The sequence below is a fragment of the Macrotis lagotis genome, chromosome 1 (genome assembly GCF_037893015.1).
Source record: "Macrotis lagotis isolate mMagLag1 chromosome 1, bilby.v1.9.chrom.fasta, whole genome shotgun sequence".
NCBI lineage: Eukaryota > Metazoa > Chordata > Mammalia > Peramelemorphia > Peramelidae > Macrotis > Macrotis lagotis.
In genome coordinates this window covers 717,430,376-717,718,733 of record NC_133658.1, presented here as the reverse complement: position 1 = coordinate 717,718,733, position 288,358 = coordinate 717,430,376, and the positions used below count along the sequence as shown (strand labels likewise).

At 36.5% G+C, this 288,358-nt stretch overlaps 2 protein-coding genes, 1 long non-coding RNA gene and 1 pseudogene across 7 annotated transcripts in view; 1 reads left to right on the top strand and 3 right to left on the bottom strand.

The window, feature by feature from the left end:
• Positions 1-62,872, bottom strand: part of CACNB4 (calcium voltage-gated channel auxiliary subunit beta 4) — a 390,197-nt gene extending 327,325 nt beyond the window's left edge. Inside the window, exons 1-2 of the mRNA XM_074215976.1 lie at positions 62,796-62,872; positions 62,482-62,565 (exon numbers count right to left, since the gene is read on the bottom strand). Of these exons, the coding sequence (XP_074072077.1) occupies positions 62,482-62,565; positions 62,796-62,804 (93 nt within the window). The 5' untranslated portion in view covers positions 62,805-62,872. The remainder of the gene's footprint in view (positions 1-62,481; positions 62,566-62,795) is intronic.
• A 12,340-nt stretch (positions 62,873-75,212) lies between these two features.
• On the bottom strand, positions 75,213-122,017 carry STAM2 (signal transducing adaptor molecule 2). 2 transcript variants are annotated; one of them, XM_074215973.1, is made up of 14 exons: positions 121,829-122,017; positions 103,723-103,807; positions 98,718-98,793; positions 98,456-98,554; positions 97,264-97,410; positions 96,082-96,151; positions 95,089-95,278; positions 93,454-93,548; positions 91,004-91,083; positions 90,790-90,877; positions 89,695-89,749; positions 85,718-85,871; positions 80,462-80,631; positions 75,213-78,005 (listed from the first exon to the last, which is right to left on the bottom strand). In XM_074215973.1, the coding sequence occupies exons 1-14, from the start codon at positions 121,866-121,868 to the stop codon at positions 77,777-77,779; spliced, it is 1,578 nt and encodes a 525-aa protein (XP_074072074.1). In that variant the 5' UTR covers positions 121,869-122,017; the 3' UTR covers positions 75,213-77,776. The 2 variants fall into 2 exon arrangements, with proteins under 2 accessions (XP_074072074.1, XP_074072073.1); XM_074215972.1 differs by having other exon boundaries at positions 91,004-91,086; positions 121,829-122,016.
• A 7,223-nt stretch (positions 122,018-129,240) lies between these two features.
• On the top strand, positions 129,241-245,268 carry LOC141523659 (uncharacterized). Of its 4 annotated transcripts, none has more exons than XR_012478545.1 (7): positions 129,243-129,260; positions 134,211-134,299; positions 238,321-238,375; positions 240,020-240,177; positions 241,247-241,282; positions 243,704-243,758; positions 245,105-245,268. It is a non-coding gene; the product is annotated as an uncharacterized LOC141523659 (long non-coding RNA). The 4 variants fall into 4 exon arrangements; XR_012478546.1 differs by lacking the exon at positions 129,243-129,260 and adding an exon at positions 129,271-129,515; XR_012478548.1 differs by lacking the exon at positions 134,211-134,299 and having other exon boundaries at positions 129,241-129,260.
• Positions 245,269-252,834: 7,566 nt separating this feature from the next.
• LOC141523653 (guanidinoacetate N-methyltransferase pseudogene) lies at positions 252,835-253,547 on the bottom strand (annotated as a pseudogene).
• Between the last annotated feature and the right edge of the window lie 34,811 nt (positions 253,548-288,358).

Below are 288,358 nucleotides of genomic sequence, written 5' to 3'. Positions count from 1 at the left end.
TTAAAGCAATTTCCAGAAAAGATACTACTTGTACACTATTTTTGAGTTTGAATCATTTCCATCTTTTTTTCCCTTTATATTAAGGTCCATTGGAAGACTGTTGGCTCAATGGCAACTGAGCCATGATATTTCTAAATTGGCATATAGGAACTGCTACAGATTCAGAAAAAAAAAGTTGAATTACCTCTCAAAATAATATAGTTAATAAAACCAACAATTTTTCCAAACTTGTTTTCTGATTTCATTGTTTTTAGCACCACAAATTTGATAAAATAATTTTAATTAATTACTTCAAATTCACAATTTTACTGGAAATTAGTAGAACTCTTTTTTTTTAATTTGGAAAGCTTTTAAGTATTAAATCAAGTTTTGAGGGGCTATTCAAGCAAGCATCATCGCTATTCTGAAGAGGGTTAGTTGCCACAGACAGGCTTTATCATTTAATATTAAAAAATCCTTCATTGTTATAAATTAACTTATCTCAAACAAGGTACAGATTTGGGCAACAACTTCAACAAAAAAGTTTAATATCTAAAAAAATGAAACCAGGATGTTCCCCTACCACCAGGAAGACTATGTTTATTCCAAAATTCCAACTTGGATACACTCTGCATCAAATTCAGTTATGTAATATGCTATCCGGAACTCCAGGTCCATGGCTTTAAACTTGTGTAATTTGTAGAATTTATCTTATTGCTCCCTGATAACTTCCATCTATTGGAAGAGGCAGAGACAATGTGATCTGGGTAAATACAATTTCTCAAAGTAACTGAAGCCAAAGTTTTCTACCCCTTTATAAATGTTCCTGAACAGATGGTATATTCTCAAAGGAAAGAAGAGCCAAACTTGGAAGAATATTTTTTTTCTCTATTTAGAGAAAGATCAAATATTCTGAGCCAACATTTAGCTAAGTCATTCTACTCAAAACAAGACCAAAAAGAAAAAAGATCCCAAAGTTTCTTAGAACATGTCACATGAATGATTTAGCTTTTCTTAGCAATACTGTGACCCAAGACAACTCTAAAGGACTTATGATGATAAATGCTTTTCATTTCCCCAAGAAAGAGCTGATGCTGTCTAAATATAAATTGAAGCATGCTTTTTTAATTTTATTTTTCCTTAAGGTTTCTTTTTTTTTTAATTTTTGGAGCGGGAGGTCTATGTTTTCTTTCACAATATGACTATTAAGAAACAACTAAATGTTTTTTCATAACTACATATTTATAACCTTTATCAAATTGCTTGCTTTATCAGTGGGGGGAGAGGGGAGGCTCAGGAGGAAAAGAGAAAATTTGGAACTCCAAGTTTTAAAAACAAATGTCAAATTATTTTTATACATAATTGGAGAAAAATAAAATACTAAATAAATAATTTTTTTAAAAAGAACATGTCACATGCAGTAAGGAACCAAAAAAAAAAAAAAGAGCTATAACTTCCAGCCATTTATAAAAGCATTCTAAGAGTACTAAGTCCTATCTTACTGGGGGAAAAAGGAAAATTTTTGATAAAGAAAAATATTAAGTGACTTTGGTTTTCAAAAAAAAAGAAGATATTTCTCTTCCTTCTCAGCAAGACCTCTGATAGTCACCAGCATAATAGCAGCAATAGAACTTTTATTGCTTTAAGTGTCAAGGTTCAGGAATATTTTTAATGTTTCCTAACTGGGGTGGGGAGGAGGGAATAAATGGTCAGCAGCTACTTAGAGAAAATAGTATTTTTTTCTCCACAAACAGACAGCTCCTCCAAATGAAACTGTCAGATTTGGGAGCAGAATGGACTCGGCTTGACTTCCTCCTCATTACCTGCCACCCAACTGGGCAGATCTGCTACAGAATATGGACAATCAGTGCGCTCACATTTCACTTCAAATTAAAATCTCAACAGAAACCGTGCCATCCAAACTGAGATTCAAAGACCCTTATGAGCTTGGTAGCCAAGAATGTCAAAGGAGGCAGGAATTATAAGTAGAATTCAGATGGCAAAACTTAGTGAACAGAATGTTACTAAAGTCACCAGCCTGTCACTCACAGAGGGCATCAGTGAAGGGTGATGGCAAAGGAAGGAAAGAGGACATATTGCAGATTAATTAGGAAAGAAAAGAACAAAATGTTAACACCCAAATGACACAAACTAACCTATCTTCGTCTGCAACCTATCTGCTGTAACCATCACTCTTCTTTGAATCCTATTGACATTAAATAGAGACATTGGCAGACAGAGCTTGGAAAATGATCTTTTATAATGGGAAACAAATGACAAAAATGGAATCATTATTTCTATGAATCTCTGTATAATGAGCTAAATGAATGTGGCCCCTTCTACTAGAAGTTTGTGATGGGGGGGGATGCCTTTCTAGATTGAGATTCTACCTTTTGAGGTAACTCCCCTGAATAAATCTTGCCTTTAAGACAAAAGAAAAGATAAAAGAGGAAAAATGGCTATTGTGAATCTCTCTACTTTTAGTAGATGCTAAGGTGTGCTGCCCCAATGTACCCAAGCAGTTCAAATTTCATTTTGGATACAGACAGAATGACAATTGAAATCAAAACTGGCTCTCTCTACCAGTTGTTCTAGAAGCACTACTCCAATTCCAGAGTTTCCAACAACTATCAACACTGGAAGTTCTAATGGTGATGAAAATGACCTCCACTTATTTCTTGCATAAACCTATCAGAAATCTCTCTGGATAACTGAAAGAATCTTCAATTTATAGAGTATGAATTTGTAATTAGAGAATGACAAACTTTCACTAGAACTAAAGCTTCAACCACAATAAATAGATTCAAATAGGCAAAAATAAAGTCTTAAGAGCAACACATTTTATGAAACACAATCAAGAAAGGTAGAATGTCAAAGATTCATCTCCAAAATATCCCAATGCCTCCAAAATATCCCAATGAGAGAATCCTTGAATACTCTAACCTTATCCTTGATGACAAGATATTCAAGACATAGACCTCAGAGATCCTCAAATCAAACCCCCTTATTTTACACAGGGTTTTGTGCCTTATTAAAAAAAAAAAAGTCAAACAGCTAGATAACAGGACTAGGACTTAAATCTAGATTTCCTAACTTTCAGTTCATTACTCACTTCAATGTATTAAATTGCCTCCTAAGCCCTAAGAAAAACACTAAGAATCAAAGTAGTTGTCTATGTAAGAAATTTTATGTAAGATTATATTTTAACATAATTATTTCTCATGTTCTTTATTAAGATTCAAAAGCAAAATAATATTAATTCTACAGAATGTGTTCAAAACCCTAAAGCAAAGAACACATTCATCATACCTAATTTGATAAAGGTCAAAGTTCAACAAAGAAATTAAACTCAAAGAAATGCAACATTCAAAACACAGGAAATAATAGTTCCATTGTGATCTCTCCTTCCTGGTTGGTGTACATCCAGGGTGAATTTCTGCTTCATACATGTTTCTCAGCATCTGCCTTTAAGGAACTAACAGTCTGATGAAGGAGGCAACATGCAAACAACTATGTACAAACAAGCTACTTAGAAGATTATATTGGGCATGTTCTCAGAGAGAAAGCATTAAAATTAAAGCAGACTGGAAAGGTTTCTTGAAGAAGGTAGTACTTTAGCTGAGATGTGAAATTAGGAAGCAGAATGGAAGAGGGAAAAACATTCCAGGAATGGGTGGCAGCAATGACAGCTCAGGGTCAGGATGTGTATTATGCAAGCAGCCAAGAAGCTAAAACACACAGAGGGAAGTAAAGTTTAATAAGCCCATAGAAAAGAATCATACTATATAAAGCTTTTTCTGACTTCTTTTATCTGCTCATGCCCTCCCCCAACCCCCTCCTCCATTATCTTATTTTTATGTTTTGCCTGTACATCAGTGTGTATGCAAATTGTTGCTAATCAGGCATTCACTTGAATCCTACTTTTCATGATCCCATGAACATACTGTCCATGGAGTTTTCTTGGCAAAGATATCAGAATGGTTTATCATTTCTTTAGTAAGTAGAATAAGGAAAACAGTTGTTGTAACTTGCCTAGAGTGACCTAACTACAAAAAGCCTTAGGTCAAATTTGAACTCAACTCTTCCTACTCTAGACCTACAACTCTATCCACTAGCTGCCAGACGTAAATATATAAATATATCTCAGAAAGAGTTTCTTTTGAGGAAAAAAGTGAACTCCAAGGAAGAGTCTGTTTCATTTTTGTCTTTGTATCTTCAATGCCTAGCACATGATAGAAATTTAATAAATATTTGATCATATGTATATCTGGATATCATATTTTAGAATTCATATTAATCAGATAGAACAAACCTAGAAGAGAACAACTAGCATGCAGCTATCTTATAGGGATAGCCTAAAGAGAGGCAAATATTGTAAGTGTCTTCAAATATTTGAAAGGTTATTATACAGAAGAGGGAATTTTTTTAATTGTTCAAGAAGATAAAACCAAGACCAAGAGATGAAAATTACAGAGACACAATTTGAGTCCATGAAAGAAAGAACTCCTAACAATCAGTGCTGTCCAAAAAAGAATAAACTGCCTTACTGAGTATGAAATTCACCAGAGTGATATCTAAACTAATGTCTACGATCAAACAATAAGTCATCATGAATCATTTAACATGGAGTCCAGAGTTTGGTAAAGAGTAAATAAATCATTTATAATTTTTTAAACATAAAAATGAGAAACTATTGGATGGGTTTTTAGCCTTCTATTTTTCAGAATGACACATTGAAAAGTAGATTAGTGATCCTCATGAAATAACTGCATCTGTAAATTCAATCTAAAGTGACTGTACTATCTTCAATTTAATTTAATAAAAAAAGTATTGAATTACAGGGCACAGTGCTGGATATTAGGAACATAAGTATAGATACAACAGACCAAACTCATGAGTATCACATGCTGAAATAGGGATATAGCAATTCCAAAGAAAGAGAAAAAACATTGAGCTGGTTTGGTCAGCAAAGGTTTCCAAGAGGAGTCAAAACTTGAACTGGGTCTTGAAAAATGAGGATGCTATTGATAAGGAAGACAGGAGAGGAAGGGACACTAAATTTGACTTGTCCTTGACCATCTTCACAACTCAAGAAACAATCTAGTTACCTAAGTACATGATTTTGTAGAAGACTAACACAATTCACTTGCATGTCAAGGGATCACCTCCATGATGTCATGGTTGTCTTCTAGAACAAAGGATAAATATCATCATCATCATCATCATCATCATCACCATGGATAGAACATTGCTCTTCTCTAACTTGTGCTTCTGAAACATGATCATGTTTACGCTTGACTTTCTAATGTAGAATTCATACCTACACTACACAAACATCATAGTGCTGGGCACAGCAGAAGGTATTTGCCAATGCCTTTTTATCCTCTTCACCTCCATACACACAACTGAAAAGATTGGTATCCTAAAATATCTTTTGACTTAAGCTCCTCATATCCAGAGTCTCACTAAATTACAACAAGATTTTCTACTAATTTCTATATCACATGCTTTATGTCTTATGTAATATTCTCTCCTACACTGCAGTCAAACCAACTAAACCCTTGTCTGTTAAGATCATGCTCTCTTCTCCAAACTTTGAGGTTATATTTATATAGTACCGGGGTGGCTAGGTGGGGTAGTAGATAAAGCCACCGGCCTTGGAGTCAGGAGTACCTGGGTTCAAATTCAGTCTCAGACACTTAATAAATTACCTAGCTGTGTGGCCTTGGGCAAGCCACTTAACCCCATTTGCCTTGCAAAAACCTAAAAAAAAAAAAATTTATATAGTCCCACAAGGAAGCATTCAATAACAAAGAAGAGTTAAGTATATAATTTCAAAGAGTATGTATATATTCAGAGCCACCATTTTCACTATCTATACTAGTAGGGAAACATAAGATTAATCATTAACTTAAATTGCGCTTTTAATGTCTTCATTGTTCAAAATACTGGGGATGGGGTGCATGATTGGGAAAATAAAAAATTTTAACACAAGATTCTTGCCCTCAAGAGGCTTACAATCTATTCTTGGTTTTAATTGTCACTAATTCATTTTTGTGGTTATTTAACACTGTAGTGGGAAAACCACAAGATGGCACTATTGAACTAAATAATATGATGTACCTCACTGATATCCTCTGATAATATATGGACCTTAATGTTTAGGTTAATTTGAAGGGGAAGGAAATATTTGTTTTTAAATATTAAGAGCTCCTGCCAATTGTGGAAAGTACTGATCAAAAGGAAATTAAAAATAACACACACACACACACACACACACACACACACACACACACACAGAATCTTACCAGTTTAGAAAAAGGCTATTTCTTTGAACAGGAATTGAAAAATATGTTCCTAAAGCACTACTATTCCATGATCCATACTTCGGTAATCAAGGGCTTCTTTCCCTTTTCATCTCCTCCTGGCTTCACTGGATTCCTTCAAGCCCAGGAAAAACACCAACTGCAAGAAGCCTTTCCCAATGTTCCTCCTCCCTCTGTTGCTAATCTAAAGTTTATCTTGTTTATATTTTATTTGTATTTAGTTATTTGTATTTTCTCTCACCTATTAGCTCTTTTGCAAGCTCCTTGAGAACTAGGGCTGATTTTTTTGTTTGTTTGTTTTGCTAGCTTTTCTTTGTATCCCCAGAGTTTAGCATAGTTTCTGATATACAAGTGTTTAATAAATATCTGTTGACTGACTAGGACATGCGCTAAAAAAAAGAAAATCACCTTGGCACAAAAACTTAAATTTTGTTTCAGAACTATTTTTTTTTTCATTATAGGATAATGTTAAAGACTTAGGATTTCATTTGGGATGGATAGCATACTTTATCATGGCTTTCAGAGATCTCTTGGGTCACAGTATTGCCGAGAAAAGATTAAGATCATCCTACAGTATTGCTGTATAAAGTATATGGTACTTTTCCCATTGTAACTCCTCGTGCAAGTTGTTTACTAAGAGCATCCTGCTCATTATTTGTTATAACAGAATAAGATTTCATCTTAATCACATATCACAATTTGTTCAGCCATTCCCAACTGATGGGTATCCCCTTAATTTCCAGTTCCTTGTCACCTGAAAAGAACTGCTATAAATATCCTTATACATACAGGTCCTTTTCTTTTCTGTTTTTCATCTCTTCAGGAATGCAAATCTGGTAGAGGCACTGCTAAGTCAAAAGGTAGTCATGGTTTAATAGCCCTTTGGGACATACTTTCAAATTGCCCTACAGAATTGGTGAATCCTTTCACAACTCTCCCAACAATGCATTAATTTCTCATTTTTTTTAGGATTTTATTTAGATAGGGAACTCCCACATGAGGAAATTTCTGCTACCAAGACTTGTAGGGATCTGCATCTTTATCTATAATTTAGTCTTTGTTGTCTAGGACACAAATAGAGATAAAAATGATTTGCCAAGGGCACCCAGCCACTGTGTCAGAGGCAGAAATTGAACCCAGGTTTTTCTTACTTTCTGGTGAGTTTTCTAACTGACACCACAATGCCTCTCTTTTATATTGACATTATTTATAATTAAATTTTGTTTTTTCAATTATCAAGCATTTCTTTTTCTCTCTAGAAGAAAAAAATAAACACAAGAGTGCCTTGTAAGAAATAAGCAGGGAAGTATATCAAATTCTCATATTGGTCACAACCAAAAATAGTCTCTTTCTGAATATTTATTCTATCATCTCTATGCCAGGAGGTAGATAGCATTATTGATTTTTGGTCCTCTGGAATTATGACTAGTTATTGCACTAATCAGAGTTAAATCTTTCAAAATTGCTCATTTTTACAATATTGCTGTTATAGTATAAATTATTCTCCTGATTGTGTTCATTTCAATCTATAACAGTTAATACAAGTCTTCCCAGGCTTCTTTAAAACCATCTCTTTCATTATTTCTTGCTGCACAATGATATTCTATTACATTCATATATCAAAATTCATTCAGGCATTCCCTAACTCATAAGTACTTCTTATTTTTCCTTTTCTTTTTTTGCCAATGCAAAAAGAATTCGAATAAATATTTTTAATCTCTGGATGTGTGTGTTGTGTGTGTGTATGTGTGTGTGTGTGTGTGTGTGTGTGTGTGTGTAAAATCTTTTTACTCTTTCGTTGAGTTTTTTGGAGTTTAACCCTAGTAATGATCAATGAATCAAAAGTTTAGTAACTTTGGTAATATAGCTCCAAATTATTTTTCAGAAAAGCTACACTAATGCATAACCTCATTAACAATGTGGCTGAATGTGATTATTTTCCCACAATCTCTACAAAATGTGTCATTGTCTTTTTGGGGGGGAAAGTCTTTTACACTGATATTAGAAGAGAAATAATGCTTTTCTCTAAGACTCATAGAGCCATCCAGCTCCACTACTCAAAGTTGTTTCAGATTCTTATGATTATGCTATTTTTGCACTGATGTGCTCCAAGGCAAAAATGAAAACAGAAATATATACCCACAACATAACAAGAACTCTAGAGATCATAACAAGTGATTTCATTAATGTGCCCTTCTGTTTTGTCTTTTTCTTCTAAGAAAGTGGCATGTAACTGCATCAACCTTCTCCTGCTTACAGGACAGAAAGCAAGCATGAAGAAAAGTTATAGGGGCAGTGCTGTCTTCACTAAAAGAAATGGGGTAAATGGCACTCTGCCAAGAAGACCCATTAAAGCCTTTTTCTTTTCCCAGATGGTTGAAAGAAAGCCAGGGAGTCTATCCTGCTGAGACATCAAGAGTCTTTGAGCACTGCTACTTCAATATCATCCCCAGAGTCTGGCTGCCAGATGCTACAGCAAGAGCCTGGAAGAGACCCAAGCCTAAACACCACCACTCCTAATCCCCCATGGGAATAGTCAGTCTTAAACAGCTGCATTTGAAGGGGAATGACCCTAACCCCCTACTCCCTAAGAGACTGTCACATGTTAAGAGCAAAAATAAAAACAAAAAACAGGGCAATCTTCACCATTAAAGAGGAAATTTGATTTTTTTTTAAAATGCAAGTCAAAAGTCCCTTGTGATCTATGAAATAGCCATACTTTTACATAGGATGTCTTGAGGAATAGGAGAGGTATTTTTCAATAACACTAAAATTATGCTGATGGAAAAGTTCCTGGATTATCTAAAGTAATGCTGCCTGAGGCAGTACAGTCAAGCACAGGCTGGGCAAGTAGTAGGTAAGCAAAGGAAGCCTGAATTCCTAATTCAAATTCCAAAGAATATTAAAGGTTGGGGAGGAGAGAATGAGGTGCTAGGGGAAAAAAGGGAAGGCAATAGAAGAGCAGCAAAGCCAGGCAAAAGTATATGATTCCCTCAAAAAAAAAAACAAAACCTCAAACTAAAACATCTCTGATGCCTTCCAGCTTTAACCTGGTGAGTCAAATTCAGACAGCAAATAAGATCCAGCTTCTCTCAGAGAAAACAGGGGCTATGCTATTTGGCAAACCAGTACTTGGAAGCAGTTTGATTATGGGTAAATAGCTATAACTCAGTAGAAATGATAAAATTTAACAAGAATAGGTTGGGAATCTTTCAGCTACAGCTATGCAGTACTTAGTGGGACAGCCAAAAATATGTTGGGAGGATAACTGTACTCAGTGCTGAAGTAGAGGAAATGTCAAGAGAAATGTTATATAATTAACCTGTTCCCTCTACAAAGACCATGTACTTACATTAACACTGACCCCTCCCTTCCCCAAATCCCATTGTCCAAGCCAAAGAGATGAGGTCAATTAACTTTTTAGTAAAGTACCTTTCCCTCCCTAGCAAGGACTCGGTAAATCCCTGGCTCCAGGCACTAGGCAAGTCTCCATCAACAAAATAATGGATCCCAGCCCTAGCCTGGAAAGATTTAGTCTTTAAGCTACCACCTCTCATCTATACATCACTAATTACTTCATCTCTGCTCTCTGTGTTAGTGCCACCATCAACATATACCTAATTATTTCATTTTCTGCCCCTTTAAAAGTTCATCCTCTACTCAACTGAGTTGAGTGTCTTCCTTTGGGGAACCAGCCTGCTCCTGGAGAGGATCATCTCCAAAATAAAACTCCTGTTCCTATACTGTGATGGTTTGTCACTCTTTAAGATGGCAGCCCATTCTGGGAGAGCTATCCCCCAATAACCTCTCCTGCTCCTATACCTCTTTGTGCTGCTTATTCCCCTATTGCTGCTGCTGCTACTACTAATCTCCTTAGTGAATCAGGTGCTCCTAACTGACCCTATAGCCAGTACTCTTTCTTTTCCTTAGCTTCAGCTAGGAGATTACATAGTGATATATAAATAAACTTTTTTGTCCCTAAATTCTTCTGAGTCAGACTCATTCTTTTAAGTGAATTCTTTCACCTTCAACTGAACTCTTGAAATCTTTAGCAGATCTATATCTTGCCACTAGTTCAATAGGATAAAGTAAGGCTGGTGATTTTTGCACAGCCCTCCCCTACATCCAATTGACTTACAAGGCATGACAAGGAAATGGCCAACCAGTTTAGTATCTTTGCCCAAAAAAACACCAAATGGGGTCATAGTTAGCCACAACAGAAATAACTGAATAACAACATCAAAATATAAACAGAGCAACAAATTGAGTGGGAGGGGAAGAGTAAAATGTCAGGAGTCAAGAGCTCAGGGACAATCGAGACAGCTCTGCTGTCTCCATCAGTGAGGACTACCTTTCCTCCACCTCTAAACTCACACCCCCCTTTCCCCCTCCACCTATAAAAATCTCCAAGTTCATTGCACCACCTGGTGTTTTAAAGGTGAATGAAACTGAGGCCAATAGATACTTTGTATGAAGTGACCAAGAGGAAAAGGCTGATGGGAAAAAAGTAATATAGACATTGATTATGACTGTAAATGAAAATAACATTAAAAGGCAACAAAAATTCAGGTCAAATGATCTTTTAAGCTGTTTTGCTCAACTTTTCCAGGAATATACTTTGTGATTGGTTGGTTAGTGCTCTTATTTAAACTAGCCTGTTGTATTTATTTGTTTTTTGTTTCTTTTAGGGTTTTTTTGCAAGGCAAATGTGGTTAAGTGACTTGCCCAAGGCCACACAGCTAGGTAATTATTAAGTGTCTGAGGTCAGATTTAAACTCAGGCACTCCTGACTCCAGGGCCAGTGCTCTATCCACTGTACCACCTAGCCACCCCTGCCTGTTGTATTTAAACAAAGAATTTATCAATAAATATTTTGAAAATAGTACTCATCCTTCAAAAGCCCAATTTAGGGTCTGCTGCCATTTTTTAAAAAATTATTTATTTAAGGCAATGGAGTTAAATGACTTAACCAAGGACTCACAACTAGGCAATTTAAGTGTCTGAGTTCACATTTGAACTCAGATACTCCTGACCCCAGGGCCAGTGCTCTATCCACTGCACCACCTACCTGCCCCCTCTGCCACCATTATTAACTTTCCCTTGAAAACACCAGCTTGAAATGTTCTCCTTTTTCTGAAATCCTCTATCATTTAGCACATAATTAGGTATCATAAGAAGTAGAGTTAAAACAAAGATCCTTAAACCCTACCCCCTCACTTTTACATAAGCAAAAAGTTCAAAAAGGTGAGGTAACTTGCCTAAGAGAGATAGCTGGAGTTAGAGCCTGACATTAGTACACTGCCTTTCAATATGCTGCCTTGTATTTATTCCTGGTTATCTTTCATGTGCATATATTTCTTTCCAACTAGGCTAAGTTCCTTGAAAACAAAGATGGTTCATCTGTGCAATTTTTTTTATCACCCACAGCTGTTAATGCTACTGTATTAGGATACATATTAGTTTCCCCAATAAATATTTACAGATAGACTAATGAATTTGGGCAGAAGAACAGCAGCAAATCAAAGCAAAGGAGCAAATGGAAGGAAACAGTTCTTAGAGCTCATACAGGGTGAAAACATCCCAATTTATGCATCTGACAAAAGTAGATAAAGACAGCAAACCAGCTTTGAGAAAATTAAATAAGCTTTCAGAAAATCCTTGAAAGATGTGAGGTAATGGTGTGTGAGAAGCTTTTAAATCTGAAAACACAAACAGGCAGGTTTACCTTCCATGTTTAGACTGCGGAAATAAAAAATTGGAAAGGAACAAGAGCTAACTCAGTCTATTGACTATTCATTCAGGAATTGTATGCCACAGAATTAGGCAAGGACAGGTTGCAAGCTGCAACTTGCATCACTGGAGGGAACAAACTAATATGATCACAGGTCCATTTTGAGTATTTAGGATGAGTAAAAAAAGAAAGAAGATACAGTTGATGTAGCCTATTTTAATGAAAAGTTCTAGAGTGAATAAATCAATGAATATTTTAAGCACCAACTACGTATTAAGTATTAGTGATAAAATCAATTATAATCTATTAGAAGAAAAATAAATGCATACAAAAATTAAACACTATTGGAGGAGTGTGCAATTTTAGAGAAAGTAGAGCACTAGCAATTAGGGAAGCTAATGGATCAATGAAATATCAAGAAACAAAATTAAATTAAAAGAAGAAAAAATAAGAAAATAACAAATATCTCACAGAAAAAACAACTGCTCTGGAAAACAGATCAAGTAAAGAGCATTTAAGAATTATTGGACTACCTGAAAGCCATCCAAAAAAAGCCTCAATATCATCTTTCATGGAATTATCAAGTAAAACTGCTATGACATTAAAAAACCAGGGAATATAATGGAAATAGAATACACTAATTACCTCCTGAAGAGGTCCCAAAATGAAAACTCCCAGGAATATTATTGTCAAATTCCAGAATTCCCAGGTCAAGAAAAAATGCCATAATCAGTCAGAAAGAAACAATTCAACTGGCATGGAACCAGAATAAACAAGACATAGCACCCTCTACATACAGATTTAGAGGGCTTTGAATATCATATTTTTGGAGAGCAAATCACCTATCATCAAAACTGAGTGTAGTAAACCTTCAGGGACAAAAATGAATATTTAATGAAATAGAGATTTTAAGCATTCCTGAAGAAAAGACCAAAACAAAGTAGAAAATTTAACTTTCAAATACAAGCATAAAGCTTTTCAAGAAAAGCATAAAACCATAAACAGGAAAAATCAATCATATGAGATTCAATAAGTTAAACTATTTACATTCCTACATAGGAAGATGATACTTGTTAAGTCCTATGAACTATAATATTACTAGGGCAGTTAGAAGGCATATACATAGACAGGCAACATGGATATAAGTTGATTAGAATGGGAATAGCTAAAAAAATAAAATTAAGGGGTGAGAAAGTTGGATGTACTGGTAAAAGGAAGAAAGGAGAGGTAGAATGGGGTAAATTATCTTTCATAAAAGAGGCATAAAAGAGCTTTTTCAGTGAAGGGGAAGATAGGAGCTAGACAATGCTTGGACTTTGCTCTCATCAGATTTGGCACAAAGAAACTATAACATACATACTCAGTTGTGTACTTCAGGGAAGTAAACAGGAGAAAATACTTTGAAAGGGGAGGGGCTAATAAAAGAGATAGCAGATTTAGGGAGTCAGTGAATGAAATACTTCTGAAGAGGGAAGTGAATAAAAGGAGAGAGAAGAATAAATGGGAAATAGGGCAGAGGAAAATACACAGAAATTATAACTGTGAAAAACATTATAGCAAATTTCTTTGAAAAAGGCTTCATTTCTCAAATATATAGATTAAGTGAGCCCAATTTATAAGAATTCAGGTCATTCCCTAATTGATAAATGGTCAAAGGATATGAATAATCACTTTTAAGATAAAAAAATCAAAACTTTTTATATTCATAAAAAATACTCTTCATTAGAGAAATGCAAATTAAAATAACTCTAAGACCCACCTCACAGCTATCAGTTTAGCTATAGCACTGTTGGTAGAATTATGAACTGATCCAACCATTCTGGAGAGCAATTTGGAACCACATCCAAAGGGCTATAAAACTATGCATATACTCTGACCCAGCAATACCATTATGAAGTATATATCCCAAAGAGATTTTAAAAAAAAGAAAAAATATTTATAGCAACTCTTTTTTGTGATGGCTAAAAAAAGTGGAAATCGAGGGACACCCATTAATTGGGGAATGGCTGAAAAACTTGAGGCAAATAATTGCCCTAAGAAATTATGAGCAGGATACTTTCAGAAAAACTTGAAAAGACTTATACAAACTGATACAAACTTATACAAAATGAACAGAACCGGAACAGTATACACAGTATAATGATCAACTGGGAATGACTTAGCTATTCTCAGAATTATAATCATCAAAGATAATTCCAAAGGATTTATGATGAAAAATGCTATCTACCTCCAGAGAAAGAATTAATGGAGTTTGAGTGCAGATCAAAACATTCTTTTAAAATTTTTCTTTATTTTTCTTGGAATACTTTGTGTTTTCTTTTATAACTTGATTAACATGAAAATATTTTTTGCATCGCTATACATTGTTAACCTATATTCAATTACTTGCCTTCTCAAGGAAGTGGTGGAGAAGAGAAGAGAAGAGGAGAGAAAATTTGGAACTCAATAATTTAAAAGAAACTAATGCAGGGTGGCTAGGTGGCATAGTGGATAAATCAGGGTAGTGGATAAAGCACCAGCCCTGAAGTCTGGAGTACCTGGGTTCAAATCCGGTCTCAGACACTTAATAATTACCTAGCTGTGTGGCCTTGGGCAAGCCACTTAACCCCATTTGCCTTGCAAAAACCTTAAAAAAAAAAAAAGAAGAAACTAATGCTAAAATTTTTTTTACATGTAATTGGAAAAAATAAAATATTTTTAAAAAGAGAACAGAGAGTTAATTATAGGTATGGGAAACAGAATGTGGCACGGGTAGAGAATTAGGAGATGGAATGTGATATGCAAAGAAAATGAGGGGGTCCTATTGAATGTATAAAGAATAGTAATGTATAATATGCATAAAGAAATAATCTAAGTTTGAAACCTGGATTATTAGAAGAATAGTAGAACCTTTAACAGAAATAGGGAAGTTAAAGAGAAAGATGGATTTCTAGGAAAAGATATTGCACTGTGAGTTTTTTTGCAAGGCAAATGGGGTTAAGTGGCTTGCCCAAGGCCACACAGCTAGGTAATTATGAAGTGTCTGAGGCCGGATTTGAACTCAGGTACTCCTGACTCCAGGACTGGTGCTCTATCCACTGCACCACCTAGCCACCCTTTGCACTGTTTTGATCCTGTTGTTTTTGAGATGGCTACAGTACATCCCATTGGAGATTTCCAATAGGTAGTTGAGAATATAGGATTGGAAATCAAGAGAAAGTTTCTGGTTGAATATATAGAAATCAGAGTCTTCCACCTTAGAGTAATATGCTGAGTCTTTAGAAGTAAAAGAAAAAATTTAATGGGGGAAGAGGATTCAGAATAGAGTCCTGGGCTATGTCCAAACCTAGATGTTGGCACAGTGATGATGAGGATCCAGCATGAGAAAATCAAAATGATAATTAGGAGAACACAGTGTCAAGAAAACTTAATGAAACCAAACTAGAATTAGAGAAGTTCACAAAAGGAAAAATGAATAATTTTGAATACTTAAAAATAAAAACTGCAGAAATAAAATCAATGAAGCTAAAATTAAAAGAATATTGAGAGGAAATCTTTGTAGCAAATTTCTCTGACAAGGGAATCATTTCATATAGGGAACTGAGTCAAATTTATAAGAATACATGCCATTCCTCAATTAATAAATGATTTTTGGGAAGAAGAAACCCAAACTATCAATAGCCAAAAATTTATTCTAAATAACTAATAATGAAAGAAATGCAAATTAAAGCAGTTCTGAGGTTCTCCTTCCCACTCACTAAAGTGGCAAAAGTTATCATAACAGAAAAATAATTATGGTGGGCTTTGGGAAAATATGTATATTAATATCCTGACAGTTGACCGTGAACTGGTCTAATCTTTTCTGGAAAGTAATTTGGCATTGCCCAAAAAACTATTAAACTGTTCATATCCTTTAAGCCAACAATATTAATATTAGGCCTATAACCCAAAGAAATCAAAGAAAGAGGAAAATAGATATAAAAATATTCATATTATATTTTATTTATTTATATGTATAACATAATACATAATATATAGAGATACAAAAATATGACCAAAAAATGGAAATTTGGAAAACCATCAATTAGGAAACAGATTAACTCTTTATGGTATATGAATGTAATAGAATTCAATTGTGCTATATGAAATGAGGAAGATAATGATTCCAAAGAAAACTGGAAAGACTTAAATGAACTGATTCAGAATGAAATGAATAGAATTATAAAATAACAATATTATAAAAACAAGAACTTTGAGAGATTTAGGAATTCTGATCAACAAAATAACAAGAATACAGAAGACTCTTGATGAAACTAACTACCAACTTGCAGATAGATAGATGATGGACTCAAAAGCAGATGGAGGCATTATATACACATACATATGGAAATATTTATGTGGATGGATGGATAGATGGATGAATGGAGAGTGGTGAGAGGGGTGGAGAGAGAGAGAAAGACAGAGACAGAGACTTGACATGGTAATGTGGGAATTTCTTTTGCTTGACTATACATGGTTGTACTGGGTTTTGCTTTTCTTGTTTTCTCAATTCAGGAGGGAGGAAGAGGACTGAGTGCTAAAAGCAAAATAAAATTGAATCTTAAAAAAAAAGGGACAAAAAAACCAATGAGGAGAGCATCTAGGAAAAGGGGGAAATGGTCAACAGTATCAACTGCTTCAGATAAAGAAGAACAAGGACTGAGAAGGCTACTGGATTTGACAATTAATCATGAATAATATATGCACTGTGAAAACTTAGGGCATGCTTCATTAGCAAAAATAAAACTTTTAATTTCCTGCTTTTAGGGGCAGCTAGGTTGGCACAGTGGATAGAGCACCGGCCCTGGAGTCAGGAGTACCTGAGTTCAAATGTGGGCTCAGACATTTAATAATTACCTAGCTGTGTGGCCTTGGGCAAGCCACTTAACCCCATTTGCCTTGCAAAAAAAAAAAAAAAAAAAAAAAAGAAGGTAATTTTCTGCTTTTAGAAACTTAAGTTACTGTCTGGAAAATTATTATCATCATCATCATCATCATCATCATTCCATAGAGAATGGCAGAATGTATAAAATGGAAGTCCCCAGATATTTTAATCAAAAGAAATGAGCTTCAATCCTAGTTCCAACTCTGACTAGCTATATAACTTTGTGTTAGTGACTTTAGTTTTGAGACTAATTTCCTAATCTATAAAATAAGGGTATGATGGAATAGATGCGAAGGTTCCTTCCAGTTCTTACTTCTACAGTCCTAATAGAAGTGTTGTTGCAATTAGTTGTTATTAGACATTATCAGAAATATATTAACCTGATTTGTAAACTTTCCTTCTGGCAGCTCATGTGTGAAATTGCTCAGGACTTCAAAACAGGTCTGAGTTTCCAGAGTGCAGTTATATCTACTCCAAGGATAATTCTTATGTGCTAGCCACATAATCAGACCAAAAGATACCCAGTCAACATAACATACAGATGAAGCATATGCTTAAACTTTACTCTGATGGTAAATATTTACCATTCTCAAAAATCCTTTTCCTCTTATCAGCAGTTCTGAATATTAGATTTTTCTCCCTCATCAAGGGATCAAAAGATTTTCAAGTGATTATAAATAAAAAAATGGGGGAAGGGGATGGATTCTGGAAAGTTTTTCTCCCATTTTTATTTCTGTGCATTTTAAATACTGAGAACAAGAACATTAATGCAGTCAAAAACTATTTCAACAATTCTATATTAAAACAATCCAACTGATCTGTTAAATTTTTTCAGGGCAATAACAGTCCTTGAATAATTTTAAATAATTTATTATTGAAAGTAACTAAATGGTGTTTGCAGTTTTTTATTATAAAAAAATTCCATTCATCTACTTTGTGTTCATAATACATGCAAATATATTTTAATGTTGTCTTCTGTGCTATTCATTTGTGTTCTATTTTTTTGATTTAAAATTTTTATTTTCAGTTCCGAAGACTCTTCCTCCCTCCACCTACTCCCCCACTCATTGAGAAAGCAGGAAATATGGTATTATATATGTGAAGTCATGTAAAACATTATTATTTGATCAATGTTGTTGTCACTATATACAATGTTCTCCTAGTTCTGCTCACTTCATTTTGTATCAGTTTGTATTGTCTTTCCAGGTTTTTCTAAAACCATTTCCTTCATGATTTCTTTCTTTTTTCAAGTTTTTGCAAGGTAATGGGGTTAAGTGGCTTGTCCAAGGCCACACAGCTAGGTAATTATTAAGTGTCTGAGGCCGGATTTGAACTCAGGTACTCCTGACTCCAGGGCCAGTGCTGTATCCACTGCGCCACCTAGCTGCCCCTCTTTCATGATTTCTTACAACATGATTGTATCCCAACAAAATCAAATACCATATAAGTGTGCTATCAAAATATATTAACTTGGGGCAGCTAGGTGGCACTGTGGATACAGCACTGGTCCTGGAGTCAGGAAGAACTGAATTCAAAACCGACCTCAGACACTTAATTACCTAGCTATGTGAGCTTGGGCAAATCACTTAATCCCATGCCTTGCAAAAAAAAGCCAAAATATTAAAATAAAATACATTAACTAAAAATAGTTAAGTATAAATATGCATAGAGAGAAGCTAGGTGATTCAGAGGATCAGCACTAGTCTAGAGTCAGAAAGACTCATCTTTCTAAGTTAAAATACAGCCTCAGATACTTATTAACTGTGTGACTGTGGGCAAGTCATTTAACATTCTGCTTCAGTTTCTCCTCTGTTAAAATGAGTTGGAAAAAGAAATGACAAATTACTCCAGCACCTTTGCCAAGGAAACCCCAAATAGAATCACAAATATATGAACACAACTGAAACGACTGAACAACAAAAACTATGTACAAATGAACTTTATTTTCTCTTGTTAATTATTTTCACATTATCATTTTTTTTCTTTTGAAATATTTCAATAGTGTAATGGGCACTATGAACAGTTAGAGTAATGAATAAAATGCTGGTTTGGGGGTCTGGAAGACTCTAGTTCAGATCCTATCTCAGAACTTATTAGCTAGACCTAGACAAGTTATGCAACTTCTCAGCTTTAGTTTCCTTACCTGTAAAATGGAGATAATGACTGCATCTACCTGAAAGGGCTATTTTGAAGCCCAAATGAGAGTCTTCAAATCTCACCTCTGACACATAGATTTTTGGCTGTAGCATTCTCGGCAAGTCTCATTATTTCTAAGCAGGAAGTGTTGATGTGAACTGGGGAGAATAGGTTTCCTAATCCAGGAATTCCCTCTGTCCCTCTCTCTATTCTTCCTTTGAAATCTTTCATTGATTCTTTGGCTATAATTCTGGTTTCTTTCTTGAAACTAAGAGGGTACCTAATAAACTACAGATTTATAAGCAATCTCTATTTGAAGTTTCAAGAAATAGGAATCAAAGGGAAACATTTCCCCACTTCACATCAAAGGCTGTATCTGAAAAAAAAAAGCAATGACGAAAAGTCAGCACAACAACAGAGAAGAACAAAGAAAGCAAACACCAACAGGCCTAGGGAGGTAGGGAGTAGTTATTGCTGATTTTGAGGAATATCTTAAGAAGTCATCATTATTGTTACAAAATAATACATTATTCAAAGCCCTATTTCATATTCTTCTCTATCATGTATTCTAGGTTCCAGCCAAACTGGATTACTAGCTGTTCACTGAACTCAATATGTCAGCTCCTATTGGGAGGCATTTCTCTAGGTTTAAACTTTGTCCACATCTTAGTTTTTTAGAATCCTCCTCTTCTTTCTAGTCTCAATTCAGGTGCCATCTCCTCTGTGTAATCTTCTCTAAACTAAACATGTAGTCTCCAGTTTCACGTATTTACAAAGTATTTTTTTAGAGGTCTCCTTTGCCTCTTCACTTATATCTGCATTTTGCTTATCTGAGTGTCCCAAATGGGACTGGAAACCCCTGGAGGACAAAAATTGTTCTATTTCTTTCTTTATATCCAAAACAGAGAAGACACATAAATGCTTACTGAACTGTTGAATGAGGCAGGAACTCTCCTTATTTGATAAATTTTAAATTGATAAATCATTTGGGATTGAAAAGTCAAACTCATCTTTCTTTCTTAATTTGATAGTTAAAAAGTAACAAGAAGGCAAACTCCTAGTAACATAAATCAATACTAATTTGCTCATATAATTTCCTATTTTTCCCCTAATCATTTCACTATACAGAGAAAAAAAAGGAGAATGGAATCATATGATATATAAAAACTTCTGGGTCATAGTTTAACACCACCTGCACCCTAGGAAGCCTATATGAATTTTTGAGATGTTCACCCAGTTTGCTAAATGAGAAAAATTCCTTCATTCATAGAAAGTTAAAATTTTCTCTGTGATACACGAGAAGAAACAATAGCTTTATACTCACAAATCCAGTATATATAGAAGGGATATCAATAAAGAAGAGTTGCTATTGAGTAGGGGTAGAAGAGTGAATATTAACTAGTTTTCTCTTCTACCACCCTAGGTCATGGCATGAAATCAGATGCTCCTTTAATGACATCTTTTGTCAACCCTAGTAATTAAAAATTCTAAAATTTAACCAACAATGAAACACCCTTTTACAAGATTTTCTATTTTATTCACTATTATTACCATCATCATCATCATCACTACCACTCTAATCATTATCTTACTGGCATGAAGTAACAAGGAATTCTACTTCAACATCCATGGTGGTCAAAAAATAATTATTGGGGCAGCTGGTGGCATAGTGGATCGAGCACTGGCCCTGAAGTCAGGAGAACCTGAGTTCAAATCTAATCACAGACACTTAATAATTACCTAGCTGTGTGACCTTGGGCAAGTCATTTTAATCCCACTGCCTTGCAAAAAAAAAATAATTGTTATTTTCTTTATCTGAAATCCAGGGAATTCAGATGTTCTAACGTCCTCCAAGAAATACGGGTACATTGCTTCCTAGCTGATATTTTTTCTTGACCTTAGGCCCTAGAAGCTAGAACAGACACATCCATAGGGTATCCAAGGCTATATGTAGTTTGATGAAAATTAATATATTTGAGTTAGACAAGACCAGAGAAACTCATTTAAGCAGAATGTTAGGAAACATGGTGATCTTCCTGTAAAACAGATTTCTGATATTTTCTGGATGTTTTCATATTCTCAGTGGAATAGGTAATTATCTCTACTTGGACAGACTGAAACTCATGCACATCTTCCTATCCTATGTGATTCTAAACCATTCTATAAATCTTTCATAGAAGACCCACATACATGTGTGGGAATGCATGTATGGGAATCTTTCTTCTGTCTTTTATAACTTATTTCATAAGTCATATTTTCATTATAATATTATTATCATTCATTAGCCCTTGTCTAGATAGAGTACTAGTCAACCCTCCTTTTCTGATTATACATGATAATATCCTCTGTGCCACTTCTATTATCCAAGTCTTTGTTGGTAACATTCTGCAACCTATTTATACTCACTACGAATCTTTCAATCACATTCAAAATTACAAAATCTTTTTTTAAGAAGTCATATAAAGCCTATTTATGATGAATAAAATGGCTCTTTAAAATAGGGATCAGTTTTTGAATCATTAAAAGTACTTTATGGGGCAAGCTAGGTGGTGCAGTGGATAGAGCACTGGCCCTGGAGTCAGGAGTACCTGAGTTCAAATCCAGCCTCAGACACCTAATAATTACCTAGCTATGTGGCCTTGGGAAGCCACTTAACCCCATTGCCTTGCAAAAACCTAAAAAAAGAAAAGTACTTTATGAGTACTGAATGTGACTCAGATAAATTTATTTATCCTATTCAATACTAATCACAACTTAGTGTCTTTTTGTAGTGTCTGTCCAAATACATAAAATGATGGACTAAATCAATGGTCTGCCTATTCATCATGGTCATAGTTTATTCCAGCATGTGTTACTCTAGTGAGGGGAGAGAGTAAAGGTGGGGGAGTTGAACAGAAGACCCCTAAATTGGCTGAGCAATTGACTTGCCCCAGCTTAGTCGATTAAATTGAAGAATAAAGAAACTATTAGAAACAACAAGGTATTCAAGAACTCAAAATTTAAGTTGTTGGTCAAAAGAGAAAATTAGAAGGCGACTTTGCTACTCCTTAACAAAGTTCATTTAATTTGAAATTAGAGTTTAGGCAGGAAACAGCTTTGAGGAGCCTGACCATTGTGAGTTAAGCAAATAGCCAGCTCTTTATATAAGATATAGAGGAACAGAATCAGGGAACCCAGCTACCTACCCAGAGAGACCAGAGGAACTGTATAAGGCCAATATGAAAGACAAAGGACACCAAAACCCTACACTGAAGGATAGGTTGAGTTAGTTACCTTTGTTTCCTAAGTATATGTCTCAGTGTACTCTAAGTGTATATCCACTTTTACCTGTGACTCATAGGAAAATATATATACATACCCCAAGTTTATGGGAGGAAATGCTTTATAAATACTGTTGTTATTATATTATCTCAGTAATGCCTTTTCTTTGAGTTAATTTTATCTACTGGCTGGCTATTAAAGGGAAGCACAAAAGGCAGGGTTCATAAGGTAGTTTTAGTAGTGTAAACCCCCCAAGATACCTCAAACCTGAGATAATAATTGATCCCTAGAGACTGATGTAACTGGCAAGTGCCAAGTTGAGGAGGTAGTCCAATGGAGGGGGGCATAATGTGGGTAATCAACATCCAGGCTTCAAAATTGTAAGGACAGTAAAAAATGAAAAAGTCTTTATCCTGGGAATCTAAACAGCATTATACTTAATAATTCTATGCTGCTGTTATTTTTACTATGGACTTTAATTTAGGCTGCTAGAGCATCAGTGGATAGAACCTTGGATTAAAAGTCAGGAAGACCTGAGTTCATAGCCAACCACAGACATGTAACTGTGTGACCCTGGACAAGTCTTTTAATCTATTTGTTTCAATAACCTCATCTAGAAAATAAGTATAGTAATAGCATCAATCTCATATAGTATTTGTGAGGACTAAATAAGATAATATATATAAAGAGATTTACAAACCTTTAAATTTTAATTTTTAATTTTACTTAATAAAGCTAGAAAGATCTACTATATATACTAGAAACTGGAACTGCATTCCTCCCTTTCTTCATTTCTCATTTATGGCCATATAAAAACCAACAACTTCAGTGAAGAGAAAATTTCCTTGTCAGCTACACAGAGCATATTCTAGACAGATAACATAAAGAAGGTCAAACTGTAAAAAAATCATAAAGCAAACATTTTTAGCCTGAGGCAAGGAGACAAAATATTCTCCATGATAATTATTTTCTCTCCAGTATTCATCTTTCCTACAATTGTGGTCGATGTTCACTTGGCTATAGCCCACAGGACAATCCCTTTCACTTCTTTTCACCCTCCCCTTTTTCATCTCTAATTCTCTGGATTTTTACCTAGCTTTCTTGCATTTCTACTAAGGTTTTGTTATGACAACTGGAGTCCTACATCCAAGAAGTCACTTATTTCTATGGCTTCTAGAGAGCACTACAGTCTTCTGATGGGGAGGGGGGGACACAAAAGGCCCACTGTGCAGAACACAAGGGAAAGGAGAAGGAAGATTTGCCTATTTTTTTTTTATCAACCCCTCACATATTTAATTATGTTAATTAACCCAGAAACTGTAGTCAGTTTATAAATCTGGTCCCCTCCCCCCAACTTTGCTCTAGGTTTCTGGAATATCCTGTCCCCTGTATCATAACCCAGCAAGAAAAAAAAAAAAAAGACTTCTCATTGGCAGCATGCCAATATTCACTCTATTTAAAGAAGATGCAATCCATGAATTTTCCTTCTCCCTCACTTCTCCCAGTTCTGCCCTCAAGCTTTATTGGCTCCCTAGTACCACTAGGTTAAAATGCAAAGCCCTTAACATACTAGCTTCTATCTACCTTTCAAGGGTTATTTTGCATTATTCTCCCCTCACCCAGCCTTGCAACCAATCATCAAGACTTGTCTCAACAAAATCCCTCACATCTGTCCTTCCCTCTTTTCTTTACTCATGAGCTCACAACTACCAGTCCAGTTCTGACCTTCAAAATCTTTCACTCAGATTGGTCTCTCTTCTTCCAACTAGAAGACAATACTCTCTTCCCACTCTATGTAGCTAACAAAATAATTTTGCTGAGATTTTGTCATACCCCTGACTCAGAAAAGCTTTTTTGGCTGCCTAGTACCACTAGGTTAAAATGTAAAGCCCTTATAGAGTAACTCCCATCTACCTTTCAAGGATTATTTTGTATTATTCTCTTATGACATACCCGGTATTCCAATTCCATTGGCCTCTGATTTATTTCTAGTACTAGACATCCCTCTCCTATGTTTATGTCTATTTCTCCTACCTTTGTTATTATTCCCTAAATTTGAATTCCAGTCCTGCTATACTCTACCTTTTATTTGTTTATCTGGAAGCCTGTTGTATTACCTAGAATGTTAAATGTAAATTTCTTGAGGGCAAAAACCATTTCAAGTTTTTTGTCTTTGTTTTCCTCATGCAAGACATATATTTTGTCTCTAATCAGGATCTTTGATGTCATCAATATAAATAATTCCTGGAACAGAATCCCAACACTGAAGACTGGTAATTCATTATAAGTTATAGAATTTGAGAGTTGCCTATGGAAAAGGCTAAATTATCATTTATGGTACAATGGCAATGATGTATCAAAGGTAGAACTCATATTTCCTCTCACCATGCATAATAATAAATGTGTTTAATAAACATCTGTCATTTGTCATATATGAACTAAAGATGGGGCACAGTATATTCTTTTTCACCTATTTCCTTTCAAAACTTAGGTCTTCATTTCCCTGTGAAGGGACTTGTTGAAGAAAGAAGGATCTATTAACAAGAAGTAAAAAAAAAAAGGGAGGAAAGGAATAAGAAATAGGGACAAAGTCTGAGTCTAAGGTCAGGAAAGGAATCAGGAAGAAGAGGAAGAATCTATGAAAATCCCTATTCATGTACTTCCTGGGAGGCTGGTAAATGAAGCAAATTATTAAGTGGTGTGTGTCTCCATTTAATAAAGTCAGTCATAGAGAAAAAAACTTTTTTGTCTGTGTCTATTGGACGTATTTCTTCTTAACAAAGTTTATCTTAGGAAATTGGTATTGGATAAAGGAACCAGAATTTTCATCCTAGTTCTGCATTAACCATATGACTTTGAACAAGTCATTTCATCTCTTATGAGCCCAGTTTCCTCTCTGAAAAAAAAGGGGGGGGAGGGAAAAGGACAGTTAATAGATAAAAGATTTTTATATTTTTTTTGTGTCACAGACCTCTTTGATTAAGCCTAAGAACCTCTACTCAGAATAATATTTTAAATGTATTAAACAAAAAAATCCACAGTATTACTAAAAAAAACAGTTATATTGAAATATTTATTATTTTTTTTAAAACCAAATGTCATGGAAAAGGGATAGCTGGGGGCACAAATAGAGCACTAACCCTGGAGTCAGGAGGCCCCGAGTCCAAATCCAATCTCAGACACTTGATACTTATTTTCTGTGTGACCTCAAGCAAGTCACTTAACCCCACTGCCCCAACAACACAACTACATGACCTTTAAGGACCTTTTCCAACACTGGAATTCTATGATTCTAAAATCTTAATAAAGAAGTTCATTAGGAGACCAACTATTACTGTAATTGGCAATGACCATAAAAAGAAGGCAATAAGACTAGTCAGACAGTCAATAATTACTTTTTTGGAAGTGTCATTAATTTGAGAGTCAGCCTGAATGTCAGTAAAACCTGGGTTCAAATGCTACCTCTAATCCTGGAAAGGTCATATAGTTTGCAGCAGCTAAGTAAATAGTGGATAATGTACTAATCAAAGAATTAGGAAGACTTGAATTCAAGTCCAGATTAACTTCAGACACTTATTAGATGGGTTACCTGAACAAGTCACTTAATCTTTATTTGCCTAAGTTTTCACAACTGTAAAATGAGATATTTGTATAATACTTAGCTCAGTTCCCAGCATAAATAAATATTAGCTGCTGCTGATACTGCTAGTAAATATAGTGGTGGTGGTGGTGGTGGTGGTGGTGGTGGTGACTTAATTTCTCAGTCTCCTGGAATTCTCTAAAATTTTAAGTTGAAGAACAGGTACTTTGAAGAGGAAGTTTTAAAGGTTCAGTTAAAAAAATCATTAAATTCAGCAATAAGAAAAGGCAATGGGAGAGGAAAGGGAGGAAAACTAAGACAATTAGAAATGAAAGGAGGGCTAAGTTAGAACTAAAATTGGCAGAAAGAAGAGTTTTCCTTAACTCGTTCTGTCTTCTGCATCTTTATCCATCATTCACTTGTTTCTCCCCTCTGCCCTGTTCCCTGAGAGAAACAGGGACCAGAGTCCCTGCATTGTAAAGTCCTTGATGGGGAGTATAAGATGATTGAAAAGATAGGAGGCGTCTAGATTGTGAAGACTTCTCTCTTAAAGTCCCCACTTTTTCTTTTTTTTAATCCTTCTCTTAGCTCATGTGATTTTTTTAAAAAAATCTTTTGTGATTGTGGCTATATAACTTCACAACTGCTCATTTTCTGGATCACCCTCTGTCTTTGTCTGCTGTGTATCTCTGTCTGTCTCTCTGTCTTGTCTCTGTCTCTTTCCCTCTCTGCTTTTTCCTCCCCCTCTCTCTCTCCCTCCTTCCCCTTCTCTCTGACCTTCTTCACCACAGGAAGTAGGTTACCATCCAAAGCCCTAGATTCTATCTCCTCATGATATTTAAATCCTCAGAAAGAAAAGTAAAGCTGTGCTCTGTTCAGTGTCCTAAGGGAGGGACACAGCTACCATATGTAACTGCACTGGCTTCAGTAGGAAAGAATAGCCCAGGGACTTTGATTACAAATGGGGAAAACCCATTTCTTCTTTTGCACCAGAACTCAAGTTATGCCTCCATTTCAGCCTTGTAAACATCTCCTTCCTCATGTCAAATAACAATTCTACATGACTGCAATAATGATTTCCTCACCTGTAAGGAAGAAGTAGTGTTAAAAAGAAATCAAGAGCAGATGTGATCAGAAAAAAAAGATGGGCCAGTCATTTATCAAGGACAAGGAATTGAAGTCAGACAGCTTATGCAGTCAGTCAGTCAAAAAATATTTATTAACCATTTACTATGTGCTAAGCACTGGACATACAAAAAAGGGCAAAAGTAATCCTTGATCTGAAGGAAATTAAGAAAGACAACATGTCCTATGCACAAACAAAATATGAACAGGATAAATTGGAATAGTCACTAGAATTAATTTAGCATACGGGGATTTGAAGGAAGTCAAGAGGTAGATGAGAAAGAGAATTCCAGGCATGAGGAAAGTCATGTGAGAACAGCAATGAGACCAGTGTCCCTGCACTGTAAAGTCCCTGATGGGGAAAATAAGATGACTGAAAAGGTAGGAGGAATTTAGATTTGTGAAAGGCTTTGCATATCAAACAGATGATTTTACATTTGATGCTAAGGGGATAGGGTATCACTGGAGTTTATTGAGGCAGGGAGTGACGTTTTCAGATCTGTGCTTTAAAATCAATTGGGGAATTGAATGCAGTATGGACTGGAGTCGGGGAGACATTTGAGAAATGGAGGTTAACGAGCAGGCTATTTGTAGAAGTCCAGGAATGAGGTGATGAGGGTCAGTATGAAGGTGGTAGCAGTGTAAGAAGAGAAAAGGGGGTGTATTAGAGAACTGTCAAAAAAGTGAAATCAATAGGCCTTGGCAACAGAATGGATATGGGAGTTGAGAAAGAATGAGGAATCAAGGATGATCTCTTGAGTTGTGAATCCTGGAGATAGGAAGATGGTGATGTCCTTGACTATAATGGGGAAGTTAGGAAGAGGGAAGTCATGGAGAAGATAAAGAGGTCAGTATGTATTGTATTGGTATCTATGCAATACTACAAAATTCACAGTAGGACTTGGGTTAATCCTGTAGTAATAATTTAATGAAAAAGACAGATAAAATCACATAAGATGAGAAAATATGGATTGTTTTTACTCTGTACTGGTAGAAAGAGTTCTCACCACAAAGAAATATCACATCCAACAAGGCATCAAAGTTTTAAGAGAAAAAAAAATAATGTCATTTGTTATTTTCCATAAGAAAAAAGTAAGTAGCAAATAGCACACAGTAAGCAGTTTTTAAATGTTGATTGATTAATTGAAATTGTATATATAAACCACTTTACAAACATAAATAAGACCAAGTATTTCATTTCAGTTGAAATAACAATCATGGAGTATCATTGCTAGCTAGAGAGTTGTTTCAGACTAAGCAGACTCTACTTCAGGAAATAGATGTTGATGAAATTATAAAATACTGCAGTAGACTATGAAATATTATATCCCAGGGGCGGCTAGGTGGCGTAGTGGATAAAACACCGGCCCTGGAGTCAGGAGTACCTGGGTTCAAATCCGGTCTCAGACACTTAATAATTACCTAGCCGTGTGGCCTTGGGCAAGCCACTTAATCCCAATGCCTTGCAAAATTTTTTTTAAAAATTTATATATATATATATATATATATATAATTTTATTGGTATCCTAAGAGAACCAAACAATGGACGGACTATGTCTCCAGACTTAAGAAGTCAGTAATTGCAGACATGGTAAAAGGTAACTTCAACTGTGAATTTTTTCAGTGCTTCTCATAGATATACTTTATTTTTTTTTAAGTTTTTTTGCAAGGCAATGGGGTTAAGTGGCTTGCCCAAGGCCACACGGCTAGGTAATTATTAAGTGTCTGAGACCGGATTTGTCTCAGGTACTCCTGACTCCAGGACCGGTGCTCTATCCACTGCGCCACCTAGCCGCCCCACAGATATACTTTAAATAATAAGGTATGCTTAATATTGTTGGTTACACTATTAGTAAACAGGATAGTCAGTAACATGTGGTTTATTTAAGCCTAGAGGAGTAGATAGAAAGGGATGAGCCAAATCTTATGGGGAGAGTCTTCTTCAGGTTATTTAATAAATAATATTTATTAACTAGAATGGGAGATCAAAACTAATTGAATAATTAATGAGAGATGTTAATATTTTAGTAATTAATAAATATATGTCAGCATATATGCCTTGATTATCTTAGACCCTAAGGCTGAGTAAGATCTCAAACAGACCTAAGACACATCTAGACTTTCTCAGCTTCCCTGAATTCTTCTGATGGATCGAATGATGAAATAATGAGTCCTGCCTATGAAAGAGCTTGGTATGATGATATGCCAAATCCTAGAAGTAGCCTCTCACCAGACCTTTGAGATCTCCCTTCTTCTGCCAAGTTCTTGAGACTTTAATTGTGTACAGCTAAACGTTCCTGAACTCTCTAGTAACATCCCTGGTTGTATCAGTTTCCTGACCTCCTTCATCCTACATTTGTTTTCAAGCCTTGCTCCAATATGTGTATTGAAAGAAGAGGAGACAGTGTCAGGCTGCTGCCTTAGTTTGGAGATATAAGCTGCTGTGCTATGTTGCTTCTGTCTCCCCAATGCCCTTCCTTAGATGTCTCTAGTTAAGTCCATGGCCCTCCCTTAAGCATGTCAAGGAAAAGATCATTTGCTTTTAGCTTTGATTTGCCCTTCTAGTTCTTTTGTGATACTCCTCTAAGTCCTAATAATGAACTAAATCAGCATAAGTAGAACACGAATAAAATTTATTTTAATTAGTAGCAATAAAATTTCCCAGAGCTTAACAACCGTAACAGAAGTAAATACATTTCATAGCATTAATGCTCATTAGTATTGCATCCATAGCATAAAAAAATGAGGGAAAAAAAGAAAGATACACAGATGCATCCCCTTTTAAACAATGTATGCAAATGAAATATTTGCATATACACACACAGATACATGCTCACATTTACTTCAAAATGTCAATGATGCATGATTTCATCCATGTAAATACTACTCTAGGACTCAGTAGAAGACCTTTAAGAGGCTTTAGGCAAAAAATTAATCATTCTTCAGTCCATCTGCTTATGGGGATCTCCATATTATATAAGCTAAGGAAACCAGAGATATTAACAAACTTATTCTCCCCAACTCTTCATCTCCCCATTTCCTCAAAAAACAATTGCCAAATATTTTATTATTTTTTATTTTTAGGTTTTTGCAAGGCAAACGGGGTTAGGTGGCTTGCCCAAGGCCACACGGCTAGGTAATTATTAAGTGTCTGAGACCGGATCTGAACCCAGGTACTCCTGACTCCAGGGCCGGTGCTTTATCCACTTATGCCACCTAGCTGCTCCCCTCCACATCTTTCAAAGCTGTTTACTTCTCTCCAACCACCCTTGTCCAGGTACTCATGTTCCTTTTCTGGACTACAACAATAATCCCCTAACTAGTCTGCCTTTTGCAAGTCTCTCCCCTCTCCAATTTATTCTGCCAATTGTTTGCTGAAGTGTATTCCTAAAGCAAAAGAGTAATTGTGTCACCCCCTCTGCTCTAAAAGCTTCAATGACTCTCTCTTCTCTCTAGGATCAAATACAAACTCCTCTGTCATTTAAAGTTCTTTAGAACCTGCTGATGAACATACGCTACTCCTTTCATATACTGTATATTCCAGCCAAACTATTGTTTGTTCCTTATTCATGACATCCCATTTCCCACCTCTGGCATCTTTGAATAGGCAAGATTCCTTTTATCTCTTGGAATTCACAACCCTAGTCAAGACTAAGCTCAGGGACCACCTCCTAAAGGAGGCTTTCTTCACCTTGCCCCCAACTGTTCCCAAAATTACTGCAGGCAACTAAGTGGTACAATAGGCCTGGACACCTGAGTTCAAAGCCAATCTACCGATACTGATACTCACTAGCTATGACCCTGGGCAAATCATTTAAACTCCTTTGCCAAAGTTTCCTCCATCATAATATGGGGATACTAACAGTACATACCTCCAAGGGTTGGTGTGAAGATCAAATTCAATGTTTGTACAGTGCTTAGGCTATAATAAGGTACTTCATAAAGACTTGCTCCCTTCCCTCTCCCACCTTTTTAATATAGATTTTATTAAGTAGCTCTTATTTAGAAAGATCATTAAAGAAATCAACAAATAGTCATCTAATCTAAAACTCTCATTTTAGAAATGAGGAAATTGAGCTTAAGCAATTTTTCTAATTTAAGTCACATAGTATGTATCAGGAGTGGAATTTGAGGGGTGGTTAAGTGGCACAGTGAATAGAGCACCGGCCCTGGAATCAGGAGTACCTGAGTTCAGATCCGATCTCAGACACTTAATAATTACCTAGCCGTGTGACCTTGGGCAAGCCACTTAACCCCATTTGCCTTGCCAAAAAAAGGTGGGATTTGAACTCAGATCCTGTGGTTTTCTGCACTGTAGCATGGCTGCCTCCACTTATGTGTGTAGATCTTGTTCCTGCCCCCCCATTCAATAAAGTAAACTCCTTAAGGTCAGAGATATTTTTCATCTTTTTGGCTTTGTAACCCTAGAACTTAATTTAGTAAAGGCTGGACTGAATTGAACAGATTAGTTCTTAATCACTTTACCTTTGCAAGACCTGCTACTGGTTCACTTGGAATAATCTTCAAGAACACAGGGGGTCTGGAGGCAACTAGGTGGTGCAGTGGATAAAGCACCAGCCCTGGAGTCAGGAGTACCTAGGTTCAAATCCGGTCTCCAACACTTAATAATTACCTAGCCATGTGGCCTTGGGCAAGCCACTTAACCCCATTTGCCTTGCAAAAACCTAAAAAAAAAAAAAAGAACACAGGGGGTCAATTCCACACCCCCTGGGGGTTATAAAGGATGAATGGATAGCAGGGGATACAGGTATTGTTTTTTACAGCATCATATCTGTGTAAAGTCCTATTCCTTGACTTCTTCTTGAGTCTTCCCCTCAGTTTTCTAATTATAATTTATTACTAATATTCCTCTTTGTTTCACATCTCATCTCTCTGGTTTTCATTTGTCCCCCCCTACAGCAGCAGGACCTCTCTGTTATGACTCACTTGTAAGCAATCAGGGCCATGCAGGCTCAGCAGCCCTCCTAGGGCACAGAAGATCTAAGATATGAATGGATCGTCACACCCCACCAAGCCCCGCATACATGCTGCTTTGTAATCATGATTATTATTATCATTACTGAACAATATGAGCCTGAACAAGGCTTTTACCCTCTCAAGAGCTTTTAGGATCATTAATTAACCCTTATGGTATCGATGGAGGTGTTTTTTTCCAAGCTTGTCAGACAAGGAAATAATAAAGGAGTCGACTATCTACAAAACAAATTAGATACTTTCTTCAAGCTTTTCTGTTCTCTAACCCTAAAACAAGAAACAAGGAAGGCAATATTAATAAAACAGGAAAACTGAGGTACAGAGAAATCATAACAGACAGCAAGTCAATGGTAAAAAGTGAATTCTATTATACCAATTTTTCTATTTTTTTAATTCTACCATACTTGAATGCTTTGTGTTTCTTATTTTCCACAGACTAAATATACTGGAGAGTCACAATGCTTTTCTTGGATTTTAAGGCATGAAGATTTATTGTAGGTGAGAATACATTTTAATGGAGACCTCCTGTTATTTTAGATATAGTCCCTCAGATAAATTCAAAGCAAAACTTGCATTTAAAAAATGATGTTGGACTATAGGTTCAAATTATTCTCTCATTACCATCTCTGAGTCCCTTTCCCTCTACTTTTTTCATCAATCAATCAACCAATCAACAAATATTTGCTCAGTAACCACAATGTTCCAGGTACTATGCTAGGGGCTGGAATACTGAGAAAAAAGAAAAGGAAAGCAACAACCTCTGATTTTCTTGTCAATTTACAACCGTGGCAAAACCCACCATCTGATTCCTCTGCTCTTGCTACTGTGTGCTGAATATTCCTGGGGAAAGTCACAAAAATGGTTCAACTGGTCCCTCTCCAAATTGATACTATCTACTATCTGCTGTGTGCTCAGGGCTGCTTGGCAGACCTTGAGTTCATCTTTAGTTGATTTCTTTTTTACTTCCAGAGTATTGGATCCAAACTAACTCTCTCTACTACTTATTATCTGTGTGAGCTTGGACAAGTCACCTGATTTCTCTGTTTCTCACATAAAGTCAAAGAGTTGGACTAGATGCCCCCTATGATCCCTTCTAACTCTAAGATGTGTGATCCTCAAGCTCCCAAGTCTGTATCCAATTCACTAAACAACTATAGTTGAACTTCCTATTTTTCAAGAAAAATCTAGGCTACACTACCTTAAGTTCCTACATTTTCATCCTCTCTACCTTGTCCCTTATATTTCTTATTTTCACCCATATTCTCCTTCCTTCTGCTCTGAGGAAAACTTTCTCTCCACCTTTGTTGTGTGTTTGATCTCTTTTACTCCTATCTTTTCCAAGTTTTTGCTTTGTCACTTTCTATCTGTTGGTTCCTACTTCTATTGCCTCCTTGTATTAATGCAATTCAATAAATCTTGTAAAAGTACCTACTGTGTGAAAGGCACTGTACTTTGTGGGGCATTGTAGTTACAAAGGGAAAAGCAAAACATTTCCTGCCTTCAAGATTACATTCTATTGGGAGCATACAAAATGTACACAGTCAAGGAAACAGAAATGAATTTAAAGGGGAGAACATAATTGAGCATGAAGAAAGACTGCAAAAAATAGTACCTGAGATAAGCCCAGAAGGAAAACATAGATCCAACAGAAAAGTATGAGACAACTAGGTGGCACAATAGAGTTTAGGCCCTGGAGTCAGAACACCCTGAGTTCAAATCCAGTTTCAGACACTTGATTCTTACTAGCTGTATAACCTTGAGCCAGTCACTTAACCCCACTGCCTCAGCCAAAAAAAAAAGTATATTTGTTAAAAAAAAAAAAGTACAGAGAAAAAAAGAAAAGTGTGAGTGCAGGAGTTAAGAGATGGAATGCTAGGTTTGAAGAAAACTCTTCTCTAGACCCTGCTACCCAGACTGTGCCTATTCATCTTCTCCTAGTCCTTCTTTTTCTGCAGTTTCCCAAATACTGCAAAACTTCTAAAAATTGTAGTCTATACTTATAGACTTCTGCCCATCTTCCTACTCTTTTAATTCTAATACCTTCCACAATTTGAATGAAGCTGCTCCTCAAGGATTATTCATGACTTCCAATTTGCCAAAAATAGTGACTTTAGTCCTCTTTCCTATTTTTACCTCTGCTACATTTGACATCACTGACCATTCTCTCCTTTTTCAAAAGTTTTCTCCTGTTTTCTATGACATTGCATTTTCCTGGTTCTCCCCCACAACCCCTTTTCAGTCCCCTTCTTCCTCCCACTCCCTATATGTAGTCATTGTCCAAGCATCTGTTCTCAGGCTTGTTCTTTTCTCGCTCAACACTCTTTCTCTAAACAATCTCATCTCCTCCCTTAGTTTTGACTATTTTCTTTGCTCAAATGACTCTTAAATCTTTATCCCCATAGACTAGAAGAAAAAAAAAGCTTCTGAACTCTAGACTAACACTTCCAAATGTCTCCTGGATATATCCATCTGGATGTCCTGTTAGTTTTTTTCAATTCAACACTTTAAAAACCAAACTCATATTTATCTTCCAAACCTACCCATCTCCACTATTTTCTTTTCTCTATTAATGACTCTTCTGTAACCAAGCTCAAAATCTAGGAATTCCCCTTTACATCTTTTCCTTCTCTTCCCACATCTAATCATTCACCAAATTCTGTCATTTTTGTCCCCGATTACTAGTTCACATTGCAATTTTACTAATTAATGTCTCTCTCATCACTTCCTTCTCTAAATGGATCTTTGCTTTAGAACAACTAAATTGTTACAATTAGATTGTATCTTCACCCTTGTTATAGTCCCCAGTTCTAGGTTAAAAAGCAAAACAAAATCCTCCATGATTCCCCTGACTACAAAACCAGGGTTCCCTCCACTGTATCACCTAGCTGCTTAGAGGCAAATCCCGAAGCCTCAGTACTAAACAAGATTTTTAAAAGGGCAAGAGAAAAATGAAAGGGTCAAAGAATCACCCATGGGGAATGAGAAAATAACTGACACTCCCAAATAAGAAAGGTATTGACTTTCCCCACTTACTCGATCAAGATGCAGAAACTGAGAAGTTTAGTAACTTGCCTAGGGACATATATCAAGTTAATTGTCAGATTTGAGATTTGAACCCAAGACTCTCTACTGATTTCAGATTTGGTGCTTTTTCCCTGTGATACCCCTCAAAAAGGACACAGAGGCAGCAGAAGAGGCAGAGATTGTATGGTCAGAGCAGTTGCAAGAATAGACAATATGGATGTAGAATGTTGTTTACTCAACTACCCAAAATCAAGAACGGAAGTTTGAATTCAGAGCCCTCAATACCCAAGCCAGGGCTGGATAGGAACTGAAACAGGCCCTTGAGCAAGCCATAATCTCACTGGGCCTCAGGTTCACTAGCTAAAGGGAATTTGCATTTAATTGTTTCTGAAGTCCCTTCCAGTGCTGAAATCCTATGATTAAGGCACAATAAATGGAATAGGCATGATTGAGTAATTTGAAAGGCCCAGAATAAAACAGGAAATAATCTTTGTAATTTTTGAAGAAGCAATTTCACTCAAATGATGGAGATGATGGAAGAGGTTGGGATTGGATGGGCAGGAGGGAGAAGCAGTAAATATAGATTAATAATGTGCTGCTCAACTATACCCCATATTTCAACTAAATTATGTTTAAATGTTCCTTGAACAGACTCATCCCTGCTTGTATTCTCTCTATTTGGAGTAATATTAAGTCTTGATTACCTAGTCCAATTCCCTGATTCCTTACAAATTCCTTACCAAGAGTTATCTATGCTGATGAATTGCAAGTCCCAGCCAAAACAAAATCTGAGAAATCTACTCCTTTAAGGGCCATTCAACACCTACTTAGTACTGTCCTTCATAAAGGATGGTTTAGGGGATTAGATTACTCTAGAAGTTATAAAAAAATATGACATAAATTATATTTACATGCAAATTCACTCATTCAATTCATTCATTTCAGTTCAGTTGTTTTTCATGATTCCTTGTCATCTCTCTTGGGGTTTCCTTGGCAAAGTCACTGGAATGCTTTGCCATTTCTTTTATCAGCTCATTTTACAGATGAGAAAACTGAGGCAAGTAGGGTGAAATTACCTGTCTAGGGTCACCCAGTTAGTGTCTAAGTCCAGAATTGGACTCCAGAAGATGACTCCAGGCCTGACACTCTACCCACTGTACTATCTTGACCAACAATATGAATCTGTGATTTCATCTGGTAAAGGTAAGATGCCAGTTAAGGGAATTTCTTCCGCCAAACTATTTTGTAGCTCAGTGTCTTAAATATTTGCTTAGGGTGCTGAAGTGTTGTGTCCCTAAAGTAAACTGAAGGGCCCAGGATCACAACAAGTATATATCAGAGGTAATACTTGAATCCAAGTCTCATTGGCTTCAAGGCCAACTCTAATCACTGCTCCAAGTTGCCTCTGTATTTTCAATTTAGAGGAAAAAATAAGCACAAACAAAATGAAACAAAAGCCTCAAACATTGATCATGATTCCCCCTCCGGTGAGTAGCTTCAAGTTATATTAACAGCCACTCTGAAGGTTTGGTCAGAGTAATTGAAAAAGGTACAAATGAATTTTGCTCATGGAAAAGAACAGTGACTCAAGAAAAGACAATAGTGATTAATTATTTTGACCAGGTCTTCAGGGGTTCTACTGAGGGAAAAAATTTCCTACTGACTGAAATGGCTGAGCTGCTTTTGTCCCTGGGGAAATTAATAGAATGGCAAATTTTACTGCATTTAATAATAATAATAATAATAATAATAATAATAAATATTTTTCCTTTATTCTCAAAGAACAGGACATCAGGGGAGTGATAGCATGACAAACAAGTGATTGGATTTGAGTGAACAGCCTCACTTTCTCCTCCAGAATCATCTGGGTCCAGTGGTCAGATATGGATCAAGAAGAATGGAGAGGGTCCTAGATGAGAGGCAATCAGGGTTAAGTGACTTGCCCAAGATCACACAATAAGTGTCAAGTTGTCTGAGGCTGGATTCGAACTCCCATCTTCCTGACTCCAAGGCCTGTGCTCTATCCACTACACCACCTAAAGTTGTCCCGCTGCATTAAATAGTCAAATTGCTACCCACTAAATTATCCCTGAATTAGCATCGAAAACATGGGACTAAATCTATAGGAATATTATGAGAGCCACTGTCATTGTTATAACTTCTTAAAATAGTAAGCTTTCTATTACCTGTCCAACTTCCTAGAAAGAAATTTGTTAATTGTCCTTTGTTGTAGAAGAGGACCATGATATCAGGGAGATGAAGCCATGACTTGCAAATGAATTGAATTTTTTTATTGGAAGGGGAAAGAGTTAAAATGAGCTTTTCATTAGAATGCAATAGATGATTTTCAAGAAGGATGCCCTATAGAACACTCAAATTAAATACCTAACTGTGACCAATGAGAAAATCAGACTAGTGGAAATCTGACAGTAATCCCCTTGCACACCTGTGTGAAATGAATTGGATTTAAGTAAGGGAGGACTGTGCACAGTCTCACATTCTCCCCTGGAGCCATCTGGGTCCAGTGGCAAGACACAGATAAGGAAGACTTTTAAAGGGAAAGAAATCCCTTTCAGATACCTAACAGAAAGCTATCAAGCTACTCAGCAAATATTTATTATTAAGCCTTTACTATGTACCAGGGCAGTTAACTAGATCCAGGGGTTACCAAAAAAATGCAAAAAAAGTCTTTGATCTCAATAAATGAATGGATAAAAACATTTATTAAATCCTTACTACATGCAAAGTATTGTGTTAAGAAGATACAGGGGATATAAAAATACAGTCAAGGAGCTCACATTGTAATGGGTGAGACAATATATATGGAAGGTTTCAGTTGCAAACCAAAAAAAAAAATCCTTCGCTTTTCAGAGTATAGCAGCAAAGCAGAAGTTAATGTCTCCTCTCTAATTCATTTCTACTGAGAAAATCCTATCTGTTCTTGATACCAAACTGAAAATACCAGCAATTTTGGTGGCAAGAACTGTATTTTCTGGGACTTCAACAGACATGATTACAAGGGAAAGGAAAGGAATAAACATTTATATAATTCCAACCATTCCAAGCATTATCTCATCTGTCAGCACCAACAGGAGTATTTCTACAGTGATTGCTTCCAAGGATGAGGACTATAGACAGTGGATTGGAAATCTTGCTATTATTCCAAAGGCTCTCGGGTTCAGGGTCCTGGGCTATCTCCATCAAAATCCTAGGAGAGATGGTGATCAAGATGGTAATGGTGGTCTGACTTGTCAGACATATGCTGCCTCTTGTCTCTCTTCTTCAGGGCACCCGGATATTTTAGATAGGGTGGCTTGCACAGCACAACAGTGTGGCATTGATTGGCATGGATTCTTGACCCCTTGAGAAGCTTACATTCTAAATGGGGGAGAGCATAAAAATAAAAAAAAAAATAGATTCATACAAAATATCTACAGATAGATAAAAGGTAATCTGAAATTATCTTGGGAAAAGGGGTGATTTGAGCTGTCTTGAAGGAAGCTGGGAAAAATAAGAGACAGATATGAGAAGGGATTTTGATACTAAAAGGATCAAGTGGGCAAGCATAGCTCAGTCATAGAGTGAATGGAGGGGGAAAGGCACAAAAATGTCAGGTTATGAAGAGTTTAAAGGTCTATAATGACTAAAAGAGAAAGGTGTATTTGATTCCAGAGGTAAGAGAGAGCCTCTAGACTAGAGTGTGAATGTCTATGTGTCTATGATGGAGGATTGGGGGGGGAGCAGGCAGGAGATACTTTTTCTCACTTAATTTATCATAACTCTTCTCTGGACTCTCCTTTAGGTCCAACTTACTTTAGCACTAATATCTTCTTTCAAAAAGAAAAGGGTAAGATGGAAATCGATGTGTAAATAAAACTGTTAATTCATTAGGCCAATCATTTCTTGGTTCAATATATGTCTGAACCTGGCCCCTCCAGCTAAGATTCAGAGGACCCATCAAGAGATGCAGTTGAATGACAAAAGCAACCATCAGCAACCCAGCCACCAAAACAATCACAAACCCAAGTCATACAGTCTTTTGTTGTATTTTTATTGCTGTTTTTGCACGGTCTACCTTAGTATATACCAACCCCTACTCACCAAAAAAAAAAAAAAAGCTCAGCCTGATCACCTGAAAGCAGAGAGTTGATGTAGAGATACATGCCAGAAAGAAATGACATTACAGTAACAACAATAAAAATAGTCAGATTAAGGAGAATGTTTCTAACCTGACAATAATAAAGAATAGCAAACATAAGCTAAGCAATGATCTGATAAGACTTAAAAAGTTGATTCAGGCATTAACTTTTCTCTCAAATTTTGGCTTCTAATTGCAATGCCTGTGTGTACCTGTGTTCACAACATTTATCAGCAGAAAAACCAGAGTGAAGTAACCTTCTCAAAAATGACCACCCAATGGTATGTAGGCTCGGGGCCTCTTCGCCCCAGGGCCAATGATCAGTCCACTTTGCCACTCAGCTATCCTACAGCACATTTTAGAAGAGGGACAGAGTAAAAGGAGAGAAAAAAATATAATATATGATAGTGGGGAGGAATGGATGGAGGGAATTGCAACCAGCAACAGCAATGGTGAAAAACTATAAATGTAATTTTTATGATGGACTTATCATAAAGAATGTGATCCATCCAAGACAGAGCTAATGGTATCAGAACAAAGACTGAAACACATTTTTTTTCTCTTTCCTTTCCTTTATTTCCCATGAGAGTCTATATGTTTTGGGGGGAGGGGTATTATGTTTACTCGTAAACAAGAATATTTTAGTAATATATAAAAAAACATCACTTGTATTTTTTTGTACAAAAATATTCATAGCAGCTCTGTTCATGGTGGCAAAGAATTGGGAATTAAGTAAATGTCCTTCAATTGCGGAATGGCTTAGCAAACTGTGGTATATGTATGTCATGGAACACTATTGTTCTATTAGAAAACAGGAGGGATGGGAATTCAGGGAAGCCCAGAAAGATTTGCATGGACTGATGCTGAGCGACGAGCAGAACCAGAGGAACATTGTGCACCCTAGTAGCAACATGGGGGTGATGAGCAACCTTGATGGAACTGCTCATTCCATTAGTGCAACAAGCAGGCACAATATTTAATTTTTCTTCCTTAAAGGATATGATTTCTCTCTCATCACATTCAACTTAGATCAATGTATACCATGGAAACAATGTAAAGACTAAAAGACTGCCTTCTGTGGGTGGTGGGGGTGGGGAGGGAAGTAAGATTAGGGGAAAAATTGTAAAAAAAATTCAAAATAAAAAAATAAAATATAAAAACAAATTTAGAAAAGACCACCAAGGGGGGGAAGAGGAAGGACCAAAAGTAGGACTCAATTTTTGTTTCTTATCTATGTGCTCTGTCCAGTGGGGTATAAGTCCCATAAAAAAAAACCACCACCTTAATGAAACAAATCAAAATAAGTGAAAGTTAAATAAATTTGATTCAAAATCACCCTTTTCTCAAATATTTTTGTTTACATTTTAATGAATAGCAACTGCTTTAGAAAAGTATCCAGATAATTAACTTGATCTGGTGATGAAATTCTTATTCCAAATTCCAATTCAACCTTATCTATCAAAGATTACCAGAGCCTAATCAAGTCAATAAAGCCCTATGAAATAATCTCTGCTTCTTCTATGTTCAGCATAAACATTAAGCTTATGTTTGACACAAATATCGGTGTCCATAGAAACTGCACAGTGACAAAGGCAGCTAAAGCATGTTTGTGGTTTTGTGTTATAAAAACCTTTTCCCAGGTTTTAATATTATCCTATGTCCAATCTTATAATTCGATTCAACACAAAGCCTGATGGTCAATAATAATAATGTTGGGGAGTACTGGTCATGATGGGGAACTATCTTTCCAATTAACTCAACAGTTAATCATTCCATCAAACCAATCCTTCATTGTAGACTACACGAGTGTGAAAATAATATTCGTGTCACATCAGAAGAATATGCCTAATCATAATTAGTGTGTAACATAAATGATTTGGATCTAGAAATGAGTAACCAAATACTGCATGTTTAATAATTGTTGTTCACACTGAAATTTCTCATGCTATTAATATCTGAGTTCCCTTCTGTGACTTTAGGCTATTTAAAAAAAGGGAGGAAAAAAAAAATCTAAAACCTTGTTACCATGGAAACTGTAAGCCGGTCAGCCCATCTGCTGAAGAGGATGTAAATTTTGTAAGTGGAAATTTAAAAAGCTTACTATAAGAAGTAACTTCATCAAATACAGATTTTTTTTCAAAAGCTGTAGAAAATCTGGCTGCACATCCAAAATTTGGGATTGCTATTATTTTGTTATTACTATGTAATAATTCAGTATTATTAAACATCAATTTGTAATGTTACTAATCATTCTTTTAAAAAAGAATGTGCAAGTAGTTATGTTTTAGACCTCTGGTGAGCTAAATCCCATTGTAACCTTGTCTATACAGCTGTCTAATAAAAAAACTTATTTTTAAAAATAGTCCAAAAACAGTAATTTTTGTTTTTTAAATTATAAAAACTAATTGATCTTTGATCTCATCATGGTGGGTACTTCTTGTAATGATATGGTCACAACCTAGTTATGTCTACTCATCTTGTGGTACTCGACTCCATAGTCTCCCAAATAATGGGGGGGAGTTGTTCATTTTTGAAGAAGACCATAACATCAGGGAGGTAACATAATGACAAGCACGTGAACTAGATTTGAGTGAGGGGGTACTGTGCTAAGTCACCAGCCTTACTTTCTCCTCCAGCACCATCTGGATCCAGTGACCAGATATGAATAAGGATGACTGGAGATGGATCTGGATGTGAGGCAATCAGGGTTAAACGACTTGCCCAAGATCACACAACTAGTAAGTGGCAAGTGTTTGAGGCTGGATTCAAACTCCCATCCTCCTGAATCCAAAGCCAGTGCTTTAACCACTGGGTCAAGTTCACTACAGAACATCCACCAATATACCACATGTGCCTTCTTTGAGTGTTCCTGTCATGAAGATATCAATAGAGTATGCAGAATGTTCATGAGTTAGCACTAACTCTTATCAAACAACTAACCTACCTCTCCTCTTTCAATTATACATCTTTGTTAACATTCGTTTCACCAATTCTTTATAATCTTTTTTTTTTTTTTTGCAATGTGTTGTAGCCTATTCATGTCCATTTGACACTTCTCTCCACTGCCCTTTGGATAATCCTCAGCTTCTGTTCTACAGAAAACTTCGTAAGTGTTCTATGACTTGAAACTATACAACAGCACCAGTAGGACATTTGTGGATATTTTTAAATTGGGTCTTTGTTTTTAAGAGGAGATTGGGGTTATTAAAATAACATAATTTCCCAAAGGCAATATAATATACACTTCTTCTATTCAACTCTGGTTCCAAAACATTTGCAATCTCAGACTTTCATACTGATGAACATGACGGATCAGACTGTCCATCTACTCATAGCTTGGACAAAAACTCATTTGTTTTTTTCCCCTGTGGATATTCAGGCTCAACATTTTTTTTTTTTTGAGTGACTCTGGCTCTCATCCAAATGATTCCATGAAACCAGCTCAGGGTGATCCATAAACAGAATCGTTGGGAAGACTTCACCATTCATAGGGAAATCTCTTCAACTTAAACTTTGTGATAGTGATAATTACCTTTGGCAAGTCTAGCAAACCCCTTAATCCCCTCCACATATCTTATGCTTCCTATGATATTAAATATTCACAAGACTATAAAGTTTTTCAAAGAAATTATGTAATACTGGTATATGTTTGAGACATACCTTGATAAAGGAAAGCCTATAAGATAGCATTTTTTCTATCAAATTAGTTTTCTCTAGCATTTTTTCTATCAAATCAGTTTTCTCTAGTCAACAAACAATATGCACAGCAGGATTTTGTATTCTCCATATCTTTCAGTCAATTTTATAATGGTAAAAAATCATGAAATCTTCTGGTCACTTGTTAAGGTACCTTCACAATTTGTGTAGATTATTCTCATACAATTTTTATATTGCAGACAAAGTAGGCGTGTGGGTCACTGGTTATTGGGGTTGACACTTTTTTAAAGTAAATCAATAAAATCTGAGAACTTTTGTCCCCACACCTTTTAGGATCTTCACCTTCTTCAGATACCCTTGGAATCAATCCCAAAGTGCAAAATTTTGACACCATTCTTATATTTATCCTTTATGTAAAGCTGGACTGATCCAACTACTTTTCCCATATTTCTTTTCTTCATTAATATCAATGTGCAATACCATTAACAAATGTTCTTACAAAGTCCAAATGTGGTGACTACTGTTTTTTATAATATAATGACTACTCATTATAAACTTTTTTTTTTTCACTTTGCTATTCTCTTTCCAGACCCATCTTTAAAGGCCCTCAGGATATCTTAACTTGGTCAAATCTCTCACTATGCAACCTTGAAAATATTTTTTCCCTTACAGTTACTCACTGTTTTGAGACAATACCATTCATAATCTTCCACCATTGTTCTCCATAAAATTTTACAAATGTGCTAACTGTTCCATAAATCTGTCACTAAATTTCTATCCAAAAATTTTTATCCAGCATAGCCAAAACAATAATTCTTCTTCAACAACTGAGGTGTAAAATAACTCTGCACTCACATTAATTTTCTTTTCTTTTTTTTCATCCTCTCCCACCTAATATCTGGACATTTTAACACAAGAATAGTCCTTAACAATGAAAATTAATCAAACTTCAGCAAAACACTTTTGAGCATACACACACACAGACCTACACACAACTTTTAAGGGGTTTTTTTTGCAAATTGAACAAAAAATATCATATTTTACATCCACAAAAGTCTACCATATTTGTTCTCTTGTCAGTGCAAGATTCCTATGAGGAAATGATTCCCATATCATGACCATAAAGTAATTGGACTTCTATAATCCTAATATTCCATCTCATCTCCTTGCCTTTGCACTGTCTGCTCCTCATGCCTGAAATGCATAACTTCCTCACTTCCAACTTATAGAATCCTTTTCTTCCTTCAAGAACCATTTTTTATTTAAAGAAAAAGTCTCTCCTGATATCCCTCAGCTACTAAAACCTCCCCCACAAACTCTTATATTTAACATTTTTTGTATTTATTGTCTATATTTATTCTATTATATTTTGTATAAAAGCTTATCCCCAGGGGTGGCTAGGTGGCTTAGTGGATAAAGCACCGGAGTCGGGAGTACCTGGGTTCAAATCCGGTCTCAGATACTTAATAATCACCTAGCTGTGTGGCCTTGGGCAAGCCACTTAACCCCATTTGCCTTGCCAAAAACCTAAAAAAAAAAAAAAGCTTATCCCCACCCCATTAGCATATAGACCTCATATATCAAGTAATCTATTATTTTTATCCTTTGCATTTAAATCCCCAATGCTTAGCACTTGCTAAGCAATTGATAAATACTTTTTAACTGATTCAAATTAGTTTTCTACATGGGAAGACAATCTTGACCAGTTCCCTTTCTTTGGATCTGTTATGAATCTTCTATGCTTAAAACAGGCACTGTCTTAGAGATTGAAAGGGAAGATAGAATTTAGAGGAAAATGCATGGCTTACTTGGTAGCATGGGAATCTAGGACAGGTACCTGAGATAAGAGTAAGGCTAACTGTCAGGAAAAGGGAAATGCAATATAATTCGAGAAAAGTTAAAGGTGAAAAATCAGAAAATTCACAGGAACCAAAAAGAAGGGGGAAAATAGTAAAGTCAACACAAAGGACAATTAATAATCATCTCCTTGCAGCTAGATGGTCAGGAATATAAACCAACAATCCATACAATAGGGATAAAGAATTCAGAAAAGGATTCTATTTAGCAGAAAATTAATATATTCAATTTGGAGATTAGATCTAAGATGACTGAAAAGTGAGTTAATCCTCATCTCGGTTGCTCTACTTCTATCTACACATGGATCCTAATCCTCTCCTCTACCACGCTTTATTCCAATCAGTATATTACAGGGCATCAGCACATAGCCAGTGGAAATTAGAGACTCCCTTCCCCATTCCATGTACTCCCCACTCCCCCTGCCTTTTCTCTCTAGTTTCCTACTAGAAAAAGAATGGCAATCTACTGCTTCTTTATGGCTCCATTCTCAATCCTTGAGACAGTGCCCCACCCCCATTCCCTGGTATGTGTCATCCCTCTTATCATAAGGATTCTTTTTTTTTCTTAGGTTTTTGCAAGACAAATGGGGTTAAGTGGCTTGCCCAAGGCCACACAGCTAGGTAATTATTAAGTGTCTGAGGTCTGATTTGAACTCAGGTACTCCTGACTCCAGGACCGGTGCTCTATCCACTGTGCCCCCTAGCCGCCCCTATAAGGATTCTTAATCTGGATTCCATAAACTTTAAAAATATATATATTCTGATAACTGTATCTCAATATAACTGATTTCCTTTGTAAACCAACATTTTATTTTATGCAATCAAGAGCATTTTTCTGAAAAGTCTTCACCAGATGCCAAAACTTTTTAAGAACACCTGCCTAATTGGAATTTAAGTTTGTTGAAGATAAAAAAGTCTCACTCATATTTTCATTTATTCGCTTTTGTCTTTGTATCCCCATTGCACAGCATATAGTAGGTACTTAATAAATTCATGTTAATTGATTGCTTTCCAACTTTATCAAACTCCACTGAAGCCAGATGTGGAAAATGTACATTCAGTTCCTACTGAAGGTTCAGGTTCCACAGTTTGAAACCAGTTCTTTCCCTAAGTAGAAAAGATATCAATTAAATTACTCAACAAAATATATATTAAGTGGTTACCACACTCTAGGTACCATGCTAAGTTCTAGAAATAATAAGACAAAAATAAAATAGTCTCAGCCCTCAAAAAACTTTTTGTTACATCTATATAAGAAGTCTTGGTCTACAAAATCAACCCCTAGGCTCAATATGAAGGTCCATTCATCATCATCAATCATCAAAGCTAATGTTATTTAGTGTCTATTTAGGCGCTGTGTTAAGTGCCTCATTAAAAACTCACAACAATCCTGGGAGACAGATATTATTATACTCAATTTGCTGATGAGGAAACTGAGACAAGTCATTGTTATATTCTGAATTCCTACCAACTCAGTTCTTAGGACCATTCTCCTAGTTTCGTGTTGCCCTGGACCCCACTTCAGTCCCTCACTCTTTGTTCTCTAGTCCATTCCTGGGTTCCTGTTCCCGGTTGGTTGCTCTCCCTAAACTCTGAACCTCTTGCTTGCCATATCTAGAGCTCCTTCTTGCCTTAGAGAATATAAAGCTCTCCTCATGAGTTCCAATGACTGTTTCTCTTACTAAACCAACCCCAGTTTATATAGGTCAAAGCATGAGACACATAGCAAAATAATAACAAAAAAAAGCCTTTTCCCATGAGTACAACTGACTACTCTCCTCAAAGGTGTCCACATCACCAAGTGAACAGAGAACACACACAAAAAGCATACATGGAAAAGGTCAAAACCAATTCCAAAGTTGTGGTAGTAAGGAGTCAGAAGAAAGCATGCAAGGACAGCTAGAATTTCTTTCTGCCAAGAAATCCCCAACACCCATCTACTCAATAATCATGGAAAAGATGAACACTCCTTGTACAAAATTTCCCATTCAGAGTCCATTTGCCACCTCAATCAGTTTTATCTAATGTCAACAAAAGTGAGAATTTCCTTCCTTTGAAAGCATGACTGCCTTATTATCCTCTTTGGTACCCACACTGAGCAATGTGTCAAATCACATGCACCTGGGAAACAAGAAGAGCATCAAGATTGAAAGCTTCTAATTGCAATGGTTTCAAATAATGAGAGTTTCTCTGTTCTACTCACCTTTAGCAAAATTCAGAAGATGGCAACTTTCGTTATTCATTACTATATATTTAAAGCACCATTAGTCATTTGCTCTTCATGGTAACTGAACACCAGTTAAACTCTACCACAACACATTTCCCCCTTAATAGCTTCCAGGATGTATATCTGTGAAAATCTCACCACATTTCACAAATACTTCATTCCCACCAGCCCACTCACAATTTTGCACATTCTTTCATATTGCATGCATATGTTTAAAGGAGCCTTAAGTTCATCATATTCTAAATTTTCTCTTTCCTCCCTTAAATGTGTTCACTTACAATAACTCTTTTCAGTGTCACATCAATGGCATCAGAAGGATTCCCAGCTGAATTTATAGATATAAGCCACCATGCTTAGTTAAGGTTACTTTCATAAAGTCACAAAAGTAGTAGAGTCAAGATGTAAAGAAAAGTTTTTGATTGGGAATCCATGACTCCTTTCCCAAACACTTTAGAATGTTTTCCACACTAATATGTGATAGCTTTCTCCAATAAAGTCCCACAACATGCAATGGATGTAATCATGGAATTACTGAAGGCTACAGTAGCAGAATGCAAGCTAAAGCAAGTCCTATGCCAACCTGGAAAGGCTTCAAGTTTGAGCTCTGTCATGAACTGTTATACAAGAATATGCCCAACTAAAGGCTCTTTACCAGAAGGTCTGCCATCAGGTGATAAAATGTTTCAGCCACATCAATTGAAGAAATTACCAACAAAGATATATAGGAGCTGGGATGAGCACAAATGGAAAAAGCTCACATCAATTATAACATTATAAAACATTTAATCAACCTTATTTGTAAAATGAACATACAAGTTGTCCCTAACTTACAAATGACTCTTATTCCAAAAATCAGATAAAAATCAGTTGCATAAAACTCAAAACACATTTTCCAAACAATGCTACAGTGAAATTATATTCCCTAAATTTTAAAATAATCTATGATTGAGTTACGACTTGAATTCTAATAGTATGGGGATGAATTCTATGTTGTGGTAGAGAACCACAAGATGAAAAAAGAATGGAAGAATTTTCTCTTTTCCAAATGCAGAACCAATCCTGGGGAAAAATTTCGGAACTTGTAGTTAGAAATTGTCCCACCTCCCAGGCACCCCGGTGCCATTATATAACCTTCAGTCTCCCATAGTATTGAATCCAAGCCTTCCCTTCCTATAGAGTGACTCAAAATGTATCTGTGCCACACCTTCCTCCAATCAAATCCAATTCCATCAGGGAAAATTATCTTAATCAGATTTAAGGAAAAAAGCAATCTGACTGGACTAATTTACACAAAGATGAATTAATCCATAATTTGGTCAGTGTGAACAAATTAAAAGCTCTTAAACCTTTCTAGCAATACTAGCCTACTGAAAAGGAATGCTTACTAATTTACATGAACTTCTAACTGGTTAACACTACAGGCTATATAACTAAGTGAAGTGAAAAAATTCCAGCATAAGGGTGAATAAACAGATGGAACACAACCACTAAGTAATTTAAGTAATCTATTTCCAGGGTCAGTTTTCTTCATTGTCCCTGATTTTCATAGCTTCTCTCTTCCATTTCAGATTCCATAGATCCTCTAAGAGGTACAAGCTGATTCACAAGGACAATTTTAAGGAAGGTAGAAATATGGTAACCAATCAAAAGAATGGATCATTTGTGGAATGGGTATTTGTAAGTCAAGTATTGCCTAAACTGATATGTTAATATAATTCATCATGCTCATGGAAAAACAGTCATATATTCCTCTAAATTTTTACAAAGAACATCCTTTATTTTCCTAGTATAGCAGTGTTAATCAACAAGAATTTATATTAATGACACAAAGATAAAAGTGAAACCATTTTTATTTCAAAGAGCTTACATTTATCAGAGAACAAAAAATAGATCCCAAGTAATTTGATGGGGGAGAAAATAACAAAAGACTTCATGAAAAAGATACCATTCATGTATGTCATGGAACACTATTGTTCTATTAGAAACCAGAAGGGATGGGAATCCAAGGAAACCTGGAAGGATTTGCATGGACTGATGCTGAGCAAGATGAGCAGAACCAGAAAAACACTGCACACCCTAACAGCAACATGGGGGTGATGATCAACCTTGATAAACTTGCTCATTCCATTAGTTCAAACAACCAGGGACAAAAAATTTTGGGTTATCTGCAATGGAGAATAACATCTGTATCCAAAGAAAGAATTGTGGAGTTTGAACAAAGACCAAAGACTATTTCCTTCAATTTAGGAAAAAAAACCTATCTTGTTATGTAATTTTGCTATCTCTTATACTTTAAGATTCTTCCTTAAGGATATTGATTTCTCTCTCATCACATTCAACTGAGATCAATGTAAACCATGGAAACAATGTAAAAACTAACAGAATGCCTTCTGCGGGTGGGGTGGGGTGAGGAGAGAAAAGTAAGAATGGGGGGGGAAAACTGTAAAACTCAAAATAAATAAAATCTTTCTTTAAAAAAAATTAAAAAATACCACTCAAATCAACAAGCATTTATTAGCTATTTTAATTTATGGATATACAAAATAATGTAAAATAATGTCCCTGCCCTCAAGAAGCTCACAATCCAAAGGCAGAAAAATATACAGACAACTATGTACAAATAAAATAAATACAGGATGAATTAGAAATAATCTCAGAAGGAAGGTACTAACATTAAGGAGAACCAGCAGAGACATCTCCAAGTTTAGTATTGAAAGAAACTAGGTATTCTAACTGATAGATGTGAGGAGAGAGAGCATATTGGAGGCAGAGGGTACAGCTAGAGCAAAGATATGAAGATGGGAATTTTAAGTTCCATGAATGAAGAAAAGTAAGAAAATTGGTTTATAGAGTGAATGAAGGGGTAAAGTGATAACCAGAGGTAGGTTTGGGACCAAATTGTAAAGGGATTTAAATAACAAAATAGGAGTTTATGCTTGATTCTATAGACTAGAGTTTTTTGAGGAGACTAACATGATCACATCTTCACTTTAGGAAAATCACTTCAATTGCTATATGGAGGATGGATTGAAATGGTGTAAGACTTTAGACCAAGAGACCAAATACTCTAGACAAGAGGTTATGAGAGCTTGTGATTAGATGAATGGAGAGAAGTAGACATTTATGAGAGATGGTGTAAGGTTAGAAATGACAAGATTTGACAAATTAACTGGACATATAAGCCTAGTGAAAGTAAGAAGTAAAGAGGTTGTGAACCTGGGTTATAGAAGCATGGTAGTACCCTTGATAGAAATAGGGACAGCTGGAGAAAAAGTTTATTAGCCTCATAGACTTTCTAAAGCACTAAGCACAGATATACTAATTTTGAAATAATGATCCTAACGGTGTATAGTAGAACTATGATGTAGTTTTGATAAGTTTCTTTTCAGGGTAATTTTTGATTCACCTATTTCCTTGTGTGTGCACAAATAAATCTTTCACTAAATTAAAATACCATGGCAATCAAAAATTGAATTGAAAATTAAAATGTTATTATATACCATGGTATAAAACAACATTTAAGACACTAAAAAAATGAAACTAGTCCCCAAACTGAATTACTCCTAAAGCTCTCTGAAATTAGAAGCATATGTTTTCAGCTGACCTACTTCCTTCCCTACACTAGTGTGTTGATAATTAACTTTTATCCCCTAGGGAATCTCTCAAATATAGTTGAGCAGCACCTGCCACATAAAAATACAATTTTACATATCATTTTTCCCATAAATATTTTACTTATTTTGAGCACCAAGCCTTCTAATATCTCTTTAACTGAATTACACAAAGAAGATATATTATCAATCACTCCAAGACAGATATTATTCCCTACTCCTGCCCTTATTAATTATTATAAATATCCAGGTGTTTCAAAGCAAATAAATGAATCATTTTGATTTGTGATTTTTAGGTGTCCAAAGCAGGTCCACTTCTATTGTGGTACAGTGGAAAGCACACTGACTGGAATTAAAAGACTGATTCAAACATCATTTCTGAGGCCAGCACCTTACTGACCTTGAACAAGTTGCTTACCCTCTATAAGCCTCAGTTTGCTCATCTGAAAAAAAGGAGGTTAAAGTAGATGAACCGGGGCACTGGGGCATTGGGGCAACCCGTGGATATAATACTGGGCTTGAAATTTAACCCTATTTTCTTCAATTTCTTCATCTGTAAAATACGCTGGAGAAGAAAATGGCAACCACTCCAATATCTTTCCTAAAGAAGCTTGAAGACTTTAAAGGCTGGAGATTAAGGTTTTTGATGTATTTGAGATCTTCATTTTGTCTGCACTTCCTCAAACTGCACTTTGTTACTCTTGCACTGCTCCTTCCATAAAATCTCCACATGGGAACAACCAAAGAGCTTAAAGGCATTCCCTTGGGCCTCTTGACATTGCACAATATTAAGGGAAAATAGCAACAATTTGCACTGTCATTTTTTAATACCAAAGATCAAAGTCTATTATATTAACTTCATTCTAAACATTTTGCTCAGCTAGTTAAAGTAAGTATGATGCTAATAAGGCCAAGGACTCAATCTTCAGTCCTAAGGTGATCAGGCAACTTGGTACACAAGGGGGAAAAAAGAAAAAACTGGTTTCAATTAGACTGAAACCTAAACATCAGTTGGTTGTCTTGGAGATGCACTTATTCAAAATGGGAACCAAATGATGGGATATTCTGAAATTCTGTTACTTTTACATTCAGAGTAGAAAAGGGATCACCCAGATCAGCTGATTCAATGTATGTCTGAAAAGGAATAGCCTCTATGACATATCTAACAAAAGGTTATCCAGTTGATGCTTCAATATCTCCAGTGCAGTGTATGGGGTACATTTAGTTATTGGAAAACATCTTAAAGCATAAAGTCAATATGGAAAATAAGTCAACAGCACCATCCTCTATATAAAAATCACCACAAAATATATACTATATGTCAAAAATTTCAATAGAATGAAACTGGATAGGTCCTTGGCTCTGAATGTGTTTTATCTTGATTCAATTTTTCAATGATGTTTTAAAAAATAAGTCAATTCTATCATAATTCATGCTGGTTCACCACATGAGACTTTTAGAGGATAAATTGTTCAAAGATTTTAAGTTAATTTTAAGGGGGGAGTTCTGCTTAATTCAGAGATTAATTATTTACTATAGTTTGTTTTAATTTCTAGTTCAAATCTGCATAAATCATACAGAAGTCCTTCAAATATAGAAAGATCAAGAAAGTATAGAGAAATAAAAGTTTCTGGCAGAAATACAGACAAAGTACCAAGTACCTACCCCTCTTAAGTAGCCTTCTATCTCCTCTGTATGTCTTTAGTTTATACACAGCTTCCTCATTATAATATAAAGTCTTTTGGTTTAAAGTCAATTTTTGCTCTCACTTTATATCCCCAGTGTTTTAATGCTTGACATTTAGTAAATGCTAGATAAATGCTTGTTGATTAATTAATTCTTCCAAGAAGGTCCCTCAACCCCTTAAAAAGTGACTGCCTTTAGGGAAAAAAAGCACTTTCAAGAACCTTCATCTGTACCACCTTCCTTCCTTCCCTCCTCCCTCACACCACAAGAAATCAATGAGAAAAACATTTCCTTTTTTAAAATTATTTATTTAAGGCAATGGGGTTAAGTGACTTGCCCAAGGTCACACAACTAAATAATTATCAAGTGCCTGAAGTCATATTTGAACTCAGGTCCTCCTAACTCCAGGGCCAGTGCTCTATCCATTATGCCACCTAGCTGCCCCCTCCTTTACTTTTACAAGACAATATAATTAGGCTCCTGAGTTATTTTAACCTCTTCAGAAATCTGCATAGATATCTCTTCATAACTCCCTTTCCTCATCCTTCACTGTTGCATGCTCCAAATCTTTCTCTCCTCAGGCTCTCAAAGCATTTTCCTACCACATCTCAACTTAGAACAGAAGACCTGGTCTCCTTCAATTCTCCTCCCCATCTTCTTCAAAACTTCACTTCATCACCTACTGTCTCATTCTTCTTCTTGCCTCTGAGGAAGAAATATCTCTGTTCTTAGATATCTTTTCTTTTGAGCCTATGCCTTCCTTCCTCTCCAGATACTTTCTTCAGCAATCAATCATCCTCTCTCCTGGATGTTCAATTGTTCCTCTACTGACTCCCACATATTGACCTCTCCTCCATTCTAAAAAAGCTTTTCCTCAACTCTGTTACCAGCATTTAGCTATCATCTCATATTCTTCCCATTCTCTAATCAATTAAAGAAAAAAGTAGTCTAAGGACAATACCTCCCTTTCTCCCCAACCCTTTCATTATTCATTAGAATCAGTCCTTCATCCTTGACAGGCTACTGAAAATGTTCTCTCAAAGGTCATCAATGCCTCCCAAAACTTGACGTTGTTAACTACTCCCTCCTTCAGTTTCCTAGATAGCACATTCACCTGGTTCTACTCGGTCTCTCTCATCATTCTTCCTTCTTCTTAATTAGCTCTTCTTCTCTCTATAACCTTCTAAAGCTAATGTTCCCCTAAATTTTGTCCTTATACTTGCATCTGGTCTTGCTATTCCCCTATTCAGAATCTATCAGAGGTTCCCTAGTTTTAACCTTGCATACAAAGCCTTCCATAAACTAGTTCTACCCATCTTCCAGCATTCGACTGCACCCCTCCACCCTTACATGCATTCTATAGTTTAGCCCAATTCAACTGCTTACTGTCACCATGTACCTGAATTATTTTTACACCTCCAAGCCTTCAGTTGTGTTGTTCTTGATACCAGGAATGATCTGCCCCTATCCTGACTTGTTAAATCACTATTTGTCAGTTAAATCCCAACTCAATTACCATGTTCTCCATTCTGAAGTCTTTCTTAATTTACCCAATAATGACCTCTAGCTGTTTGAAAGTAAGGATCCTGATCATCTAAATTTTGCATTTCACCCAACATTGTTATCAGTCAAGTCAAATCTGAGCCCTTTTTCCTAAATTTGCCACACTTTTTAATTCAATTTGTATTTGTCACTTAAGCTACTATCCAAATTTGGCACTACTCTATTTTTTTTCTTAGCCCAATATTACTGTACTTTCCAGAACATATCATAGATCTTATATCTGGAAAGGAGCTCATCATCTGATCTATCCCAAATTGCCTCATCTTCAGTTAAAAAAAAAAGTATTATTCAGGTAAAAAAACTAAGGCCCATTGTCCTCTGACATCAACAAACTTATTATGTACAGAGTTCCACATTAGGAACTAAGGATGACACAGAATTAAGATGTTCCTATCTTTTTCCTCAGAAAGTTTATGTTCTAGTTAGTAATAAAATACAAATATACATGAATACATGAGTATAATACATTGCATTATAGAGGTACAAAATAAAGTGCTTCACAAAGGAGGTCTGAGGCAGAAATGGCATTAAAAGGGCATTTTCCAAAAGGTTTCATGAATGAGATGGTAGCATTTAAGTTGAACTTTAAATGATGGGAAAGGATTCAACAGTCAAATAGGAAAGGAAAGACACTGCAGAAAGGAAAAACTATAAAAGACTCATCCATGACCACATAACTAGTAAAGGGAAATTTGAACCCAAGTCTCTTGCCTCCTGAATAAATGAAATGAAACTCACTATATGCTATGAAACTAGGCTTTAGTTACTTGCCACCAAGCATCATTTTGACTTACCCATTTTGGATTTAACATGTGAATGCACCTAATCAAAATAAAAGGATTGTTTTGAGAACTTTGCATGTAAGATTCTGACCTTCCGAAGCAAATCTATTTCTTTGCATCCTCATTGGCTTCAATGCATTTCTATGACCTTTGTGCCGATATATTTTTAAAAAGCACTTCTGAATATGGTTAAAAAGAAACTGCCATAATTATCAACATATAAAAGATTAAAGTAAACTGTTTCTTGTTACACTTGGACTATCTGTGAAAAATATTATCTCCAAAATTGTTTGAAAATTACTTTCTATTTAACAGTCAATTTAACTACAATCCTAGAAAATAATATCATCCAAGAGAGCAAGCCATTAAACCAAGAAAAAGAAAACAAGATAGTGAATGCTCCATTTCATGAAGAATCATCACAGTTCAATCACAGGTAAAGTCTTGTTAGTTATTATGGCTCACATTTAATTCTTGTTTCCATCTTAAGCACTCCTACAGAAAATCTCACTAATGCATACTCTAATAACCTACCATTTATTATAATTTGGACAGCATTTATACTGAAGTTGATTTTACTATGTGTAAGTAAATATATTAAAAAGATTTCAAGGGGCCTCAAATAATCCATCTAGAGTAAACTTTTCACTTTATATTAGAAGTATGGGGGGGGGGGACTAGGTGTCATAGTGGATAGAGCACCGGCCCTGGAGTCAGGAGTACCTGAGTTCAAATCCACCCTCAGACATTTAATAATTACATAGCTGTGTGGCCTTGGGCAAGCCACTTAACCCCATTGCCTTGCAAAATAAAAGAAGTACCATGTCCACAGAGGTAACAATATTATTATTATCTCTTCATTAAATCAGTCCTCAAGATGGGTACTTGCAAACATTTTGTCAAAGTACTTGAAAAAAAAATCTGCATCTTCTTATTTTAATAATCTTAAAATGCAATCTTTCCTTACTTCATACTTACTTTTCCCATAGTAAATATGACTTAGTTTAAATGAATGGGATAGTAGTGTAGTTCTAATCTCACAGTTGAGGGACAGACTATATGATATTTCCAAGGCTATGACAATTCTCTTGTTTACTGGTTTCCCTATCCATAAAAATACTAGTACACCAGGTATTTATAGACAAAAGGAAAAACAACCCAGATGAGTAAATCAGTTTTTGTTTGTGTGGGAAGAAACTGAGGATTATATCCTAGCTCCTGCTTAGATTTAACAATTTAGTACATTCTCATTTGGAAAGAATATTGTGGGGGAGGAGAATGGGAATTCAAGGAGGAATGAAGAAATCATTGCTCTTATCCTGATAGTTGGTAATGGGCCACTACCCTCCACACACAATATCCTATTCTCTTTAATCAGCAAAGAGAAGGCAATGTCTCACCATCTCCAAGAAGGTTCAAAATAATCAGGAAATTGTATAGATATGATGACAGAGAAGAACAAACTCCATGCCCTATGTTCCCCAGACATCAGTTAGAGTCTGGGAGAATTAGTTGCCATTTCCTGCTCATCATAGCCTAAAAGACAGGCAGATCCTGAATTACTTGTACTCAGGTCCAAATCATGGAGTTACCACAAGTACCTTTTCTTCTGAATAGGTTCCTTTACTTTTCTATGCCTTTTTCTCTCTCTCAAGAATATAAGATAAGGGGCAGCTAGGTGATACAGTGGATAGAATACCAGCCTTGAAGTCAGGAGGAACTGAATTCAAATTCGGCCTCACACACTTAATAATTGCCTAGCTGTGTGACCTTGGGCAAGTCACTTAACCTCATTGCCTTGATTAAATAAAATTTTTTTAAAAAAAGAATTTAAGAGGGGGCAACTAGGTGGCGCAGTGGATGAAGCACCAGCCTTGGAGTCAGGAATACCTGGGCTCAAATTTGGCTTCAGACACTTAATAATTACCTAGCTGTGTGGCCTTGGGCAAGTCACTTAACCCCATTTGCCTTGCAAAAAAAAAAACCTAAAAAGAATATAAGAAATATCTGCCCTCTTCTACTTAGTATGTTGGCGAGACAATAGACACAGGTGAAAGTATTTTGAGCTATCTGAAGGCAAGGTAATTTCATCTCTTAATTTGAACGTTACTTCTTATAATTTATCCAAAATGATGTAGACTTTTGTCAAAATTGATCTGAATTGGTCAGAATACGGTGGTAGATGTATTGTTCTACACTGGAGTGTAGGAAGTCGGGTTTTTCATTCAATTGTCTCCTGCAAATTAATAGGATTTACTGAACTCAAATGGAAAGAAAACAGGCTCAAGTTAAAATTACTGATTGCCCAGTAACCAGGTTTCTGAATCATAAGTTTCTTACTTTCAGCTAATTCTATTCAAGTCCAATAGTAGGATTGCAAGGATATCTTGCCAAAAGAGACAGAGTGCTTTCTCAAACTGTCAAGGCTCAATTTGGGAAGAGGTGTGCTGTAGGAAAATTTGGAGAGAAAACTGGCATAAAGCTCTCCTAGAAGTTCATTCACCAGACTGCACCACTCTGGGAGAAGGGAATTCAAAAGTCACATTGAAGTTATATTTATAGATGGTGTAAAAACTTCCAGCCCTGCTAATGGAAATGAATCATTAAAATGTTCCACTGATTTACAATATTTAAATGACTGTCAAAGAAATTTTAAAAATACATACATCCATATATGAACTTCTGAAAGAAGGGACTAAATGACTTGCCCAAATGAATCATAGGTTGAATGAGGTACAGACTTTTATCCAATCAATGTTCTGTCCTCTAGAACAACTACCTAAAAAAGTACATTCCTAGGTCCTAATTTTAATAAATGACTTATCTCTTTTCTATTTTATTTTGCATAGTATGTTTATGTGTGTGTGTGTGTGTGTGTGTGTGTGTGTGTGTGTGTGTGTGTGTAATTAATTAAGAATTTTAATGTGGAGGCACTAGGGATCAAGAGATCTAGGGCTTTTTTTTAGCTTGTGATGTCTTGAAAGATCAGATTACAGGATCCTGAAGAAATCAACCCGTAATTCCAGAACTCAATATCCTCATTTGAGTTTGAAGTAGATAATCTCTGTCACTCCTATCAGTTCTAGTAATACATGGTTCAGAATTTGTGGATGAATTTTTATTGCTCTGAGATATATAAATACACATACATTAGATTCTCTATTTTATCTGAAAAAAGTTATCTACACCATTGAATTCAGTGCCTTCGACCTAAACATCAAAGTCTACTGACCAGAAGAGGTGGGCTCAATCAATCCCACAGTGTTCTGACAAAATTAGGTACATGCTATGTTGTGTTCTACTCAGTGAGTCAAGTGTATATAACTGATTGATTGTCCTTCAGCCTTTCTGAATTGAATCAATTTCTCAGGGATGTCATCTTTTCCCCAAGAAATCATAGAGAAGACCCTGTTCAATTCAATAAACATTTATATCACCCAGCTAAATGCTGGGGATATAAAAAGAGGCAAAAAGACAATCCCTGCCCTTAAGGAGCTTATAATCTAATGACATTTATCTTTCACTACAGTCTAAACTTTCAAGGCAGTATATCTCCTAAAGTCTCCTGCCTCCCAGCATGTTTGACATCTTGATTTCGGATATTTACTGCACTCGATATGCAAATGGGCACTTAGATCTGGCTGGCATCCACTCCATCTTTCTATTCTTACCCTTTTTCATCATATGCTCCAGATCACAAGAGTGGTCTTACCAAGGTTTATTTAGAAGGGATAAGAGATCATGCATATTCAAGAGCATTATACCAGTATAAGATAATTAGAAGTTAAAAAAAAAATACCTATCTCCAGATAAGGTGACACTGAAAATTTCCTAATGTATTCTATTCAATTAACTGCATTTCTTCTTCCCTAACTTGGACTATGATTCTTATCAGGTCAGGAGTTCCCAAATTATAATCTGAATCCCTCATGAATTTAAGGAGCATAGTGTCTTCTAACCTTCAAATTTGGGGCTGACCCAACTGGTCAAAAGGAGTGCTCAGACTGGGATTTATTGGTCCATTTTAAAATTCCAATCTAACTCTTAGTCAATTAGGAAGCTGCCTAATTTCACTGCTGGATTTTTGTTTGTCTACCCATATTCCTATGTAATTAAAGTCGGCTAACTCTCACAGTAGAAGAGAAAATAAATTTTTAAAAATCAGACCCTATTAAAGTTTATATATTGATAATCTGACTTAAAAATTAGACAATTTAGAATGAGAAAACCTGGATTTGGATCTGGGCCCTACTACTTTCTACAAATATAACTCAAGTCAAGTTATTTCACTCCAAATTGTGGAGTTTTTCAGGTCATGGAATAAACTGCAAGTGATAGCTTCCACTTTTGAGTGGGAGGAGTGTTAGCTATCTAGTAATCCTACAGTAATATGAGTGGACCAAGAAAAACCCAGCAATTTCATCAACTTGATTCATTAAAAATTAATCTCTTCCTCCCAGTCAAATTGGTTTTCTCTCTTTCTCACATGTGACTCCTAAAAAAGGTCTCTCTTTGAGAAAAGGAATTACTTTTTTGTCTTTGTTTCCCAACACTTAGCACAATAGCTAGTTTATAGTAAGTGCTTAATAAATGCTTATTAAATGATTATCTGGTACATAACAAGTGCTTAAAAAATCCTTACTGGCTGACTGTCACATTTTCCACACCTTTAAAGATCCCTTCCAAGCCCAAATCCTACGATCTTCCTATCATACCTTGGATCACAGAATCAGAATGCTGGAAGCATTCTTAAGAGGTTAGCATGTTAATTCCTCTGTGTTAGGTGAAACTATTTAATCTATTTCAAAGGATTTCCAGGAAAATTCTACAATCTACTCAAGAAATGCAGTGTTAATATCTGACAAACCTCTTGCCAGAAAACCCCACCTTATTAAAAATCCTTTCATAATTTGATCATTTCAAAGTATCAAAGTATAGTCGAAGATCATTATACTAAGTAATCCTTATTTGATTCTCTCCTAAGACATTTGTTGAAAGAAACACTTTAGATGCTTTCCTTTGGATTCTCTGAAAGATTCTTCTTGAAAGAAAACTATTCCCAAGTTCCAGAACTCAGAATTGACTCCTGGTGCTCTATCACAACAGGAAACAAGGTTGATATTACTTTAGGGAATTTGGGAAACTACAGTACTGAGACTCTATAAAAACTAAAAGATAGCCACTGCGACTCTTTAATCGAATATTCTCAGGCCTCTATGCTACATACACAGATATATGCATACATTTAGTTTTTAGAATAGGCATAAGAAGATTTTAAATTTTATGAGGGCTTCCTAACAGGTAATCTCAACTTCATTCCCAAAAGGTCATTCTTCATTCCTTACTGCTAATCCAATCTTCTTAGCTGTGAAATTGGATCGAAATTAAAGGAGACAAAAATGAATAGATTTCTAGATGGAAACAGACTATACTAGAACCTTTTGACTTTAATTCTAAGAGTCTTGATCAAACCATATACCCTGAGCTCTTTGGAAGAAATTACTTCCTAAGTCAAAAGGATCCAAGGCAGAGAAAGAAGCAATATTGTTTTCAATATTAACAAGGTTCTCTCTGTACAGATTACACAAAGTTCAGGGAATTTCCACAAGAACTTTCATTATTCCCAATTGTATCAAGAATTCAAATATTAAGAACTCAATTATTCAACAAATGTATTAAAGTGACTAATGACTCCTAGGAACAGGTGCAGGGTCTTCTAAAAAGATATTTGTTATTTGGTTGGCCACCGTTCAATTTCATTCCATAAGGTCAAAGCAAATTAATGTCACCATTTTTGGTCTCTTCTGAAGAAATATGAAATATCTCTCAGCTTTGCCTTTCAGCCATATTGGTAGACACAGCTGTGCTTACAGAAAATAAATAGGAAGAATATATAATCTCTCTTGTGAACCAAATTTTCTATTTTTCCTTGCTTTTCTAAGCTAGAGAGTCCATTTTATTAAACCAACAAAGTCTTTTCTGGAAAAAACATCTGAAATATCTTTGACAGAAATATAAAAATGTAAATCAGATGAAATTAACCTGAAAATCATTTGATATACAGCAGTTTTTGTTTGGTTTTTTTAATATATAAACTTGGGAAGGAAAACCAGAAGCAGAGAAAGAATATTGATCTTTGTGCTATAATCAGCAGCTTGCAATAGAAGAATAATGGGTGAGTGAAGTAGAGATACAGATAAAAAGGAAAGTTTGAGCCAAATTGTTCATGGGATGCCATGGTAATATAAAAAGAGGTATCACTGATGTATAATTAGGACTTCCAACAGTTTGCATCAATAAAACACTCCTAAAAATAGGCATCTACAAAATAAATACCAGAAAGCACCAAAATATTTTCAACGCTCAAATTCTTTTCAAAGATGAATATTTAAGTGTTTTTAAATAAATGGTGGAAATGGGAAAATATCCAATTGAATTCAAAATGTATATACCTACTGGGGATTCATAAGGCACATATAAAACTGTAAAGAATGAAGGAGTGACAAACCCTCTGTTTCTCAGAAAGCTGAAGCATTACACATTAAGTAATCTGTAAATAAACCTCAAACGTGATCTCTAGGATAAACTCTCCAATTGATTTTTTTAAATCTTGTATCCATGCAATGTTGATTATTCACCTTAAATTTGAGGCTAATTTTTAAAAAAAAACAAATCCACTGGCAAGTGAAAAGTGAGAAACACATCACACAAGAATCCCAGTGACCAAGGGGAAATGTAACTTCCCAAGGTCACACCAGCAAACCATAGCAGAGCAGGGGATAAAGAGCCTCCCAGTGCTTATGACCAGATCCCTGCAGTAACCCCTGAGCACACATCATGAAAGCTGCTGTGCTGGAGTCAAGGTGACTCACTTTTTCAGGATCTCTTCAAAAATGTAGCATCCCTTAAGTGTTTCATTTGCTACACAATTATAACAAAAATGAATATAGCTTGACAAGTCACAAAAGTGACAAAAGTCTTTAAGCATGCATTATTCCTGGCAACAACAAATATAATCAACACACTCTACTCATATTCTAAAAGACAAGAGGCACTAACTAAGCCTTCCTCGATAAGATAATTGTCCATCAGATTTCTCCTACTATAATTTTATCTAGATCTAAAAGTATCTTCTTTCAAATGAAGGGAAGCAAAGAAACCTTTTCTAAACTGATAACAAACTTTTAAGAAAATTAGCTTCCATGGTTCTCCCTCAAGACCCAGGTAAAGTAGTCTAAATGAAAGATACCCCTGCCTCACTCCACCTCAGGATTCCCGATGACTATGACCTAAATCGGAAGAGGTCTTGGGGCTACAACTGTTTTCTGAATGGCAAGGGAGCTCACATCTACCGAAGATGCTTTTCCAAAAGGGGAGATGAAAACAGATATTCCTTCCTATTCTGGGGTTCACAGTCCCCCCAAATAAATCCGATCTCCTTCCTTCCTGAGCCTTTGAGCTCTTTCTCCACACACCAAGTAATTCCAGAGTGGAACAAATCTATGTCTCGGATTAGAGACACCCCCCCCCCCGATATCCTAAGAAATAAGAATTGTACTGGGGAGAGGAGTGAGGAGGAGGCAGACTGCGAGGCGCAGAAGGAAGAGAAAAGGGGAAGTTTCGAAAACAAAGGCAGAAAGAAGCAACTAGCCCCAGCCCTGGGCGGGGGATTGTTTGTGTTGTCTGCTTGGGGGGCGGGAAGACCCGACAGCCACCTTCCTACACGTGGAGGCGGCCGCGAGGTTTCCACTTCGGAGCCCGCCCCCGCCTGCTTGGGGAGCCCGGACTGCCTGGGCCAGGTGCACGGGTTCCTCTTCCCCCTCCTCCTCCTCCTCTTCCTCCTCCTTTTTCTCTTTCTCCACCACCACCTCCTCCTCTTTCTCCTTCCCGCTCCGTCCTACCTGTCTAAGGATGAAACTGGTGGAAGTGGTGCTGCCATCGGATCGTTTCAACCTGCTCCTCCGGGTCGTGGTGCCTCTGGCCACCTGGACTCGACGAGAGAAGGGAAAAGAGCGTGAGGGCTAAGGGAAGCAAAGGGACCTGCGGCCGAGCGGCGGGGTCACTGGGCAAGGAGGGAGAGGGCTGAGCGGTCATGCAATGCCAGTGAACCCCAGGCAGCCCCCGAGAGAGAGAGAGAGAGAGAGAGAGAGATAGAGAGAGAGAGAGAGAGAGATGGGACAGAGAGAACGACAGCAGAAGGAGCCCCAGCACCCACCACATCCATTAACAACGATTCGAAGGAGCTGGCTCAGGAGCTCCCAGCATCGGACGGGGGAAGCCGGCCGGCTCCTGGAGCTGGAGCGAGAGACTGAGGAGGAAAAGGAGGAGGAGGAGGAGGGAGGGAGGAGAAAGAAAAGGGGGAGGAGGCAAAAGAGGAGGCTGCCGAGCTGCTGCCTCGCAGGACTGGGGGCGCAGCGCCGAGAGGCAGATGCCAGCGAAGGAGGAGGTACCTGCGGGCCGGGGGAGCGCCGCCCGTCCGCGACCCCGTTCTGGGTGCAGGAGGAGGACGACGAGGAGGAGAGCTGGGACATGGCTCAGAGCCAGCACCGAAGCGGGGCCAGGGGCTTCCCTCGCCCCCCAGCAGCCCCTGCCCGCCGCCCGAGGGGTGGCTGCCGGCTCCCGCCTCCGGGGCTACTTTGGCCCGAGCACCTTAAAGCTACAGAACCGCCTTCTCCCGCCGAGAGTGGCACAAACTCAATATGCCATGTTTGGGGAGAAGGAAAGGAGAAAGGGATTTTATCATGGATTTTGCTGACTTGACCCCACATAAAAAAAGGCTTAGCCCCTTCTCTCCCCACACAACCGAGCTTCCTAAGGTGAAGGGGGGAAGAGGGAGATAAAAATACTGCACAGTTTTATATGAGAAACAAAGGAGGCACAGTTTGTGAATCGGGTACTCGGAGATGAGGACTGGTGCAGTGTAGCACACCACCGAGAGAGCAAGGGTTGTGTGTGTGTGTCTGAGTATGTGTGTGGTCTGCTTTACAGAAAGTCTAAAAGGTTTCTCTGATTTCACTCATCAGCCTTTTTTTGCTGATGCATGAATTTTTGTGTATTTTATTTGCCTTGAGTGTTTTGTTTTTTGCAAGCCTCCCTTGTTAGCCAAAAGTCACTCACATGGCAAGCAATAATGAAACAAGCTGCCAGCCCAAGTCTGTATGGGGAAACCAACCTTATATGAGACCATAGTGTCCTAGGAGTTTTGAAGGTCATATTCAACCAACTAAAGCAACCCTTGGCCACATGCCTTTGTGTGCTGCAAGCAAGGATGGCCATTTTCTAATATATGTAATTAAGTAAACTGTATATGCCACCTTTTAAGTGTCTGATTCTTGAATTAATCCTCAAAGCACAAAGAATTGTACTTTACTTAAAATTAAAATCATTGGAGGCGAGGACTCACTTGGCAAGTGTGGGAAGCAAAGAGAAAACTAGGAAGGCTACGAGAAGAGAAAGGGAAAAAGTAACATGAAGCCAGACATCTTTTTAAGTGCTCTGTTTTCTCATAGACTTGCAAATCTATAAATATTACATAGGAAATCCATTAAAACAGACATAGTAGCTCAAATCACTAACCCACTCCATCTTTGTTCTCACTATTCACCTTGCCATCTGGGATTTCTTGATGGAATTACTGTTTCATTTTTTAACAATTATGTAGCTATCTTGATGGATCAAATTGCACATCTTATCTGTCCATTCCTACATCTTCCTACTACCCTAGTCTGCCAGAATAATCAGAGCCACAAAGTACCAGGGGTGGGAGGGAACCTTTCAATTGGACTGTCCTTTCAGTCATGACCTACTCTTCATGACCCCATTTAGAATTTCTTGACAGATACAGGATACTTTGCCATTATCTTCTTCAGCTCATTTTACAGATGAAGAAACTGAGGCACACAGGGTTAAGTGACTTGTCCAGGATCACACAGCTAATAAGGGTCTGAGACCAGATTTGAGCCAAAGAAGAGGGAGTCCTCCTGACTTTAGACCTGGTACTCTATCCCATTTGCCATCTAGCACTCTCAATAAGGAGGGAAATTATTTCATATCACAGAAGAAATTAAGACTCACAGAAGTTTAGTGATTTATCCAAGGTTGCATGGATAGTAGGAGAACCAGAACTAGAAATTAGGGCTCCAAGTTCATATATATTTACCCTTTGTACTATAATGGGATCACTTATTACATTGTAATTCAATGACCCACAATTTCATCAACCATTACAATGTGATAGAAACTTGGTAAATGTATAGGCATTTCAATATTAGATGTGGATGGTTATTAATGTGTATAAATATGATTTCATTTGTGGAAATCTTGTGCGAAAACTTCATCATTAATTTGAGAGCTGTGTGAGTTACTGAAAGTTAAATGACTTATATAGGGTCACACAACCAGTATGGATCAAAAGCAGATAAGATCTTCCTCACATCTACTTCTATCCAAGTTGCTTATGTTTGCATCATGAATCTCTATTTGATGAATTGTGTGACTACTAAATTGATCATAGGATTTTGAGCTGCCCAAGTGACTTTCCTTTAGAATAAATATAACCATATCACTCTCCTCATTCAACACTAATGGCTCCCTATTGCCTTTAGCATCAAATATATAAGCTCCCTTATTTAGCTTTTAAAGCCTTGTACAACCAAACCTCATCCTATCTTTGCAGCTTTAGTGGATGTTTCTCTCTGATACTCTAGATGATCAGGACTTCTCTGTTGCTCACACCAAACACCCCATCTCTTATCTCTGTGCCTTTGCAGTTGATTTCCTATACCTGAAATGCCTTTCTCACATCCATCTCAAAAATCCCTTTTCCTCAAGTACCACCATCTACAAAGAACTCTTCCTGATCCTCCCTTCTCCAACTCCTAGTATTCTCTCCATACTACCTTTTATTCAAAATCTGACTTTTTCTCTTTATATTTATTCTTTTAATACTTTTATGTAATTTGTTGTCTCCCTCACAAGGATCTCCTTATGTGGCAGATTGTTACATTCTTTATATTTTTATCACCTAAGCCTGTGCCTGCTACCTAATAGATACTTAAATACTAGTTGATTCACTAAGCACCTGACTTCAAGATTCTGGGTAAACAATATCATAAGACATCTTTTCTGACCTCAGGGAGCTGACTGACTAGTTAGAGAGACGGGGCATAGGTCAGTAGCAACTGCTAGGCAAAGATAATAAATAAAACATGTGTTCAGAGGTCATAAAAATCACTGAGGTGGTAAGAAGGAGAATTTGAGACGGGCCATGAAGGAAGGTGAAACTTAAGACAAGTTAATTCAGGTAAGAGGAATGATAACAAAGATGCAGTCCGAAAAGAAAATGTCATGTTTGAGCAACAATAAATAGATTGGTTCATCTAGACCAGATTTTTGATGAAGAATAGACAAAATTGAAGACTAGGAAGGGGAGAAATTGGAGGAATTCTGAAATACTAGGCTAAGGAATTTGAACTTGTTAGAGTGGAAAGAGAAGTAGAATTAAGTCATACGTCTAGTAGAGAGGATGAAAAAAAGTCACTGTCTTTGAAGTGTGGTGGTTGGATAGGACTGAACCAGATTTCACTGGAGATTCCCTTTACCAGTAGAGGTCACTTACTCCTTCAGAGAGTTACCCAGGGACACCCAGAAGCTGTGACTTGCCTAGGATCACACAGTTTTTCCAGGGTTAGATTTTGGATGCAGGTCTTTCAGGGTATAGAATTGGCTTTCTAATAGACTCGAAGAGTCACAGGATATAGGTTCAAATCCTGCCTATATTGTGTGATCTTAGGGAAGTCACTTAGCTTCCTTGGGCCTCACTTTCCTTACCTGTAAATGAAAGAATTAGGTTAGATGACCTCTGAGGTTCCTTACATTAAAAATTATGTGACCTCTGGCAAGGTCACTTCTCTGGAGCTCATAGCATAGGTCCTCATAGGATCAGGGCATAGATTTATATATCTAGATTTTCATGACACATCCAAAACCCAGGTCTTCTGACTCTACGTTGTGTTTTGTCCAAGCTATCTCTAAGATTTCATTGTATAATGAGGGGGTTGTACCCTTTGTTGTCTGAAGCCTCTCCATACTTTTTTTAAATTTTATTTTTATTTAAGGCAATGGGGTTAAGTGACAACTTGCTCAACATCAAACAGCTAGGCAATTATTAAGTGTCTGAAATCATATTTGAACTCAGGTCCTCCTGAATCCAAGACCGGTGCTCTATCCATTGTACCCACCTAGCTGCCCCCTCTCCAAACTCTATGTTACTGTGTGCTATGGCAGAGTGGACTTGGATTCCATTTTAGTCATTTGACTGTGAGCCTGGAAAAGTCACCCAGTTTCCTTATTGACAAAATGGAATTAAGAATACCTGCTCAGTTTAGCCAGGTGACACAGTGGATAGAGTACCAGCCCTGGATTTTAAATCTGGCCACAGACATCTAAGTAATTACTTGGCTATGTGACCTTGGGCAAGTCACTTAACCCTATTGCCTTTCAAAAAAAGAAAAAGAATACTTGCTCTACCTACCTCTAAGAGTTTTGTGAAGTACAAATGATATGATGTATTATTATAAAGCACTCTGCAAACTTTAAAATACCACATGTTTCTTGTTGTTAGCAGACTAAAATTAATGGACAATCACTAGTTGTTGGGTTTTTTCCCTTAAGTGCTTTTATATCCATTGTCTCATTTGATCCTCACTATACCCTGTGAGATAGATAGGGAAGGTTTTATTAATTCTATAAGAGAAGAAAATGGATGCTCAGATAATTTAAATTATTTAACCAAAGTTACTGACTTAAAAAAAAAGTTACTTTGGAGAATATGAACACTTATTTACATGATTAACAAAATGCTATTAATAAGGAAATTAGCTCACTTCAAAATATTACTTTTAAAAGGGACTTATTTGGGGGTAGTTAGGTGGCACAGTGGATAGAGTACCAGCCCTGGAGTCAAGAGTACCTGAGTTCAAATCCAGCCTCAGACATTTAATAATTGCCTAGCTGTGTGACCTTGGGCAAGTCACTTAATCCCTTTGCTTTAAATAAAATAAAATCAAAAATAAAAGGGACTTATTAAAAATTTTGTAACCTACCATCTTTTCCCACTATTTAAATAATTCTGCTAATCATTAAATGTGCTCTTTGTGGTACAGGTCAAGATAGCCCTGATATAACTGTTTCTGTGTTTATTTTTGAACATCATCAAAATTAACTCTGAAGTAATAGTACTTTTTTAAGGTAAATTGTATGTCATTCAGGGCAGCTAGGTGGCATGATAGATACAATATTAGACCTGAAGTCAAGAAGATTCATCTCCCTAATCAAATCTAATCTCAGACTTTTACTTATTTAGGTGGGCAAGTCTTACTGCTTACCTCAGTTTCCTCATCTGTAAAATGAGATGAAGGAAATGCTAAACCATTCCAGTATCTTTTCCAAGAAAATCCCAAATGGTATCACAAAGATTCAGGAAAACAACTAAATATATGTCATTTTGACTTCCTTATTCCCTCTACTGACTGTACTTCATACCCATTCCATCTGTTTTCTCCATATTTTTATGCCAGCTATACCCTCTGCCTGGAATACACTCCCTTTTTACTTCTACTTTTTTGGAATCCCAGGTGCCACTTCCTTCAAATGCATTTCCTGATATCTCCAATTGCTGGAGCTCCCCTTTCCCCCAAGTCTGATATGATTCTGTATTTATTCTATTTTGACTTATCTGTGTATGTATTATATTTGCAGGAGAAAGCTCATTGGCAAATAGGAGTATCTTGATACCTCACCATCTATAAACTACCATCTATACTACATTTCCTCCATCATCAGTGGGAAACACCTTTTGCATACCTCTCATTGTTTTATGTCATGCTTGATAGTAATAATCAGAGGACTATCAATTATCTGTTGTAATGTCATTCAAGGAATTCTGTATCATTTTAACTTTTGAAAATTTGATTCCCTTCTCATTTCCCTCTTTCTCTTAATGTTATTCAGTCATGTCCAACTCTTCATGATTACATTTGGGGTTTTCTTTGCAAAGATGCAGGACTGACCTTTTCCTTCTCCAGCTATTTTACAGATGAGGAAACTGAGGCATACAGGGTAAAAAGTTTTGCCTACCTAAGCTAGCAAAAGTCTGAGACTAGATTTGAACTTTGAGAGATGAATCTTTCTGACTTCAGGCCTGGCACTCTATCCAGTATGCCACCTAGCTGTCCCTTTCTCTTAATGACATCACCATTAATTCCAGATTATTTCACTATAGAAATTTTATTCATTTTTGATATTCCCTTCCACAAGCCAGGAATATACTCTCCCCACATTTCTACCTGTTGAAATATCTTTCTTCCCACTAATAACAGATATCCTCAATGCCCTGTCCTGGTCCTTTTTCTTTTTTCTCTCTATACTTCCTCCTTTGGTGATCTAGAATAAATAATTATCCCTGTATCTATGAATTCAAGGTATATATATCCAGCCCTGGTCTCTACTGAGTTGAAGTTCCCCATCCCCAATTGCCTAGTTGATATTTAAATTAGATCATCAAAAACATCTCAAGTTCTTCATATCTGAAACAGAACTCATTATGTTCCCTGCCAAAAACTCACTCCTCTCCCAAACTTCCTGTCAAGATTGTGAGCACTGCCATCCTTTTAGTCACTCAGGTTTGCAAACTCAAAATCATGACCTTTGTTCAATTCTTATTCTCTTTGCCTTTGATACCGTGGATCACTCTCAGCGCCAAGCATGTTTTTCTTTTCCTTTTTCTTTTTGGCTGTTTCCCAGACCCAGATCACTCTCCCTACTCTGGTCTGATTATTGACCTCTCTGGCTTCGTGTTTTGGGCAGAACCACTGGGGTCTTACCCTCTCATATTGCTTTTTTTTTTTTTTAGGATTTTGCAAGGCAAATGAAGTTAAGTGGCTTGCCCAAGGCCACACAGCTAGGTAATTATTAAGTATCTGAGGTTGGATTTGAACCCGGGTACTCCTGACTCCAGGGCCGGTGCTTTATCCACTGCACCACCTAGCTGCCCCATTACTAATCTTAACCACTGAGAAATCCTGAGGGTCTAATTTTTTTTTTGAGTGGTCATCTTTAGCCTCTTTGTCTCCTCACTCCCTTACCTAACTTTAATCACTGGATGGGTATTATCTTAGTCAAACTGTGACCTGGAAAAGACCTAGCTTTCAAAAGCTTTTATTTCCCCCTTTCTCATACTTACCCACCCCACACACACACACTTTAGTTCTTATTCTTCTTTCACATGACTAAAATGGAAATATGTTAAACATTGTTGTTCATGTATAACATATCAGATTATTCACTGCCACAGGGATAGAGAAAGGAAAGGAGGGAGATAGGAAAATGCTAAACTCAAAAACTTATAAAAGATGAATGCTGAAAACTATCTTTGCATGTAATTGAAAAATACATTCAAAAATAACATTTTAAAAAATGGCCAAGGTCTCCCATCGCATCCAGGGCCATATCCCGTCATCCTGATACATATCTGGCCACTGGACCCAGATGATTCTGGAGAAGAAAGTCAGATGAATGACTTTGCATAGTACCTCCTCACTTAGATCCAATTCACTTCCATGTCATGGCATCACCTCCCTGATCTCATGATCTTCTTAGAATGAAGGATAAACAACCATCATCAACTCTGGCTTTCTTTAAGTTCCAACTAAAATTCTGTCTTCTACAGAAAGCTTTCCCCAACCCTTAATTTCAGACACTTCTACTAATTCTCCTGTTTATCCTGTATACAGCTTGCTTTGTATATATTTGCTTGCATGGTATCTCCCCCATTAGATTAAAAGTAGGGATTATCTTTTGCCTCTTTTTGTAACCCTACTTTAGCACAGTGCCTGTTATATAGTAACTGACCTTTAATATTTATTGATTGAATCTCTATTCCTCACTTTCACTAACCCCCACATGCCCAATCAGTTTTCAAAAACACATCCCTACCACTCTAGTTCAAGCTTTCTTCTCTCATCTCAGATATTGCAATAACCTCCTAATTGTTCTTTCCTGCCCCAAGTCTCTCTCCAGTCCAATCCATTCTCCAAACAGTTACTAAATTATTTTCCTAAAATGTTTGTCATTCCTGTTTAGTAAATTACAGTGATGTTATATTATCTCTCAGATTACCTATAATCTCCTCCATCTGGAATTTAAAACTTTTCATAGGTTGCTTCTATCTTTTTAATCTATCTGTCCAGCTATCCTGGCCCACTTCCCATTCTGCAGACAAAAATCTATCTAGATTTTTCTGTTCTTTGCCTGTCACATTCCACCTTGCATTATACAAACTTAGTTGGGTACATGTTATATTCCATTAAAATATATGGTCCTCAAGAGAAAGGCCTATATTCTTTTTCATTTTGAAATTCCTAACTTACCTAGCATAGGGTCTGAGACATGGTAAGCACTTAAATGTTTTTGAAATGAATTTTTGCAACAGGACATATATATATATATATATATATATATATATATATTCAAATTTGTTATCACAGCAGGTAATTTGTTAAGGGGACCAATTGCCCAGGAGTAAAGTTCTTATAAAATAAGAATAACAAGTTACAATTACAACTGAGCTACTTAGTGTTTCCACACATACCTAAAAAAATGTTATATTGGCAACTAAATTACTGTACACTGCATTACAATACTCACAAGGCTGTAGACCTATTCTGAAATAGAAAATTAAAAAATTCGGAAATTAGTCAACATGTTTTTTAATTCTAAAAAAATATAGTCACTGGTAAAAATCTACATTTAGAAATGTATGTACATTTTAAAATTTTATTGGTATCCTCTCCTACTTTCTATCTAAAGCCATCCCTTGTCAAAGAAAAATTTTGAAAAAGTTATAAATCAATACAAAACCAATCCATTAATTGTATTGGTACAATTTCAAAGGGCACAAGTGACTTAACTGATTATGCAAATCAAGAAATTAACAATATAGATTATGATGCAATGCAGTGAGATATTAAATTATGGATATACATTCTTTTTTAGTTTTTTTGAAAGGGAATGAGGTTAATTGGCTTGCCCAAGGCCACACAGCTAGGTAATGATTAAGTGTCTGAGGACACATTTGAACTCAGGTACTCCTGACTCCAGGACCAGTGCTCTGTCCATTGTGCCACCTAGCCGCCCAGGCTACAGCTTTTCAATGGCATAATAGGTGTTAGCTGAGTTTGTTTAATTCAGTCTCTTTTAAATGAAATTTGTTTAATCTTTAGTTGATAAAATTTGAGTTCATTTTACAAGCTAACATTTTAATGATGTGTCTATACTTATTTTTAAAGACTCGTGGATCAACACCTGGAAGCGAATTTAGAGTTCTAGTCCAATCATATCCTTTTACTGATTTGAGTAGGAAACAGACCCAGAGAGATTAAGTGCTTTGCCCAAAGTATCATAGGTAGGTAGTGGCCATCAGAATTCAAAATTGGGCCCTGTTAACTTCAGGTTCAACTCTTTCCATAGCATAAAATATATCCCCTCCCCCTCCACGTGAACATGTAATCTAAAAAAGGAGTTAAGGCTGTAATATAGCAAAAGTCAAGGAAAAGTGACATCCCAAGTACTTTGTTCTATGCCTGGAAACATTCCAAAGAAAGACCTTTAGTATATTTTGGTAGTATTACTATGGAGGATTTATGGAAAAGCACAGATTGAGTCCTTCTAATCATGCAGGATTAGAAGGTGTGAAAATATTAAAATCAAATTTAATAAACATTTATTATGTATTTACTATGGTCAAGCACTCCTCAAATTTAGGATACCTTGAGGAAGATAAAATGTTTATGCATAGGTAGGTACAAAATAAAGACTTGAGAGAGGTATTACTAATAGAGATGAGAAGAGAGCTTCAGCGAACATGGAGTTGACTTAAAGGATTATAAGATTCTGTTACATTGCATACTTTTGGGGGGGGGGGTCACACTTTGTTTCCATAGCTTGGAGAGTAAGGTAGGAAGAATTTTTTCTTCTGTAAATGTGCAGTTGACTAGAATAAGATTTTATGGGCAAGTTACCACTAGTGCTAGCAGGAAAGGAGGAGGAAAGGAGGGTGGGAAAGGATAGGAGGAAAGGAAGGAGCGAAGGAAAAAGGGAAGAGGAAACAAAAGAGAAGGGAGGAGGAAAGAAAGAGAGGAGGGTCAGGAGGGAAGGAAGTGAAGTAGTGCAAGAAAGAAAAAGTTTTATAAATGCTTTCTTCTCACAACTCTGATACGATTATTCCCATTTTACAGCTAAGGAAACTGAGGCAGAAATGAGGTGATTCTCCAAAGTTAATTTGCTAGTGCCTAAGTTCAATTTGAACTCAGAACTTCCTGACTCCAGTCCCAGAACTCTACTACACCACCCAACTCCATTCTTCTCCTTATTCCCAGTGTTAATTTTTATTTAACGTGAAGGAAGCACTCTTCTAGAAGAATAAATTGGGGAAGAAGTATATTTCTGATCTTAATGAACAGTACACTTTAAGCTCAATGGCCTGAAAGTCAGTACACCCAAAATAAGTAAGGTGCAATAGACAAAATTCTAGAGACAAGCTGACATTAAATTGCTGCAGACTCTGGGAACTCCTATTCACTTTACGACTCAGAATACCATGCTGAGTCAAACAGGAGCAGAGACATCATTGTTCAGAGGAAATAATGTGGTAGGTTATCCAGATTCCTTTTTATCCTTACCCTTAAAAATATAGATCTCTTCTGTAACCTAGTAATGTGTCAAAGCAGGAAATTTTACCACTCAAATAAACAGTTGTCGTTTTCCTCTTCCCGTGGTTTGGGGAGGGGTCATAACCATCTGCTAGTGCCTACTATATGCCAGGTTAGATATAATTAGACCTCCACAATTCATGAGTTAGATGTTATTATCTCTATTTTATAATTGAGGCAGAGGTAAAGATATTTGCCTAGAGTACACATCTGTGTCTGAAGCTGAATTTAAAGTCGTCTTCTGACTCAAGGTCCCTCCCACTATCCACTGTACAGCCTCATTGCCTCCAGGTGAAGGAAAGAAACAATGCTATATTGTTAAAACTGAAAAAAAAAAGCAAAAAACCCAAAGTGATGCCTTCACAGAAGTCCTTTGAAGTAGTCTTTAAGTTTTATGAGCATTTTAGAGATGAGGCACTTTTGACTTAGCTTTCATAAAACTATTAAGTGAGGTCATGGAGAGAGGCTGGAATTCAAACTCCATGTCCAATCCTTTGTCTTTATATATATATATATATATATATATATATATAGAGAGAGAGAGAGAGAGAGAGAGAGAGAGAGAGAGAGAGAGAGAGAGAGAGAGAGAGAGGCCGGATGTGAACTCAGACCCTCCTGACTCCAGGGCTTAATGCTCTATCCACTGTGCCACCTAGCCGCCCCAAATTCTTTTTCTTTAACAATGTTTTCTGAAGCAGTCAATAGTCCTAATGTTTTTAATAATAATACATTTCTTATTTAAATATTTACCTCCAGGGTGTTTCTCTTTTCTTTAGCACTCCCATTTGTATGGACAAAAAAAAATGGTGATTAATCAAAATCAGGAAATTTTACTTAGCCGGTTGAAAATATTACTTATAATGGTATAGGACTTCATTTAATCATGTTTTTTTCAAAGTACATCCCTGTTACCACCTACCAGAGGAACCCCTTTTGGGCCTGTTTTCTTATCCTAAAAATTAATGTTTAGTCGGTATATATTTTGCGTGTACTTCTCCCTGTACATGCTGCTTTCTCTAAGTAGAAGGTAAACTCTTTGAGGTTAAGGGCTATTTCACTTCTACTTGTATCTTCAATGTCCAATTTCTGTTAAAAAAAATCAATAAATTAATGGTAAATTTAATGTTCTTATTCCTGTTAGCAAAAATAACATAAGGTTGTTTACTGCTTCTTTTGTAGTATTCTATGAGTAACTTAAAAAAAATCAACAAAAAACTTCTTGCTATAATAATGTCAAATAATTTTAAATAAACATGATGTGGAAGTTGGAACCCAGGGTTCCTCTAAATAGATGCTATACAGTGTAATCTTTCTTTTTCTAAATCTTCAAAGTTTTATAATTTTCAAATTTAAATTTAGCTTATCTAAATTCATGTGAACCATTTTTTTTTTAATTCCTGAAAAGGGAAAAAAAATTGAAAAAGTATTACAAGAAACCCCCTCCCTTGCCCCCATCCCAGACTCTCAAAACAGTACTAAGGTACTGGGTGCAAGGACACATCAGGAAAAAGTTCTTCTGTCAAAAGCACCATAATGACACTGTCAAGAATTACTCTCCTGGTTGTCAGGTGTTTTTACAATTCATGTCCCTTACTAAAAACAAAAACTAACAAACATGGAAAAAAATGTCTATACCTTTTTAAATGATAAGCTTTTCTAATCAAATAACCTTAAAAAATTTGAGTACCAAAATTTCTATCTAGATTATATGGAATTAAGGGGTCAAATAGTATAAACTATTTTTTTTTTATATAAACTGAGTTTTAAACATTACTTTAGGTTCAGATGTTCAGGTAATTTTATAAACTGCCAAGTTAAATTTTTAAGTAGGTTTCAACTTATCCAAACTAGAAGGACACAAACCCAATTATAATTATTTCAATACCCAGGAACAAATAATATTTATTAATAATAAAATTAATTTTATTATAAAGTTTCAGGAATTCTTTCTAATGTAACAAGGTTGCATATGAAAAAGCAGAAGCGATTTATTTACTCCTGATATAAAACAGTAGGTATGTACTTAATGTAGAAATCTTAAGTTAGACAATTCCTTTGGCAGCAAACATTTAATTACGAACAGGACTTAAAATAAATACAGTACATAAGATCGTGAAGGGGAAAATCCCTATAACTCCTATAAAAAAACAAAAAATATGTAAAGACAAATTTTTACACTATCTACAATCTGGATAAGTGAATTACACAATACACATTATAAGAAAGGAAATGGTATGCCAAATATAAAATTGTTATTTTTAATTTAAGAGGAAGTAAATACATCTGCACATGTATAAAATCCCACAGACAAATACCCATATACAATATTTATATACATTTCACATGTTATAAAGAACTAAATTAGTCCAAAACTGTATCAGTTAAATTCTTACTTGAATGATCCAAATTTAAAGAATAGGGTAGCATTTATACTGGCTCAAAGACTATTTTCAATTAAGTTTTATTCAGATATTCCAAATCACAATAAAGAACTTACACATAAACATTAAAATAACTTTTATTAAATATTGTTTGGAAAAAGTGTAAGTTCTTCCACGGTTTCAAATAGTAACTATTAAGAACAGCAGCTTTTCAAATAAACTGTTTATTTTTTTAAACAGAAAAAATGTTAACAAAAAGTTAAGGTGCCATTTTAGGATACACGTGTGTGTGTGTGTGTGTGTGTGTGTGTGTGTATACACACACACACATATTTAACTTCACATGGACAGAAAATAAGGAATGAAAATCAGAATATGGGGCAACAAACACTAAACCTTTCTTTCTAGTTATGTGTATCTAAAATAAGACAATGATTTGGAGTAGGCTTGCAAATAGCAGTTTGCTTTCCCCATCTGTGAATGTAAACCATATATTGATCTCTTTTGTTCCAGGATTTAGCCATTTTGAAAAAAGAGCACATTACCAAGTAATTCCTTTAAGCTAGATAAACAAAAAATTTGGTAAATTATCACCAAATAATTTTTGATAGAAAGGATTATGTATGTAAAAATCACATGTAGAAATCTTGCTTCCATGCATATAACTACTTTTATTACTAAAGTTATGACTATTATTTTTCCCCAGTGTAAACATCAGTTATTCATAATTATATTTATGTGTATTTTCTATTTTGTGTCATGTGAAGAAGCTGGTAAATGAGAAAGTAGTGTGCAAATTTTCAGAAGGGACAACAAACCCCACATTCTTGAAATATGTTACCCAACTCCTATAGTCTATAGGAACTATGAACACTATAAAACCACCTAAAATTTTTAGGTTTCCAGAAAACTGCCTTGGTACTTTATTCATCAATCCATTGCATGCTATCACTCCACATGTTCAGAATGATGAGTAAAACGTAACATCCAGTATTTTCAAATGGGGTGACACAACAATGATAGTTAAACCACATTTTGAAAGGTTCAACACAGTAAACAGAGGGCACATGCCATGCTTAACATACAACACATCAAATGATTAGGGTCCCATGACACAATAGTTGAGCCTGATTTTCTCTCCTTAAGAAGTTTCTAATCCACGTCAAGCTCCTTTTAAGGAATTATGAACACTTAACAGGCAAGAGAAATCCATATAGCAGAGAGGGCATAAAATTAGATCAGGCCTTCACTAGGGAATGGCTTTATTGGGCAAAAAAAAAGCCATTAATCTCCCCTGAACCCCAGAAGGAAATGAAATGCTTTTCCCTAACAAATGGAAACAAGATTTAGGGGTACTCTTTAACCTAGTGTTGGCAGGTTTGTTTTTTTAAAACTGTTTTTTTCCTACATTTTTCTATCTACACAGTCCTCATACTATGAAACAATTTTCATCTCCCAATTCACATTTGCTTCAACAATAATGATGCTAGTAGTGCAGTCAAAACTCAATTATCAGTAGCACAAATAAAACTGCAAAATTAGGTAATCAAAAAGAAATCTACTGGTAAGGTAGAAGTTTTAAATGAAAAGATGTTCAAATTTTGAAACAAGAATATGGAAAATGCTAAAACACAGAATGTAGACAAAATATTATTTAAGTAGATGAAAGTGCCCTCCCAAGTACATTTTGAAAAGAAAGCTATTTTTTTTAAAGCATGTCATAGAATGACAATGCTTAAGGAAAAAAAAGACTAGCTAACATTCAAAAGGCTACTCAGTACTTGTCAAAAAATTATATGAATTCTTTAGAGTAAACAAATTCAAATTATCTTTAAGCCACCTCCGAAAAAAGTCTAACTTAAGTAATTACTTCAAAAACTGCTTCATGGCAGGGGGTGAGGAGATAAGCAAGATTTTGTGCTTTACTCATGGTCCTTCTGAGTTGAGAGAAAAATGGTTGTATTTTTATATCATTCTTAGATGGCTCAAGTCATAAGGGCTGAGCAATATACTTATGAATGTTTTTGAGACTAAGCCTGGTCTGTTTTTTAAAGGAGAGGCTGCTGATGATAATTTGTTTGCTGTTGTGCAAGTGAATGAGCTGGAACTGCCACAGGCAAGCCTGCTACTTGAGGCAAACTGGATGTAGTGTTCTGGTAAGATGACATATCCACAGACATTCCCATCTGCTGAGTGTAAGAAGCTGGAAGAGTAGCTGATTGAAGCGTAGAGTTCTGGTTCATATATGTGGGATTGGAAACTGTATCTACTCCAGAGCTGAAAACAAAGCAGAGAAAAATCTTGTTTCAACAATTTTACTAAGACCAAGTTGTTTTCTTAAAACAAAATTCCAGGTAGAAAAGTATTCATACTAACAAAATAGTTATAATTTTGCAATATGGTATAGAAAGAGCATTACACACTATTAACTCAGACATATGATAGTTGTGGGACCTTGGACAAATCACTTCCCCATTTGAGACCTCAGTTTTCATATCTGTAACGAAAAGAAAGACTAGCCAGTTGCCTTCCAAGGACCTCTAAAATTTCTTCTAATTTAAGATGTAAGCTATCTCTCCTTCAGATCTATTATAGTATTTTTTACTGTACCACTTCAGTGGCATTTATCACAATTTATGTTATACTAATTAGGTACAGGTACAGATCTAATCTCCCAAATATAAACTCTCTAAGGAGAGAGACTAGCAAGTCATACATTTCCCTATCCCAACAGCACCTAGCACAATACAGTTCAATAAATTAAATCAATTCACCAAATTCACTTCAAAAAAGAAAGTTCTGGGGGGGAAGGGAGGTGGGGGAAAATTATAAAGTTCAAAATCTTACAAAATATTGATAGATGGAAACTACTGTTATATGTAACTGGAAAACAAATAAAATGTTTATAAAAAAAATAAAGACAGTTCTTTTATGAGCAAAGGCACTGTATAGGGTCCTAAGGAGATAGGCAAAGACAAAAACAAAACATCCCTGTACTATAGCTTATGTCCTCCTCAAAGGGAGAGAATGTCAATATGAGGGAAGGAGGAAAAGAATGATGTCTGAGTTTTGTTCTGTTGGGGACTATTTGATTGAGGTGCATGGTGACCCACCTATTGCAAAGGCACAAAGGTAGGAAAAGAACATTGAATATAAGAAAAACAGCTATAAAAGGTCAGTGATTGCAATAAAGGTAATATGAAATAAGATAAAGAAAGGTGGACAGGAATCAGATCAGATTGTGGAGGCCTTTAAATACCAAACATTTTTTTTTTAGGTTTTTGCAAGACAAATGGGGTTAAGTGGCTTGCTCAAGGCCACAGAAGCTAGGTAATTAAGTGCTTGAGGCAGGATTTTAACTCAGGTACTCCTGACACTTTGCCATCTAGCCACTGGTTTTTTGTTTTATTTTAGAGACAATTTTGGGAGTCAATGAAGTTTTTTGAGTTGAGGAGGAATGGAAGGATGATATCAGATCAGTGTTTGGCTCATTTTAATTTAGGACTTGTGTGCTTAGATAGACTACAAAGGTGAAAGATTCAAAGCAGAGCATCCAATTGAGTTATTGTACTAGGGTAGAGGCTGTAGGAGTTAAGAGGGAGAGAGGGAGCTAGGTGGCTCAGTTGATAGAGCACTGGCCCTGGAGTCAGGAGGACATGAGTTCAAATCAAGTCTCAAACACATAATATAACCTAGTTGTGTGACCTTGGGCAAGTCACTTAACCCCACTGCCCTGCAAAAATTAAAAACAAAAACAAATCAAAAACTGAGATAGTAAGAGTTAAGAGGGAATGAAGATGCAAGAAATGCTAATGAGACTTGATAACTGATTGCCTAAGGAAATTGGAAAAAAATAGATAACTTGAAAAAACTAGATGACAGGAGTATAATGGTTCTTCCAAAGCAAACTTGGAAGTGTAGAGAAAGGACAGGTTTGGCAGAAAATATTCCATAAGTTCCAATTTGGACATGCTAAGTTTTAGATCCTAAGGCATATCCCGGTGGAGATTTTTCAGAAGGCCATTGCTGAAATTGTAGCTCAGCAGAATGATTATGATTAGATGTAAAGTCCTGGGGAGTGTATTAGTTGTGTTTTGTGTTTTAGATGTGCTGCCCAATATTATGAAAGTTCATCTTAGCTCAATCTCAAATAGGCAATGGATAATTTATAATAACACCAAAAATTCATTTAAAATAATCAGTTGGGGACATAGTATTTATAGAATTTAAGAGAAGGAACTTTAATAAGATCTATACAAACAACAACACAATTAACATTCTGGTGGAAATAGTTCAGACAATTCTCTAATTTAAGGAACCAACGCCTAGTGATACTGAATTAGGAAGAAAAATTTACCTATCCAAAGTTTTGCCTAAAAAAATATGAATAGAAGAAAAGATGCCTTAACTACTTTCTGATTCTTTGACTCCTAAAAACCAGCTATTAAAACCCCCCCACTATTTTGGTTAAAACAATACTGAAGAAGAAATGCTTTGGGGCTTAATTTTCATAGAGACATTGTGCTTTGTCCTGTTCCAGTATTGCAGTTTACACTGACCAAGGGTAGCTAAATGAAGACAAATCTCTAATTCTTGCATAAAAATTCAAAACAAAACAAAAATCACGAACAGTTGGTTTGTATATTAAAAAAATGGGTTGCAAAGTTCAATACTGACAGTCTGTTAGAAATTAATCCATTTGAGAAAAAATAATAATCTTGTTAAAAACTCACCTTAAATATGGAGTGTGAGCAGGTTGTGTTGTTACTGAAGAATTTATATTTGGAGGCAGAGATCTCAGAGGGCCAATATGATCTGGTCCCAGACTATATCCCTGGGGAATAGTGACTTGATGAATGCCCTGGACCATGTAGTTTCCACCATGATGTTGGCCAGGATATGCCTATTAATCAAAAAACTTCATTCAATGGTTTTCAGGATTGTCATTTAAATCCAAAAAGCATAAATGAAACAAAAATATGATAGTGGTGTGGATAGTTCAAATCTCTTCTACTGACCAACCTATTCAGAAATGTGTAGTATTTAATTCTATAGGCTTCCTTGAAGAAGAGTTTCTAAGTCCTAGTGCCAAAGTCTATGCCTAATTTTACTGTTGGGTTTTTGTAAGTAGAGCTGGAAGGTATTTTCTGCTGAAATCCATCTAAGCTGCCTCTTATTGGGGGGGGGGGGGGACTTGCACTCAAATCTCACAAAACCCATATACTCCTTTAAAGGAGTGCACTTTTCAGTCTTCATATCACTACAACTAATTGCCTTTCCTGTGATCCACACACAGCCTCTTCTTTCCAAAGAAAAAGCTAACAAAGTAATGGTGTGATAGGGAGAAGACCCATATAGACTCTTTGCTTCTATGAACTAGACACCCAGAAAAAACCCAGCATAAGTGACAACTGAAGGTGAAAGCTTCTGTTTTTATTAAAATTGGCAATATTTAAGCTATAATGTATTTTTGCTAAAGTTTTTCTTTGGTTTCGCTTGTTAATCCAGTTTCAGAGGAAAAAACTCCTCAAAGGAAAAGATGATCTGTCTTATATAAATCTGTTCTTAATAAACAGAAGATAAGGACTACTATTCTCTCTTCAATTATAAATGTCTATTTTTAAGATTTTTAAAAATATTTTTCCAAGAACATATAAAAATAACACTAAACTTTTTTCAAAATTTCAAATTCTAAATTTTCCTCCTTCCTTCTTTCCCTCCCCCCTCACTGAGAGAGTAAGCAATCTGATATAGCAATCATGGAATCCTTTGGAATTGTCTTGGATAGCTGTATTGCTGAAAACAGCAATACAATTATTAGTCATGTAATATTGCTGTTATTGTGTACAATGATCTGGTTCTGCTTACTTCACTCTACATCAATTTGTGTTAAGTCTTTCTAGATTTTTCTGAAGTTCACTTATTTCTTATATCACAATACTTCATTATAATTTCATAATACAACTTGTTCAGTCATTCCCCAAATGATGGGCATCCCTTCAATTTTCTTCCTTCCTTTCTCCCTCCCTCTTTCTTTTTCCACATTTTCTCTCTTCTTCCTTTCCCTCTCCCCTCAATAGTGAGCAAACTGATACAGGTTACAGATGTATATTTCCACATTAGTCAAGTGGTGAAAGATGAATCAGAACAAATGGGAAGAAAAAAAAATCACAAGAGAGCAAAAAACCCTCAAAACAAAGCATAAAAGAAATTTTTAAATGTATAAATGTAGCATGCTTTAGTCTGCATTCAGATTCCAGTTTTTTGGGGGCAAGGCAATGGGGGTTAAGTGACTTGTCTGAGGTCACACAGCTAGGTAATTATTAAATGTCTGAGATTGGATTTGAACTCAAGTCCTCCTAATTCCAGGGTTGGTGCTCTGTCCACTGCACTGCCGCTGACCAGATTTCATAGTTCTTTCTTGGGACAGCTAGGTGGCACAGTTGATAGAGCACCAGCCCTGGAGTCAGGAGTACCTGAGTTCAAATCCGGCCACAGACACTTAATAATTACCTAGCTGTGTGGCCTTGGGTAAGTCACTTAACCCCATCTGCCTTGCAAAAACCTAAAAAAAAAAACAAAAAAACACACAAAAAAAACCCCCCAAAACCCCATAGTTCTTTCTCTGAAAAATGCATGGTATTTTCTATCATAAGTCTTTTTAGAACTGACTTTTCAAGTACTGTACTGCTGAAGAGAGAGTTAAGTCCATCACATCTGATCATCATACAATGTTGTTAAAATATGTACAATGTTCTCCTGGTTCTGTTCATTTCAATTATCAGTTCATGTGAGTCCTTCTAGGCCTTTCTAAAGTCCATCAGTTCATGATTTCTTACAGAACAATAGTACTCTATCACATTTATATACACCACAATTTGTTTAGTCATTCCCCAGCTGAAGGGTATTCCCTCAATTTCCAATTCTTTGCCACTACTGCCACTTAGAAAATAAAAATTTTTTTGCACATGTTGTCTCTTTAGGATAGAGACCTAGTAATGGTATGGCTGGATCAAAAGACTATAGCAGTATTACTGCCCTTTGGGCAAAGTTCCAAACTGCTCTCCAGAATGGCTGGATCAGTTACAATCAGTTCAGCAATGAATTTGTGTCCCAGTTTCCCTACAGCTTTTCCAACACTGATTATTTTCTCTTTTTTTGTCATATTGGTAAATCTGACTGGTATGAGGTACCTCAGAGCTGACTGACTTAAGTTGCATTTCTCTAATTAATAGTGATTTAGAGTATTTTTTCATATCATATAGTTTGAATTTTTTCATCTGAAAATTGTTCATATCCTTTGACTTGGAGAATGACTTGTAATCCTATAAATTTGATTCAGTACTTTCTATATTTTAGAAATAAATCCTTTATCAGAAACACTGATATTGTAAAAATTGTTTCTGCTCACTGCATTGCAAAATTTAGAAGAAAATTGCTCCTTAACTTACTGCATTTCTTTTAATCTTGGTTGTATTGGTTTTATTTGTGCAAAACTTTTTAATATCATGTAATCAAAATTAGCCAATTTGCATCTTATAATGTTCTCTATTTCTTGTTTGGTCATAAATTTCTTCCTTTTCTATACATAATTCCTTGTTCTCCTAACTGGTCTTTAGTATTACCCTTTGTGCCTAAATCCTGTACCTTTACCCCCTCAATTTTCAATTCTTTGCAACCACAAAGAGAGCTGCCATCTGTTTCCTTATAGAAATGTGTCTTTTCCCTAAATTGGCCTATTCTTGTTACAAATTTTCACCTCCAAAGAATTTTAACTTTTAAAATTAATGGTCTAAATTCTTCTTTTATTCCAAATGAGTATCTTGAAAAGCAACTACAACATTTCTACAGCAATCATTCAATAATCCACCCAAAGTTGAGATCATGCAAAATGAATTTCTTCCACACTGCTGCTACAATGCCCCCCCAGTAAAATAATTTTTCACCTCAACTACTTTTCATATAGAAATAAATATGTATGCAAATATTTTGAAAATTAGAATATACAGTAAAAATAGAAAACAGGACCCTCTGATTATCTTTGATATTCTTTTGCAGGAATACTAGAATGTTTTATGAAGCTGCAACAGCACCTTTTACTGGGTAAAATAGGAAATCAAATTCATTAAAGATTATCTTTTAAAAAATGATCATGCTGAACTGATGCTGAGTGAGATGAGCAGAACCAGAAAAACACTGTACACCCTAACAGCAACAGCAACATGGGGGTGATGATCAACCTTGATAGACTTGCTCGTTCCATCAGTGCAACAATTGGACAATTTTGGGCTGTCTGCAATGGAGAATACTATCTGTATCCAGACAAAGAGCTGTGGAGTTCGAACAAAGTTCAAGGACTATTCCTTTTAATTTAGGGAAAAAACTGATATCTTATTGTCTCATCTTGTTATCTCTAAAACTTTTTGTTTCTTCCTTAAGGATATGATTTCTCTCTCACCACACTCAATTTGGATCAATGTACAACATGGAAACAAAGTAAAGACCGACAGATTGCTTTCTGTGGGGGTGGGGGAAGGGAAGTAAGATGGGGGAATTGTAAAACTCAAATAAAATCTTTAATAAAAGAGAAAAAAATGATCATGCTTGGAAAAGGTTGGAAAGAGTTAAGTACTGTAGCTGAACACAAAAATCTATGAGATTGGAAAATATTCTTTTTTCAGGAACTAATGATATACAGTTTTATACCAACATTCTGTATTGTTCCTTTTTTCTAATAGGTATCTGAAAGACAGTGGTGATACTGAATAAACTTCAACTGCCTTTTGCACTCGAACTCTCTTTCACCTACAAATGTAATAAATCTTTCATAATTTTCAAAAATTGAGGGCATGACATATTGGTTAAGTTATGTCACAGTTACCATAGTAACTGCCCTTTTTTTCACTAAACAATTAAGTCACCTGAATTACATACCCTCATTCTACCTTTTGTCTTTAGTGTCTGAGACTTCCACTTTTGTTTTAGTAAAATAACATGTATCCTATGTTCTAAATATTTATAGCAATTCGCTCTGTGGTGGCAAAGAAATGAAAACTAAGGGGGATGCCCCCAAATTAGGGAATGCCTAAACAAGTTGTGGTATATGATGTGATGGAATACTATTAGAGTGTAAGAAATGATTAACAGGTTGATTTTTTTAAAAAATGGAAAGGTTTACATGAAATGATGAAGAGTAAAGTAAGCAGAACCACAAAAAATATTGGATACAGTAACAGCAATATTATCCAAAGAATAATTGTGAATGACTGAGGTAAATTATTTAAAATATTCAAATAAACTACAAAGGACCTTTAAATGAAAATGTTATCCACCTCTAGAGAAAGCTGACAAAAAAGTATACCAAACATGGTTTTACCTATTTCTATAACTGTGTCAAATGGCAACCTTCTCTAGTATAGGGTGGGGAGGGAAGGAGGGAAGAAGTCAATCAAAAAAAATAATTAAAAGAAAAAAACTTTAAAAACCTGTTCACCCATGCTCACTTTGAATATAATTACTAACAACCTTATTTGTTTGAAAAGGTTTTCAAGTGGCTTAATTATTTCATGTACTTGACAGAATCAGTCTTATTATGATTCTGCTATATCAGACTTTATAGTCATACAATTTAAATTTTTACTTCACCTTGTGTGAACAAGTTGAACGATTTTAAAACTTTATTGCTTATTTCAGTCTTTATTTACAGACCAAGAAAAAGTTGACAATTTATCCTGGTCCATCAATATAATTTACAAATACCCTAAGACTGTGTAACAACAACATTTAATAAGTCAAAGGAATCTATTACCTTCTACATTTGCAGTTTTTTCAAGTTAGAAAACTAATAGGCATTAATGAATTTATAACATCTAACTCTAAATTTAAAAATTCAGGCAGTTAATACTGCACAGTAATACTTGGTCTGCCTTTAAAACCAAAACAAAATACAATCAATAAATAGGTGACCCCCTCCCAAAGAGTATACTCACTTGCACTGGGACAGCAGCTGACGTAGATGGATAATGTGCTGGAGGATGAAGCTTTGAGTAGACTGAATACACAGGTGCTTCATTAACCAACTTGTTGTATAGTTCTAAAGCTTCTAGGACTTTTACATTCAATTCAGATAATTCTGAATGTTTCCTATTATAGGAAAAAAGACAAAGGGTGCTTTATGACTCCTTATTTCATCTGCTAGATAATTTATTTTTAAAATTTATTTTTAAAAGAGTTTTAAATAAAGTCTTAAAAGGAGTCATTAAGGAAACAGAAAAAACTCATCCACAATTTCAGTTCTTAAAATAACTAATTCTGAACATTTTGTTCCTTAAAAATTGTAGTTGATCATAACATAATATTTAGATGGAGAAATGATTTAATAACATCATGGCAAACTCCTCGGAGATAGCAATCAATTAATTTATCCTTCTTTTATCACAAATATTTGAAATTTTATATTTAACAGGTTTTAGGTAACAATTCTATTAGGAACAACAGTGATTTGATTATTTAATAAGGGCCTAATGGTCTTGGTTACAGATCTCAATATAGTGCAGAACAGAATGAGCCTTGTTCTTGGAATGAAATCAAATATATGTGAAATGAAAATATACTTATGAAATTCAAACACTTCATTTATTAATGAAATAATTAACAATTCTTAGTGGTGTGATATATAACCTATATCAAATTGCTTACCACTTTAGGAAGGTGGAAAGGAAGAGAGGGAAAGGAAAGAAATTTGGAAACCAAAAATTTAAAAAGAAATAATGTTAAAAATTGTCATTTTATGCAATTGGAAAAAATACCTAAAAAATTCCTACTGTAACCAAATCCTCAAATGTGGCTAGTTTTGAGTCTGAACAGTCAAATTCAGTCTTATCAGTTTATGTGGGGCAGATTATTTTTCTTTTTTTTTTTTTAGGTTTTTGCAAGGCAAATGGGGTTAAGTGGCTTGCCCAAGGCCACACAGCTAGGTAATTATTAAGTACCTGAGACCGGATTTGAACCCAGGTACTTTCCTATCATTTGTGGCTGCCTCATCATTTCCACTAATTCTACACCACACTACCTCTTTCAGAGACTTACAGGATATTCAATTCATTAAAAGGAATACCTTTTGCAACAAGAGCTGATGCAAAAAAGGAATGAAATGGTCTGCTTTTAGCAGTATTATCTCTCTTTACTGGAAGTTAGACTGGAAAAGCCTATATCAGATCTGTAGAGAGACTCAAGCTTGGCAAGCAATAAGACTTGAGGTTCTTTGATTGTAAAAATCTTCTAATTAGTATCATGACTCTTAATCTTGCTTCCAATCTAGATCCTTGACAAAATAACCCTCCTAACAAAACTGATCAAATATTTGTATTCAAAACCCTTCAAGGGCTCCCTAATGAATAAAGTATAAACCCCTTTAAGTTTTTATTATTTATCTTTTGTCTTATTTCTTATTTCTCAGTATTCACATTCATGTATTCCAATCAAGCAAATTTATTCAGAGGCTTCCTCCCCTCCATGCCTTGGTGTACCCTATTTCTTCTGCCTAGAATGTCCTTCCTCTTCCCATTGTTTTTTGGGGGGGTACAAATTCTACTCATCCTTTTGGGTTAAGTCTGGCTACCACTTTCTCCATGAAATCTTCTCTGGTTTTCCCAGAAAGAGGTAATTTTCTGTCTAATGAATTCACAAAGTACTTTCCACTACACTTGTAATAGTTTATCTTGGATTACCACTATTTGTGAGAAAGTTGTGGGGCAGCTACCTAGTGCAGTGGATAGAGCACTGGACTTTTAGTTATTTATTTTCCCAATTACACGTTATGAAATATTTTCAACACTCATCCACATGCATATGCATATTTATAAGTTATATAATTTCCTTCCACCCTTCCTTTCCAATCCCTCCCTCAGCAGCAAACACTGAGCACTGGATTTTTAGTCAGCAAGACCTGAGTTAAAATTTGGTCTCAGAAATTTCCTAATTGTTTAGAACCTTGGGGAAGTCACTTATCCTTTGTTTGACACTGCAGTATTTTGCTAAGAAAGTTTCATGGACACTAAGTATTCCTCAGGGTCACCAAGAGTAGGACATAACTGAAACGAATGAATAACAACTATTTGCAAATCGATCATCTCTCTTGTTAGAATGTGAATTTCTGATGACCGGACCTGACCACTTATCTTTATATTCCCCAAAGCAACCACATTTTCTGGTAAACAGTGAGAATGCAACCATTTCATAAATTAACACAATGCTCTCTCTTTAAAAATAAATTCCATTTCTACCATCACCAGATGCACTTTATATTTGTCCTCTAAAAGTAAGGAGAGAAAATTTTCTCATTTAGCAGTTGCCTGTAAAGCAAACATCTGAAAAGATGTAGCGGGGCGGCTAGGTGGCACAGTGGATAGAGCACCCGCCCTGGAGTCAGGAGTACCTGAGTTCAAATCTGGCCTCAGATACTTAATAATTACCTAGCTGTGTGGCCTTGGACAAGCCACTTGACCCAATTTGTCTTGCAAAAAAAACCCTAATAAAAAAAATAAATGAAAAGATGTCGCTATGAAAGAATTATTAACTAGTCTAAAAGGAAGAGACAACAGTGACCTGATTGAGATCTATGTTCTATGTTTATAATACCACTTATCTAAGAAATTAAAACTGAATTTCAATGACCAAATACTACACACAAATAAGTATTTGATTTTTGGTAACAATGTCAAAATGACAATACTATTATTTCAGTTGTGTTCAACTCTTAATGATTTCATTTGGGATTTCCTTGACAAAGATAAAGAAGTAGTTTACCATTTCCTCCTTCAGTTCATTTTACAGATGAGAAAACTGAGGCAAATAAGGTTAAATGACTCATCTAGGGTCAAATAGGTAACAAATATCTAAGGTCAGATTGGCATTTAGGTCTTCCTGACTCCAGATTTGGTGGTTCTATTCACTGCACCATCTAGCAACCAATACTACCATTTTAAAAGGTGACAGCAGAAAATTATAACACAAAAACCATTTGATTTCCACTAATACAGAAAGCTCAGAATTTTTTTTTTAAATGCCCCTGTACGTTGGTGTTCAGAATAGTGAGTTGACAAACTAGCAAGGATTGAGGCAATTCATGTTTATTCCATTCTTAGTCCATCATAGACTCAGTATCCTAGGGCTGAAAAGATCCTTAACTAGTCCTACGCCCTCATTTTAAAGAGCAGAGAACTGAGGTCCAGAAACGTTAAGTAATTTGCTGAGGTGCAGAGTTGTCATGTCAAAAGGTAGATGATTTGAATTTATATATTGTGAATTCAGAGTCAGTAAAGTTTTCCTGTTATGTGTTGCTTTCTTTGTCAATCTAGTAAAGCTGAGTATGGAGAAATTAATGGCACAACCATAACATTTTCCCCACACTGTAAGACAAAGTAGATGGTAGGGAGGACTAGAAAGAGTAATACAGGAAGAAAGAGAATCAATGTAAAGAAATAATGACAGTGAAGGATTAATACTTTGAATTTTTTCTTGGATTTAAAAACATCAAAATATTAAAAATTCTAACAAATGTAACAGCTATTATATAACAATTCAGTTTTTGTCCAACTAAATTCTCAAGATATTCCTTTTTTTGCTCTTGTCATGATACTTAGTACCCCCCCTCTTTATCCTTCACTGCTTATTATCCACTCCTACCACAAGAACACAAGAAACAATTTATCCTAATTGGGCTCCTGTATAATTGGCATAAATAACAAAGATTCTATAATTCTAAACAGAATATAAATAATCACTAAATACTACTAAATACCAAAGGGTTCTACATTCAGATCTTCTTGTTTAAGTAGGACTTAATGAAAATGATGATTTTTTTAAAAATACATTCTCAGTTCAACATTCAGACAAATACAAATGAAACATTAAAAAATTAAGCTTTTTTATCTTGACAGGAAAAATCCCAATGAATGTGACTTACCTATCAATCTCTTCAAGTTTTTCATCTATCATAGGGCCCATCTGTTGACACACATCTGTAAATATAAGACCACTCATAAATCTGAAAATATGATCAAATCAAATGATTTTCAACCTCTTTTGTTAGAATAAAGACTACATAGTACAACCAGAATAAAATCTGTCTTCCAATTTTATATGAGAAAAAGGAAAGCAGAAGACCTATTTTTATGTTCCTTCAATCTCTATGCAACATAACACAAAAGTCAAGCCAGAATTAAAATTTAAAGGTCACCACCTTATAATTTAATTGGAGCTACTAATTGGACTTATAAGCTGCAAAATTTGGAGTCATCCCAAAGTCTTAAAAATAACCTTGAAAGACATTTTATCTAAACAAAATGAAGGAACTTGAGTTACACTGCAAAAAACACAATCATGAAGGCAACTATACAAATGAACTATAAAATTTCTTTACTGTCATTATTTACTAAACTGATTTATTCAAACTATTTCACTTTTCTCCTGAAACAACTCTAACAACATTCTATTACTCATTAGCAGATTTCGTTATTGAAAAACTGCTCATTTATAGATATCATATAAAAAATGTTTTTAAAGCAAAATTGAAATAAACTCACAAAACATCAGATGCCAAAATCATAAAATGTAATTCATCCTCCACACTCACTAACCCTTATCCTCTACCCCTCAAAAAGTTTTGTGAAATTGTTTAGTAAGATGCATATGAAATTTTCTTAGAGAAAATTATAGAAGTCTGAACCTCAATGTCCTCCAAATTTCTGACTGTCAAAGGACCAAAATTTCTTAAGATTATCTTGTTCCCTAAATCCCCCCTTTCACTATCTTTTTTATGACTTCAAATCTCTCCAGGCAACTTTACTAGAAACTCGAGAGCAAGCATTAAGTTAGTAGCTCTTTGTGAGGATATTCATATAAGATGGCAACTTCAGAGTTCTACTAGTATTACTATCTACCATACTATTATTAGCCTCATCCTTGAAAAATAACTTACATTTTCAGAAGAACATACAAGTCAATATTACCCAAGCACATTTTTCTCAAGCTAAATTCTTTTCTAATATTCATTTAATACCTTCTAAGTCCAGCAGATCTTGGGAATCTGGTTTTGAATCTGTAGGATCTATACTCTGAAGTATCTGCAACGCTTTATCCATCTTATCCTTAAAAACAGAAAGTTTATCTAAGTAAAGAGAATTTAAGTCAGGAAATAAAAAATGCCTCACTCCCAACATTGTCAAGCAATAGAAAACACATTATATAAAGAGTGATAATTGAAAGGACTCTACCTCATCTATATGAACTGGTTCAGGCTCTGAATTTCTAATTTCTTCTGCAGCATCATCAATTACATTTGTTCTGTCCACTGCTGCTACAAGAAATAAATCAAATTTTAATTTCCTCAACATCAATTGTGACATCTGAATTCTTCTTAAATTGAGACTGTTTCAATATTTAGCCTTTCCCAATTCCTCTTATTTCTGAGTCCTTCCCTCTGTTAATCATTTCCTATTTACCCTGGATATAACTCTATTTGTTTGCTTGTTCTTTCCACCATTGGAGAATGAACTCCTTGAGGACAAGGACTGTCTTCTGCCTTTCTTGTATCCCTCCAGAATTTAGCACAGTGCCTGGTACATAATAGAAGACTAAGAAATGCTTACTGGCTGACTCTCTTACAATATATGTCTTAAGCACCTATATGGACAGACACTGACTAGGCCCTACAAACAAAGAACACAACAAATCCTTCTTGCAATGAGCTTAGAACAAGAAGGAAGAAAGTATATATAAACACATATGCAATACAAACATACATAAAGTGATTAAATACAGTGTAATTGGGGAGGGAACTAGAAGCTATCAGAAAGGCTTCATGCAGCAAATGCTTAAAGCAAAATTCCTGTGTTAGTTAGAATTAGGGCATTCCAAGCATGGTAGTGTCAAGCGAATACTGTGTATGCTGAACAGAATAATATCTAGCTTGTCTAGGCAGAAGAGTAAGAGAGGGAGAATGAAGCAGGAAAGAGAAGGGGCCAGCCTGTATAGGAACTGAATGCTGAACAAAGGAATTTACATTTCATGTGAAAGCAAATGGGAAGTCACAAAATGGAATGGGTGTGGGGAGTCACATGGACATCAGGTTTGCACTTAAAGAAAACTACTTGAGAGGAAAGGAGGTTCTGGTAAAGGTTTTTTAAACTTGGGGAAGACTTGTAAGTGTTTGAAGGCATCAGGGAAACAGTGTGTTAATAGTGAGAAGTTGCAGATTCAAAAGAGTGGGAGATGACTGAGACTTTTCTTAAAATCCACAACTATTTATTATATGAAGTGAGGCTAGACAAAATTTAAATAAATTCATACAGATTATCTAGGTCACAAAAAATAAGTTGCTTAAATAATATTTAATCTATTTATTTAGTGTTTATATCTATTCACTTCTAAGAAAGGTAAAAAAAAACCATTACTAAGTTTTACATCCATCTATCTATTTGTCTAGATGGCTAGGTAAATACATATGCATTAGTCTTATTATATAATGTACTTCACTATACAATTAAATCCTAATATAAGTACTTTTATAATAAAACTCTGTATAGTTTTTCAATTCCTAACATACATACTTTTAAAAATTAATATCTTAAAATTCTAATACAACTTAAAAAATACTAGGGTAGTCTTCTGTGAGTTCGCTGTAACAGGATATACTTCATAGAGAGGAACTTAGAGGTCTATGTAATTTTATCTATTGCATCCATAGGTACCAGATAGTTTTACCTTTCAGAATACAGTACTGGCTTTCTTTTATCTTCTTTTCAGGGAAGAGTGGCTTCAAAAGAAGTCTATTATCTAAGTTGCAAGTTTTGATGAGCTGCTTTTCCCTCCCTATTTTTATTAGAGAAGTCAGAATGGGAGCAAGAAAGAGGCAAAGAGAGGAAGAATAAAGTGCTCAGAGTAGTAACCACTTCTTTTTTCCTTAAAGGAAAGTAGAGATTTCTGGTATTAGCTCCTGACTCAGTATTACTTAAGTGCTGCCCTTATCACTTATTGCTTATTACAGTATTACTTAAAGTGCTGACTCAATATTACTTAAAAGTGCTGGCCATTATTGACAATCAGCAGGAAGCACTCTGAGTTGTTTTTTAAATAGAGCTTATTCTCTTATTTGGATACCCTTATAACAACTGGCTTGCATTTGTAGAATGTCTGGCAGGTGTTACTGGGGGAGAAAGGGGAGGAAGGAATGTCTTTCATTATAGTTTGAAGAAAATGAAATAGAAATTAAAATCACATACATTAAAACAGGGTTTTATTTTCATTGACAATATTGCCCCATTCGGTACAAATTCCCTATGTTCCCAACAAAACCAAAGAGAAGTAAGAAATAATCAAAAAATTTTTTCTATTTTCTAAAATAAATTATAATTTCCCCCCAGGTAATTAGGTATTTCCAAGACTAATATAAATAAATGGAAGATCTCATTGGGGATAAAAACCCCAATTCTCAAACTAAATTTTACTTATAATTATTTTAAAGAAATCACTGGCATGGGAACATGTTAATAAAACTGAGTTAGGTTGGTAGCAATTCCTGGATAAAAACTGGATCAAAATTTAATGTCTGAAATGTAAGATTTAAAAGAAATCAATACTAATTTATTTTATAATCAAAACTATAGTATACAATTACAATATAAATGAAAAATCAAGTTTAATTTTCTTTAACATTTAAACTTACCTATCTCAGATTCTGTGTTTAAATTAGGTGACACAAAATTCGATGGAAAAAGTCCAACTCCCCTATGATTTTCTCCTTTCCACCAATTGGCATCACTGAAGATAAAAAGTAAAAATAAAGAATATTATTAGTGCTTTGCCCAAATTTATGCACAGAAATATTAAAGTGAAATAGAAACAATATAGACATAAGAATAATTCTTAATGGTTTAATTAGTATTTGAAATTAACCTGAGTTAAGCAGTATTTTTAAAGAGAGGTAATTCAGAATGGTCAGGTATAAACTGTATAAGAAATTATTCAATTTTTAAGATTCAGTTGCAACTTCCTCAAGTATGTGGTGATGGACTATGTCATTCAATAATTATTGATTTTTAAAATACAGTATTGATTGTGTATGACCCCATATGCTAGGTAAGAAAACAAAACAGATGACTGAAAAATTAATGAGTTCTGAAGGAAATAAATTTTACATTCAAGAACAACTTTAGATAAATTTATTCCCCAGCTCAAAACTACCAACAAATCAAATCCAAATTCCTTACTTTGTATTTAGAACCTTACTCCTAGCCTCACCCCACCTTCCAATCTTGTCTCTCAATGTATCTCACTTATAGAAATCTCCCCCTTTAGTCAAATTAGCCTACACCCTGTTCCCTGTCTCTAAAGAACTTATTCTGTCAAAATTAAACCCATCTTTAAAAGTAGAACAAGAACTACTTCTTTCACAAGTTTTTTCTAATCCCCCCCCAAGCAAATATTATTGTGCAGATCTCAGAACCTCAACATCACTTTATATTTCTCTTACAGTAATTACCATTGTTTACTCTTACTCTGAAGGCGGTCTAAGTGATTATTCACAGGACCATTTATTTTGGGGAAGAAGCAAAGTTATAGGTCACTGAATATAGTGCCCTCGTTTGACATATTGGGAATTTTAGGTCCAGAAAAGGCAAGACAAAGAGCTTTGCACAAGGTCACAGTGATAGTTAATTAGTAGAATCTAGATCTGGCTCCAAATGTTATCTCCTCCTATATGAAATTCCTTGAAGGTAAGAATTATTTAATAATTATGTCTGACAGTGTCCAACATAAAATCTTCCATATAACAGGTTGTCAATCCATTGTATATAATTTTTATAACTAGCCATTAAAATATATATCAGGCTATCCCCCTTTCAAACTAGTTCATTTGCAACAATTATTTAAAATATTACTTTTTTTTCACAATTTACTATGATAAAAAAATCATGTTCCGACTAAAATTAATTTTCAAAAGCAATGGAATTTGTTCCAGTATCAATTTCTCTAAACTCTTTTTTTCTGAAGTTTTTTTGTGAAGTAATTGTGGATGCATAATTCCCAATATAGACTTAGTTGGTCCAGTAAATATCTTTGTACTTAAGTGACCACAAATGATACTTCATATTCACATCATGCTAATTCATCCAACAACCAAAAATGTTTTTAAAAGAGAAACTCAAACATTTATTCCTGTATTTCTTTATGGAAAGAAACTGAAAGACAGTCTGCAGCTTGCTAAAAGGTAAAAGAAAATCCAGAGAACTGAAAACCTAAGTTTCCTGCCTTACAAAAACTTCCAAAGAATACAAAAATAAAAATATTTAAAACATACCTGTCATCCAAAACAATAATAATTTCACCACTTTTAAAGGTAAGCTCATTGTCCTCAACTGCTTCAAAATCATACAAGGCTCTGACTTTTTTGGAAACCTTATGATTATTCAACTGAATTTCTGCAGATGGATATAAGGATTTCGTTTCTGTGTGCTGTTGCTTCTGCTCTTGCAAAGATAATTCAATAGCTAGTTTGGAAAATTTAAAATAAGAAACAACTTTTAGTAATGAACTAACCCAGAAGAGAAGTCTATCAATAAAAACTAGTAGTTTCATACACCTTTCAATATTTAACAAATATAATGGTATGATGTTACATCTAACTAACAATGAATGAAGCTAACTTTCAGACAGAGGAATTGCAAGAAAATTCCCTTAGAAATAATTTTTTTTTTTTATGATTACTGGCTTTGTGTTTAACAAGATCCACATCTTTAAAAATATAAGAGATTACATGAATATGGATAATTTTCTATACAGTACAAATCTATGAACTGCTCATGCAGCTGAAGATTGTTACCCACTTTTAACAGATATGTGAGATACTGACATAAAATGTATACTGGAATATAAAGAGGCAAAAAGTAAGTCATCTGAGGGAACTTTGACAAATAATGAAATCCAATATTGCTGTCAAATACAATGAGGTTAATTTTTTTAACCAAATCATTTCTTTCCCCAACTTCAGGGATCTTTTTGCATTTTTAGCTCTATGTGCAACTTTATTATAACTACCATTATACATATTTTTAGACCTGAAGGGGGACCTAGAAGAGACTAAGTCCAACCCTGTTTTATTACAGGTAAGAAAACTGAGGCCCAGAGGTTAGGTCACTTTGCCCAGAGTCACACAGTTATCAGGTGTCTGAGGTAGGATTTAAACCCAGCTGTTATTCATACTGCCTTTGAAAGAAAAAACACCTGAACAGGGAATTTAAAATTGGTAAATACTAAAATTTTAATAAAGAATCACACATTCTTATTAATTTACCTTTAGCTATATCTTCATCTTCTTTGCTTTTGTTAGATGATGTTCCATTCTTGGCAGCATTTGAAAGTGTCTGTTAAAGGCCAAGGACAAAATAAACAATTTTAAAATGAAAATTAAGGATCCATAAAATACTTGCATATTTTTTCAAGTTTGCCATTCATAATCATTTTTTCATTTCAAATGAAGTTCTTGACAATGACTAAATAATTTTTCAATATAATTCTGAAACAATAATTCCATTGTAGTCGTTTAGTCATTTTTTAGTTGTGTCAGACCTTTGTGACCCCTTTTGAGTTTTCTTGGCAAAGATACTAGAGTGGTTTGTCATTTCCTTCTCCAATGACAGATGAGGAAACTAAAACTAGTTGGGTTAAATATGACTTGCCCAGAGACACAAAGTTAGTAACTGGCTGAGGCCAGATTTAACTTAGATCTTGACTCTAGATCTGGTGCTGTATCCATTGTACCACCTAATTGACCAGGTCTCCAGTTCACCAACCTTTAAATTCCAAGACCTACAGATATATACTTCATACCTTAGCTACTCACAAGGATAACCAAAGCTTAGGTATCTCACCATCACTCATAATTCTGAGAATTCCCCTATTAAACAACTGAACTTTCATCTCTCCCTCTAACCTCATTCCTTCTATGCCTGTTGCTGTTCACTAACAATCAAGTTCCTTTACCCTTCATGTTCTCCTAGTTCATTACTGCCCTTACTTCTCTTTTCTTTAGTTCTGACCAAGTTCAGTGTGCAACTGTATTCACTGCCCTCCACCAGTGCCTATTGCTAACCTGTCACACCTAATATGCCAATATTCACACCATTTTTTCACTAAATAAAATCCTCTGCAAAATTTCCCTGGGCTTTCAGTTTGAATTGTTCTCATTTTCCTGAACTCAAATATTATCAGTGGCACTAAATCATTATTTACTATATCTTGATTTATATTATTAGCTATCTTTTTCATGTTACTATACTCAATTTCCTAAATAGCCTATAAACTCCATGAAGGTAGGGCTATCTCATTCTTTGTAACTCATACAGCACTTGGTACATAGTAGGCATTAATATTAGTTGGGGGAGTGCTTTAAAAAAAAAAACTTGCCCGTTTCTATAAAATATTTTTATGCTTTTACATTAGACAGATTCTACAAATCATTATAGTAAAGATTTACCTGTAATCCTGCTGAAGGAAAAGTAATTCCTTCTTCTTTCATGGTTTTAATAGTAGCAGATATCAAGCTAAATTGTGGATCTTTCTGGAATTCTTCTGACCACTCCACCATTAGAGATTTCAGCTTTTCACATACCTTTGGATGAGCCTTTTATGCATTTGGAGAACAGAGAAGAAGGGAAATTCATTTATATGTGTACATGAATTATAGATGATGATGAATTATGTGTGTACATAGCATATATAATATATATATATAAAACCATTTTAATATGAAACTTTCCTTTATATTAAATGAGAGAATGTCTATAGTCCATAGGCTTTCTCAGCTAACTGAGATATATCTTTTTGCTAGACATCAAAAAAAAGTTTCAGACAACTGAAAAGAAGAGCTATTAAGGGGATTTGAAGTTTCATTCTAAGAAATAATATTTTTTATGGTAACTCTCTTAGTAATTACACTTTATTGTCATATTCCCAAGAAAAATACTTAGGATATATGGTACTAGACTGCATTACATTAACCTGAGTGAAAACTTTTGGTGTTTGCCAAAAATGATCACGAAACAATTTCTCTGCACCATTAGGTAGATTAAGAGAAATAGGATTAAAATAACACTTCTCTAAGTGATACTTCTAGGCTGCCACATCAGTGCAGGTGCCATTCTTCATGTCTGGTACATATTCCCTCATCAATTCTATCTTCAAAACCTTTCCTAATACCACTAGTTGAAAGCAGTTCTGTGTCTAGGTACTCCTTTCATTTCATCACCTTCTATCATATTCATTCATGTAAATGTTGCATCTGCTTCATCCTCAAATCATACTGTAAGTTTCTTCAGAGCAGGGACTATGAAATTTTTTGACTTTGTAACCTGTATGTTTGGCCCAGTGTCTTGCACAAAGCAGGTGCTTAATTAACGTGTGCTACACTGAACTATTAAAACAAATTGTTTTCTTTACTCAATGATGGAATTCAATTGTGAGACAAAGTCTTTGACATTAAATTTCTCAGGAAAATAATAGATGATGATGCCTAAAATATTAAAGGATATCTTCAAGGCACATGAAAATTACCTCAATAAATGCATGTACAAATGGGTGGGTATAAGTTATGAGAGTTAAAGGATTTTTTGGGGGGAAGGGGTTGATTTTACTACAGAATCTTAAAGCCTTGTTTGTTCAAAAATTACCTTATTTTTTATCACCCCACGTACTTCAGTTGCAAAATCACGAGAACATATTTCTAAATGAAATATCTTTCCACAATTTGACACACAGGCTCCAAGAAGCTATTAAAAAAATATAATATTAAAAATATAAGTTAAAATTGAATTTTAATTTCTAAAATGTAAATATTTATTTTAATATTCAAACAATCTAATTATTTTATTATTCAAATTAATATTTGGTATTTTAATATTCAAATTAAATAATGAGCTAGTTTCAACTTACAGTCAGTGCTTGCAAAGCAACATGAGGAACTTTGTGATTTACCCTTTTCATTATGGCTTTCAGACAATCTTTAGCTCTAGAAAAAAATGTAGAAAAAAATAATTAAGTAAACTCGGTTTTTCTGTCCAAGTACTAAAAATCACACATGTGCAAATCTTTCCCCAAGATCTAATCAGTCCAAAGAGAATTATGAATACAGAGCAAGCTTTTAGAATACATTTTAGGTATTACTCTCTTATAAATGAAGCATCTTGTATATTAATTCTTTAATCTCTTTCTTATGTCAGTAATAATGAAAAGAATTTGGCTATTAATAAAATACTAATTTTAAGTATAACCCAGGATACCCATCTTAAAGTTAGAGAATAATCATCTCTGAAAGAACCAGACAAAAAATTAATCAACTAGCATTTATTAGGTCCCTATAATGCACCAGGTACTCACTTCTCTCAAGAAGTTTACAATCCACTGGGAAACAGTATGTACATATGATAAAAACAATAGCATACACACACACACACACACACACACACACACACACACACACATTTTGAATTAAATGCCAAGCACTGTGCAAAGCACTTCAGAGATGAGGAAACTGAGGCAAAGGTTAAGTTGATTTACCAGGGATCATACAACCCGTAACTGGCTAAGGACAGATTAGAATTCAAGTATACTTGACCCCAGGCCCAGCACGCTATCAACTGTGCTAGAAACTGGAGGAATAGGGAAATTCTTTGGTAAAAAGTAGTTTTCAACTGCTACATGAAGGATAAGAATTCTATGAAACAGGAGTTAAGAAACAGCACCCTGAAGGTTTTTCAAGGACAGGAGATAAAGTGCTACATGAGAGGAACAAGGAGAATGACAGTTCAGTTAAACTACAAAGCACTAAAAAGGGAGTAATACATAAGGAGGTTGGATCGTTGGGGTCAGATTACAAAGGATTCTAAAAGGCAAACAATTTATGGAGTAGTAATCACATGGTCTGATTAAAGGAAAAATCACTTTGGCTGCCATATGGAGACTGGATTAGTGTAGACCATTACAATATTCTAGGCAAGAGCTGATAAGCACCTGACATACGTTGATGATTATGAGAAAAGAAAAGATCAGATCTGAGAGCAAGATTTAGCAACTGATTGGATGTGTGGGTTAAGAGTGAGAAACTGAAGGTAACAAACATGAAGATTTCAAAACTGGTGGGGTGGGGGAATAGAAGGACTATAATTTCCTTACTAGAAAAAGAAATGTTTAGAAGAGCAGGAGGGTTGGGACAAAAAGATGAGCTGTTCTGAACATGATGCATTTGTTTTAATGATTTCTTTTCACAATACTACAGTAATCTTGTTGTGAAAGTAAATATAATCCCCCCCATCAAAATGATAGAGAAACCCCAAGAGAAATGAAGTAAACATGATGCACTGTGAAGTCACCAGAATATATGGTTTGAAATGTCCAATATGTTAGTTAATTGGTTCCATGGGACTACAACTCAGGAAAGAGACTGAGACTCTGAATATATAGATGTAAAGTCACTTATATTGGGGTGATATATCAAACTCACAAAAGTTGATGATTTTATCAAAAACAACAACAACAAAAAAAAGGTAAAGAATCCAAGACAGAGGTTTGGACACCCAAACTTAGGAGGTATAACATGAACCATGAGGCAACAAATAAAATTAAAAAGGAATAAACAATGCCAAAACAAAAACTCAAAAAGAGTAGAACAAGGAAGAGATAGATAACTAACAGTGTTACATGCAGTAGAGAAGTCAAGTAGGATGAAGCCTAAGAAAAGGCTATCAGATATGGAAATGTTGAGATCACTAGTAATTTTGGCAAAAGCAGTTTTAGTTGAGTACAAAATCAGAAACTAAACAGCAGAAAGCTGAAGAACAAGAGGAGAGGCAATGAGTACAAATAGTTTTTCATGGAGAATGGCTGAGAAAGAGAGGTATAGAACAACATTCAATTAGAGGGGATAGCATGATCAAATGAAGTTTTTTTCTCATGATGAAGGAGATGAATAAAGGGAAGAAACCAGCTGATTGAGAAGAGATAGGACTGGAGGATGAATGAGGGGACAATCTGCTAGAGATGACATTACTGAGATGAGATTAATGGTTCGTGATGAAGTGGAACAGTCATTTCCTCATCAGAAACTAGAGGAGCGTGTGAGGGATAAATATCAAGAGATTTTAAGATTAATTATAATAGGATGAAATTCAGTGGGAATGGCCTCAATTTTCTCATTTTCCTACTGACAGAATAGGGAAGAAGGAGAATAAGATGCTTGAGGACAAAGAAAAAAATTAAGAAAAGTTACTGTGAGGAGTGAGACTAGGAATTAACTAGTTATGAATAAAAGGACTGCTTTGCTGCAGGGAGAGTCCAGTTAAGTAAAATTAAAATATGGTAAACTCAGTCAGAAAAGTTATGCAACTACCTCCAGCTACATTCAACAGTTTTAAGTAGAATATCTGGAGACTGAGAAGGAAAGGTGAAAGTGAAATGAGAGCAGGGGTAACAACCTGAGAAAGTATTAAGGAGCAGAGGGATTAGAGATCATGATGAAAATAAAGAATAAGGAGAGCTCTCACTGGACCAAAACTCCAATTTCTGGAAAATGTTAACTCTTAAATAAATGTTCCTAGGTAGAAACCAAAAAAAGTGTGAGTTCCCCAAAATGATTTCGTTATTCTTCTAGCTAACTGTATAAGGGAAGATATCCCTGACCCTATTTTTCTTGGTTACTTTGGGGATATGTATATCTCCCTTCTGAGGACAATGTAATTATGACTCTGCTTAACAACTTTTGCAGACTGAAGCCACTTAAGGTCATAATGTGTTTGTTTCCAAGTTTAAGTTGACCAGTCCCTGAGACTCAAACTGACTGTGCTGACTATAAGATTTCAGAGAAGTCCATCACTAGTTCAGTCACTGTGCCTCCTTAAAGGAATTCCAGCAGGTTTTAGAAAAGATGCACAGTGAGGAAGATGCAAGTGATTCAGGTTATTTTAATGAACTTCCTTTGAAATCATAATACATGGCCAGTATGACCAGGAAGGATAATGATCATTGTTGGAAGGGATGTGGGAAATCTGGGACACTATTACACTGTTGGTGGAGCTGTGAACTCATCCAACCCTTCTGGAGAGCTATTTGGAACTATGCCCAAAGGGCAACTAAAATGTGCATACCCTTTGACCCAGCAATACCACTACTGGGTCTATACCCTGAAGAGATGAGGAAAAAGGGTAAAAACATTACTTGTACAAAAATATTTATAGCAGCCCTGTTTGTGGTGGCAAAGAATTGGAAATCCAGTAAATGTCCTTCAATTGGGGAATGGCTTAGCAAACTGTGGTATATGTATGTCATGGAACACTATTGTTCTATTAGAAACCAGGAGGGACGGGATTTCAGGGAAACCTGGAGGGATTTGCATGAACTGATGCTGAGTGAGATGAGCAGAACCAGAAAAACACCATACACCCTAACAACAACATGGGAGTGATGTTCAACCTTGAAGGACTTGCTCATTCCATCAGGGCAACAATTGGGAACAATTTTGGGCTGTCTGCAAAGGAGAATACCATCTGTTTCCAGATAAGGAGCTGTGGAGTTTGAACAAAGTGCAAGGACTATTCCCTTTAATTTAGGGAAAAAAAAAGATAGCTTATTGTCTGATATTGTTACCCTCTTAGACTTCTCTTCTCTTTAAGGATATGATTTCTCTCTCATCACACCCAATTTGGATCAAGGTACAACATGGAAACAAAGTAAAGACTGACAGAGTGCTCTCTGGGGGGGGGGGGGGGGGGAAGCAAGATTGGGGAAAAATGTATAACTCAAATAATATCTTTATTAAAAATAAATTTAAATTAAAAAAAAGAAATCATAATACAGCTTTTTTACTTCTGTAGTTATATCATCACTAGTATAAGAATGTTGGTATTTAAGCCCCAAAGAAAGGATTGTGAAGAAAATATTCTTTAATAATAGTAGTATTAATCAAGTGGCTAGAAAACTATCTCAAATGCTGTCTGCAAAGATCAGGCTGACCTCAAAGATGCTCCTAGGAAATGAGTAAGGTGCTTGTTTTGAGTTGTTTCAGGTCTTGTTTTGAGTTCACACAAAGCTTGTGTTTTGGGTTCTTCAAAGAGATTGACCTACCTATTGATATAGATCTCAAACTGCCCTTCTGGAGACTACCTACCACCTACCAAGCAAATGCCCTTAGGTCCTTGTCTGAACTTTCCATAATGAATTCCACAAAGATTCCTGGAGGGAGCCATAGCCCCTGCCAGCTCTCTCTCAATCAGATTACCTTATCAATTTCTTTCTAAAACTGAAAGAAAAAAAAAAGGAGAACTGAGGCATAGGAAGAGGTAGAATGACAGGAAGCTTTAATCAGACAGAACTGTCAGTTTTTGACCAAGGAAGTAGAACACTTGTGGGTAGATGCAGAGATCTAGTCAAAACAGAGAAATAAAAGGAATCTAAGATGAAAACATTATCTGGTGGTTGCACCCCCCTCCCCCAGAACAGTTGATTTTGAGATGGAAAATCATGTATAACAAAAACTTCATCCAAGTAGTAAGCATGATCAGTCAATGACTTGTCACCAACATCATATCTAATATTTACCAACTATCATCCAATTAACCTAGTAGAAAACCATTGGGAATGCCTTCCCCAAATAATGTGTTCTAACATTTTCAAAATATTGTTCCAAATTTAGATAATGAATTCCTAAGGTCAGTTTTCAATTGTCTGCAAGTTTCTTCAACCCTTCAAAAATGGAGCTGAAGGAATAAACCTGCAGGCTCAGCTCTTTCTCACTTGCTCTAAGCTTCAAATATTGTATCTCATCCTGTAAGCACTTTACTTTCATTTCTCCCTTATTCCTCAGATCTCAGTAAAATCTACTTTTCCTTTTACTACATATCAGAGGGAAAGAATTCAGACATTACCCAACTATGACCAATCATCTTACCCATTAGGAGTACTTCCAACTTTGTCACATATATCCATAATAAGTCCCCAATCTTCACTGGTGTTATATTCATTTGTAGCCTTTTCTACAAGAAAAGAGAAAAAATATGTATAGAATACCAAAGTATATATAAAGAAGCAAAAATTTAAGAAAAGGTCTATTTCATCTCTTTTAAAGATAAAACAGTATGTAGAAATTCCATAATATTGACTAATTTCTATTCATTTTAATTTTAAATTTCAAAACATTTGTTAGAAGTATAGACAGATAAAGAATTAGAATTGTTACTTTAAATAAAGTGAAACTATAAAATGACACATTATGCACAATCCTATCAAATACTTCCTACCAAACACATTTGTGTTTGGGTGAAGGGGAGAAGCCTTAGAAAATAATCACTGTTCTGAAATTTGAAAGTATACACACTATTACCATTATACAGTTTTTACACAATTTCAATGTCAGAAAAAAAACACTACTTTTTTCCTAGTGTTAAAGTATACAAAAATATCAGTAACACTAATCTTTTGTATCACCCTAACATCAGAAAATGTACTGTATATTTTTGAAATAAAACAAAATGTGGATAATTATAAAATATGGTAGAGGGAGATGAGGAAAAAGGCAAATAGTTTTTATTTATAAAAAACAAGTAACAATTTATAGCTATCCATCACTAAAACAAGACAACTCTAGTGAACATGAAACATGAGCCAACTAAATTTGTTAATCTGATTTAAATACTATCTTTGAAAAGTTTTAAGATTTCTACAAATATACTTGATTTTGTTTAAAGGTTGATCTTCTGACAATGTCATGGAATTATATCTCTGAAGCTGCTAGTTAAGTAATGTGTGTTGTGTGTATTGAATAACATCATTAATTTAATCAAGATCAGGCCAGAGGGTCTGTACAGGTAAATGGATATTATATTGCAGCAAATGTTGCTCATTGTTCAATTTTGGGGGAAAAAATTGAAGAACATTGGTTCGTATAATATATCTGGCATAATCGTTTGCCACTCTTTAAACACCTGAATAACAGGTACTCAACCCCCCCCCCCAAATCAATACTAAATATGAAGACTTTATAATGGCCTGCCAAAAGGAAACCTCACTTTTTTGATGACCTGAACAACTGACTGCCCACTTGGGAATATTTTAAAATCAGGAGATTTTTATAGCATGTCATACTGCCTGGTGATAGGGCAATGCACCACATGTATCTCCCATCATCTGGTCTCACATGCAGAGGGAAATGGTATTAAGAGAGACTTCCTAGGGATCTAAACTTTGAATTTCCAAGAGTTTGGTAGGTGTAAATCATAACATTTCATTACCACCTTTTTTTTTTTATCATTGAATATAGAGAGCTGTGAACAAGCAGTGAGAAACTTTTTAAAATTAAAACATTATAAAGTAACACTGTCAATATCCATGAGGCACAAAAAAGCTCTCTCCAGAATCCATTACACTTTAAAATAAAGATTTAATAAGAACCGGAGTCCATCTATTAAAACACTGGTAAAAAATATAGTCTTATCAACTATAAAGAAAAAACAATTCTGAGAACAGACTGACCTTGTTAGGTATTTTCTACATCCTTTGACTATTTCAAAATTAATTTTATAGCTTTTGAGATAGCTAAGTTATATAACTCATAATGAAGTCTAGAGTTGCTCCAACATGATTCCAAATGAAATTTCTTTCTTTATGACAAGCCTAACTAAAAACAAAAACAAATCAAAATACCCATCTCCCTAAAAGCACCTAAAGTACTATAAATGTCACTGTTCTCAAATTTTTAATATGATGCCACTAATGTTTTGGCATAGTTATCTGATTTAATTGATTATGTCTGTTCTTCCTTCTCAAAGAAGACTGGCATCAGGGAGGTAATGCCATGACAAGCTCATGAATTGGATTTTGGATTTAAGTGAGGGGGGCTGTGCTAAGTCACCAGTTTCACTTTTTCCTCCAGAGCCTTCTGGGTCCAGTGGCCAGATATGAATCAGGAAGACTGGAGATGACCCTGGATGTGAGGAAATCCACATCCAGGATTAAGTGACTTGTCCAAGTCACACAATTAGTAAATGCCAAGTGTCTGATGATGGATTGAACTCCTATCTTAACTCCAAGGTCAGTGTTTTATCCACTACACCACCTAGCTGCCCTATCTGATTCTTGATTTGTTAATGGAAAAGTTTGATGTATCTTTTAAGACTGTGTGACAGTCTACTAATTAAGAATTATATTACTCATTTAGAATTTATGTTACTCAGTCACTGGTCTAAAATGAAGACTACCTCTGTTTAACAAAAAACAAACCAAAAAAAAAACACCACTGGTACTCATTAGTCACATAAATATTATAAGAGTTAAAGTTTAGAGTACTTGAGAGTAATCACCCAGTTTATTCAATTACTTTGTAAGTGGCTACACAAACACAAATAATTAATCTGTAGTTTACTGAAAAGTATACAAAACAGACTAGGAATCTAAGACTGGGGTGCAGGTTAACCCTTCCTAACTGTAAGGATGTAGACAAAAATCATTCCACTTCTCTGGTTATCAGTTTCCTATCAGAAGAATTGGGAGTTGAACCAAATGATTTCACAAGTGTCTTCAAGTCCTAACCTTTTGTGACCATTAGATAAGTGTCTAGTCTGGCACACAATAAGCACTTCATAGATGTTTTGACTTTACTGATCAACAAACTGGATCTAAGTTATTTTATGTAAATGAATAGAATAAGTCTTTTCACTAATAAAGAATCATTTTCCACTTCCATTGAACTTCTACACTGACACCTCACTGAGGCACAGAGGAAACACAAGTTCTGGAAGATCCTACTAAGCTGGAAAGGCTTTGAATATGAACTACTATCAAGAGCATATAAGATTATCTGAAGGCTAGCCTAGTTAAACTATGAAAATTTAACTTGTCAACAGAGGAAGACTGGCCACAGGAAAAAGAACCTACTAAGATGTTGAAATCTATGATAGTGAAGGAAGTACCCACACCAATGAAACCACAGACCTTAAAAGCTACTTTAATATACACATATGCTTATCTTTATACAGATACACATAAATGTATTTACATTTAGTAATTTTTTTAAAAATTAAGTCATATAGTTTTCATTGAGTATGTCTTTTTATAATATTTAATGTTTATTTACTCTCATTTTGTACAAATAATGTTTTTTATACATTAATAAAATATTCTAGTGTAAGAGTATACAAAATACCCCCTCCCCCAAAAAATATAGGCTCGCTTGAGTGATAAAGGGGAGAGAAAAAAATTAAAATAAAAAAATAATAGTAATAATTGTAGGTATGGCCAGGTGGCACAATGGACAGAGCACCAGCCCTGGAGCCAGGAGCACGCGAGCCCATATCCGGCCCCATACACCCAACAATCACCCAGCCATGTGACATGTAAGCCTCCCGAACCCCTCTGCCCTGCAAAAACCAATAAAAAAAAGAAAAAGAAAAAAAAGACCCAAAATAAAATAAAATAGTAATAAAAGGGGTGGCTGGGTGGCCGACAGAGCATTGGCCCTTGAGCCAGGAGCACCCAGGTCCAAATCTGGCCAGACACGCAAAGATCACCCTGCTATGTGGCCCCAGGCAGGCCAACCCAGCCCCACTTGCCCTGCACCCTCCCCCAAATAATAACAAAAAATGTGCTTCAGTCTTTGTTCCAACACCAACAACTCTGTCACGGGTGGATCACATTCTTTATGATAAGTCCATCACAAAAGTTACTTCCATATTTTTCCACCGTTGCCACTGCTGATCGCAACTCCCTCCATTCATACTTCTCCACTACCATGTACTGTATTTTCTCTCTCCTTTCATTCTGACTCTGCTGTAGGGTAGCTGAGTGCCGCAGCAGACAGATCCCTGGTCCTGAAGCCAAGAGGCCCCGAGCCCCCATACCACCCCTTAGGCCCAGCATCCACCTGGCCCTATGATCCTGGACAGGCCATCCAATCCGAGCCCCTTGCAAGAAGTAAAAAAAAGAAAATGTGTTATATCTGACCACTCTCTCCCCATGGTCCATCCTCTCCTCTCCATCACTCACATTCCCCCCTTCCCCCTGCCCTCCCCTCTCCTTCTTACTCCAGATGCCTATACCACATTGAGTATATATACTGTTTCCTCTCCTAGATACCTCTGAGAGTGAAGATTCCCTCACTCCATTTTTACACCATATTTTATCTTCAAATTAAGCTTTCTCCTGTGCTTCAACTATAAAAGCTCCTTCTACCTATGCAGGAACACATGTAGTTCATCATCATTAAGTCCCTCATATTTTCCCCTTCTCCAATCTCTATGCTTCACCTGAGTCCTGTATTTGAAGATCAAACCTTCTGTTCAGCTCTGGCCATTCCAAAAGGAACATTTGAAATTCCCCGGTTCATTGAAAGTCCATTTTTTTCCCTGGAAGAGGACATTCAGCCTTGCTGGGTAGTTCATTCTTGGCTGCACTCTAAGCTCTTTTGCCTTCCGGTATATTATATTCCAAGCCCTACAAGCTTTTAATGTAGTTGCTGCTAAGTCCTGTGTGATCCTGACTGCAGCTCCATGATATTTGAACTGTGTCCTTCTGGCTGCTTGTAATATTTTCTCTTTGACTTGGGAGTTCTGGAACTTGGGCTATAATATTCCTAGGGGTTGGTTTTTTGGGATCTCGTTCTCGGGGGGATCGGTGGATTCTCTCCATTTCTATTTTGCCCTCTGCTTCTAGGCTATCATGGCAATTTTCCTGTAGTAATTCTTTGAAAATGATGTCAAGGCTCTTTTCCTGATCATGACTTTCAGGTATTCCAATAATTTTTAAATTATCTTTCCTAAATCTGTTTTCCATATCAGTTGTTTTTTCAATGAGATGTTTCACATTTTCTTCTAATTTTTCATTTTTTTGGTTTAGAAGTAATGAGTCACGATTTCTCGTAAATTCAATCTCCCTGAGTTCTATCCTTTGTCTGAAGGATTTGTTTTCCTCAGAGAGTTTTCTCATCTCTTTTTCCATCTGGCCAATTTTGCTTTTTAAAGCATTCTTGTCCTCAATGACTTTTTTGAACTGTTTTATCCATTTGACCTAAGCTGGTTTTTAGCATGCAATTTTCTTCAACATTTTTTTGGATTTCCTCGACTAGGCTGCTGACTTCATTTTCATGGTTTTTTTTCCCTGCATCTCTCTCCTTTCTTTTCCCAGTTTTTCTTCTAACTCCCTCATTTGATTATCAAAGTCTTTTTTGAGCTCTATCTTAGCCTGATCCCAATTTCTGTTTTTCTTGGAGTCTTTAGATGCAGGAGCTTATGTTTCCTCATCTTCAGACTGAGTACATTGATCCTTCTTGGGATCATAGATAATGTATTTCTCAATAGTGTTCCTCTTTTTTCTCTGTTTACTCATCTTCCCAGCCTAAGCCTGGTTTTGGGGTGCTTCCTGAGCTTTTGGGACACTCCCACAAGGGTCTCAGTGTGTGAGGCTCTGTCCTCCCTCCTGGTCTGTGAATGACCATAAGCGCCCCCCTCTGCCATGGGGCTGAGGTGGAGGGGGCCCCTGCTGTTCTATTGGGGGGGGATCCTAGACTGCGATCAGGATCTGTGTTCAGAGCCCCAGAGTCCTGTTCCAGGGGCAGAGGACAGAGCTCGGCAGTTTCTCTCTCTTCACTCCCCTCCCTCAGCTCAATGGGCTCATGCCCTGGGGGCTTCTGATTACCAGCTCTGCCAGCTTCTGTTTCCTGGATCTGGAATGCAATGGCCAAGCTGCTGGCTGTGTGCCCTGAGGGCTGGACTTCACGTGCTTGCTCTGGCAGAGGTCCCCTGCTGTTCCCCCAATTTATGCCCAGTGCTCCCCAGGGCGAGGCTCAGAAAACTCCCCCACACAGCAGCTCCCAGCGCCCTGGGGCTTCCTCCAGGAGGCTGAAGTTCTTTTGCTCTGGTGGGCCACCCCTCTAACCCCAGAGCAGGGCCTTTCTGCTCTTTTCAAGGTTACCTTGAGTAGGAGAACTGCCTCACTAGGTCCCTCTGTGGGTTCTGTCTCTCGAAAATTTAGTTAAGAGTCCTTAGTTTCAAAGATTTATGAGAGAGCACCTAAGACAAGATCTGATCTTGTGGCCATCTTGGCTCCCCCCCCCCCCCCCCCCGAATATGTCTTAAGGCTCAAAGATATCATAATAATTAAATAATAGGATTCTCAAGTTAGGACTATACAAATTCAATTAACTGGAATGCTCAGGGAATGCAGTGCTTAGTCTAAGTGACTTTTCTAATAAGAGTTAAGCCAAAAAAAATAAAAAAAAATTTTCCTCTAATTCTAAAATCTATGACATTATACTAAATGCATGATTGAATAAATAATACATCACTGTAAAATATTATGTAAGTAGAAGGGTTAAATATTAGAAGAAAATTGATATAGACATAGCTCTTTCTGACTAAAACTAGAAATACTGATGCTCAAGGATTTTCTTTTTTAAATAAATTTCTCAATGTCCTTCATTTGGAGAATGGCTTTAACAAACTGTAGTATGTGATGGAACACTACTGTTCTGTTAGAAACCAGGAGGGATGGGAATTCAGGGAAGTGTGGAAAGATTTGCATGAACTGATGCTGAGCTAGATGAGCAGAACCAGAAGAACATTGTATACCCTAACAGCAACATGGGGGGTGATGGTCAACCTTAATGGAATTGCTCATTCCATCAATCAGGCACAATTTTTTGGTATCTGAGATGGAGAATAGCATCTGTATCCAGACAAAGTATTGTTAAGTTTGAACAAAGACCAAAGACTATTACCTTTAATTTAAAAAAAATTATCATATTATGTAATTTAGCTATCTCTTATACTTTATGTTTCTTCCTTAAGGATATGATTTCTCTCTCATCACATTCAACTTAGATCAATGCATATCATGGAAACAATGTAAAGACTAACAGACTGCCTTCTATGGGGGTGGGGGGAGGGAAGCAAGATTAGGGGGGAAATTGTAAATTCAAAATAAATAAAATCTTCCTTAAAAAATATATTATTTTCTTTTACAGTTATCTTTTATTTTCCTCTTAAGAGCTGAATTGGTAAAACCAAATTCTGGTTCAAGGAAGGTTTAAATTAGCTAGGTTTCACTTAGACAATACTTTCTCAAAAGTCTCAGTGCAATAAGCTTTAACTGAAATAAGAATTTTGGGGACACCCTGAACATAATGGAGCAATCATCTATGACTAGTGGTGAGTTTGAAAATAAAATCACATAAAACTTACTCAACTGAAAAAGGAAACTCAAAGAACCAGCTCAGATGTGTAAAGATATGTAAAAAAAGATGGAATTAAGAGCAAATGACAGTAAGAATACAATTTAAACTTCTTTAATATGAACAGGTACACTGAAGCTCAGAATTAATTGACAAATGCAAGGAATATTAATGGAAACAAAACATATGTTTTTAGTTATGGGAAAGAGGAAGATCAAAATTGATAAGAAATTTACATCCAAGTTCAATGAGGAAGGTCAAAGCAGTTACTCATCAACCTCAGTTAAACTATACATCTTGGTGAGCTACAAAACCATAGCAAATCAAAGTGTATTCCAAGCCCTAGAGATGTTATCCCAATTTGAAAAATGGGAAAGAAGATTCCCGTAATGCATCTGTGATACTTAAATTTTATTCGTGGCAAGTATTGAAGCATTAAAGGAACTGTCTTTCGAAACACTTACAAAGGGATGTTATGTCATCTAATAAACATATGAGACAGGATGAATGTGGTCCTAACACCAGGAATTGTGACATGATACAAAAGAATATTCTGTTAATTATAATATTCATATTTCCTCCCAATTTAAAATACTTCCAAATGCCCAGTTGTTCAACTCATAAAGAATGAGATCTTTCACTGGCCATCTTCAGATTTCAGTTTTTTGTTTGTTTGGTTTTTCGCAGGGAGGGTGAAGGAGAGATTTATGACAGATATATTTACAACTAATGTTTTTTCATTCTCATTAAAATTGAGTATAGAGTGTATGTATGTGTGCGTATACATCTATAAAAAATTTCTATAATATAATATTTAATCCAGTATAAACAAGACATATAAATAAAAAACAAACATAACAGATAATGATTACAAGTTAAAACATTTCCTTTTTGTTAACAATTAGTCAACTGCAAAAGCAATATGAACTATCTACCCTAACCATGTTACTAGGTGGGTTTACTAAGCTTTTAGGGAATAAATTTGGCAATCAGTCTGTTTCTGTTGAGAAGCATCTGTTGTGCCAAAGCAAAGTATATAAAATAAACATATATATATATATATACACACAAAGAGTACAAGTCTTACCATTTCAATTTTGTTTCTTTTAAAGGTTATCAAGCTGGTAGAGCAATAAAATATCATTGATAATACATATTTAGTTTTTAGTAAGACTGTTGACAAAATCTGCTACAGTAGAAAAGATGGGGGTTATAAGCTGGATAGTAACTGACAGAAGTTTAGAATTAATTAAGTGACCAAACCCTAAGAGCAGAGATCAATTCATTCAATATCAACCTGTAAGAAAGCCTCTACTGGGGCAGCTAAGTAGACCTGTGGCCCTGGTGTCAGGAGGACCTGAGTTCACATGACCTCAGACATTTAAATTACCTAGTTGTATGTGACCTTGGGCAAGTCACAACCCCATTGCCTTGCAAAAACCAAAACCAAAACAAACAAAAAAAGGTCTGTACCTGGTGCTTTAGGTTTCTGTCCTTGGTCCAGTGTAGATTAACATTTTTATTAGTAACTGGAGTAACCAGTAAAACTGGCATACTTATCAAATTTTCAGAATACACAAAGCTGGAAGGATTATTATTAAGTAACTGACAGAATCAGAATCCAAAAAGTTTCCAATAAGACTAAAGGGTAAAACTGAAATTAATAAAGAATAAAGTACTTAATTTTAAAAAGTTTACATATTTTTTATAATCTGCAAATATAACAAATAGAAGGAAAGAAACTGAATTAAGATATATAACAATATTTTAAGTTTGTCAAATTGACAAGGAAACAGAAAACTTAATGAGATTATAAAAGCTTAAATATGGAAGACAGTTTATTAAAAACTGTTACTTAATTATTAAAGTCCTCTCCCTTACATTCTAAAACATTCAAATTAAATGTATTACATTAAATAGTTTAAACACATAATGTCTTACTATTTTAAAACACCTACCCAACAAAAACTTCCCCTCTCCCCACGTCAAATAACTAGACAACTTCAATTTCAAGTTAAATTTGCAATTCAGCTAGCTTTCTAATAGTGTTTCAAATATAAGGGGAAATTTTAAAAAATACAATTTTAAAAAGGATTAAAAAATACCTTCTAAAATTGAAATATTCCAGCATTTAAACACTTAAATCTGAATTGTAATAGAACTAAGGTTCTAGTAACAATAAAAAGTCTATTTTTGAAATTCTCTTAATAGTGAAAACTAAAACACATTGGAGTGACATGGTGCAAAGAATTTAGCTTGAAAGAGGTTTCTAACCTCTTCATCTCACATTCCAAATAAGAAGACTTGGGGTTCTTAACTTCATGTCATAGATAACTTTGGTGGTTTGGTGAAGTTTATGAACCCCTTCTTGGAAAAATGTTCTTCAATGCATAAAATAAAATATATAAGATTACAGAGAAAGCAATTACATTAATATGCAGTTACCAAAATATACAGACCCTGGTGTGTGGGATAAAAATCCACTTAAAAAATAAAGAGACTCCTCTGAGCAAGAAGGAAAGTTTATTTTGGAATATTCCACTCACTGGTAAGAACTCCAAGACCTAGCTGATCTAGATCTATTCTTCTAAGACTAATCCTATGGTTGTGTTTATTTTCATGGAACCTGACCTAAAAGAAAGAATACTAGATAGTACTCTCTCTTATGTCATAATATTTCATTTTTAATGAAGAAAGAACTAGGTAATTTGGTATTGATTCTAAAACATAATAAGAATCACACATTGAAATAAACATCTCAAATTACAAAAATCTGGAATACATGAAGGAGGAATGGAAGAAGTAGGAAAAAACTCATAAACAGTCAAAATAGATTTCACAAAGTTATTTACTTTGCCCTTAGGTCATCTCTCAGACCTATTTGTTCTTATTTTAAACATAATGTAAATAAACTTGCCAAATGGAAAAATGTAGGAGGGGAGGGAAGAAGAGACTTGGAAGTGAAAACTGATAGAAGGGAGGAGAAAAACTTTTTTCCCCCTTAAAGAATAAACAACTCTATTAACCTGAGCACAAATGTTATAAACAGAACAACAAATAATAATCATAAAAAATATTCTATTTGAGGGACAGCTAGGTGGCATAGTGGATGGAGCACCAGCCTTAGGGTCAGGAGGACCTGAGTTCAAATCAGACATCAGACACTTAAAATTACCTAGTTGTGTGACCTTGGCCAAGTCACTTAATCCCACTGCCTCACAAATAAAAAAAAACAGAACAAAAAGATTATTCCGTTTGAACAAAAAGGGTAAAATCAAAATCACCATATTTTTGTAATGTCATTTACTGTCATGTGAAGCATCAGAGTAGTGCAAAAGAAGCTTATCTCTTAGTTAGGATGACCTGAGTTCCAAGTACTGACTCTGGCACATGATTTCCCTAGACAAATGAAATCAGAGAAAGCCCCACCCACTTACTCCAACCACACAAAAAAAGTTTAAAAAGTGTTCATACTGTTAATGTGAAAAATTATACTTTCCTCTAGCCCCCCCTTAAGAAAGTCTACTCTAAAAAACTGTATTCCAACTACTGAACAAATATGTCTAGAGAAATAAGACGTAAATAAAGGTCTAGGAGATACAAAATATTCATTGCAGCACTCATTGTGGTAGCAAATAACTAGAAATATTGTAGATGTCTAATGCCTGAGGAATGACTGAGGAAAACTACAGTATTAGAATGCAAAGGAGTATTGCTATCAAATAAGTTACATATAATTCAGAAATATATATACATATAATTCAGAATAATTTAGAAACACAAGGAAGGACTTCTCTGAAATGGATACTGAATAAAATAAGAATTAAAAGAATAACATATTTGACTACAATAAAGTAAATAAAAAAGAATACTTAAAATGAAGCCAAACTCTGAATAACTGAAAAACCAATGGTGGTCTCAAAAAGACATAATCAAATAAACCTCATTCCTCACTGTAGAAGGAGATATTTTTCACCATGTCAGATATTGTCATTCAAAAAATTATTGAGAAGAATGCTTTAAAAAGCAAAATTGGCCTCTCTGAGAACAAATCCTTCAGACAAAGAATAGAATTCAGGGAGATTGATGAATTTAACAGAAATCAGGAATCAATACTTCAAAACCAAAAAAATGAAAAATTAGAAGAAAATGTGAAATATCTCATGGAAAAAACAACTGATATGGAAAACAGACTTAGGAAGGATAATTTAAAAATTATTAGAATACCTGAAAGTCATGATCAGGACAAGAGCCTTGACATCATTTTCAAAGAATTACTACAGGAAAATTGCCATGATAGCCTAGAAGCAGAGGGCAAAATAGAAATGGAAGAGAATCCACCGATCGCCCCGAGAAAGAGATCCCCAAAAACCAACCCCTAGGAATATTACAGCCAAGTTCCAGAACTCCCAAGTCAAAGAGAAAATATTACAAGCAGCCAGAAGGACACAGTTCAAATATCATGGAGCTGCAGTCAGGATCACACAGGACTTAGCAGCAGCTACATTAAAAGCTTGTAGGGCTTGGAATATAATATACCGGAAGGCAAAAGAGCTTAGAATGCAGCCAAGAATGAACTACCCAGCAAGGCTGAATGTCCTCTTCCAGGGAAAAAGATGGACTTTCAATGAACCAGGGGAATTTCAAAGGTTCCTTTTGGAATGGCCAGAGCTGAACAGAAGGTTTGATCTTCAGATACAGGACTCAGGTGAAACAGAGATTGGGGGGGGGGGGGGGTAAACATGAGGGACTTAATGATGATGAGCTGCATGTATTCCTGCATAGAAAAGTGACACTGATAATACTCATATAAACCTTCTCAGTTAATAGAGCAGGTAGAGGGAGCTTTTATAGTTGAAGCACAGGAGAAAGCTGAATTCGAAGATAAAATATGGTGTAAAAATGGAGTCAATAGAAAAAAAGGGAAATGGAATGGAAGAAAGAAAAAGGAGAGGGGGAATAGTCCAAGATATTTCACATAATAAGATTTTTTTTATTACAATGAGCTACTGCAATGATATGGAAGGGGGGAGGCAAGGGGGAATGAGGGAACCTTTGCTCTCATCAGAGATGGCTAGGAGAGGGAAACAGCAAACATACTCAATGGGGTATAGACATCTGGAGTAAGAAGGAGGGGGGGAGCAGGGGGAAGGGGTGGGAATGTGAATAAAGGAGAAAAGGATGGACCATGGGGGGAGAGTGGTCAGATATAACACATTTTCTTTTTTACTTCTTGCAAGGGGCTGGGATTGGAAGGCCTGCCCAGGACCATAAGGCCAGGTGGATTCTGGGCCTAAGGGGTGGTATGGGGGCTCAGGGCTTCTTGGCCCCAGGACCAGGGATCTGTCTGCTGTGCCACTCAGCGACCTTACAGCAGAGTCAGAGTGAGAGGAGAGAGAAAATATAGTACATGGTAGTGGAGAAATAAGAGAGGGAGTTGTGATCAGCAATGGCAACATTGGAAAAATATGGAAGTAACTTTTGTGATGGACTTATCATAAAGAATGTGATCCACCCATGACAGAGTTGTTGGTGTTGGAACAAAGACTGAAGCACATTTTTTGTTATTATTTGGGGGAGGGTGCAGGGCAAGTGGGGCTGGGTGGCCTGCCTGGGGCCACATAGCAGGGTGATCTTTGGGTGTCTGGGGCCGGATTTGGACCCAGGTGCTTCTGGCTCAAGGGCCAATGCTCTGTCTGCCACCCAACCACCCCTACTATTATTACTATTTTATTTTATGTCTTTTTTTTTCCTTCTTTTTGGTTTTTGCAGGGCAGTGGGGATCAGGTGGCTTGCATGTCACACGGCTGGGTGATTGTTGGGTTTACGAGGGTGGATATGGGCTCGGGTGCTCATGGCTCCAGGGCTGGTGCTTCGTCCACTGCGCCACCTGGCCATACCTACAATTATTACTATTAATTTTTTTAATTTTAATTTTTTTTCTCTCCCCTTTACTTTTTTCGCCCAAGAAAGTCTATCTATATTCATGGAGGGAGGAGTATTTTGTTTACTTGTAAACAAGAATATTTTATTAATGTAAAAAAACATTTGTACAAAATGAGAATAAAAAATAAATTTAAAAAAAGGAAAAAAACCCATATATTTAAATATTTAAAGTTTAACTCAAACAGCCAAATTATTTCCCCAAAAAACATGTCAGGGATTTTTTTTTAATCATCTGACAAGACTTTCTAGGAAGAACTTTTTTCAATTTTATGCTATAAAGGTACATAAAGTGGCGGGGGGGGACAGGAGAGGAACAATTGTTTTATAAAATGTCATAGTTTTTCAACAGTTTCTAACACATTCTGCTTTACTGTGTCTATGAGGATTGGAAGTGGTACCTCTCCTATACTTTTAAGCACATAAGACAGCTTCAGGGTAACTGAAACTTATTAAGGACTATTTTAATCTTGCAGGAAAAGACTATCAAATTCCCAAATAGGTTGTAACAGCACTTCATAAAAACAGCAAGGTACTATAATCAAGAAAATATTGCTAAATACCTAAAGAAGATTCTGGAAATTCTAAATGAACAAGGTGACATTGGGTACAGAAGAGCAAGAGAATTGTGGTTAATGCCAACCATCTCAGGACCATAATAAGAGTTTTTCCATGAGGCAGGCCATTCAATAAATAGTGAAAATTTGGAAGCAGGAAAAAGAGAAATGCAAATGTCATTACTATACACCTAAGAGTGATGGATATAAATAAACACCAAAACCTTTTTAGAGAAAGTAGGGAATAAAACAAAGTGAGAGGAGTGAAGATCTAGAACCAGGAGAAGGAAGGATCCTATAATTTATACATGTATAATCTTTTGATATCAAGGTAGAAGGTTAGGAGTAACAGTCATTGAGTAAAGCAGTCTTCAGAATTATATAATAAAAAGCCGAATGGTTACAATGGTTACCACACCTTTAACAGGGTCTGTTTATTTTATTATCTAGGCTGCTTTTGGACTTGTATGATGACCATACTAGGAAAGGAGGTCTAGAACTTCATCCATCTAACTCACTGAGGATGGTGTGATCTTCTATTTATTGGCAAAAAATACTTAGTCCCACTCTTACCACCAAATGTTACCTTCAATGAACAGCAAATCTGGAATGTAAATATAATCTGAATTCAATCAGACAAATAAAAAGCCATGACATTCTAAGTAGATCTGATAAACTAAATGTCTCATGGGAGCCACTGAGGAATTTGAGGGTATCAGTATGTTGGGTTTTAGTTTGAGGAAAGATTTTATATGTTTAGTTTGATAAAGGGGAGACATAAAACTATCATTTCCAGCATACAATAATGAGCAATCATCCTGGAATAGCACTATTTCAGACACTTAATAAAATTAAAGAACTAGCCAGAATAGCAACAGTTGTCAACAAAAGATATGAGAATGGTCAAAGGTTATACACCTCCTTTCCCCTGGCGTGTTTATCAGTTGTTTGAGCATAAGATTATTGCAGTGCAAATAGAATATGAGCTAAATTTTGTAGGATAGGTGAAAGTATTCATTGACACCTGGAGACTAAGATTAAGGACACAAGGTACAAGAAATACAAGTTTATCTAGCTGGAGTGTGTGGAGAAAAGGAAGAAGAATGGAAGTTGGGAGAGTAAAACAAATAAAATTCAATGAAAGCAAATGGAGGAGAAAATAAATATATTCAAATAGGTGTATGGAAAGGGAGAAGAAGGAAATGGGAATTGCTGAAAATTTTAAGTCTAACAGTTTTTTTTTTTGAAAGGTATACAGAATCCTTAAGCAAGGTAGCCTGGAATAGTGGAAACAATAGCTGATATTTTATAGTGCTTTACATGTTTACAAAGCACTTTAACAACATTACTTATCTGTAAAACTGGGTTATCTTTAGTACTTACTGTTATATTTTAAAAATAAGGAGATGTTACAGTGAAGCAGTTTACTAGGTATATAACTCATGAAATTACTATATTAACCTTGGAAGACTTTCTGAAGGAAAATTTGAAAAGAACTTCAAATAAAAAAATAGTTTATATGATGTTAGCTAATGTAGGTATTAGAGACAGTCATGAAAAAAAACAAAGGAGAAAATAAGATTTCATGTGACTGAACCACTAGGAATTAGTTTTAAAAGATATTCTGAAACAACCTAAGGGACACTCTAGAAAAAAAAATTCCAAGTCAGATAATCTCAATTGCTTTGAGTAGAGTATAAAACTCAGGTACTAATAAAGATGCAGAGGCAAATCAAATTTATTTCTATTAAGCACACAGAGAACTTCATTCATTTAAATGATTAAATATCTGATCCCATTCACTAGCTACAGAAGATTGTGCGCACAGGGTCTAAAAAAATGACACTGCATCCTTTCTACTTTACTGAGAAAAATGATGCCATCCTTGGAGAGCAGCTTCATATCCCCAAACCAGTCTTTAATAATACTAGTTTACACTTACAGTTTTAACATTTTTAAAGTGCTTGAGATATGAAATATGCAAATAATTATAAGTAATAATTTTTCACCTTTTTTTGAAGTAAAGCATCAGGACCATGGAGTTCGTGGTCCTCTGAACATCTCACCTGGCTGCACTATTCTAATATTTCTCTGACTTTTCCACATGTCCCCAGAGTTGGCTACTTCCCCCCCCCCTTTCCTCCTGCTTTTCAGCTTCTTTTTTGGGTGAAGTCTATGCCCCGTGTAAGCAATTTGAGGTCAAACTCTTGTTTTTGTATCCCCAGTGTTTAGCACAAGAATTTGGACTAGTAAATATTAGTAAAATAGTAAACTATTAGTAAACTAGTAAATATTGACTGGAAAACAAACCTTTCACTAGACCCCACTTCCTCTCCTATGGCCTTCATGGTCTTAACCTAACAACTTATTAGCTCATTTCCATCCTCCATATTCTACTGAAACAATTCTCTTAGTCACTAAGAAACTCTATTGATTGTGTAATATTTCTCAATTCTACCCCTCATTGAAATTTGCTTTTCCCCCAAATTCCCAGTCTTAGAACATTATTGAACGCACAGGGCCTTTACAGGCCTTCTAATAGAATTTCATACTGATAATGAAAATAAGGTCCATTGATGTCAAATGAATGCCCATAGTTACAATAAATACGACAGAAGCAGAGACTAGAACATATAGGTCCTTTGATACTATCTCATTCTACTTCCCTTCATAGATTCTAATGGCAGCAAAATTATTCATCTCTCTCTTCCTGTCCTCTCCTTCCACTTGTCCAGTAATGTTGATTTTCATACCCTTGTCTAGAAATTCCTCCTACAATTCTTCTCGATTTTTAGGGCCAATCAAAGGAGTCATCATTTCTATAAAGTGATCTGTTTCCTCATATTTCTTAATGTCTCAACCTGCTTCCTGCTACTTATTGCAGTCTACCTTAATTCAATACCTATCCCTCTTGAAAGTTTCTTGAGGACTGGGAATATGGTTTTCCCCCCATCTTTGTTGTTACAGGTGCTGTCACAATGCTTCACATATAAGATCAAAGCTGGAAGAAGACACCTGCCATTTTACAGATGAAGAAACTGAAGTGCAGAAAGAATAAGAAACTTTCCCAGAGATCCAGAAAAGAATGAGTGATTTGCCCAAAGTTACAAAGTGCTAAGTTCCAGACCTAGTATTTGAGTTTCTCTGGCTAAATCTGACTATTCCTTTCATAGCACACATAAAAGGTTTCATATTGGCTGACGTGGGTCAGGAGATCTGTTGGTCTTGGCTCTACCACAAAACAGAAGGATGACACTGGGTGAGTCACTTAACCTCTACACACCCCTATTACTCATTTGCAGATAGTCACAGGGTTGTTACAATGACAGAAAACATAGCTTGAAATAATTGAAAAATAAACTGTCAAGCATCTAAATGTTAAATGACTCTCACAGGCTGTACAGGATTACTCGGCTTTCAAATAATAAAATCTTGATGAGTGAAATAAGTGCAAAATCATGAAATTCTCTAGTTCAGGTATTCTTTCAGCAGCTTTCAGAGATATCCTTCTCACCACAAACTATCCCTAGGTATTCCGGTCACCAAGTCAACCAACATTTATTAAACACATACTATGGGCCATTGTGGTAAGAAAGTAAAACACAAGTGTCTGCCTTCAAGAAGTTCAAAATCTGGGGCGGCTGGGTGGCAGTGGATAGAGCCTTGGTGTCAGGAGTACCTGGGTTCAAATCCGGTCTCAGACTTAATAATGACCTAGCTGTGTGGCCTTGGGCAAGCCACTCAACCCCATTGCCTTGCAAAATATATACATACACACGTAAATATGTATAAATAAGAAGTTCAAAGTAATCTAAGAGGTTAGGGATAGAGGGGAAAGGAGGACAAAAGGCAAACCACGTAAGAACGAGTTATATTACGTGTAGGATGAATTTTAGATACAAAAGCTCTCATGTTTAGGAGACCAAGGGAGAAGCCTCTAGTAGAAGGTAGGACTTTGAGGGAAGGTCCTGAAGGAAGTCTGCGGGCAGAGAGAGCGGATGCCCGGTGGCAACGCCTCGTGTCCAGCCGCAGCCCCGGCTGGGACCCTTCCTCGGAGGCCTCAGGCCCGAGGCACTGCGGTGCCACCCTGGCGGCGAGGGCCCGCTCCTTGGCGGCCTGGGCCGTGCCGGCGGGCTCGGGGCAGCCCCGCGCCCCCGGCGCGCCCCCCGCTGCACTAAGCGCCTCCTCCGCGGCCCCCCGCAACGGGGCGGCGAGCCAGGGCGCTTCCTCCGGCCGCGCACGGCGAGGGGCCCCTCGCCCCCCGAACGCCAGCGCCGCCGCCCCGCCCCGTCTCCGGGGGAACAGCCCCGCGGCCCAGGGCCCGCCCGGCCACTCACCAACATCCTGCTCAAAAGGATTGGGCGTAAACAGGGGCATGGTGCCGCGACCGGGGCCGCCCCGGGGGAGGCCGGATCAGGCGGCTTCGGCGGTGCAGAATGCCCCCGCCGCCTCCTCCGCCCGGCCGCCGCCGCCGCTTCCTCGACGGGCCTCCGGCCCGGCCGCAGCACTTCCGCAAACGTAGCTGCCCCGGCTGCCGCCTGATCCCCGGGGGCCCAGGCCCTCTCCGGAGCCTCCTGCGCTAGGCCTTTCCTCGGCTAGCTCAGACAAGCTGTCTACGCCCTTCCCCCTGATTCTTCCTCCACAAGCAGGTCCAAGGAAGGACGACGACCCTGACTCCCGGATCACGCGGCCTTCAGGCGTTAGCCTTAACCACCTGCCGATCTCGAGGACCCCTTCCCGAAGAGGGACCTTCCAGGACCGGAAGTTGAGACCGGAGTGTGAAAGCGGACCTGGCACAAAGGTCGGTCGGTCGCACCAGGGGGCGCCCGTGCCCAGACTTTCCCCGACGTCCCTGCCCGGATCCGGGAACCCATCGGGGGGAAACTTTGTTCGGCCCGGCCCGGCGCTGCGTTACTGCTCCGCTCTCCGCGGAGACCCCGGGGGCCCGGGAAAGGAGTCAGAACCGGCTGGATCCGTGGAGCGAACGAGAGCCAGGCTCGAGTCCCGTGTTGCCATGTGACAAATTATGAGACGCGTCAACATGTTGGAGCCGTGAAATAAAGAAATAACACTTAATTGTGTCAGTTGTAGCCGGCAGCCTTCGGATCGGGCCGCTCCGAGGCTGCAAAAGCGGTCTCTTCCAGGACCGCCTCGGGGGCTTCTGGGAAATGTAGTCTTTCTTCCCTCTGGAAGAGACCCGTATTTCTAGCTCTGTCGGGGAGGGGTCCGGTTCAGGGTTTTTTTGAGGTTTTTGCAAGGCTCGCCCAAGGCCACACAGCTAGGTAATTATTAAGTGTCTGAGGTTGCATTTGAACTCGGGTCCTCCCGACTCCAAGGGCGCCGCCCTCCGCCCCCCAGCCTCCACTCTCTACCGGAGGCAACTGAAGAATTAAAGACTCAACCTTCATTAAGAAAGGCAAAGGGACCTTGGGGCACACCCGGATGGTGAACTGGGAGACAACATACTGACAGCCGCGCAAGACACGTGCAGGGTCAAGCCACCGGCCCTAAGGGCCGTGGGAAAGGCTTCTTGCAGAAATGGGGGTTTTAACTGCGACAGGAGCAGGAGGGAGAGACCTGCAGGACAACCGCTCAAGTGTGGGAGATTTCCTGTTGGATCCGGGGGTGATGAGGCCTAGAGGGCTGCTCAGACCCGGGTTTGGGAAGGGCACTCTGACCTTGAGTGGAGGGAGGACTGGAGTGAGGATCATTTCAGGCCGGGGAACCCGCCAGAAGTGATCGCAGTCATCCGGCTGGGAAGTGATGAAAGGGGTGGCAGTGGGATTGGGCAACATGGGATGGAAAATGGGGGAGAACGAGGAATGATGAGTGACCCCCTTCGTTTCAAGCTACCGTAACAGGGTAGGTGTGGAAAACTTAAGAATGAGTTCAGTTTGGGGACGTGTTGAGTTTAAGATGAGAAATAGTATAAAAGGAGAATATGATCCAGGACTGAGTTCTGCTGGTGGGCATGACCTGGATTAAAATCTAGCCAAGGAAACTGAGAAGTAGTCAGGTAGGAAGAGAATCAAGGAAGCGAAGTATGCTTTCCTCAGAAATCATAGGCTATCCCATTGAGTTACATCTCTCACTCGGGAGTAGATTGAGGGGGAAATTGCTTACCCTGAGATAACTAAAGAGAGACTATTGTCTCTGATAATAACCACCCCAATTCTACATAAACTCTTATATTTGTAAACTTTAGAGTCATCTATAGTTCAAGGATGTACATGCTGCTTCTACCAAGAAATGACAATCACAGTCACAAGGGAGAGGGCTTGAGTGACGCTGACGAAGAAATTCTTCACTATGTTGCCAAATTAGTGATGAGGCTTTCTGATTTTTAGCTAGGCTTATTCTCAGACCACAGAACTTACTATCTGGCAGTCATCCTTACTATTTTCCATACTGCACTTTGGCTGGTATAGCACGACACCACCCCCTAAAGAACCTAGGATCACCTTCAGTCACAACTTGGGAATGTCTCAACTCTGAAATGAACTTGTAACTGGTGGCAAGTTTCTTTCTTCTCTCCTTCCTTCTTTTGTCCTTTCTTTCCCTCCTTTCTTCCTTCCTATAGACTTTCTTCCCATAACATACTCACATATGTATATACAAGGATTACAAACTCCTGCTATAGATTGTGAAATTCCTAAGGGAGTGGAATAATGAAGCAGAAAAACAGCTTATACAGTAAAAATAATTGTAAAGACAAAGAGCTTTGTAGGACTTAAGAACTCTGATCAACACATTATTACATTAACACAATTCCATAAGCATTCCACTCACCTTGTGATGTAGATTTGATATCTGACTTGATACAAAATGAGATATATAGTTTTGGCCATAGTGCAGGAATTTGTTTTGCTTGACTACATGTTAATTACAGGAGTGTTGTCATTTTTTCCCCCAAGGGGGGAGGTTAGAGAGAGAAAACATTTTTTTTTGTTAATTAACAAAATTATTAAAAAAATAAGAAAACTCTCACACCTGAATGATTTGTACATTGAGTACATTTCTACTCCCCTCTTATGAAGAGACTAAACATAAGTCAGTTCCTAAACTGAAAATAAGTAAGTTAAAAATAATTTTCTCCTGGACATCAGGTTGGGGGGATATAAAGAGCCAATGAGTTGTCAGAGAGTCTGACTCTTTGTTGATGGCCAAACTTCCCATGGAATGAATCCTGTATGAAACACATTTAGGAACCAGAACTGTAATCCAGAGTGAAGAAAGGAGAAAGGCAGGAATATCAGACCCCTAGGCTCAGCAGCAAGTTTTGTGTGTTAAAAATACAAAACAACTCAATTATAACACTTCTATGATATAGCTAGGTCAAGTATTCAATCAACAGACATTTGAGCACATACTATTTGCTAAGAATTGTGGAAGGTGTAAAGATGGATAAGATACTGCCCATACTGAACAGTGAGGGAGATAAATAAAGGTAAATAAAATACAAGGTAACTGGTATTCCAATTTTGAATGCTTTGGAAATTCAGAATTATGACATGTATATAGTATATTCATAAAAAAAGTCAGTTGAACTGAGTCTTGAGGGGTGTTAGGGATGTATAGGATTTTTTATAAGGGGGAAACATTCCAGATTAAAAGAATGACAGACAAAAATACAGAGAACATGTACAGGGGTTATGGTATCTTGTACTGACAAAAATAAAAAAAACCCAAATGTAATAGAATCTAACAAAGGGGAGGGGGAATTCCTGCTTATTAGAAATATATAGTTGGCCAAAATAAATTTCTGAAGATGATCTGCATCTTTATTAAGTTATAAATAAAACTTATGAGAAAGAATAGGATTTGTATAAGTTCAAAATAAAAGGACAGCAATAAAATCTTATACTTCAGATAAATCTGAAAAAGGAGTTACAATCATGAGTTCAGATAAGGCCCCAGCAAACATAAACATTTAACAGAGTCAGAAATTACATATTTTGATAAATAAGGAACTATAAATATTAAAAATATGTACATATATATTGATATGTGTATGTCAATATGATGTTGTTTGTTCATTTTTTGTTCTTCAAGAAAACAGTGGCATCAGGAGAGTGATATCTTGACTTGAAAGTAAAGCGGCGGGGGGGGGGGGGGGGGGGGGGGGGGGGGGGGGGGGCGTGGCTAGGTGGCACAGTGGATAAAGCACTGGCCCTGGAGTCAGGAGTACCTGGGTTCAAATCCGGTCTCAGACACTTAATAATTACCTAACTGTGTGACCTTGGGCAAGCCACTTAACCCCGTTTGCCTTGCAAAAGCCTAAAAAAAAAAGAAAGTAAAGCAGGGCTTTACACTGTCCTCACTCTCTCCTCCAGAGTCATCTGAGTCCAATGGCAAGTAATATATCAAAATAACTGGCGATAGTCCTAGATGCAGTGGAAGATCCTGGTTTTTTTTTTAATCTGTGTTCTTTCCCAGGTTTCAGTTTGTCTGAGACAATGTATATGTATGAACTGAATGTCATAATAATTAATTCTTAAGAGGAATAACTAACTGTAAAAAGATAGTTAATTGTAGGTGTCAGTGTTCTGTCAGAGTTTAACAAAGCCAACTGAAAGATAAAGAAAATTAAAGATAAATATAAGGATAGGAAAAACAACTTGATAGGGGCTTTGGGGAAGATGATCACATGAAAGATGAAAGGAAGCTAAATTCTCCCACTTTTACTCAAGCAATGATCTAAAAACAGCAATATATTGAACAATAACCAAAACTCCAAAGAGGAAACTTAATAAACCAGACCAAGATTGAACAGAGAAAATGAGAAGTTACAGAAACTGAAAGCAGAGTATTATTACTCTGACCAGTGCTGGGAATCTTCCTTTCTTGTTTTACCAGCAGATCCAAAAGATCACTACTTGAAGTATAAGTAGCTTCTTCTCCCCAAAAGACCAAAGTGTAACTCTACTGGAAGAGTTCCATCTATTACAGATTTCTAAAGTCTCAGTGGTCCTTCCAACCTTCCTTGTCTGTAACTTAGCATACATTAAGATATCACTTTATCTCTTCAGGATTAATTGAGGTTTTCTTTTTGAAGTTCTTCCTCCATATTTTTTTCAAGGAAATCCTCATTCTTCCTAATAACTTGAAGAAGAGAGAAATATATCATTTACTTCTTGGTTGATTTAAATTGACTGTCACTTAAGTTCCTTGGACCTCAGTTTCTCATTTGTAAAATGAAGAAGTTGAACTGGAAGACATTTGAGGTCCAATTTTAAATCTATAAATGTCCTAAGTATCCCTCCTGCCTTTTCTCCTCTTTTAATATGGAGATAAAGTTGCATTTTATTTTTTTTTTGGTATTAAAATACAAACTTAGTATATTCTTAGCAGGTCATTGAAAAATTCCTCTTGCCAAATTCTTCCAGATTTACTAGAAGCAAAGCCCTCCATTTTCTAATATATTTGTGACTGTACTGACAACAGTGTTGCTAAGGTCCCTAGTGATTTCTGATTCATCCTTCCATATTGCTGATGCTCAGTTTCTTTGTCTTCATTCTTTTATAAGAGAGTTTAGGAAGAGGCTTTGAGGGTTGTAGGAAACTATTCCATCTGCCAAAAGGGATAGCAAAAGACCTTTGCAGGTTTTGTGTGGTCCTCAAGTGAGATCTGAGAGGTGGGAGAGGTGATGTCATTCCTGAGGAAGCAAGAACTGGGTTGTTGGGCTGGGCAACCCTGAGGGTTATTTCTTCTCTTTCTCTTCCTAGCCCCTTCCCCTCCTCCCCCCCTTTTCCCATAAGAAGTCCTCCCATTTATCCAGAGTACTGAGTCATGGTTCCAGCAGGAGATAAACTTCTGGTTCTTTAAGAGTAAATTTAACCTTTTATTTTATTTTAATTTTTTGGAAGCTTGAAGTACAAACCCAATCTGAAGAGAAATTGCATTAGGGAATAATATACTCCAGCTTCCACAGCCTGGAGGGGTTGAAGTGGACACTGGGTGCTGTTTTCCTGAAGTGCTGACTATTGTTGACCTTCATGAGTTTGGCCTTAAAGAATTAAAACATGTTAATTTCCAGAATTTGTCCTAATAAGGAACAAATAGAATTAGGTTAATGTGTTAGCTTCCAGAGTTTGGTCTTAAGAAAAAACAAACAGAATTAGGTTAATATACAAGTTTATTAGGCTCTCTAAGCTTGCAGTTTATGCATGTGTGGAGCTTGGTTTGGAACCAGACCCCCCCCCAGCGGAATTTTGGAAAAGCATATTTATACAGTTATAAATCAGAAGGCAGAATCTGAAAAAGGTGTTCCTGTGCTTGTCCATCATGGGAATGGGCATCAACTCAAGATCTGTTTTATTGTCATGTTTGTTGGGGTGAAGAGTTAGTACTGGGAATTCCATTGTCAGGAGGAGTGCCCCATTCCAGCTCACAACCTTTGTGCTTCATCAGTTATTTTAAAGACCTCCACAAAGCATGGGATCTTCTCCCTCCAGGATATCCTGTGACTATGGATACAATGAAAAGATTCATATTTTTTATATGCAAAAAAAATTCATATTTTTTAGAAAACATTGTCACCATGAAGGAAGAGGGTAATCTGTATCAGAAACTCTGACTTTGATTCTTTTAATTTTTTAATTAATAAAGATATTTTTATTGCACTTCATGGTCCATGAGTACCCTAGAGCCTGAATCATTGAACTGGCCCAGGTTTTGTGGGATAAGACATGAATTTGGATCTTGGGAAGAAAGGGGAAGGTTTGGAATATTCACCATGGGAAGCATTTACTACCTTAAAGAAATATTTAGTGCTGAATAAAGGGATTACTATGTAGTAGTAAGAATCCAGTTGAGGTAACAGATGGATAGCTTGAGTTTTGCATTGATATCTCGAACTACCTTATTGCACTTGACTTCCCTCCATTGATTTTTCTCCTACTTAGCCTTTGTATATTTTATTTCTAATACATGGTTGTTTTCATTTTGTTTTTCTCATTGGACTGTGAGCTCCTGGAGGACAGGTACTCCCTTTTTACCTTTCTTTGTATCCCTAATGTTTATCACAGTAGCTGGCTCTAAGTAGAAATTGGATAAATACTTATTAATTGATTGATCCAAAACAAACTCTTTAGAAAGTTGTGAAAGGTCAAGAGGTAAGGTCAGAAAGTCTGCCATTTAAGGAGTATAGCAAAGGAAGCAAATGGAATGTAAAGCTGTTTATTGAAAGAAGGAAAAGTGTCTGGGTCTGAGCAAACTAGCAGCAGGTAGGTGGGGAGCACACTTTTTATAGGATATGGGCTTTGGGAAGCAGGGTGGTATGTTTTCCATAGGGAATGAGAGTCATTTGGGATCACCATGGAAGATGTGATTTGTTTGGGAGTTTCCCTGGAGATTGAGAGTTGTTTGAATTTTCTGTGGAGGTTAGGATTCATTTTCTCAGGAAATGATACTCAACCAGGCTCAACTGGACAAGAGTAAAACCCAGGTCTAGATCTAACATTCTAGCCTTTTGTTTTAATTTTTTGAGATTAGTATCAGGGGATTAGAGTCCATTAGGTGGGAGACCATTGCACTTGCCTGCAAAGGCTATGGGAGATTGATTAGACTGTCATCTCTGGAAGGAGTGTTGCCAACTAGACATCATCCTTAGAGGGTTTCTAGCTACTGTTTCTAAAAATACATTATGATGGGGGTTTCTAGCAGCAAATCAGATAAGGATGTCATAAAGGAGGGAGGAGATACTTCATAAAAATTGGGATGATGGCCCAGTTTTTGGTGACTGCTTTCTGTTGAAGAGGGGCGATGTAGGTAAGTGGTGACTTGGGGATCAGAAGGAAGTGTTAATTTGATCTAAGGAAAAAGGATGGAACAGTCATTAGCATTTTGAGTTGATACAGTCATTTTCAACAGTATCATGTGGAAGGATCTGAAGAACTTTTGGACAATAAGGAGTAACTAGGAGGACTTACCAAGGGAAATCCACAAGGGTCAGATGTATCAATGGTTTTGCAGAACAAAGTAGATGACAACCAAGAGGATAAGCAAAAACAGAAGCATCAAGAGGTACTTAACAGAGGGCATTAAAGAGAGGCATATTCTTTTTGAAGAGAAAGCTAAGGTTTTCAACTTGTGGCCTTATCCATGATACACTCAGTCCAGAAGCCATCCTATTGGGAGTCGATAGCATGCATACAGCAATAATATAAAGGAAAAACCACAATAACAATACAGAAAAATGTGGATGACAAAATAGAATCAAGATATCTAGTTTATATCACCCAATCCAGGCAGCACTGGTCTTAGCATGTAGGAGAATACTGCGGGGTACCTGGGCATATTGCACACATAGCCATTTCTTTCACTGGCTACTTGCTTTGATTATGGAAATCTGCTAAAGAAAGAAAAAACTGGAACATGATGAAAACAAAATCAAATTTGTCCTTGGTAACAACACATATAGCAGGATCAAACATCCTTGGCTCTTGGGAAATGTCTCAGTTAATAGTCAGCCATGAAGTTAGGGCTCAGGAATGACTAGGTGAAAAACATTCCTTTTCAAAGGAGTATAATGGGGAAACTAAACCAGAAGGGGCCTGTCTTGGATTGAGGTCCAGGATTATCCATTTAACCTATTCCCAGAAACCTCCACCTATGGCAGTTTGGGTTCACATTTCCTCTGAGCAGCTTGTGACTTTAGCCTATAAAAGCTCTTCCAAATGATTATTGCCTTAATAATCCATCAGATAATATCTAAAGATAAACTTTAGAATAAAATTTATCATAGTTCCAAAGTTTTTTTTACTCCAAATAGCAACCCCCACTAGTTATAGCTTTAAGGCTATATAAAGTTGTTTTCTCTTGTGAATTGCTATTAACAATAAAAGTTTACCAGTTTACCACAAGTTTACAAAAAGTTTTACAAAAAGTTTACCATACATAGGAAATTTCACTTAAAATTCATTACTTGCTTTTCTTTACTTTTACAGTTTTAATGTCCTGATGTAAAGATAAAATCCATTAAAAATCATTTCTGTATTAGATGGGAACTCACAGGTCCACAACAAGCCAAGCTCACTGCATAGAAACTGCATGATTAAAGTTGGGTTATTTCCCAGGGCTAGTTGGCCTTGCCCATAAGTGAATCAACTGGGATTTCAGAGAAAGGAGCTATGTTTGTTATCCCTGCTTATCTTGTGTTAGTATATACTCTTTAACCTTTAGATTTCAACATTATACTATGAGGTCAAACAATTAATTTTTTCATAAGTAATAAGAAACAATTGTAGATATCACTTCCTCTTAGCTTTATGCAAAGGTAGAAAAAATTCAAATAGTCACAAAACAAAGATTGATAAATAGCATTGCTGATTTAAAAATATTTCTCCACTGATTTTTCTATCTTTTCCTTTAGTGTCTTTAAACAATAACTAACAAATTAATAAATCTCAAATTAATTTGCCTTTATCATTACAAATAATGTCAAATTTAGATCTCCAAATAGAAAGCTTTTGATGATCTTTGATTAGATGTTTTAAAATTCCATTTTTTCCTTTCAAGTTTTTCTTTGTAACTTGTTTAATAATCTTTTGACAAATCTTTAAATTTCTTAACAAATATTCTTGTTTTCAACAATGCAATTCTAATTTCCCAATGATCTAGCTTATGAAAAAATTGTTCTTATTTGTAATCATAACTGTTAAAAACTTTGCTTAACTCTTACTTTTCTAACAATATAGTATAGCTATATAGTGACTATATTACTAATATATGACTTTACTCCTGAGTGATTTCTGTTGGTATAATTCCTAGAATGGGGTTGGTCTTAGATTATTCTGGAGTTGAACTGTATTTGATAGCAATTTTTCGCTAAGAAAAGCCTTAAGAAGGAAAGAGGAAGGGTTGAGTATAGGAAAATTCCCAGAATGCCATTTTAAACTAGAGCAAGAAAAGGGAGGATAGACTTTCAAAGTGGCAATTTCCAGGTAAATTTTACCTGTTGTTGCCAATTCACTTTGGTCAAGGATGACCTCCCCCAACTGTAAAGCTGAGGAAATGAAGCAGCAAGAAGAAAACTAAGAGCAAGGGAATTCTCAGAGGGAGGAAGTTTTGTTTAATGGAAGAAAGACCTTTTTTGACTTTTTGAATTATTTACCTATTCAAGGTTCATTTCTCCTGACTTTCTAAATTGAATTGGGGCCAGGCAGGGTAAAAAGAGAACCATACATTTCTTCCTCAAATTCTGTCTCACAAATTTTCCCCAGTTCTTTAGAAAACGAACCCAGAGGGTACAGAATTGATGTAGTTCAGCAAAGAATGAGCCAGAGCAGGGGAATTGGAGCTGTCTTTTGGACTTGTGGCACAGAGATGGTGGGGCTAAGGGGTGGAGAGGGGATGTCTGATGTAGTTCGGGAATTTAGACTCATTTGGATGAGGTTGATGGAGTAGGAGAATTTGAGAAGCTGAGCAGGAGTCACTAAGGGAGGGGCCGCCGCCTTTTATTAAAAAAAACATCTGGACATATGGGATTCCATTCCACTTGGCCTTGTTTCTGTTCACGTCAGTGTCAGTGCAATTATCAGGGAACTTTTGGAATTCAAGGTCCCCAAGGAAGAGGAGTACTATGAGAGGTGAGGATCCAGAGTATTCCAATGGCTATGACTAAGACCCACACAGAGGTGTCCCCACCATCTGTGTCATTTAGTTCCAGTTTAAACAGAGAAAGAGGTGTCCCAGTTTCATTTCTCTATTTCAAGGCAGTTCCCCACCTAGCTAGAATTTTGGAGAGGAATACCCTAGGTGTCCTGACAAGGAGAAAGGGGGAATGCCTGGGAAGAAGTCTTACCTCTCAGATTAATCCTGTCTTCCAAAGTGGCCAGGGTATAGCAATTGTCCTTAATTACCAGGGACTTGGTAGGGCCAGAAGAGGGTTACAAGGGTTCCATCTGGCAAGATCAGGGGTTAGCCCAAGAGGGTAGCTCACTGCTTTTCTGATTGCAAGCCTTCAGGATTCCTTACTACTCCTCTCCTCAGTTTTGGCACCAAATGAAAGGTCAAAAGGTTCGGTCAGAAAACCCATGGATAGCAAAGGAGGCAAATGTAATGTAAAGCTATTTATTGAAGGAAGGAATGGCAGGTTGGATCTGAGCAGATTCCAGCAGCATATAGTTGGGGAACATACTTTTTATAGAATAGGGGCTATAGGAAGCAGGGTGGTATGGCTTCAATTAAGGACTGAGAGTTGTTTGGGCTCTCCATAGAGAATGTGATTATTTGAGGGTCTTCCTGGAGATTGAAAGTTGTTTGAAGTTTCTATAGATGATAAGAATGATACTCAACCAGGTTCAACTGGACAAGAGTGAAATCCATGTCTGGATCTAACTGGTAGCTTCTCTGTAGAAGTATTATGGAATAATTTAGACAAGATAATACAGAATGAAAAGTTTTAGACCTATAGGAAAGAACAAATGTGAGATTACAGATTTGTCAAAGTAAGAATAAGCTAGTTATATTGAAATAGGGGAAATATTGGACAAAAATGTTTTATAATTGTTCATCTCTACCTTCTGTACTGACCATGAATTTCTTCCCCCAACCCCATCTCATTGCCCAAGTTTTGAGAGAGGTCAATGAACCTTTAGTAAAGTACCTTGCTCCTCCCAGTCAAAAGATAAGCCTCTATCAACAAAACAATGAATCTTTGCCTTAGCCTGAAAGGATTAAGTCTTTGACCTACCACCCCTCATTTACAACCTCTCATTACCTGATCCCTCTGATCTGAGCCTCAGCCCCTCTCATTACCTCATCTCTGCTCTTTTAGTTACTGCCTCTATCAACATATCTCCCCTCCCTACATCCTCCTTAAAAGCTCAACCTCAGTTGAGCTATTCCTCTTCCATTGTAAAGTAGCTTGCTTTGTTACCCTACTTAGCTACTTATGGTGGTTTCCTTTCCTTTGAAGGGCAACTCACTCTGGGGGGAGGGGGGGACATCATCCCACAAACTCTTCTATCTCTTTACGCTTCTCTATTACTTTATTTCTCCTAAAATAAGAGGTCTTGTTTTATTTTTTGTTCCAAAAAGAAGCATTAGGACTTATTTTCAGGGAGGTCTGTACTCTGGTCATTCCACAATAAGTTTCCAGTTCTTCTCTTTACATAAGTGGTAACCTCTCATCTAAAGATTCATGCTTAATTATTTTAAGTATTGTCGATTTTATTTATATTTAATTATATATGAATATAATTATTTTTGAATTCAATACATCATCCTGTGTTGTAATGGTTGTACTAAATGCATGTCTGGCTGACAATCTTAATTGGGGCTTATTTTGGGGATAGAACTTATATTATGATCATCCTGAAAAAAAATCATGCCAGGTTTTATTTTCCAGGGAAATATGGCACTTAACCCCTAATTGCTTGTCTTAGGGTGGGAAGCCAACTTGCCCTGGGGAGCATGATTTCCAAAATTCTCCCATCCTCTTTTTACTTCTATTGAAACTCACTATCTTGCAATGAACTTTTTGTGATAAATTGTAAACTGTGCAACCCTCAAATTAAAATTTAAGCCTTTCTTAGCTTAATGGTGAGAATGGTGAGATCTTCACAAAATGAAGTCGATATTTAAGTGCCTTTCCTGAACCCCACTTCCTCTAGTTTCAATATAATATGATGTATAGATTCTGTGAGGTAGGTAGTCCAACTGGGCTTATCTTTCTTTGTCTCTTTCTCCCTGATTTTTCTGCCCACCATGCCCCAGAAACCTCTTCAACATGGAAGATCAACACAGTTAAAATTCACACCTTCAACTCCTCCCTCTTTCTGGTTGGATCCTCCTGGAACTTCCAGGTAAGGGAGCCCAGGTCAGACAAATCTCCATTTCCCACCAAAAATAGGCATTACAGACTTCTCTGCCCTGCCAGGAGCCAGGGTCCTTCTCTCCCAATCCTTTCCCCCTCCTTTTAATCAAGTCTTCTAAATTAGTCCACCTTCTCCCATTAGAATAATAAACTCCTTGAGGGTAGGAACTGCCATTCTTTTTGTTTTATTTGTAGTCTCAGCACTTACTAATAAACAAACTAAGTACACAGCAAATACTTGATATCTGTTTTACTGATAAGGAAACTGAAATGTCTAAGTGAGTAAGTGATTTGTCCAGAACTAAAGTTCAGAACTAGGACTATACTCAGATTATTTGACTCTAAGATTAAGAATAATCCACATCTAAGGATGTGCAATTTTTGGTTTGTTTTTTAATAACTAAAAAGGGAGAGAAAGATATTTGTAAAACTCCAGCTCCTTAAGACTATGGGAAGATTGTACTGACTGGAAACATTCGTTTTCACTGGCAGTAGAGATTACCATGTTTCCTGGAAAATAAACCCTGACATGTTTTTTTCAGGATGCTCATAATATAGGGCTCATATTCCTCCAAAATAAACCCCAGTTAAAACCATCAGCCAGATGGATACATTTAGCACATCCATTGCAACACACAATGGATATATTGAATTATAAAATAATATATAATTAAATATAAAAATAATATTAGTAACATTAATACTTAAAATAAATGATAATATAAATTATCTTTAAATGTTTGTAACTACCCAAGCTGGAGTAACTGCCTATGTAAACAGATGAATTCAAAACTAATTGCTGAATGACCAATAGGGAGTACCACCACAAAGCAGGGATGGAAAGAAAGTCCCTCTAATCCTCTAATCCATCTAATCCTCTAATCATCACTAAATTGCAAGAAAGATAAATCTGAAATATTTCAAGTATTTGTATTCTTTAAACCAAAAAATCTTGGTGTCTCCAAGCAGATAAAAGGAAGTGGGTCTATTTAAGGCTGCCACTTATTTTGTGAGGTGGTCAAAGAAGTCTGCTGGTCTGGAATTCAGCCAACACTCACCAGTTAAAAACAAAGGAGAACTCATAGCAAAAAGAATGATTGCCTATTTCCAAACATCCCCTGAAAATATTCTCTAATGAGTCTTTTGGAGCAAAAATCAATATATGACTTGGTCTTATTTGGGGAAAAAATAAGTTAAGAGAAGTTTGATGAAGCCAACAATTAGCTTTGTTTAAATTTTTTTTAATCTCATTTGGAAGTCATTTAATGTTATTTTTTAATTGCTGTCTTTTAGCTCTGCTCACTAGGTGGCAGTATTTCCTCATTGGCAAAACCAATTACAGAGAAATTTTTAAACACTCAGTCACAGGAAATACTTTTTTATGTTTTATTTATTTATTTTCACATTACTACAATAACCTTGTTGTAAAAGTAAATATAATCCCTTCCCCCCCCCCAAAAAAATGATAGAGAAACCTCAAGGGAAAAAAAAGTGAAAGAAAAAATATACTTCATTCTGGGTTCAGATACCATTGACTCTTTCTCTGGGATGGAAATCATTCTATATCATAAATACATCAGAGAAGTTGCTTCAAAATTTTTTCCCTATAGTTGCTATTTTTAATTGTATTTTCTTCCATTTTATTCCTCTCCCATTTATTCTATTCTCTCTCCTTTCACCCTGTTCCTCCTCAAAAGCGTGTCATATCTAACTACCCTCTCTCACGATCTTCCCTCTCTTCTTTTGCCTACATCCCCCTCCCTCCCCCGTCCCTTTCTCCCATCTCTTTCTTCTCATTTTTCTCTAGGGTAAGATAGACTTCTATACCCTAGTAAGTGTGTATGTTATTTCCTTTCTGAGTCATTTCAGATGAGAATGAAGGCTCACTCATTCCTCTCAATTTTCCCCTCTTCACTCCACTGCAAAAACTTTTTCTTGACTCTTACATGAAATAACTAAGTCCATTCTATCTCCTTTCCCTTTCTCCCAGTACATTCCTTTTTTCACCCACTGACTCCCTCTTTATAATTTATTATTCCTTTATATTCAGCTCCCTCCTGTGCCTTGTCTAAATATGTTCCTCCTAACTGCTCTAATAAATGAGAAGGTTCATATGAATTATCAGTATCTTCTTCCCATGCAGGAATACACACAGTTAAATATCGTTAAGTACCTCATAATTAGTCCTTCTCCTTCACTCCCCTCTATGCTTCACCTGAGTCCTGTACTTGAAGATCAAATTTTCTGTTCAGCTCTGGCTGTTTCAACAGGAAAAAGTATGAAATTCCCACTTCATTGAATGTCTATCTTTTCCCCTGAAAGAGGTTGTTCAGTTTTGTTCGGTAGTTGATTCTTGGTTGTCATCCAAGTTCTTTTGACTTCCAGAATAGCATATTCTAAGTTGTACAAACCCTTAATATAGATGTTGCCAAATCCTGTGTAATACTGATTATAGTGCCATGGTAATCGAATTGTTTCTTTCTGGCAGGTTGTAATATTTTCTCCTTGACTTGGGAGTTCTGGAATTTGGATATGACATTCCTGGGAATTTTTATTTTGGGATCTCTTTCAGGAGGTGATCAGTGGGTTCCCTCAATTATTATTTTACCCTCTGCTTCTGGGATCTCAGGGAAATTTTGCTGAATTATTTCTTGAAAAATGAAGTCTAGGCTCTTTTTCCTGGTCATGACTTTTAGGTAGCCCTATAATTTTTAAATTATCTCTCCTGGATCTGTTTTCCAGTTCAATTGTTTTTGCCAATGAAACATTTCACATTTTCTTCCAGTTTTTCATTTGTTTGGTTTTGTTTTATTGCTTCTTGATTTCTTGAAAAGTCATCAGCTTCCCTTAGCTCCATTCTACATTTTAAGGAGTTATTTTCTTCAGAGAGCTTTCTTATCTCCTTTTCCATCTGGACAATTCTGCCTACTGACCTTTTGGATTACTTTTTCCATTTGACCTAAACTGGTTATTTTCTTTGGCATTTTTTGGTTTCTCCTTCATCAAGCTGCTGACTTTGTTTTTCATGATTTTCCTGCATCTTTCTCATTTCTCTTCCCAGTTTTTCCTCCATTTTCCTTACTTCTTTTCAAAGTCTTTTTGATCTCTTCCATAGTCTGAGACTGATTCCTATTTTTCATGGAAGTTTTGGATATAGAAACTTTGACTCTGTCATCTTCTGAGTGTGTGTTTTGATCCTCCATGGGATCAATGTAATTTTCTATGATTCTTTTTTCTTTTGTTTGCTCATTTCCCCAGCCTAAGATATGATTTTCTGTACTTCCAAAGCTTTTGGGGGTTTTGGGGTCACCCCTGCCCCAGGGATCTTAATTCCTTCAAAAGTGCTCTGGTCTGTGGATGCCCCAGGCCCTCTCCTCTGCCCAGGAGCTGTGAGGAGGGTCTCTGCTCCACTATGGTAGTATGGGGGCTCAGTCTGCAACCTGGATCTGAGTGTAGGTAAAGCAGCAGAGTCCTCACCCAGGGATAGCAGAGAAACCTCTGTAGCCTCTCCCCATCCCTTTACCACCTGTGGACCACGCTTTCTGGAAGCAGCCACTGGGGCTCTGCAGTTTCTGTGGGGATGGGCTCTGGCTGGACTGGGCTCTATGGTCACTCTGGTGCCTGCTGACCTTCCAGTTTGTCCTTGGCCATCCCTGAACTGAGAGGTCTGGAAACTGCTCCAGCCCCACAGACCCAGGTGCCCCCAGGGACCCAGGCACCTAGTGGTCTGTTCTTGGAAAACTGGAGTTGGTTTGCTCTGGTATGTCATGGCAACTGTGGCCCAGGCTGTGCTATAACTCTTTCCAATCCTGAACTGGTGGAATAAACCTTTCCTGTAGAAATTCCAAGTTGCCTTCTGCCAGAAAATTGTTTTGCTCGGACTTTCTGTGGGTTCTGCCACTCTAGAATTTGGTTAGTCATAATTTTCTGACATTTGGAGTTTTCTGGGGAAGAGCTTCTGGGAATGCCTGCCTCCACACTGCCATCCTGGCTCCACTAGTCTAGCACATTTTTAACTTATACCAAGTCACTTGCTTTCTCAATGTGGGGGGGGAGTGGGGTGGCCAGAAGGGGGAGAATTTGGAACTCAAGGTTTTGGAAGTAAATGTTGAAACCTGTTTTTCCATGTAACTGGGGGGAAAAAGTTAAGTAACAAGCATTTCTTAAGAAGCTGCTTCTGGGACAGGTACTTTGTCAAGTCCTAGAGTAGCGAAGAAAGGCACAAAAATGGTCCCACCATCACCGTAAATTCACATTCTAATGGGAAAACAACCTGCAAAAATATCATCCAAAAATAGACACAGTGTAAAAAGGAGATAATCTCAGAGATAATGCCTTATCATTATCATATTATTATGCTAAAGCCATAGCAGCTGGGGTACTGGGATAGGTCTCTCACAGAGGATGGTATTTTATCTTCCTTTTTTTTTTTTTTAAGGCAATGGGATTAAGTGACTTGCCCAAAATCATTCTAGGCATGAAAGACCAGTCAGTGAAAGTTCGTAGAACCAAGAGATGGAGTGTCACTTGTGAGAGATAAGAAGAGTGTCCAGTTTTGACTGGATTGTGGAATGACAGGGAAGAGAGTAAGATCTAATGAGCCTAAACTGATAAGTTATGAAGTGTTCTAAAAGCCAGAGATTTTAATTTTGAACTTGAGGGTAATAGGGAGGCATTGAAATTTATTTAGGGGAAGGGTGACACAGTTAGACCTATGCTTTAAGAAAAGTACTTTAGTGTTGAATGGAAGAGAAAGTGAGGTCAGTGACTTTGCACAGCTTCTTCTCACTCGCCACTTGGAGTGTGGAGCTGGAAGACAAATCAGAAGGCTATTGTAGTAGTCCAAGCATGAGGCAATGGGGGCTTCATCCTCAACTGTGTGAGTGAAAAGAAAATACATATAAAAGATGTTGTGAAAATAAGAACAATAAGACATTTCTGGGTGTGTAAATACAAATGAGGAGATGAGGCTCATAATTAAGAGCTGGGTGACTGGGAGGATGGTGGTGGCAACTTTTTCTGTAATAGGGAAGTTCAGAAGGGAAGATTTTGGGAGAAAGATAATGAATAGAGTTTTGAACAAAATGAGTTTGAGTATGCCTGTACAATGCAGTTGAAGGTGTCCTAGAAGCAATTAGAAAATGAGACTGGAGGTCAGGAGAGAGGTTCAGGTTCAATAAATAGATCAGAGGACCATCTGAATAAAGATGACCATTAAACCTGTGGCCACAGGCTTAGCTCTACTATCACCAAACAAGATGTTGTTTATCTTTGGACAATGACATAAAGAAGATATGCAAATGAATAGGATTTGAGTAAGGGGAAGTTGTGTAAAGTTAGAGGTCTCACTTTCTCTTCCAGAGCCATCTGAGTCCAATGACCAGTTACTGATCAGGATTACTGGAGATAGCCCTAGGGCAGTGAAAGATCTTGATTTTTTTTTTAAACTAAACTCTTTACCAGGTTTTAGGTTGATTGAGGCAATACCATTAAGGGATTAGGCTAGGTAAAAAAATGAAGAAAAGAATGGCCTCTTTTACCTAGTCAAAAAAATCAATCAATCAATCAATCAATCAATCAATGTAGGAGGTAAAGACCCTCAAGGTTTCTTCCCAAAACAGAAACAAGTGCTAGTTATATTCACCCTGAGCAGTAAGGGCCCAAACAATGACCATGGGGGCTTGGCCTGGGATTTATTGTTGGTCAATCAATGAGAGCCAGAGTGATTTGGGATATGTAAACCCCAAGGTATCTTGCCAGATTTGAGTGATCAAAATTTACATTTCTTTTGGGCAGAGGTGGAAGAAGAATGTTCTGGACTTTTAAAGACAACCACAAATAGTGGTTAATAAATACTTGTTAACTAGTTAACTAAATACTAAATGATAATCATTTTTGTTTTTATTCAGGCATTTTTGTGTCCAATTCTTCATACCTAATTTGAGATTTTATTAGTGGAAAATTATGGAGTGGTTTGTCATTTTTTTGACCAGCTCATTTTACAGATGAGGAAAATAAGGCAAACAGGTCTTCTTGACTACAGGCCCAGTGAACACTGTGCCACTTTTTTATTTTACAACATTCATTAATACATTGCAATTCAAGTATTTTATATGAATTTTTGGTTTGATGCAAATTCATTACTCAAGGTTATTGAATATTTGCTGTATTGAATTTGATATTACTGTGTTTATTGAACTTAATATTACTCAAAATAAAATCCAATAACTTTTTTTTATCATCTTCATGTAAATTGGATTTGAAAGTGAGATGACCAAAATTTAAGTACCTTATAAATTCTCAGAACAACTAGATGACATAGTGGATAATAGTGCTGGACAGGGAATCAAGAACTCATCTTCTAGAATTCAAATTCTGCCTTAGACACTTCCTAGCTTTGTGGCCCTGGACAAGTCACTTCACCCTGTTTTGCTTCAGTTTCCTCATCTATATAATGAGCTGGAAAAGGAATTGGCAAACCATTGCAGTATCATTGGAATTACAAAGACTTAAACACAATTAAAATAATGAACAATATATTCTCAATAAAGCAATCAAATAATAAGCATTTCATGAGCACACCACACCTAGGATCTGTATTAAGTACTGAGGGGGTGGGGTACAAAAACAAGAAATGAAACAATCCTTTCTCTTAAGGATTTTAAATTCTCTATTTCACATCTGTTATTTTAGTGCAGGAGCTTTCAACCTAAATAATACCTGTGAATTCACTTTTAAAATATTTTGAGGGGCAGCTAGGTGGCACAGTGGATAGAGCACCAGCTCTGGAGTCAGGAGTACCTGAGTTCAAATTTGACCTCAGACCCTTAATAATTGCCTAGCTGTGTGACCTTGGGCAAATCACTTAACCCCATTGCCTTAAATAAATAAAATAAAAAAAAATTTGATAACTATTTTAATATTATTAACTTTCTTTTTAATTCTCTATGTTTTATTCATTTAAAGACATCATTCTAGGAAGGGATCCATAAGCTTCCTTAGTTTGTCAATGGACACAATGACACAAAAAATGTTAAGAACCCCTCTGCCTAAGGGGAAATGGAGGGAGAAGCAGCCACCTAGGGTCTCTGAGGTCCATTAGATGTGATTCAAAGTCCAAATTGCTATTTGGTGTTTATAAAACTGGGTGTGTCTTGGCTTTCTGATTACAAAAAGATTATCTGAAGTTAATACATAATTGATTATGACCCATGATTTATAATCCTTCAGTCTCCTGGTGAGTGGGCATTTTAGTCATTCTTAGCATAGATTCAATGTATTTAAGGTTTCATACTTTATTTTCTTAATGTAATCTATGTGATATAAATTCTCTATTTACATTTTTGTAATCTTGTTTTTATTTTAATGTTGATTACATTTGAAAAACCCCAAATCTTTAGCTCACAGTGTTGCAACTATTTCTTGAAAGCATGATTTATTTTTGGAAGCCAAATACTTGAGGGAGTTGATACTTTTAGTTCTTTGAAGTATTTCTGTTTGGATACAATCATGGGTTCATAGTCTTCCCTTGGCTGTAATGCGTCTTTCTCAACTGAGAATTGTATATTACATGTAAGGACAAAATTTAATTTATAGCTAAAAATAGTGGTTTAGGAAAGGACTTAGGTATTTAGCCATTAGGGCAATTTAGGTGGTCCAATGTGCCAGGCAGGGAGTCAAAAGACTCATTTTCCTGAATTCAAATTTGAACTCATATATTTATTAGCTGTGTGACCTTAGGCAAGTCACTTAACTGGATTTGCCTCAGTTCCACATCTGTAAAATAAACTGGAGAAAGAAGTGGCAAAACACTGCAGTATCTTTGCCAAGAAAATCTGAAATGGGATCACAAAGAGTCAGACATGACTCAACAACAACATTTCGCCCTACAGTGGGCTTAGAGAGATCTTCCCTTCATCGGTTCTTGTACTTTTAAAAGTTTGTTTTTACTTAAAGTCATGTGTGTAAAATAAAAATACAAGGTCAGTGGTTGCAGTGCTGAGAGCACAGATTGGAACCACTGGGTTCAAATTTCACCTCTGTCATTCACTATTTTTTTGTTCTTGAGTAAGTCACTTCTTTAAATCTCAGTTTCCTCATTTGGAGAATGAAGAATCTGGACTAGATAACCTATGAGGTCTCTTCCAATTCTTCATCTGTGAACCTGTGACAAGTCCATTCTAGGGATCAGCTTAATTAACTAAATTTAGATATCCATTTATTCACCCATTCATCTATTCTTCCAGCAGCCATTGACTAAGCACCTGCCATGGGTCAGACACTATGCTAAGGACTAGGGATTTTAAAATAAATGTAAAAGTCTACTATCAAGGTCCTGGCATTCTAATGGAGGAGATAGGTATGTTTATATAGGACACATACAGGTCAGCTACATGGTAACCTTAGAGGAGAATTGACTAGAAACTGGGGGAACCAAGAATGAGAAGGGTTGACACTTGAACTGATTCTTGAAGGTTACCAAGAGAAAATTCTCAATTCAGCAAATATTAAACACTGTGGGGATTAATATTGTTTCACCTACAATAAAAGAAACTGAGACAGAGCTCTAAGCCAATAGTACTTTATTAAAGGGTCCATGGTCCTTTCTAATGAAGTGGACCTCAGATCTTCCTTACAATCTGAGATGTCCTCTTCTTCTGAGACCTTATTTTTAATATGATTTCATACCCAAACATGCAAAAGAGGAATACAGAATAGATCTTGTTCTTAAGGGCCCTCAATATTAGCAGGAGGAATCATAGTTTGTATGAAGCATGGGGTATCTCCGTTGACTAAGTGGTCATAAGACAGTCATAAGATGGATTGGCTACTTCTTAGGGTAGTCAGGGGAAGATGGCATAAGTTATACATACTGACTGTGTTCATATGAGGGTCATTTGCTTGGACCAGGGGTACAAAAATAAATTGGGACTTTCTATGAAGTTGGGTCACTTCTACCACATGGACTTGATAAAGACAAATAAAAATAAGATTGGAGCTCCTCTAACTAGTTTGCTACTATTGCACAAGTTGATTTTTATAATCTAGATTTCATAGCTTTGAGACTCAATATACAGAATTTAAAAGTCATATCAGATTGATTGAGAACTAGTCAGACTTTGAGAAAGGGTCCTCATTCATTAAATCAACTTTTTCAGCATATACCAAGGACCAGGCACCATGCTAAGCACTGGGGGATACAAAAAGATGCAGAAGACAGTACCTACTCTCTAGGAACTTAGATGACCACTTTACACTTCATATTTATCTTTTCTGGAAAGCTTTCCCATATTTTAAATTTAATACAACTAAAACAGAATTCATTATCTTTCCCCCTTACCATCCTCCCCTTCCTATGTATTACTGTTGAGGGCAACACCATCCTCCTAGGCCCTCAGACTTGCAGCCTAGGAGTCATCCTTGTTTCTTCATTCTCTCTCTCTCTCTCTCTCTCTCTCTCTCTCTCTCTCTCTCTCTCTCTCTCTCTCTCTCTGCAAGGCAAGGTTAAGGGGCTTGCCCAAAGCCACACAGCCAGGTAATTATTAAATGTTTGAGGTTGGATTTGAACTCAGGTCCTCCTGACTCCAGGACCAGTGCTCTATCCACTGCACCCAGATGCCCCTCTCATTCTCTCTCAATCCCCATTGCCAATGTCACCTTTCTAGCAGTCCTCCAATAGGCCCCCCCCCTTCTCTCCTCTGATATGGCCCCCACTCTGCCACAGACTCTCATTCCCTCATGCCTTGCTTACTGAAATTACCTGTTGATCCTAGCCTTTTTTAGGTGAAGCTGGTATTTTCTAATTCCTTCTTCTTTAGTTATGCTGAAGAAAGATGACAATGATGATGTTGTTGTCTTTCATTCTGAAGAAGACCATGACATCAGGGAGATGCTGCTTTGACTAGCAAGTGAGTCTGCCAGTCTCACATCTCTCCCCACTCTGATCCATCCTCCATTCAGCCGCTAAAATGATTTTCCTATAAGGTAGATCTTATCATGTAATGCCCCTTCTCAATAAAAATAAACTCCTATTGCCTTCAGGAGCAAATACAAACTGCTTGTTCTAGCATTCAACCAGTGCCCACCTATCTTTCCAGTCTTCTTCCACTTTACTTCAATTCAGTGAGAATGACTAGATTACAGATTTACCACCAACTCAGCCACTCCCAGAAGTGGTTACAGCCTTCATCTTAACCATCATCTATAAGTATCTTGCTACCTTGTTTATGAACTCTGAAATGTTTTTATCCAATAATAACCTTTTGTTGTTGTGCCTGTCCTGGTTTGCACCTCCTTACATTGTTCTTTGTACTAATGTAGCCTCCAATCCCTCCACTCCTCAGCTGTTTCTTAGGACTCCTGCAAAGGTTATGCTTTCCTCCTTTGTCCATATTGACCCATTCATGAAGTAATTCAACTCTACCCTGTCCTTTTCTATCAAATCCCTTACCTCTTTATTCTATTAAATATATTGGATTACCCTCACCAACAGATGCTTTAAGAAGTGGATAGAGTGCTAGGCCTGGAATCAGAAAGATTTAGAGTTCATAATCCATTCTCAGATATTAATAGCTATGTAGTCCTGAGCAAGTCATTTAACCTCCTTTTGATTCAGTTTTTCTCAGCTGTAAAATAGAAATAATAGTAGCATCTAACTCTAAGGGTTATCGTGAGCTTCCAATGAGAAACTATTTTAAAGCAGGGCAGTGCATAGAGAACTGGCCCTGGAGTCAGGAGGATGGGAGTTCAAATCCAGTCTCAGACACTTGATACGTGCTAGCTGTGTGACCTTGGGCAAGTCACTTAACCCTGATTGCCTCATATCCAGAGCCATCTCCAGTTGTTCTGATTCATATCAATTCACTGGACCCAGATGGCTCTGGAGAAGAAAGTGAGGCTGAAGTCTTAGCAGAGCACCTCCTCACTCAAATCCAGTTCATGTGCTTGTCATGGCAACACCTCCCTGATGTCATGGTCTTCTCTGAGAATGAAAGACAAATATTGTTATTATTATTATTTTAAAGCACTTGGCACAATGAAATGTTTGTTCCATTTACCCCCTGCTCCTTCATCTTTACTCCCTGAATCAAAACTGGAAAAAAATCATAATACTGTGCTAAATGGGTCCCCTAAAAATTTATATTCCCTAAACTCAACTGAACCCTCACAGCAGTAAGTCAGGTCTTCTCCAGCTCTATAATGTATTCACTATCTTACTTACTCTAGCAGTTTTTTTCAAATCTTTTTCCTTTTTCAAATCTTCATGGTTCCCCCATCCACTGCTTTCAGCTAAAAATTTTGCCTCAGATTTCACAGAAAAAATTAAGGCTTCTCCCAAGGAGCTCTCTGTTCCTCTCTTCTCTTCATGGTTTTTTTTTTTTTTTTGCAAGGGAAATGGGGTTAAGTGGCTTGCCCAAGGCCACACAGCTAGGTAATTATTAAGTGTCTAAGATCAGATTTGAACCCAGGTACTCCTGACTCCAAGGCCGGTGCTTTATCCACTACGCCACCTAGCCACCTAGGCACCCCTCTCCTCTTCATGTTAAAGGCATCCTAGGGACCCCTCAGCCCAGGAATTAGAAACGTCCTAGAAAGCATGATTTTCTAGTACAGCAGCCAAGAGGACAGAATGTCAGAACTAGGTTCCCACAATTATTTCTTCACTATCTTCTCTTGCTTGGCTACTCAGCCTTGAACCTTGACCCACTCTACTATTCCTATACTCATTTCAAATTGGACATACTGAAAGTTTCTGTGCTTCACACTGGATCCTGGAAAATGTTGTTTCCACAAAGAAAGCTGAGGGGCAGTACCCTACATATAAAAATTTTTAGAATAAAATAGTTGATATTCTACTTTGTTAAAATATCAGTGCTGGAAGACCATATAGATGTACTTACTTACATAGCAGAGGTAGTTTCAGCAGAAACTTTTATAATCTACACTTTTTTTAAGGTTTTTTTTTTTTTTTACAAGGCAAATGGGGTTAAGTGGCTTGCCCAAAGCCACACAGCTAGGTAATTTTTAAGTGTCTGAGACCAGATTTGAACCCAGGTACTCCTGACTCCAGGGACAGTGCTTTATCCACTGTGCCACCTAGCCACCCTATAATTTACACTTTGATTATCAGGTGGAATCCCCAGAATAAGACTACGTTTTCTCTCAGAGCTCTAGGAGTAATCTTGAGGTACTGGAGTGTTTTTCTCTATTACTATTGCTCATGAGCCCCATCTAGTGTAATCCTCCCAATATCAATATGTAGCAGCAAGGTAGCACAGTGGATGGGATGTTGAATTTATCGTTAGGAAGACTTCAGTTCAACTAGTACTTCAGATACATATTAGTTATTTGATCTTGGGCAAATCACTTAAGCCTCCATTTTCATCATCTGTAAAATAAGTATAGAAATACTACCAACCTCACAGAGTGATTATTTCAGTGAAATGCTGTAATATATGGAAGATATTTTGCAAACCTTAAAGCATAACATAAATGTTATCAAGTCATTCCCCAATTGATGAATGGTCAAAGAAAATGGAAAGGCAATTCTTAGACAAAGAAATCAAAGCTATTTATGATCTTAAGAAAAATTGTTCTAAATTATTATTGATTAGAGAAATGCAAATTAAAACATCTCTATAAAAACTGACCAATATGATTGAAAAGAAAAATTATCTATGTTGGAGGGACACAAATGCATTATTGATGGAGTTGTGAACTGATCCAACCTCTCTGGAAAGCAAGTTGGAATTATGCCCCAAAGTCAATAAAACTGTGTACACCCTTTGATCCAGCAATACCACTACTGGGTCTGTATCCTGAAGAGATCATGAAAAAGGGAAAAACTGCACATGTACAAAAATATTCATATTCTTTTTGTGGTAGCAAGGAATTGGAAATTGAGGGAATGCTCACAAACTGGTGAATGACTGAATAAATTGTGAAATATTAATGTGATGGAACATTATTATTCTATTAGAAATCATGAGGGAAGCAGGCCCAAAGAGCAGCCCAGCAGTGAACTGCAGGGCAACTGCTCCCAGAGCACTCAGCCCACAGAAAATAAGGGGGTAGGGAAAAATGGTTGAGATCTCTCCTCTCTCCTTGAGACAGGGCTCTTGTGCTTTGTGCACATTCAGACCCTGGTTGCAGTCTGGGGCCCCCATACTACCATAGAGCAGGGACCTTCCTTACAGCTTCAGGGCAGAGGGGAGGGCTTGTGGTCATCCACAGACCAGAGCACAAGCAGGAGAGCAATTAGGGCCTCTCATAAGACATTGAAAGAACTGAGGTCCTTGCAGGGGTGTCCCAATAATACTCAAAAGCTCAGGAAGCACCCAAAAACCAGGGCACAGACTGGTGAAATGAGTAAACAGGAAAAAAAGTAACCTAACCATAGATAATTACTTTGGTCCCATGGAAGACCAAAATATACAATCTGAAGATGAGAAAGACCAAGCTTCTGCATCTAAAGATTCCAAGAAATATAGGAATTGGGCTTAGATATGACAGAGCTCAAAAAAGATTTTGAAAATCAAGTAAAGGAGGTAGCGGGAAAAATTGGGAAGACAAATGAGAGAATTGCAGGAAAATCATGAAAACCAAGTCAGCAGCTTAGTCAAGGAGATCCAAAAAAATGCTGAAGAAAATAACATGTTAAGAACCAGTTTAGGTCAAATGGAAAAAAAAAACAACCCAAAAAAGTTAATGAGAAGAATACCTTATAATGCAGAATTGGCCAGATGGAAAAGGAGATAAGAAAGCTCTCTGAGGAAAAAACAAATCCTTCAAAAGTAGAATGGAGCTAAAGGAAGCTGATGACTTTGTGAGGAATCAAGACACAATAAAACAATATCAAAAAAATGAAAAACAAGAACAAAACATGAAATATCTCACTGAAAAGAACAACTGACCTGCAAAACAAAACTAGAAGAGACAATTTAAAAATTACTGGACTACCTGAAAGTCATGATCAGGAAAAGAGCCTTGACCTCAGTTTTAAAGAATTTCTACAGAAAAATTGCCCTGATATCCTAAAATAAGAGGGCAAAATAGAAATTGAGAGAATCCACTGATCTCCTATTGAAAGAGGTAAAAAAAACTCCCAGGAATATTATAGCCAAGTTCCAGAACTCCCAAATCAAAGAGTAAATAATACAAGCAGTCAGAACAAAACAATTCAAATATTGTTGTGCAGCAATCAGGATTACCCAGGATTTAGCAGCATCCACATTAAGGACTTGTAAGGCTTGGGATATAATATTCTGGAAGGCAAAAAAGCTTGGAATGCAACCAAGAATCAACTACCCAGCAAAACTGAACATTCCCTTCCAGGGGAAAGATGGACTTTCAATGAAATGGGGGGAATTTCAAATGTTCCTGTTGAAATGATCAGAGGTGAACATAAAGTTTGATCTTCAAATACATACTCAGGTGAAGCATAGGGGAGGTTGGATGAGAAGGGAAAATTATGAGGGATTTAATGATGATGAACTGCATGTATTCCTGCATGGATACTAATAATATTCATATAAACCTCATTTATTAGAGCAGTTAGAAGGAGCATATGTAAACAAGGCACAGGAGGGAGCTGAAGTTGAAGGTATAATATATTTTTAAAATGGAATCAATGGGTGAAAAGAAAATGTACTGGGAGAAAGGGAAAGGAGAGGTAGAATAGACTAAGATATTTCATGTAAAAGAGTCAAGAAATAGCTTTTGCAATGTATGGAAGGAGGGGAAGGTGAGGAGGGAATGAGGGAGCTTCATTCTCATTGAAAATAGTTCAGATAGGGGGCAGCTAGGTGGCACAGTGAATAGAGCACCAGCTTTGGAGTCAGGAGTACCTGGGTCCAAATACGACCTCAGACACTTAATAATTACCTAGCCGTGTGGCCTTGGGCAAGCCACTTAACCCCGTTGCCTTGAAAAATCTACAAAAAAAATGGCTCAGATAGAAAACAATATACATACCTAATAGGGCATAAAAATCTAGAAAAATTAGAAGAGAAAGAGGACAGGGGGAGGGGAAGGGGCATGTAAAAGATAGAGGAGAGGATAGATCATGGGAGAGGATAGTCAGATATAACACATTTTCTTTTTTACTTTTTTGCAAGGTGGTAGGATTGGGTGGCCTGTCTGGGACCATGAGGCTGGGTGGTTACTGGGTGTCTGTGGTGGGATGTAGACTTGGGGCCTCCTGGCCCCAGGGCTTGCGTTCTGTCCTCTGTGCCACTTGGCTGCCCCACAGCACACTTTTGAAGAGGGATCTAGTGAAAGGAGAGAGAAAAATATAATAGACAGCAGTGGGGAGGAATGCATGGAGGTAATTAACAATCAGCAACAGCAACTGTGGAAAAATATGGAAGTAACTTCTCTGATGGACTTGTTAAAGAATGCTATCCACTCCAGAGTCAAAGCTGATGGTATAGAAACACAGACTGAAGCACATTTTTTTTCTTTCTTTTACTTTTTTTCTAGTGAGGTTTTTTATTTCTGTGGGGGGAGAGGGATATGTTTACTCATACAATAAGAATATTTTTAGTAATGTGCAAATAAATAAATAGAAATGTAAATAAAAAAAGAAATAATGAGGGACAGGATTTCAGAAAAGCCTGGAAAAGACTTGCATGAATTGATGTGGAATGAAATGAGCAGAACCTGAAGAACATTATACACACAAACAACAACATGGGGTGACGATCAACTATAATGTTCATTTTTGCAGTACAAAAATCAAAGACAATTTAAAAAGATTTATGATGGAAAATACCAGCTGTTTTCTTTCTTCTGTTTGGATCTGATTGTCTCTAGCAACATGATCAATATTGAACCTATTGTTAAGCATGGTTATAAATGTAAAGTCTGCATCAGATTGCTTTCTGTCAGGGGGAGGGGAGAGGGAAAGGAAGGAGGGAGAAAAATGTAAAAAGCAAAACCTTGCAAAAAAATTGATTGGTAAAAACTACTGTTTAGTTGGAAAAAATAAAAAAATATTTAAGAAAATATGTTATTTATTATTTTCATCCCTAATTAATTTCTCTCTAATATATATATATATATATATATAGTAAATTGACAAATTGATTTCTCCTCATTTGCGTTTCATCAATTAAGATCAACCAACTTCTACAAAGCGATAGTTTCTGTGAGAACAAAACAAGATCTGAAGGACAAACACACACACACACACAAACAGACACACAGACACAGATAAACACACCCACCACCACCACAACCACCACTAAATTCACTGCTGGGTGTGGAATAGTGGTGGACAAATCTCTCCTTCTGAAGGTAAAGGTGTTTCAGCTATTAGGTTAATTGACTTCTGTCCTGGTTCAGATGCTCTTCAGAGTTGGCTGTTTACCAGGTTGAACTGCTGAAACCATCAGAAAACTGCTATGGACTACATTTTTTAGGCCTTAGGCAACTTTTCTAACACTTTGAAATTTACAAGGTCACAGTCTTTAGAGTTTGCAAAGTCTTTTCATATATTAGCTCATTTGAGTCTCATAAGGAAACTAGAAGGTTTAGAGATATTAAGTAATATTTTTAAGGTTTTCTTAGAACCTTTTTTATAGGTCAGTGTCTCATGGGCAATTTTTCCACCCTAAAGCAATAATTGTTTTTAATAATTTACTGGTTTTAGCAAATGTTTCTACTTTCTCACACTTCCCATTCCTCCAAAACTTTTAGGAAAATGCAACCCAACTCCAATAATTTATTCCCTTCTAGTCTGTCAAGTCTAGAGAATTCTATTTAACACATTCTGAGCATTTATCTGATCTTCTGACCTTAATCCATATGCATCAAAAGATAACTTGAAAGTAGAAGTAGCCTCAGTAAATATAAAGATAAAGAATCAATTTTGCCTCTGTGCTATCTCCTTTTCACTGCTTAAACAATAAAGATTCATTCTTTGCCACTACAAAAAGAGCTGCTATGAATATTTTAGAACATATAAGGACTTTTTTCATAATTTCTTCTGGGTATAATCCTAGAATTGGAATTGCTGGGTCAAAGGATATGAACAGTTTCATTGCTCTTTGGGCATAGTTCCATATTGCTCTCCAGAAAGGTTGGATCTATTCACAACTCCACCAGCAATGCATCAATGTCCCAATCCTCCCCCAACCTCTCCAACATTGTCATCTTCCCTTTTTCTCATCTGGGCTAATCTAACAGGTGTGATATGATACCTTATTATTGTTTTAATTTGCATTTCTTTAATCAATAATGATTTGATTGAGGGCATGCCCATCAATTGGAGAATGGCTAAATAAGTTATGGTACATGAATACTATGGAATATTATTGTTCTATAGGAAACCATAAAAGGATAGACTATAGAGAAGCATGGAATGGCTTATGGGATCTGATGCTGAGTGAAGGGAGTAAAAGAGAACAATGTACACTTCAACAACATTATGAGTTGAACAACCTTGATGGAAGCAACTCCTCTCAACAGTCCAGAGACCTAGGATAACTGTATTTGACTAGTTATGGACTATATTATCCCCAACCAGAGGATAAAAGGAAAAACAAAACAATACATACAGAAAAAAATAATCCTTCTAAATCTGATGAACACTTTATAAAAATTATCTGTTTCCCTTAATCTTAATTCCTCATGCCAAAAATTACTAATTTGTATGTATGTTTAACAAAATATGTATGTAAAATGCTAATCTGACTATTCCCTGCTGAAGGGGGGTGGGGGTGTGGGTGGAGGGAAATTTGTAATTTGGAAATATGCATGTACAAATGGATGAAAATAAATAAATAAAAATTTAAAAAACAATAAAGATTTATTAAGTATTTTTAAAGCCAAAAATCACTGGAGAAAAGAGAAAGAAAAGAGGAAACTCATAAACATGGGTAGATGGGGGTCTAAAATATGTGTTTTCCATAAGAATTATAAATAAATATTTGAATGCTTTTTCTTAGTCCCCCCAAAGAGATATAGTTATACTTTATAAAAAAAGAATGAAATCATAACAGAAGTTTAAGACAAAGTAAAGGAAGTACTGCCTTTATACAGTAGGCTATAAACTTGTGAAACTCTATCTTCAGAGCCAGTATAGTTTAAAAATTTAAATAGCTTCAAATAAAGTCGGCATAAGTTCACATATGGCAAATCTATAATATTGCATTAAAGCCAATTAGAAGGACCACTATTTCATTTCACAAAACAACTCTTGCCACCACAGCCAAAAATAGAATTTTGAGCTGTATTGACAGCCTTCTCTAGATAGAAACTATCACACCCAATATGATAATTTGATATTTTTCCAAATGTCTCAAATGGTTAGCCGCTAAATTACTGTTTTAAGAACTATTTTTCTATAATCCACTCTTCTATAATCTGCTCAATAAAAAATACTCATAGTTCCTGCTTTTCTTATAGGTTGGTTCCATACTGGAGCACAAAATCTATGGTTTAATATGAAGTGACAGAATGAAGCTCCCAGTATAACACATAAATGACTTTGTCAACAGAACTCAGACACCATATGAAAGGCACAATCTCAGAGAAACCTGGGAAGACTTAGAAACAGGAGAATAATTTATAAAACAATGACATTTAAAGAGAACTTTATGAGAAAGTCCATGAAAAAGAATAGAATCCCAAAGAGTATGTTTAACCTTATTTATATGCTTTTTTACTGACTCAGATGTTTCTTCCTTTCCATTCCCTACAACTCTACTTCTCTCACTTATTACCTCATCTCTGAAGTTTCACAATTGCCTTATAATTGGTCCTCCTACTTTCATTCTGACTTTTATCTATTCTACACACTCTTGACACATTAGTCTTGCTAAATGATCTTTTGTTTAGCTACTTCCTGACCAAAAACTTTCAGTGGCTATGAATTACTTATGGAATAAAGTCTAAATACTCTATAGATTAAACCTAATGTACCTTCCCAGCTTTATCCTATTCAGAGTAGCCACTGAGATACATTGGAAGAAGTACAGAAGAACCTTGATTTCAACTTTCATTTTTCATGAAGCTATTGATAGCTTGGATTTCTTCCTCTGAAAGTTTCCTGTTTATATTTGTGGACCCAATATTTATTAGATGGTGAATGACTCATATTCTTATAAATTTGAATCAGTTAATTATATTTCTTGGATATGAGACTTTTTTATTTTTCAAATAAAGAAATTTTTACTTATTTTGAGTTTTACAATTTTCCCCCATGCTTGCTTCCCTGCCCCCACCCCCCCATAGAAGGCAGTCTATTAGTCTTTACATTGTTTCCATGGTATACATTGATCTAAGCTGAATTTAATGAGAAATCAGGTTATGAGACTTTTATCAAAGAAACTTGCTATAAAATTTTCCACCAATTTTGTTTTCTTCTAATTTTGGCTTCATTATAGTTTTTTTATGCAAGGAAAAAGTTTTTGTTTTTAATTTTAATATAATCAAAATTGTACTTCTGTTATTCTCTTTATTCTTTGTTGATTAAATATTATATAAAATAATAATAATGATAATAGCCATCTTTATTTTACTACTGATCTTGTTACAAAGTTCTCTAGTTTATCTCCATTATATATAATGCTGGATCTTGATTTAAGATAGAATATATTAAAGGTAGACAAAGGAGCAGAGCCAAAATGTTGGAGAGAAGACAGGAAGCTGCCTGTGGTTTCCCGGTTTCTCTCTGAAACAATTTTAAATCAGGTCTCTAAATAGACTCTGGAGCAACAAAAGTTACAAAAAGATAGATAGAAACAATTTTTCAACTCAAGATATCTTGGAGGGAAATCAGAAAAGGTCTGTTTCACTTGGATAAGAAGGGAGCATGATCTACTGTAGATGGGGTGTAGAGAAGCCAGGGGGAGACTTTTAGCAGATTAGTAACCATAGCATCTGGTTCCAGGCCAGTGGCACAGCAGGCTAGCAGTGAGGACCCAGCCCCATCAAAAAAGGCATGTTGTGAACTCTAGAACACCAACCTAACAGGACTGGATCAGGCTGCCCCAATGCAGGGAGCAAGCCACCAGCCCGAGACCTCAGTGTGGTACCTGTGGACCAAACTCCTGGCCCTAGAATGAGAGTCTTGGAACTCTGCCCTCTGTGCCCCCAGAAACAGAGCTCAATTTTAAAAAATGAGTAAAAAAGAATCCCTAACCATAGAAAGTTACTATGACAACAGAAGATCACAACATCATCTCAGAAGAGAAAAGCAGTGGCAAAATGACTACATGTGAAGCCTGAAAGGGGATTATCAACTGCTCTCAAATCCCAAAAGTCCTCTTAGAAGAGTTCAAAAAGGATTTTAAAAATCAAGTAAGGGAGGTAGAAGAAAAATTAGGGGGAAAATGATTTATGCAGGAGAATTATGAAAAATGGGAAAATAAATCACAATTGTAGAAAACAATTTCTTAAAAAATTGAATTGGTCAAATAGAAAAAAATCTACTAAAGAAAACAATACTTTTAAAAGTAGAATTGTCCAAATTATATCTACAAAAGGAGATACAAAAGCTACCTGAAGAAAAATAATTCCTTAAAAATTAGATTGAGCAAGTGGAAGCTAATGACTCTATAAATTCATCAAGAATCTATCAAACAAAATCAAAAGACTGGAAAAATAGAAGAAAATATAAAGTATCTCAGAGGAAAAACAATTGACATTGAAAATAGAGCCAGCAGAGATAATTTAAGAATTACTGAAAGTCATGATCAACAAAAGAGCCTGGATAGTATCTTTCAGGAAATTATTAAGGAACATTATCCTGATATCCTAGAACAGGAGGATAAATTAGTCCTTGAAAGAATTCTCCAATTACTTTCTTTTTATTTTTAAATTATATTTTATTTTATTTTTCTAGTTACATGTTATAAAAACTTTTCAGCATTCATTCATATGCATATGAATATTTTTAGGTTACATAATTTTTTTCCATCCTCCCTTCCTATCCCTCTCCCCTCAGTGGCAAACAGTCTAGTGAATATTGTACCCACATACATTTGTGTTTGACATGTTTATAGATTAGCCATTTTCCATATGAGGAATTAGGATGAAAGGAAAAAAAGAAAACCATGAGATAGGAAAGAAAAACATAAGAGAAATTTTATAAAAGTGAATGTGGTGTTCATTCAGATTCTGTTTTACTTTTCTTTCTCAAGATATAGATAGCATTGTCCATAGCAGACCTCCTAGGTTGTCCTAGTTCTCTGAACTTCTGAGATCTTGCCTCCATCAAGGTTGATCAACTCCCTATGTTGTTGTTAATGTGTACAATGTTCTCTTGGTTCTACTCCCTTCTCTCAGCATTATTTCCTGTTATTCATTCCATGCTTCTCTAGAGTCTGACTACTTATAGTTTCTTATAGAACAATATTATTCCATAATAATCATGTATTATAATTTGCTCAGTCATTCCCCAATTGATGGGCATCCCCTCAATTTCTAATTCTTTGCCACTACAGAAAGAGTTGCTATGAATATTCTGGAACATGTGGAATTTCCTCCATTTTTTATGATATCTTCTATATTATAGGTCTAGCATTAGTATTGCTGGGTCAAAGAATATGATTAGTTTTATTGCTCTATGGTCATAGTTCCATATTGATTTCCCAGAATAGCTGGATCAGTTCATAACTCCAACAATGCTTTAATATCCCAATCCTGCCACAACCTCTCTAACATAGGTAGTTTTCTCTTTTTTGTCATCTTAATCAATCTGATAGGTGTGGAACCTCATAATCATTTTAATTTGCATTTCTCTAATCAGTAATGATTTGGAAGATTTTTTCATATGATTTTATATATATAGTTTTAATTTCTTCATTTGAAAAATTGTCTGTTCATATTCTTTGACTGTTTATCAGTTGGGGAATGACTTGTAACCTCATAAATTTGATGCAGTTCTGTAGACAAAATTGTTTCCCAGCTTTGCTTTCCCTCTAATCTTAACAGTATTGGTTTTGTTAGTGCAAAACCTTTTTAATTTAATATAGTCAAAATCATTCATTTTGTAATTTATAATGTATGCTGTTCTTACTTGTTTATAAATTTCTCCCCTTTCCATAGATCTGAAAGATAAGAGTAATTTTTGATCATCAATACTACTGGCTTCTATTTGGGCAGCATAGTTTCTAATTTCTTTATTTCTTCCTCATTAGTTATAAATTCTTGTTTTGTTTTTTGTTTTTTGCAAGGCAATGGGGTTAAGTGGCTTGCCCAAGGCCACACAGCTAGGTAATTAAGTGTCTGAGACTGGATTTGAACTAGGGTACTCCTGACTCCAGGGCCAGTGCTCTATCCACTGCACCACCTAGCCGCCCCAGTTATAAATTCTTATTATTAATTTTTGATAATTTAGTAATTTGACTTTTCTCTTTGTTTTAGAAAATTAAATTAGCTAATGGTTTGTCTATGTTGATGTATTTTTTAAGTTTCCAGTTTTATTCATTAATTCAATTTTTTATCTATACTTAACTCTTCTTTCATTTTTCAAGATATCTAATTTGATGTTTAAATGGAATTTTTAAAAATATGGTTAACTGGGGGTGACTAGGTGGCACAGTGGACAGAGCATTGACTCTGGAGTCAGGAGTACCTGAGTTCAAATCCAGCCTCAGACAATTAATAATTACCTAGCTGTGCTGCCTTGGGCAAGCCACTTAACCCCATTGCCTTGCAAAAACTAAAAAAAAACTTTAAAAAAAAAGTTAATTTTCTAGTTTGTTTTAGTTCCTTGAACAATTTGGGGATATAGTCCTTCTGTCTTTTGTTGACAAAAGTATTTAGAAATATGTGTTTTCTGGTAAGGACCACTTGGATTTTTTCCCAAAAATTTTGCTATGCTGTTTCATTTTTGTCAGTATGTTTAATGAAACTATCTACCATTTCTGTGATTTGTTTGTGTTCATATTTCAAATGATGCCCACTAAGCAAGTAAAAAAAAATCATTAGAGTTTGTCAACTTTCTTAAGACAAAACATTGCAGAAAAGGTGTCCCTCTACACTGGAAAAGAGAATCTCTTCATGTGGGAGTTTCCTATATCAGTGGAAATACAGGTCCAGTCTATGTCCTTGTTCCATGCATTTACAAAGTGTTTTACATGCACTATCTCATTTGACCTACAATAATCATGTTCTGAGGGAATGATTGGAGGATCACATAAGATAGAAGCACTTACATGGGAGACACCAAGGACTTGATCCTGGGGATAGGAGAACTGGTAGAAATTCTTGGACATTCTGTATTGGTCCTCCATGTGATTGAAAGCAGCCTTTTCCATTGTCAGGTAGCCAGAATTGTCTGTGTCTTTATTTATTTTGTTTGTTTTTCTATGCCTTTAAAGATACCTAAGCACAGACAATTTTTCTTGTATTTGTGTGGACTTACTCATAGTAGTTAGCAGAATATGTTAAGGGCTTTAGGGTCACTTCACCCAAGGCAATCTGGGCTACATGAAACAGATTTGGGGTTTTGTTCCTATTTCCTTTGTTCTTTTTTCAAAAAGTTCGGGGGGTGGGGCGGGAAGGTTTGTAACACACCTGACCCTCAAAGAATGAAGTCAGAACAAAATCATGTGGCAACTATGAAGGAGAAATTAGCTTAATCTGCAGTAGGAAGAAGTTAGAATACTATCCCTGCCCCAGACTATAATCTGAAGAAACTGAGGCTCTAGAAGAATTTAAGTCATTTATCTATAGTTAGATAATTAGTACATGTTAGTGGCAGAATTTGAACTCAAGTCTCTCCTGATTTATAAGGCAAATGAATTTCATACTATATCAGTCTATTGCTATATCACTTGAATATTGTTATTAGTGAAATAACAACTTAAAGCAAGTCATAATTAAAATTGTCTCTTAGGTGGCAGAGGTCACTTATCTCAAGGACACTTTATTGCATATAATTTTATAGGAGAGGTTGCCTATGGACCATTCAAACCATTGTTAATATATAATGGGATCTCCAAGAGACACAGCATTAGGAAATAGTTTATGATAAAGGATAATGTTATCTGTTCTCATGTTTGCTATCACAGTAATGGTGATAAAGCTTAGGGGTTATGGAAATGTATTATGTCTTAATTAGACCTCTGAGCCAGAAATCTGAAAGACCCGAATTCAAATTTTTCCCCCATGCATCATTAACAAGATGCATGATCCTGGATAAGTCACAATCTCTATCTGCCTCAGTTTCCTCAACTATAAAATGGGGTTAATGATAATACCTACTTCACAGGTTGTTGTGAGGATAAAATGAGAAAATATTTGTAAAGAGCATTGCACAATACAACCCTAAATAAATGTTTATTCCCTTCCCGTTCTCTTCCTTTTCTTCTCTTCCCTAATCAATCAGTAGAGCTTACACTGTGATAAATGGTGAGGATCAAGATAAAATAAAAATAGTCCCTGTCCTCAAGGAGTTGACACTCAGGGATTTATTGAGTACTCCCCTCCCCACCTTAGGATGAGTTAGCACTATTAAGCATTTATTTCAATGTGCACCATCAGCATGAATACACAATTATATTGAATTTCTTCTACCTTGACAATGCTATCTAAATTCAAGTAATGAAAAATATAAAAGAATTGGATATAATCCATATCTCAATCTATGAAGGTTGTGAAAATTTTCACCTCAGACACATAGGAATATAGATTTAGAGATGAAAAGGACTATTAAAGTCATCTCTATCTAGAAATTTCAAAATAAATTTATGAAGATAAATTATTATAGGGTTAGTCTTTTCTTTATGCCTAAAATATTTCCCTGAAGTATGAGCAATAAGAAGCAGCATGGAAGAGCAAATAAAGTGTTGGAGTCAAAAAGAACTGACTTCAAATCCTGCCTTTGAACCTTAAGCAATTAGATAAATCATTTAATCTCTGTGAGTCTCAGGTAACTCTTTAGGCCTTATCTGTGAAATCACAGATGGCTATGTACTGGAAGAAGTTTCCTAACCCCCACTGTCACCTGCATACCCACTCAATTTCCCTTATTGATTGAAATCACAGTTCCTTTTATGTTGGAATAAAAATACTTTCCTTTCCCTTCATATTTTCATGTTTTCCTTCAGGTTCTCCATTTAGGTTTCACCATCCCAGTTTGGGATCCTTTTAGTTCTTCTCCCTGTCCATGTGATCTGCTTTCTTTGCTTTCTCATATCTCTCCATTCTCTTGCTACCTTCCCAAATTCTGTACCTGTTAATTAGAAAATTAATGAAGTAAGAAGGAACCCTATCCTACCCTGTCTATTTGTGGACATGACCTTCCTACTTGTACTTGTCAATTTCCATGGAATAATAGTAGTTCTTCCCCATTTTACTTCCACCTCTATTATACTCATGCTCACAGAATCACAGAACTTCAGATTTTGAAGGCTCTAGAAACCATCCACTCCACTCCATAACAGAACATCAATCTCCTCTACAATATCCAAACAGTTTTTACTTGAAGATTCCTAAAGAATATATATATTATTTATAAATTTATAAATTATTTATAAATTTATAAATTTAAATTATTTATAAATTTAAAAAATGATGCATTTGGATCAATGATAATAAATGTTTCTTGAATTGAACTGCACAATTTCACATATGATTAGGGTCTTGACAACACTAGATTTACAGACATAGTTTCTAGGAATAAAATGTCTACATGCAATATTTTTTCTTTTTCATTTTTAAAAAAAATTTTTAGAAAGATTCTATGTATTTTGAGTTTTATAATTTTTCCCCCATTCTTGCTTCCTTCCCCCCATCCCACACAGAAGGCATTCTGTTAGTCTTTACATTGGTTCCATGTTATACATTGATCTCAGTTGAATGTGATGAAATCATATCCTTAAGGAATAAAAGGTAATAGTCTTTGGTCTTTGTTCAAAGTCCATAATTCTTTCTCTGGAAACAGATGGTATTCTCCATTGCAGATAGCCCAAAATTGTGCCTGGTTGTTGCACTGATGGAATAAGCAAGTCCATGAAGGTTGATTATTGCTCCCATGTTGCTGTTAGGGTGTACAATGTTTTTCTGGTTCTGCTCATCTCACTCAGCATCAGTTTATGCAAATCCTTCCAGGTTTCGCTGAATTCCCATCCCTCCTTGTTTCTAATAGAACAATGGTGTTCCATGACATACATATACCACAGTTTGTTAAGCCATTCCCCAATTGAAGGACATTAACTTAATTTCCAATTTTTTGCCACCACAAATAGAGCTGCTATAAATATTTTTGTACAAGTGATATTTTTACCCTTTTTCATAATCTCTTCCGGGTATAGACCCAGTAGTGGTATTGCTGGATAAAAGGGTATACACATTTTTATTGTCCTTTGGGCATAATCCCAAATTGCTCTCTGGAAAGGTTGGATGAGTTCACAGTTCCACCAACAATGTAATAGTGTCCCAGATTTCCCACAACCCTTCCAACAATGATCATTATCCTTTCTGGTCATATTGGCCAGTCTGAGAGGTGTGAGTTAGTACCTCAGAGATGCTTTAATTTTACACCTTCAAAAGAATATCTATCATTTTGTCATTACCTCTCTTTGGAAACTAAGCAGAATGATTCTTTCATTTACTTTTTCTCCAAAAAGTTATAAACTTAATCATCAGATAGAATAGGCTTTTCCACATGCATTGTGGAAGAGAGGCTTATATGTGAAATGCTCATTACATATATATATTATATATATGTACATTTAGATACATATATATGTTAATATTTGCTCTTCTTTTAAAGTATATAATAAGTTCAACATATAAATTTCAAAGCTGTCCTCATCTAATATTCTTTCTGGACTCTGTTGTCTTTTCATTTTAGCAGCCAGGAGTGCTCTTATTCCTAGTCACCTTCCCCTTCCCATAAAGGAAAAAAAAAGAAAAGAAAAACAAAACCCTTGGAACAAATATGCAAAGTCAACCAAAACAAATTCCCACATTGGCTATGTCCCAAAATAGCTTACATGTACTTCTTATGGTTGAATACTTGCTCTAAATCAAGACATCCGACTCACTTTAATGTTGTTTCTATTAAATGTTAGGGAATATATTAAATAACAACCATTATTTATATAACTTAGTTTCCAAAAATGTTTTATATATATAATTTTATTTGAGCCTTACAATAACACTATAATATGATTTTTAAAATTTTGGGCTTGGAAATGTGATTTATTTGCATTTCCCTAATTCATAATTCTTCAGATTTGCTGAAGAGGCTAAATGACTTGCATAGCTGCTATCTTCAGAGGCAGGACCTGAACTTAGATCTTCCCACCTTAAATTCAGTATGCTATCCATTACCTCATGTAACTTCAGATTCTTTAAGAATTGATATCTGCCACTTTATTTAAAACAATTCTCTGGCTTTCAAATGTAATACATTTTTCACTTAAAATAGGCATATTTTCATTCTTAGGTAACAGAAAATAAATCAGAATTGATGATTAATCACTTTTATCCCTAAGGTTTCCTTTTGTTTTTCTGCTGGTCTAACTATTCTTTATAGTATGTTTTACTCTCATAGTAACCCCAGGAAGATATTCCAGATGGAAAAAATTTTAAACATATTTTTACTTCATTGATGAAAGAATGAGAAGATTGAGGTTGGGCATCTTTAGGAACAAAGTTCTGTAACACATGGGTACTCCTTTAACTAAAATATTTAAATTGTCTTCTTAAAGAAATGAATGCAAAAATCAAAATATCTCATTAACTTTCTTTTTTTTTTAAATTTAAGACAATAGGGAGTTAAGTGACTTGCCCAAGATCACACAGCTAGGCAATTATTAAGTGTCTGAGGCTGGATCTGAACTCAGGCCCTCCTGACTTCAGGTCCAGGGCTCTATCCACTGTACCACCTAGCTGCCCTCATTAACTTTCTTTAACTCAGAATTTGCCAGATTCCACTTAGTGCTTAAAGCAAATCTCAGGTGGAAATTGTGGCATTTATTGTGAGAAATTAAATAATTTTAAGGCCATTACGCAATGGGGCAGCATGTGAAGTGGAAGAACACGAGGGAGACAGACTACCATGCTTATTTCAATAGTTCAGCATGAGATGATGAGGGCCTTCACTAAGTAGAGGATGTCATCCTTAAACACAACTAAAAATGATTCAACAACAACAAATGTGCCAGGACATATTGGAGAAAATCAATAGAAAGTATTAGTACTGAGAGAAATCAGAAAAGGCTTCTTTTAGATTAGAAGATGAGATTTTGCCTAGGACTAGAAGGAAGTCAGGAGGCAGTGCTGGAGATGGATAGAATTTCAGGCCTAAGTGGTAGCCAGTGAAAATGCCTAGAGCTAATAGATGGGACATCATATATGCAGACCTTAAGCTGTTACCAATTGTATTATACTGTTGTGTAGTTCAAATATAGAGGGTCTGAAAGAAAAAACCATACTGACAATTAGACCATCGAGAGACAGGCTTGTATATATTGGGTTGTTGCATTCTGTCACCAGATATCACATGCTATATCACCAGATAACATGTACTGGTGCTTTTATGGTGTTGATGGTGTACAGAGATGTTTTGCTGATGTGGGAGGAAGAGAATCCAATTCAAGACCAAGAGATTCCTTCAGTAGACAGATTATCACTAATAGCACTGTTTCCTATCAATCAGATCATGGGGAAACATGTTCTGGTAAAGGTAAGTGAAAAGGATTCTCTGCTCAGAATATCTTCACTATAATAAATATAATCGGGTAAATCATGCCACAAATCACTTGGTTAGTCAGCATGATCATCTTCAATACTGTAGGATGACTATTACAGCAGAAGACAACACTATTATATCACAGACCACATGTAGGGTAGTAGGTATAAGACCAGAAAGGTAGAAAGGGTCCAGTTGGTGAAGGGTTTTTAAAACTTAACAGTGGATTTTATATTTGTTCCTGAATATAATAATGATCAATTAGAATTTATTGAAGAGGAGAGGGACATGGTCATACCTGTGATTTAGGAAGACCAGTTTGACAATTGAGTGGCTGATGGATGAATTGTAGTAAAGTGATTGTTGAGGCAGGGAGACAGTTTCACAGGCTTATTTCAATAGTGAAAGCATGAGGTGTTGAGACAGAAAAGAAAAGGAGGCATATTTAAAAGCTCTTTGGAGGTAAAAATAATAGGACTTTAATATGGGTGGGGAGAGAGTAGGAAGTGAGAAGTTCCTAGATTATGAGAGTGTGTGATTCAGGTAATGGCAATGCCCTAATCAATAATAGAGAAGTTAAGAAGAGAGGAAAATAGATGTTGAGTTTTAAGATATCTGTATTATATTCAGATTATGGTGTCCATTAGGTAATTGAAGATGTGAGATTAGGGGTTGAGAGTTTAGGGCTGGATAATCAGATCTAAGAAGAATCAGCACAGATATAACAAATTCATGGGAGATGATGAGATCACCAAGTGAAAAAGAATAGGAGACTAAGAAAAGCCCTCAGACCAGAGCCCTGAGGGTCACACAAGGTTAGTAGATGTAACCTGGATGAAGATCTTGGAAAAAGAGAATGAGAAGGAGCAGATGAGTTGTAAAGTACAATGGTTAGGTACTACCTACAGTGGTAGACAAAATGCTAGACTAAGAACTGCAAGTTCTGGATTCAAATCTTGTATCAGATATGGATGGGTTGTGGTTCATTGTCCTCTTATTGTCTCTCTTGAAATGAAATCAGGCATAACCAAACACAAAATTCCTGTTATGTTTTAAAGTACCTTACTAAATCAATTGCACTAGAAGAAAGCCAAGTTTTCAAAACAAGCATTATAATCGAACTGAAAATACTATCATTCTTCTGGAATGAATTAGTGACAATAGCCACTTGTTCTAATCTCTACATCCTTGTGATTCCCAGAACAGAATTTTCTTCTTTGCCTTCCCATCCCATGTATTCCCCCAATTCCTCAAGGCAAAGAATGACTCCTTTTTGTATTTGTATACCCAGTGACTAACAAAACATATTCATTTATTCATTCTTGACTCCAAGGTCAGACATCTATCCACTACGCCATGTTGCCTCTTCATCCCTAATAAACATTTAATAAATGTTTGTGGAATTCAATTGAATTATTGAATATAAAATCTTATTACTTAAATTTTTCAAAAGATCTTTTATTTTGTAGGTTTGAGAACTTTATCATTGAAGAATGATATCCTCTTTACTTCTTGGTAGTCAGTTTCAAAAGAAGAAGGAACAAAAAAAAGAAGTCACTTGGAAGTCAACTTGTAAACCTAGCCTAGCTGGTGTCTGGAAGACATGGCACTCAAGACTTTTATAGTTTGGAACCTGTTAGAGCTTGTGTTCTGATGGCATAGCCTTAGAGAAGCCAGGGTACACCTCTGTACCACAAATCTTTTATGGTTGCAAAGACAGCTAACTATATTGAAACTAATATTTTCTGTTCTATTCATAAAAGAAAAATCATTGAATAGTTAACGATTATATAGTGAATTCCAGCTATTCATTGTGGGGAATAAACTCATTAAGTACATTTGGCAAGGAATAAAGTTCTAAAGGGTTGAAGGAAAGGCAGAGTATTAGGACTCCTGGGTTCTTTCCATAACTGCTGTACAAGTTGATATTAGTTGGGTATAACACCTCAGCTCAAGGAGAGATAGTGAAATTTTGGAAATTTCTGTGAGTGGAAACAGTCAATTAGAACTGTTTTACAAACTATGGCAAGTTGCTTTGCAAAATGTCTCTCTAAAAGCTTGTGTCAACAGAAGTTTGAAAGCCACAATCTGTGAGAAAAAAACACATATCCTAGGAAATTGAAGTAGAAAAACTGAAAGTTCTTCCAGAAGAATGCAACTGGAAATTTGATCATCCCCTGAAGTGTAACATTTTTTTACATGCTACCAAATGCTGTCATAAATCATTCAATACCATAAATAATATAAATAATTCATTTTTTGCAAAAGATATTTCCAAAGTAATTACATTGAAAAGCCTAGGTTCTGAATTTATTGCCAATAAAATTTACATTGTTTTTCCCAGATAGAACTGAGAGCTGGAAAGGCCTCTAGAAAGCATTTAGTTCAAATCCCTTATATTTTAGAAAAGGAAACAAAGATATAGATAAATTAGGTGACTTCCCTAAAGTTACTCAGAAAGTGACCAGACCCAGTGACTCCAAATTCAGTGCTCTTGTCATTAGCCCAACTTGTATTAATACAATTCCTTTCCAAACTTTTTGTTTTCCAGCATCAACAAACAAAAACATTTATGTTATAATGACTAGTGAATACTTAGTCAAGAGTGATTACTTTTTTTTTTAGATTTTTTTTTTTTGCAAGGCAAATGGGATTAAATGGCTTGCCCAAGGCCACACAGCTAGGTAATTATTAAGTGTCTGAGGCCGGATTTGAACCCAGGTACTCCTGACTCCAAGGCCGATGCTTTATCCACTACGACACCTAGCAGACCTACAATCCTTTCTTTAAACTAGACCTTGAAACTGTAATTATCCTAAGAATTTCCCATTCTTCTTCTTCTTACCTAAATATCTCCTCTAACATAACAACTAAGGAAACTTAATTTCTATCTTAACATGTAGCTGTTAGCAGGTGTCAGAGACACACAGTCCAAGCAAAGGTTATGTGGGTAGTCAAATGGCTTAGGCCAGATTTACTCTTTCAGGTGAGACATTATCCAGATGTCACTTTGGGGAAAGCAAGTCAAAAGGGTCCAGCCTCAGGCCATACTGAGAAGTTGCCCCTTCAACTACATATCCCTGTCACCTGACAGCTTCAGGCCATTGGCTTCCTTGTTTCTAAGAACAACACATTGACCCAGTAGCAGTTCCTTTTTGCTGACCATCCTGGTATCTGACATAAAAAGAGAAAATTGATTAAAACTCCTATGATCTAAAATGCTTATTTACCTAATTAAAACTTCCAGTGTGTCCAATTCAATAAATTTCAATTATAGTCTTAGTGGGGTCCCAATTAATGGATCCCCTACCTAAAGCTCTGAGTATCTTTCCTGGGTCCTTGCTAAAACCAAAAATTCTAATTATGCCTGGCCCCATAGGCCTCATCTCCTACTTCTTATTAGAGGACTCTGATTTTCAGACTCACATCCCTTTGTCTAAAATCATATATACTTTAACTCTATATAGACATGGTATATCAAATTTCCCTTGGCCATAGAACTCTCCTAGACTGCTGTATTTTTTTTTATTTTTTATTTTTTAGTCTGTTTTATTTTACAACAAATAAATGCCTCCTTTTGGCCAGAGATTGCCTATCATCTCCTATATAATAATTAAGCTAAATATTGGCACAGAAAAATTTCAAATTATCTTTCTTGTGTTTATCTTCCTCATATTACATAGGTGCTTTTACTTGAAAGCAAACAATCACAACTTTGGAAAATATATATATCTCCAAAATATTCCTAATTCATATATACAGCTAAAAACTTCTATACATAAACTTATTTAGCTACTTACCATCCTTAACATGCAAATTTTTATTATTGTTTTTGCAATGCAATTGGGGTAAAGTGACTTGCCCAAGGTTACACAGCCAGGCAATCACTAAATGTCCGAGGCCTGATCCGAACTCAGGTCCTCCTGTGACACCTGCCCTGCAACATGCTGCCCCGCAACATGCAAATTACTTTTCAGACTTCTTTAAAACCATTAGAACATCTCAGGTGACTTTAAATTTCCAATATGTGTTATTAATTCCAATATAACAAAACAGCAATAAGAATAACACACAAATCCTTCCATTATTACATTATGCATGAACCCACAGATCTATCCCAAAAGGTGTCATAATTTTTGATATTTCCCTTATTGACCTTCAAAGCAATCACATGTTAATCCCAGGCTTTAACAATATAGTATTTAAATTACTTATATATTATAAACTACCTTACAATGGAACCATACAATCAGAGCCCCCCCACATCAGCAGTCTGAAATTACCAAGAGAGAATTCCACATTCTTGACTTATTTAAATTAAACATACATTAATTTACATGAAATGTAAGATAAGAATTTTATGTTTCATGTAAATTAATTCTTTTTCCCATTAAAGATTTTATTTATTTTAAGTTTTGCAATTTTTCCCCTAATCTTATTTCCCTCCCCCCACTCCCCACAGAAGGCAATTTGCAGGCTTTACATTGTTTCCATGTTATATATTGATCCAATTGAGTGTGATGAGAGAGAAATCATATCCTTAAGGAAGAAACATAAAATATAAGAGATAACACAATCAGACAATAAGATATCAGGTTTTTTTTCTAAATTAAAAGAAATAGTCCTTGGACTTTGTTCAAACTCCACAGCTCTTTCTCTGGATACAGATGGTATTCTCCATTGAAGAGAATCCCAAATTGTCCCTGATTGTTGCACTGATGGAATGAGCAAGGCCATCAAGGTTGATCATCACCTCCATGTTGCTGTTAGGATGTACAATGTTATTCTGGTTCTGCTCATCTCTCTCAGCATCAGTTCATGCAAATCCCTCCAGACTACCCTGAAATCCCATCCCTCCTGGTTTCTAATAGAACAATAGTGTTCCATGGCATACATATACCACAGTTTGCTAAGCCATTCCCCAATTGATGGATATTTACTTGATTTCCAATTCTTTGCCACCACAAACAGGACTGCTATAAATATTTTTGTACAAGTAATGTTTTTACCCTTTTTCATCATCTCTTCAGGATATAGATCCAGTAGTGGTATTGCTGGATCAAAGGGTATGCACATTTTTGTTGCCCCTTTGGGCGTAGTTCCAAATAGCTCTCCAGAAAGGTTGGATGAGTTCACAGCTCCACCAACAATGTAAAAGTGTCCCAGATTTCCCACAACCCTTCCAAAAATAATCATTATTCTTTCTGGTCATATTGGCCAGTCTGAGAGGTGTGAAGTGGTACCTCAGAGAAGCTTTAATTTGCATTTCTCTAAATTAATTCTTATTTAAACATCTCATTCCCCTTAGAACAAGAGCAAAATATCTTTACACTTTTGTCTTCCAGACCTCTTTACCCAGATTCTCCAAGAATCTAGTCATATATATATATATATATATATGTATATATATATATATATATATCATACATTTAAAACCTCAATGCAATTCTTATTTATGATATAAATGCTAAGCACTGTTAATACATTTTCTTATTTTCAAATAACAGATGTTAATTAGACTTTATTTTTAGCTATATATATGTATACACACAGAAACATATATATAGTCCCTTCCACAAACATGCAATAAAACAAAATTGTTACAAACTTTCCTCCTTTACCAACAAAAGACCTTATGAGATTGTTGATAATGTATTATCAATATCAATTTAACATCACAACAAACCAGATTACAAAATTTAGTACAATATTTCTTTTTCCCAAAAGAAATCAGTAAATATCCCTGATAACATAATTATATATTTCTCCTCTTAGTAACACAATACCACTGTCCTTTAATTCACAGGTGTTACAATAGAGTTTAAAATCCCAAACCACTTTAACAATCTAAGCTATTCAATTCATCCCATTCTGTACAAATTTATCAAAATTTAACAATACTAATAATCCTCTTTAAAAATCCTCAGAGTGCTTCCCCAAACACTAGTTCAGAAACCTTAAAAACAGTGAGAGTCATCACTTTTAGGCCACATGGCCAGAGCAGAGACATTCATTAAACATGATTTCCTTTCAATAAACCTATCTCCAATCCCTGATTTTATATTTTCTTCCTTTCCCAGTCACACATCACGCCCGTGGTGGGCTCTCTTTTCCCTTTAAGGCTCCTGTCCCCCTCCTTGCCCTTCCCCCACCATGGGCAAATGGGGCATTCCTCCAGCTAGACTCAAATTTAGAGTTAAAGTAGAAATCATCCCTCCTATAATTTCTCACTCTTACTCATCATCTCCCTTTAAATTCTCTCTCTCTTCCATTTTAACCTCCAGTACAGTTTTCTCTTTAAGAGTTCCCTCCTCCCTCCAGCTCCATCCACCAGCACGCTACTGCCAGCTCTGTGAGGGACACTTCGAACTGCAGATTTTCCTTTCTCCTTCCCTCTACCTTCTGAAACTCCTGGGCTCAACTCTCAGCTACCCAACACTTTAAAACTTAAACTGAGTCCCCCTACTCAGAAATAATTAACCCAGACCACTTATACAAGATAAAACACACATACGAAACACCACACACACATACAAAACACAAATACTCCCTGTGGGACTGTACTCACATTGGATCCAGTCAGTGGCTTCTTTCCTTCTGCCTCCCAACTAGTGGCTATTGGCTATTGGCTCCTGGCTATAGACCACGAGGCTCCCTGGCCTCCCATGTCCAGCCTGCAGCCTTCCCCTTGGTGGACTTTGGATTTTGAGGAACTTCCTGAAAGAGACTCAAAATCCTCTTTCCCCCCTTCAGGGAACCCTATTATCCTCTGGCCTCTCCTTTGGAGGACTTCTCAGCCAATCCAGGGCAGCTTTGGCCACCAACACACCAACCCTGGGGATACCCCTTTTACCTTGGTTTTTACCCCCAAACATTTTAATCACTCTTGGTTCCAAACCTGGGCCAATCTTCCCAGGAATCTCTGAGATATTTCCTTGCAAAGAACACCAAGAAAGTGGGCTTGAAATCAAGCCAGTTACACACCTTATTTTCTTGTGTTCTTCCAGGACAATACCAAGAAAAGAGATTTACATTATAATATCCTGACAAGTCCCCAAATTGTTAGAAATAGCTTGTGAATACTTAGTCCAGAGTGATTAAAATTTTTTTTATTATGATATCTTGATAAATGACACACCTCTCCCAAGGTAAAAACAAAAACAAACTTCACAGGGCTATGACAGCTATCTTCAAATATGTGAAGAAATGTCATGTAGAAAAGAGATTACAATTATTCTGTTTAGTGTGGAAGAACAAAACATGAACCATTGGACAGAAGTTCCTTGAAGGCATTTTTGTGACTTAAAAATAAGAGAGTAGGCTCCAATAAATTTAGGGATAAATCAGTCAAAACAAGTCTCAGAAAACAAGCAAAGGACCTTTAGAGGTACCTGAAAGGTGGAGCAGTTATTTAATTGATTCCCCCCATAGTGCAATGCAGGCTTCTTGAAATTGAAAACAAGAAAATTAGTAACAAAACAAAACTGAAACAACTGTTTACGTTGCCAGAAACAAAAACATCTTGTTACCTGGAAGACAAAACAAAGACTGGAATCCTGAAGATTGGAAAAGGGTAATTTGTTCTGATGAAACTCACTTTCTCATTTAAGGCTATACCAAAACTCTTGTCAAAAGTCCAAGAGAACCTATAAGGAAGGAAAAAAGGAAACAAAGATTATGGGCCTACTAAGGGCCATATATTAAGTGCCTTACAAAAATTATCACATTCAATCCTCACAATATCCCTGAGAGGTAGGTGATATATTATTTCCCCCATTTTATAGTTGGGGAAACTTAAGGTAGACAGAGGTTAAGTGATTAGACCATCTTCACCCAGCTGGTAAGAGTCTGAGACTGGATCTAAATTCAGGTATTAGTGATTACAGGCCTAGACTCTATCCCTTGCACTATTCAGTTATAAGATGTGGACATCTTCATCAAACTAGAATATATTTATCTCAAAAAATGTTTTGGAGATCCTTTTCTTCAGGTGATTGTGAAAATTTTGTCTTCATTAAGGGAATGATGAACTCTGATAAATATATTTATTAAATAAATCATATAGATATAACTTACTGAGAATGAGAAGATAAATTGTTTTTTGAATTACAGAAATTTCCAAATGGAAGACTATTGTAATATAGCTATTTACTAGGCTACACATCTTGAAGGTTAAGAAATGTATCCAAGAGACAGCTATGAATACTTCAATCACACAGGAATTGACCTAGTTAGGAGTTTGTTAATGAATGAATGAATTCCATTATAAGAAGCTTAATTCCTGTAATTAGAAGTCAGATTTTTAGGACTGAATCCAGTTCATAAACCACAATGACCAGGTACAAGACCACAAAGGGAAAAGACCCTTGCTACCTCATGGGCTCAGTTGAGTGGCAGTTCTGTGTTAGATTGAGAACATGAAAGCCACACAACATCAGCTTCCTTTTCTAACCAAATCCTCAATTCAAAATTTTCTGTATCTTGTTCCATTCTTTCCTCCTCTTATGACGTCTTTGTGGAAGAAGTAACCTTGCAAAAGGCAACAACTCCTCTTCTTTGTACCCTCAATCACATTCCCTCCTGCAACCCACTTTAACTTGTTTCCTTAATCATTCCCTCTCTAGGGTGCTCATCTTCAATCTTTTCCATTCTACTAACGGCTTCCAAACACACCCTCTTCTTCCAAACACATCTCGCTCTCTTCCTTCCTTAAAATACCTCAACTTGAATCTGTAACCCCACAACTGATCTAGTTCTATCTTTTCTCCCTTTCACAGCCAAATTAAAAATAAAGGTGTCTTTACAAAATTTTAAAATCTGCCTTCTCTCTCAATCAGTTAATTGAAATTGCTTTCACCAAGGTTATCTATGATCTCAATCAAATGATCTCTGTACAGTATTAAACTTTCTCTGACCTTTCTGCAGCTTTTAATACTGTTAATCACTCCCTCTTCCTAGATATTCTGCCATCCTTTGTCTTTTGTTTCTCTCTCCCAATTCCCCTCCCACTTAACTGACTGTTCTTTCTTAGTCTCTTTGCTGTACCATTATCTATCTGCCATACCTAGAGGTGACTAGGTAACACAATGGATAGAGCTTGAAGTCAAGAAGACTTGAGTTCAAATCCAGATACTTACTAGCTGTGTAAACCTGGGCAATTCTCTTAACCCCTGTCTGCTTCTGTTTTCTCAGTTGTAAAATGGGGACAATATTAATACCAACCTCCTAGGGTTGTTGTGAGGATCAAATGAGATAATCATCGCAAAATATTTAGCACAGTGCTTGGCAAATAGTAGACAATAAATGCTTGTTACTTTCCTTCCTTCCCTCACCCTGAGTATCTCCTAAGTCTTTGTCCTAGCTTCTCATCTCATTTTTCTTGAATCTTATCAATGCCAATGAATTCAATTATTGTCTCTCTTCAGTCAGATTTTCAAAACTTATTTAACTCTAAACTATTTCCTGATTTCCAGGTCAAATATCTACACCCTAATTCCTGGAGACTCAACATCCCTAAAACAATTCTCATTGTCTTCTTCTCTAAACCTCTAATTCTGTTGAACATACTACTATGATTCTAGTTACTTAATTTCACAAATTTAGAGCCATTCTTTACTGTTTCTTTTTTTAACCCCCCCATATCCAATCAATTTCCTAGATTTGTTGATTCTACCACCACAATTTCTCATATTCATCCTTTCCACTCCATTCATATAGCCACCAGCCTTGTTCAAGCTCTCATCACTTCTTGTTTGGATTATTACAAATTGTTTCATAATTGGTCTCTAGGCTTTGAATTTTTCCTATATTTCTAATCTAGATCCCATACAGTTGTCAAATTATCTTCTAAAGAAACATAATTTACTCAACTGATAAATGCTCAAGGGATGAGCAAGTAGTTTTCAGATGAAGAAATTAAAACTATGTGTAGTCCTGCTATCTGAAAAAATGTTCAAATTACTATTGATTAGAGAAATGCACATTAAAAAAACTCTGGGATACCATCTCACTCCTATCAGATTGGCTAATATGACATAAAAGGGCAATCATAAATATTGGTAAGGGATGTGGAGAAACTGAGACACTAATCCACTGTTGGTGAAGTTGTGAACTGATCTGATTATTCTGGAGAGTAATTTTGAAATATGTTCAATGGACTATAGATCTGTGCATATCCTAGGATTCAGCAATACCACTACTAGGTTTGTATCCCAAAGAGGTCATAAAAAAGGCAAAAGGACCCCATGTACATAAATATTTATAGCAACTTTTCATGGTGGCAAAAAATTAAAAACTGAGGGAAAATAAGTTGTGATATATGAATCTAATGGAATATTAATATTCTATAAGATATGAGCAGGTAGATTTCAGAAAAATCTGAAAAGACTTACATGAACTGATGAGTGAAGTATGCATAATCAAGAGAACATTGTACACAGCAACAGCAACATTGTATGATGATCAACTATGATGAATTTAGCTGTCCTCAGCAGTACAGTAATCAAAGACAAAGTGAAAGGATTTGTGATGGGAAAATGCCATACACATCCAGAGAAAGAATTATAGAATCTGAATGCAGACCCAAGCAAACGATTTTCACTTTAAAATTGTATTTTTTTATTTTTCATGATATTTTCCCTTTTTTTCCTGATTCTTCTTTCATAGCCATGTTTAACATGATTGTACAGGCATAACCTATATTAGATTACTTTTGGTATTGGAGAGGAGGGAGGGAAGGAGGGAAGGAGAAAAATGTGGAACTCAAAATCTTATAAAACATGGAAATTGAAAACTATCTTTACATGTAGATGGAAAAAAATACACAAAGAAAGAAGCAAAATCTGGCCTAGACTGTGCCCAGAAGTCTTCAATGGCTCCCATTGATAAACTATTAATAAAATATAAACTCCTCTTTTGGGGCCTTTAAAACTCTTCAAAATATGTCTCTAATCTACTTTTTTAGACTTACTGCAATCAACTTTTCAGCCAAACTAATTCCTAATTAAAGTCCCCAGAAATCCTCTGCATATACTACAAACCCATTCCAAGAATGAATTTCTTTCTCATATTCACTTGTTTGTTAGTATCTCTAATTATCTTCACATCTCAACTCATGTTTCATCTCCTAAGGCAGAGAGAGCCTTTTCTGATAACCCACTAGTTAGTACTGTCTCCTTCCTCCAAATATCTTCTATTTCTAACCTCATTTATCTTGAGTAAAATGTAAATTCCTTGTAGGGAAGGGTTATTTTCATATTGAATTTGTATTTTTGTATGTCGTACTTATAGTAGATGTCTAATAAATGCTTGTCACATGAGTGACTGAGAATAGTTCCTTGTTGTATGTACCTAATTACTTATGCCTTCAGACATCTTCAATCTCAAAGATACACGAAATGGCCATGATTCAATGTATTTCAATGACTCCGTAGTACCGTTTTCGAAGCAAAGTTTGAGTATGTGACTCTACCAAGACTTAAATTCTGTTACCAACTTTAGTGAAAATGTTAAATTTGGAATTGTGGGACTTGGATTTAAAGTTAAGAGATTACCTCTCAAATCTGGAGGGAACATACTCTTATGTACATTATTTTGTTACCTTTCCAATACATTTAATTGTTCAGGGTTTTCATAATCAACTCCCATTACATATTTGTTGGTATAAGGGATGGCTCTCTGAGAAAAGGAGGTTAGATATATTGGGAAATACAGGTAAAATAAAATCAAAAGATAACTTTTTTTAAAAAATAAAGAAAAGTCTATGTTTCTGTGAAATTTCCAAGCCAACTATAATTTGTAGTTTTGCTAAAGAGGAGGAGAAGAAGATGAGGTCCTGATACTCTACAGGAGAATAAGATTGGAATATTGAACACAAACTATATTCTAGAACAGAAGTGTCAAATTCGGAACCTGACTCTGAATCAGATTAAAGTATAATTGGGAAATGCTTGGCAAAATAAATAAAAATATAATACAACAGAGATAATGGTAATCTGTGGTTTCTTAAGTCAACATACACCACAGGAATTCATTTCTATATGAGTTTAATAGCATTGTCCTAGAGCATGACAAGATCCATGGATTCAATGTACAGGTATGACCTGCCTTTCTAGTAGACCTCTGATTTAGGGGTTGGATAGAAATACACTGGCACAACTGCAAGAAGTTATGGTAATTATGACCCTCTTTCTTTTCCCACAAAGAATGCTGCTCTATTTTCCCTTGATTAGTTGTTAATAAAATACTTACCTGCCTCACAATCTGTGGGGAAACATAATATTGACAATGTGTTCTTTGGATATTCACAACATGTTGAAAAACCATATTATTGCTTGATAACCCACAGACAGAGAATAAAAGGCATTGAGCTAGTTGGATTTTTTTTTTAATTGTGTATCTAAATGAGCAGGGGGAAATTTTAACAGAAAATATGTACCTTAGGAGGCATGAGATCATTTCAAATAAACAAAAGCTCAAATAACTGGCATTAATTTTTTAGTCCTAGACTTGTTTTATGTCTGTTATGATACCTTTCCATTTCAATCTCTACCTAGTCAATGATATTGAAAAGATTTGTTTTAAAAATATTAAATTTCATGCATTTTGTCCTTAACCAAAAATAAAACAGAATTGAACACGTGCAAGATGACGGAATGTCAAGTAACCCGTTCTACAACCAGCTCATTTACACTGAATTAGTAATTTACTCAAACAGTCTGCAATTTATGTTAATTGAGGAAAGTCTATCTTATGTTATACATTATGTAAGGACATAACTGCCTCATTTTCTGTACCACAAAGGTTATTATTATCTAAGTTTTCAATTTCTTTTCATCATTAACCTCTTAGAGTAATTCCTTATTAGCTCTTTATTTTCATTAAACTATTGCTGGCTACATCTTTGGGAAGAATACTCAACTTAAATGAGATTGAGGATTGAAAATATATCAGATTTTCTCAGTTTCATCAAGGAGTCTGATAATCAGCTCAATATGATAAGTTCACGAGGGAAGAACACATGTTGTCTTTTTTATGTTGACACATTTGGATGTGATCCTACGCTTTTTGAACATTGCAATCTTTTTATTTTTTAAGAACTCTTTCAAAAGAAAGTCATGAAAGGAGAAAGCTTTCAAAAATTATTTTAAAGCTTCAAATAGAAGAAATAGTTCTACACATTTGTTCTGAGGCTCCCTCTAGACTGCCACATTTATCTAACTAGTAACCGCTACCTCCCACCCTACAACTCTGCATGTGCCTGGTTTATTCAGCTTGACAAAGAAGAAAGGAGTATATATTTACCTGAATAATGCAGATTGGTTAGTTTACACTCTAGCAGTTCCACAGTGGATTTATTATCTCAACAATTTGTATGTCCTTTTTAAGATCCAATGACACCATTTCCATGCTGTCCACACTGTGTAACTCTTGCCAGTGTCCTCCCATGAATTAACCATAGAAGGTCTACCAAGAGCAGCCTTTCGCACATTTTCTTGATATTGTGTGCCTATCATTGGAATACCTAGGCTGACAATCAGTTATCCTTAATTCTTGCTATATTACTGACCCATATTATTCTCTAGGAATACATTTCTCTGATGAGAGTCATGTTACCATTTGCCCTTTGCAATTCCTGTTTTGTACCCTTCTCATGCTCCACTGTATACCTTTTTACTGTCTTTTGGGTGATTCTGAGATTTATTTTTTGACAACTCCAGTTGTCCATGGAATCATGACATAGTCATACAACATCATCATAAGATCACTGGTATTAAAAGCATGCATTTCTGGTTATCTGAAGAGATTCATGAGATATTTGTTGAATCCTTGGAGGAAATAGATATCAAATGCCATATATTGTGCAATGTTGGTTAATATTTTATCTCTGAAAGAGACAGAATAATTTTGAGGTATGGGATACAGCAATTGCTGGAGGTCACAGTGGATAAAGTCAATAACTTAGAAAGAATGGAAAAGGGTTGTTTTAGAGGGTGAAGCCAAGATAGCAGAGAGAAGTCATGAAGTTGTTTGAGCTCTCCCTAGTTTTCCTCAGAAAGAACATTAAATGGGCAGCTAGGTGGTGGAGTGGACAGAGCACAGGCCCTGGAGTCAGGAGGACCTGAACCTCTAGTTCAAAAAAGAACTAGAGGGAATTAGAATAGGTTAAGAGGAAATAAAACTATCATACTTTGCAGATGATATAAAAGTATACTTAGAGAATCCTAGAGAATTGACTAAAAACTACTTGAAATAATTAACAACATTTGCAGAGTTGCAGGATATATTATAATAAAGCTCAGCAAGAAAAAGAAAAAAAGAGAAATTTCACTTAAATTAACTATAGATAAAATAAAATATTTGGGAGTTTGTAAACACAAACCCAAGAACTACATGAAAAAATTACTAAACAATTTTCACACAAATAAACTCAAGTCTAAACAATAGAGTTTTAGGAATATATCAATTGTTTAAGCATAGGCTGAGCTAATATAATAAAAATGACAATTCTACCTCAATTAATTTATTTATTCAGTACCATACCAATCAAACTACAAAAATTGTTTTATAGAGCTAGAAAAAATAATAATCAAATTCATCTAGAGGAACAAAAGGTCAAGAATAGGAACAAAAGGTCAAGAATATCAAAGAAATTATTGGAAAAAATTGTAAAGGAATGTGATCCAGATGTACCAGATATAAAACTGTATTATAATGCTGTAATCATCTAAGAAATAGAGAGATACATCAGTAGAATAGACATAGTAGTAAATGATTACAGTCATCTACTGTTTGATAAATGCAAAGACTCCATCTTCTGGAATATGAACTTACTATTTGGCAAAAACTTTTGGGAAAACTAAAAAAGAGTATGGCAGAAACTAGGCATAGACCAATTCCTCAAACCATATACTGAATTAAGATCAAAATGGCTACATGATTTGGACATAAAGGATGGCACCATAAGCAAATTAGGAGAGCAAGGAATCATTTACCTGTCAGATCCATGGAAAAAGGAAGAATTTATGATCAAATAAGAAAGAATATTATGAAATGTAAAGTAGATAATTTTGATTACAGAAAATGGGGTTAGGTGACTTGCCCAAGGTCACACAGCTGGGTATTTATTAAGTGTCTGAGACCAGATTTGAACTCAGGTACTCCTGACTCCAGGGTTGGTGCTCTATTCACTGTGCCACCTAGCTGCCCCAAACAGGTAGTTTTTAGAAAAAAAACAAATTAAAGCTATCTACTATGAAAAAAAGCTTTAAATCATTATTGATTAGAGAAATGCAAATTAAAACAACTCTGAGGCACCACCTCACACCTAACAGATTGGCTAATAAGACAGAATAGGAAAATGAGAACTGTTGGAGAAGATGTGGAAAATTGGGACAGTAATGCATAGTTGGAATTGTGAACTGATTTAACCACTCTTGAGGGCAATTTGGAACTATACCTAAAGGGCAATCAAATTGTACATACCCTTGGACCCATCAATACAACTATTATGTCTGTACCACAAAGAGATCATAAAAAGGGGTGGAAGGAACCTACATATACAAAAATAGTTATAGCAGTTCTTTTTGTGGTGGCAAAGAACTGGAAATGAAGAAATGCCTATCAATTGAGGAATGACTGGAATAGTATTGTTTGATAAGAAATGGTGAGCAGGCAGATTTAAGAAAAACCCAGACTTACACAGACTAATGTTGAGTGAAGTGAGCAGAACCAGGAGAACATTGTACATAGTAACCCCATTATGGGATGATCAGCTATTATTTAGCTCTTATCAGCAATATAGTGATCCAAGATAATTCCAAAAGTCTCAGCTATATCCACATCTAGAGAAAGAACTTTGGAGTGTGAATGCAGATCAAAGCATAGTATTTTCACTTTTTTTGTTTTTCCTGTTTCTTCTTTCATAACATGAGTAATATAGAAATATGTTTACGTGCATAATCTGTATCATACTGTTTGCCATCTTGGGGAGGGGGCTGTGAGAGAAAGTAGGAGGAAAAATTTGAATCTCAAAATCTTATAAAAATGAATGTTGAAAACTATCTTTACAGGTAATTGGAAAAAATACTATGGAGTGCAGTAGGATGGCACTGAAGCTTGAAGAAAGAAAAGAGAACTTGAAACTGTCTCTGAGGAGAGCATTAAAAAAGAGTTAATCAGAAAAAAAGAAAAGAATTAGAGATCAGTAGGGAGGGCCCAGAACTGAGCAGACCAGAAATAGTATTGCTTAACTTTGTCCACTGGAATTCATCACTTTGGGATTAGGAGCAGCCAAAGTGTGTGTGGTAGGATTGAATCAGTTTTGAGAGCTAAGGACATATAAATGATGGAAGAACAACAAAAAAAGACAAGTTGAGCTACTTAACTATAGGATTAAGACTGAAAGGAGAAATGATATATTTAAGGTATTTATTTGAGGGGATTCATAATGAAGGAACAATTCTTTAGGTTCTTGAAAATACTCTTGAGAGAGGAATAATTGTACTCATTCTTTTATGGTAAGGCACACAATTTTCAAATTTTATTAGGGGAACACAGATGCTTTGAACCAGTTTTGGGAAGCAAGAAAAAAAGAAGTGAAATAGTCACTAAAGTAGAAGTTTTGAGCAGTGTTCGAGTTCTAGAATTCTGCTTTCTTGTTCATTTATGAATTATGGGTACTTCTGAAAAAGTGCAAAGTATTTTCTAGAAGTTCACAAAGAAACCCAAATAAATTTAAAAGACCTTGAATTTCTAAAATAAAGGCAACTCCACCCTAAAATCAGATGACAGACACAAGATACTTAGTCTCTTAGGATATTCTGGGATTCCCTGCTGGGAATACAACTCTACCCATCAGAGGACCATTGTTCCTTTTGGCTCCTAAGCAGTTCGCAGTCTGACTGCCTCATTTGAGAACACCATCCCAAACAATACTGAAGGCAGATTGGCTCAGTTCTCCTAGTCTACTACCAAAGGAGCTTGGTCCTCATCCAGTTCTTAGCATAATAGTTTTTGGCTCATTCCCATTAACATTGTTTTTTAAATACACGCATGTGTATGTGCACACACACACACACACACACACACACACAAAACCCAAGAAGAGTCACATTAAAAAAATATATTTTTAAAAAATAGCATTGGAATCTTTTTATAGTGCTGTCCCTGGGGTTCATGTCATGGAACTGCCTTAGCAGTGAAACCACCATATTATGATGAGTTCCTTTTAATACTTTAGTCATTGAATCACTTGGCTGGGGTCCAGAGTCTACCCTTCATCCTGAATCAAAATTTAGAACAAATTGTATTATAATATAGTTCCAGCATAAAACTAGAAGACTTTCTGTCATTTATCTGATTCCCTTCCCTATTGTTCTATCACAATTAAATGAATATTAATATAATTATATGAGTTGGTTGAATATATAGCTTTACTTCTTTTCATTTGTATTGACTTGAAATCAACTCTATTCTCTTTCCTTTTCATACTCCTATATTCATTCATCTTCTCCTAAGAGGACACTTTATAATATTACCTGTCTCTTACTAATCTGTCATCATAGAATCACAGAATAATGGAGTTGGAAGGGATGTCAGAAGCCATCTTGACCAATCAATACCTAAAAAAAGAATCCTCCCTATAACCCACCTAACAAAGGGTCATTCTACCTTTGTTTAAAGATCTCTCTTGAGAAGAAAACCACTGTCTTGACAATGCATTCCACTCTGGGTTAACTTTAATTTTTTAGGAAACTTCTCTTGACACAAGATCAAGTTTAGTTTTTTGAAATTACTCATTCCCCCTTCAGAACCAAACAAAACAAATCTAATCCATATTCCATATGACAGATTTTCAAGTACAATTTATTTATTTGTTTGTTTTTAAGAAAAAATTTATTTATTTTGAGTTTTATAATTTCCCCCCCATTTTTGCTTCCCTCCCCCACCCCCCAGGGAAGGTATTCTGCTAGTGTTTACATTTCAAGTTAAATTTATTTATTTGTTTGTTTGTTTGTTTGTTTGTTTTTGTTTTTGCAAGGCAATGGGGTTAAGTGGCTTGCCCAAGGCCACACAGCTAAGTAATTATTAAGTGTCTGAGGCTGGATTTGAACTCAGGTACTCCTGACTCCAGGGCCTGTGCTCTATCCACTGTGCCACCTAGCTGCCCCTCAAGTACAATTTAAAGATAGCATAGGACCAGGTGGTGTCATGGGGAGGAAGCAATGTCAGATATGAAGTCAGAGGTAACTAAGTTCCAATTCCAGTTCTGCTACAAGTAGTGGACTGCTTGGACTAGAGGACCTCTAACTGACTTTTCTAACTCAAAATTTATGATGTTATGGTATGTTATGTCCCTCTGAGTTTCTCAGAGCTAAGTATCTCCAGTTCCTTCTTACAGATAAGACCAGTATTTGAGGCTCCATTCATGACTATTTGCCTTCCTCTGGATGTTTTCTGGTTCTCAATGTCCTTTTCAAAATGTGTTTCCCAGAACTGATCACTGCACCTGCCAGTTGTTCTGAGGATAAATGTGATGATATTTGTATAGTCCTTTATAAGCCTTAAAATCCTGTTGTTGTTGTTGCTGTTGTTTTATTATTATTATTATTATTACTATTATTACTTTAAAAGTGTCCTAACCAGGATAGCTAGGTGGCACAGTGGATAGAGCATCAGCCTTGAAGTCGGGAGGATCTGAGTTCAAATTTGACCTCAGACACTTGACATTAGCTGTTTGACCATGGACAAGTCACTTAAACCTGATTTTTGCTTCAGGGGGAAAAAAACAGTGGTCTAATTAGGTTGAAGTTGTTTAGTCATTTCAGTTTTGCTCGTCTCTTCATGACCCACTTAGAGTTTTCTTGGCAAATATATTGGAGTTACTGTCATTTCCTTCTTTAGTTCATCTTGCAGATGAGAAAACTAAGCCAAAGAAGGTTAAGTGACTAGTCCAAGGTCACACAGCCAGTAAATAGCAATTGTCTGAGGTCAGATTAGAAGATAGCTATGTGATGCAGTGGATAGAGCATTGGTCTTGGACTCAGGAGGACTTGAGTTCAAATCCAGCCTCAGACACTTTACACTTACTTAGGAGGATTAGTGTTTCTAACCTTGATCCTCCCTTACCACCACATGAATATTTGATACTTATTTATCAAAATAAATGTTGTTTCTTCTCCTCCCCACTAGAATATATATGACTATTTAATTTTAATTTAATTTATTTATATTTAATTTGAATAAGCTGGTTAATTTTTGCCTGCCTTTTCTGAACCTTAATAAAGTACCAGAACAAAGTATTTATTTATTTAATTGAACTAAATTGAATTGGGAGAATTGTGTTTTTGGCTTTGGACAGGCTATGAACATGCAACTAAGTGATATAGAGGATAGAGTTCTAAACCTGGAGTCATGAAAACCTGAGATCAAATCCAGTTTCAAGCACTTACTAGCTGTGTAACTTTAGGAAAGTCACTTAACTTTTATCTACCTTAATTATAGTGTTATATAAATGCTAGCTATTATTATTATGATGACACCTACATTGTTACTTCCCTTCAAAATAGTTTTTCTGACTTTGCTCTTCCCATTTAATGTTCTCCAAAACTGGGTGTAAACCAGATTATTCATGGGTAGGCAAACTATAGTTCACTTCTTTTTGAGTAGCCCACAAGCTAAGAATAGTTTTTACCTCTTTAAATAAAGTCTTATTGTGTGTATAATCATTTTTAGCTCAAGCCATACAAAAAGAGAAAGCAGATCAGACTCGATCCATGGTTCATAGTTTGCAGATCTCTGATTTTATTAATCAATGGTGTGGCTAACATTTCTTTTGGGTAGAACTGAAAAGACAGACATCCAGTTCCTCCTAGCTCTATCCAACTCTGTGAGTTATGTTTTATATAGAAAATTTTGTGGATTATTAGAAATAGCACTGGTCTGTGAACCCAGTGAGCTTAAGCTATTCTCAGGTTTATTAACAAGGTGATGTTTGGTGAGTTACTTAAACCACTCTGGGCCCAAGTGTTCTGACATTCAAAATGAAGTACTTGGATTGACAGTTTGAAGATCCCTTGAAGCTTTAATACAACAATTTGTGTTAAAAAAAAAAACACCTTTTCTTTCTAAAAACTTTTTTTTTCAAGTTTTTGCAAGGCAATGGGATTAAATGATTTGCCCAAGATCACAGAGCTAAATAATTATTAAGTGTCTGAGGTCAAATTTGAACTCAGGTCCTCCTGACTCCAGGGTGGGTGCACTATCTACTGTGCCACCTAGCCTCCCCCTCTAAAACCTTTTTTATTTTGTTTACCTCTAGAATCTGAATGTTCTCCTGAGTCCTAGTTAGATATTTCTTTTACCAGATTATGCTATATTACAATGACCAGGTATTGTCATTATAAGACTTTCCTGCTTCAGGAAGATGCTCAAAGAGGAATCTTATAAATCAGATAGCCAACAAGTGATCCATATTGTCATTTGTCCTTTGTTCTAGAGTAGGATCAATGACATTATTAGTGATAACTTGTGAAAGAATTGGATTTGAGTTAGGCAGAGTTGTACAAAGTCACTCCCTCTTCCAGGGTCACTGTAGTGCAGTTGCAAGACAATTGGCTATGATCCATGATGCACTGGATGATCTTGGCATTTTCAGTGTCTGACCAAGCTCAAAACCTTCCCCATTGCTTACTTCAGCTGCCTACAAAACCACTGGAATAAATTGCTCTCTTCTCCCCATTCTACCAGGGGAAGTCTTCACATGCTTACAGTGGACATCCCCTAACTCATCAATGGGTTTGTGGCCTGTTAGTTGCCCTCATTCTGGTTTAGCCTTTCTACCAGATGTGTGTGACTGCTGTGCATTGTACAGCTTCTTGAAGCTACAGGTGAGAGTTGGGTGATATGTGGGCACCAAAGGAAAATAAGCAGCTCTGAAAAAGAACTCAGTAGAGGCATTAGTCCTCCTTGAACACATCATGCATTCTAACTGGTCCATAAGAAATGAACTGAAGGTCCTTTTGTGATGCATGCTGTAAATTCAAATGTATTTACAATTATATATGCTGACCAGTGCATTGGACTTACTCAAACTTACACTTATCCACCTACACAATCAATTCAAACAAATCTAGATGGATATAGTTATCTGTCCTTGTAGAATAGAACTGCCAATATGATTCTTAGGTTGTTGTTGTTTTTTTTTTTTTTTGCAAGGCAAATGGGGTTAAGTGGCTTGCCCAAGGCCACACAGCTAGGTAATTATTAAGTGTGTGAGACCGGATTTAAACCCAGGTACTCCTGACTCCAGGGCCGGTGCTTTATCCACTGCGCCACCTAGCCGCCCCTGCCAATATGATTCTTAAAGAATCTGGCGTATCTTGTACTAGGGTTCTCAACAAAGGTAGAAGAGATGAAATCTTGTTCAACAATTAGGACTGCTTTTGATATATGAATGTGATGGAATACTATTATTATATAAGAAATGATAAGCAGGTAGATGTCAGAAAAACTTGGAAAGACTTGCATGAACTGATGTTGAATGAAGTGAACAGAACCAGGAGAATATTGTGCATAGTTATAACTACATTGTGCAGTCATCACTATGACAGACTTAGCTCTTCGCAGTAATACAATGATCCAAGAAATTCCAAAAGACATCCAGAGAAAGAATTATAGAATCTGAATGCAGATCCAGGCAAACTATTTTCATTTTTTCTTTCCTTTTTGTTATGATTTTTGTAAAATATGACTAATGTAGAAATATGTTGAACATGATTGTACATGCATAACCAGTATCAGATTGCTTGATAACTTGGGGATGTGGAAAGGAAGAAAGGGAGGGAGAAAATTTTGAAACTCAAAATCTTAAAAAAAAATGAATGTTGAAAACTATCTTTATATGTAATTGGGGAGGAAAAAACTATTATTGAGTTAAAAAAACACAATTAGTTCTGTTTTCCAGGGAACATTGGATGCCTAAATTTTCAATTAAGGAAACATAGAAATTTGTCCTATTCTAGTACTGAAACAGGCAAATGGCTCTGGTGGGGTTTTGTGGTTCTAAGAGCTTTTAAAAGTTATTTCTAAGGTTCTGAGTAGTCATCAATAACCTAAACTTTTTTTAAGATTATACTAATGAATTTATTTTATTTTTTTATCATTTATTTATTTATTTTTATTTTGCACAAATATTTTTTATACATTACTAAAATATTCTTGTTTAAGAGTAAACATAATACCCCCTCCCCCCAAAAAATAGACCTGCATGAATGATAAAGGGGAGAGAAAAAATTAAAATTGAAATAAAAAAAATAATAGTAATTGTAGGTATGGCCAGGTGGCACAGTGGACGGAGCACCAGCCCTGGAGCCAGGAGCACCCAAGCCCAGATCCAGCCCCAGACACCCAACAATCACCCAGCTATGTGATCCCACGCAAGCCACCCCAACCCCATTGCCCTGCAAAAACCAAAAAAAAAAAAAAGACCCAAAATAAAATAAAATAGTAATAATAATAGTAGGGGCGGCTGGGTGGTGGACAGAGCACTGGCCCTTGAGCCAGGAGCACCCAGGTCCAAATCCGGCCTCAGACACCCAACAATCAATCACCCAGCTGTACGCCCAGGCAAGCCACCCAGCCCCATTTGCCCTGCAACACCCCCCCCCCCCAAAATAATAATAATAAAAAATGTGCTTCAGTCTGTGTTCCAACACCAGCAGTTCTGTTGCGGGTGGGTCACATTCTTTATGATAAGTCCATTGCAAAAGTTACTTCCATATTTTTTCCACCATTGCCTTTGCTGATTGCAACTCCCTCCATTCATACTTCTCCACTACCATGTACTATATTTTCTCTCTCCTTTCACTCTGTCTGTGCTTGTAGGGTAGCTGAGTGGTGCAGCAGACAGATCCCAGGCCCTGGGGCCAAGAGGCCCCGAGGCCCCCTACTACCCCTTAGGCCCAGCATCCACCTGGCCCTATGGTCCCGGACAGGCCTTCCAATCCCAGCCCCTTGCAAGTAATAAAAAAGAAAATGTGAATAACCTAAACTTTTGATGAAAGGAAATTATCAATAAAAGCTTTAGTTTTCTAAAATCATTACAAGTATTTGTCTCACACACGCACACACACACACCCTTGAGCAGGTATTTTGAAGGGGACTCACATCATTAATAGTGTTTATCATATTGTGATATGATTATCATATTACAGAAAAATAGTGTACATGATTATCTAGTCTCAAAATTAAGGATTAAATCAAAATGGAGTAGCTCATCCTAAATTAACATACTTATTTCCACTTCAGCCTGCTCTAATAATAATTTTTAAAAAAACTTTCTCCCTAGGATTCCTATGGGAGAAATTAATTTCAATTCAATTTCTTTCAGTTAAATATAAATATTTATTGAACTTCTACTGGGTACAAGACACAGAGCTGTATGTTTTGGTTGGATTTACAAAGAATAGAATGCAATCACTTATCCTTATGGAGCTTATATTTAGGAGGGAAACACAAATAGCTCTAGTACAAGACATAATTTGTTGTTGCTCAAAATTTTCATTTTGTCCAAATTTTTTTTAATCAAGATATCTTAACAAAATGGCAAACCTCTTTCATGGTGTGTGTGGGAGGGGGAGAAGTCCCAGAATTGGAAGGTCTTTTATGCAGTTTGAAAGGCTTTGTTCCTGCCCCCTCATGCCAATCATAGACTGGGATCACAAATCTAATTGATACATTGGTTCCTATACATTTCCCCCAGCCTGTTCATTATACTAATGAGCAAGAACAGGATCACTGCAGTCCAGTTGCAAGACAATTGGCATGCAAAAAAAAGGAGAAGGTCAAGACTCTAGGTTAATTTAAAAACAGGTGGTGCAATCTCCTCAGTTTTTGATCAGATTGAGGCCACCTGTCCAAAAGGCAAAAATATAGGCAGAGCCCAGTCTTTGTATTGTAATCTAACAATCCTCCCTTCACATTCTTATGGAGCCCAAACACCCAGATATTCCTCACAATTTCCCTCTTTTCTTTTATACTAAGGGTTCCATATCATATTAGTGATTTCTTTCTTAAAACACAGCCCTTGTTACTAACATAACTACTGACTTTTTCTTCTTTCAAGATTTTTTACTTCCTCATTATCAGAGACATGGACCTATCCTATTTTCCAGGTTTGTCAACTTTCTGATATCTTTTACTATTTGCCTATTGTCATCTGTCTTGATAGATTCAATTTACTAAGCTCCTCCCCAATCAACAGATTTGTTTGCTTGTCTTAGCTAGCCAGCAAGTTGAGGCCCTAGCAGTCTAATTGGTAATTTTTCCACTACAGTTTAGATTCTAATCTAAGTTCCATAGCTCTAACTCTCATCCTATGCCCAGGTTCTTAAGTCTAGATAACAACTCCCTGGACAAATGGGTATAGGCAATAGTCCTACAAATCTAATAATGTCCCTTTAGTGCTAATTGGCCTTCCAGGGATATAGTTTTCTGGGTTTCCAACAAATGAATAATACTGTTCATCCTTACTTTCAAGGGACCCCTCCCAAATAAGTCACATAATTATCATGATAATAGGTACATTTCCAAAGTTGCTGTACCTTCTTCCACTGGCAAATATTTATACCAATGTCTTTATTTAGATCTTCCTGGTTCCAAAATTGATCAAAATAAATCCCTGATTTTGTGCCATTGGACTAACTCCAAGAATAGCTAATATATCTAGTAATGTTCCTTAAATTATTTTTCTTGCAAATGGCCATTTCCACACATGTCCAAGTCTTTAAGACTCCAATTGAGGTTTTCTTGACAATGATACTGGAGTGCTTTACCATTTAATTGCTTCTATAAGACATGATAGGAAAATGAAATAGAAGAAGAGAAGCATTTTTACAATTCAGAAGAAGGAAATGATATTTCTGATTGGTGAGGGGGTGGGAAGGAAAAGGGGAAGATGAAGGAAAAAGGCACAATGGAGAGAGAACCAGGATTGGAACTCAGGAAGACATCTTCCTGAATTCAAATTTGATATCAGACTCTTATTAGGTGTGTGACCCTAGGCATGTCACCTTGTTTACCTCAGTTTCCTCAACTGTAAAATGAACTGGAGAAGGAAATGGCAAACAATGCCAGTATCTTTGCCAAGAAAACTCCAAAGAGTCTGACTCAGTTACTTCATCTTCAACAAGAATGGGTTAGACTAAATCTTCCTTAGCAGCTCTAAAAGTTGATGTTTCTGAATTTCCATGCCTAACTAGAGAAATTAATGATAAAGAGTGATGAGGAAGGAAGGGAGACTTGGGGAAAGTAACACTCCAGGAATTGTTTCCTGAAAACCTTTTTTAAAATGCAAATATGTTGCCTGGCAGAAGTAACATGACCCAATTACCATGAATTATCACATCATCTTGGATTAGTTTATCAGATTGGCAAAGAGAATCTAGAGACCCAAGGAAGGGCAGGGCAAAAGTAAATTCTGAGATGGAAGAATGAGAGAGTCGGCCAAGGTGATTGAATCAAAGGATTTATAGGATCACAGAATTAAAGCTAGAAGGGCCCCCTAGACAATGATAGCTAATATTTATATGACTTTAAAGTTTGTAATGACCTTTAATGCATATTATCTCACTTAATCCTCAAAACTTTGTGTGGTAGGTCTTCTAATTAACTTCACTTTATTGATGAAGTTATGTTAGGTTAAGTACTGAATGCAAAATGAGGTGACTTTAAAGATTCAGAATTTTCTACTATAACATTCTGCCTCCTCAATATAATGATTGTATTTCTATAATATTCAAGTTTTAAAAGAGCTTTTAGCTATAGATTCTATGGTTCCTGGTAAGAATGAGGGGAGTGCAGGGAGTAGAAGAGGCAGAGAAGACAGAAAGGAAAAATGGATGATTCCAAGTAAAATTCTTTCTACCTCACAATCTTGCAGAGGAGAGTAAATGGATCTTTGAATTTTTTACATTCAAGATCTCCAGGGCAACTAAGAGATAGGGGATCAAATTCTTGGGACCTCTCAAGCTTTGGAGTGGCAAAGGTCACCCCTCCAAATGGGAGGTCTGTCCCTCTGGCAACAACTATACCATTGACTTTCTCCCTATCAAGCCTTGCCTCATGCTACAGAATAAGGACAATGAAATTCACAAGGAGAATATGAATTTTCAATAACCACTAATAGTTTTAAGATATAACTTTATTTCTTTGTACTATTTCTTCCTAGACAAGCCTTTAACATTAAAATTATCATTAGCTTTTCCAATGATTCTTGAGAGACAAGTTTATGTTTTAGCATTTTAGCTGACTATTCAAGAGAAAAAGAAAATTCATTATATGACTCAACTGGTCAGCTTTTCCTATTGTTTGGATGATCCCATATTTCAGTTAAATGAATGGGAACAATTCTTGGGATAAGAACACCAAATAGGTGCAGAAGCTAAATAAAAAAGGAGGATGACTTAAGAATAAGGAATGTCAAATACTTCAATGATTTTCTTTTTAAAAATATATTTTATTGATCTTTTGTTTTTATATTACCTAAATTTCCCCTTTCATCCCTTACATCTTCTTTTTAGAAAGTAATCCTGTATAACAAGGAATTGTTTTTAAAGAAAAAGAGAATGAAAAGAAAAAAATCCACAAAATTAATAAATATATCAAAAAAACCTGACAGTACATGCAATTCCATACCCATGAATCACCACTATCCTTTGCAAATGGGTACAAGAAGGGCTTTCCTCACTTTCATTGGGGTTTCATTGAGTATCTAAAGGAAGTTATGAAGTCTTCATTTTGGCAGATTTTAAAAGGCAATATCAATTCTAATTTCTCTAGGATGGTTAAGTTGGCCCTACCTAGATCTGGAAAGAGGGAGCACCCAATGATGATATGCATTGCACAGAAAAAGCCATTGCTTATGATTTATATACTTATATGAATCAAGAGAAAGAGCACTGGATTTGGAATCAGAAAACTTGAAACCAAGCCTTCTGCAATGTGACCTTCAACAAATTAATTTTTCTGTGTCTCAGTTTCTTTTTAGTTTGTGAAACAAGCAGGTGAGATTCAGTGCTAAGATCCCAACTCCTATTACTATGATTATAAATTTGCTTTTGAATCAACAATTTAACCTATAAAATCTATATTATAAATATGTATGTCTTCCACATAAAATAAATACTTAAAGCATAAAAGACTCATATTCACAAATTAATGAAGACTTAAAACATGAAACAATAAGCCAGAACTCCTATTATAATCTCCCTAGAGATTGATAACCTAATATATCAAAGCTTGAAACATTTTGCAGGACTGCTGAACAGCCATTTCAACTTTACTTTAACTCTGCTTGGTAGGAACTACCTGAGAGCTATACCTTCTAAAAAGTCAGGCCAGGGCTTTACTTTTCATCATGTTATCGGGCATCTTTTTCAATATTGATGGTATTACAGAAAACTACTGCTGTCAGGGAGCACTGTCTAAAGGGACCCAGGAGCCCCCAAACTCAAGAGGTGGCCTCCAAGACTGAAAATGTCCAACTCAGGATTGTTATTCAGTCATCTATGACCAAACGTCCCTTTAAAACACAAACAAAAATGTTAAAAAAGACACTGTGAAATCTCTAATCAGGTTCAGTTAGTTAAGCACATGCTGTAGCTTTCAAGTATAAGCATATACCATAACTAGAGAAGTGATGGGAAAGACAGGAGAAGAGGTGCCCTTCTCTCCTCGCAGCAAGTCCAAGAAAAACCTTCCAAAGACCTTTCTGTGAGGTTTACTGAGAGGATGAGTCATTGCTTCAGTAGTCAATAGCCTTTGTCACAATTCCCTTTCAGCTGCTGCCATCAAGTTGATGAAGATTTACTATATCATCCCAAAGTATCAAGGGTTCAATCTGGCTTGCTAGAAATGAACAGGAGAGTTGTGCTAAGCTCTACATATGACCCATGAGACAAACTAAATAATAAGAGCATATGGCAGGGCTTATGTATGACTTATATGTATTTGAACCATGTGTATAGAAATGCACATTTACATAGATCATTAAGATATTTAGCCCCCCAAAAGCTTATTCATTATTTCAAGAATATGTAGTGTTCCTTTACTGTTTTAGCTCAATATTTATTTAGAATTTTTTAAACTATTTATTTTGTATGTGCTTATATGACATGCATTTTAAATACTAAAGAATAGTAGACAAGCAAGTGGCATTACATTAGAGAATTTTCAAAAAAAGTCTTTGTTCTTTCAAGATGATGACCTTATTTTTAGCAACTGAAAATCTAAAAAGAGGGTTTTTTTCCCTCTCTGATTAAAAGAGTATTATGTAAATTTCTCAGACTGTGATCAAGGCTGTTCATACCATTCTATAAAACCTGGATCTATTTGTGGAAATGAGGTTAGATCCAAGGTATTATGGACAACATAATTCCTTTTATCTGTTAACTACTCACCTACTTAGCAGCATAAGGAGTATCTATAATCCATTCTGATCATGAACTATATTAATTACATTTATAAACAACCTTGTGTTATTTCTAATCTTTTTTTTATTAAACTCTAACTTGACTTATTGAATTTGAAAAGATCCCTTTCAAATATCTTATCTCCTATGTCTGCTTAAGTTTTATCACTTAATGTTTTTTAAAGAATTAAAAAACTAATGTGGATTAAATACTTTGCAATGGTTGAGAAGATTCCTCAATTTAATTAATTTAATGAATTAATAATTTGATGAAGATATAGGTTCTTTTATTTATTTATTTTTGCTTAAGAATTATGTATAAACTATTGGCATAGTAATCCATTCCTATTTACCTATTTCCATATGTAGGCATGTAAACTCAATGCATACAAATGAATATGCTCGGTTTTTTTGTTTGTTTGTTTTTAGTTTTTGCAAGGCAATGGGGTCAAGTGGCTTGCCCAAGGCCACACGGCTAGGTAATTATTAAGTGTCTGAGACCAGATTTGAACTCAGGTACTCCTGACTCCAAGGCCAGTGCTCTATCCACTACGCCACCTAGCCACCCCTATACAAATGGATATGGACGCACACATTAGTATATACCAAGGAAGGAAAGTTTAAAATTCATGAATTGGAACCCTGTTTATACTTTACTTTTGTTAATATTAGTAAAATCCTATGTATATGATAAATATAAAAAATGTGTTGCTTGAGCATCAGTCCCTGTGTTGAAATATTTTCTAAATTTTTTTTTAGAGTTTGAATAAATTTGTAAAATTTATATCAATTCAAAGTTTTGTTTGTCTTTCATTCTCAAAGAAGATCATGACATCAAGGAGGTGATCCCATGACAAGCACATGTATAGAATTGAGTGAGGGGGTACTGTGATAAGACCAGTCTTACTTTCTCCTCAGGAGGACTCAAGTTGGTCCTAAATAGAGGCAATCAAGGTTAAGTGACTTGCCCAAGGTCACAGCTAGAAAGTGTCAAGTGTCTGAGGCTGGGTTTGTTTTTTCTATATATTTAAAAAAATTTTTTTTAAATTTATTTAAAGCAATACAGTTAAGTGACTTGTCCAAGGTCCCAAAGTTAGGTAATTATTAAGTTTCTGAGGCTGTATCTGAATTCAGGTCCTCCTGACACCAGGCCTGGCACCACCTAGCTGCTGCCCTGAGGCTGCATTTGAACTCAGGTCCTCCTGACTTCAGGGCCAATTCTTTAACCACAGCACTACCTAACATCCAGGAGTGATGATGTATGCCTGTGATCCTAAACTGGGAGACTGAAGTTGGAGGATTGCTTGAGCCTAGGGGTTCTGGGCTGCAGTGTATATATGAGAAGCACAGAAGTGTGAAATCTGTCTGGTGGTATCATTCATGTTCACTATTATTTACAAAAGAGTGTTAAAACAAATGATCATCTTAGAATTAGAAAAGTATAAATAGCAATGCAGAATAGATTTTTGCCATTGAATTATTATTTAAAACTAATAGCTTATTATTTTTATGTTTCAATTACGTGTTAAAAAATTGTCTAAATTTCCCTCTATGCCCCACTCCATTGATTAATTTTTTTTTTTTTTTAGGTTTTTGCAAGGCAAATGGGGTTAAGTGGCTTGCCCAAGACCACACAGCTAGGTAAATTATTAAGTGTCTGAGGCCATATTTGAACTCAGGTAATCCTGACTCCAGGGCTGGTGCTCTATCCTCTGTGCCTAGCCGCCCCTATTGATTAATTTTTTAAAAAACAATCTGAAAAATAAATCTCTCAACTCTCTACATTGAATTAGGTATTTGAGATTGTTGGAATTGTTGTTTTTGGTAAACTGTTTCCACAAATAAGGGAAGCTCTGATATTATGTTTAAAATCATGTTTGATTGCTTATAGAAACAGTAAACAAGACCCTATCTCCACCTTCTTTCTCCCTCCCTACTCTTCAGAATAACCTGTACTCAGGATTTTAGATAATCATATCAGTAAATCCTTCTATTCTTCCTCCTCTCTTCTTTTTTTCCTTTCTTCCCCCCTCACTTTTTTCCCCTCCCTCTCTTTTTTCCTCCATTTTTTCTTTCTGCTATTTTACAGCAAAGGACTTCTAAAGAATTATGTTGTTGTTTTATAAATTATGTCTTATCTTATCTGACTCTTCATGACTCCATTTGGGGTTTTCTTGACAAAAATACTGGAGTGGTTTGCCATTTTCTTTTCCAACTCCTTTTTACAGAGGAGGAACTAAGCCAAACAGGGTGAAGCGACTTTCTAGTAAGCATCTGAGGCCAGATTTGTACCTAGAAAGATGAATCTTCCTGATTTCAGACTCAATGTCCTATCCACTGTGCTATCCAATGAATTATAACCTCTATCATTATTTCACAGTGTTGCTTAGCAGAGGTCCCTGTGGTTAGCTTGGGGTATGTTGTTTTTTTTTTTTTTGAAGTCTCTTTCCTACTCCCTTTCTCTCTAGGGTAAGAAGGGGAAAAAAATCACAAGGGCTTCTGGTATAAGTAATTTCTCTCCTTGTAAGTAATGAAATTTGCTCATAGTTTTAGTCTAGGGTCAGGGGTGGGGAGCCATTTTTCTTCCAGGGACTATTTGGATATTTATAATATCATTTGGGACTTTATTTGGTCAAACATTTAATTAATTCCTCCCCTAATTTCACAGTGTTGCCTAGCAGAGGTCACTGACTAGCTCATCAGTGATTTTTGTTTTTGAGGTCTCTATTCTACTCCCTTTCTCTCTAAGGTAAGAAGAAATAGTGAATAATCTCTACAAGTTGCTTTGATTGAGTCTTTGGTTATTTATTGAATTTCCCTAAATTCATTGAATTTTGAAAGTCCCTACTTGTAGTGGCCTTGGCAACACCAGACCAATATGTCCCCATGGGAGCTGCCCATGGTCTAGGGCAAAAGTTTCAGATTTTTTTCCTCTGCAAAGCTAAGAAAAAAAAAAACCTTAGTAATTGAAATCTCAACAATAATTCATAAGATTCTTTGAACCCTCAGGCTATCTGTTGCTTGCCAAGTCAGGTTAGTGATCACTCTGCCTGCTGAGTTGAGCATTATCAAATATTCACCTGTTTTCCTTCTATTATATACATTCTGTAGGAAAGTATAAGCTTAGGCGATCACTAAAATTATCTTATCTTTATGAATTAATGATAAAAATAAATAACCAAAAACTCAATCAAAGCAACTTTTAGACATCATTCACTAACTAAGGTAGTAATTCAAAATGGAGAGACTTGAGTAGATTCACCAAGGTTCCAGAGATTTCTCCAAGAAGCCAAAATTCAGTCACTCTCCTCTGGGTTTTCTTTAAGTCCAGCTGGAGCTACTAATCTGGGGAAGGAAAAGAGTCGAGATTCTAATGGGCTATTAAGTGACTCTGGCCCCAGAAGAGTCCTTCACTGCCATTCAGTTTTTATCCATTATCTCTTCAAAGAACTTTTTAAAACTTCAGCTGTACCTCAAAGCTCTATCCTGCAGGTTTGATCCTGAAATAAAAGTCTTCTCTTCTCAACTAGGAAAAAAATATAACTCCTAGGCTATTTATTGACTTATGCTTCCTTGGAGGGAAGTAGTACAGCCTTTCCAGAAAACTATTAAAGGATAACCATATACACATACATACATACACCCCACCCCCATCCCACAGCCCCCAGGGCCTAAAATTTTGTAGTCTCTTGAAAAATCCTTTTAAATAAACTTGACTCTGGGAAAATAACAAAGTAAACCTTAGAACAAGAAAGTTTACTCTATTCCTGGGTTGATGACACTTATGCTGTCATACTTAATCGACAGAATACAATACAAATGTAACTTGATAGTGTATGTTTCAATGACTAGAGGTATAAATTACAAATTGGACATATCACTTGGAATAATCACAGTAGGACATGTATATTTATTTAACAGGTAAATAGCCATAACAACAGCAAACAAAATTAAAACAATAATTTCAATAGGCCTACTCAATAGCAAAATATTCAAAAGATCAACAGATACACAAGAACCCTAACAAAAATTTGCAGTTAAAGGATTCCTGTAGAGTCAATACAGCAATGTATATATATATATATATATATATATATATATATATATATATATATACATATGTATGTATATATATATATATATATATATTTGCAAATCACATATTACTTGAGTAAATAGCATTATCATCTAGCTACATTTGAGACCATTTTACCAATTTCAACTGGGACATCATAGGTTGGCTTAGTTCTTGGTTAAATATATATCTACCTTTTCTTTGACCTGCTTCTTTAAACTCTCACTGTACTCAAAACTGCCCTCCAGCCTTGACCCTATAAAGAGTGCTCTCTTCTTGACTTGGAAGAAATATAATTTTCAGCATTTTATGCCTCTTTGGAAAGAGTCCAGTCTTGTCAAAAGACTTATTACAACATTAATGTGTTAACAATATTTTTATGACAGTGGATGTATTTGTTGTTATTCAGTTGTTTCAGTCGTGTCTAATTTTTTTGTGACCCCAGTTGGGTTTTCTTGGAAAAGATCCTGTAGTGATTTGGCATTTCCTTCTCCAGCTCATTTTACAGATGAGAAAACTGTGGCATTTAGTGTCTTGCCCAGGACTACACATGGCTGAGACCAAATTTGAACTCAGGAAGGGTCTTCCTGACTCCAAGTCTGGTACTTCTGCACCATCTGTACATGTCTTAAGGTGTCCTTAATGTTCTGCATTTATTAATGAAAGATAAGTATAATCTTTCCAACCTTTTTGTTCAAATGAGACTTCTCTGAATGTTCAGTCTTGCTAAAGTCCAATACAAAATTATCCTCACCATCTACTTTCCTCATTACTATTCCCATAATACTGAAAACCATTGGGGGAAAATCTTGCAACTGAGTTCGGGTGGATTCATTGCAAATTTGTATTGACTGATCTCAACTGGTTCAACACTGTATGGTAATCCTTTTATTCTTCCATAATTGTCTTGCTCAGAATCCTTTCCTTTTCAAAAGATGTACTTGATTATTTTCTTCCTCCTCCTCCTCCTCTTCATATTTTCCTTTGTCTTCATCTTCTTCATCTTCTTCATCTTTCTTTTTCTTCCTTCTTTTTTCTTTTCTCTTCATCTTCTTTCTTCATCATCATCTTCTTCTTCTTTCTCCTTCTGTTTTATTTTTTAACTAAGAAAATTAAGGGCATTGCTGTGAGCTTTCTTTTGTCCCTACTCTAAATTTTAAAACTCCTTTAGATTTTTCCCTACTTTCTCTCTTAGCTCTTATCCCTGGGGAAGAGAAGTCCCTCTACTAGTAATCTTACCTCCATCCCCATGTGTCTCCTCCTGGAGTTTTCCCCTTCAATCATTTTCTTTCTCTAATATTCAGTCTTTTCTTACCTATTGGATCATTTCTTGCTATCCTCAAATATTTCCAGATCTGGTATCAGGGCACACATTTTGGGTCAAAGAAATGGATACTTCTGGTATTGCCAGGAAAATATCCTCCAGCATTGCAGGATCCTAATGTCCTTCTTGAGGGGGTCACCTCTAATTTCCTCTTTGGGGTAGCATTTCTGCTAGGTAAATCAGTTAAATGGACTTTCCTCAGCCTTCTCTCAAGGCAGCTCAATTTTCCACCAATGTTTACAGCCAAGGTGTATAACTCCTAGTTTTTACCTATACTTTAAGATTTTGCTTTGAGCTAATGTTGTGTCATGGTTAGGTAGGGTAAGTGTACTAGTTAATGTTAATAAACTACAATTTCAGAAATAGAGATGCACAGAACCTGGAATGATATTCGCCTGTAGGGGACCCAAATTGTAGATATAAATGAGTAGGGGAGATCATCCTAGAGGGAAGTCTATACTAATGTTTCATCTTATAACTTTATTTTCTTGTCTAGAAATCATCACTTATTATCTCTCCCATCTTCTTTACCTTCCTTAAAGGCTCAATTGTGGCATCTTCCCTTCCTCATCCTTCCCTCACTTGCTGATCTCTCCCTCCTCAAATTACATCACATTTATCTGGGTGCACAAAATGACCATTCCTTTCCCATTAGAATCTGAGTTCCTTTAGAATTATTTTATCTTTGTATCCCCACTTTATCCCCTTAAACATGGTAGTTATTTTAAAAAGGTCTGTACCATTTTATATTGTATATTGCCTTGGAATTTTTTCCTCCTAGCTCTTTCTTAATTTTTGTTTTTATCTTTCCCACTTAATGAATGAAGCATTCTAATGTACATGAATCTAAAAATCTTGTGACTTCCAATGGTAGGAAATGTTTTATTGATTAGAATCAGATGGAAAATTCAATGTTTTTTTCATTAAAAGCATTCCACCATGTATACTCTCCCTTGAGGGAAGAAGGGTAAGGAATAAGCATTTATATACCATCTACTATATGCTAGGAGTGAGCTAAGTGCTTTCTAAATATTATTTCAATTTGATACTTAACCCAATATTGGAACTGGCCTGGATTCAGGACCTAGCAAGGATAGAGGCTATGCAGATTCCATGGTGCTGGCTAAACATTTTGATATTGGTTGAAAGGTTTCTAAATAAAAATTCTAACAAAGGGAATAGGTGAAATGAGGTAGAATCATAGTGTGAATGAGCAGATATCATCATACAAGTTATAGAATTAAAAGGGCTAGAGGGGCAACTTAAACACTATATTTTGCATGGTCTTTTCTTGATTTTCTCATCTACTAATACCCTCCCTCTCAAACCACCTTGTATAAAACTTCTTGGTACATGTTAGAATGTATGTCCTTGCTGGGAGGAATGATTTTGTTTTTTAATATATGTATCCTCAGCCCTTAGCACAATGCACTATATAAATACTTGTTGACTGAATGATTAATTAAATACCAAATCCATTGATGCTACAAAGTAACTGAGATCAAATAGCCATAAGAATTAGGGGTAGTGGTGGAATCTGAAACAAGAACCAAGATCAAAACCAAGATTATAATCAGCTCCAAGGAGACCAGCAGCAGAGAAGGTTCTGGATTCTGGAGTACAGAGCAAGCAGTATACTATTTTTTTTTAAGTTTTTGCAAGGCAAATGGGGTTAAGTGGCTTGCCCAAGGCCACACAGCTAGGTAATTATTAAGTGTCTGAGACCGGATTTGAACCCAGGTACTCCTGACTCCAAGGCTGGTGCTCTATCCACTATGCCACCTAGCCACCTCCAGCAATATACTATTAAGTTAGACAAGGAGCATTCCAGTTTGCCATAGTTGATCATCAGCAATGCGCATGGATATTTTTAAGTCAAACCTAAGTGTACAAATTCTTTTCTCCAACTTTGTATGAATTTTCCTCAACAGAAATGGTCTTTTCATTATTGACTGATTCATTATTACTGAGTGTTTTTACCCATCCCACCACTACTCCATTACCCAATATCCCAGTCTCCCTTTATATAATACCTTTTTCCAATTAGAACATAGAGTCTTTGAGAACAAGTAAGGCTGTTTATTATTTGTGTCAAGCACCTAGTAAATGTATAATAAATGTTACTTTATTCACAGAAATGGTAGGAAATAGATGGTATAGTTCTGGGCCTAAAGTCAGGAAGATCTGAGTTCAAATCCAGCTTTAGACACTTGCTAGCTGAGCAAGTCACTTAACCTCTATCTGTTTTCTCAGCTGTAAAAAGAGAATAATAATACTACCTACCTCCCAAATAATTGTAAATATCAAATGAGATAATATTTGTAAAGTGCTTAGTACAGTCTGTCATATAATAATTAGGCAATCAATAATGTTTGTTTACTATATTCCTTCCTCTTCTTCTTTCTTTCCTTTCTTTTTTTCCTCATCTTTCCTTCTCTTCTTTCCTCCTTTATTCCCTTCGTTCCTTTGTTCCTTCATTCCTTCCTTCCAGGAATGGACATTAGTGCACTTATTTCACTGACTACTCATTTTTGCAAAATAGAATCATATAGAATACTAACTAGGATTATTTATGACTAGGCTAAGTATCACAAACTACATAAAATACATCTGCCATTGATGGGTTGTGGCACAGGATGCGGGGGGAGGGATACAGGAGCAGAAAGATTATTACCAATAACCTTTTCGATAGCCTTCTATTTTAACAAATTATTCTTGGTAACTATAGCTAATTCAGTGTTACAGCATTAGTAGTATTTCTGCATAATTGATTTCCCTTATATGTATTTTATTGTATGCACTTAAAAAATAATTTTAGGAAGTCCAAAGGCTTTACCAGAATGCCAAAGAGATTCATGAATGCCCAAATTTAGGAGCCCCCTTTTCTATATTCAAGGCAACTAGGTGGCACATTGGTTAGAATGCTGGACCTACAGTTAAGAAGACTCATATTCCTAAATTAGAATTTGGCTGCAGACACGTACTAACTACATGACCTTGGACAAGTCACTTAACTTTTTTTTGCTTCAATTTTCTCAACTGTAAAATGAATTGGAGCTGTAAAGAAAAGTGGCAAACCACTCCCATGTCTTTACCAAGAAAATCCCCAAAAGAGTCATGAAGAGTCATACATGCCTAAATCAACTGAACTATCAAAAACCTCCATATTCAAGTAAAAATTCTATTTTATGACTGAGGAATCCTAAAACTTTAGAACTTGAAGGAAACTTATAGAACATCTAGTCAACCTCCCCCACCCATATATATATATATATATATATATATATATATATATATATACTCCACTTTTATAGTTAAAATAAACCAAGACCAATAGAGCTGCAAAGTACTCTAATAGCATTCTTTTGGATATGTGATCAATAAACCAAAATACATCTGCATTAATTTGTAGTGGAGAACCAGAAGAAATTTAAGTTCTCAACCTAAAGATAAGATCTAGATGTTTTTTTGAATTATTCGTGTGTGTGTGTGTGTGTGTGTGTGTGTGTGTGTGTGTGTGTGTGTGTGTAAAATGGAAAGTCTAGGGCATTTTGATTAAGGAGGCATGGCTCGGGATGGCTAGGTGGCGCAGTGGATAGAGCACCGGCTTTGGAGTCAGGAGTACCTGAGATCAAATCTAGTCTCAGACACTTAATAATTACCTAGCTGTGTGGCCTTGGGCAAAGCCACTTAACCCCATTGCCTTGCAAAAACCTTTAAAAAAAAAAAGGAGTCATAGTTCAATCACTTCCCTTAGTTTGTCAAAACCTCTCATTGACACTCAGTTTCTTCTTTTGTCAAAGAGTGAAGGGATGTAATGCTGGCATTGAAAGTATGCTAGACTTAGATTCAGGAGACCTGGGTTCAAATTCTTTCTTGAAAGATCACAGCCTTTGTGACTCTCATGCCAAGTCACTTTCCCTCTTATAACCTCATTATTTTCATCTTTAAATTTAAGATGTGAAGACTTTCACTGCCCATTCACATGAGGAATGTGCTTTACACAAATATATTACAGCTAATAGTAGAATATTTTTACTACCTGTTTTGCAGTCTTATAAATCACATGAGAGAATATATGTTCATGAAGTATTTTGTAACCACATGTGACATGACATGATGCTTATCCTTCATTCTTGAAGAAGACCATAACATCAGGGAGGGGTTATCATGACAAGCAAGTGAATTGGATTTGAGTGGGTATAGTCACTAGGCTCACTTTCTCCTCCAGTGACCAGTTTGGATCAACTGGAGATGGCTTTGAGGCAACTGGGGTTCCTAAATATGAATTCTTGTTAATATTTCTACTGTCTTACAGTTAGTATCAAAGACTAAAAATTGGAAAGGGCCTTAATCATCTATGCTAATCCTTTCATTTTTTTTAAGTATAACATATCACCACCCAAATTTTTAATTGCATATGAAGGAAAATTGTCACATAAAGTTGGTTGTAAGCCCTGCTTCCATTTTACAAATGAGGAAACTGAAGTGGAAGGAAGACAAACAACTTATCTAAAATTGGGAAAACAGAGGCATTTGAATAGCTTGAATAGCTGAATAGTTGATTTTAGATGTGATAGTCTTTTCATGGTACCACTATGCTGAGTCAAGTTCTTTACTGAACAAAAGACTAAGTCAGAGCATAATTTGTGTCAGAGAATTGGAGCTGTAAAATTAAAAACTTTTTAAATCAATGGAAAGGCAATGCCTTGTCTAAACATTCAGTATCATGTAAAGGTGAGGCCTCTGCTTTCTTGGCATTAATATTTCATTTGCTTTAATATGACATTTGAAGCAAAAAGATATTTGGACCCTAGTGGGCTGCCTTTAACTTACTAGTCCCTTGTAATTTCCACATTAAGCATTTATATCTGTCATTTAAAGCCTTGTAATCAACAGATAGCACATTGAATATGCAAAGATCTCTCTCCTTTTTTAAAGCTACTTTTTAAAAAACAAAACCTTAATCACACTTAGAAACAAAGACACTGATCAGAGCATCCAGTAAGTTAGTCATTAAAATCAAACATCCCCAGGAAGTGTAACAGAAGCTGTATTTACCAAAGAAAGCAGGAGGATCTGGTCAACTCCTGGAATTGGATGCTGGCTTCTGGGCCCAGACTCCCTCCCCTGTTCCTCATTCTGTAGGGTGATAGTCAGATTGGACCTTCCCTTTCCTGAGCCCTAGGGATGATATCAGCCCTAACCCCATAGGGGTAATTGAGCAAATTCACCTCTGCATAACTGCTGGAGAAACTTTACATATTTAATCAGAAAGGTAGATAGCAGCACAATGAAAGTCAGAAGTTCTCCATGGCTGTTAGTGATGCCACCGAGAGGCTTGGACTTGGAGTTAAGAAGTGTGGCCTTTGGATGTGTGATCTAGCCCCACTGGAGGGTCCTCATTCACAACACAGGCTCTTGACACTGTCACAGGGCCTTTCCCCAGGCCAGGAATTCTCTCCCTCCTCATCTCCTCCTTCAGGCTTCCTTCAAGTCCCAGCTAAAGTTGAGAAGAAAGCCTTTCTCAATCCTCCTTCATCTTTTTTTTTTTTTTTTTTTTTTTTAGTTTTTGTAAGGCAAATGGGGTTAAGTGGCTTGCCCAAGGCCACACAGCTAGCTAATTATTAAGTATCTGAGACCGGATTTGAACCCAGGTACTCCTGACGCCAAGGCAGGTGCTCTATCCACTATGCCACCATCTTAATCTGAGAAGACTATTTATCCTGTATACATCTTGTTTGCACATGCTAGTTGTTTTCCTGCTATCTGCCCCATTAGAGCAGGAGCTCCTTGAGGGTAGGCACTTACTGTGCTTAGTGCAGTGTCTAGCACATATTAGTTATATCTATATCTATCCACTCATACATACATACATTCATAAACATATGTTCTACATATATGTATACCCTCACACACATATATATAAATACAAATTACCAGTTATCTAACTGTAATTCTCACATTCAATTTCTGTATGACAAAAGACAAGTTATTTAATTTCTCTGAACCTCAGTTTCTTTATATATTGGGTGGAAAAAAGGAATAGCCATACTTGCATTCTTCTTTCACAGGGTTATTGTTGTGAGGGGTGTGTTTTCCTAAACCATGCTATTGTTGTTTGTTAGGGGCTTTATGACCCTTTTGTAGTTTTCTGGGTAGAGACACTACAGTGGTTACAATTTCCTTTTTCAGCTCATTTTACAGATGAGAAAACTGAGGCAAACAAGGTTAAGTGACTTCCCTGAGATCAAACAGCCAGGAATGACCTGTGATCAGATTTGAATTCATACTTAGAGGCCTGGCAATATTTCCAGTCAAATCACCTAGGTTGAACGACTTCTTTAGTACAGTGGAAAGAGAACTAACAGACTCTCAGGTAAGAGGGCCTGGGTTCAAATTTTATTTCCAGTGCTTACTATCTGTGGAATTCTGAGCAAGTCGCTAAAATGATGAGTTTGGTTAAGTGACCTTTGAGGTCCCTTCAGTTTCATATCTATGATCTTTGTCATTTCTTCATTTCCCCATCTTTCAAATGGGTTTATTTTTAGTAGTCCTTAACTACATGCTAGGGGCACAAGGAAAGTAAATGAAAAAAATTCTATGTTTCCCAAAGTCATATGCTAATCACAGCACTTCATTACTCATCGAATGTTTATTTGTTTATTTATTTATTTTCATCCATATGCACATGCATATTTTCAAGTTACAAAATTTCCCTCCACTCCACCCACCGCCCCAGTGGCGGACAGTCAGGTTAGCATTTCACATACATATTTTGATAAACATGTTTACAAATGAGTAATTTTTGGCATGAGGAATTGGGATTATGGGAAAGAGATACGTAGGAGATAATTTTTATAAAGTATTCATCAGATTCGGAAGGGTTGGGTTTTTTTCCTGTGTTTTGTTTTATTTTGTTTTTCTTCCTCTGAATGGTGACAATATAGTCTATAACCAGTCAAATACAGTTGCCCTAGCTCTCTGGACTTCTGAGAGAAGCTGCTTCTATCAAAGTTGCTCCTCTCATAATGTTGTTGATCTGCACATTGTTCTCTTGGTTCTGCTCCCTTCTCTCAGTATCAGCTCCCATAAGTCATTCCTTACTTCTCTAGAGTTTGGTCATTTATGGTTTCTTATAGAACAATACTATTTCATAGTATTCATGTACCATGTACTTGTTTAGCCATTCCCCCAATTGATAGGCATCCCCTCAATTTCCAGTTCTTTGCTACTACAAAAAGAGCTGCTATGAACATTTTGGAACATGTAGGACTTTTCCCAGTTTTTATAATTTCCTCTGGATATAGTCCTAGAATTGCAATTGCTGGGTCAAAGGATAGGAACAATTTTATTGCTCTTTGGGTATAGTTCCATATTGCTATCCAGAAAGGTTGGGTCCATTCACAACTCCAACAGCAATGCATCAAAGTCCCAATCCTCCCCCAAACTCTCAACATTGATCATCTTCCCTTTTTTCTCATCTTGGCAAATCTAATAGGTGTGAGTTGATGTTTTAATTTGCATTTCTCTAATTAATAGTGATTTGGAGCATTTTTTCATATGATTATATATATAGCTTTAATTTCTTCATTTGAAAACTGACTGTTCATATCCTTTGACCATTTATCAGTTAGGGAATGACTTGTGACTTATAGATTTGATGCAATTCTCTCTATATTTTAGAAATGAAACCTTTATCAGAACTCCTGGTTGTGAAGATTGTTTCCCAGCTTTCTTCTTTCCTTCTAATTTTGGCAGCATTGATTTTATTAATGCAAAACCTTTTTAATATAACATAGTCAAAATCATTCATTTTGCAGTTTATAATGTGCTCTAATTCTTGTTTGGTCATAAATTTATCTCTTTTCCATAGATTAGATAGAGTATTTTTTGGTCTATTAATTTATCTATGGTATTGCTCTTTGTGACTAAATCCTGTACCCATTTTGATCTTATTTTGGTATAGGGTGTGAGATGTGCCTAGTTTGTGCCATACTATTTTCGTTTTCCCAACAATTTTTGTCAAATAGTGAGTTGTCATCCCAGAAGCTGATATCTTTGGGTTTGTCAAACAGTAGATTGCTGTGGTCATTTACTACAGTTTATTTTTAACCTATCCTAATCGACAGATCTATTACTTTATATCTTAACCTGTGCCAGGCAGTTTTGTAGATTTTTAAAAATAGTTTATGTAGAATAGGAATTAATTATTCCTTAAATTTTTTGGTAGAATTCACTTGTAAATCCATCTGGAACTGGAGACTTTTTCTTAGGGAATTTATTGAAGGGTTCTTCAATTTCTTCTTCTGTAATGGGGTTATTTAAGTAATTTATTTCCTTCTTTTGTTAATCTGTGCAATTTGTATTTTTGTAAATATTCATCCATTTCACTCACATTAACCAATTTAATGGCATACAGTTCGAAAAGTAGCTCTGAATTATCTCTTTGATTTCCTCCTCATTGGGGGTTGTTCATCCTTTTCATTTTTGTTACTAGTAATTTGGTTATCTTTCTTTTTTTAATCAAATTAACCAAAGGTTTGTCTATTTTATTGGCTTTTTTCATAAAACCAATTCTTAGTTTTATTTATGAGATCAATGTTTTTTTTGCTTTCAATTTTATTAATCTCTCCCTTAATTTTCAGAATTTCTAACTTGGTATTTAATTGGGGATGTTTAATTTGTTCTTTTTCTAGCTTTTTTTAGTTGTACCCCAGTTCATTGATCATCACTTTCTCTATTTTATTCATATAGGTATTTAGAAATATAAAGTTTCCCCTCAAAGCTGTCTTGGTTGCATTCCATAAATTTTGTTATTATCTTTTTCTTGGATGTAATTATTGGTTATTTCTATTATTTGCTGTTTGATCCACCCATTATTTAAGATAAAGTTATTTAATTTCCAATTAATTTTAGTTTATCTTTCCCTGACCTTTTATAACATGTAATTCTTATTGCATCATGGTCTAAGAAGTATGTATTTATTATTTCTGCCTTTCTGCATTTGATAATAAGTTTTTGTGCCCTATTACATGGTCAGTTTTGGTGAAAGTGCCATGTATTGTCAAGAAAAAGGTATATGCTTTTCTATTCCCCATTAAGTTTTCTCCAGAGTTCTATCATATCTAAGTTTTCTAAGATTTCATTCACCTTCTTAACTTCCTTCTTGTTTATTTTGTTGTTAGATTTATCTAGTTTGGAGAGAGGGAGATTGAGGTCTTCCATCATTAAAGTTTTGATGTCTATGTTTCATAATTCACTCAGTTTTTCTTCTAGGAATGTGGATACTATACCACTAGGTGCCTACATGTTTCGTAATGATATAGCTTCATTACCAATAGTACTTTTTAAGAAGATGTAGTTTCCTTTCTTATCCCTTTAAGTAAGATCAATTTTTGCTTTTACTTTATCTGGGATAAGATTGCTGCCCCTAATTTTTTTTACTTCAGCTGAGGCAAAATATATTTTGCCCAACCTTTCAGCTTTACCCTGTAAAGCTGCTTCAAATGTGTTTCTTATAAACAATATATTGTAGGATTCTGATTTTTAATCCATTCTGCTATCCACTTCCATTTTTTGGGATAGTTTATCCCATTCACATTTACAGTTAAGATTACTAATTCTGTATTTTCCTCCATGCTATCTTTCTTCATTTATATTTTTTTCTCTTCCCTTTTCTCTTATTCCTCCACACCAAAATTTTACTACTTCCTCCTTTGACTTTTCTTTTTAAAATTTAGCTTTCAGTTTAGTTTCACTTATATCTTCCCTTCCCTATTATCAGTCTCTTCTTCTCTTATCTTTCCCTTCCACAGTCCCACCCCCCCCTTCCCTTTAAATTAAGTTAGATTTTTAAACCCAAGTGGGAATGTATCTTATTCCCCCACTGGGCTAAATCTATTGAATAGAATTTACTCAGCATTCACATTCTCCCTTCTTTCCTTCTAAAATTGTAAATCTTTGTACCTCTTCCCTTGGTGTTATCACTCTAATATTATTAATCAGGTATCATCAATCACAGTTCGATTATTTGATTGCTTGATAAGCACCTATTGTTATCAAGATATCATCACAGATTGTTTACTTGATTTCTTGATAAGCAGCATTGACTCAAAATGCATCAAACTATATTTATAATCATTTTTTGCCTTACCCCCTTTTCAAATATCTTTCAAGTACACACAATCCTCCTCATAAGTTGAAGTATCATCCAAAGTCATATAATTTCTTGAACTATTTGTGCCCCTCCCCCCAGGACCAGTTTTCTTTCACACTTTACCTTCCCCCTTCTATTAAGTGTTAAGTGTCTGAGGTTGAATTTGAACCCAGGTACTCCTGACTCCAAGGCAGGTACTTTGTCCACTACACCACTACCCAAATACTTAACTCTTTATTTAGAGAAACAGGCCTATTGCCTCTCCTACTTTGCACCCCCCCAACCTGGGATACTTTACACCTTGTTAAGTGAAATACCAGTTAAGTCAAACTCTTATCTAAATTAACTGTGAGAATCTTAATGATCCTAAGTCCTGGGAGGCTCTGGGGGGGGGTCTCACCTGAGAACCTTACAAATGATTGTAAGTTACAGAGACACTCTCTCAGGTCCTCACTCTTTATGATGCCCTCATTAGACAAGGTGTTAAGCACCATGTGATTAAAGTGAGTCAAAGGATGATGAGACACTTAAGTTTAAAGTTAACATCAAGGCTTTTCTTCAGGGTTTTTTTTTAGCTCAAATATAGTGATGTGATCTTGGACCTCTAAAATAGAGAGATAAGATCCAATTATACCCATATCCTTTAGTTTCATTCTTTTCAATTATATGCCCTCTAATTATCCTTAAAGAAGTAAGTTCTAAAGAATCAGAAGTGTTTTATCTTCCATTTTAGTGTTGTATACAATTTGATAGTCTTGACCAACATTTGTTTTGTTTTGTTTTTTCCTTCCCCTTTTCATTTACCTTTTTTTTTAAATGGAACTCTTGTGTATTTGTAGATTAAAATTCTCTGTTCAGTTCTGGTGTTTGCGTCAGGAAATTCTGGAAGTCCTCTATTTCATTGAACATCCATCTTTTCTCTGACTGTATATGCTGAATTTCTGGGTTGTAATCCAAGATCGTTTGCTTTCTGAAATATGCTATTACAGGTCTTCTAATGTTGAGGCTGATAGGTCCAGTATGAGTCTGATTCTGTTTCCTTTATATATGAGTTGCTTTCTTTTTGCTGCTTGCATTATTCTCTCCTTTATTTGAGAATGCTGGAATTTGGCTATTATAGCCCTTAGAGTTTTTGATCCTGGGGGTCTCTTTCTGGAGGGATTCTGTGGATTCTTTCAGTGCTTTTATTGTCATCTTGTTCTAGTAGATTCGGACAGTTTTCCCCTTATAATTTCCTGCATGATTTTTTTCCTGGTTCTTGTCTTGATCCAGGCTTTCTAGTAGTCCAGTGATTCATAGATTGTCTCTTCTGGATCTATTTTCTCATTTTGCCTAAAAAGTACTTTACATTTTTTTCAATTTTTTTCAGCCTTTTTATTTTGTTTAATGGAATCTTGTAGTCTTGTAGATTCATTGGTTTCTATTTGTTCAATTCTAATTTTTAGGGTTTTATTTTCTTCAGTTAGCTTCTGTTTTTCCTTTTCCAGTTGATTATTTTTACTTTCACAGAGTTGATTTCTTTGTTAAATTTTTCATAAATTTTCCTGCATGACTTTCATTTCTTTTTTTCCCCATTTTTCTTCTTCCTCTCTTCCTTGGTTTTTATATTCTTTTTTTAAGTTCTTTGATGAGGTTTTTGAATTTGAGTCTAATTTATAGACTGTTTTGATACCTCTCCTGTAAATGATCTTTCACTGCTTTCTTTTTCAGACATGGCATTGCTGTCATCTTGTCTATACTTTTCTATAGTGAGAGCTGTTTTAGCTTTTTTGTTCATCTTTGCTGTTTTAGCTCTGTTCCTGGGGTACAGGGGGTATAGATCCAATCTTTTTTTTTTTTTTTTACTGGGGCTGGGGTTTGATCCCTGGTTTGCCGTTGGCCAAGATGTTACCTATGCAGTCCAGGCCTCACCTTTGCAGAGGTTTCTTTTTTTTTACCCCCTTCCTTTATGTCCAGGTTCTGACTTAACAGTGGTTTGTTCCCAACCCAGTCCTGTCTTTTACCCCAGTGTTCAGGATTCAGACTTTGAGGCTGAGTCCTCCTTCCTGCTTGCTATCTAGATGCTGGGACCTCTACTGTTGTTAAGCCGTTGGGACTGGATTGCATTGTGGCTAAAAGCCCTCAAAATAACTCCTTTTCTAATTTTGAACCAATTAGTGTTCCACATTTGGTTCTAACTGGTGCTTCCTGATCCACTAACAGATTCCTCAGAGGACAAGTACCTAACAATTTATTACTATTCCCATTGGAGCTCTTGAGACAGAAAATTTCATTATTGAAGCAAGAGCCTGGTACACAGGGAAGGATTTTTTCCTCTGACTCACTTGACTCATTGTAAGCCTTCAAACTTTGGGAAGTGTACACATGGCACTTCCCCTTCCTCCTGGGGAACAGAACAAAATTTTATTAAAAGGATGAAAACAAAGCAGAAAGTCTCAAGTGAATGGTTGGTTGGTTCTTGTCCTTCCTTTTCAAGAAAGACAAAAATGACATCATGATATTAGAGACATTACAGTGTGTCCAACTGTAGCTGATCAGACCAATATGAGTTTAGAATGGTCTATCACTTGTAAAGTACAAATAGTTCATGTGAATACCTGGGGTATTTACTAGGGTGTTTATTATGAAAACTTAACCATCTCACATTTCCTTTGAGCTGTTTCCATTCTACCTTGCTCATAGAGCATAGCACCCTCTCTGATGAGAGCATACCATGCTGGGTGTCCTGTGCCAGTGTCTCCCATGCAATACAATCAATTCCAAAGTTAAGAGAGACCCTCAGAATGTCCCTGGATCACTTCTTCTGACCCTCCTGTAAGTGCTTGTCCTGTGTGAGTTCTCCATAAAATAGTTTTTTGGCAAGTGTATCTTTGGCATTCAAATATTATGGCCAGCCCACATGTACTCTGTATAATGTTTGAATGCTTGGCAGTTTAGCTCAAGAAAGGACCCAAAAACCAAAACCAAAACAAACAAACAAAAACAAAAACAAAAACAGGGGTAACCAGGTGCCACAGTGGATAGAGCAGCAGCCCTGAATTCAGGAGGACCTGAGTTCAAATCCAGCCCCCCACACTTAATAATTGCCTTGCTGTGTGACCTTGGGCAAGTCACTTAACCCCATTGCCTTGAAAAAAACAACAAAAAAGGTGAAGAATGTTACTAGTGATGACTAAGAGTTATCATCTTTCATTTAGCAGCTCTGTATTTCCCCAACATTTTTATCAAACTAGTCTTGATATTTGGAAATGTTCTGACCCAGATAAACAAATGAGGTACTAGATACCAAATCACTGGAAGCTGCCCACTTCTTTTCTGCTCCACTGCTGCCAACTGTGTGTCTGGGCTCAACTTTCCCTCCAAGTTAGCAACAAACGGTTCCTGCTCAGAGAAGCACTCCAACCTCTTATCATTAATTCTTCTGGTATTCATTTTGCCTTGGGCCTACTGCTTTGGCTGAATATGAATATTTAGTTTGGAGAGGATGAGGCTGTGATCAGTCCAACATTCTGTACCACATAGTGCCTTCATCACTCTGAAATCCTGTCTGTCTCATCTCCTTACAATCATGTAGTCTATTAGAAGCCAATGTCTGCTGTGAAGGAAGTCTAGGTTAACAGTGTTAGTGATAAGAAGGTCGTGAGATGCACAACTTTTAGTAATAAGTAACCATTGTTGCTGCTGTTTCCAACTCCATTTCTCCAATGACTCCCTGTCATGTCTGAGCAACTGGTAATGGTTCTAGATGCAGTGGATAATTGGCGTCTTTGATGTCTAACCAAATCTAGGCACTCCACAGTGTTTTAGCTGCCTTCACTGCAGTTGGAATGAATTGTTCTTCTCTGCCCATTCCACCAGTGGAAGGTTTCACATGCTTGGGTAGAAATCCCCCCCCCCCAACTCCCCCACCCCAACCTAGGTTTGAAACCCGCCTCAGTTACCCTCAACCTGGTTTATCCCATCTGCTGAAACTGTTACCAGGACGTAGTTGCTCTGCATGTTACAGCTTCTTGGAGCCACAGATGAATTGGGTGGATCAGGTGGATATCGAAGGTGGAAAGAAACACTGAAAAGGTATCAGGTGTACTAGTCTTCCTAGAACACACCCTACACCTCCTCAAGTAAACTATCATTAATCCCAAAGACATATGTGAATTTTCAAAATCACTGTGAGAAACTGCTGAGAGTTAGATTTCCACAGGATATACTATACAAGAAAAACAGATACCTCTGTGTATTTGATAAGAGGATGCTATTGGTTAGGATTTCAAAAGTAACAGTCTGAACAGTAGGGTTTCTGGGTGATTTATGAAGATTCAAAAGACCCAAGCATACTGTAGGAATGTAGAGTTTGTAGAAACAAGATAAGAGGAAAGGTGATTAAAAATGACCCTGACCAATGATATATCTGATAGAAGTCATTTTTCCCTCACTTTTTAAAAAAAAATTTAAGTCAATGGGGTTAAGTGACTTGTCCAAGGTCATATAGCTAGGCAATTATTAAGTGTCTGAGGTCAAATTTGAACTCAGGTCCTCCTGACTCCAAGGCCAGTGCTCTATCCATTGCACTATCTAGCTGCCCCTGGTAGAATTCTCTAAGCTCATCTTAAAGATGCCTGTGCCTAAACCAGCTCAAACTGGACAGGGGTTAAAGGGGTCTCTGACCTTTCACAAATGCACACGCTTAATAAGCTTCATACATACCTACCCTCTATGATGATCAAGATTTATTAACATAATATGTATGGTATAATGAGGGAGGGGACACATATTAAGGGATGGTATTGGGTAGGCTTACCAATTAGATTGTATCCCTGATGGTGAGGACTACTCCTGGCTCTAATGGGAGGAGTAGGGTTGAACTAACAGCATAAAACCTGGCTCCTGCTTCTACAAAGGTTTGAGGAGTTCTCCCTAACCATAATAAGCACTTCCTTCTCTCACTTTGATTTAAGCTTTCTTACGGGTAGAGGACTGATCCCCATTTCTAACACCACCTATGAGCATTTCTCTGGCTCACTTCAACCCAAGTCCCATGATGTTTCAAAACTGGAGGGGGGTGGGATTCTCTTTTTCTCCCTCCATTTTCTTCTTTGAAACAGGATAACCTGATCACCTAATCTACAAGTTTGTCTACAAATTTCTCATGCTAAATGAGAGAGAATTTCTAAGTTTTCCTAATTTTTTAAATTGTTTAATCTTACTTTCCCCCCCACATGGAAAGTGTGATGAGAGAGAAATCATATCCTTAAGGAAGAGACAAGAAGTCTAAGAGGTAACAAGATCAGACAATAAGCTATCTGTTTTTTTCTAAATTAAAGGGAATAGTCCTTGAACTTTGTTCAAACTCCACAGCTCTTTATCTGAATACAGATGGCACTCTCCTTTGCAGACAGCCCAAAAATTGTTCCCGATTGTTGCACTGATGGCATGACCAAGTCCTTCAGGGTTGAGCATCACCCCCATGTTGCTGTTAGAGTGTACAGTGTTTTTCTGGTTCTGCTCATCTCACTCAGCATCAGTTCATGCAAATCCCTCCAGGCTTCCATGAAATCCCATCCCTCCTGGTTTCTAATAGAACAATAGTGTTCCATGGCATACATATACCACAGTTTGCTAAGCCATTCCCCAATTGAAGGATATTTACTTGATTTCCAATTCTTTGCCACCATAAACAGGGCTGCTATAAATATTTTTATACAAGTGATGTTTTTACCCTTTTTCATCATCTCTTCAAGGTATAGACGCAGTAGTGGTATTGCTGGATCAAAGGGTATGTACACTTTTCTTGCCCTTTGGGCGTAGTTCCAAATAGCACTCCAGAAAGGTTAGATGAGTTCACAAATCCACCAACAGTGTAATAGGGTCCCAGATTTCCCACAATACTTCCACCAATGATCATTATCCTTTCTGGTCATATTGGCCAATCTGAGAGGTGTGAGGTGGCACCTCAGAGAAGCTTTAATTTGCATTTCTCTTATAATTAATGATTTAGAGTAATTTTTCATATGGCTATGGATTGCTTTGATCTCCTCATCTGTAAATTGCCTTTGTATGTCCTATGACCATTTGTCAATTGGGGAATGGCTTTTTGTTTTAAAAATATGACTCATGAGGTGGCTAGGTGGCACAGTGGATAAAGCACTGGCCCTGGAGTCAGGAGTACCTGGGTTCAGATCTGGTCTCAGACACTTAATAATTACCAAGCTGTGTGGCCTTGGGCAAGCCACTTAACCCCATTTGCCTTGCAAAAAAAACCCTAAAAAAAATATGACTCAGTTCTCTGTATATTTTAGAAATGAGTCCTTTGTCAGAATCATTAGTTGTAAAGATTGTTTTCCAATTTACCACATTTCTTTTGATCTTGGTTACAGTGGTTTTATCTGTGCAAAAGCTTTTTAATTTAATGTAATTGAAATCATCTAGTTGGTTTTTGGTGATGTTCTACAACTCTTCCTTAGTCATAAACTGCTCCACTTTCCATAGATCTGACAAGGTAAACTAGTCCTTGATCTTCCAATTTGGTTATAGTATTGTTTCTTATGTCTAAGTCCTGTAACCATTTGGATCTTATCTTGGTAAAGGGTATTAGATGTTGATCTGATCTAAGTTTCTTCCATACTAACTTCCAATCATCCCAGCAGTTTTTATCAAAGAGGGAATTTTTATCCCAATAGCTGGACTCTTTGGGTTTATCAAACAGTAGATTACTATAATCATCTCCTGCTTTTGCATCTAGTCTATTCCACTGGTCCAACACTATTTCTTAGCTAGTACCAAAAAGTTTTGATGACTGATGCTTTATAATATAATTTTAGATCAGGGAGGGCTAAGCCACCTTCTTTTGTACCTTTTTTCATTAAGCTCCTAGAAATTCTTGACTTTTTATTTCTCCATATGAATTTACTTACAATTTTTTCTAACTCATTAAAGTAATATTTTGGAATTTTGATTGGTAGGGCACTATACAGGTAGTTTAGTTTTGGTAGAATTGTCATTTTTATTATATTAGCTCTACCTATCCATGAGCAGTTGATATTTGCCCAGTTATTTAAATCTGATTTAATTTGTGTGAGAAGTGTTTTATAATTGTTTTCAAAAAGATTCTGAGTCTGTCTTGGCAAATAGACTTCCAGGTATTTTATATTGTCTGAGGTTACTTTGAATGGGATTTCTCTTCCTGCTGTATCTTGCTAGATTTATATAGAAAGGTTGAGGATTTATGAGGGTTTATTTTATAACCTGCAACTTTGCTAAAATTGCTAATTGTTCCCAGTAGTTTTTTGGATGATTTCTTGGGATTCTCGAGGTAGACCATCATGTCATCTGCAAAGATTGAGAGTTTTGTCTCAATTCTAATTCCTTCCCTTTCTTTTTCTTCTCTAATTGCTGAAGCTAACATTTCTAATACAATATTGAATAGTAGTGGTGATAATGGGCACCTTTGTTTCACCCCTGATCTTATTGGGAATGCCTCTAGCCTCTCCCCATTGAATATAATGCTTGTTGATGGTTTCAGATAGATACTGCTAATTATTCTAAGGAACAGTCCATTTATTACTACACTCTCTAGTGTTTTTAGTAGGAATGGATGCTGTACTTTGTCAAAAGCTTTTTCAGCATCTATTGATATGATCACATGATTTCTGACAGGTTTGTTGTTGATATAGTTGAGTATACTAACAGTTTTCCTAATATTGAACCAACCCTGCATTCCTGGAATAAATCCTACTTGATCATAATGTATTATCCTAGTGGCAACTTGTAATCATTTTGCTAAGATTTTATTTAAGATTTTTGCATCTATATTCATCAGGGAGATAGGTCTATAATTTTCTTTCTCTGTTTTAACTCTTCCTGGTTTAGGTAACAGCACCATATCGGTTTCATAGAGAGAGTTAGGCAGAGTTGCATCTTTCCCTATTTTTCCAAAGAGTTTATATAGAACTGGAACCAATTGTTCCTTAAAAGTTTGGTAGAATTCACTTGTGACTCCATCAGGCCCTGGAGATTTTTTCTTGGGGAGCTCAATGATAGCTTGTTGAATTTCTTTTTCTGAGATAGGGTTGTTTAGGTATTTAATCTCCTCTTCATTTAACCTGGGCAACTTATATTTTTGTAAATAGTCATCCATTTCACTTAGATTATTAAATTTATTGGCATAGAGTTGGGCAAAATAATTTCAAATTATTACTTTAATTTCCTCCTCATTGGTGGTGAGTTCACCTTTTTCATTTATGATACTAACAGTTTGGTTTTCTTCTTTCTTTGTTTTAATCAAATTGACCAGGGGTTTATCAATTTTATTGGTTTTTTTCATAATACCAACTTTTGGCTTTATTTATTAATTCAATAGTTTTTTTTGCTTTTGATTTTATTAATTTCTCCTTTAATTTTTAGAATTTCTAATGTGGTATTTAATTGTGGATTTTTAATTTGTTCTTTCTCTAATTTCTTTTAGTTGTATGTTTAGTTCATTGATGTCCTCTTTTTCCAATTTATTCATGTAGCATTTAAAGCTATAATATATCCCCTGAGAGCCACTTTGAGTGAATCCCATAGGTTTTTGGTATGTTGTTTCATTATTATCATTATCTAGGATAAAATGGTTAATTGTTTCTATAATTTGTTTTTTGGTCCACTCATTCTTTAAAATGAGGTTATTCAGTTTCCAATTTGTTCTGGGTCTATTTCTCCTTGGCTCAATATTGCATATGACTTTTATTGCATTGTGATCTGAGAAAGATTTATTCACTATTTCTGCCTTTCTGCAGTTGATCATTAGGTTTTTATGTTATAGTATATGGTCAATTTTTGTATAAGTTCCATGTACTGCAGAGAAAAAGGTATATTCCTTTCTATCCCCATTCAATTTCCTCCATAAGTCTACCATATCTAGTTTTTCTAACAATTTATTTACCTCCTTAACTTCTTTCTTGTTTTATGATTTTTTTATCTAGATCTGAGAGTGGGAGATTAAGGTCTCCCACTAGTAGAGTTTTGTTGTCTATATCTTCCTGTAGTTCTTTCAGCTTCTCCTCTAAGAATTTGGATGCTGTCCCATTGGGTGCATGTATGTTCAGTATTGAAATGACTTTATTGTCTATGGTACCTTTTAGGAGGATATAGTTTCCTTCCTTATCTCTTTTAATGCTATCTATTTTTGCTGCTGCATTGTCTGAGATAAGGATTGCTACCCCTGCTTTTTTTACTTCAGCTGAAGCAAAATATATTTTGCTCCAACCTTTTACCTTTACTGTATGTGTATCTCTCTGCTTCAAATGAATTTTTTGTAAGCAGCATATTGTCAAATTCTGGTTTTTAATCCACTCTGCTATTTGCTTACATTTTAAGGGAGAGTTCATCCCATTCACATTCAAGGTTATGATTACTAATTCTTTATTGACCTCCATACTTTCTTCCCTCTGTTTGTATTTTCCCCCTTTCCCCCTCCCTTTATCTGTATTCCCCAGTATTTTGTTTCTGAATACCACCCCCTTCAGTGTGTTTGCCCTCCTATATCACCCCCTCCCCTTTCTTTCCCATTTCTCTTTTTCCCTTTTCTCCCTTCCTTTGTTAGTTTCCCTTTTTCCCCACTCCCCCTCCCTTTCTCCATCCCCCCTTCCCCTTTTCCCCTTTTAATCCTTGAAAGATTAGATGTTTTTTAAGTTAACTGAGTATGTGTAAATTGACTTTAAGTCAAGTCTGATGAGAAGAAGATTCAGGTGTTTCTCATTTGTTCTCTTCTTCCCCTCTATTACCATAGGTATTTTGTACCTCTTAGTGTAATGAGATTTACCCCATTCAATCCCCTCCCTCCTCCTGTCTCCTTCCTGTCCCTCTTTTTAAGGAGGTAGTGTTTTTTAGATCATTATGAGTCATAGAAAATTCTGAGTATCTGTCACTTCTAGCTATGTACATTCTGTCTAATAGAGTTAAAATTCTTGAGAGTTATTAGAGTCTTTCTCCCAAGTGGGGTAAAAGCCAGTTACATCTCTTTAGATAGCAGTCTCATGGAAAGGTCATGAATGTCCATCACTTCTGGCTAGGTATATTCTCTCTGTTAGAGTTACAATTCTCAAGGTTTATGAGAATCTTTTTCCCCATGCTGGAATATAGCCATTTTCAACTTATTGGATAGCAATTTTTTTTAACCGCCCCCCCCCTTTTTTTTAACCTTTTCATGTGTCTCTTGAACCTCCTGTTTGATGACCAAATTTTCTATTTAGCTCTGGCTTAGCTTTGCGGGATAGTGGATTCTTGGCTGCATTGCTCTTCAAAACATCTTGTTCCAGGCCCTTAGATCCCTTAATGTTGATGCAGCCAGGTCTTGTGTAATCCTTACTGTGTCTCCTTGATATTTAAATTGTTTCTTTCTGGCTGCTTATAGGCTTTTCTCTTTTATCTGATAGTTCTGGAATTTGGCCACAACATTCCTTGGTGTTTTCATTTTAGGATCTTTTTCCAGAGGGGAACGATATATTCTTTCAATATTTACTTTGCCCTCTGGTTCCATGATATCAGGGCAGTTTTCCATCACTAGATCTTGTAATATTAGGTCCAGGCTTTTTTTCTCTTCAATGTTCTCAGAAAGTCCAATTAATTTTCAGGTTGCCCCTCCTCGACCTATTCTCAAGGTCAGTGGTTTTGCTTATGAGGTATTTTACATTTTCTTCTATTTTTTCAATTTTTTGGTTTTGTTTAACTGGCTCTTGCTGTCTCTTGGAGTAATTAGTTTCTGCAGACTCCATTCTTTTTTTTTAGAGAGGAGTTTTCTTCATTAACCTTTTGCAACTCCTTTTCTAACTTGTCCATTCTACTTTTGAAAGAGCTTTCCATTTGACCAGTTGAGGTTTTGAGACAATTATTTTCTTTTTGCATTTGCCCAATTGAGGATCTGAGAAATTTATTCTCATTTTTTATTTGTCCAATTGTATATTTTAAGGATTTGTTTTCTTGTTGCAAGGTATTAATTGTCTCTCCCAAATTTTCCAGTTGATTTTTAAACTCCTTCCTTATTTCTTCAAGGAAGTCTTTCTGTGTTGAAGACCATGTCATATTCTCCTCAGAGGTTCTAGGTCTCTCTGAGTTAGGGTCATTCCCTTCCAAGAATTTTTCTATGGATCCACCTTTCCGCTTACCCTTCTTCATTTTGCTAAGACCTTGAGTTGGGGAGGGGCTGGTTTACAGGGGCTTGGTATGGCTAGAGGCTTTACTCACTGAGTGCAATTTATCTGGATGTCCAGTAGGAGGTGCTGGTTACTTTCTCTGGAGTGTCTGTGACTTTGATTGAGGCCTTCTCCCTTTGCTTGAAGGGAGGAGTTGGAGCTAATGAATCCTTTTGCTTAAATCAATGGTGGGCTTTACTCTAGCCTGAGGTCATCCATCTCCCTATTGTCTGCTGGGCTGGTTTTTGTTTGTTATGGGAAGAGGCCAAAGCAGCAATGGAGGCATGGACTCAGAGTTCCTCATACCAGAGGAACCCAGGGATGGTGTATCTGTAGCTCTCCTGCCCCAGAATTCTCCCCCCTAGCCCTGTTGGCAAGCTCCAGAGGGTCAGCGCGTCCCTGCTCCCTAGCTGACTCAAGCCCCCACCGTCTAGCCCCACTGCTGATCCAGCAGGTCTGGCCCTGAGGCCCTCAGACTCCCCAGCTTCAATTCAGCGGCCAATCTGGCTGATCTGGGGCTGATCCACCCTCTGTACCCAGACTCACCCACCTGAATTTGTCCAGTGCTACTGAGGAAGACAAATCCTGAGGTAGATGTTCTTTCTCCTGGCTTTTCTTTCTGGGTTTTTTGGGTCGGATTTATTTTAAGAGGTTTGTTTCATATGATAGATGGGGAAAGATCAGGAGACTTTAGAACTGTGCCTGTCTTCTCTCCGCCATCTTGGCTGGAAGATCAGTTTCTCTAATTTTTGGTGCTATGTTTCATCTCTAAATAATTTAAATAAAACCTATCTTTCCTATATTTTAAGGGAAGAGATTGAAAATTCCTTGTATTGTGTTCAAATTCTATCAGGCAATTAAAGATAATATTTTCCGTATCTTTCCCTACAATGTCTGACTCTTTGTGACCCCAGCTAAGGTTTTCTTAGCAAAGATACTAGAATGGTTTGCCATTTCCTTTTGCTGCTCATTTTACAGATGAGAAAACTGAGGCAAGCAGTGACTTGCTCAGAACAAAGAGTTAATAAGTATCTGAGGTTAGAATGGAGGATGGAACTTCCTGACTTCAGACCTGATACTATTCACCATGCTGCTTGCCCATTGATAATACCTACAAGAGCCATACCTAGAATTTTTACACCTGGGATAAGTGTGAAGGGAGAGGGAAAGGTTTATCTTGAGTGCAGCTGCCAAGGAGAGGAAGCAAGATCAGAAATGACAAAGTTTCTACTCTTCTAGCTCCTGAGTATGAGATAGCCACTGCCAGAGCTGTGCCAAGGAAAAGGTGAAGAAGGCAAGTGCAGCACTCTCCCCATCAATCCCATTAGCATCCTCTGAGTTTCCTGCCCTGAATAAAGGTCTTGGTGACCCTGCCCTAGTCAGAGCTGATGCTCACTACAAAAATCTAATAACCACTCACTATCCTACTTCTGCATTGATTAATGATGGTCTGTTAAGAACACTGTGGAAGTATTTAGCCCATCTCTCTGTGGCTCTATTAGTATGGAGTAGTTGAGATGCACCATGTCTTTGGCCCACCAAGGTCAAATCTAGGATGCTATGATTTTATATAGCAAGTTAAGCAATGGCTGGACTCAAAGCTCAGAGGATTTGGCATCTGATCCATTATTTAAATAAGCCCCAAAAAGTCTGATCTCAGGTCATGGAATACTGATTGAAATCATCTGAATGGATTTAAACCTTTTCATTTCAATTTAAGACTTCCTGATTTTCTTGGAAACTGATTTGGGAATAACTAGAAATCCAGAAACTGGATTCTTTATTTTTCCCCAAAACCTCTCTTTCCTAACTTCTTTTAATAGTGTTAAGGGTACCACCATCCTCCTAGTCACTAGGTTCAGAATTTGGGTGTTATCCTTGATTCCTCACTCTCTTTCACTTCTGAGTTTTCAAATCTTATCATTTTACCTTTATAACACCTCTCCTCTTCATTCTGACACTGCAACCATTCTATATAGACCCTTAACATCCTATACTTGGTCTTTTGCAAAATACTACTGGTTGATTTAGGGCAGTAAAGTGAGGTGGTGGATGGAACACCAGATCTGGAGTCAGGAAGCCATGAGTTAAAATCCAATCTCAGAAATTTACTAGCCATATGATCCTGGGCAAGTTTCTTAACCTTATTTGCTTCAGTTTTTTCATCTGAAAAAGCAACTGGAGAAGGAAATGACAAATTACTTTGCCAAGAAAACCTCAAAAGGGGCCAAGAAGAGTCAGACAAAACTGAAACAAGAATGGCAACTGGTTGGTCTTCCTGGCTGAAATCTCTCTCCACTCCAGTCTATCCCAGATTTGATCTTCATAAACCACAGGTCTGACCATATCACTGAACTCCCACTCTCACACTCCATCCAGTGGCTCCATCTTACTTCTAGGATTGAATTTAAAATCCTCTCTTTTGGCTTATAAAGACCTTCATTATCTAGTCACTTCCTACCTTTCCAGTGTTCTCAAAGCTTACTCCCTTCCAGATATTCTATAATCCAGTGACACTGGCCTCTTCACTATTCCTCACACAAGACTTGTCATTTCCCATATCTAGGCATCTTCACTCACAGTCCTCTATTTCTACAACTATCTTCTTTCTCATGCTAATTTCCTTCAAGTTTCAGCTAAAGTCTTCCCTTCTTCAAAAAAACCTTACCTGATGCTTCTTACTCCTAATGTCTAACCTCTGGTGATTTATCTCTGATTTTTTTTTCTTGGAGATTTATTTTTGTTATTTATAGTTGTCTGCATGTTGTCTTCCCCTGCCCCCCCTCCATTAGACTGAGTTTCTTGAAAGTTAAGAACTGTCTTTTATCTTTTTTTAATCTCCATAATTTAGTACTATGACTGGCATATAAAATAAATGCTGGGTGACTGAGAAACCATTTTCATGTTCTTTTGATAAATAGTTTACATTTTGTTTTCAAGGGCTGAAGGGGGTTCAGGCCTCATTCCTGGCTAATAGAGTTTTCCAAAGAAAGTAGCCAACTGAATTAAGTTATTCGGGATCAGTATGACAAAACAAAAAAAAATGGGGGCCACTAATCCGCACATCAGGATTCCTAATGGGTTACAAGTTGACTTAGAAAAATCACATATTGATATTATCTAGGTTCTATGTATTTTGTTAAATAGCTTACATTTTAATCTGTTTCAGCTACATTTGGGAGTGTTAAGGACTATATGTTTGACAACTCTAGAGTGATGGATAGGACTGGATTTGGAGTCAGTAAAACCTGGCATCAGTCCTGATTCAGACAAAGATTAGCTGTGTGACTCTGATCCAGAAACTTAACTTCTCTGAGTTTCAGTTTCATCTGTAAAATGAGAAGATTGAACTAGAAAATCTCTAAGATTCCTTATAGCGCTCTCTCTCTCTCTCTCTCTCTCTCTCTCTGATCCTACAATCATAAAGCAAGTTAATGACTCCAGAGACTCAGATTTACCTGAATAGCTGTTTAGCTAAGGGAACTGCTCCCTCTAGCCTCTTCACAATTTATCATTCTGCATCTGACACCAGTTTAGTTGCTGACTTTGTCATTTTAGCTCTTTTCAAAATTTAGTCCTTTTGTCCAGACCCTGAAAACTCTGGCCACAATTAAGGCTAATTAGTAGGCTCAGCAGAGAGATGGGGGTTGAATGGTCACAGAGAACAAAACTAACTGTTCTCCATGGACTTGAGCCCCCAGTGGAATCATGTGAGTGGAGAGGGTGGGAAAGGTCAGTCTGCTGTCTGCACTAAACCTATTCTGCAGAACAAAAAACCCTCAACCAATACCCTTCACACCACATTGAATATCTTCTAAAGGAAACTGCATTAACAATAATTTTCTCTTGGGATGTTTTCTGACATTGCAGATCCCTGTTGTGAAACAAAACAAAAAAAAAAAAGAAAAAGAAAAAGAAAACTAAAATCCCAATACAAACAAATAAAAATGAGATTATGTATATATATAAGGACATAGTCCAAGGTCACCAAAGACTTCCTAGGTGACAATTCCAAAGGTTTCTTTTCAATCTTTTCATCCTTGACTTCCCAGTATCATTTGATACTATCAATGCCTCTCTCCTCTTTCCTCCCTTGGTTTCTATTCCACTATTCTCTCCTGACTTTTCTTCTACCTGTCTAACTAATCATTCCCTGTCTTCTTAGCTGCATAATTATTCATGCCCTATCTCCTAAGGATAGTTGATCATCTAAGAGTTTGATTATCACTGTATATAGATGAACCCCATATCTGCATGTTCAGCTACAATGCTATCATATTCAATCCCATATCCCTAAATTGTCTCCTGAGAGTCTCTCTACCAGAATGTTCTCCTGTATACCCGAAATTCAATATATACAAACAAACTCATCTTCCCTCCAAAACCTGACCCTCTTCCTAAGTTCCTTATGACTGTAGTTCTATTCTCTCAGGTTTGTAACTTCAGAGTCATTCTTGATTATTCCCTCCCTCTCTCTTGCCCTGTGTTATACCCCATTCAGTCAGTTGACTATCTCTCAGACACCCCCCACTGACCCCACCTCCTTTCAATTCACAGAGTTACTACTTTTGTTTGGTCCAACTATATCTTTTGCCTAGACTGTTATAATTAGACTACTACTTGATCTATTTCCCTCCAATTTCTATTTTTCTTTAATCTGTCCTTCATCCTCTTGTAAAGAAATCTTCTTAATATTCAAAACTAATCAGTACTCATATACTCAATATCTTCAGTGACTTTCAACAGCACACTAAATTATAGACTTCTTAGGCCAATATTCAAGGTCTTTCACATTCTGTCTCTATGTATTCTATGTATTGGTCAAACCTGTTGATTCAGTATTTTTTCCCCCTGTGGTCGTAAAGACCAGAAAACAGAATTTCAGCATTGGAGGAGACCTCATATTCCATTTAGTACATCCCATATTTGGAGAGAAATTTCTTCTACATCATAACCAACTGGCCATCTAAGCTTTGCTTAAAGCTCTCTAGGACGAAATAACCCACTACCTCTCGAGTCAATCTGTATCATTTTGCATAGTTCTAATTTTTTTTAAAGTTCTTTCCCTATATTAAAGTGTTGTAATTTCAAACCATCATTTCCAGTATTACCCTCAGTGTCCAAACAGAATAAGCATACTATCTCTTCTGCCTCATAGCCCTTCAGTTACATAAAGGTAGCTATTATGTGCCTCCCTCCCCTTTGTCTTCTCCTCTCCAGGCTAAACATGACTGGTTACTTCAATTGATTTCCAAATGGTCTGATCAAGGTCCTTTACTATTTCAATTGCTTCACTAAGGATAATCTCCTGCTTATTATTTTTAATAAAATATGACTGTGAGAACATTGTTCTTTATAAAATATGTCTTCTAGAACATATTCTCTTGCTATCAGACCAGGGCAGAATACAGATACTACTATCTCCCTAGTTCAATCAACAAGGATTGATTAAGCACCAACTCTAACAGTACTAGTACTGGTTCTATGCATTTTACCTTATGAGATATCTTCAAATAACATTTATTTTGACTGCTACATCATACTATTGTCATAGTGAGCTTTCAATAAACAATATCAACAAGAAAAGATCCCATGTTTTTTAAGTTGAATTGCTGTTTATTGTCATTCTCCTATTTTTCCTAGGAATCTTTAAAAGATACCATCCTTCTATACCATCCTTCTATAGTCTTTTGGTTTCAAGACTGCTTAATACTCTTTTTTTTTCTTTTTTTGTAGATTTTTCAAGGCAATATGGTTAAGTGGCTTGCCCAAGGCTACACAGCTAGGTAATTATTAAGTGTCAGAGGTCGGATTTGAACCCAGGTACTCCTGACTCCAAGGCCGGTGCCCTATCCACTGTGCCACCTAGCCACCCAAGACTGCTTAATACTCTTAAAAATTCCTTAACACCCCAAAGAGCTTTTATTTATATGGAGCACATCTATTTCTATTAACAATATAAGAAATTAAACTGATATTTAAAAATTTTCCGTTCAGTAATTCATTCAAAAATAATAATCCAATTTTGTTAATATACCATATTTCCCCATGTATAAGACACCTTAATCTTGGGACCCAAAATTTGAAAAAAATGTATTACATAAAGTTATTGAACTTAAGTTTTATTCCTCATAAAATTCATATAACTCCTCATCACTCAAAACTCCCAACTGATTCTGTATTCAATCTATTATGATTTATTATTTTGGCTGGAGCATATGAAGATAATCAGACCTCATACAGATTTGTAATTGTATTTTGATAGCCAAATAATACCTTATTATTTTTATGTATATATATTTTTTACCTCATAGACCTCATCCCCACCATGTGTTTCAGGGACACCCCCAGTGGTCCACAAACCACACTCTGAGAACAACTGAACTATAAGATTCTGTGTCTAACAAGGTCAAGACCAGAAAGAGAAGGAAGATTTTTATGAACTCATTGGGTCCTCCCTTTTAGTACAAGCAGTCTCCTGGTATGGGGAAAAACAAGCAAACTTATCTTGCTTGAAGCAGTGATCCTTTGGGATTTATGTATTTATACTCAAACCAAAAGAGTTATAGTTGTGTAAGTTTGCCTACCCAAGGGTCCTCCCTCTCAGAAACAAAGTTATTACATAAGAGGAAATTCCCCACAGGGTGGCAGTTAGATGGAACAGTGGACAGAGCACTGGCTCTGGAAGTCAAGAGGACCTGAGTTCAAATCCAGTTTTAGACACCTGACACTAACTAGCTGTGAGACCTTGGGCAAGTCACTTAACCCTGATTGCCTGGCATCCAGAGAAATCTTCAGCCATCTTAAGTACTGATTCATATCTGGCCTCTGGACCCAGAAGTCTCTGGAGAAGAAAGTGAGACTGGTGACTTAGCACAGCCTCCCCTCACTTAAATCCAGTTCATTTGCTTATCATGGCATCACCTCCCTATGACTGGTCTTTTTCCAGATCAAAGGACAAACATCATCATCAGGGGAAATTACTACTGTTTAGAGTGTAAACAAGATGTAATCTAGGCAAATTCCAGCCTGTAAGCATTAAGACTATACCCTTACACAATCTATCCCCATTGGAGTTTAGGGTGACCCAGCTCTTAAAGGAGAGAATCACTCAGAGTGGTTTGGTTCAACAGATTCCTTTGTTTAGATTGCTAGAGGCAGTTGAGTTTCATATCAATTTACTGTTCTCGGTGGAGGAGCTTTCTCTTTTGAAAGTGTATCCCTTGGATCAGTGGAATAGATTAGGTTCAAAAGAAATAGTAGAAAATGACTATAGTAATCCACTCTTTTTTTTTTTAAGGTTTTTGCTAGGCAAAATGGGGTTAAGTGGCTTGCCCAAGGTCACACAGCTAGGTAATTATTAAGTGTCTGAGGTCAGATTTGAACTCAGGTATTCCTGATTTCAGGGCTGGTGCTTTAACCACTGCACCACCTAGCTGCCCCAGTAATCCACTTCTTGATAAATTCAAAGATTCCAGCTTCTGGGTTAAAAACTCATTCCCATAAAACCTGCTGGGAAAACTAGAAAATAGTATGGCAGAAACTAGGCATAGACCAACATCTTACATCTTTATATAGGGTCAAAATGGATACAAGATTTAGACATAAAGGGTAATATAATAAGCCAGGGGAAGCAGTTTATGAACAAAATAATAGAGAATATTGTAAAAAATAAACTGGATAATTTTGATTATATTAAATTAAAAAGACTTTTGGGGGCAGCTAGGTGATGCAATGGATAGAGCACCAGCCCTGGAGTCAGTTGGACCTCAGTTCAAATCTGACCTCAGACACTTTTTTTTAATTTTAAAATTTATTTATTTATTTTCATCCATTTGTACATGCATATTTCCAAGTTACAAAATTTCCCTCCACCCTTCCTTCCCTCAGCAGGGAACAGTCAGGTTAGCATTTTACATACATATTTTGTTAAACATATTTACAAATTAGTAATTTTTGGCATGAGGAATTAGGATAGAGGGAAAGAGAAACATAAGAGATAATTTTTATAAAGTGTTCACCAGATTTGGAAGGGTTCGTTTTTTTCTGTGTGTTTTGTTTTGTTTTTCTTCCTCTGAATGGGGATAATATAGTCCATAACCAGTCAAATACAGTTGTCCTAGCTCTCTGGACTGCTGAGAAAAGCTGCTTCCATCAAAGTTGGAAGTTGAACATCACTCCCATGTTGCTGTTAGGGTGTACAGTGTTTTTCTGGTTCTGCTCATCTCACTCACCATCAGTTCATGCAAATCCCTCCAGGTTTCCCTGAAATCCCGTCCCTCCTGGTTTCTAATAGAACAATAGTGTTCCATGACATACATATACCACAGTTTGCTAAGCCATTCCCCAATAGAAGGATATTTACTTGATTTCTAATTCTTTGCCACCACAAACAGGGCTGCTATAAACATTTTTGTACAAGTAATGTTTTTACCCTTTTTCATCATCTCTTCAGGATATAGACCCAGTAGTGGTATTGCTGGGTCAAAGGGTATGCACATTTTTGTTGCCCTTTGGGCGTAGTTCCAAATAGTTCTCCAGAAGGGTTGGATGAGTTCACAGCTCCACCAACGGTGTAATAATGTCCCAGATTTCCCACAACCCTTCCAACAATGATCATTATCCTTTCTGGTCATACTGGCCAATCTGAGAGGTGTGAGGTGATACCTCAGAGAAGCTTTAATTTGCATTTCTCTAATAATTAATGATTTAGAGCATTTTTTCATATGGCTATGAATTGCTTTGATCTCATCTGTAAATTGCCTCTGCATATCCTTTGACCATTTGTCAATTGGAGAATGCCTTTTTGTTTTAAAAATATGACTCAGTTCTCTGTATATTTTAGAAATGAGTCCTTTGTCAGAATCATTAGTTGTAAAGATTGTTTCCCAATTTACTACATTTCTTTTGATCTTGGTTACAGTGGTTTTATCTGTGCAAAAGCTTTTTAATTTAATGTAATTGAAATCATCTAGTTGGTTTTTGGTGATGTTCTCCAACTCTTCCTTAGTCATAAACTGCTCCCCTTTCCATAGATCTGACAGGTAAACTAGTCCTTGATCTTCTAATTTGCTTATAGTATTGCTTTTTTATGTCTAAGTCCTGTAACCATTTGGATCTTATCTTGGTAAAGGGTGTTAGGTGCTGGTCTAATCTAAGTTTCTTCCATACTAATTTCCAATTATCTCAGCAGTTTTTATCAAAGAGGGAGTTTTTATCCCAATAGCTGGACTCTTTGGGTTTATCAAACATCAGATTACTATAATCATCTCCTGCTTTTGCATCTAATCTATTCCACTGGTCCAACACTCTATTTCTTAGCTAGTACCAAAAAGTTTTGATGACTGATGCTTTATAATATAATTTTAGATCAGGGAGGGCTAAGCCACCTTCTTTTGCACCTTTTTTCATTAAGCTTCTGGAAATTCTTGACTTTTTATTTCTCCATATGAATTTACTTACAATTTTTTCTAACTCATTAAGTAATATTTTGGAATTTTGATTGGTAGGGCACTAAACAGGTAGTTTAGTTTTAGTAGAATTGTCATTTTTATTATATTAGCTCTACCTATCCATGAGCAGTTGATATTTGCCCAGTTATTTAAATCTGATTCAATTTGTGTGAAAAGTGTTTTATAATTATTTTCAAAAAGATACTGTCTGTCTTGGCAAATAGACTCCCAAGTATTTTATATTGTCTGAGGTTACTTTGAATGGGATTTCTCTTTCTAGCTCTTTCTGCTGTATCTTGCTAGACATATTTAGAAAAGTTGAAGATTTATGAGGGTATAACCTGCAACTTTGCTAAAATTGCTAATTGTTTCCGGTAGTTTTTTTGGATGATTTCTTGGGATTCTCTAGGTAGACTATCATGTCATCTGCAAAGAGTGAGAGTTTTGTCTCTTCCTTCCCAATTCTAATTCCTTCAATTTCTTTTTCTTCTCTAATTGCTGAAGCTAACATTTCTAATACAATATTGAATAGTAATGGTGGTAATGGGCACCCTTGTTTCACCCCTGATCTTATTGGGAATGCCTCTAGCCTCTCCCCATTGAATATAATGTTTTTTTGATGGTTTCAGATAGATACTGCTAATTATTCTAAGGAACAGTCCATTTATTCCTAAACTCTCTAGTGTTTTTAATAGGAATGGATGCTGTATTTTTTCAAAAGCTTTTTCAGCATCTATTGATATGATCATATGATTTCTGATAGGTTTGTTGTTGATATAATTGAGTATACTAATAGTTTTCCTAATATTGAATCAACCCTGCATTCCTGGAATAAATCCTCCTTGATCATAAAGATTTTTGCATCCATATTCATCAAGGAAATAGGTCTATAATTTTCTTTCTCTGTTTTAACTCTTCCTGGTTTAGGTAACAGCACCATATTGGCTTCATAGAAAGAGTTAGGCAGAGTTCCGTCTTTCCCAATTTTTCCAAAGAGTTTATATAGAATTGGAACCAATTGTTCCTTAAATGTTTGGTAGAATTCACTTGTGAATCCATCAGGCCCTGGAGATTTTTTTTAGGGAGTTCAATTATGGCTTGTTGAATTTCTTTTTCTGAGATAGGGTTGTTTAGGCATTTAATCTCCTCTTCATTTAACCTGGGCAACTTATATTTTTTGTAAATATTCATCCATTTCACTTAGATTATTAAATTTATTGGCATAGAGTTGGGCAAAATAATTTCAAATTATTACTTTAATTTCCTCCTCATTGGTGGTGAGTTCACCCTTTTCATTTATGACACTAGCAATTTCGTTTTCTTCTTTCTTTTTTTTTAATCAAATTGACCAGAGGTCTATCAATTTTATTGGTTTTTTCATAATACCAACTTTTGGTTTTATTTATTAATTCAATAGTTTTTTTGCTTTCAATTTTATTGATTTCTCTTTTAATTTTTATAATTTCTAATGTGGTATTTAATTGGGGATTTTTGATTTGTTCTTTCTCTAATTTTTTTAGTTGCATATTTAGTTCATTGATTTCCTCTTTCTCCAATTTATTCAGATTAGCATTTAGAGCTATAATATATATCCCGAGAGTCACTTTGAATGAATCCCATAAGTTTTTGTATGTTGTTTCATTATTATCATTATCTAGGATAAAATGATTAATTCTTTCTATAATTTGTTTTTTGGTCCACTCATTCTTTAAAATGAGGTTATTCAGTTTCCAATTTATTCTGGGTCTATATCTTCTTGGATCAATATTGCATATGACTTTTATTGCATTGTGATCTGAGAAAGATGTATTCACTATTTCTGCCTTTCTGCAGTTGATCATTAGGTTTTTATATCCTCGTACATGGTCAATTTTTGTATAAGGTCCATGTACTGCAGAGAAAAAGGTATATTCCTTTCTATCCCCATTCAGTTTCCTCCATAAGTCAGCCATATCTAATTTTTCTAACAATCTATTGATCTCTTTAACTTCTTTCTTGTTTTTTTTTGTTTTTTTTTTGTTTTTTTTTGTTAAGGCTTTTTTTGCAAGGCAAACGGGGTTAAGTGGCTTGCCCAAAGCCACACAGCTAGGTAATTATTAAGTGTCTGAGACTGGATTTGAACCCAGGTACTCCTGACTCCAAAGCTGGTGCTTTATCCACTACGCCACCTAGCCACCCCGCAAAACTCTTTTTTTTTTTTTTAGATTTTTGGCAAGGCAAATGAGGTTAAGTGGCTTGCCCAAGGCCACACAGCTAGGTAATTATTAAGTGTCTATGACTGGATTTGAACCCAGGTACTCCAGACTCCAGGGCCGGTGCTTTATCCACTGTGCCACCTAACCACCCCTTAACTTCTTTCTTCTTTATTTTATGATTTGACTTTTGTAGATCTGAGAGTGGGATGTTGAAGTCTCCTACTAGTAGATTTTTGCTATGTTTTCCTGTAGTTCTTTCAGCTTCTCCTCTAAGAATTTGGGTGCTGTCCCACTGGGTGCATATATATTCAGTATTGAAATGACTTTATTTTTTGTGGTACCTTTTAGGAGGATATAGTTTCCATCCTTATCTCTTTTAATGCTATCTATTTTTGCTGCTGCATTGTCTGAGATACGGATTGCTACCCCTGTTTTTTTTACTTCAGCTGAAGCAAAATATATTTTGCTCCAACCTTTTACCTTTACTCTATGTGTATCTCTCTGCTTCAAATGAGTTTCTTGTAAGCAGCATATTGTCACATTGTGGTTTTTAATCCACTCTGCTATTTGCTTACATTTTAAGGGAGAGTTCATCAGATTCACATTCAAAGTTATGATTACTAATTCTTTATTGCCCTCTGTGCTATCTTCCCTCTGTTTGTATTTTCCCCTTCCCCCCACTTTGTCCACATTCCCCAGTATTTTGTTTCTGAATACCACCCCCTTCAGTGTGTTTGCCCTCATATCATACCCCCCCCTTTCTTTCCCCTTTCCCTTTTTCCCTTCCCTTCCTTTTGTTATTTCCCCCCCCACTCCCCTCCCCTTTCTCCATCACCCCCTCTTTGCCCCTTTTAATCCTTGAAAGGTTAGATATTTTATAAGTTAACTGAGTATGTGTAGGTTGACCTTAAGCCAAGTCTGATGAGAAGAAGGTTCAGGTGTTTCTCATTTGTTCTCTTCTTCCCCTCTATTACTATAATTTTTTTATACCTCTTAGTGTAATGAGATTTGCCCCATTCAATCCCCTCCCTCCTCCCATCTCTTTCCTGTCCCCCCTTTTAAGGATCATTGTTTGATCATTCTATCTAAGTCATAGAAAATTCTGAGTGTCTGTCCCTTCTAGTTCAGTATATTCTATTGAATAGAGTCAAAATTCCTGAGAGTTTCTCCCAAGTGGGGTTAAAGCCAGTTACATCTCTTTAGATAGCAGTCTCATGGATAGGTCATGAATGTCCTTCATTTCTGGCTAGGTATATTCTCTCTGTTAGAGTTACAATTCTCAAGATTTATGAGAATCTTCTTCCCCCCATGCTGGGATATAGCCAGTTTCAACTTACTGGATAGCATTTTTTTCCCTTTTACCACCCCCTTGTTTGTTTGTTTGTTTGTTTACCTTTTCATGTGTCTCTTGAACCTCCTGTTTGATGTCCAAATTTTCTGTTTAGCTCTGGTCCTTTCATCAGAAATTTTTGGAATTCTTCCATTTCATTAAATGTCCACCATTTCCCCCTGGAAGACAAGGATCAGCTTTGCGGGAAAGTAGATTCTTGGCTGCATTCCAAGCTCCCTTACTTTTCAAAATATCTCGTTCCAGGCCCTTCGATCCCTTAATGTTGATGCAGCCAGGTCCTGCATGATCCCTGTGGCTCCTTGATATTTAAATTGTTTCTTTCTGGCTGCTTGCAGGATTTTCTCTTTTATCTAATAGTTCTGGAATTTGGCCACAACATTCCTTGGTGTTTTCATTTTTGGATCTTTTTCTGGTGGGGATCGATGTACTCTTTCAATAACTACTTTGCCCTCAGATTCCATGATATCAGGGCAGTTTTCCATTACTAGATCTTGTAATATTAAGTACAGGCCTTTTTTTCTCTCTTCAGTGTTTTCAGGAAGTCCTATAATTTTCAGGTTGCCACTCCTCAATCTATTCTCGAGATCAGTGGTTTTGTTGATGAGGTATTTTACATTTTCTTCTATTTTTTCTATTTTTTGATTTTGTTTACCTGACTCTTGCTGTCTCATGGAGTCATTAGATTCTGTAGACTCCATTCTTTTTTTGGGAGGAGGAGTTTTCTTCATTAACCTTTTGCAACTCCTTTTCCAATTGGTCAATTCTACTTTTGGAAGAGCTTTCCATTTGACCAATTGAAGTTTCGAAAAAAATTATTTTTCTTTTTGCATTTGCCCATTTGAGGATCTGAGAGAATTATTCTCATTTTGTAATTGTCCAATTGATGATGTGAGAGATTTATTCTCATTTTGTAATTGACCAATTGATGATCTAAGAGATTTATTCTCCTTTTGTATTTGTCCAATTGTACTTTCTAAGGTTTTGTTTTCTTGTTGCAAGGTATTAATTATCTCCCCCAGATTTTCCAGGTGATTTTTAAACTCCTTCCTTATTTCTTCAAGGAAGTCTTTCTGTGCTGAAGACCAGATTGTATTCTCCTCAGAGGTTCCAGGTCTTTCTGAGTTAGGGTCTTTCCCTTACAAGAATTTTGCTATGGATCCACCTTTCCGCTGACCCTTCTTCATTTTGCTAAGACCTTGAGTTGGGGAGGGCCTGGTTCACAGGGGCTTGGTATGGCTAAAGGCTTTACTCACTGAGTGCAATTTCTCTGGTTGGCCAGTAGGAGGTGCTGGTTGTTTTCTCTGGAGTGTCTGTGACCTTGATTGAGGCCTTCTCCCTTTGCTTGAAGGGAGGAGCTGGAGCTATTGAATTCTTTTGCCTTCAATCAATGGTGGGCTTTACCCTGGCCTGAGGTCATTCATCAGCTGGGCTGATTCTTCTGCTCACACTCCTGGGCCTCAGGCAGAAGTATTTTGCATTTGTTTACTCTGGAAAGAGTTCTGAGATGTAAGGGGACTCTGTGTTCCTCAGGCCAGAGGAGCCCAGGGATGGTGTCCTCAGCTCTCCTGCTCCTGAACTCTACCCCCAGCCTTGTCTGCAAGCTCCTGGGGGACAGCCCCAACACCAGCGCTTCTGCTCCCTAGTTGACTCAAGCCCCTGCTGTCCAGCCCCACTGCTGATCCAGCAGGTCCTGCTCTCAGGCCCTCAGACTCCCAGCTCCAATTCAGTTGTTAATCTGGTTGATCCAGGGCTGATTCTCCCTGAGCCCAGACTCACCTGCCTGAATTCGGCCAAAGCTGCTGCCGCAGACATATCCTGAGGTAGATGTTCTTTCTCCTGGCTTTTCTTTCTGGGTTTTGTGGGTCAGATTTCTTTTAAGAGGTTTGTTTCTAGCAAACTGTGGTATATTTATGCCATGGAACACTATTGTTCTATTAGAAATCAGGAGGGAGGGGATTTCAGGGAAGCCTGGAGGGATTTGCATGAACTGATGCTGAGTGAGATGAGCAGAACCAGAAAAACACTGTATACCCTAACAGCAACATGGGAGTGATGTTCAACCTTGAAGGACTTGTTCATTCCATCAGTGCAACAATCGGGAACAATTTTGGGCTGTCTGCAAAGGAGAGTACCATCTGTATCCAGATAAGGAGCTGTGGAGTTTGAACAAAGTACAAGGACTATTCCCTTTAATTAAAAAAAAAAACAGATATCTTATTGTCTAATCTTGTTACCTCTGAGAATTCTGTTCTCTTTAAGGATATGATTTCTCTCTCATCACACCCAATTTGGATCAAGGTACAACATGGAAACAAAGTAAAGACTGACAGAGTGCTTTCTGTGGGGGTGGGGGTGGGGGAGGGAAGCAAGATTGGGGGAAAATTGTAAAACTCAAATAATATCTTTAATAAAAATAAATTTTAAAAAAGAGGTTTGTTTCATGTGATAGATGGGGAAAGATCAGGAGACTTTAGAACTGTGCCTGTCTTCTCTCCACCATCTTTCCCGGAAGTCTCCAACATTTCATCTTTACATAGAATTTAAATCTGCCTGTTTGTAACTTCTGTCCTCTGTAACCAGTTTTTTCCTCTAGGATCAGATAGAACAGTTTTTGATTAAGTCTTAATCCTTCTTCCACATTTCACTCTCCAAATATCTGTAGGAACTTTTGTGTACTTTTGAATTGCCTCATTACTTGACCCACACCTATAGTTCCAACAACTGATCCTCATGATCTCTATTCCCTAAATTATCCTGAACATCTCTTGTGGGGATGATCCAGATTATCAACAGTCTAATGTCTTGCCTAGAAGTGAACACAATATAGCTCATTTTATTGCCCTTCACTTTATTTTTCTTTGCAAATATTGTTTTTTTACAAATTGAAGGTTTGTAGCAATTCTGCATAAAGCAAATCTATTGGCACCATTTTCCCAATAACATGTGTTCTCATTATGTCTCTGTTTCACATTTTTGGTAATTCTCACAATTTTTCAAACTTTTTCACTATTATATCTATGGTGGTAATTTATGATTTATGATCCCCACCTTTGATGTTACTCTTGTAATTGCTTTCAGGTACAACATTTATTATGTCTGTATGTCCTGTTTCTTATCTTTCTCCTCATCATGTCTCCCTATTCTTTGAGACATCACACTATTAGACTTAGATCAATTAATAGCCCAACAATGGCCTCTAAATGTTCAAGTGAAAGGAAGAGTCAATTGATGGGGCAAACTACATTTTATTTTAAGAAATTACCATAGCCATCCCAACCTTTGGCAACCACTACCCTAATCAGTCAGTAGCCGTCAACACTGAGGGAAAACTCTCTGTGAACAAAAGAATTATGAATGTTGAATGTGACGGTTAGCATTTTTTTTAGCAATAAAGTATTTTTAAATTAAGGAGTATACATTTTTAAAGACATAATACTATTGTACACTATTAAATCTATTAAGACAACATTATTGTGTAAACATCACTTTTATGTGCAGTGGGAAACTCAAAAATTAGTATGACTCACTTTATTGCCAGATTTGCTTTATTATGGTGGTCTGGAACTGAACCCATAATACCCTTGAAGTATGCCTGGACATTTGATATGGTCTCACAGGACAGAGTAGAATAATACTGTCACCTTCCTGGTTTTTAATGTAGCCTAATATCACTTTAGATTTTTTTGTATACTATGTTTGTTATACTATTGATTCCAAATGAGATTGCACCATATTCATCATATCCTTTTTCATATGAAACTCATTCAAGCCATACTTCCCCCAATATATTTTAGATTGATTTTATTAATTCAAGTTTAAGACTTTATTTTTGTTCTTATTAAATTTTATCTTACTAGATTCAATGCATAATTCTAGTTTATTGGGATGTTTTTAGCCCCTGCCTCTAGCCCAGAATGTAAATTCCCTTTCTTTAACCTAAACTTAATCCATTTGAATGATTTAACTAACTTTTAAGGAGGCCAATTTGCCTAGAGCTATCCAGGATTGTTCATGGAAGAATGAGTCTCCAGTTCGTGTTTAAAACTTTTAAGGAGCTGGCACTGTTTGGTTTGCTCTGTCCCCAGGCATGCTCTGAATCTTGTAGAACCAAAAGTTAAAAATTGAGAATTTCATAATCAAGAAATGCCTCTATATGTATCAGAGCTAGGACCTGTGAAGTGAAAGAATAGGACAATCGGGGAGACAACAGGGACCAAAAATAGACTGGTGTTGCTACTGGAAGTGAGGGTTCTAGAGAGAGAAAGAACACCAATCAGACCTGGGAGTCATGGCATTTGGAAAGACACAGATAAAAGGAAGATAACTCACTATGTATTCCAGATTAACAGGCCAGACCTTTGGTAGAGGGCTTACACCAGGCCAGTGATAATGAACAAGAATCGGGTTCTGGGTTTACATGCCAAATAGAAAAAAGTGTTTTGAGTAGAGATAGAGGAATAGTCATGTGGCGGGGGGAGGGGGGAGAGGAGAGAAGCTGAATTTGGGTTTCAGGGAAGAATTAACACCAGCAAGAAAGATCTGGAGATCAATATATTCCAAATGTGGCGGGTTGATGAATAAGGATCTGAACATAGGTGAGCAGGTAGAAGTTAGCCTCTCATACTGTCACTTGATAGAGATTAGCAGCTAAAGTGAAGAATCAGAGGATGAAGAGAGCAGCCCAAAGGCATTTTAGATTCCAGGTGAGAAACTTATAGAATCAATGAATTTCAGAAATGGAAGAGATCTAAGGAATTATGCAATCAAGTAAACTGAGTCATGAATGAACCAAAATCCAAAAAAAGCATCATGTCCAGCCTCTGATTAAACATCTCTAGTGACAGAAAACAGCATTTCAAGAGCCAATCCTTTCCATTTTGTTTTCTAATTGTTAGGGAATTATAAACTATATGAAGGGAAGCCAAAAATCTTCTTTTTTGTAACTTCAACACATTCTGTTTTTTTCTTCCTCTAAAACAGTTCTTATACTTTTTTTATGTCAGGGACCATTTTTCAGAATAATGTTTTAAGAGTGTAAAACAAAATACACAGAATTACATATGGAACTAATTATATGGAAATAGAATTATCAAAATGATGCAAAGAAATGGTGTAGAGAACTATGAATGTAGCAGGAACAGAATCTATGATCTTAGTTGCTGTTAAATCTTGTTAAATGGGTGGAAATTCCCCAGTCTTGAGATGTAAACTGACCCCCTGTTGATTGTATCCTGCCTATCTTGTTCCCATTTTCCCCTTTTCACTGGACACTGGCATGGCAGGAAATGAAATGTTGAATTTTGAGATTGAGCACTCTGAGACAGGGAGGACCAGTACACTTGCCATTGGGGGTTACCTGACTCCAAGGTGTGGGGCCACTCCCCAAACTCCACCCTCTGTCCAACCTATCCCAGAATGGTATTTAATGGGCTTATTTAATAGGAAGCACTGCCCCTTGGAACTCTCTTGTTTCTTCCAGCCTCTCATTCAGAAGGATGGGGGTTTCTCTGGTTCTTCCCTGATCCATATGGAGCTCTGTGGGCCTCATCATGTGGCCTGGTTAAACCAAGTCCCTTGACTGCCTGCCCATGTCTCTGTCTCTGTCTCTGTCTCTGTCTCTCTGTCTCTCTCTGTCTGTCTGTCTGTCTCTCTCTCTCTCTCTTTCTCTCTTTCTCTCTTTCTCTCTCTCAGATTTCATCTGGTCTGTCCTCAGGGTGCTTACTGCATTTTTTTTTCTTTTAGTTTTTGCAAGGCAGTAGGGTCAAGTGATTTGCCCAAGGTCACACAGTTAGGTAATTATAATGTGTCTCAGGTCCTCCTGACTCCAGGGTCTGTGCTCGATCCACTGCGCCACCTAGCTGCCCCTGCTTACTGCTTTTCTTAGCAATTTTGGCCAATATATACTCTGTGACAATATTTTGCCATAATAAAATCCTGAGCAGGTTTTAACATTCCAGAGAGCTGTGAATTCCTTCGCTTTTTCAGTGGCCTTAGATCTTCTGTCTTCAATCTCTAATCTTTAAAAATTGGCAACAAAAACATTAAAGAAAAAAGTCCACAGATCCCAGGTTAAGAGCCTCTGCTAGAGAAAGATAGAAAATTTATGTTCCCTCTTCTACTAGTCTAGTATTTAAATTTTTTGAAGAAAATTATCATTATATTTTTTCCCCTGGCAAAACAGCTTCATTTTATAGACTTTTAGAAATAGCTTCAGAGTCCAACTAGTTCAACTCATACCTGACCAAAATATCTACTCACCAACATCCTCAACTTTTCATCCATTTGGTCTAAGATACTAGGGGTGTGACCTAGGGCAGATCACTTAACCTCTGTCACAATTTCTTCATCTGTTAAATGAAGAAAATAATAGCACCTATCTTCCAGGACTGTTGTGAGGATTAAATGGGGGAGGAAGGGGGATTGGGAAGTTTGAATTTTTTTCATGCTAAGGGGACAGAGATATTTCTCTCCTGAGGAGATCTCTAGATCTCATCTTGCTTTAGACAGTGCTTGCTTGTCATCCAGGTGAGGAGGAATTAGATCTTGCTATCCTCAAACAGAGGCACAAAATAGATCAGACCACATTTAGTATAATACATTCATATCTAGGTATCACATTTCAGGAAGGACATTCAGTAATAGCAAACAATTTATGTTTAAAGATGCCTACAAGAATACATGGTTCAAAGCCATCTAGTGCAAGAGGGAATGAGATATAATTACCCTTTCCCTGTCTTCCTGCTTTCCAATATGTAGCAGTTGAGTTACCCTTTATTTCTGCAAATTATTTAAATACCTCAATTGTAGAGGACAAGGTCCTGTTTTGTTTGTTCATTCTTTAGGATATCCTCTCTAGGAACCTATCTTCTTTTACCTATGGTTGTTCTTTGTCCTTCATTGTCAAAGAGGACCATGACTTGCAAGTGAACTGGATTTAAGAGAGGGGGAACTGGGGAAAGTCACCAGCCTCACTCTCTCATCCAGAGTCATCTGGGTCCAATGAGAAGATATAGATAATGACAGAGATGTCCCCAGATCTTTTTTTTTCACCTAGAAGTGACAGGGAACCACCAGAGTTTTGTAAGGAGAGGAGTGATGACATTATCACTATCCTCATCAAATCTAACTATTAATAGTAATGTTATTATTATCCTCATTTTACAGATAAGAAAACTGAGGTTGAGAGAGTTTAAATGACATGCCTTGGGCCACACAGATGGTAAGTTATCTATAACAGGCTTCAGATTCAGGCCTTCCTGGTTCCAGGTTATTTTGCTAACTAATTAACATTGTCAGCATTTTAGTGATATCTTTTGGGAGCTGTATGGAAGACAAATTAGAGAGGGAATTAAAGACACTGAAAGAAGGAAGGATCAATTTAGAAACAATTCAATAGTTCAGGGGAGAAGTAACATGAGAACCTGAATTGGAGTGGATGTTATATGAGTAAATAAAAGCAGATAGATACAAGAAATATTGTGGAGAGAAAACTGACAAGATTTAGAAACTGATTGGATAAAACAGCATGAGGAAGCAAAAAAAGTTGAGGTCAAGAACTTGGATGACTACAAAGATTTCTTCCTCCTTAGAGAGAAATATGAAAGTCAGGAAGAAGGCTAATGTATCTAACTTGAAATTATAGTTATGTAATATCTTTCTTCCCTTTCAGCTTCAGGACCTCTTGATTAGATTTTCAGGACTCCAGATAAATAAATGAACAAATCTATCATCTATCTATCTATCTATCTATCTATCTATCTATCTAACCACTTCTCATTAGATGAATTCCATTCCTGCCCAAGAGACTATGCTTTAAGTTACATTCCTCAAAATCTCATTCTTAAGCACCATCTTCTTAGCCAACAGCTAACATAACAAATCTTTCAAAACAACTGTATTGAATTGCTAATATTTAAGGAAGGATGGGAACAAGCACTTTTAAAGAGCTACTATGAGCCAGATATTATACTAAGAACTTTACATACATCTCATTTGATCCTCACAACAATCCTGTGGCATTGGTGCTATTATTATCTTCACTTTACAGTTGTGGAAACTGAATCAAACAGACTTGCCCAGGGCTAAACTGCTAGTAAATGTCTGAGGATGGATTGGAACTTTGTAATTTTTAGCAAAAACAAAAACAACAATTACAGATGAGAATTTATATAAGTGTTTTAAGGTTTATATTATGCTCTCTGGAATGTCTGAATCATTGGTATAAGATTTCTTTTAGCCTAAGTCTTTTCCTTTTCTACTCCTTCCATTCTTGGACTTTCCCTAAGACCAATTTATTTCTGTGAACAGTTGCCCTGGCTGCCCTCTCCAGCACCACTTACACTTTCATTCATTCCAACCTCAAAATATTGGTCAAAGTGTAGGAGTTAGAATACTTGTTCCCAATTACCATTTCCAAACTTTCTCTCTAACTCAGTAACTTTTCCTACTTTGAAGTCCATTCGATCCATAGCTATCACCAAAACAAAATTCTGTTAGCACTCATACCTTTATTCTTTAGTGAGTTCAGTGCCTAGCTTACAAGCTTTCTTTTCTCCTCAACTTCTTGGAACTTCCTCAAATACTCTAGTTTCTTATTTGCTCAACTTACTCCTTTTCTGTGATTTACTTCTCCATTCCACTTCAGCTACACATAAAGAAGGTGATATCTTGATCTTACTATCATCCACAAATGTACCGCTTCCAGGTTCATGAATTCTGAAATTTCTTTGTAGGATCACAGTCCCTATGGTTACACTTGAGAAGGCTACCTCTCCCTCCACCTTGCACCTGAAGTCAAGAGAATGGTCTTTAGGGAGGGGGTTGTAGGTTTATTTAAAAAAAAGGCTTAAATTTCAATTCACAGGTTACTTGAACAAGTCACAAGTTGGGTTCTTTGGAGAAGGAGCAAGATATTTAGTTTCAGGAGAAATAGTGGAGTTACATAAAGAAGAAACAACTGCAAGCTGGGCTGGAGAGAACATCAGGGACAACTAAGAGGAAGAAAGAGAAACAGCCACAAGGGTAAATGGGTTTAGATCAATATGGATCCAGCATCATAGAGAAGAGGGTGGGAGAGTTTGATGGATCACACTCCCCAAAGCAATCTGCCCTTCAAAGAAAAGTGAGCCATCAGGATATAAAGCAATAAGGAAGGTTAATAGGGGCAGAAGAGTATGCTGTGATTAGCAGAAGCTAAGGAAAAGAAAGGGTAAAGTGAAGGTAGGAAATCACTGATCCCTAAGCAGAGAAGGAAACTAAAGGAAAGAATAACCTAGACCTAACCCATCTTGAAAAGTTAAGCAGTAAGAAAAGGTATAGGAGAGAGAGTAGGGGGAATTACACTCCTCAAGAGCAGGAAGAAAAGCCCTCAGGTTATAAGAAGTAAGGGAGATGGGGCAGCTAGGTGGCATAGTGGATAAAGCCACCGGCCCTGGAGTCAGGAGTACCTAGGTTCAAATCCGGTCTCAGACACTTGATAATTACCTAGCTGTGTGGCCTTGGGCAAGCCACTTAACCCCATTGCCTAGCAAAAAAAAAAAAAAAAAAAAAGTAAGGGAAAATAATAGGAGCAGGAGAGTTTGAGAATCATACACCCTCAGAGCAGGCTGTCCTCCAAAGGAAGCAAAGCAACTCAATTGAGGAGTAAATGGGCACTTTTAAGGAGGACTAGGGAGATGTAGGTGGGGGGTAGGTAGTTCAGAGAGCAAATATGAAGTAATGAGAGATATGCTGCTGTCTTAACCTCTTTCAGGTGATCATATCTCTCATTACTTAAGACAGGATCCATTGTTTTGTTAATAGGGGCTTTTGTGCCTGGAAGCAGAGATTTATGGGGAGTCCTTGCCAGGGAAGGGAAAGATACTTTCCTTAACGTTCATTGACCTTATCTCATAGATTGGACAATGATATGAGAGGGTGGGGTGGCATTGGGATCAATGATGATCAGTGCCATATATGGTCAGTGCAGAGGGAACAGATTATTTATAGAACATATTTCTCTTAACATTTCTCCTATTTCACAACCACAAAACCTGTTCTTTATCCACATTGTGATCTCTAATCCTTTGACCCTTTCTTTCTTCTTTTCCAGGCAATCTGTACTTGTTCTACTCATCCTGGCCTTTTGGTGAACCAGTTCAACTCTATGCTGCCTTTTTTTGTTGAATACCTTGCCCCCTTATCCTAAGATCTTCCCTTCCCAAAACTCAGCCATGAATTTAGTGATTGCACCTAAATGCAGCTGAATTAAGATGGGAAAAAAAAAATCACAAAATCATGCTAACTGGATCTGCAACAGTTTTAGCTTACATATTCCTCAAATGGGCTCTCACTACATCAAAGCAACATTTTTACCTCTTCCTAATTGATTTACTACCCCACTTACCATAGAGGTTTTTCCAAATATTTGTTGGATCCAGATCTGAGTTTCACTTTTGCCCAGTAGAGCACCTTCCTGAGAACAAGAATCCTAACCTCCATAGAAACTCCAAACAATTCCCAATCTCACCTTGGTGACCCTCAAACAAAACACATCCTCCATGGAGACCACAACAGCTCTCAGCCCTTATAGAAACTTCCTCTATCCAATACCCTATAAAAGGGATTGTCTCCTCACTACCCACTGAATCAGCTTTGCATCCACTTTCATTAGTAGCTTGTCTTCCTTGTATCAAAGGTTCACTTTTTGACATTGCAATACTTTCATCCCTTCTCAAAACTCCCATGCCTTCTCTACTGCCACCATCTTAGCCAAGAACCTTACTTCATATTTCATTTAAAAAAAACTGAATAATTCTTTGAGAACTCTCTTTTCCTCATCTCATATTGCTCAGATACTTTCCACTACTCTCCTCCACTTCATCTTACATGAAAATGTTGCCTTTGCCAAGGCAAATACCTCCACATGCTTGTAATCCCATTCCTTCCTTGTTCTCCAGTAGCTCATCCCCTCTAGCCTTCCTACTCTCTTAGTTACTTTTAATTTCTTCTTGTTCTTGTTTCCTGGCTGTTTTCCTATTTATAAACATGTCCATGTCTTCCCCCATTCAAAAAAAAAATCTTCATTTAATCCTTCCATCCCCACTAGTATCCCATATCTCTTCTCCCTTTATGGGCTACACTCAAGAAGTCTTTGATTGTTGTCTCCACTTTCTTTTCTCTCATTCTTCTAACCTTTCTGCAATCTGGCTTCTGATCTTATAATGTGACCAAAATTGCTTACTTCAAAGTTAGCATGGTGTCTTAATTGTTATATTTATGACCTTTACTCATTCCCTATCCTTCTTGATCTGTCTACAGATACAATTCTTCTCCTTGACACTCTCTTCTCTCTAGGTTTACGTGACACTACTATACCCTGGTTCTACTCTTATATATACATCCATTCCTCAGTCTCCTTTGATAGATCTTCAATCAGGTCATGCTTGCTAAAGATGTGCATCCCCCTAGGTATTCTCCTGACTGTCTTTACTTCTTCCTCTATTCTATTTTTCATGATGATTTCATGGATTCAATTATCTTGCCTAAGATGATGGTTTTCAATTTATTTATTCAGGCTTAACCTCTCTTCTGACATCCAGTCTTGAATCTCCATCTGATCACTGTACATATCAAAGTGGATGTTCCATAGATATCTTAAATTCAATATGTCTAAAACTGATCTCATCATATTTTCTCCAAAACTCTCCACTCTTCCTGACTTCCCTAGTAATATTGATAATATTAACAAATTATACTCCCAGTCATTCAAGCTTGCTATTTGCCCCTTCCTCACTTACTTTTCCCTTCAATGTCTGATTGTAGCCCCCTCCTCACCATTTTTTGTGCATGTTCTCTACTCTCCATTGATACTACAATGACCCTAGTGAAAGTAATCATCACCTTATACCTGGACTATTCACAAGGATATCAGTTGGTCTCTTTGCTTTAATCTTTCTACTCTCTCTAATCTATCCTCCACTTGGCTATAAATAGATCTTGCTAAAGTACAGGTCTGACCACATCACCCATTCAATGTTTCCCTATACCTTGTCTACCCCCATGATCAAGTGTGATCAAGTTCCTTAGACTCTATTCTCCATTTGGACATTTTCACAGGCTGTTCCCCCAATTACCATTTCTTTAGGAAAGAATAACCTAAAGGAAAGAATAACCTAGACCTAACCCATCTTGAAAAGTTAAGCAGTAAGAAAAGGTATAGGAGAGAGAGTAGGGGGAATTACACTCCTCAAGAGCAGAGAGAAGCCCTCAGGTTATAAGAATGCTCTTGCTCCTTATAGGCATTTTCTGGTTTTCTTGTTTTCCTTCCTTCCTTCCTTCCTTCCTTCCTTCCTTCCTTCCTTTCTTCCTTCCAGTTCCAGATTAAAATTCCACCTTTCACTAGAATCCTTTCCTAATCATTTTGAATGCTAGTGATTTCCCCTTATTTATTTTGTTCATATCTTGTCTATAAATAGTTGTTTGTCTTCTCCCTATGATGATGATGATGATAATAACAATAACAATAATAATAATAATAATAATAATGTTTTGTCCTTCATTCTCGAAGAGGAATATGACATCAAGGAGGTGATGCCACGACAAGCATAAGAATTGAATTTGAGGTGAGGGGTTGTTGTGCTACATCACAAGACTAACCTTTCTCCTCCAGAATCATCAGCATCCAGTGACAAGGATGACTGGAAATGGCCCTGGATGTGAGGCAATCAGGTTAAGTGACTTGCTCAAGATCACCCAGCTAGTGAGTATTAAATGTCTGAGCTGGATTGAAACTCCTGTCCTCCAGACTCTATCTGGAGGCCAGTGTTCTATCCATTGTACCACCTAGCTGCCAGTCTGAGTAGACTGTGAGAGCAATGACTGGTTGCTGTTATTTTTGTTCTTTTCAGTCTCCTTTTGTAACCTCTATTATTTACCATTGTGCCTGGCACATAGTGGTAAATAAATGTTTATTGACTGACTGACTAATCAGCCCTGATGGAAACAGAAGCTGATCAAGTTCTATTGATTAAATGATTAAATCTAATTATTGACTTCATTCTTCCTCTTTCTGGGGAAGTTCAGGTTGTTCCTTGAAGTCTTCTAACCATATTGCATTAGTAGTCTTAAGGACAGAAAGAGTATACAAAATAGACACATTACTTCTCAGTGTAAGACTTAAATAATAAGTTTGGGTAACGATGCTTTCCTTAAAGAAAGAATAGGATGTGCTTCATATGTTTTAAACATAGTCTCTGGAAATAGTCTCTTGGACACTATATATTCTTAAATTTCTAAAAATTCCATTTATTGAATTTTTTCTCCCTATACTAATTAAAAATGAATGACCAGTGAACTGTATATACATAGGCTGAATTTTTATTTAGCTCAAATTGGTCTGATCTTTAGAATGCTATATAGTCGGAAATAATCCCCCAGTTTTCAATACCAAAACTAGATAACACTGGTTAAGTCATTAGTGGCAAAGAATCAGCTGAGTGTCTTTGAGGCTTCTGCTTAGTAAGGAAATAGGAGTTATAAGCAGAGCTTTCCAACATGTTTTTAACATGACTAAGTTGCAATTCTTTCCAAAAACAGGGAATATTTCTGAGAACTTTCTGGAAGGTTTTGGGGTATTTTTGGTATTGGAGTGGAGGGGTTTGTTATGGGATTGTTAAAAAAAATCTATCCTGTATCAGTAATATGTGCTCAGACCCTCAAACTACAACAGACTTTCATTTTGACTGGTCCAAGCAAATTATAGTCTTTTTTTGAGGAAAAGATTATAGGATTACAGTTGCTAAATCTTTTCCACTGGAAATGGAATGGACGCTTGGAAGACTATAATTCAGTCATAACCTTTTGCTTCATCATCATACCAGGGTGGGGACTGATAGTGATACAAGACTATGAAAAATCAATGAGGGAAAAAAACTGATTTCCTTTTTTTCTTCTTCTCTGCTTTAAAAAGAAAAGATTTACAATGTGAACTATTCAGCTGCAATATTTTGTAAAAAGCCATTTCATCAATTGCCAACTGATTCCTGCTGACTCAAGGTCTCTGTCTTACTTCTCCTTTGGAACTCCAGTTACAATGCAGCAGTACATGACTGAGTGGGTGACCTCAGCCACAATGCCAAGGATAACTAAAATGAATAAAGAAACTCAGATCATTGTCTTCAGCCTCAAATGCCCAGCTTTGTTTAGGATGGGCCTTTAGTTTCTTTTTTGGAGTTCTTTCAGTGCAATGTTCAGATGTAGCCATCAAAGTCTTTTTACCCCCATCCTGGGTCCTGCCCTACCCCCCACCCAATCATGATGTATGCCCATATGTTCTAAGGTCTAACAACAGCTCCCTTTATTGGTTGCAGGGTACAGAAAGAACAGGAGGATAGTATATGCAACCAAGTTAAGAGGCATGTTTAATTGGCAAATCTGTAAAAGGCTTTAAAAAATTTGGGGGGGGGATTTCTTTTTTTTTTATTTAGAAAGATTTTTTTTTGAGTTTTACAATTTTTCTCCCATTCTTGCTTCCCCCTCCATAAGGCATTCTGTTAGTCTTTACATTGTTTCCATGGTATACATTGATCTCAGTTGAATGTGATGAGAGAGAAATCATATCCTTAAGGAAGAAAAATAAAGTATAAGATAGCAAAATTACATAATAAGATAACTTTTTTTTCCCTAAATTGAAGGTAATAGTCTTTGGTCTTTGATCAAAGTCCACAATTCTTTCTCTGGATATAGATGGTACTCTCCATTGCAGATAGCCTGAAATTGTCCCTGATTGTTGCACTATAGGAATCAGTGAGTCCATCAGGATTGATCATCACCCCCATGTTGCTGTTAGGGTGTACAATGTTTTTCTGGTTCTGTTCATCTCACTCAGCATCAGTTCATGCAAATCCTTCCAGGCTTCCCTGAATTCCCATCCCTCCTGGTTTCTAATAGAACAATAGTGTTACATCACATACATATGCCACAGTTTGTTAAGCCATTTCCCAATTAAAGGACATTCACTTAATTTCCAATTCTTTGTCACCACAAACAGGGCTGCTATGAATATTTTTGTACAAGTGATGTTTTTACCCTTTAAAATACTTTTTAATAAATAGAAGTAGAAATCACCAGCCTCCCACCTACATTTCTCACAACATGCTGTTCCATATCCTTTCCTTATTGGGGTGGGGAAAAGGGGAAACAGGTATGATGGGTTCAGTGCTACTATCCATATTTTCAGAAGTGGAAACTGAATCAGATTCAGTTTAGCTTTTACAAAAACAAGTTTTTTCACTCACAGTGGTCCTTCCCCCATTAAGCCCAGTAGTCTTTCTAGGGTCTATTCTATTCTAAGGTCTATTCCTATTCTTCCTTTTATTTTTTTAGCCTAAGAATCATGGAACCTAATTCTCTGAAGGTGAAGTCTTTCAAACATCTAAGAATGCTATGTTAGACCTTGGCTGCTTTTCCTTAGAAAAGGAAGTGTCTTAAAAACTGCAATTCACTTTTGTTGCTTTTATCCTCTTTCCCCTGGGATTCAGTTTTTCCAAGTTCAAGTCTGAGGAAATTGAGAGGATTAAGACAAACAAGTAGTTAATTGTGGGAACTGAATGAGCTATACCATCTCCATCTTATGATTCAATTCTGCCTCTAACTCAGTTCCTTTTCTATGCAATTATGAGTCTAGTACAAATGTGGTCTAGTGAGAAAAGTTTATTATTCATTTTTGGAAAATGAGAGAAAACCTTATTGTATTGTTTTACCCTAGCTCTGCATGTCTGAGAAGCTGGACCGTCCCTACCTGATGTTAAGAGACCTTTAACTACAAAACTAGGTTATGCTGATCAGAATTCTGATCAAATCCAAAGACTGATACAAAGAGTCTTCTCACAACTGTACATAAAGCAACCATATGCTTTATCTGAAAACAGACCCCATACTGATGAGTCTCTTAATGTTTCCATGTTCCTTTGATTGTTCACATTTGCAGGGAATGGGATACTTCTTTTTCTAAATTGAGGGAATCACACCTGTTTGCTCTTTCCATCCCAACTTGGCAAGTCTCTAAGCTTTCATCCAAATAGAAATCAGATTACTTAACAATTTATCTTTTCCTTTTAACTAATTGGTTTTACTTGATTAATTGTTTGTAATGTATTAAAAATTTGTTCCCCCCTGTATTTGGGGTCCAGGCCTAAGCTGAGGAGGTATAGTCACAGTTTGTTGGGCAATTACCCATTCATTGCTTAACAAATCAATATACTCAGAAAATCAAGCCTTTGTTTCCGCAGTCATTCTGTCTTTCACCCACCACAAAAGCCTGAACTATGACAATAGAGAACCAAATAGGGATTTGTTTTGTAAGTAGGTATAGTTCTAGGTAAAATTGTTCTATCTGTGCTATTCACACTTGCTACATTCAGTATATATGGTTCAGGGAGAGGGTGGTGTCTCTGGTTCCAAGGATAGCCTATGCTTGGTTACTTCTAAAAATTTAGCTGACAAGCTCCCACTGTGAGTTTTCCATTAACAGTCAGTAGGCACAACTCACTCTTAAACAGAGGCATTACTAAAATAGCCTAGTAAAAACTGTAGTGATGAAATTTAACCCCCATAACCCAGAGTACACTGTCCCCCACATATAAACTCAGTACCAACAGTAAGAGTGGAAGCAAACTTCAAGGAAAACAGTAGTAAGGTACACAACTAAAAAGATTCAAGTATAACACAACCTCAAAGTCAATTTTTTCTTCTCACAGCTCCCCTTGGATGCAGAGGTTACTGTTCTGGTCTGGTAGTTTTAAGTTTGATATTGAAACAAAATGAGACATTTGTCTCATTTGATAGTTGTCAAAAGATTTATTTAGCCAAATCAGGAGAAGACTATTCAACAAGGACAGACAGTGTGAGCCTCTTTGAATTGATTCAGCTGAATGTGACCCATAGCCAAACATTTGAAAACTTATCCAGCTCATGATGACGAAGTGATGTCAAAAGTCTGAATGAACCCTTAGTCCTCGAGCCAAAAAAGTGTCAAGGAATGTCTCAATAATTTTGAAGGAAAAATTAGCCTAAACTGCCTAGGGGTAGGGATTAGGATATTGCTCCTATTATTGTTGCTTGTTCTAGGTTCCCAGGGACTTCTTTCTCTCCATGACCAGAGCTAGCCCTCCTCTACTGCCAGAGGCCCTGTTTTCCTCAAAATGCTTTTTTTTCCTAGACTGAGTGACCTTCTGCACCTTTGGAAGAGTTTCTACACTCACTCTACTTTGTCTTATTTCTACCTGATAAACTTTCTTTTGTTGTTGTTGTTTTTTTTGCAAGGCAGTGGGGTTAAATAACTTGCCCAAGGTCACACAGCTAGGTAATTATTAAGTATCTGAGGCTGAATTTGAACTCAGGTCCTCCTGACTCAAGAGCTGGTACTCTATCCACCTGACTACCCCATGATAAACTTTCAAACAGATGGATGGGCCATAGTCAGTGGAAGAAAGAAAGAAAGAAAAAATCCCTTATTCCTCCACTCCCTTGCCATGCTCTGATAATCCCCATGTGGTCTCCTCCACAATTGCCTGCAGTACTTGAATGACTGAAATCCAGTTAGGATTTAGCTATTTAAAGTCCTCCCATGGCTGTGTCTGGTCAACTAGGTGGTGCAGTGAATTAGCCTGGAGTCAAGAACACCTCAGATCAAATCCAACTTCAGATACTCCTTGGACAATTTATTTAATCCTGTTTGTCTCAGTTTCCTAATCTGTAAAATAAACTGGAAAAGGAAATGGCAAAGCACTCTAATATCTTTACTTAAAAATTTTAAATGGGGTCACAAAGAGTCGGACATTATTGAAATGACAGAAGAGCAACAATAGGGAGGCGCCTAATTTGTTTGCTCAGCCAATTGTGTTGTTCCCTTCTTGACTCAGATAAATATAATTACACATCATTTTTACATAGTTTAACATCTCACGATTACATTATTTCTGCATTGAGAAATTGGTCAAAGACCTCCCCCCCACCCTATACATATGAAATTGTGGTCAAGACTCTCTTTGACTCTCCCTTCTTCTTCTATATAAACACACCCACTTATAACTTCATTCCATTTCCATCCCAAATCTCATCATTCTTTATCATCCCTGCTTCTGTAAACTAGGAACCTGCCATGCTCTTAGCTATTAAACTGTCCAACCCATCCCCCACTGCCCCTACTCTTTGTCTTCACCAAAACTTTCTCGTCCCATATCTCATTCCCATAGAACCAATTATCATTTAGTTAGTTGGAAAATGTCATAGCATGAAGAAGATACAGGACTGTATCTATTCCTAACTCTGTCACTAAATAGTTGCATGGCCCTGGACATGCTACTTTATCTCTCTAGGTCTCAGTTTTCTCATCTATAAAATAAGAACTAGACCTAAGGTTCTTAACATAGGGTCTGTGAACTTTTCAAATATTTTGACAACTTTAAAGAAATTTTTTTTTTGTAAGCCTATGTATTTTGTTTTGTGCACTTAAAAAGATTGTTCTGTGAAGGATTCCACGGGCTTTACCAGACTGCTGAAGGGGTCCATAGGACAAAAAAGTTTAAGACCCCTGAACTAAATGACATCTGAATCACCTCTTAGCACTAATGATCTTTAAAACTATTGGATTTGTTCCCTTGGGCATCTCTGTCTCAGTTTCCTCATCTGTAAATCAAGGATAATTCTTAAACTTAGCTTTACAGTAGTGTTGTGGATAAAATGAAACAATAGATATAATTGTAATGCTTTTAATAACACACCACAAAAATATAAACTTATCATTAATAAATTTGTCATTATGGAAAAAATTAAAGATATCTTTTCCAAGTGTCATATGTACATTTAAAAATGGAGGTCTCCTACACACAATGCCCTCATATTTACTACCTAACCAGAGACATAACTAGCAATTTTTGTACTCAGAATAACTGGTAGCAAAAGATCTAGGGGGAAAACTTATTAGGGTTACAATCTTCTTGGGGGAGTACACAGCAGGGGAAAAAAGCATAGGCTAACTCCTTATTTTACCTAATTATTCTTGCTAACCAGGTGCTAAACTCGGTTGTTTCTGCACAATCAAAAGAGATTTCAGCACCCTCCAAGTTCTGGCACACTGGAAAAAAAGTCCTAGTCATCCCAAGCTAGTTATGGCTCTCTATAACTCTTAACAAAGAGAATTTTAGGCCATTTAGAAGAGGAGGGTAATACCATAAAGGGTTCATGCGAGAAACATTTTGGGTCCAAGAGAGTCTTGCATAGCTCTTGAAATCACATCAACCAGTATTGTATTTTTTTGACCTACACATGGAACTTGTACTCACCATAAAGAAAAAATGAAGGCACTTGTCCTGAGTGTTTTAAAAAGATGAAACAACCATATTCCACTTAACTGCCTCAATAAGAAGTATCTAATGTACATTTTACATGATCTAACCACAGTCTAATCTGACTGACTTCACTGTAAAAGTAGTACAGAATTAACCATTAAAACGACCATTGAACTTCTCCATACCCACATTGCAATCTGCACTACATTAACTATTCCTTGGCTCACCACTTAGATACCATGGCAATAGGAAAGCATCCAAGCTAGAAGGTCTTATCTGCTCAACTCACAAGGATATAATTCTCACTTCTCAAATCATACAAGCAGTCTATTTATCAGAATTCTGTCAGCATACAATTGGAGAATAACTGCTTTGGAAAGTATACAATAATGAGATTATTCCAAGAAGCTGTTTTTATTATGACAAGAGAAAGAGCTAAAGTTTTCAGATTTTCACATGTTGTTTATATTAGAAACTTCTAGTCCTCATACTGAAATTTGGAATCAATTTAACAACTGCATATGATAGTAAATATGATGCTGTAAAGGATGGTATACACCTGTACAACTAAGGAAGATTGATGTTGGATTACTTGAGTTCAGGAGTACTAAGTAGAAGTAGGTCTAAAGCTCATCTGGTATCCAGTTAGTCTTCCACAAATATAGTGAGTGCTCTGGCGTGGGACAGGGTGGGAATGGGGTGCCTAAGGAAAAGCTCATGTCATAATTGGAGGAAGGTCAAAATTTCTCTTTTCCTCTCAATAGTCGACTCTTTTACATGTGGATCAAGTTCACTCTTGGGAGGATGCTGGACCCTAAAAATGGGGCCAGGCCCATTTTCACAATCTTTGGTTCTTTGCTTTCTCTCGTCCCAATCCCAATTTTTGGAAAATTTCTTTTTTTTTCTTTTTTCTTTTTTTTGAGGTCAGAATTGCTTTATTTTAGCAGCAGGTTTTCTTCTACAACTGAGAAAATACAAGGCCTTCCCTTCCCCCACAGGACCTCTGCCACCCCAGTAGAGCACCTGGTTTGAAGAGCACCAAAATCTGAATAAAAGATGGAGGGGGACCTCACAGTGTATTAGTAAAAATTAAGGCTTTCAAATGGATTTCCATAGGGAAACAGACTAAAAGAGAACAAATGGGATGGTGGAACTTGCTGGAGCCTAGAGTCCCTCAGCCTCTGGGACTCAAGACCCGAGTTCAGATCCCAACTCCAACTTTAGTGTCTAAGAACAAATCACTTCTCAGTTTTTTCACTTATAAAGGGAAAGGGACTGAACTTCTGACTTTAGTGATGAAAGGGGACACTCCAATGAAGAAATTTCCTGTACTGATACAGATCTGCAGCTTAATCTGAAGAAGATTCTCAGAGGAACCAGGCTCTATGACTTGCCCAGAGGCACACCAGTACGCACCGGAAGTGAGACAAGAACCTGGGTCTTCTCTAGTAGATCCAATGCCTCTCTACCATCTATAACATGGGGCTACTCTTTGCTCCCCCCATCTCAAAGGAAACGGGTTAACTGGCCAAACAAGAAAGTATTAAGCATTAAGTATCAGGCACTGTGCTGCACCCTGAGGCTACAAAGAAAGATAAAAACATTTTCCCTGATCCCAAGGGGTGCTATGGAGACCCCAGAAGCCACCCAATCTAATTCAGCTGTCATATGAACAAGAATCCCATCCCCAACAAGTAGATGTTGACTCTTTAAAGCCCTCCAATGAGGGGAAACCTCATAATAGGAACATTTGACCCCTAGATTCACTATTGGATCAGCAATACTCTGTCTAAAATGGGGTATAAACCCTTCAAAGCTAGGGGGCCAAGCTCTAGACTTCTCTGGACTTCTCCAGCACCATTTTTGAGCATTTGATAAGCCCTACATAAAAGGGGAAGCCTATTTCCTTAAAACAATTCCTCGGAGAGACTTTTGGTGAAGAACATTCCATATAGGTAGCCTAATTATTAACTTTCCTGTCAAGCAGGTACATGTACCTTTTCTACAAATGAAACAAATTAAGGCCCTGAGTGGCTTTCAAGAACTAAGATGGTAGACAAATCAAAAGACAGAAAAATCCTAAACCTTAACATCTAGCTCAGCCCAGAGCTTAATATGCTTTTGTTGGATTAAAACAGAAGCCTCTTTACTACCCTTGGGGCCTTGAGTCAGGAGACAGGCCTAGAGAGTCCCTCAATCCCCTACTTACTCTGCCTCTCTTCTTGTATCAAGTTCCTCTGTCAAGTACTGTTAATATGTTGTCTGGGATCTACTGAGCAAACCTAGCAGGCTAGAGTCCCTGGTGCCCCCAGTCCAGGGTCAGCCTAGTAGGAAGAGAAAACTGGCATCTTCAGTGTTTGATGACTGTTAGGGTGATCATCTTGGGGAAGGAGTAGTAGCGCATTCCTCAGGGGGCACTAGGTCCATCACAGTAGTGCTGATATTCTCTTTCTTGAAACCTGCCTCCACCAGGGCTGCAATCTGGGTCTCCTCAAACATCTTTTTGATATCCATGTACTTAGTCTTCAGCAGTTCTCCCCAGGACGTGAGATTGCAATAAGTGAGGACACCCCCAGGCTTCAGCAGGCAGAAAGCATGACCCTTGATGAAGTTGAATTGATGGGTATGCCAGGTCTCCTCAGAGAGGGGATAGGTGTCATATAGAATTCCATCAAAATGTCCATCAGGCAGATTGGGCACCACCTCTTCCTACAAGCCTTTCAAGGGGACAACCTTATGGGGCTGATGCTGGCCCCACTCCTGAAGCCTCTGGAAGATGCCATCATTGCACTCAACGATCCAATGCTCCTGGATGTTGGCTTCCTGCACTTTGCTGGCCAAAATGGCCATTCCAAAGCCGACCTCCAGGACCCTTCCCCCTCGGGCGGAGGCGGCAGTGGCCAGCGAGTGCATGTAGGGGGTCTCCCAGCACTCCATCACTGGCTTGCCCAGGATCCGCAGGTGCGTGTTGGGCCCGTCGTAGCTGGCCAGCGCCTCGGCCCAGGAGGGCCGGCAGTCCTCACCCACCTGGAAGATGGGCGCTGGGGTAGCCTGGCCGGCCATGATCCGCTCTCAGAAAATTTCTTAAAAATGAAGTTTAATTCACATCTAGGGGTTCCTCAAAATCAAAAAATAGAGAAGTAATGAACAATGTAAATTAAGCATAAGACAGCTATTTATTTTTCCACACAAAAGAAATCCTAAAAACACAGAAGACTTGCAATCTCACTTTGATAAGAAAACAAATATCATTAACAGTAACTATTATTAAAACTCCTAGAAGTTATTTCTTGCTGTTTGTGACCTCAGAAGTTTTCCCAACTTCGGAATCAGGGTAATTAAGGAGTCTTGAGACTTCTCCTTGCCCTTCTTTGACCCAGTCTGGTCATTGTTTGGAAGACGATGAATTCATCAGACACAACCTACCTATACAGGCCATAAAGGAGATCCAGGTGAACACATTTAAGACTGCTCTTGTCTTTTTTTTTTTAGGTTTTTGTAAGGCAGTGGGGTTAAGTGACTTGCTCAAGGTCATACAGCTAGGTAATTATTAAGTGTCTGAGGTCAGATTTGAACTCAGGTCCTCCTGACTCCAGGGCTGGTACTCTATCTACTGTGCCACCTAGCTGCCCCTACATTCACTTTTAAAAAAACAATTTTTATGTATTTATTTTCCATAATACTAATTCATCATACCAAAAACGACTACTCTGTAAACATGTTTAACCCAAATGTACATGTATAATATTAACCTATTGGCCACTGATGGGAAAGATGTGGCCTGTTATGTAAACTGCTTGTGAAAACCTTCATCAAAACTGTCCTTGATGCATTGGTGCTATTAGATAGATTATGCTCATAAAGACTTTAAAAAGATGATAAAGTAGGTATATAAACTGAGAACTATTGATGCTCTCTTAGTCACCAAATATAGTATTAATAATGTCCAAGATTTTTTTTCCCCATTATCTTCCCTTCATTGAACAAAGGAATGATCATAGCCAAAGAATAATTATTAAAATCTGACTTCTAATGACTAATATGTGACCTTGAGGAAGTCATTTGACCTCTCTGGGTCTCAGTTTTCTTATGTGTAAAATGGGAGAATAGAACTAGATTACCTCTAAGGTCCCTTTTAGATCTAGCTCTATGATCTACATGATCACTAATATTCTTTCTAGCTCTAAGCCTTTGATACTGTGTTGATGCATAAGCTGAATTTATTTTATGTTAATTTGTTTTTGTTCTGTTTTTGCAAACAATACTTCCCAGCATTTCAAAAGTAATTCATTATGGAAAAATGCTTCCTGGTCAGAAGTCTTAAAAACCAAAAAGGTTATTACCATTATATATATTTCAATGGGATAGGGGCAGCTAGGTGGCGTAGTGAATAGAGCACCAGCCTAGGAGTCAGGAGTACCTGGGTTCAAATCTGACCTCAGACCCTTAATAATTACCTAGCTGTGTGGCCTTGGGCAAGCCACTTAACCCCATTGCCTTGAAAAATCTAAAAGAAAAAATAAAATAAAAAAATATTTCAATGGGATAAATTTTTATATGTTCTTAAACTCTCAAATTAACACACATTTAATATATATTGCTTGTATAATTGACTCTTAAGGACACACACCCATACACACACACACACACACACACACACACACACAGGCCAGAACAGTAAAGTTAAAAAAAAGAAATCAATGAGGATAATGAAAATTAACACTAAATTGACACCAGGCTGATTGGATAGATGGAAGAGAAGGTAGGAAAGACTGTCAGTGATCCTGATTCTGTTGAATACATATTTTGGTTTAGGAAACCTGATGCATGAGATTATCACTAGCAAATTAAAAGTACACAGGGAGGAGAGATGAATACAAAACTTTCCAACTGCACAACTTCAAAGATGACTAAATGATGGCTCTTATTTTGAGGTGCTCAGCCATTCTCTTGAAATGCAAATTGATTCTCTAGTATAAAGACATGTCTGCTGAGCCAAAGTAGGGATATTCAATGAGACTTCTTATAAAGTTGAATCCTTAAAAGCCAAATGAGAGCAATTTCTTGCATGGCAGCTTATCATGAGCCCTGCGATGAAATATATAATATAACCAAGTGTTTCTCAAAATATTTTTTGTTATTTGGGACACTTGGCAAAATTTCTTCTGTCAACCCCTTATTTTCCTCTCCAAGAAGCCTCTGTAAGTATGGTTCTCATTTAGCTACAACTTCTATTTGTCCTTTTGGTTTCATTTGTAGTAAGAACATTAAAATTAATTTAATTCAATTCCTCCAGTTTTGTTCACTCAGTAGTCATTAGGAAGAACACTGAGTTCTAATACCTGAGTTAAAATTAAGAGGTATTCTCAAGTCTGTGATTTTGAGTATCCTCTGTTCTCCTCTTTTACTACTCTCTCATCATCATTGCAGAAGCATAAGAAAAGCTTGAGGACCATTTTGTATTTTTATATGCATCATGGGCTGCTATACTATACTTAATTAGGCTTGTCCTTGGAAAGTAAATTTTATCTGTTTCTGGGTCAGTACTCAAAGTCTTTCCACCATGGCAGAAGCAACCCTAGCTTGTTAGTGGCATTCTTTTAGAACTCTTGGGGCTGCCTTCTCACTTCAATGTGGTAAGGGAGTAGGTCTTTGTAGAGGAATTCTATATAACACATTAAATTGATAATTTTCTAATTGATTAACATAATCAAAAACCATTGACAGAATTACAAGAGAATCAATAATCATTTATGAGTAAATGATTCAATATAGATTCAATCATTAAGAGGACAGAAATGAATATTTGTGTGTTTATTTATTTGTTTATTTTAGATTTTTTGCAAGGCAGATGGGGTTAAGTGGCTTGCCCAAAGGTCACACAGCTAGGTAATTATTAAGTGTCTGAGACCAGATTTGAACCCAGGTACTCCTGACTCCAGGGCCGGTGCTTTATCCACTGAGCCACCTAGCTGCTCCTGTGTATTTATTTTAATCAAGAAAAGTGATTCAGATTGACCCTTAGAATGTCTGCATTTGATTGTTTAGAAAGAGTACTATACTTGAAATCTAAGCATATAGACTGAAAATCTGAGTTTGTTACTTACTATCTGTGAACTTTTATGAAAGTCAATCTCTCTAATTCTCAGATTCTTTTCTAAAAATCATAGGTTTGTATTAGATGATCCAAAGTACTTAGCAACTCTAGATATTATATTAAGACCAACAAACAAAACATACCTTATCCATTAAATCACCTGACAGATAGTTGAAAAGACAATGGTATATATCATTTTTTAAAAAGTATTAATCTTTAGTAATTCAAATCTAGTTGGAATAAAATCATATTAATACAAAAGTTATTCTCCAGTAGATAAGTAGTTAAAGGGGATCAACAAAGATTCTCAAAAGAGGAATTACAAATTAGTAACAATAATGTGAAAGAATACTCCAGAATGCTAATAAGAGAAATGCAAATCAAAACAACTCTGAGATTTCACCTCAAATCCTAAAAAATTGACAACGATGACAAACGATAGGAAGAATCAATACTGGAGAAGTTGTGGGAATATAGAGTATTTTTTTAGGGATTTTTTTGCAAGGCAATGGGGTTAAGTAACTTGCCCAAGACCACACAGCTAGGTAATTATTAAGTGACTGAGGTCAAATTTGAATTTAGGTCTTCCTGACTCCGGGGCCAGTACTCTTATCCACTGCGCCACCTAGCTGCCCCAAAATAGCGTATTTCTGATGGAGCTGCGAATCATTACAACTATTATAGAAAACAATTTCAGATTATGTAAATGAAATTATTCAAATATGCATATTACTTTTTTTTTTAGGTTTTTGCAAGGCAAATGGGGTTAAATGGCTTGGGCCCAAGGCCACACGGCTAGTGTCGGAGACTGGATTTGAACCCAGGTACTCCTGGCTCCAAGGCCAGTGCTTTATCCACTATGCCACCTAGCCGCCCCCATATTACTTTGATCCATAGATTCTACTATTAGGATTATATCCAAGGAAGTTGTTGATAAGAAGAAAGTCCATATATATATATCATATATAGTGTCACTTTTTATGATAGCAAAGAAATAGGAAGAAAGTAAATACTCATTGATGGAAGAATTAAACAAATTATTATCCATGAGTGAAATGGAATATCACTGTGCCATTAGAATTGATGAATGTGATACATATAAACACAAAAATATCTATATGACCCACAATGAAGTAAACAGACCCACTAAAACAATAAACACGAGTACAAGATAAATGGAAAAAACAACCACAAAAAACATCAAAAGTGAATATTGCAAAACTACAATGAACAAGTATATCCAGAATGAAAATATGTAAGTTGATAACTCAACCCTTTGCAGAATTTGGAGGTCAATGAGCAAACATTTTCAGATAGAATCAGTTATGTCAATTTTATTTTTCTTTTTTTCTGTCTTTAAAAATATAATTTGTTATAAGAAATAGCTCTGTTGGAGGTAAGGATTACTAGAGGAAATTATTGTGATATAAAAAGAATAGATATCAAAAACATTTTAAAAATCTTATTGGTTTACTACAAGTGATAAAAAGTATATATATATATGTATATATATATATATATACATATATATATATATATATGTATAAAACTAAGGGGAATAGTTAGGTAGTGCAGTGGATAGAGCATCAGTCCTGGAGTCAGGAGGACTTGAATTTAAATTCAGCCTCAAACATTTAATAACTACCTAGCTGTGTTACCTTGGGCAAGTCACTTAACCTTATTACCTTGCCATATATATATATATATTTATTCAGTTGATTGGAAACCAAGAGATTTGAAATACTCTTCCTCACTGACTCCTCCTTAGGTTTCTGGGTATCTCCCCCACCCCTTTCAATTAACTTCATCATGCAAATTGATACATGACCTTAATTCCAGAGCCAAAAGTAAATTAGGAAGCAGGGGTAAAAGAAATAGACTAAATTTTGCTTTGTTTTTAGATTTTTAGGTTTGGGGGGGGGGGGGTTTCTTGGCAGGCAATAGGGTCAAGTGACTTGCCCAAGGTCACACAACTAGGTAATTAGTAAGCACGTGAGGCTGGATTTGAACTCAGGACCTCCTGACTCCAGGGCTGGTTATTCACTGCACCAACTAGCTGCCCCTTGCTTTGTTTTTAAATGATCTTTTTGCTAAATGGTTTTTGGTGTATTTGTTGAGAGTGAACTGAAGGAATTCAGATACTTATTTCAATGATAAGGGATGCTAGAGGAGGAGAAAGCATAGAAATAATACTAATCACAGGAGTAAACAGTTAAAGTTGAGTGGGCCAAAGAGAAGTTCTAAAATATATTGGTATTTTTCATGCATTTATAATAGAAAAACATACATGATGCTGGCTAACATACAGTTGTGTTTCCATGTCACTTAAAATACATTAATCTAGGGCAGCTAGATGGCATAGTGGATAGAGTACAGGCCTTGGAATCAGGAGAACCTGAACTCAAATCATACATCAGCTGTGTGACTTTGGGCAAGTCACTTAAACCCAATTGCCTCCAAAATAAAATGAAAACACATCATCCTAACCAGCTTCTATATATTCCTGTCCCTGCATTCCTGGAAGGATCGTAATGGGAATTAACAAAAGAGAAACCTTCATTCAACACTTTTGATCTATGTGAAAGGGCCTTGTCAGGTGACCTAGGAGGTACTTTTTAAATTTTTCTAGGAAAGGGCTATCAGGGATGAGGCAGCATGATAGAGTAGAAAGATTTCTATCCTTGAATCCTTAGATTCGGAGGCCTGGACTCAATTCTTGCCTCAGAGAAAGTTAAGGAGGAGGCATTTAACTGCTCTAGCACCTTCACTTGTAAAATGAGAGTAATAATTCTTGTCTAGTCTCCTTCATAGCATTGTTATGAAGAAAATATTTTTGTGAGCCTTCCACTATGGAAATGTAATATTATTTTAGCAGGGAAGCTCTGTTATATAATGTTGCATCACAGCAATATGTCCTGTCTGCTTCTACAAGGTGTCCCTAGTACACTGGGTAATCCTAGACAGTTCTTAGGGGCAGTTGTTTCAATCAAAACAGCATTAGTTGGGGTGGGGGGCAGAGTCAAGCCTGCCAGCAGAAGAATAGCCTTTCCGAGGAGCTCTCTTAAAAATGTTCCAAAAAACCTTAAAATTGTGGCTCTAACTAAATTTTCGAGACAGAACCCACAGAAAGACCCAGTGAAGCAATTCTCCAGCCCAGCCTGGAAAATTGTGGGAAAACTCTGTTCCATAGGGGGTGGAGGGGGTGGCAGCACAGTCAACAATATTGCACTGTAGGCACTGGAGTCACTGGAGTCTTCCTGGAACAGCCTGCTGGGTGCTTGGGCACCTGAGTCCTGGGGAGTGCCAGCTGCTGCAGCAGAAGCAGTTTCCTGACTTGCCAACTTAGGAAACATCAAGTGAGACTTGGAAGATCAGCAGGGAGACCTCTGCCAGAGTGGTGGGAGCCAGCATGGCCCTCCTCAGCACAGCCTGGGCCATCAGCATAGCTGTGGCCTTCAGCGCAGTCCAGATCCCAGGAAACAGAAGTAGGCATACAGAACCACCCTGCAGGGAACTGTTTGGCAGCTGCTCCCAGATTGCTCAGCCCAATGAAGGTAAGGGGGTGGAGGGAGACTGTCAAGGTCTGTCCTCTGGCCCTGGGACAGGTCTCTGGTGCTTTATCCATATTCAGACCCTAGTCTGCCCCCCACCATTGCCATACACAGACCATAGCACAGGCAGGAGAGCAGACCTTGAAGGGACTGAAGTCCTTGAAGGGGTATCCCAATAACACTTAAAATCTCAGGAAGCACCCCCAAACCTGGCACAGGTTGGGCAAATGAGTAAACAGGGAAAAAAAGGAACTTGATCATAGACAATTTTGGTTCCATGGAGGACCAATATATATACTCTGAAGATGAAAAAGTCCAAGCTTCTGCATCTGAATCCTCCAAGAAATATAGAAGTTGGGCTCAAGTTATGGCAGAGCTCAAAAAAGAGTTTGAAATCAAGTAAGAGTTGAAAATCAAGTAAGGGAGGTAGAGGAAAAATTGGGAAGAGAAATGAGAGAGATGCAGGAAAAACATGAAAACCAAGCTAACATCTCAGTCAAGGAGATCCAAAAAAATGCTGAAGAAAATAACATGTTAAAAACTCATTTAGGTCAAATGGGAAAAAAAACAGTTCAAAAAGTTAATGAGGGGAAAAATACCTTAAAAAGCAGAACTGGTCAGGTGGAAGAAGAGATAAGAAAACTCTCTGAAGAAAACAAATCCTTCAAATGTAGAATGAACTAAAGGAAGCTGATGACTTTGTGAGGAATTAAGATACAATAAAACAATATCAAAAGAATGAAAAACTAGAAGAAAATGTGAAATATCTTATTGAAAAAAACAACAGATCTGGAAAAGAGATCCAGAGAGACAATTTAAAAATTATTGGGCTACCTGAAAGTCATGCTAAGGAAAAGAGCCTTGACTTCATTTTTTTTTCATTTTTGCAAGGCAATGGGGTTAAATGACTTGCCCAAGGCCACAAAGCTAGGTAATTATTAAGTGTTTGAGGCCAGATTTGAACTCAGGTACTGCTGACTCCAGGACTGGTACTTTATCCACTGCACCACCTAGCCTCCCCGACTTCATTTTTTTTTAAGAAAGATTTTTTAATTTGAATTTTACAATTTTCCCCAAAATCTTGCTTCCTCCCCCTCACCTCCCACAGAAGACAGTCTATTAGTCTTTACATTGCTTTCAAAGTATGCATTGATCTAAGCTGGATGTGATGAGAGAGAAATCATATCCTTAAGGAAGAAACATAAAGTGTATAAGTGATAGCAAAATTATGTAATAAGATAGTGTTTTTTTTTTTTAATTATTAAGTGTTTTGTCTTTGGTCTTTGGTCTTTGTTCAGACTCCACAATTCTTTCTCTGGACACAGATGGTGTTCTCCATCACAGATACCCCAATATTGTGCCTGATTGTTGCACTGATGGAATGTACAAGTCCATTAAGGTTGACCATCACCCCCATGTTGCTGTTAGGGTGTACAATGTTCTTCTGGTTCTGCTCATCTCACTCAGCAATAGTTTATGCAAATCCTTTAAGGCTTCCCTGAATTCCCATCCCTCCTGATTTCTAATAGAACAATAGTGTTCCATGACATACATATACCACAGTTTGTTCAGTCATTCCCCAACTGAAGGACATTCACTTAATTTCCAATTTTTTGCTACCACAAACAGGACTGCTATGAATATTTTTGTACAAGTGATATTTTTACCTTTTTTCATAATCTCTTTGCAGGATCAAAGAATATGCACATTTTTTGTTGCCCTTTGGGCATAATTCCAAATTGCTCTCCAGAAAGGTTGGATGAGTTCAAAGCTCCACCAACAATGTATTACTATCCCAGATTTCCCACATCCCTTCCAACATTGATTATTGCTCTTTCTGGTCATATTGGCCAGTCTGAGAGGTATAAGGTGGTACCTCAGAAATGCTTTAATTATCATTTCTCTAACAATTTAGAGCAATTTTTCATATGACTATGGATCACTTTGATTTCCTCATCTTTAAATTGCCTTTGCATATCCTTTGACCATTTGTCAATTGTAGAATGGCTTGTCTTTTTAAAAATTTGATTCAGTTTTCTGTATATTTTAGAAATGAGCCCTTTGGCCTTGACTTCATTCTTAAAGAATTTCTACAAGAAAATTGCCCTGATATCCTAGAAGCAGAGGGTAAAATAGATCGCCTTCTGAAAGTGAACCAAAAAAAATAACTCCCAGGAATATTATAGCCAAGTTCCAGAACTCCCAAGTCAAAGAGAAAATATTAGAAGCAGCCAGAAGGAAACAAAATATCAGTCAGGATTACACAGGACTTAGCAGCATCCACACTAAGAACTTGTAGGGCTTGGAATGTCATATTCCAGAAGGCAAAAAAACTTGGAATGCAACTAAGAATCAACTATCCAGCAAAATTGAACACTTCTTCCATGGGAAAAGATGGACCTTCAATAAAACTGGGAAATTTCAAATGTTCCTATTGAAACGACCAGAGCTGAACAGAAAATTTGATCTTCAAGTACAGGACTCATGTGAAGCATAGAGAGGATGGACGAGAAGGGTAAATGCATGTATTTCTGCATGGGAAGATGATACAGATAATACTCATCTGAACCTTCTCATTTATTAGAGCAGTTAGAAGGAATTTTTATAGTTGAGATTCAGGACAGAGCCGAATTTGAAGGTATAATATATTTTCAAAATGGAGTCAATGGGTGAAAAGGAAATGTACTGGGAGAATGGAAAGGAGAGATAGCATAGAACAAGATATTTCATGTAAAAGAGTCAAGAAATAGCTTTTTCCATTGTATGAAAGGGGGGAAGGCGAGGGGGAATGAGGAAGACTTCATTCTCTTTGGAAATGGCTCAGAAAGGAAAAAACACACTAAGTAGGGCATAGAAATCTAGAAGAAAAAGGAGAGGATAGGGACAGAGGGAGGGGAGGGGATGGGGGAGAGAGGGGGGATATAGGGGATAGAGGAGAGGGTAGATCATGGGAGAGGATAGTCTGATAGAACACATTTTCTTTTTTTACTTTTTGCAAGGTGGTGGGATTGGTGGCCTGTCTGAGACCATGGAGTTGGGTGGGTTCTGGGTCTCTGGCGTGGGATGTAGGCTCAGGGCCTCTTGGCCCCAGGGATGGTGCTCTGTACACTGCGCCACTTGGCTGTCCCACAGCACACTTTTGATGAGGGACAGAGTGAAAGGATAGAGAATATGTAATAATTAGTAGTGAGGAGAAATGGATGGAAGAAATTACAATCAGCAACAACAATTGTGGAAGTAATTTCCCTGATAGACTTATAAAGAATGTGATCCACAATGAGAAAGAGCTGATGGTATGGGAACACACTGAAGCACATTTTTTCCCCTCTTTCTTTCATTCATTTTATTTCTTTTGAGATTTTTTATTTTTGAAGGGGGAGGGGGATTATGTTCACTCTTATAACACTCTTACAAGACTATTTTAGTAATTATATAAATAAGTAAATTAATTACTAAAAAAATTTAAAAATAGCATTAGTTACTCTCTCTTCCTAATCAGTCCTATGAAGACTGATGTAAGGAAATGGATGTGACTTTATTTAAATTTTTTTTTTATTTTAAGGCAATGGAGTTAAGTGAGACTTCTTACCCCAGGTCACACAGCTAGGCAATTATTAAGTTTCTGAGGCCATATTTGAACTCAAGTACTCCTGACTCCAGGGCAGGTGCTCTATCCACTGCACCACCTAGCTGCCCCCTGGATATGATTTAAAAAAAATAACTGCTACCTCCAATCATGAGTGGAAAGGGGGTAACAGTTAGTTAATAGAAGAAATGGACAGGGAAAATTCACTCAATGTCTAGGTAAAAAGATCATACTTTAAACATAAATTAAATATTTTAATACTCAGAGACTATGGACCTCTTTAAAAAAAAACCTCCAGATTCTTTATTTGGTAGACAGTTGATTTACTCATTAGATTAAAACTTTTCTTTCCATGTCTTTGGATAATATACCTCTCAAATGTGTCTAAAAATCAAAATGTGGTTTTTCGGGAGCAGTAAAATTATTCTCAGTTTTATCATTCTGATGGGGTAAACACATCTGCTACAATCAAATGTACTCTATAGGAATGCAAATAAGTCACCACAAAGTTGTTGAAACGGACCTGAACAAGATTTCTAGTTGCCTCTATAAAATGAAAGCACATTCTGAAATAACATTTTTTAAGAAAGAAAATCCCAGGGCAGGTGTGTATCCTCCATGATTCCCTCAGGGAGTTCCTTTAGGTCATGACTATACATATTTCTCTAGTGTTCCCCAGGGTTCTTTAGAGTGCTGCAGATGTCAAGGTACAAATAATTGATAATGTTAAATACATATGAGAAGCAAGCTGGCACAATGGACAGAAGGTAGTATTGGAGCCAGAAATATGGGTCCAAATACTGTCTCTTACTTTAAATGATTGTGTGAGCACAGGCCAATCATGTAACCTCTTTGTGTCCTAAGCAAATCACTAAAGCTATAAATTGTACATGAGTTTCTGATCTGCATCTGGGAGGAGTTTCCTCACAGGGTTTGCCCTACACAAGGCAGACAAAACATAGGTCCAGACAAAAACCAAACACAAATAGCTAAATATATGATAAATATAATCACAACTGTTTTTGTTTAGTCATTTTTCAGTCGTGTCCATTCTTTGAGAATCCATTTGGGATTTTCTTGACAAAGAGACTGGAATAGTTGCCATTTCCTTCTCTGGTTCATTTTACAGATGAAAAAACTGAGGCAAACAAAGTTAAGTGACTTGCCCAGGGTTTATAGCTATTAAGTGTCTGAGGCCAGATTTGAATTCAGGAAGATGAGTCTTCCTGATTCCAGACCTGGCAGTCTACACTATGTGATTTAGTTTTCCTAAATATAATAAAAGTTAGCATTTAAATCACACTTTTTTAAGGTTTTTTTTTTGCAAGGCAATGGGATTAAGTGACTTGCCCAAGGTCACATAGCTAGGCAATTACTAAGGTCCTCCTGACTCCAGGGCCAGTGCTCTATCTACTGACCCACCTAGCTGCTCCTTTAAATAGCACTTTAAGGTTTGCAAAGTGCTTTATGATTTGTAAAGTGCTTTATAAATATGATCTCATTTTATATTCACAACCAGCCTGGGACATAACGGATAGCATTTCTCCATTTTACAGATGAGGAAACTAAGGAAGATATAGGTTAAGTGACTTGTCCAGAATCACAGAGAGAGTGACTGAGGGAAGTTTTGAGCTCAAGACTTACTAAATCTAAGTTGCTCTAATCACTCTAATCACTGTGTTGTCTCTCTCTCTCTCTCTCTCTGTCTCTCTCTCTGTGTCTCTGTGTCTCTGTGTCTGTATCTGTCTCTCCCTCCTCTTCTTCATCTCCTCTCTTACTATATGTGTGTATATATATATATATGCATATATATATATATATATATACAGAGAGAGTGTTAGTGTGTGTATACATGCATCGATGCACAAATATATTTTCTATATATTCATAAACATAGCCAAGTATGTTCACATATAGACATATAATATAAACATTATATAGATATATAGATATGTGTGTATGTGCATACACAATATACATTATACTCATAGGTACTTCATACATTTTTTAAAAGTGGCAATCTCACACCTTAGAATCAAAAGTAGTAGCCCAGAGGGTTATGGCTCCACCCAGATGGTGGTCATATGATGTCCTTTTGTTTGATTGTCTTTGAAAAATCCTTCCTGTTCAACTAGTCTCTGGAGCCAGAGAGAGATTATGCTTGAAAAATGAGAACTCAATAATAAAAGGAAAAGGCACTAATCACTCCAGATTGCCTAGGAGAGAGAGTGAAGATCCAGATACATAGTATCAAGTCTCTAATCCTGTCTCTTCCATTTTCAACCACAAACACTAATCTTTTTTGTAGGGCATTGGGTTAGGTGCTGAGGATGGTCTGTATAGAGATCATCTGGTGTATGAGTATTAAATTTTGACCCAGTTCTGCTTTCAGTTCTGCTCTCAGTTCTGCCACTATTTGAGGTTTTAAGGTCAGATAACCATTTTTGAGTTTCAGTTTTTTTATTTGTAAAGTGAATGGTATGGATTTAGATGACTGTTTCCTTTCATTTCTAATATTATATGATTCTAAAGTGGAATAACAGGTCCCAACAACAAAAATTAATGCTTCAAAAGTGTTAGATTTCTTGTCGTTAATGAGTTTAGTCTGGTTGGAAAGACAGAAGTTTGCTAGACTTTGACAGATCTATGATCTTATTAGTGTGGCTGCTCCCTTCATCACTGCTAGCATATACTACAATCTCTCAACATTTTCTTATTCTGTACAATACATCCTCCCACAAATCTTACATCCAGGTATCCAAGCAAAGACTAGGGGATTCTATACCTTGGATATAATTGATTTTCTCTGAAATCTTATATATATTTAAGTATTTAAGAATATTATTCTGGAGAGAAGCCAGGAAGTTAGATGAGTTCTCCTGTTTCCCTCAGAAACAATGTTAAATCAAGTGTCTGAATAGATTCTGGAATGACAAAACCCACAAAAAGGAGTGGAACAATTTTGTAGTTTAAGATATCCTGGAAGAACTTCAAGAAAGGTCTGTCTCACTGCAGGAGGTAGAGTACAGCCAAGTGTAGGCAGGATGCAGGGAAATCAATAGGAGGCTCCTAGCTACAGCACAGATTGACAACTGAGATCTCTTGGTCTGGCTCAGCATGAGAGAGGCACAGCAGCTAGCCATGATGCCACTAGACCCAGCACAGAAGGCAAATTGTGAGTCCCTGAACCCTGATCCAGCAGCTTGACTACACAGACTCCCCCAGTTCAGGGAGCAAGTCACGAGGTCTTGAGGCCCCCATGGAAAGCCTTGATCCCCAGCACAAGAAGCTTGGAAGACAGCCCTCTGTGTCCCAAGAAAGAGTTCAACATTAAAAAGTTAGCAAAAAAACAAAACAAAACCCAGAAAGAGCTCTTACCATTGAAAGCTGTTATGGAGACAGAGAAGATGAAAACAAACTCAGAAGAGGAAAACTGGCAAAATGGTACAGGAGAAGCCTCAAATGGGAATATGAATTAATCTCAAGTCCAACAAGTCCTCTTGGAAGAGTTCAAAATGGATTTTAAAAAAATCAAATAAAAGAGGTAGAAGAAAAATTGGGAAAAGAAATGAGATTTATAAAAAATTGGAAAAATAAATACAAAAATTGCCTGAAGAAAACAAAATTTTAAAAAATTGCATTGGTCAAAGGGGAAAAATCCACTAAAGAAAACAAAAGAAGAAAATTAGAATTGGGAAAGTGAAAGTTAATGACACCATGAGACATCAAGAATCAGTCAGACAGGGGGCAGCTAAGTGGCACAGTGAATAGAGCACTGGCTCCAGAGCCAGGAGGACCTGAGTTCAAATCCGACCTCAGACACTTAATAATTACCTAGCTATGTGACCTTGGGCAAGTCACTTAACCCCATTGCCTTGCAAAAAAACAAAAACAAAACAAACAAAAAAAGAATCAGTCAGACAAAATCAAAAGAATCAAAAAAAAGAAGAAAATATAAAGTATCTTAATGGAAAAACAATTGACCTGCAAAATAGATCTCACACACACACACACACACACACACACACACACAAAGAGTCTGGTCAGTATTTACTAAGAAATTATCAAGGAAATCTGCCCTAATATCCTAGAACAGGGCATCCAAAATGCAGCCCCCAAGCCCATAGTGTGATTTTATATGATACCCTGTGGCTTAAATAAATGCTTTAGTAAATGAAGCCAAGCTACCTCAGAGCACTCACTAAAATATTTATTGTTTCAATAAAAAAATTTTTTAAATAAGATTGGACAGCCCCATCCTGGAATGAGAGGGTAAATAGTCACTGAAATAACCCACTCTTGAAAAATAATCATCTCTTGAAAGAGATCCCAAAATGAAAACTCCAGTGAATATTGCAGTCAAATTCCACAATTATCAGCTCAAGGTGAAAATATTTCAGGCAGTCAGAAAGAAACAATTCAAATACTAAGAAGTCATAATCTGGCTTGCACAGGATTTAGCAACTTCAGTATCAAAAGATCAAAAGACCTGGAATATGATATCCAGGAAGGCAAAGGAGCTTGGATTACAACCAAAAGTCAACTACCCAGTTGAATTGAGTATAATATTCCTGGGGAAAAGATGGACATTCAATGAAATAGGTGACTTTCAAACTTTCCCAATGAAAAGAACAAAAGTAAATTGAAAATTTGATATTCAAATATAAGACTAAAGACTAAAAAGGTAAACAGGTAAAGAAAAAACATTATGTTATTCAATAAGATTAAACTATTTACATTTATATGTGGAAAGATGATACTTGTAACTTGAGAATTATATCTCTAATAGAATTAGTCAGAAGTATATTTAGGGGCGGCTAGGTGGTGTAGTGGATAAAGCACTGGCCTTGGAGTCAGGAGTACCTGGGTTCAAATCTGGTCTCAGACACTTAATAATTACCTAGCTGTGTGGCCTTAGGCAAGCCACTTAACCCCATTTGCCTTGCAAAATCCTAAAAAAAAAAGTATATTTAGACAGAGGATGTGAACATAAGTACATTTAGATGTGATGGTATTAAAAAAACAATCAAAACATAAAAAAGAATAGTCCTAGAGAAGAAAAAAGAGGGAGAGAGATTAGGGTAAAATATATTGCAGAAAGAGGCACAAAAGATTTATTTTATTTAGTAAAGGAAAAGAAGGGAGGAGGAGGTGAGCACTGATTGAAACTTACTCTCAGAATTTTACTCAAAGAGGGAATAACATATTCTCATTTGGGGGAAGAAAAAGGAAGGGGGGACTGAAAGAAAGGAGGGCAGAAGTGATGGCAGAAGTAGGAGAGGAAAGAGTAAACAGAAAGAGAGAAGGGAGGGCAGACTGCGGGAGTTGATGGTCAAAAGCAAAACACTGCTGAGGAGGGATAGGGTGAAAGAAGAGAGAAAAGTATAAACTGGGAAAAATAGGATGGAGGGAAATACAAAGCTAGTAATTATAGCAGTGAATGTGAATGGGGTGAACTCTCCCTTAAATGTAAGAAGATAGGAAAGTGGTTTAAAAACCAGAATTCTACAATTAAAACTAAAATTCTACAAACCATTTGAAATACAAAAAAGAATAAAGGTAAAAGGTTGGAGCAGAATCCATTATGCTTCAGCTGAAGTAAAAAAAACAGCATAGCAATACTAATCTCAAAGCAAAAGGTAAAATAGATCTAATTAAAAGAGATAAGGAAACTATATCCTGCCAAAAGCTGCCAAAGACAATGAAGTAATATCAATATTTAACATTTATGCAACAAGTTGTATTGCAGCCATACTTTTAGAGAAGTTAAGTGAGGTACTGAATGAAATTGATACCAAAACTGCTGTAAGTGGGACCTCAATCCCCCTTCTTAGAATTAGATAAATCTAACCACAAAATAAGCAAGAGAGATGTTAAGGAGGTAAAAAAGTTAAATATGGAGAAAACTGAAAAAAAGATAGAAAAGAATATAGATTTTTCTTAGTGGTATATGGCACCTACACAAAAATTGATCATGTATTAATACATAAAAATTTCACAATCAAATGCAGAAAAGCAGAAATATTAAATGCCTCCTTTTCAGATCATAATGTGTAATAAAGTGTAATAAAGGACTATGGAAAGATAGACTAAAAAATTAATTGGAAATTAAATAACATAATCCTAAAGAATGAGTGGATTAAACAACAAATCATAGAAACAATCAACAATTTCATCCAAGAGAATGACAATAAGACAATATATCAAAACTTTTGGAATGCAACCAAGCAGTTTTTAGAGGAATTTTTTTTTTTAGTTTTTGCAAGGTAGTGGGGTTAAGTGGCTTGCCCAAGGCCACACAACTAGATAATTATTAAGTGTCTGAGGTCACATTTGAACTCAGGTACTCCTGACTCCAGGGCCGGTGCTCTATCTACTGCGCCAGCTAGCCACCTCTCATAGGAAATTTAATATCTCCAAATGCTCACATGAATAAAATAAAGAGAAGATCAATAAATTGGGCATGCATGAAAAGAGCTAGAAAAAGGACAAATGAAAAATTAAATCTCAAATAAGAAATCCTAAAAATGAAGGGAGAAATTAATAAAATTGAAAGTAAGAAAATTATTGAACTAGTAAATAAAACTAAGTTGGTTTTATAAAAAACAAAATCAACAAAAGGATAAACCTTTAGTTCATTTTATTTTTTAAAAAAGAAGAAAAACAAATTACCCATATGAAAAATGAAAAGGGTGAATTAACCACTAATGAGGAGGAAGTTAAAGCAATAATTAGGAGTTATTTTGTCCAACTGTATTCCAATAAATCTGAAAATCTAAGTAAAATAGATGAAAATTCACAAAAAAATATAAATTGCCCAGATTAACAGAAGAGGGAATAAAATACTTAAATAACCCAGTTTTAGAAAAAGAAATTGAACAAGCCATCAGTGAACTCCCTAAGAAAAAAATCTGCAGAAACAGATGGATTTATGAGTGATTCTACCAAACATTTAAAGAATATTAATTCTAATAATATGTAAACTATTTAGAAAATCAAGTGAAGGAGTTCTGCCAGATTCTTTTTATAACACAAATGTAGTGCTGATTTCCAATCCAGGAAGAACCAAAACAAGAAAATTATACACCAGTTTCTCTATTGAATATTGATACAAAAATTTTAAATAAAATATCAGCAAAGAGAGTACAACAATTCATCATCTAAATAATGCAATATGACCAGATGGGATTTATACCAGGACTGCCCAGCTGTTTTAATATAAGGAAAATCATTAGCATAATTGACCATATCAATAACAAAACTAATAGAAATCATGATTATTTGAAGAGATGCTGAAAAAGCTTTTCACATAATTCATCTAGAGAGCACAGGAATAAATGGGTTTTCCCTAAAATCATAAGTAATATCTATCTTAAATTATCAGCAAACCTTATATGTAATGGGGATAAGCTAGAAACACTCCCAATGAGAACAAAGTGAAATAAGGGTGCCTGTTATCATATTATTCAATATCATACTAAAAATGTTAGCTTTAGCAATAAGAGAAGAAAAAGAAATTGAGGAAATTAGATTAAGGCAATGAGGAAACAAAACTATCACTTTGAAGATAATGTTATGATAAACTTAAAGAATCAGCTAAAAAACTTCTTGAAATAATTAACAACTTTAGCAAAGTTATAGGATATAAAATAAACCACACAAATCATCTGCATTTCTTTATATTACCAAGAAAGCCCAGCCACAATTGGCTTTCTATTGAAAGAGAAATTCCATTTAAAATAACTCTAGATGATATTAAATATTTGGAAGTCTACCTGTCAAGATAAACCTATAAACTATAAGAATAAATTTACAGGAGTGGCTAGGTGGTGTAGTGGATAAAGCACTGGCCCTGGAGTCAGGAGTACCTGGGTTCAAATCTGGTCTCAGACACTTAATAATTACCTAGCTATGTGGCCTCGGGCAAGCAACTTAACCCCGTTTGCCTTGCAAAAACCTAAAAAAAAAAAAAAAAAAAAAACAGTAGTAAAATTACAAAACAGTTTTCATACAGATAAGGTCAGCTCTAAACAAGTAGAAAAAATATAATTTGCTTATGGCTGAGATAATATGGTAAAAATGACAATTCTATATAAATTAATCTGCTTTTTCAGTGCCATATCAATCAAACTACCAAAAAAATTTTTTATAGAGCTAGTAAACATAGTAACAAATTTTATCTTGAAGACTATCAAAGGAATTAACGAAAATCAATGATAAAATACAAAGGAAGGTAGCCTAGCTCTAACAGATCTAAAATTATATTATAAAGAGGCAATCATCAAAACTATTTGGAGGGGGCGGCTAGGTGGTGGCTAGGTGGCGCAGTGGATAGAGCACCGCCCCTAGAGTCAGGAGTACCTGAGTTCAAATACGGCCTCAGACACTTATTAATTGCCTAGCTGTGTGGCCTTGGGCAAGCTACTTAACCCCATTGCCTTGCAAAAACTAAAAAAACAAAACAAAACAACCTATTTGGTAGAGTGGCAGATCAGTGGAATATATTAGGTATACAAGACACAATAATAAATAACTAAAACAATATGCTGTTTTGATTAACCCAAAGACTCCTGCTTCTGGAATAAGATCTCATATTTGACAAAAACTGCTGGAAAATAAATGACAGAAACTAGGCATAGACCAACATCCCACAACCTTATACCAATATAAGGTAAAAATGGGTACATGAGGGGTGGCTAAGTGGCACAGTGAATAGAGCACCGGCCCTAGAGTCAGGAGTCTGGGTTCAAATCTGACCTCAGACACTTAATAATTACCTAGCTGTGTGACCTTGAGCAAGCCACTTAACCCCATTGCCTTGAAAAATCTAAAAAAAAAATGGGTACATGATTTACATATAAAGGGTGATGCTGTAAGTCAGTTAGAAAAAGCAAGGAATCATTTATGTGTCAGATCTATGGAGAGAATAACTTGTGACCAAGCAAGAGTTAAAGAAGATTATTAAATGCAAAATGAATGTTTGATTACATTAAATTGAAAAGTTTTTACATAAATAAAATCAATGCAATCAAGGTTAGAAGGAAAGCAGAGGGGGTGGCTAGGTGGCACAGTGGATAAAGCACCAGCCCTGGAGTCAGGAGTACCTGGGTACAAATCCGGTCTCAGACACTTAGTAATTACCTAGCTGTGTGGCCTTGGGCAAGCCCATTTGCCTTACAAAAACCTAAAAAAAAAACCATTAGGGGCGGCTAGGTGGCATAGTGGATAAAGCACTGGCCCTGGAGTCAGGAGTACCTGAGTTCAAATCCAGTCTCAAACACTTAATAATTACCTAGTTGTGTGGCCTTGGGCAAGCCACTTAACCCTGTCTGCCTTGCAAAAACCTAAAAAAAAAAAAAAAAAAGAAGAAGGAAAGTAGAGGGGCAGCTAGATGGCACAGTGGATAGAGCACCAACCCTGGACTCAGGAGGACCTGAGTTCAAATTCGACCTCAGACACTTGATACTTACTAGCTAAATAACCTTGGACAAGTCATTTAACCCATTGATGAAAATCAATGGAAAGCAGAAAGTTGGGAAATAATTTTTGCAACCAATGCTTCTGATAAAGGTCTCATTTCTAAAGTAAAGAAAACTGAGTCAAATTTATAACTTATTCCCCATTTGATAAATAGTCAAAGAATATGAACAGGTAGTTTTCAGATGAAAAATGAAAGCTATCAATAGTCATATGCAAAAATGCTCTAAGTTACTATTGATTATTGAAATGCAAAGAAAACAAATCTGAGGTACTACCTCACACCTATCAGATTAGCTAATATGTCAGAAAAAGGAAATGATAATTGTTGGAGGGAATGTAAGTAAACTGGAACCTTAATGCATTGTTGGTGGAGTTGTAAACTGATCCAACCATTCTGAAGAGCATTTTGGAATGTCCAAAGAGATATAAAACTGTGCATACCCTTTGATCCAAGATTTCTGCTATTATAACTGTATTCAAAGAGATTAAACAAAAGGAAAAAGGACTCAGATGTACAAAAATATTTATAGAAGCTCTTTTTGTGGTGGAAAAGAAGTGGGAATTGGGCAGATGCCCTTCAATTGGAGAATGACCGAACAACTTGTGGTATAAGAATGTAATGGAATACAATTTTTCTATAATAAATCTTGATCAGACAGATTTCAGAAATACCGAAAAAGACTTAAATGAACTGATGCTGCAGTAAGTGAATAGAACCAGGAAAACATTGTACATGGTAACAGCAATGTTGTATGATGGTCAGCTATGATTGATTTAGCTTTTCTTGTCAATAAAATGATCAAAGACAATTTTAAAGAACTTTTGATGGAAAATGCCATCCATATTCAGAAAAAGAACTATGGAGTTTGAATGCAGATCAAAGCATAATTATTTTCACTTTTTTTTCTTCTTTCTTGGAATATTTTGTTCTATTTCTTCTTTCACAACATGACTAACATGGAACTTTGGTTAGCATGATTTTACCTGTATAGCCTATATCATATTTCTTGCTGACTTGGGGAGGTGTGAGGGAAAGAAGGGAGGGAGAAAATTTTACCTAAATGAATGTTGAGATAGATGCTGACTGACTTTAAAAAATTAAGAAAAAATTTATTCTGAGAAGGGGTCAATACATTTTTATGACACAAGAAAGATTAAGAAGCCTACTTTCTATGTCCAGTTATCCTTCAGTTATCCCTAACTCTTATTGTCTCCTTTTCTGATATGATATCTCTTGGATGATTTATGACATTTTTATATGCCTAATCCATCACTGGCAATATGGTGCAGTTTATTTAAGCTTCCCATGAGTGTCTGCATCACCCTTTGAGCAGTCTTCACGTTTTATTTCTCAGAGTTATTATAGTTAATCTTAGTGTCTTCCTTCTGAGATTACCCCCAATCTGCCCTACCTATATTATTTGTTTTGTCTCTCTCCTAGACTATGGACTCCTTGTAAACAGGTACTGTTTTTGTCTTTCTTTGTATCTCTAGTGTTTCTGTACTGCTTGGCCCATAGAAGGTCCTTAATAAAGTCCTTCTTGACCTGACTGGACTTAGTCTATATATCAAAAGCAAATAGTATCATCCAAAGAATATTGGTGTTAAAATAAAATAAACATAGGCTTTTGGGTCAGGGAAAAATTTGTGATCAACTAAAGTAGCTCTTCTCAGTGCACAGTCTTGATACTCCCATCCTTTTCAGGGAGTCCATAGGCTCAAAACTGTTTTTATAACAATGCTAGGATGTTTTAATTTCTAATATGGGAAATATCAATAAATATTAATCAAACCAACATAAGCAGAATTTCTTTGTATTCCTCAATCATTTAAAAGTTCTCATAAGTAAAGGGATCTTGAGACCAGAGTTTGATAACTATTATTTTAAAACACTCCTTACTTCCTCAGATGTCATCCCTTCTGCCCTCTTCCTCATTTTCAATTCTAGATCAAGTTCATTGTCTAACTATACCCAAGGCATATTTAAACTGATGCACCAGGTCTATAGGATGTCCATCCAACTAGACAATATGGTTTGTCATTTTAGTGATAGCTCTGGGGTAGCTTGGCTTCATTTACTAAAGCATTAATAAATTCACAGGCAGCCACATTGGCCTTGTGGGGCCGCATTTTGGACAGTCCTGATTAAAATAAAAGAAAAAGAAAAACATAAAATATCTGCTCTCAAAAGTTCTACCATTCCATTATTTATACAAAAGAGACAGATTGCTCAAAAAAAAAAAGTAAAAATAAAGGGAAAAAAAGAAAATATCTGAGCCCAAAGTGCTTTCATTCTATCATTTACATAAAACAAAAGTAGCTAGATGGTTCAGTGATAGAACACTGGATCTGGAGTCAGGAAGATATGAGTTTAAATCCAGTCTCAGACATTTAATACCTGTGTGACCCTGGGCAAGTCACTTAACCTCTGTTTGCCTAAATTCATTGAAGGAAGAAATGGAACACCACTCCAGAATCTTTGCTAAGAAAACCCCTTGGACAGTTTATGGTCTATGGACATATATAACTGAACAAGAACAATAGCATTTAGCTGCTCATGCTAGACAAGCATAAAGGGGGCTTAGCTGTTCATGTTGGTGATTATACCACAGACTATAAAGTTAGGATAATTACTGTTAATCATGGCAGTGTGAAATCTAGTTCCTGCATTATGTATGAGACAATGTGTCAGAATTATTGCAGGTAGGAAGATCATTGGCAAAGATGAAAATGGAGAGTGTATGGGGACTGAATTTCTGAAAAGAGGTAAATAGACTAATCAAAGAAGAGATGACTGAGTTGATTCAGAATGTGCCTAAAGCTGTGAGAGAATGGGGTTCAGGTGTATGGATAGGGAGGCTAAGCAGAGGCTGTTGTGCTCTCCTGGTGATTTGAATTCTAATTCAAATATATCTTGGTTCCCTCCCAGATAACAATATCATTTTGTGGAGAAAGTAATGACAGAATCCTGACAGATGAGAAATCTTAATGACTTGACTATGACTTGTTCTCCACCCTTCTCTCAAACCACCTCCTGCCACAAATGGTCTCTGCACAGAAAAAAACAATTTGCTACATCACTGGAAAGTATGACTTAAGTACAAGTTTAGATGTAAATATGAGCCAGAGAAATAAATGAGGCAGTCAGTCCATAACAGAGAGCAACAGATTATGAGAGGGTCTCCTCAAAGAAATGTCCAACCACTCAAAAGTGAATAGCTTAACAATGTGAAAAGAGAAAAAAAGAAACAAACAGATGTATGAAAAATACCCATTGCATCTACTAGAGTTGTTCTATACACCACCCTCAGGCTTTAACACTCCTCATTGAAACTCAAGTCAGATTAAAATGTAATTGGGGAATATTTTACAAAAAAAATAAAAATAGAATAGAATATAAATCATCTTGAAATGTGATTTTTCCAAGTCAAATGCAGACCTCAGGAATCCTTATGGATGAGCTCATGCTTCTATTTGAGTTTGACACCACTAGCATAGACTTATTGAATAGACAATCAACTGACATGGTCAACCATTATATATTTGTATAACCTTGGACAAATCTTTACCCATTCTGAGTCTCATTTTGCCAACTCATTTATGAATTGGAATAAATGATTCTTTAGCTTCCTTCCAGCTCTAAATCTATGACTTTAGACATTATAGGTGTACAGTAATCTGGGCTCAGAACTGAATAGGAGGAAAAGAGTGACCTGAATTACATTTGGAAAATGAGTGGAGTACTTCATTTTCCTAAGCTGCTCCTTGACTCAAAAAACCCATTAATTTATTCCATCAAACATTCTTTTGGTGATGCTACATGGCTGTGAATAAAAGAATACAACATTCCCCAAAGAATCACAATTGTGGGTAACCCACAGGACAATGTAAAGAAGTATGGTGGGAAATAGTACACTGAAATACATATTTAATGTGTTGGATGGAAAAAGTAACATCAAAGACATCATCAAAGGTACATATGAGAATCTGTCTCATCTTCTCTTTGTGAGATATTTTTTTCTAGGCCTGAGGAGATGCTTTACAAAGGGAAGCTTGTGGAACAAATGCCAAGATTCTAGTACCTGAAAGGAATTGCCTTTCTTCAATACGAATACGATTCTTTGTGTAACAGGAGCAGGAGCTACATGAAAGAATAAAAAGAGACTTACACATTTTGTTTTCTCTCTTCTTCTCATTCAGAGTGCCAGGGGTACAGCCAGCAGCTCCAGGGTCAATCTGGGAAGGCAGGAAGAACAAATGCCACAGCATGACTAATATGACCCAGTGTGAAGAAAGCAATAACTTAAAAGCATCATTCCCCCATCCCTCTTTATGAGCCATAGGCACTCAAATAAAGGGAATTTTCTCTCATTCTCACCAGAGATCTGGGAGAGAAAGTAGTTACAATGGAGAAATTTATAATTTCTCTTGCATTTTAATTATGCTATTAAAATTGTGTGATAACATAGGCTAAGATATTTTGTATAAAAGATTATATATATATATATATATATATTTTACAATGAGCTTTTGCAATGATATGGAAGGGGGAAGGTGAGGGGAAATGAGAGAATCTTCACTCTTATCAGAAATGACTCAGAGAGGAAACAGCATACAAATTCAATAGGGTATAGACATCTAAAGTAAAAAGGAGAGAAGGGGGTAAAGGGGGAAGGGGAAATGTGGGTGATAGAGGAGAGGGTAGATCATAGGAGAGAACAGTCAGGTATAACACATTCTCTTTTTTACTTTTTGCAAGGGGCTGGAATTGGGTGATCTGTCTGGGACCATGGGGTCAGGTGGTTGCTGGATCTCGGGGTGGTATGTGGGTGGGCTCAGGGCCTCTTGGCCCTAGCACCAGTCATCAGTCTGCTGCGCCACTCAGCTATCCTACAGCACATTTTAGAAGAGGGACAGAGTGAAAGGAGAGAGAAAATATAATAGATGGTAGTGGGGAAGAATGGAGGGAGGGAATTATAATTAGCAACAGCAACAGTGGAAAAATATGGAAGTAACTTTTATGATGGACTTATCATAAAGAATGTGATCCATCAGAGACAGAGCTGATAGTATCAGAACACCAACTGAAACACATTTTTTTTTCCTTTCCTTTACTTTATTTCTCATAAGGGTCTATATTTTTTGGGGGGGAGGGGGTATTATGTTTACTCAAGAATATTTTAGTAATGTATAAAAAAATCACTTGTACAAAAATAGTTATAGCAGCTCTGTTCGTGATGGCAAAGAATTGGAAATTAAGTAAATGTCCTTCAATTGGGGCATGGCTTAACAAAATGTGGTATATGTATGTGATGGAACACTATTGTTCTATTAGAAGCCAGGAGGGATGGGAATTCAGAGAAGCCCAGAAAGATTTGTATGGACTGATGCTGAGCAAGATGAGCAGAACCAGAGGAACATTGTACACCCTAGCAGCAACATGGGGGTGATGACCAACCTTGATGGACATGCTCATTCCATTAGTGCAACAATCAGGCATAATACTTCATTTTTATTCCTTAAGGATATGATTTCTCCCTTATCACATTCAACTTAGACCAATGTATAATCATGGAAACAATGTAAAGACTAACAGACTGCCTTCTGTGGGGGATGGGGGGAGGGAAGAAAGATTAGGGGGGAAATTGTAAAAAATTCAAAATAAAAAAATATTGTGTGATCACAAACTAACTTTGTCCTCTCACTGATTTCTGTGAAAAAAGACTTGAGAAAGCGAAATCCTCCTAATTGGTAGGGGAAAGCAATGAGCCAAAAATAGGAATAGTAAAATTTGTATTTTAATATTAGATTAAGACTTCACTGTGGTTTCATCAGTGAGGTAGCTGACCTTGATTCCATTTTCATTCTCATTGAAGGCATCTGACAATATTGCTGAAAACATCCTGCTAAAAAGCACCTATTATTATTATTATTATTATTATTAATAATAATTTTAATTTTTTCTCTTTCCTTTACTTCATTGCTTATGCGGGTCTGTATTTTTTTGGGGGGGGGTATTATGTTTACTCCTAAACAAGAATATTTTAGTAATGTATAAAAAACATCATTTGTACAAAATAAGAATAAATAAATAAAAAGCATGGGAGCAAGCATATAACCTTGCTTCATTTCATAAGTGACTAAGAAAGCATGAGTGCATCATCCATAATCCAGAACCAGTGCAAGCATGCCTTCATGGAACAGGTGTATAATACTGATGAACTTCTCTGAACAATCAAATTTTACCAAGAACTACCACAATTGACAGTATCTCAAAGGCCCTTGTCGGATCAATGAATGTTATATACAGACCTTTGTTCTGCTCCTAGCATTTCTCCTGGAATTGTTAGCCAACAAACATCATCATATTGACTGTTCCTCAGTCCTTTTCTGAAACTACAGAAACTTGAAAAGGCTATGAGCCAAGACGGAAGTGGAGGGAGAGTTGAAGCATGACTTTTGTGTACCCTTGCAGCCTCTGAGGCTGAGATGCAATAGAATATGAATTGATTCCCTGCCATTTGTGCCAATTTTGGCCCCCAAGAAAACAGAGGTTTTCCACCAGCCAGTACCACAATATATGTGGAATTATTGGCCATAGCAAATGGAGAAATTTTGAATGTTGTAGATAATTATACCCTGACAATATACTTTCCAATAATGTGTACAGAGATGATGATGTTTGCACATGCATTGCCAGTGTTTGGAAGGATCCAAGGGAAAATGTGAGAGAGAAGAGGTATTAGGTAGCCTACCAAACTGAAAGCCTACAAAGCTGTATTGTTAATATGCCTGTAAAACCTGAACAGTATATGGTACCATGCCAGGAAATTGAATCGTTTTCATTTAATTGTTTTAGGAAGATTCTGAAGATTACCTGGCAAGATAAAGTACTAGACACTGAGGTCCTTTCTTGAACTTCACTACCAGGCATTCAAACTCTACTGAGAGAGTGTAACTCTGATTGGGCTGGCCATGTTGTCTGAATGCCAAACACATATTTACCTAAAAGACAATTTTACAGAAAACTCACACAAGGAACTGCTCCCAGGAAGGTCAGAATAAGTGATACAAGGATACTCAAGGTTTCTCTAAAGAACTTTGGAATCAGTTGTGAATCATGGGAGACACTGGCACAAAACTGCCCAGCAAGGTGTGCCCAAATCAGAGAAAGTGTAGAATTTCATTAAGTTAAAAGAAATATGAGATCAACAAATTTAGCAGCATCTCCCTTCCAAAGGGTGATATGGGCTATTTGTGTCCAATTGTTCTAGACTTGTATTAGTCTGATCAGCCACAGTCAGTCACACTGTACATTGACCCTAACATAATTATGTCATTTTAGTCCTCTGAGTATGGAGGACAATCTATCATCTGTGACTTCAAAAAGTTGTAGTATATGGGGTGGCTAGGTGTTGCAGTGGATAGAGCACCAGCCCTGGAGTCAGGAGTACCTGAGTTCAAATCTGACCTCAGACACTTAGTAATCACCTAGCTATGTGGACTTGGGCAAGCCATTTAACCCCATTTGCCTTGCAAAAAAAAAAAAAACCCTAAAAAAAAAAAGCTGTAGCATGCTCAGTACTCACACCCAGTAAACCATCCTAGCAGATGGACGAAACTAGGTTGAGGGTAACCAAAAGGTTCAGACCCTCAGTGAGTTAGAGGAATGTCTATCTCAAGAATGTGAAATTTCCCCAGGAGGAATGTGTTGCTGTTCTAACAGCCATGAAAGCAGGTTATAGCAGGCTCTTGATCAGACATCAAAGACACCAAGTTCAGTCACTGCATCTCAGAGAGTAAGGTTCATGACTTTGTGCACTTTAACCTCACTTAAATTCATTTCACCCGAATCAAGATGCTACCCCATGATGTCATTGGACATCTCTGAAATGAAGGATAAGCAACCATACACATAAGCCCAAACTCCAAGTCAATCCTACACAACAGGTATTTTTTTTCTTCCTTCATCCCTGTAAATTTCTATCCTATGGGGAGACAATAAGATTAAATGCATGACAAGAAATTGAAATATAATGAGGATAAGGAATAATAGATGGACATTACACTAGTAGATCAAGTAAATTTTCTTTGGAGAATTTACAGGAGGACATGGACAAGAATCATATGGGATTAGATGACATGAATGCATTTTGATCTATACTGCTGAAGGGAGTACCCATATCAGTGAAATCATTGATCCATTGAAATATTAGCAGGTCCAAACTCCCTGACTGAATTTGATGTCAGGACTTTTTGCTATTTCCAATTATTTGCACCACTGCTCAAGTTTATTATATTATAGAGTTGTCTGTAGTTTTTTGAAATCGTTATCCCTTTTTGATAATCTACACTGGTACCACTATACTAACAATAAGCTACCAAATAAATCTGTTTAGCTGGACATTTGAGGTTAAGTTGTTAGAAACCTTATAGTATATATATTGAATCTGTTACAGTCAAGAGTAACCGCATGAAATTGCTCCAGACTGAACATGTAATGCAATCACACTAACCCACCATATGGAGTCAATAAAAAAAAGTTTTTAAATAAGAGGTGAAAGTTGCTAGTCAAATATGTGCTTACCCCAAAAAAATTTCAGTCAGGAATGATTTTACCAAATCAAATATAACTCAAGTTTTGTTTCTATTTGACTATAATAAAATGGTTTAAAATATAAATCTATGGGGCAGCTAGGTGGCGTAGTGGATAAAGCACCGGCCCTGGAGTCAGGAGTACCTGGGTTCAAATGCCGTCTCAGACACTTAATAATTACCTAGCCGTGTGGCCTTGGGCAAGCCACTTATAACCCTGTTTGCCTTGCAAAAACCTAATATATATATGTAAATCTATTCAGCAGTATTTGTAAGAAGGAAGGCAGTAATTCTTGACCTAAGTATAGCAGGTAGGATCCCTCAGGGAAGATCTGTTAGTGAACTTTGAGAGGTAATCCTTGTGTATGTTCTCTATGACATGAATCCTTGATAGATTAGAATTTTTCCTCTCTCTTGGGTATCATACAAACATATTTTTGAGAAAGCACCCTTTCCACACACCAACTATAATGAAGTTACTATAATGAATTTGTATTCATTGTAGTATTACTGAATAGAGCTAACATTAAATAAAGCAAAACATAAATCTTTGAATGATCAGTTATTATTCCTGAAGATACATGTTAATCCCCAGAGAGACTTTCAGTCCTGAATATGAGTGTTTCTCTGAGAGGACCCCTCTCCCAGAAAGTCCTGTTTCTTTGTTAAAGATGCGGAAGTGGAAGAGGACATTTTATTTTTTCTCCATCTCCCACCCCTTCCCAATGGTAATGCCAACATGTGATCTGTAGGTCAAAGAAGGTGCTTAAGTAAGATGAGGACAAGACTTCTCTTTCTGTGTTATCTGCCCATGCAAAATATGCGAAACTCGGTAGTCATCTTTTTCCTCCTCTGGAACACTATTACTCTTAATACAGACTTACAAATCATCCCCTCCTTTGTTCTCACTAGTTTTTATCCAGTTAACATCCCCCTCCTATGATCAAACATATCTAGGTGCTGGAGCTGAGACATTTTATTGTAAGAAATGGAGGGGAAAGGGGGGAAATATCTTAGCCCTTTCAGTGTATCAGAATTTTGCACAAGGGTCTTATTTCTGTCAAAGTCCTTTGAACTACTTGAGCCTGAAAAATAATCTGGCCCTAATTTATACACTGAATTTATGTTTCATTTTCTTTCAACATGAATTTTACCCTCCACATACATACACTAGGGAAATGGAGTGAGTTTGTTTCATTCTTTTTCCACACACAGGCTACTCCAGTTAACATTCCCCTTTTGTGATTTTTATTCCTCCACAAAGCTTGTCTTATGTTCATTTTAATTTTATGTCCTATGTATATAAAAAAATTGGGGAGGCAACTTGTACCCACACATTTGTATTACCCTGGGACCTCAACACCCCTAGAGAGCTTCCTGAATGGTAGAATGATAGGAAGTAATATTTCAAAAAAATTAAACATGCCATTTAGACTTTGTAAATATTAGTATAGTAATTTTAAATACTCATTTCTCTCCTATTTTTGTCTCTCCTAAGAAGTAAACAAAAAAAAAAGTTAAAAAGTCTCAAGAACTGATTCAAACTGCTTAGAATGAGTATTTCTCAGACAATACTGGACACTAGTTTATTCTCTCTGCTTTTTCATGCAATTAAATTTTTTTGAAAAATCCCCAAAACAAAATCCCAACTCAGATCTAGAAAAATGAGAACCAATTGACACACTTAGCTCAAAGTAGAAACCATTCATTAAAATGGTATAGTGAGGGGCAGTTAGATGTCACAGTGGACAGAGTACCAGCCCTGGAGTCAGAACAACCTGAGTTCAAATCTGACCTCAGACACTTAATAATTACCTATCTGTGTGACCTTGGGCAAGTCACTTAACCCCATTGCCTTACAAAAAAACAAACGAAAAAAATGACACAGTGAACATAAGGGTACTCTCTGCTAAAAATACATATAGTCTCAATGGGAAGAGTAGATAAACATAGTCCACTAATAGAAAAGCACATCCAGTTGTGCAGAATATGTCCATGGCCAAGGAAACTAATACCTCCAGCACTAACCAGTCCTGATGTTTTTTCCTTCTTCTAGAGTTGTTGCACTACTCTTCTTCCTCCTCCATACGGCATCTCTCTTGGGCATGTCTCTCCACTGGGCTCCAGAGTTTGCCTCTACCTATCCCAACTCATCTCTGTAGCTGGTCTCTAAACTTGGTCTCCTTTGGGCATGCTATCTCCTACTGGTCACTTTCTTCCATTTTTCACAGTATGAAGGAAAGAAAAATCCTTTTCCTTGCCCTATTCTGGAAGAGGCATAAGGGAAAAGATGAAGAACAATTTCCTCTCAGAGTTGAATTCTTTCATAGCTGAGTCTTTATTCAACTTCCTGAAATAACTTCCTCAGCTAACTCAAGGGATGACTCTCTGAATATCAGAGATGAATTTCTTTATCACTGCTCTCGGTTTAAGGCCACCAGGCTTATCCTTTGGTCAGCCAATGACTTGTTGCCCCCAAATTCCATTAATCTAATTAATGCATTTCTTTACATCTCTTATTTTATACTCTCCTCACACCCTGCCCAAAGGGATTAATATGTGTCTTTACAGGGTGCAAATGAATCATTCCCAATTCTGCATCCTGAATAATCTAAGAGTAGGTCACAAAAGATTCTGTAGTTCCATATATTTTACAAGTTGTGCAGCAGCCACTCAAAGTCTTTATTTTTTTTTCTTTAGTTTTTTTTTTTTGCAAGGCAATGGGGTTAAGTGACTTGCCCAAGGCCACACAGCTAGGTAAATTATTAAGTGTCTAAGGCTGGATTTGAACCCAGGTACTCCTGATTCCAAGGTTGGTTCTCTATCCACTGTGCCACTAGCTGCCCCAACTCAAAGTCTTTAAGAGGCAAAATCTTAATATATAAAAATTAATAGGGCAGCTAGGTGGCGTAGTGGATAAAGCACTGGCCCTGGAGTCAGGAGTACCTGGGTTCAAATCCGGTCTCAGACACTTAATAATTACCTAGCTGTGTGGCCTTGGGCAAGCCACTTAACCCCATTTGCCTTTCAAAAACCTAAAAAAAAAATTAATAAAAATTTTGGTGTTATCTACAGGCTCATTTGACCAATGATTCCCTAATTACTTCTCCCAATACAGACATATCACACATAAGAAACAATTAGAGAACATTAGCAAATATTAATAGTAAGTATTAAAGTAAAAAAGGTGAAAAATAAAAAAAGAAAGGAAGGAAGGAAAAAAGGGAGGGAGAGAGAAAGAGAGAGAGAGAGAGAGAAAAGAGGAGAGAGAGAGAGAGAGAGAGAGAGAGAGAGAGAGAGAGAGAAAGAAAGAAAGAAAGAAAGAAAGAAAGAAAGAAAGAAAGAAAGAAAGAAAGAAAGAAAAACAATAGTAAGTAGTCAAACAGAAAAAGCATTTCTACTAACTGTGGATGTCCACCCCAAGGCTCTGACCTGGGTTTTCTACTCTTTCCTCTTTATATTACTTTACTTGGTAATGTCATTAAGTGCCCATGGATTCAGCTATCATCTTGATGCAAATCATTCTCAGATCTATTTGTCTAGTCCTAATCTCTCTACTGACATTTAGTCTCTCATCTCCAACTGTCTATTGGGTATCTCAAACTGGTAGATTTACAGACATCTTAAACTCAATTTGTTTCCCCAAACCCTCCACTCTTCCTAACTTCCCTATCATTGTTGAGTCTCTCTCTGTCTCTGTGTGTGTGTGTCTCTCTCTCTGTCTCTGCCTGTCTGTCTTTCTCCAGTTGAGTCTATCTTCATAACATATCTCCTATATGAAATGAGGAGATCCTGCACCAACTCTGGTGCAGGACCTCCTCATTTCATCCTTTGACTCCTCCAGTTATCTTCTAGTTGGTCTCCCTATCTTGTCTCTTCTCACTCAAATCCATCTTCCACTCAGCTGTCAAATTGATTTTCTTCAATGCAGATCTGAACACATTTTCCTATCCCCCATTCACTAAACTTCAGGTGCTCCCTATCACCTAGAAGACCAAATATTATATTCTCTGTTCAGAATTCAAAGTCCTTCAAACCTGGTCTACCTCTTCAATTTTCTTACATTTTAGACCCTCCCACCCAACCCCATATCCAATGACATTGACCTCTTTGCTGATCCTCTTACAAGAAACTCCATCTCCCAACTCTGTGTATTTTCAATATGTAGCTCTCCTCCATACCTATAACTCTTTCCCTCCTTATCACCATTTCCTGGATTCTCTGGCTTTATTAAAGCCATAGGAAAAGTCCTACCTTCTGCAAGAAGTCTTCTTCAATAAAACCTTTTCCAGTCCTCCTTAATTTATTTTTTTTTAGGTTTTTGAAAGGCAAATGGGGTTAAGTGGCTTGCCCAGGGCCACACAGCTAGGTCATTATTAAGTGCCTGAGATCAGATTTGAACCCAGGTACTCCTGACTCCAAGGCCAGTGCTTTATCCACTACGCCACCTAGCTGCCCCAGTCCTCCTTAATTTCATGCCCCCTCTCTGAGATCACTACTAATCTGCTATCCAATTTATACTTCATTTATACAGAATAACTTGTATGTTGTCTCCTCCATTAGACAGTGAATTCTTTGAGAGCAGGGCTTGTTTTTAATTTTTGTCTTTTTTTCTGAGGGAAGGGGTGTGTACTTAGTGATTATCAGCTAGGTGGTGCAGTGGATAGAGCATTGGCCTTGGAGTCAGGAGGACAGGAGTTCAAATCCAGTCTCAGACACTTGACACTAGCTGTGAGTCCTTGGACAAATCACTGATTGCCTCTCATCCAGGATCATCTCCCGTTGTCCTGATCTATATCTGGCCACTGGACACAGATGGCTCTAGAGAAGAAAAAGAGCGCACAGCACCCCAGTTCATGTGTTTGACATGGCATCAGTTCTGTTCTTATCCTTCATTACTGAAGAAGACCAAAATGACATTACTCTGTTTAGACAAATTGCAGTGTATCTGACTTTGACTGGCTGATCAGAACAATATGAGCTCAGAATACTCTACCACAGGTTGGACACAAATTGTCCATGTGAACATCTGGGGTGAGTTCTCTAAACTTATGTATGTCACGTTTCCTTTGAGTAGCTTCAATTTTGCTTTGTTCATAGATCATAGCACCCTCACTGATGAGGGCATACCATGCTGGTCGGTCCTATGCCAGTGTCTCCCATGCTGCATAATCAATTCTAAAGTTCTTCATTGAGATCCTCAGGTTTTCTCGGTATCACTTCTTTTGATCCTTTGCAAGCCCTTGCCCTGTGTGAGTTTTCCATAAAATAGTTGTTTTGGCAAGTGTACATCTGGCACTTTAACATGTCCAGCCCATCGTAGTCACACTCTCTGTAGTAATGTTGGAATGCTCAGCAGTTTAGCTCAAGAAAGGACCTCAAAGTCTGGTATCTTCTCCTGCCAGATGATCTTCAGAATTCTCCTAAGACAATTTAAATGGAAGTGATTCAGTTTCTTGACATGGTGCAGGTAGACTGTCCAGGATTTATAGGCATATAGCAATGAGATCAACACAATGGCTCTGTAGACCTTCAGTCTAGTGTCAGTCTTATACCTCTTCTCTCCCATACTTTCTTTTGGAGTCTCCCAAATACTGAGCTAGCTCTGGTAATGTAAGGGTCAACCTCCTTGTCAATGTATACCTCCTTGGAAAGGATACTGCCAAGGTAAATGAACTTGTCCACAGTGCTCAAAACTTCTCCATTTGCTGTAATTGATGGTTCTACATCTGGATGGTGTGGTGCTGGCTGATGGAGAGCCTGAGTTTTCTTGTTGTTAATTGTTAACCAAAGTTAACACAAGCAGCAGAAAATCAATACATAACTTCGTTGCAACTCAACTTCAGAGGCTGCATTGAGGTCGCATGAGCAAACAGAAGATCAGGCACCATCTTTGGTCTTGACTTGTAGCCTTTTCAAGTTGAAGAATTTGCCATCAGTACAGTAGCTGACCTTGAGGTCATATTCATCCTCAGTGAAGGCGTTTGATAATATAGCTGAAAACATCATGCTAAAAAGTATGGAAGCAAGGACACATCTCTTGGTTCATTCTACTGGTGACTGGGAAATCATCCACTTTCCAGAACTTGATCATGCATGCCATTTTGGAATTGACCTACTATACTGATGAACTTCTCTGGACATCCAAATTTTGACCTAATTTTCCATAGACCCTCTCATCTGATGGTATCAAAGGTCTTAGTCAGATCTACAAATGTTTATACAGACCTCTGTTCTGCTCTTGGCATTTTTCCTGGAATTGTTGGGCAGCAAACACCATATCACCTGTTCCTCCACCCTTTCTGAAGTCTCACTGGCTCTCAGGGAGGTGACCATCTTCCAGGTGAAGGATTAGCCTATTGAGAAGGACTCTGGCAAAAATCTTACCAGCAATGACTCAAAGAGAAATACCCCTGTGATTGTCACAGGACAATCTATTCCCTTTACCTTTATAGAGATGGACAATGGAGGTATCCTTGAATTCTCAGGTGATAACCTCTTCATGCCATATAACCTGGAAAATTTCAGTCAGATTTTGTATGGAGCAATAGACCCCCCACCTTGT

Bases quoted from the DNA above. Each gene is read 5' to 3' on its own strand.
- STAM2 (XM_074215972.1), bottom strand. From the start codon at position 121,868: ATGCCCCTGTTTACGCCCAATCCTTTTGAGCAGGATGTTG. The intron at 98,794-103,722 runs GTAAGATGATTG...ATTTTTTTCTAG, and splicing joins GTTGGAAGTACTCCTAATGG to AGCTAAAGATTGTCTGAAAG. The intron at 98,555-98,717 runs GTAAGTTGAAAC...TTTTTTTAATAG, and splicing joins TTGCTTTGCAAGCACTGACT to CTTCTTGGAGCCTGTGTGTC.